At 39.8% G+C, this 208,497-nt stretch overlaps 2 protein-coding genes and 3 pseudogenes across 3 annotated transcripts; 3 read left to right on the top strand and 2 right to left on the bottom strand.

Annotated features, from left to right (window-relative positions):
- Positions 1-32,305: 32,305 nt before the first annotated feature.
- DDIT4L (DNA damage inducible transcript 4 like) lies at positions 32,306-37,244 on the top strand. The gene is made up of 3 exons (XM_059376486.1): positions 32,306-32,496; positions 32,804-32,944; positions 34,997-37,244. Exons 2-3 carry the CDS (start codon positions 32,854-32,856, stop codon positions 35,485-35,487), a joined length of 582 nt encoding a protein of 193 aa, XP_059232469.1. The 5' UTR covers positions 32,306-32,496; positions 32,804-32,853; the 3' UTR covers positions 35,488-37,244.
- Positions 37,245-49,210: 11,966 nt separating this feature from the next.
- LOC132014120 (secretory immunoglobulin A-binding protein EsiB-like) lies at positions 49,211-173,188 on the bottom strand. Of its 2 annotated transcripts, XM_059394779.1 has the most exons (6): positions 172,940-173,188; positions 158,010-158,151; positions 157,788-157,833; positions 155,770-155,856; positions 50,216-50,394; positions 49,211-49,545 (listed from the first exon to the last, which is right to left on the bottom strand). In XM_059394779.1, exons 1-5 carry the CDS (start codon positions 173,057-173,059, stop codon positions 50,250-50,252), a joined length of 540 nt encoding a protein of 179 aa, XP_059250762.1. In that variant the 5' UTR covers positions 173,060-173,188; the 3' UTR covers positions 49,211-49,545; positions 50,216-50,249. The 2 variants fall into 2 exon arrangements, with proteins under 2 accessions (XP_059250762.1, XP_059250772.1); XM_059394789.1 differs by lacking the exons at positions 49,211-49,545; positions 50,216-50,394 and adding an exon at positions 153,988-154,539.
- LOC132008133 (small ribosomal subunit protein uS12-like) lies at positions 54,313-58,364 on the top strand (annotated as a pseudogene).
- Positions 127,520-129,328, bottom strand: LOC132014108 (ADP/ATP translocase 2-like; annotated as a pseudogene).
- A 10,917-nt stretch (positions 173,189-184,105) lies between the features above and the next one.
- On the top strand, positions 184,106-184,203 carry LOC132009426 (U6 spliceosomal RNA; annotated as a pseudogene).
- The last annotated feature ends 24,294 nt before the right edge of the window (positions 184,204-208,497 follow it).

The following is a 208,497-nucleotide window of genomic DNA, read 5'->3' as shown; positions in this document are numbered from 1 at the left end:
AGGGGGTGGGATTATGGACATTGGGGTGGGTATGTGCTTTGGTGAGTGCAGTGACGTGTGTAAACCTGGTGATTCACAGACCTGTACCCCTGGGGATAAAAATATATGTTTATAAAAAATAAAAAATTTAAAAAAAAAAGGATAGCAAGACTAAAAGCATGACTGTTAGATTAGGATAAACACCAGCGTTACATCAATTATGTGAAATGAAGGCATTGGTTTTTTGTAGACTTGAGACTACTCGATTTTTTAAAATATAATCATTTTTCATTTGTTTGTTTTGGTGGGGGGGGGAAATTAGAAAACACAGAGAGGCAGAAAGAATGTGAAAATCTCCCATATTGCTACCACCGGAGATTAATCACAATTTTAAAACTCTGAGTATATAAGATATTTTTTAATTTTTTACATCAATTTCAAAAGGAGTATTTTGAAAAGTTGGTTTTCATAAGGCTAGCTTATTTCTAACCATTACTGGGAAAATACTTCTAAAATTATCTGAAATCTAGGAGCCAGAACACTAACCATGGATTCTTGTATATTTCTACTTAATTTCTCCTAATAATTGCATCATGACAATAATGATGATGAAGAAGAAGGAGGGGGTGGGATGAGGAGAGGAGGAGGAAGAGGAAGAAAAAGAGGAAGAAGAAGAAATTTTTTTTAGGTGTTCTCAGACACATAATAAGCAAGCTTTGTGGAAATCAGGCAAACCATTTTAGCCTGCTCTTTGTGTTTACACAGAAGAATCATAATGTCAACCCAAGAGTAAAATTCTAATTGTTGAATAGTGAGTAGGTTCTGGAGAAAGAAAAAAGGAATGTATCCAGTGAAACCAGTTTGTTGCAAAGGAAGCTGTCTGATAAACTCAATTTTTTTACATGATAAAAGATGTACACTCAATGATATATTTAAAAAATAATGGAATGCAAGCAATGTCAAAGAAGCTAAGATTTTAGTCAAAAGAGATAAATATAATAAAAGGGACTTTTTTTTTTTAAGATTTTATTTATTTATTTGAGAGAGAGACAGTGCGAGAGAACATGAGCGAGGAGAAAGTCAGAGGGAGAAGCAGACTCCCCATGGAGCTGGGATCCCGATGTGGGACTCGGTCCCGGGACTCCGGGATCATGACCTGAGCCAAAGGCAGTCGTCCAACCAACTGAGCCACCTAGGCGTCCCTAAAAGGGACCTTTTAAGTTAGATTTAAAGCAAGTAGAATCAGAAAGGTAAAATATCCCTGATTGCAGAAGATGGTGTTAACAGATGTCTGAATGAAGATAGAAGTCTTTCATTTGCATTCATCTTCCCCAGGGAGACGGAGTGTGGTCTTTATATGAGAAAGCATAAATGATCATTCGCATCCTCTCCAACTCAAGCAGAAGGGATTCTAAGGATGTTCCATTTTTCAGCAGATTGCTGGCCTTCAGGGTCAATCCCACCAGACGTGGGTTCTCAAATCCAAAAAACTTCTTGGAAGTTTCATAACGAAGAGGCAACTTTTCACAGAATGGTGTATTTGACGTCAAAGGATGGAAAACATTATATTAGTGTTAACGTGAAACAGAGCAAAGAGCAATCTTATTTAAGTTAAAAAACGAGTTTACTCGGGAACAGCAGAACGATGGCAATGTGAGCCAAGCGAGCTATGGCAGACCATAGGCAAGTCTGAAGAAACAAAAGGAGGGGCGGCTTTCACTAGGTTTTAGGAGGACATTGGGATGGGTTGTTATGAAGAAAAGTTTAGTGGAACACATGTTTGAGGTCGTGGCAGTTTCTCACTGGCTGCCAACAGTGGCTAGTGCTTTGTTGCTAGGGCAGGGAGGGACCTTCCTTCCTTTTCTTAATAGCAGCAGTCAAAATTCCTATGTGATCAATGTTTTCTCTTACCGAAATAATCCTTACCTTCCTTCCTTCTGCTGGTCATACAGACTGCAATGAGCGGTATGTGCATGGGAGCGCCCCCTTCAGGGCTTCCGACTCCATTTTAAATAAAGTTTTGTTTATTTTCAGATTAGAAATATAGGTATGTGTAACCCATAATATGAAAAATGTAGGCAAAGAATTGCATTGTTACCTACAACTGGAAATTTAAAAAAAAAAAAAAACTTTAAATCAGAAGGCCAATGTTAGGGATGCCTGGTTGGCTTTAAGCATCTGCCTTTGGCTCAGGTCATGATCCCAGTACCCTGGGATCAGGTCCCCCTTCTGGCTCCTTGTTCAGCAGGGAGTCTACTTCTCCCTCTCCCTCTGCCTGCCACTCTCCCTGCTTGTGCTCTCTTTTTCTCTCTGACAAATACATAAATATAATCTTAAGAGAGAGAAAAAAAAAGGAAGGCCAATGTTAAGGAGTATAACTTTCAGCATTTCAGCAGCAGTCATGTTTACTTCTCAAATATCTAAAATCATAGACTGCTCACACAAATATGATTGATTTCATTTCGGAAAGTTTGCTTTAAAGTCAGGAAATTCAGATCAGGTTCTGAGTTACATTCAGAAGGATGAACCAAACTTCTTTTTCACTCAAAAAAACAAAAAATTATTCTCCATATTACTCAGTGTGCTATGATTCTTAAGAATTCAATGATGAGCAAGCATTAAATTCCTGAAAGATACCAGGACAAGTGTAAAGGTCATTTAACCAATATTAAGGGGAAAAAATTTACAATGTTTTAACAGAATTAATATATTATACTCATGCATCATAAAATTGCTTTTAAATTGATTATTCCTTACTTACAATTCTCAAAGCTGTAAATGTAATGTATCCATGTTCTTTTTTCATCAATCAAATAAAGAACAACCAAAAAAAAAACTTTTTAAAGTAAGTGACTAAAAATTTAAATCTATGGTATATATATATATATATATATGTCTATGTATATACACCGCTGTTTTGTTTTATTTATTTATTTATTTATTTATTTATTTTTAGTAGAGGATGTTGAGTCACAGGATTTTTCCCAAGAGACATGCGTTTTTTTTTTTAATTTTAGTTATTTATTTGACACAGAGAGAGAGAGAGAGAGACATCACAAGTAGGCATAGAGGCAGGCAGAGAGAGAGAGCCTGATGCAGGGCTCAATCTCAGGACCCTGAGATCATGACCTGAGCTGAAGGCAGAGGTTTAACCCACTGAGCCACCCAGGCGCCCCCCAAGGAACATACTTTTGACCTGAAATGATTATCTGTCTCTAAGAATGACCAGCTCAACCTTGGTAGTACCCCAGTGCTGTTGTTTTATGACCTGAGGGACACTCAGACCGAAATAAATTTATGGAAATAACTGTATATGGGACTTGAGACAAGGAGTGCAGGACTGTGTAATGAATGCAATATTTTAAAAATTAGTATATATTCTACTCATTTTAAGTACATTTCCTAAAGCATTTGGTTTTCTGTTGTTGGGTGGGGGACACGGTGTGGCTAGTGATTAAAAAGGCAAAGAAACAGCATAAATCCTGATGCTTAGACTAGGATAAGGCAGAAAGACCCAGCTCCTGTCTTGAGATGATTTTCTAAATAATTGAATCCTGACCTTCTTAGACAAATCAGTCACCAAGCCAAGAGGAGTCAGTCCTATTATCTTTCTAAAGTATGAAGAGAATAACCTTGTCCTCCAATAAAATAAGGCTTGCTTAGACTTGAGAGGGAAAACAAGATTGAAGGAAAGTAAAGGGAAACTATTTCCCTTTGAGACCCAGTGATGGTGGAAAGAAGAAACCGAGGGAAAAGTGAGAAAGTAATGTGACCTGATATGGGCCCTCAGATCCCTTCTGTAGGTGTGTCTCAGAGAGGAAGAATAGTATCATATCATCAAGGGCAAACTTAGGTCAGAAACAATCTATTGTCCCCACTCCCTATTAGGAATCAGGTAAGTAAGAGATGGCTTGTTTTCAGATCTCATGGAGAAGTAACTAGTTCTGGGGTGAGGGTCTAGGGTGTGGGAATGGGAAGTGCTTCCAGCAGACTCATCACAAAGGACTCTAGAGAGAACTCTAGAACAGACCGCCAAATTCAAGGCCAAACGCCATTTCCCACCAGACCTGAGAGATCACACTACCTCTAGCAAGGGCCTAGGTGATGCTAAGCCAGCTTCATCTCCAAGGCTTCAGGAGCCCAACCCAAGTGACCAGTTACACTGTCACAAACTTCAGCTGTGTATGAGAGCAGACAAGCAACATCAGTTCAACAAGGAACATCTGTTATGGAGACCCTCAATCATCTCCATCTCCACAAGACCGCATTAAGCAAGCCCTTGCCTGTGCACTTTAGGGCACAAAGCAGGGAGAGCGGGAGACTACCCAACTGAGCTGCTTAAATTACTATATCTGATTAAGCTTTAAACCACAGAGGACATTTACATTTTTACTTGCTAATTAGTAAATAGAGATTTTGGAGGAAGGCCAATTAATTATGGATACAATAAAGAAATTGTATTTTTCTTGTACCTTCTAATTGTGAGAATTACATTTGTGAATCTGCTACCCCTGGTTCTGCCCACTGCCAAAATGTTTCGGTTCAAATTCTCAGTAAGTTCTACCCCAACAATGGATCTTCCTATACCAAGATGTCGTGGCTACTTCCTAGGGACTGCTGAAAAAGAGTGAATCCATATACTACAAAAGGAACCATAGAGGGTGCCTGGGTGGCTCAGTGGGTTAAGGCCTCTGTCTTCAGCTCAGGTCATGATCCCAGGGTCCTGGGATGGAGCCCCACATCGGAGTCCCTGCTCAGCAGGGAGCCCACTTCCTCTCTCTCTGCCTACCTCTCTGCCTACTTGTGAACTCTCTCTGTTAAATAAATAAATAAAAGCTTAAAAAAAAAAAAGGAACCATAGATTTCCCCTAGGTAAAATCTATATAAACATCTCCAAAGATGCAACTTTAGGCTCTCAAACTTCATTTTCCCCCTCCAAAGAAGCAGGGAAAACATTTAGTTCCAGCTCTTGGCCTTGTCTCCATTCTGGTGAAGTCTTGCTTCTTCCTTCTGTTTCTAGGTGTCTCTTCTGCATGTCTCAAGCTTGCTTGCCTCAAGTCTTGTTGTTGTTTCCTTTTGGCAGGGCCCTTTCTTACTGTCCCTGCTAACATACAGGCCACTAAGATGAATCTCAGGGACACCTGGGTATCCAGTGTGTTAAGTATCTGACTCTTGGTTTCAGTTCAAGTCATGATCTCAAGGTCATGAGACTGAGCTCCGCATTGGACTCCATGGTCGGCTTGAGATTGTCTCCCTCTGCTCCTCCCCTCTCTTGCTATAAATAAATAAATAAATAAATAAAGCACATCTTTAAAGAATGTATCTTAAACAGTCACTGCACATTTTCCCTGGGATTTATGCTTATCATTACATTTTTGTCAGTAATAGCTTCTGCATTTATTATTTGTTGCATTGGATGAATTACTTGGTCTTTTAGTATTTTTCATTACTCTTCTTCTGAATATCTTAAACTTTTGTACTTACATGAGTACATTGCCTTTGGCTAGTTAAATTAGAGTTTAGAACTTTAAAAAGTTGCATTTAATGAGATCATAGGAAAATTTGGCTTGGGGACATTTCACAGTCTGATAATGAAGATTTTTATTCCTCTGTGAAATCCAGTGATAATCTCTCTCAAATGCAGTCAAATTTGCATAAAAAAATAAAAGGAACAGTGTCTTTTCCATTCTCACATAAACAAAATTTTTAAACACCAAAAATTAAATGGAGAATGGGAAAATAAATATTTCATTTCCATGAGATAGACACTGAAACCAATAAGCAATACATCAGAGAAATCAAAACTGTCTGTGTTTTCTTGTCTCGTGACCTGGATGTGGCTTCCTTTTATCAAGGCCCGTATTGACAAGCTTCTGGCTGGCAGGCCCTGGATGCAAGAGAGAGCCCAGAACTTCCCACCTCCCTGCTGTGTGGGCTCCTTTGGAATCCGAGGTAAAAGGAAGAGATGCAGACTGAGGGAATGCAATTTGCTCATGTAAGAGCACATTCCCCAAGTAACATTCATGCACTCAAAAAAAATCGATCTCCTATTTTGTATAAGATATTGGCCTATGTACTCTAGCATTTCCACCTTCCAGGGCCTCCCAGACTAGGAGAAGGAGATAAGAGGTGCAGAAATTATCCAAGAGACCAGGAAGAAAAAATGGCTACCAAAGGCACACTCCCAACAACAATGCCAGGGAAGACCAGAGGAACAAAGAGGCTTCCAGGGAGGTGTCTGAGAAAGGGCTCACGCGGAAGATGGCTTTCATGCTGAGCCTTGAAAGATGGGTGTGATTTCCCAAAGTAGATGTGAGAATGGTGGCTTTTACAGGTGGAGAGTGAAATAAAAATTAAGACTGGGAAGACACTAAATCTGTTCATGACACAGAAGTTACCAAAATATCCAAAGATAGGAGGAGAACAATGGGAAGAGCAGCAGCAGAGGGAAGGCAGAGAAAGTTCTAAAGAAGAGAAGGAAAGGTAGATTGTTGGTCTTCTCTCTCAGCCCTGCTCTGGACCCCCAAGGTGCTGTCAGGACAACAGGACCATCTTGAAGAACCACACAACTCTGGAAGATAGGTTTGTTCAACAAACAATAAAGTAGGCTGTTTAAGAACATAATCCCCTGGCCCAGGAGAAGCTGACTGTGTTAGGGTGCATTGCCTTTTGGCTGTATTAGTTTGAGTCGGCTGATTTAAGAATCTGTGCCTCATTAGAAGTAGATCTTGTACACAAGATCAGACAAAATTTACATGAAATGTTTTATTCAGCTGAGTTTTCCCTGAGATTCAAAGGGGCTGGATTAAAAACAAAAACAATGAAAGGCTATTAACGAAGTCAAATTTTTGTAAGATCCCTGTATATTTCAGCCATGATTTTGCAGTCAGACTGTAAGCTAGGAGAAGTCATCTGCTTATAGTTCATCAAAATTATGCCATTGTCTAGAACAAAGTCATTGTGTGGCCAATTAGACTTCTAAAAGGATTATTCCAAGGAATTTGAAGAACTGCTTGTAATACCATTTAGAAATAAGTTTGTGATTAATGTGAAAGCAAAAGACAATTTTCTGGGAAAAAAAAAAAGTGGTATAGATAGTTGTGGTTTATCAAGACTGCACACAACACCACTACCCTATGTTATACCTGCGAGAAAACAACTCCCATGGAGACGATTGTTCAGCAGATACGGTCCTGCTCCAACAAGACTTAGGTATCCACAGAGAAAGTGCAGAATCAGAGACCAGCGGGGAGAAAAGAGCAGCATATTACGGCTAGACTTTGCAAATCCTCCTGATTGTCCTGTGCTACATGGCTTAGTGCAAGACTGAACCACACACTTTCTTCAGCAAATGTAGTTTAAACAGCAGTTAAGAAAGAAAAAAATTGCAAGGCCAGTACATATTAAAAGATGACCCAAATTTTCCTCTTAATGATTTAATCAGTGCTTGGCTAGAAACAGGGAGGGGGGAGAAAGACTTCAAGGGAAAAGATGAAGTAGAAGCTTATCATACTTCAGGAAATTGGCACTGAGAGAAAATGTTCATTTTATCTTCTATACACGTGCTTGGTCAAATGCAAAATTACTACACAGTCAATGTAAGTACAGATTAGGAAAATGAATATTTGAGGGGTGCCTGGGTGGCTCAGATGGTTAAGCATCTGCCTTTGGCTCAGGTCATGATCCCAGGGTCCTTGGATAGAGCCCAAGTCAGGCTCCCTGTTCAGGGAGCAGGGAGTCTGCTTCTCCTCTCCCTCTGCCATTCCCTCTGCTTGTTCCCACTGGCTCTATCTCTCTGTTAGATAAAGAAATAAAATCTTGGGTGCCTAAGTGGCTCAGTTGGTTAAAGGACTGCCTTCTTCGGCTCAGGTCATGATCCTGGGGTCCCGTGATCAAGTCCCACGTGGGGCTCCCATCTCCATGGGGAGTCGGCTTCATCCCTCTGAACTTCTCCCCTCTCATGCTCTCTCTCACTCTCTTAAATAAATAAACTATTTTTAAAATATATTTTTTCTTAAAAAAGAAAGAAAGTGAGTATTTTTTTAATGATGCCAAACTACAGCAACAACAAAAAACTTTCCAATTCTATCTGCCTTTAGGAAAACAAACATTTTACAGGTGCTCTCATCATTAGGAACACAGACTGGCCTAACCCAGCATGGAATGACAGATCCAGAAGAGGAATAATTTTTATCTGTGACTTTAGTCAAGATAGTCCCATAGGATGCAAGGTTCTTTAATAATTCTGCTGCCAAAAAAAAAATCACAAATTTGGGCCTGGCAGATCTGCTCTTTTTTAAAGCCAATACACACAACCAATCAAGTCAGCCACCAATTTTCGAGGTGTTTATTGAACGCTTATTACTTCCCAGATATTGTTTGGACCATGTGGAGTTTGGTGACACAAAACTGAGTTAAGACACATTCCGTCACCTCAAAACTCACCCTCCTGGAAGTAAGAGGAAGGAATAGGGGCAAGCAAACTGAAAAGCTAAAGTTCATTATGGCAAGTGCAATTTTAAAAAGAAGAAGAAAAAGAATGTGGGTAAGTGCTGGTAAGGCGTAGATGCAGGGAAAACTAATTCTGCTTCCTTTTTTTTTTTTTTTTTTTTTTTATCCCTCCACCTTAAATCAAAATCTTTCAAATTCTTCTCTCATTCAACATCCCCCAAGATTGACCTAAATGTTATCCCGGATACTCTGAAGAACATCAACCAACCGGAGAAGTCTATCTTTTCATTCAAGGAAGGAGGGTGAGAGCATCTTACTTCTTAAACAGAAAAATCAACAATATGACTTCTTGGCTATGATTATTTCAGCTTCTCATAGGGCGAGCAAGCAGGTCTCATTTTCCCCAAGTGTCTTTTCCAAGATACAGGTCTCCCAAGAGCCTTCATCTTGTCCCCCACTAGACCATTGGCAGGTTACCTAACCTCTCTGAACTTCAGTTTCTGTCTGTAAAATGGCCACAATAATAATCCCTGCTCCCCATAGCTGCTGCCAGAATTAAATAAGGTGGCAATGCCAAAAGACCAAGTCAAGTGCCTGGAGCGTTTAATAAATGCTTAATAATACTCACTCAGATGAAATAACTCAATTCCTGAAGATTGTACCTATTATAATGTCCATGACCTCCTAAAAGGCTTATTTACAGTTATAAGACAGGCAAAGTCATAGATTCCATTGGATTTTAAGCATATTATTTTGCTTGATATCTAGTGTTTTGAAAGCTACATTGCCAAAATTCATTTTTAAAGCTACTGAATTTCCAGCAATCATCTTACTGCACCATAGTAAACTGGTCTTTTAAGTTAACACATAACTTCTCTTAAACAGTCATTCTAAAGCTGAACAAAGAAAAGATAGACTACAGCGGCAGCTCAGAACAGCAATGATTTTGGTAAAGCATGATATCCAGGAGGAGTGGAAGGAGACGAATTTGAGGGGAATGTTTCCCAAAGAGGAGGGTTCAGTGAAAGGCAGCTTTACTGACCGTGATTTTGGTAAGAGTCAATAAGCATGAGCACGCGAGAATGGGGGTTTAAGGCTCATGAGTCTTTCTACTGGATAAGGATGTTCAAATGAGAAACTGAAAGACAATTTAGAAAAATAATATAAAGAAAACCTAGTCCTTCCAACACAGTGCCATGGCCTTGTTGATACAAAAGCTCACATTTTGGAAGTGAGAAGAGCGTGAGAGAATCCTTTGGTTCCAGGGTCTATGGCCTGAAAACATCTGGCTCGTAACGGCTTTAAGCCATTCCTTTCCAAAAATGTGCTTGTGATCACAGAATGTACACTTAATCTACAGTTTGGGCAGCCTCCCCTCCCTACTGCCATGCTCTTACTCTTTCTAATCCTGGGAATGCTTCCCCCCATCTCCTCTTTCGGACTCTCTCATCCGTGAAGACTCACACAGATGTCATGCTCTCCCTGGAACCCCCTGGGGGCCTTTAGTTGTGACTTCTTCCTGGTCCTCTGTGTTTTCATGACATTGAGTTTCTATCCCAAATCCACCTAATTGCACACTAGGAAGAAATGTCATCTACGTCTGCCTCTTCTAGATGTGAGCTTTTCAGGTCTCCAGATTCTTCCTTCCATAGCGTTCTATGTAGCATCCTGCCCTTTAGATGCATCTGACCATCGCTCTGAAGCAGTGGGTAAAGTGAAGCCTGAACTGCACACTGTTCAGCCTCACACAACGGGAGAGATGGAGGATCCTGTGCTGGTCAGACAGGCATCTCTTTCTGGATAGCCTCCTTCGTTCACTTGCACTAACACCACAGAAGCCTTGAGAAATTATTGAACCATAACCCAGCTCCTGAGCTTAAGATGACCTACTTTCAAACTTAAGACCAGTAAGCCAGTTCACAAATGGGAAGGGCAAAACTGTTCTCAGATCCTGCTCCTGGATGCAGCCTCCCTTGGAAGGATATATGCAGGGTGCCCTCGGGACTGCTGGGTTCATGCCACATTTGGAGGTTCTTTGACCAAAGGTTAGCATTTAAGAGGAAAACAGGAATACACTTGACTTGTGTCTGCTTCCTAAATATAGTATACTTACATGTACACATGTGTGCATATACATTCAAGATGTGCATTGCATAAATAGTTTATTTCAACTCATAAGATTACTACTCTTATGAGAATGCATTCTCCCTCACTCCGTAAATGTTTTAGTAACCTGTCTAATTGAACTAATGTTGTATCTTAATTTTTTACATGGAAATACTGTTGAGAAGACCATTATTTTGTCCACCTGGCAGATTCTTCACACTTGAGTTGGGGCCGTCCATCCCAGGGACTTTGTCCTAGATTGTGATTGAGGTGGATTGGCAAAACTGGGCAACTTTTGCATAGTGCTGCTTACTATATCTCAATTCAGCACCTCATTTCTGTGGGAATTGTAATACCCACAGTTGTTAAAAAAAAAAAAAGTATAAATGAGAAAAATATTTGAAAGTGTCTTTTTTCTAATAAGAGGAATGCATGTTACGTTTTGTTTGTTTATTGTAGTATGATGCCTTTTCCCTTACACCTACTAACTAGTCAATTAATGTACGTACTTGTTAGTTTGAGAACATTAATTTATTTTAAGTAGTCCTAATTTTTCATAACTTCAAAGATACTTGTTTGCTGTGTCTATGTTATTTTGAATATAATTCCATTTCCTATATACAGAGAATCATGTGTATAGTCACAATGAAGAAATTGTGCACACCAAAAATAAACCACTTTAAAACTAAAAAACAAAGGAAAAAAGAATACACATGACCTTTCCCTCCCTGTTACACCTCTGTGTTTAGTGTCCCTTTGTCAGTGAGCTCTGCCTAATTCTGCACCCATCTGCTCTGCCTTCGCTGCCTTACCTTCTTCTTCTCTTTTTATTTAAAATATTAAAAATATGTTGCTGAAAATTTCCCACTGTAATTATATGTTAATAAAAATAAATGTTTTTAAAAAGCATTAAAAAAATTTCCCAGCATATTATCATATCCCTTATAGATCTATTATGTTTATTGTTTATTGTCTTTACTATCTGTTTTCCTCACTAGTAGTAAGCTAGAAGTCTTTGCTTTGTTCATTGATGTATGGATGTGTCTGAGGAGTCTACCAAATGCCTTGTATACAGTTGGCCCTCAATAAACTTGTTGAAGAAACAACTAAATTAGCGATTTAAGGAGGCTCTCTCTCTCTCTTTTTTTTTTTTTTTAAGATTTTATTTATTTATTTGAGACAGAGATACAGAGAAAGAGAGAGAGAGAGCATGAGCCAGGGCAGGAGCAGAAGGAGAGGAAGAAGCAGACTCCCCACTGAGCGGGGACCATGATGCAGGGCTCCAGCTTAGGACCCGGAGATCATGACCTGAGCCAAAGGCAGACACTTAACCATCTGAGCCACCCTGGTACCCCTAAGGAGGGTTCTATTAACAAGTATTTCTCTGCCGGTGAGTTGGGTAAGGGTCAAAAGTAGAAATGCCGAAGATACAACATAGAAAGATTAAAGAGATTTAACATGCCAAGAAAAAAACTCTCTATACATATGTTTATATAGAGTCTCAGTTTGGTAAGGAATGATGGGCGGGAACCCAATGGAAAACATCAGGCTTGCCTACAACGTCTGAGGGCTGGTAGGTGCCTGACATTACCAGAAAGAAACCAGCCTACAACTGGCTGATCATGAACACCAGTGCAAAGAGGTGCACAGCATTAGTTTTCCCAGCTAGTCCTTTCTGGGTTGGCTTAGAGTGTGTTCTCAGCCACAGCCCTACTGACATAATGAGTTGGAAAAATCTCTATCGTGGGGGCTGTCCTATACAGCATGGGATGGTTAGCAGCATTTCTGGCTTTATTCCCGAAATATCAGCACTGATCCCACATTGTGGCAACCAACTAGGACTCCAGGAATGGCCCAATGTCACCCACTGCCAAATGAAGGTGGGCCAAAATCAGCCCCTTTTCAACAGTGTTTTAGAACCAGTTCTGGGATGAGTCTCTTTCAGTTCTTCCCTCTCTGGACTCCCTGTCTCTTTTTTTCCTCCCTCTTTATTTCATGTCTGTTATTTGCAACCTCTCTGAGCTCCCCACAACGTCCCAGCTCCATCCTGGGGCTTCTCGAGCTCACAATGGTCGCCCTTCCTGGCATTGCCTGAAAATCTGCCCGTTGCAAAAGTAAGTTTAGGTCAGTCAGATTCTTCATAGGAAAACAAGTTCATCTTGCTCATACTGATTACCTTTCACAGAGTAATTTCTGAACACTCTAAGACAAATTTTCTGTCTTTATACTTCCCAGGTGCAGGGATTAGAAAGAGAGAAGAAGAAAAAGGAACAGGGAAACTCCTTTGCTACAGAATGTCTCTTACATCCCATTTATCTCAGAAGTGGGGAAACAGGTTTCCTCAATGATAAGCACCCCAGAACTGCACAATCCTTTCAATAGTGGATTTAAATCAGACTGACTTTCACTCTGATATTTTTGAGAAAGATACTAAAATTACCCTCAGCCATTGATAAGGGAGAAAGATGCTGTATCTTATTTGTCCTGATGTTTTTCTATTAATTCTTAAGCATCAAAATCCTTGTCAGTGTCTAGCAGAGGCAAGAAGGGGTAGGAAAAAAAGTTAAGAAATAGTGCAGCCTTCAATCTTGATTCTTGCCTAAAAGAATTAAAAATTTTAAAAAGTCTGCTTTAAATAGTTTTGCAAGTCACATTACATGACAACACAAACTAGAAAAATACACTGTGAGCCCAAGGCACCAGCACAGAATCAAAACATCCACTATAAATATCATGGTGAATCAGATTGCACTAGGGAGAAATAAACTCCCAAGAAACAAGTTTGAGATTTTCCAGGAAGCCTTAATTCTTTCAGGGCATAATAAGGATCATTTACCGTACAAACGCTCAGAAGATCTCCCAGCATTCAGCCACATGGACGCACACCCGCGGCACAATGAAACTGGGAACTCATTTTCCTGAATTCTCAGCAAGGATATAAAAAGCAGAGACAGGAGGTTGATTTAAATTGGATGCTGTTTCCCTTTTGCTTTTAAAAATCTTGTACTTTTGTTCCCCCTTACAACCAGCTCTCCATACCTCCAGACTACTTCCTTACAGATCTTTTTTGGCTTGAATATCCTCTAAGTAAAAGATAGCAGTCTCCCTCAGCCACGTCCTCTGGAAGATAAGATGAAGTTGCTGTTCATTGCAATCAGCCTTGAAAATACTTGGCTTAATCCCCACTACAATTGTGGAAAGAAGGTAGAGAAAACAGGATGGGAAAGAAAAATCAGAAGAACTTGGGCATCAGCAATTCAGGACATCCATTGGGATGCCAGTGGACAAGAGGAAGGATGCTTACTTATGGGGAAAATAAGACCAATGAACTAGACACAGTAACATTCTTTTTAAATAAATGAATGCATGCTACACATAAACACACTGAAAATCTTTTCCTAAAGGCAGATGAGATGTCAAGTCGAGGAAGTTTGGAGCAAGGTAATCGGCACATTTTCTTTCAGGAAGGTGAATTTAAGTTAGATTTAAAAGGAAATGAGAGATACAGCTTAGGAGGAGGAATGGAACAGAAGGGTTTTAGAAGAATCATCTTCATAACATGACATATAAAGCCCCAGGGTTTAAAATAACATTTAAAACTATTTATCTCTATTGAAATAAAATATATCGTATCAGTTATATGAAAACTATGCTGTGACTCTCATTTTGCAAGTAACTAATCTCTCTGACCTTATAAACTAGACACAGTAACTCTGTGTCTCTGTTTCCTGGCTCTTTAAGTAAGAGAATGAGTCTAGGTTCCATCTTCAAGTCTACTAAAATGAACAGACAAAAACAATGTAGCCTCTGGGACACTTTCCACCCTAAAGACTTACGTGGAACACATGTAAAAGCAATATTTCTTCCTTTCTTCTTTATTTTGAAAACTCTCAAACTGCTTAAATTATAGTTTCTTTAAAATGTCTTGCAGAGGGGGGCGCCTGGGTGGCTCAGTGTGTTAAGCCATTGCCTTTGGCTTGGGTCATGATCTCAGGGTCCTGGGTTCGAGTCCCACATAGGGCTCTCTGCTCAGCGGGGAGCCTGCTTCTCTCTCTCTCTCTCTCTTTCTTTCTCTCTCTCTCTCTGCCTGCCTCTCTGCCTACTTGTGATCTCTCTGTGTCAAATAAATAAATAAATAAAATCTTTTAAAAAAATGTCTTGCAGAGGGACGCCTGGGTGGCTCAGTGGGTTGAGCCTCTGCCTTCAGCTTGGGTCATGATCCCAGGGTCCTGGGATAGAGCCCTGCATCGGGCTCTCTGCTCAGCAGGGAGCTTGCCTCCCATCCCCCACCCCCGCCTGCTTCTCTGCCTATTTGTGATCTCTGTCTGTCAAATAAATAAATAAAATCTTTAAAAAAAAAACTGGAAGAAAAAAAGAAACATAAACATATTCACAAAATGAGCTCGAGGTGTTTGAGGAATAGGCAATTATTAAAAGAATGTGAAACGAACAGCTTGTGAAGGCCCTCCCTGCCCATTTTTTTGTTAAAATGTTTTAGTTCTCTACATTTTTAACTAGATGAAGACATCATATTATCCAAGAGAGATAAAAATATAGGCAATCTCATGTATTAACAAGAATTACAAATTATCTGATACGTAGTGCCCACTCATTAATGCCTACAAACAAGAATACTTAGAAACTGGAAGTAAGCCAGGTAGTTGTTAAAGGGGTATTGGAAGAAAGGGTAAAGGCCTAGAGCAGGAGGCACTGCTAGGAGGGAAAAACTTGCCCCAGTGAGGAAGCCAGGGCTGTCAGGCTAAGTATCTCCAAAAGCCAAAAGATGCTACCATGCCCACAGTGGGAACCAGGAAAAGGTGCTCAGGTGGCGAAGAGAGAAAGGGTAGCAGTCCCTGAAGATAAAATTCACCTCCTTTGGTTTTACCAAGGGCTCTCCTTGTTGAGATGCAGAATATTTGTTTAAGAACATAGCCATCTGTAAAGGGACTGACTGGCCAGTTCTTTTTGTCCCTAAAAGAACAGGCACCAACCCACAGTACGAGCAAACTCTTCCGTATCTCATGGACTTGAAGGTGCACATGAGGAGGCCCGTTGTGCTATGTCAGACCAGAGCTCACCTGTTAAAAAGGAGACAAAGCCCGGGGCTGACCTACTTTTACCACTTCAAATTCTAGAAAAAATCTAATTATCAAATGGGTGACTTAGTCGCTGAGTCAACTAGTCCTGTTAGACTGTCAATCATTGATTTATTTTTCTTTTCACTTTTAATGTTTTTAAATGACAACTCTTGTGCATAAGAGAATGACTATGTCAGCTTAATTAGTATCAGGATGCCTTGACTTCTGGAGCAAAATGAACACCTAACACATAAAAGGAGAGACTCTTCTTTTTTTCCTTGTCTACTCCCCCACTCACTTTATAGAATTCCATAAAGCACAGTTTCTCCTTTTTCCTAAATTTAAGGAGTTGACAATAAGATAGAACTGAAGGAGATTTTCCTTAAGCCTAAATCAGCAAACCAAAATTGAGAATTTGTTGCATTCCTAGTACAAAGGTCAAGTCTCCTGAGCAGGGACTCTAGCCAACACAAAGCCAAAAATTCCACTTCCTTCCAGAGGGGCCTGCTGTGACAAATTTTTTTAAAGTAATCTAAAGAAGTCTTTATCCCATGAAAAATCTCCATCTGAACATGTTTACTTTTTAAAAAGTGGATATACAAAGGCTGATTCATTTTCTAAGACGCATTTTATAAGCAATACATATCTCAAATGTTATTAACCAGAGAAAGTAGATTCATACAACTCTAATAATCATGCAGGTGATGGAGATCTGTAAAGTCTCTGATCCTCTGCTGCCAAAAAACTAATAATAATAATAATAATAATTAGATTTTATATCATTCTGCTGGCTACTAGATATCCCCAGTTCTACTCATAAAATGTTGAGCTATGAGCCCAATGTTCTGAAAATATGTGAATTTAGAAATCAATTCACAATGAGATCTACATATCCTTTCAACGTTTCCAAAGAGGACACAACTGACCCACCATTGAAGAGACATGTGTTTGCTCTGTTTTCTATAGGAGAAAAGAGCTTGGTCATTTGAGCAACACTATTTCCAGGCTTCTTTTGGTGTAAAATGATTAGCTAGGGTTAAGAACTCCCTGTAGCAACCAGCTCATGTCTGAGTTAAATGAGGGCCTCCTAGGACCAGCACAATTCATTCAATTGATCATCCACCTTGATATACCCAACAGTGTGATTTGCATGCACAGAACACCTCCAAACACAATGGCATGCATGATAAAAACAACTCCCCTTCCTCCCTCACTCATCAAGAAGAACCTAATGCAATAGTTATGCATTTAAAAAATTTGAATCTGAGTTAATTTATTTTTTTAAAAAATTAACACAATTTGCAAAATGCAATGACTCATATTTTTGACAGATTATTTGTGATATATGCTTACAATAGAAAAGGACACCCCACTGTGTCTGGAAGCATACAAATTAATAATCTGTAATGAATGATTCTGACCCAAAGACAAAAATAAAAGAAATACATTTCAGAAAAGAAAACCATAGGCAATGAACACAGTTTGTCAGGAAGCTGTAAACTCATGTAAGAAAGCTTTCTCTGATTATTTTACTCTGAAGTGGAAAAAACTCTCTTCAAGCAAAACATTCTTCCACTAGTATATAGTGCTTACCATATTTATGTCATGTCACCTGAATCAGGACCATATTCTTCATTCCACCAAGTAAGATGAAAGAGCTTAAGAACTACTTGGAGGTAAGAATTTAAATTGTGAGAGAAAATGGCTAACATTTAAGTGACATTCAGTTTACTCCTTTATGGGGCTTGCAAAACCCCATAAGAATCTGATCCTTACCTCCATCCTTTCCCTGTCATTCCCTGACAAGGCTCATTCACTCACTTCCCCCACCAATAACCTCCCCCTGTGGGCATTATACACTCTTATTCTGAACTTCCTTTCTGCCAACAGTCGCACATAGAGCAACATGATTCTGATCTTGGCTCTATCACATCCTACCTGTTCAGCTGAGCCAAGTTTCCAAACTGTCTCTATCCTGGAATTCCCCATCCTTCTTCCTCAGTTGGAAACAATAACACCCAATCCATAGAGTCCTTGTATAAACCAAATGAAATTGTCCCTGTAGAATACTTAGTAAGTGCCCACTAAGTATGTTATGAATGGTCTTAATTCTGCTGCTTATAGTGCTCATTCCACTCCTCTCCCTGTTCCATGTACTTAGTTCCCACATATCTTTCAACTCTCAGCTCAAACAGGAAATCTTCCCAGCATAGCCCCACCCCTGACTAGGTTAACACTCCTCCCATGTACTAGCTTCGGCCATTAAAGGACTTAACATTACCTACTGTTATTTCTTGTTACACTGTCTGAGTCCTCCACTAAACCAGAAGCTCTACGAAGACAAATTCTACATTACACTGCTCTCCAATTTATCCCCACCCCTACCAAGTCTTGGTACATATTAGTTCCTGAAAATACATTTGTTGAAAGAAGGAAAGAACTAACGAATGGAAGTTGACTGGCCAGGAAAATCACTTCTGCTTGAATTCAGATTTTATGTTGGAACATATTTATGGATTCTTGTATAACATGTTTAAATAGCTAACCATAGGCTTCACTTCTCTTCCATTCTCCCAAATTGCTGTTACTGCTGGCAAAAAAAAAAAAAAAAAAAAATATTTAACTGAGAACAAGGTAAAAGATTATTTTAAATGGAAGCCACTGAAATTGTAAATGCCTCCCTGAACATTTCTCTTTCTAAGTCTCAGCAGATAAGGTAGCTTCCATGCCTCTAAATCTGGACCACACGCTCTGGGGCTTCCTGCTCTGATCAACTTGCTATTTGCTTTAACCAAAATATATTCAGCTGGTTTTACTTAAAAGAAAGAAAGAAAGAAAGAAAAGAAAATTAGCTAATATTCAAAGTATTATAAAACATATATAACATTAAAGTCTTTACTTAAATTTATTATTTTACTCTTTGAAAGCTAAGCAACTAAAATGTAATTTCCACTAAATTCTCTTTTTCTCAGGCTAAAACCAAACATGAGTTCTAACAGTTCACAAAATTTTAGTTTGTCAGTTCACGTTAGAAAATACAAAAGCATTTTTATCATGATCAAGTAGATTTATGGAAATTCTAATTCCACGTTATAAATCATTATGTTGGCAATTATCTACTTCTGTTACTATATTATGTTTTTTAATACCCACTAAAATTGTGTTGTGTCTAAAGTACTTTCCTGCTCATTGTAGGAAGTTTACATGAATACAAAGCAAGCAATTATAGGTTTAATGCTTATAATTAGAATGATGAATGATGAATAAGGACATTCATTAAATCCTCAGGATTCATGTATCTATTCAGCCAATTATTTATTAAACACCTATTAGATGTCAAACACTATGCTAAGCATGGACATAATGGTAAACAGTACAGTTGTGGAATAGCCTCTTGGAACAGAATGCAAACATTAAAGGAATTTACCTCAAATAAATACATAATTATAAATTTGATAAAATCTATAAAGACAGTAAGAGTGTTAATAACAGAAGAAACCTAATTTAGATTGGGGTGTTAGGAAAGTCTCCTCCAAGAATGTGATATTTAAAATGAAATTTAAGGGGCGCCTGGGTGGCTCAGTGGGTTAAAGCCTCTGCCTTTGGCTCACGTCATGATCTCAGAGTCCTGAGATGGAGCCCTGCATCAGGTTCTCTGCTTGGCTGGGAGCCTGCTTCCTCCTCTCTCTCTGCCTGCCTCTCTGCCTACTTGTGATCTCTATCTGTCGAATGAATAAATAAAATCTTAAAAAATAATAATAAAAATTTAAAAAATTTTGACATCAATTCTACACAAACTCTTCCAGAAAATACAAAACGAGAAGCATTACATTAATCATGTAATAAGACCAAAGCTACCCTGACACCCAAACCAGACAAAGATATTACAAGAAAGAAAGAAAATGCCAGAAAGTGCCCTTCATAAAATAAAAGCAAAAGCCCTCAGCAAAATATTAGTGAATTGAATCCAAGAATATAAAAACAGTGATGCATCATAAGAAAACCTAAGGCTCCGGATGCCTGGGTGGCTCAGTCAGTTAAGTGTCTGACTCTTGATTTTGACTCATGACATGATCTCAGGGTCATGAGATCAAGCCCCTCTCTCTCTTTCCATCTGCCCCTTCCCCATACATTCTCTCTCCCTCCCTCTCTCTCTCTGTCTCTCTTGCTCTCTCAAATAAATAAATAAATAAATAGCCAAATAAATCTTAAAAAAAAAAGAAAGAAAATATAAGGTTCATTCAACATTCTAAAATCAAAAGATGTGATTCATCACATCAAGCAGGAAAGTGTGTAACCATCTCAAAAGATGTTGAAAAAAATATTTGACAAAATTTAACATCCATTCATAATAAAACCTTTTAGCAAACAGGCAACAATAGGAAGTTTGCTCAGTCTGATAGAGAGCATCTTTAAAACATCTACAGTTAACCTCACAATTAATGATGAAAGATTGAATCCTTCCCCCCCACCAGTATGAATGAGGCAAGGAGGTCCTGCCTCACCTCATCCATCAGCCTCACACTTACGGATCTCATCAATGCAATAAAGGAAGAAAATCATGATAAAGACATACAGATTGGAACGAATGAAATAAAACTATCTATTAGCAGATTGTGGAGAAAATCTCCAAGAGTTTATCTAAAAATAATCAAATTAATAAGTGAGTTTAGCTACAGTAAAGGGAACAGGTGAATATATTTTTCTTTGGTAAGTTGTATTGCTACATTTCTATTTAGTATTTCTGTTCTTCTGTTATATTTCTATATGTTAGCAATGAACAATCGGAAATTGAAATTTTGAGGTAACATTAAAAGAATGAAATACTTAGCTATAAATCTAACAAAATTTATGCAGTTTCTGGATATTGGAGTCCATAAATCTGTAATGAAAGAAATCAAAGAAGACCTGAATAAAATAGAATTTATATCACTTTTATTGTTGGAAAACTCAAGAAAGTTGAGATATAAATTTCCAGTCAAATTCATTTCCAGTCAAATCTCAAGAGACATTTTCTTTCAAAATAAATAAGTAGATTCTAAAACCATATGAAAATACAAAGGAACTAGAATGCCCAAATAATTGTTTTAAGATTTTATTTATTTAAGAGAGGGCACACAGGCAGGGGGAGGAGCAGAAGAAGAAGTAGACTCCCCGCTGAGTAGGGAGCCTTCAGGTTGTTGTGAGTTGGGGCATCATCCCAGGACCCCTGGGATCATGATCCAAGACGAAGGCAGAGGCTTAACTGACTGAACCATCAAGGCACCGCTTGAAAGCCAAATAATTTCGAAAGAGAACAAATTTAGAATTAATGATTCTAAGGCTTGTGATACTGATGAGAGGATAGACATATAAATTAACACAATAAATACCAGAAATAAAGTGATGTGTGTGGGGGAAATTTATTTTTCATAAAAATGCAAAGGCATTTCAATGGAGAAAGTATGGCTTTTCAACAAATGGTACTAAAATAATTGGATATCTATACGAAAAAACGTTTCAACCCATACCTTATACCGTATATAAAAAGGAGCTCAAAATAAATCATATATGAACACAATAAACTATAAAACTCCTAGAAGAAAACATGAGAAAAAGCTTTTTGATCTTAATTAAGCAGAGATTTCTTAGGTATGACACCAAAAATGTGACCTATAAACATATTGATAAATTGGACAACATCATAATTTAAAACTTCTCTTCAAAAGATTCTATTAGAAGAACAAAAACACAAACCACACACAGGGAAAAATTATTTGCAAGACACACATATGATAAATGGCTTGTATCCAGAATTTGCAAAGGACACCCAAGCCTCAAATAACCCAATAAAAATACAGAGGCAAAAGATTTCACTATACATTTCACCAAAGATGAGGTACGGTTAGTAAAGAAATTCACAAAAGGATGTTGAACATCATGGGTCACTGGGGAAATAAAAATTAAAACCACAATGAGATATCTTTACATTCCTATTAGAAGTGCTAAATTTAAAAAAAAAAAGGTGAAGAAGAATGATAGTATCAAGTTCTGGCAAGGACATGGCATGTCTGAAACACTCATACACTGCTGGTGGGAATGCAAAATGAAACCGTTTTAGGTGGGGAACATTTTGGCAGTGTCCTACAAAATTAAGCATACACTTACCATGGGATTCACCAAGCCTACTGCTAGGTGTTTTCTAAGAAAAATGATAATGTATGTTCATGGACAAACCTGTGAGCAAAGATACATACTGGGTTGATTAATAATCATTAAAAACTGGAAACAACACAAATGTCCTTCAACTAGTAAATGAATAAACTAACTTTGGTACATGTGTATAGTGGAGTAGTACTCAGAAATAAAAAGGAAAAAACTACTGACGCCCACAACAACTCGGATGGATCTCAAGTGCATTTTGCTCAATAAAAGAAGCGAGACTCAAAGGTCTATATAGTGTGATCCCGTTTGTCTAACACTCTGGAAGAGATTATTGATTGCCAAGAGCTGCCGCTGAGGCAAGAGGTTGATTGCTATACACACAAGGTTGTATTTTGTGGTGATGGAACTGTTGTACACATTGAGCATGGCATTGGTACTTGCATGACTGTAGGGACCATTCAAAATTCATAGGCCTCCATGCCGAAAAAGAGGGAGATTAATACATTTAGAACATACCTCCATAAACTGACCCCCCAGAATTGGTGGTTCCTACTTACTGAGTACACTTTTAAGAACTTTCAAATCCTCATATGTATAGAAAAGAGCTACTGTTTTTTTCTTTTGAAAGATGAAGTGAGAAAGTTTAAGAGTGGTGTTGTCCTGTATTTCTTAAGGTGAGTCATACCGCAAGTCACATAGAACATTTTAAGTTTTCTAGTAGCTTCTTCATAAAAAGAAGCAGGTGAAATTAATTTTACTAATATATTTTATTTAACCCAATATATCAAAATCCTACCATTCCAACATGTAACTAACACAATAATCATTAATGAGATTTTTATGTTCTTTATATTCTGTTAAATCTTTGAAATCTGCGGTGTATTTTATATGATCTCACTTTGGACTAGTCACACTTTAACACTTGTCACAAGTCGTAGTGGCTACGGAATTGGACAGAGCGGACCAAGAACATTCCCCAGACTGCACTGGAGTCCATGCTCTCACCTGTACTCAGCAGAGACATCCACAAATATTTGATGTACTGCCTTGAATTTAATTCTAGATTCTGCTGTGAGCTGTAACAAAGGCACGGTTTGCAATGAAAAGAGAGAAATGTCATTTAACTATTTGAACATCAAAATCAAGTTACAGGCATCCTGTAAGTTTTTTATTGAAGGATATTGTTTTCTGCTCTAATGGATATTTTCTCCTTAACAGAAATCAAAGGGCTTTTGGCTTCAATAAATACAGCAATGACCCCCACATAACAGAAAAATACCTGATTGACAATATAATACAAGTAGTGAAATATATATATATGTGTGTGTATATATATGTGTGTGTATATATATGTGTGTGTATATATATATTCTAGTTGCCTGAGATGGCCAATCAGTAAAATCATATGGTCATTGCAGGTATGGCCCCACTGCTTTCTCTCAAAAGTCAGGAATCAGGAAGTATATAAATAGCTCCAGTTTTTCCTGAGAATTATTAATACTTCCAATTTGTAGTTTCTCTTTTTTTAAAATTAGGATAATAATATCATTCCTACCTAGAATAAGAGAAATTACTACTCCTTAACAATGAGTTTCTAGGGGCGCTTGGGTGGCTCAGTGGGTTAAGCCTCTGCCTTTGGCTCAGGTCACGATCCCAGGGTCCTGGGATCAAGCCATGCATTGGGCTCTCTGCTCAGCAGGGAGCCTGCTTCCCCCACTCTCTCTGCCTGCTTGTGATCTCTGTCTGTCAAATAAATAAATAAAATCTTAAAAAAAAAAAAAAAAACAGTGAGTTTCTAGAGCATGTTAAAACAATACAAAAAGGTATTATATATGCTTAAAATATGTCTGAAATAAATGAAGACTCGTTTGAGAGACTATGAGGAAGCAGGAATTCTTATGCTCTCCTGGTGGGTGCCCAAAACTGGACAACTGCTATACGGATAATTTATCAAGATGTTTCAAACTATATTTTGCCCATTAATCCTTTTCTTCACAAGTTCCTCCCCCTGAGTATTTATCTTATAGGTATACTTGCCCAAACCTTAAGTGACTTATGAATAGGATTATTCATTACAGCACTGCATGTAATTGCAAAAATCTGTAAATAATCAAAATGTCCCTCTGTGAGGTACTGGTTAAACAAAAGCAGAACATTGCATAGCTGCAAACAGAGAGAGAGAAATGTAGTCATATGGAAAAATCTCAAGCTATGTTGTCAGTGCAAAAAGGCAACATACAGAACCTAAGTATGATATTTCCCTTTCGGGTAAAAAAGAGTGAAAATGAAAATATATGTTAGTACGTGCTTTTACTCTCGTGAGGAAATTCTAGAAGAATACAGAAAAACTAACAAGTGTGGCTACTTTCTTTGGGTAGGGGGCAAAGAATGACATGACTGGGAGTCCGTAGGAATTTAACTTTTTACTTTGTAATTTTTCAATCGGCTATTTGCAAATTCAAAGTCAATTCTGTTTTATTCTTTATCACTTTGTTTCAAGTTTTCTAGACCTTGTTCAGCAACACTTCCCTGGACTACTTATTTATTTATTTATTTATTTTAGAAGGAATAGGGGCAGAGGGACAGGGAGAGAGAGAATCACAAATGGGCTCCACACCTGGTGCAGAGCTGGACATGGGGTTCAACTTCACCACTCTGAGATCATCTCCTGAGCCAAAATCAAGAGTTGGATGCCACCAGGCACCCTTCCCCCCAGACCACTTTAGAGTAAGACAAATATTTAAGGTCATTCTTCTAAAACTAATTTTTGTAGTTAAATTTGTGGGATTCTACCTACATTATTGCCTAAAAGGTTTGTAGCTTTATGATGTCAATCTATAAACAGCTCCCTGATAGAGAAAATACAAAAATATTCCTGATCTATGGAGCTTTCATAGTAACTGTTTAAAAACAGAACACATTAAAAATACTTTTTAAGAAGAACTTTATATAGAGATTTCTTGGTAGGCAGCAATATTTCAATAACGGTTAAGCTAAAAAAAAAAAATGCACTAGATAAGGAACTCTTACGTTACACATAAATGCTAAAAGTAGGGCTTCCAAGAAAGCTGCTTCAAGATACGTACACTGAACAAAAAAAAAAAAAAAGAAAGAAAGAAAAAAATGTATATTTTAGAATTAAAACTATGGCTGTGCTGGTAGATAGATATAAATAAGATCAATCTTAGTTCACATGGTAATTACACAATATAAATACTACTGCTTTGCTATTTGCTAGCATAATATCTGGTATTTCTCCTTTATTCCACCAAGGAAGAAGTTAAGTTGAATGCCCGTCCTTCTCACCGCCCTTACCATCCTCATCCTCCTACTCCATAGACCCAATGCTCATGTTGAGGATTTGAATCCAATGCAATGGTGAGACTTCGGGCATGGGGGTGGCGGGGAGATGAGACAGACACCCTCTAGTCATTTGTGTCCCACAGGTTAAAACCAAGATGGCCATCACTGGTGCCCTTAGCATAACATCAGATCTGGTTGTTCCCTGCTATTTTATGTGATCCTCGGGGCACAGCAGGAATCGTTCTCAACTATGGGAACCCTGTCCACTTCCTCTCTTTCTACCTCCTAGACACACTAAGCAGGGCCTAGGCTCCACTGCTCTTAAATCTATAGACAACTCCTGTCCAAAGAGTTCAATCTAGCATAAAAACTCAGGGCACTCTTCTTTTTTTTTTTTTTTTTTTTTAAGATTTTATCTATTTATTTGATAGAGAGAATGAGAGGGGAGAGGTCAGAGGGAGAAGCAGACTCCCCACTGAACAGGGAGCCCAATATGGGACTCAATCATGGGACTCCAGGATCATGTCCTGAGCCGAAGGCAGTTGCTTAACCAACTGAGCCACCTGGGCACCCCATAGCTAGTACACTCTTGACTGTTTATCATGAGCAAAAGAAAACCCCCTATCATCCTGAAAAACCCAACATGGAACTTGATGAATTATTATAATATGCATTAGAATTTGCATTCACATGAGCAAATTACAAACTATGTGTTTTGGGAATAGCCACCTCGGACTTAGCTCTTAACATGTAAGACTCTTGTTGCCAGAAACTTAACATACACTGTTCCACTGAGCCTTCCATAATCTGGATGAGAAAGCTGAAATTCAAAGGATTTAATTTAATTGCTCCATGCCTACTTGTATCCAAGCAGACTTGGAAGCCTCATCTGTATTGAGTTAGAGCCTAAGGTCAGATCACGAAGGTGGGCTGTTCTGCTGTACACACAGAAGTGAGTATTTCTTTTTGTATTTAGCATATGGACATCAAAACCTACTGCAAAAAGAGTTATGTATTGCTATACACTAATCTGTTAAGTACCATTCATTGTTCAGCTTACATACCATGCATCAATAATATCACACAGCTGAATGCACTTCAATGTGCTTACAGCTACACTGACATCTCCCAAAAGGCTGTTTCAGCAATATATGATTTATAACCTCTGCCATAACCTACACACCACCCATAAAAATAGTTCTCAATTACCCGCACCATATTTAAGAACACCAAGGCAATGTTTTAAAGTATATTTTATGTTATAATAGTGGAAGAGACGAATACTTGCATAACTGTATTTACCCTCTCCAGTAAATTTGGAAGTAATCAGATCTATATCTTTCTGTATTACACCCATCCTTCCAAATTTGTTGTCTGCAAACACAACTTTCCGCAGAGTGATTATTTTAAATACACTTAACAAAGTAAGCCCATTCCATATGTTACATAATTGGCTTCCACTTCGACTAGGTTGAAACAATTTACAGTTTGACAGTGTCTCAAGTTTATTAAACAGGATTTTATTTTTATACAATACAGTCTACTCAGAAAATCAGACTGTTTTCATGTAGCTGGGCATGATTTTATGAGCTGGGCCCAAGGGTTGAAAGCCACACAGTACTGACTAGATTCATTCGGGCCACGATGTCTGACCAGAGCTATGGAGAATCAGCAAACACTTATCTGGCTGGGAATCCACCTTTTGGTCAAGGTCATGCTTTGCATATAGTAGGAACTCAATAAATTTTTTTTTTATTAATTGGCCTAGATTCAGTTTTACAAATGCTGAGATGGCCTTACTCGTTTTTACTCTTTAATCTGTGTTTCTCAAATTTTAACTGCATACAAGATGAATCACCTAGGGATCTTTTCAAAAAGCTGATTCTGTGTCAGTTGGGTTCAGGACTGATGTTCTGGATTTCTTACAAGCTCCTGGAAGGTGTGTGTGCTACAAGTCCAGGAAACATACCGAGTAGAAAGGCCATAAACCTTCCTTCAAAGTATGGTAGTGCTTATACTATTAGCTGCCATCGCTCCCGATAGTACCCTAACTTATCACGCAAATTGTAACTTCATATTTATTTGTCTGCATTCCTTTCTAAACTACAGTCTCCCAGGAGACAAGGACCTACTGTATTCCCAGTGCCTAACAGACAGCTAATACTCAACTAAAACTTACTGTCAATTGACCAACAGATGAATACATTAAAATTTTATACATACCCTCGAACACATGGAACACTTCCCTTAGCTACCTTTTCATAAAAATGTTACTGAGGCATTGGGGATTTGTCAAAGTCAGAGCAAAATTCATAATCATAATCAGAACTGTTATTCTCTGGGTGTCTTGCACATTAACTATTTCAATCCCCACAACAGTCCCGCATGTGGAACAGTTATTACAATTCACATTTTTAAAGGTAGAAATGGAGACACAGAAATGTTAAGTACCTTATCAGAGTTTATACAGCTAATTAATGTCATTGCTAGGATATGAAGCTAGGCAGTTAGGCCCCACAGTCCATCCACCTAACCACTAAAACATAAAGATTTAAAAAAAAAAAAAACCAAAACAAAACAAAAAACACAATCTCTCTTTGACCTCGTCAAGCTTTTTAACATTAATGTTCTTTACAGAATGGGGGCCAGACCCATTCCTAAGACAAGCAGATTTTTCTATCTGGTCTACATGTGGGCATTCTTGGATTTAATTATTTTCTTGTGCAACACCACAGGGTTATGTCACAAAGCAATGTGGAACTTTTCCGGGACACCAATGTGAATGACAAAAATCGTGCAAAGCTTGTCCATCAGAATAAGACATTTGGCTAGTACAGGGAGGGAGACCAATGAAAGACCACCATCTACCTGAACACATAGCTATATTTTCCTCTTCTTATCTGTACGCATACAAGAATTCCAAAGAATGGTATACCCGCAGTGGTATTCCCCAACTTGGAACTTGCAAAGGTTTTAAGGTGTATCCCTAGAAAAGTGTCAAGGACCTCTCCATGCTCATAGCTGACACTCTCTTATGCGGGCTCCTGAATTATAAATCTTTGTATAATAGAGGAAATCAGAAACGGTGTCACATTTAAACATATCAGCTTTCTTGATTTCAAGGGAGATAATACATAACATTGTTTATGAAAAAAAAATCATACAACTATTTTAAGAGATAAGTCACTATGGTAACCATTTCTCTGCTTGAATTTAAAGAGGCAATGCCTTCTGCTACTGGAAGTTTCAGCTTTTAGCTGCAGATATTATGTACTATTTTCTACTTTTTTTTTTTTTTAGTCTTATATCAAATAAGTCTTCCTGTTACCTTACTTAATGGAAAATCTTGTTATTTTATAAACTAACTCATTGCATATTTCATCATTAAATGGAAATTATTGGTTGGAGCACCCTCAAAGACAAAAGCAATGATGACATATCTCATCCAGAGTGTTCATGGGGGTCATACATGTCTTGAAATGTTTGAGTGCTTCTTTAGACAATGATTTCAGATATCTGTGATTTTTTTAACAGAAAACTATTTCCTAGATTAATATAGGAATGTTAATACATATAATTCTGTATTTTGCACCAAGACAACTTTGTACCCACATTACTTTCTTATTTATCATTGAGAGTCTCCTTCCTGCACCCCCATTACGTTACGCATGTCCTATCGTAGAAAAAAAGTCATCTTTCCCAATCAGTGGCAAATATTTCCCATACTTCCTGCAAACAGGAAAGATGATAAATTTTGTTCTGTTTTAACAATCCTTCCCCAATCCCACTTAGCCCCATTAGCGCTTGCTGCAATAAACAGAGAACCACAATCTCAGAATAATAATTGCAGTAATAACAGCTCTCACTCATTAAGCACTAGCTCTGTACAAGACCTGTTCCAAAAGTGCATATAAGTACTATATTTACAAATTTGGCATAACCAAGGAAAGCCAGAGATAATGTGCATTTATTTTAAAGATTTTATTTATTTATTCAAGAGAGAAAGAGAATGCGAGTTACCAGGAATTGGGGGAGGGGGGAGCAAAGGGGGTGGGAAAGAGAATCTGAATCAGACTCTACGCTCAGCTCACCACAGAGCCCGATTCCATGACCCCAAGATTAGGACCTGAGCCAAAATCAAGAACCAGATACTTAACTGACTGAGCCACCCAGATGCCCCAATAGTGTGCATTGAAAGATCCTGGATTTCTTTATAAAAAAGAAATAATATTTCGCATTGATTATAAGGGTTTCTCTTTTCATCTCATGACAACCACATGAGCTTGCTAAGGGCATTCCATGTCCTGTGAATCCTCCCTGAACCCCTTGTACAGATTAAGAAACCCAGTCATTTTTCATGTCATAATAGAAACCCATGTCATAATTCATGAAATGAAATTAGCAGTGCACTGGATATAACCATATTTAATAAGACCTCAAGAACAATGTCTCGTACTGGATAAAGAGAGAAAATTGGCCAATAAAACATAAAATAAATATTCAAAACTCCAAGTCATGAAGGCACAAAACACCATTATCTCCCAGAATATTATATTAAAGCATCATATTTGTTTTTCATTTTTTGAAATATCCCTGGTGTTCTGAATTTATGCTTTATGTAAGCAATGATATTATGAATACTATATTTAGACAGGAGGGAGGCATGGAAGTTACATATTTGTATATACATCAGATGAACATATGGTTGTCACGTGTTACCACTATTTTTCTTTTTTAGGTGGACGAGTAAATCATAGTAACAAAAAAAAATCATGCTTATATCAAAGACCTTACTTATGACTTTGGTAGTTTGCTATATTACACTGGTTTATGAAAGACTGATATACCCCTGTGAACCTTCCATGATATTTAACTATATCCAGAGCATGTAAAAATTAATGGACTAATGGTAAGCAGGGCTCAGAATCCAGGCCTCCTCTTTGTTCCCTGCGCTATGTGCCTCAACCACGAAATGTTCATGGCCTGCTGTGGCTATGGTCCCTGACTATCTCCTGTTGTAATGTACATCAGCCTTTCTCCTAAACTGGCCAAGTGTAGGCATGTTCTAGGGCGGTTGTCTCTTGACAAGACTACGATGGCACTTGATTTTTTTTAAATCAGCTCTACGATTTATTTTTAAAAATTGGGTCCCGCAGAGATGAAAACTGGTGATAGAATGGATTTTTTACCCCTTAAAAAGGAGATGAGAAAGACAATCTCCACTAATTATCCCAAGTATGTGTTTCACATCATCATTCCTTATGCCCTGTAATTCCCCAAAGCTAGGCCCATTCAGCCAAAGAGAATATTATTCAGTCTTTTATACATAGGTAAATTATTTTCTTCAGTAAAATCCCAAAGGGCTTTGCAAAATTTCAGTTAGTTGGGTGAGCGAAGAGTAACTGCTACGTTCTAGAAAGCCCAATAATCTTCCTGGCCCTTTGGGAGTACTTAGTTTACACATTTTGCCTAAGTACCTGAGGGAAATGAAATGGGTAATTTCTTTATTTCACTGGTGTAGGTTCAGAGCACTCATTATATTAATCCTAATAACTCTCCTTGGAGGCAGGTAGGTGGCCACTTCATTAATAGTGCCACCCAGATAAGGAAAGGACTCTTGATGGCTTGCCCTTCCCCTCCTTGCCCTCCCCCCAAGACAGCTATGCAGCTGCCCTGGGAGAGGGAAACAGGAGCCCATCTATTGGTCCGGAGCATACTAGCCACTGAAACTGCTTTTTAATCAGCTTAAATGGGCTTGTTTATTTCCCACTTTTCTGTTATTGAAATAGAAGTGGAAATCTGCTTTCAAACCAGCCTATCAACATCTCCCTCCTTGGCTGGCCTGACCTTCAGGCAGTGCAGCTGCCCGAGTCGAGTTAAAAATGGACTGTCAGGCTGGCTTTAATTTCTGCTGCCCTGCCTCCCAGGGTCCTCCCACTGATCTGTTTATCACACCCTCCTTACCCCTTCTGTTGTTGTTTTTCTTACTATGAGTGTTTAGCCTGGACTGCTGAAACTGTTTTTCAAGACCTTAACCTCCAGATCCTTGTACACATAATCCAAAAAAGACCAGGAGCCAACATGAGATCCTTCTACTTGTACACAGTCTTCCCCTCCAGGCATCGCCTCCCTTTCCCTCCTGACCCACCACTTTCTTCGGGAGTGACCACTCTGATCTGAGCAGACCATCTCCTATTGCACATCAAAGCAGGAGAAGGGGGGGGGGGGGCGCGTAGTAACTTCGGAAGAAAACCTAGTATTTGGCCTCCCGCTTATGGGTTGTGCAAGCATGTTGTGTCTGTGCACGGTCCGTCCGTACGTGCGCTCAGGTTCAGAACTGCCCATCAAGTCTCACAGGGAATATTCCCGGCAGTTTCTGAAACTCCTCTGTATCTTCACCGCTCCAAGCCCCTTCAAGACTGCTCAGGAGCACAGGACTGGCCAGAAAGGTCTGCCTCTTGGTATGACAACTGCTCCAGGCCATCAGGAGATCAGCCGAAAGAAGCAGCTAAGGTCCCACTAATGGTTTTGCTTAGTTTTTGGCAAACTCCCCTTCATTCAAGCTCCCTGCGCTCTGGAGCCAGGTCTAATTGGAAGAGTACCAGGTTCACCCTTCTAGCGGAGAAAACGCATTAGTCATAGATGAAACCACCTTCGGGTGCCAGGAGAGGAGTGGAAGATGAAGACCCTTCCTAAAATGCTGGAAAGACTCCAATGCGGAAAAGAGCTAAATCTGATCGCGGGCAGGAAGGAAAGATGTAGAAACCCAGAGAGTGGAGTTGACTTGTTTAGAGGCCAGAACTAAATGCATAAATGATGTTCATTGAACATCGAAACAGATATTAACAAAGTTTCAGTACAACACAGAGAAGCCTCGGGTCAGGGTAATAGACAAAGGACGGAAAGCTCTCGCTGCCCGGCACAGAATCTTAACAAGAGCACCAGCGTGAGAGTGAGCGCGCGCTGGGGGTGGGGTCGCGCTGAAGAATCCAAGTCAGAAGTGGAAGCAAGTGGTCAGTTTTCAGCGGGTCGTACACCCGGAATCGCAGCCTCGGTGACCTGCGGCCCACCCAGGAAACAGCAGGTGTCTACCCTGCCGCAAGCTTATCCTCAGTTCCCAGCGGCTCCCCTTGGGCCGCTGCAAGTGCCTGGGTTGAAATTCAACCCGACCCTGGGAAGGCGGGGCGCAGGGCTGAGGAGGGGTGGTGCAGGTGGGCGGGCCGCTGCAGGGCGAGGAGGCTGGGCCTATAAAGCCCTCCCGGCCCCAGGGGCGATGCTGCTTAGTGGAGCGGGTGCTGCGTGGGCTGGGGGTCGACCAGTGCTTGTGTCTGCAGGTCCTTGAGCCTTCGAGGGGGGAGGTTATTGAGAAGAGTCCGTGCCTCGTTTACCCCGCCTCTTTGCCCGCGAGCGCCGGGTCCCAGCGAATTCACGGCAGGTGAGCGAGGCAGCGGCCTCTGGGGACGGAGTTGGGGGGCGGAGGGCTTTGCTGCTCCCCGCCCAGCGGTGCGTTCCGCGGGGCACGTCGGCTCTGAGTTTCGCTAACTTTGACTTAGTTTTAGGTCGTGACTGTAGCTGGCGTCTCTGCTCGCGGGGCTTTGGAAACTTGAGTTGCGGAGGCCGGTACCTCCCCTTTGGAAATTGACTTCCTCCGCTAGTGCGCTCCTGGGACGCTGGGCGTTTTAGAAGCCTCTGCACGTCTTGCCTGCTTTTGCAAATCCGTCCTTCTTCCTTTCTTTTTCCAGCGCCCCGGAAAGGCCGTTCCGCTCCCGCGAGGGAAACAGAGCCGTTGACCATGGTTGCAACTGGCAGTTTGAGCAGTAAGAACCCGGCCTGCATTTCGGAGTTGCTGGACCATGGCTTCCACCGGGAGAGCCTGCTAAATGGTGAGCGTCTCAGCTGCCCACCTCTCTCTCCTCCAAAGGTCGCGGCCCCTGGATAGATGAGATGGGAGAGCGGGCGATGTCGCCCCCTTCCTCGATATAGGGTGTGCCGCAAAATCCCTCTGAAAAGACTTCTTTCCAAACGTTCTAGCATCTTCTGTTCATGGTAGTGAGAAACAAAAGTAGCAAAAAACAAAACAAACAAAAACCGAAGACTGCACGGTTTAGTTTTCGGCTAAGAGGGTAGTTTGGGGGTTAAAAGTTAGATAGGTTCCTTAAGGGGTTGTGAAGTTACGGTGAATTCGAAGTGTATAATTTTGAATTTTAACAACGTATTCTCCTTATAACCACTGCCATTGCTCTCTACCCCCAAATTCCCATGCGCCCATTTGCCATCAATTTTCCACTCTCCCTCTCCCCTGTCCCCAGGGAAACACTGATCTGCTTTATGTCACCATAAATTAGTTTTGCCTCCACAGTTTCATACGAAGAGAACCATGTAATACGTGCTCTTTTGCATCTGATTTCTTTCTGCCTGCTTCATAATTCTGAGGTCCTTTAAAGTGGTTGCCTCCACCAGTGTGTGTTCCTTTTTATTGCTGAATAGTATTCTATTTGTGGATATACCCAGTATTCTGTTTTTAATGCAGGAAGGAAATTTTTAAACAACAGTGGTGCTTTGATTTACAATTTTAAACAGCAGTTTCTAGGCTAGCACACTGCTCTGCCACTAAGGAGCCGTGCGGCATCCGCAAATTGCCTAATTTCTTTAGGCCTTCCTCACTTAGAAGGTCAAGTGGTTGATGATCTAATTTTATAGGCCAAAGCTCTAAAATGTTCTGTCTTCAGTATAGGTAAAATACGGAGCCTTCTCACTTGGAGTACATTTGTTTCATTGAGCTGTAAAAAGGAAAACAAAAACAATGACCTAACTGAATAGGTGACATGGGGAGAGGGAGACAGTAGCCAATGAAGGTGAAGTATGCTTAGGGAGGGGTTGCCCAGTTGACTGCGTGTGTGGTGTGTGGTATGGCATCCTGCCAAGAGGTAGGATTAATTTGGAAGGTAGGTGACCAAATGCAGAGCTATCTCTTTTCCTTTGAGCGAATCTAATTTTATTCTCCTAGGACAGTTTTGTTTTGCTTGGGAAGGAAAACTACCCAGCCAGTTATAAATATCCTGGTGGACCTCAAAGGTCTTCCCTTTGAGCAATTTTTAATGAAAGAGATTGAAGCTAAAATTGGGATCTGTAGACCATTTCCATAAAGACTTTTAAAGAAAGACACAGATTCGATATTTAATATAGCTCATCAAGTTCATTTTAAGTTCATTAGTAAGGAGCAGTAGCAAAAATCCTGCATTTTACAATTACAAACACATGTAATTCTTAGAAACGAACAGTCCCTTCATCAAAAAATAAAAATAAAAATTATGACCATTTTTATTCCCCAAGTGAAGCCTGTTCTCTGTGAAACAAAATTAGAAAACCCTCAGAGCAAGTAAGGGAGCAGGAAAGAAAAGACAGTCACTGGTGTTCTAGGAAAACCATATATAGATTTTTTTTTTAAGATTTTTTTTTTTTTTTTTTTGACAGAGAGAGATCACAAGTAGGCAGAGAGGCAGACAGAGAGAGAGGGAGGAAGCAGGCCCCCTGCTGAGCAGAGAGCCCGATGCGGGACTCGATCTCAGGACCCTGAGATCATGACCTGAGCCAAAGGCAGCGGCTTAATCCACTGAGCCACCCAGGTGCCCCATATATAGATTTTTGATCCAGTCTGTAAGACACATGTACATTTAAAGGAAAAGGGTCCAACCTATTTATCAAAACTTGCATAGATGCATTTTCAATCTCGGAGAGGTTCAGTGACTTGCCCTGTTACCCAGCTAGGCAGCCCCAAAGTGAAGTCTGCTGACTCCCCTACAAATATGAGCAACAGGCATATTGTTCATATGACATGGTAGATCGAAGTAGCCCGCGTTGCTGTCTTGGTGTGCTTTACCTGCTCTGGGATTTCTTTCTTCCCTTCCTTCATCTTGAACTTCTGCTTCCTGCAGATTTTGACTACTGGGATTACGTTGTTCCAGAACCGAACCTCAATGAGGTGATGTTTGAGGAAACAACTTGCCAGAGTTTGGCGAAAATGCTGGAGAACTGTCTGTCCAAATCAAAGCAGACCAAACTCGGTTGTTCTAAAGTTCTCGTCCCGGAGAAACTGACCCAGAGGATTGCTCAGGATGTCCTGCGGCTGTCCTCCACGGAGCCATGCGGCCTGCGAGGTTGCGTCATGCACGTGAACTTGGAAATCGAAAACGTATGTAAAAAGCTGGATAAGATTGTGTGTGATTCGAGCGTGGTGCCCACGTTTGAGCTGACCCTTGTGTTTAAGCAGGAGAACGGCTCGTGGACTAGCTTCAGGGACTTTTTCTTCAGCCGAGGTCGCTTCTCCTCTGGCCTCAAACGAACTCTGATCCTGAGCTCAGGATTCCGACTCGTGAAGAAAAAGCTTTACTCCTTTATTGGAACCACAGTCATTGAAGAGTGCTGAAGAGCAGAGATTTCAAAGGTCCTTTTTATGATTGGGTCCTTAACACTACGCAGTGCTCCAAGAGAGTCATTTTAGTCACCCTGCCTGCTCTCTACGAGAAACCCCAAACTGAGTCATCTCCCTTACAGGCTTCATATTTACGGCAACCCAACTAAAAGGCTGAGTTCATGGTTTTTGAGAAAGGACCAGAGAACGTGTACATTTTTTTGCCGATATCACATGTTTTTACAAAATGGCATGGAATAAAAGAAGCAGTCCACTTTAGTTTTATATTTGACCTTGCTTTTTCCAGGTAGTCTTGCTAAATAGACGATAAACCAAATGTGCGTAATTCAATTTTCATATGGCTTTTTTTTTCTGTAGGTTTTAAGCATAATCCTTTCAATCACAGAAACCTCATGATGCTTAGTCTGTCAAAACTTCCAGAAGCCCACACCGCTTTCCTGCCCCTACTCAAATACAAAGGGTTCCTAGACTGGAGGTTAGAACTTTGTGGGTGAATGTAATTAAAACTTCACCCCATGCAAGAGTGATAGAAATGCCGGAGCAAGAACGGAACTACTTCTGTGTTTCTTTGCATTTTCTCTATGCTTCTGTTTTAGAGGTGGCAAAAGGCTGGATTGTCATCCATGTAACCACAGTATTGTTTAAAATAACTGTATGGTACATTACAAGCTCCCTATTTCCAGTTCTCAAATACTCCATGTTATCTTTAAGCTAGAGAAGTGGAAAGGGTTGAACAGATTTTTTTTGCATACAGTTAATCACTCTTCCTTCCCCTGAGGGCATGGTGACTGTGTCAGGGGCTGGGGAGTGAGTTCTCAGATCCACTTCCTTTCTCATTCATTTGATAATCTAGCTGCTTTTCATTATCACAGATGCTTACCTTCAGAGGAAGCATCTCACCAGTTCAGTGTTATCTGGCTCTGATCTCTCCTGGGAACTGAGGGGTTTCTCCTTAACCTGAATCTTCAAAGGAGATCATAGGTACGAGTTACCATTTTCTTGATCAACATGGGCCTATTTATAAAGTCTTCTCTGGCTAAGGATAGCTGGTGTACAGTACAGACCAGGGAATGAAAATCATGGCCTAGATAACCAGTTTTCTTCAGCCTTGGAGGCATGTCCCTTGGGAACAAGAAAGGCCTGAATTTTTTTTTCTTGTTCCTCCTGGGTAGGTCCTTAGCCATTCTTGTTTTATGTTAATGAGAGAACGTAGCCTCCAGACTGCAGTATTCAATACAGCAAGGCCCTCATATTTTTGCTGTAAATCACAGAGAAGGAGCTTGGTCAGGTCTCCTGCCCAAATTATTAGTACCACTTTAGGTGCCTGAAGCCAGGGTTATAAAGGGACAAATGTCTTCATCCTGGTGTTGCTCAAAAGCGGGTGTGATCCTGTTACGGATCCTATATATGACCTACAATTTCAGAACTCAAATCAAGCAGTCTAAGCAATCTAACTCTTCACCTGTTTGAAAAGATAAGGTAAGACAGATTCTTACAGGACTGGGCCTGGAGCAGGGGACCTCATTTGCCTGTCTGTTACTGTTTCAGGCTTAAAAGTCACGGCGATTCTGTGGGCCTGGCTTCTCTGGCTTGGATGTAGAACCATTGTCCTTCCACTAACAGTCGTCATTGGCTCTTGTCTTTTGTGCTCACAAAATACTGATGGCTTATGGAGATTCTTAAATTAATATTCCTGTTAAAGGAAATTAAAGTTTGTCTATTTTTGACAATAAAGCATCATATATTTTTAATTTTGTTGTCTTCTTTGTCTTGAATGAGTCTATGAAATAATCACCTGAAAATGTATCTGACAATATTTAAGAGAAGATGACAAAACAATTACCCCTTTTTGACAGGGCTCTTTTTACCCTTACTTATAATATTCCTCTTATATTTATCACATGTGCATATGTATCAGTAGTGATTTGCCTCATAATTTTTCGATTACAATAATACTTTTTGTAGACAAACATTAGTAATTTGAGTTCCTTTGGCAACCACCTTTTCGCAAACCAAATATGATCGTGTAAACTCTTTCTGTAGTTTTGAATGACCAAATGCAGACATATCAGACCGTAAGATCAGTGTACATTTTTATTTTTCTTAGTTTATTCCACTTGAACAACGTGCCTTTCTAATTCCACTCTTACTCATCAAGTTGAATTTTTAATCTTTTTCACCCATCTTTTCTGTCTCCTTAGGGTCATTAGCTCAGATCCTTCACACTGCGGAGCCCACCTTTAATAAGACTTACTGAGTATTGGGCCCTGTTCTGGCTGCTTTACGTAAATGATCTTCTTTACTTCTCCCAGAGCCCTATAAAATAAGACCACTGTCCTCTTCATTTTATAGGTAACTGACCAGACACAGGCTTAGTAACTTGCCCAAAGTCACCACGTTATGCTGGATAGCCAGAGAACTCTGTAAAACCAAGTCAACTCCAAAGACTTAGCTCACCATGCCGACACTAAGTGCCCAAGACAGGACAGAGACCTTATCCACATCACCGAAAGACTAGACAAAGGATGTCAGACACCTCTGTCTCTCAATTCAAAGAAAGAATTACGAATGTTTCTTTTCAGGTAGCAAACATGAGGAAGCTACTGTTAATAGTCACCATTCACTGGAGCAGAGCTATGCTTCGAACAAAAAACCATCCAAATGTTTGAAATACATGCATTTCAGTCTTGGCACCTGCATGCCTATCTTGTACAATTGGCCTAGCTGCTTTCTCACGTACCTTCACAAAAAGATATAATCTTGGGGCACCCGGGTGGCTCAGACAGTTAAGTGTCTGCCTTTGGATCAGGTCATGATCCCAAAGTCCTGGGATCGAGCCCCACATCGGGCTCCCTGCTCAGCTGAGAACCTGCTTCTCCCTCTCCCTCTGCCTGCCACTGTGCCTACCTGTGCCCTCTATCTCTCTGTCAAATTAATAAGTAAAACCATTAAAAAAGAAAAAAAAAAGATATAATCTGTCCCCTATCTCCTCCAGCAGAGAATAATAAACCCTTAGCTAGAGAGTGGTGGCCACCTAAAAGAATGGGATGTTTTATTTTCCTCCTATAAACGAAAAAAATAGTATGACCAATTTGCACTATTGGGTATTTACCCTAAAGATACAAACGTAGTGATCCAAAGGGGCACGTGTACTCGAATGTCACGTGTACTCGAATGTTTATAGCAGCAATGTCCACAATAGCCAAACTATGGAAAGAACCTAGATGTCCATCAACAGATGAATGGATCAAGAAGATGTGGTATATATACACAATGGAATACTATGCAGCCATCAAAAGAAATGAAATCTTGCCATTTGCGACAACATGGATGGAACTAGAGCGTATCATGCTTAGCGAAATAAGTCGGGCAGAGAAAGACAACTATCATATGATCTCCCTGATATGAGGAAGTGGTGTTGCAACATGGGGGCTTAAGTGGGTACGAGAAGAATAAATGAAAGAAGATGGGATTGGGAGGGAGACAAACCATAAGTGACTCTTAATCTCACAAAACAAACTGAGGGTTGCTGGGGGGAGGGGGTTTGGGAGAAGGGGGTGGGATTATAGACATTGGGGAGGGTATGTGCTTTGGTGAGTGCTGTGAAGTGTGTAAACCTGGTGATTCACAGACCTGTACCCCTGGGGATAAAAATATATGTTTATAAAAAATAAAAAATTATATTAAAAAAAAATAGTATGACAGTAACGGATTCAGTCTCCCGAATCTATTTCACCAATAATAATCTAGATCCTCATGGAGTCAGCTTCAAGTCGCACTGCTGACAGTTTCCCATTTGCATAGCAGAAGAACGTGCAAGCATAAAAAACTTAGGTCTATGACACTTAGTTCCCAATGACCCATGTTAGTTTAAACAAGTGATGATAATAACAGAAGTCCAAGGCAGGTGGATGGCAGGATGAGAAGGGAAAGGTACATGGGGGTGCACGGGGAGGAGCATCATGCAGATATTCAGAACCCCAGACTCTTCACTAGATTCCGCCATTGATTATAGACTCACACGACTCCATTGGATACCCCTGCATCTACCACAGGCAAGGGAAGAGAGAAACTGGAAAGGATTTCATGGGAAATTCAGGGGCCCCGTGTGGAAGTGTTCTACATGATTTCTGTCCACATCCCCTGTAGAACTTAAGTCACCTGGCCCCATCAGTTCCAGAAGGGGCCGGGAAATGTGGTGGGATGGAGCCAGAAGGAAGTGGGCTTGGGGAGCTGGTTCTGTCACAGAGAGCAAAATAAGTTAGTCTGTGAACCAACAGAGAGCCCAGACCCAGCCCTAGCCATATAAGGAAAGTTGATTTACAGCAGAATTGGCACTTCAGATCAACCGGTAAATGATGGTGTTTTTAAATAATTGGCTATAATAAGCATTTGTCTGCATGAAAAAAATGGAACTGGATGCCTACACATCAAGCATAAAAATCCATTCCAGAATGATTAAAAAACTCAATGTGAAAGGGAAGCTTTCAGAAGACAATGTAATTGTCACAATTTTTGTGTAGGGAAAGATTTCTTAAATAAGAAGCAAAGAAATCACTGAAACTCCTGTTTCTCACGTAACACTATAAAGAGGATGAAAACACAAGTCACGAACTTGGGAGAAAGTAGCTTCTCTACATATAACTGAGAAAGAGTAACGAGAATATATTAAGAATCCTTTCCAAGCAATTAGAATAGCACAAACAACCCAAAAGAAAAAATATGGGCAAAATCTTGAACACACTACAGAAAAAGAAGCCCATATGGCTGATAAGCATATGAAAAGATGCTCAGTGTAACCAGTAATAAGGGCAATGCAAATTAAAAGCACAAGACACCAATGTGTAGACACCCATTGTAGTTTAAAAAAAAAAAAAAGATGGAAAAAGTATAAAATATGAAAATTCCAAACACTGGAGAAGATATGGAAAAAAAAAAAACTTACTTCAACATGCCAGTTGATATGTGTATCCCTGCACTCCGGCATTAGTTTGTGGAGTTAAAGTTTAACAGATTTTATGAGTCATCAATTCCATTTTTAGTTATCAAACCTAGACCAGTGTTCTTCAAACTTTTTTGCTAGTTGTGCTTCTTTAAAATTTTTATAAAAATACGTCTCTGCTATATTGTTAAATTGCCGTCCAAAAGTTTTATCCTCAGTCTAAAAAGTTGCAAATGATGTACCTTCCAATATGTAGTAAATACCAATCTTTTTTAAATAAAATGATCGCATCACCCTGTTAAATGATTCCAGTGGGATATAAACACAGAGTGATTTATTTTTATTTTTATTTTTTTAAGATTTTATTTATTTATTGACAGAGAGACAGTGAGAAAAGGAGCACAAGCAGGGAGAGCAGGAGAAGGAGAAGCAGGCTTCTCAAAGAGCAGGAGCTTGATGCGGGGCGTAATCTTAGGACCCCGGGATCATGACCTAAGCGGAAGGCAGACTTTAATGACGGAGCCACCCAGGCACCCCAGCAGAGTGATTTAAACCAGCAACATTTATTTAGAAAACACAAAAATAAGATCTTCAACAGGATACAATTCTTCAGTGTTACTTTTTCTTTTTTTTCTGCCTTCTTAAAGTCTACTTTTTAAACTGAATCTTATCTTCATATATTTTAAGCTTGAAAGTCTTTTATTTATATTTCTTCTCTACAATGAAAGCAAGATTATAAATTAAAATTATATTTATAAAAATTTCCAGCAATCCTAAGACTTTAAATGTTAATGTTGTGGTTGAGTTAATTTTACAAATAATAATCATACACAATTACCAAAACAACATTAAATATGTTTTTGAATTTTATAAATACTATTAAATTCAAAAATACTATCTCTTAGTGAGATGAGTCTTTTAAATTAGTGAATTAATTTATGAATCAGTGCTGGTTTTTGCTGGAACTAGAGGATTTAGTATCATTTCCTATGTTTTGCTTCTACAAATGTAAGTTCAGAGAAAACATTTCTATCAATAAGTAGATGGGGATTAAGGAGATTTGGTTACTACAATATCAAATTGTAATCAATCTTTGAGCTACTTTCAAGATATATGCCAAAATCACATAAATATTAATCACCAAATATTATTTTCATTGATCAATATGCAATAATTCAATCCGGCTTTCTTTCAATGTTGTTGAAATCAAAGGATTAAAAACCACACCTCATTTGCAAAAGGACTTGTTATAACCTGGATGTATTAGTTTGCTTAGGCTGCCAAAACAAAAAACCACAGATGGGGTGGCTTAAGGAGAAATGCGCTTCTTTGTTGTCCTGGAAGGTAGAAGCATGAGTTCAAGGTGCTGGCGGGATCAAGGTTTTTCTTCTGGAGGCATTGTCCTTTGCCTGGGCATGGCTGTCCTCTTTCTGTCTTCACATTCTCTCCCCTCTGTACTGTTTGTGACCAAATCTCTTCTTACAAGGACATGGATTAGGGATCACCTTAAGGACCTCATTGAACCGAACCATCTTTTTAAAGACCCTGCCTTCAGATACAATAACATGCTGAGGTACTGGGGGGGTTAAGATTTCAACATATGAATATCAGGGGTACACAATTCATCTCATAAAACCAGACCTTCAAATAGTTTCCTTTCCCCATATTATCCTACAGCAATATTTCAAACTGTCCTTTTGTTTGGTACCTCGCAAGCTAGGTTTTTAGATGCCAAAATATATAGCCTTGTGGTAAAAGAGGCCTGTCTTTTGTGAAAGGGGGGGAAGAGGGTCATTACACAGGAAGCAAACAATCAAGACTTACAGCTCAGGTAGCTTCTCAGGGAGATCAGATTTTAGGGAAGGGTGTTTATAGAGGCAAAGGGCTTGGAAATCGGTTCCCTTAAAATTATGCCTGCCTCACAGCCCCCAGAGGACATGAATATACATTTCTATATTCTTGCACTACTTTCCCAATTTTAAGACTACTGCCTTGGACTCTCACACCTGCGTGCCAGAAGACTGACAATTCAGCATGATAGTGTTCGAAGAGCAGTGTGGAAACAACACAAGTGTCTGCAAATGTACTGAAGTGTGATACGTGAGTTGTGGTATAGTCAGGAATGGAACGCTAAACAATGAAAATGAGTGGAATTTAAATCTGCAATGATCTGTATGAAACTTTAAGACATAATACTGAATATAAAAGAAATCACGAAAGAATAAATGGTGGAGCAAGGGGGTGGAGTGGGGGTGGGGCCCTAGGTGGCTCAGTGAGTTGTGCATCTGACTCTTGATTTTAGCTCAGGTCATGATCTTAGAGTCCTGAGATCAAGCCCCACATGAGGCTCTGTGCTCAGCAGGGAGGTACCTGGGATTCTGTCTCTCTTTCACCCTCTACTTCTCTCCCCGCCCCCAACTCTCTATGTCAAATAAATCCTTAAAAATAAATAAATAAATAAATAAATAGGCTATTTTTCTGTTTAGGTAATGACTAAAAACATAAAAAACTAAAATGTTTAGAGATACCAATATATGTGGTTTATCTATTTTTTAAAAATCCATGGGGACCCCTGGGTTACTCAGTTGGTTAGGCATCTGACTCCTGGTTTTTGGCTCAGGTCATGATCTCAGGGTGTTGAAATCAAGCCCCAGGTCAGGCTCCACACTCAGTGAGGCATCTCCTTGAGTTTCTCTCTCCATCTTCCTCTGACCCTCCCCCCACCAAATAAACAAATTAAAAAAAAAAAAATCCAAGGAATTATAAACATAGATTTTTAAGATAGTGGAGGCTATCTGAACAGATAGGAAAGTATGTGGGTGGTAGCCATGAGTATATTGTTGAATCTTCACTCCTTATGCTTCACATGCATTTTGTAAACCTCTTTTTGTATCTATTTAATAGTTAATAAAATATTTAAAAATTGTAAAAGGCTATGAGCAATTTAAAAAACTAAATGATGTTCAAACTATAACTCTACTTAAGAATTTTGTGTACTTACAAGTATATATTCCCTATAGTGGCTCTAAGAAAGAAGATCTGATCATTTATTTGGGTCACTAATTTTTCCTAGTATAAATATTTTGAACAAATGTTGACAATAATTATAGCCAGCTTTCAGTTATTCTCACCATGGAAGGAAGCCACAGAATAAGTAATGAGAAATAACATAAAATGCAAGAATCATTACCATTTGGCCATGGGGTACATATTATTACTCTTATGACACAGAAGACAATATAAAATGATTTTTATTGCCTGAGCACACAACATATGAGGAATTTTGACAGAGCATGCCAAAAAGTGCAGACTATTTGAAAGATACTGCCTAGGAACTTGACCATCTGGATAACTAAGGTTTGGTCTTGTTTTCAGAACTGATAATTAGGTCAGGTTATTTACATAAATATGTTAGTTAATAAAAACTAAAACTTCTTCAATCTACTCAGAACACGCTGAGGAAAATGCAAAAGCAAAAATGTCAGATCACAAATCAATATCAAATCATAGTTCTAGTGTGACTTAGCTGGGAAAGATGAGGGTAATAAATGTGCTTCAAGGGAAAACTCCAGTCTAAAGCCTTTTGGAGCGAGTATAAAAGAGCTTTTTTGCAGTGTCCTATCAGCAACAGCATAAAGATATTGAGTCAATTATTACTGTGTTTCAGAGAATTCTCCGGGTAGCTACCACACAAATCAACTAGAACTTGCTATAATAGGCACTGTGGAGTATTCGGGTAGTCTTAGCAGCAGCACAAATGACTTGTGACCAGAAGGGAAGTGAGTCTGATGTCAAGGATTCTAGATAGCCTCAGATTTCTCCTCCTTGAGAGGTGACATGTTCGCCTGCCACAGTTTTGTGGATACATGTATAAGAGTCAAGCTTCCCGGGTCAGAGACAAAGGACTGTATAACTCACATGAGTAAAGCACCATGAGCATTAGCGTGCCTACATCAGTCCCCTCATCCCCATGTCCCACAGGAGCAATGGCGTTGGTGTTGAGCCCAGACGGATATCTAAAAGAGAGGAACTCTGAACTGAGGGAACCCCAGCCTGTTATAAGGGGCACACTAGCCCTTTGCTCCAAGGGGAGACACTACTTATCTTCCACTGTTCACCCTATGAACGTAATTGAAAAGATACTCCAGCGGCACCTGGGTGGCTCCATCAGTTAAGCATCTGCCTTCAGCTCAGGTCACGATCCTAGGGTCTTGGGGTCCAGTCCCAAGTAAGGCTTCTTGCTCAGTGGGCAGTCTACTTCTCCCTCTGCCTCTGCCTCTCCCCTCAGTCTTGCTCACTTGCTCTCTCTCAAGCTTGCTCTTTCCCTCAAGTAAATAAATGAAATCTTTGGGGAAAAGGAAGGAAGGAGAAAGGGAGAAAGAAAGAAGGGAAGGAAGGAAGGAAAACAAAGAAAGAAAGAAGGAAAGAAAGAGAGGGAGGGAGGAAGGAAAAAAGTATAATCCCAAACTGCTTCACTTGCAAGACACACCGAAATATGACCACCCACAGAGGACTGTTTCCCAAAAGCCAGTATGGAGACCAGGGCCTGCCATTGGTTGTTACCAAGGAAGAACAATGAACAAATGACTTTTCTTTCTTTTCTTTTCTTTTTTTTTTTTAAAGATTTTATTTATTTATTTGACAGAGATCACAAGTAGGCAGAGAGGCAGGCAGAGAGAGAGAGGAGGAAGCAGGCTCCCTGCTGAGCAGAGAGCCCGATGTGGGGCTGCATCCCAGGACCCTGAGATCATGACCTGAGCCGAAGGCAGAGGCTTTAACCCACTGAACCACCCAGGCGCCCCACAAATGACTTTTCTATCCTGAGTAATACATGTGTACCCAACAACTTAGTCTCAAAATATTAAGTACACTGTTAAGAGCAAATTCATAAAATTAGAGAGTAAATTGAATATAAGCCTAGTCAATGTTTTTAATACACTTCTCTCAATAATTGAGAGATCAATTTACGAGAGAATTAGAGAAGTGCAAGATGTGATGACAACAATGTGTTATGTTTAGTAACCATGGCTAGAACTATAAACCTCCGCTTAGTAAATACACATCGCTTCTGTGTATACAGGGAACAATCCCCAACATTTACCACATTTTATATAACACAAAGCAAACCTTAAATTAACACAGACTGTTCTTTAAAATAAATAACTACAAAACTGCCATAAGTTTGGGAATTTAAACACAATACACACACTTCTACATAATTCATAGGTGAAATTATTAGAAAAGCCTTTAAGTTTAATGATAATGATAATGAAACTTGAAAAGTTGAAAGTCAATCAGTTAAATCTCCATGATATTAGAAGAGGAAATTTTGAAATCCCAAAAATTAGAATGAGGGAAATGATATAGAAACAGCAATTAAAGAATTAAAAAAACACAAAAAAATAGGATCACAAAATAAATACCAAAACCCAATTTTTCAGGAAAGACTACTAATAATATTGACAAACTGGGGAAAATGAATAAGGGAAAAATAGAAAGTACCCATGAGCAGTCGTAGGCATGAAAATAAGAATACAAATACAGATGTAATAGGTAATACAAGAAAAATTGAGGTATATAGTTTAACCTAACTAAATGGCAATCTTGTTTTGACTAAAAAAAGGAGGAACAATAATTAATACAGTATAATATATACTGTTTGCGGATCCACACATATGTAGTAACAGGATAAAACATACATGTAAAAAATACAAACAATTCCATATAATGCTTAACCCCTAGAGAGCATGGAATGAGATCTGAGGACAGTGCACAAGAGCATCTCTAATGAATTACTGATCAAAGACTAAAGATAGGGGCACCCAGGTGGCTTAGTGGGCTAAGCGTCTGCCTTCTGCTCTCGTTATGATCTTGGGATCCTGGAATCGAGTCCTCTTCAGCGGGAAGTCTGCTTCTCTCTCTTCCTCTCCAACTCCCCCCACCTGTTCATGCTCTCTCTCAAATAAATAAAGTTTTGTTTTGTTTTGTTTTAAGGCAAAATAAGTTTACAAACTGTTAAAATCCAGTACACCAATGATTATGTTCTAATGTGCTCTTTTTTTCTGTGTGCTTGAATATTTTATATATTTTTAAAAGGATTGATACTCAGTGAGAGGATTTATTCAAGAGAGGGAGAGGGTTGCACATTAGAAAGAATATGGCAATGGAAAAAATTTGAAATCATTGTGTGCGACTTGAAGGCAGAGACTTAGATTTTTGTCTTTGTCATTATTCAGTAACTACTCATTAGAATAATAAGAGGTCAACATGGTCTAGAAATGTGAGGTCTTCGGAAAACAACACTTGAGAAAAGCAGTTTCTACGTAGTTGAGTTAGTCCATGTTTGTAACTGTTGAGGTGCTATTACAATACAGATTTGGGGAAAATCAATTGGACAATGTTGTATATGATGGTTAAGGAGTGAGTCATAGACAGGAGGCAAGAGGTCAGTAAAGAACAAATTGAAGTAGCCTAAGTGGGAAGGGAGAACAGTCAAAACCAGAGAAAAAAACATTTATATTAATATAATAATGATGATGACAATAATTAGTTCAAGAACCATTACAAGGACAAATGAACGGGTGGTGGTGGCTGGGTACCAGGAAGAGAGAAAGGAGGACATCAGTGAACTTCTGGGGTTCAGGTGTTTAGTGTAGAAGGTAATATACATTACCTTCTTACCATACATTAACGAGAGAACGGACTGAAGCTTCTATAAAATGAGATCACCACAGATCTTATATTTGGCACCATTTCTGTTTTAACAACTGCCTTAGGTGGAATTCCCTGAAATAGACTCCGAGGTGGAGATGTGCCAGCAGGAAGTTAATGTTTCTCCATCAACGCCCCTGGAAGAGAGAAGGAAGTAGAACAGAGAAAGGAAAAACGTGAAGAGTTGATACATTCTCGAAAGACAGGAGGCCTCCCCTGGTCCCTCAGGAAGCTCGAAGTTCCAATGCCTTTCAAGAATTGTTCTCGCTCTGAAGTAACAGGATTTGACCTTTATCCCCTACCCTCCTGACCAGGCCTTAAAAAAACGGGACCGGAAGCCTAGGACTCCAGGGGAGGGAGGAGTGGGGGAAGGCTGGGGTTGGGGCGGTGGTGACTTTGGACAAGACAGCACTGTTCAGCTGAAGGCAGTTATTGAAGTGCTGACTCAGCTCTGAGCAGTCAACAGCCAACATTTCCAGCCTCGGTGATGAAGAGGGTCACAGCATGCACCCCAGTCCTTTGCATGTGCCACTCAGGTCCCCTCGTGTCCTATAATAAATTCCAGGTCCAGCTCTTGCAGGATTCTGTTTGATCTCTTTCCTGGGGAAACTGACAGAGGACAATGAGTGGGACAAACTGCAACCCTGCTAATGCAAGTGGTCTAAAAGCCACAAATGAGCATCATCCCTTCCTTAACGACAGTTCCAGATTCGCTGATTTCTCTGCCATCCCCTGAGTCAGGGAAATTGCGAGCAGAGTGACCCAGACCTCACTGCCGAGAGGTCTAAGTCCCGGTCACCATGGCCTCAGGCCACATGTGCTGCCCTTGTCCGCGTATTCTTGGCTGTCCCCACTGTAGTGGTTCCTACTTACCAAAAGCACTAATACGTTGTGCAGATTACCAAATATGTCCACTGGAATTACACGTCTAGGGACGGAGGAAGTAATTTCTAGGAGGTTGTAACGATGTTTAGGTGCTAGATCAGCTGTGTCAACTCGGACCTCACATGGGACATATCTTGAAATCCCATATTGCTCCTTTTCTGACATACAGCTGTCCAAATAAATCCAAATAAACAGGTCACTTTGGGGAAGAATTGGGTGTCCTTATTGTATGTGCTTGTCAGGGAATTGCTGGGGTTTCAATTCCAGGAGTTTCAACTTCTTCTTCAGGAAATGGGGGTTAGGTAGGAAATTGGCTTGGTTCTGAAAACTGAGTGGAGGACTGTGACTTTTTATTGGGGAACTGCTCCAGTGGGGCATGGCTTGGGGTGAGGGCAATGCCTACAGAAGAAATCAACCAATAGCTGTCAACCCCAGCATGTGGGGAATGAGCACCCTGGACTCAGAATGTGCTCCCAGGTATTATATCCTTTTTTTTTTTTTAAACATTTTATTTATTTGAAAGGGAGGGGGAGAAAGAGACTGTGTGCACAAGAACAGGGGGATGGAGAAGCAGACTCCCCGCTGAGGAGGGAAGCCAATGCAGGGAATCGATCCCAGGACCCCGGGATCATGATCTGAGCCAAAGGCAGATGCCTGACCGACAGAGCCACCCAGTCACCCCTGGCATCCTTTTAATAACCAGTTCTTTTAAGATGAGTGTGGAAAGACCGAACTGAGAAATATGTTTTGTTGAAAAGGAGAAAAATCTAAGAATGTTTGAAATTCTAAATAATCAGAGTTCCTGTGGGTCATAACTCTGCCTCAGTCTCAAAGGATAAACTTGCAATATAGTGTTCTCAGGCTTGTGTGGAATAATTCTGATACACCAAACACAAATCTAACTAATATATTGTGTACCTATAATTAAACAAAGGAAGTGTTACAAGTGAAAACAGTTTTTGCTAGGGTCTCATGTATTTGTTGTAGGTGGAGAGAATAGCTGGAAAATCCTGACCCGACTCATTGAAAATGGCATAAGAATAACTCCCCGCAGGGCAGGATCAGCTCTGTAAACTTTTGTGTGCCCTAGACTGCTTCCCTTATGATCCCAGGTATGATGAAAAACAACCAGGTCATGAGAAAACTGTTTTGTTTTGTTTTTTAATCCATTCTCCAAATGTGAAAGGGCTCAATTGAAGAAAAGGTCCAAAATAATGTATTATTGTGTATAGCACCATAACAGATGGTCTCTTACAGTTCCCGTGAGGGCAAAGAGTACTTTACTGCTTAAGTTACAGAAATACTGGTGCGTGCTTTGAGAGCCCAAGTTCAAGGCCACTCTTGGTTCAAAGCCCTGAAAGGTGTTGCTTTAGTTCTTCACGACAATCAGCTCAAACTTCTGTGCATTCCAATCCTTCCATCCATCAACATTTGAATCCTTGGAGAGAGTAGAGTGTTGTCAATTCAAAACAACTATTTCTCATGGCTCACAGACTGGTATATGCTGTGTTTCCCTTTAAGAAGCAGAGAAAGTCACAATAAATCCGGGGAAATGTTGATATAAACTAGGGATTTCCAGCCTCAGAGGTGGAACTAGAAGAGCCGCGAACAAGGTTGTTTTGGAAGGAAAGTATTTCTGGAATTCAAGGACTGCCATTATGAGTTGGTTTATCTTTATTACTCTGAGTTTACTGAGCATTACAACAAATTACATAGTTTATAATAAATCTTTTATGACAGCCTTACAATGTGTCTTTTCTATACTTTAGCTCAGGCAGGAAAAATAAACAAAATAAATTCCCTCTTTTAAAAATTTAGGACTAGACCAAGCAGACAAACAAAACGTGCTTAAAACAAGCAAACAGAAATGACCTCTAAACACAAGGTGTCTTTCTATTTAATTGCATTTAAAACTTCTTTAACTTTGACAAGTACCTTTCCCCCAACACCTTTGTTTATCTCACCCATCACTGGAACCCCATCTTCACAAGATTTGCACTTAGTATTTATAAAGCAGCTTAAAAATTCAATTATCCTATCTGTATCATTTAAAGAGAAAGATTTTATTACATCATAGTTGATCATTACTGTATTAATCAATAAAGATATGAGCAGGTCCCTTATATAGGCTGCTTGGGTTCATCATTGGTGTGACGAGATGAAATGAAGTCTGGGAAGACTTACCTTAAAAGAACTACTGCAGGGGTGCTTGGGTAGCTCAGTCGGTTAAGCATCTGCATTCAGTTCTGGTCATGATCTCAGGGTCCAGGGATTGAGCCTGCATTCGCTCCCTGCTCAGCGGGGAGCCTGCATTTCTCTCTCCTCCCTGCTTGTGCTGTCTTTCACCATCTCTGGCTCTCTTTCTGTCAAATAAGTAAATTAAATCTTTAAAAAAAAAAAAAAGAAAAAGAAAAACCTACTGCCAATAAAACAGACTGCCTGGAGAACTCTACAGACTTAGATGGATTTATATCATAAAGGTGGTAGAATTATAGTTAATTATTTTTAACAGAGGGCCTTCAATTAAGGGCAATACCATGTTAATGTGGGGAAAAAAACAACAAAACACAAAACACTGACTATTGCTGGCCACAGAACAAGCAGTCTCCTTACCTTGTATAAGGTAAGAGTCATCGAGGTCACATGTTAACAGATTGCCAGAGCCATGCCCTGGAGATTTGTGATCAGATCTGAGCAGGTTCTGAAATCTGTGTTTAACAAGTCTCTCTGTTGATGTGACTGAGCAAGCAAGGGCATTTCCCGTGCTTCTACTGGAGCCCAATGTAGCATTTTTAAGAAACCTCCTTTCCTGCTGAACTGTACTCCAAAAATAACAGAGTTCCCAGGGAAAAAAGTAGGATTAGAGAAGGGCATACAAATCCTCTGTAATGTAACCACAATGCTAACAAAAACACTAACAATTCTAATTAAGCAAATAAATAAAAAGCTACACGAGTCAAAACACACACACACACACTACAGTAAATACAGGATTCTACCGTTAAAAAAAGTGAAAGCTAGCTTAAAGTGTGAGGAAACAGTAGACTGTCCAATCACAGAGATGAGGACCAAATCCATAAAATGATGTCAGAGAACCAAGTCATACACACTTCGAAGACAGGGGATGTGGCGAGGATGATGCCAGAGGAAGCCCAGGAGGAGAATGATTGCACCCCATGCCCAGCACTGCATTCTGTGGCTTGCTGCCTCTCACCGTGGTCCTGTCCTCTGTGCTCAATTTTTGTTATTTGTTGACCACTGTGGTGACACTGTTCATGACTGGACTACATTCTACATCATACTGACCTCTTTCCCCAATTTAGCAATGGCTTTGGGATACTGTGTCTTCTGGAAACACGTTTTAGAAGTAAAGGACTTAGATGGGGTATGCTCATGGTTGCAGGAATGCAAGTTAAATTAGTCTTTCAGAGGGCATGTTTAAATAAGGATAAAGAGACTTGAAATAGTCATATTTTCTAATTCAGTGATACCCCCAAAGACTGCTGCTGGCACCACTGCCACTGTCCACAAGGGGAACTAGCTGCCTCCCTTCTCAGCACATAAATTCTGCATAGCCCGTCTTCTTCAGCGTGCCGTCCTTCTATTCAAGGTCTAAGAGAGCCCATGCGCTAGCAAAGAAGGCTGGGAAATCAGATATAGCCCACATCTTTCAGCTTCTATGGTGTATGTGTGTAGGGGGGAGTCCCTCAACATAAGGAGGGGATTCACATGCTGAAAGGAAAAAGAAATGCTGTATCCTTTAAAGATACCAATTCTATAGAAGTGAAATTTGGAATGTTATCAGGTAACTTGTTAATTAAATATGATATGCTCATATACTCATAGGATGGGATTCATATACCATCATTTAAAATCTGTTTTTCAGGGGCACCTGGGTGGCATAGTCAGTTAAAGGGACTGACTCTTGGTTTTGGCTCAGGTCTGTTCTCAGGGTCCTGAGATGGAGCCCTGTCAGGCTGTGTGCTCAGCCCTGGAGTCCACTTGAGTTTCTCTCCCTCTCGCTCTGCCTCTTTTCCCTCCCTGCTTATGCATGCTCACTCACTCTCTCTATAATAAATAAATCTTTAAAATAAAATCTTTCATAGCCAATTTAACAACTTGGGAAATTCTTTTCTGTATTTCCTCTTATTTTATCTTTATTTACTTTACAATTAATAAAGAAAAAAGACTAGAAGAGTACAAACCAAAGTATTACTCTGATTTATGCAATTATAGGTCATTTTTATTTTCTTTTTTATACTTTTCCAGGTTTTCCAAATATTCCAATAAGTGGGTTTTTTTTAAGTCAAGTTCATGTGAACCCCCTAGATTGTATTACACAACTAAAAATAAAATGTACTTAGATAAATATAAGCATAACCATTCAGAATTTCTTTATAAAATGGTAGTTACAAAATGTACAATAAAATTATGTTTCTTTCATTGCATATGTACTGTAAGTGATCATTCCAATTAATCATTCCTAACAAACTCATGTCTCATCAATTGTTCTCATGGGTTAGGACATGTTTCAAGCCCAGTTCTTTAAGCGTGGAGTTGCCAGCTACAAAGATCACAAGTGTTTTCATCTTTTCCTGGGCAACCACCTGAGGCTTAGGGTAAAAGCTGAGCTGACATTTTAAAGGTCTGATTAGGAGTTACTCAGTTATTACTGCCTAATAAAAATTATTGCAATAGGAAGTATCTTTGAAGGCTTCTGTGTTAGACACTGTACTAGATAATTTTATGTGTGTTACTTCTTAATCCTTTTAATCCAATCCAAATATAATTTCTCCATTTTGCTAAGAGGTACACCTTGAAGAGATATCTCACTTGTTCAAAGTCTCATAGCCATTAAGTGGTAGAAGCCAAACGCAAACCTGTCAGTTTGGGGTTCAAGGCTCCAAGCCAACATGAGCCATTAAACACTCAAGTCAAGTTAGATTAAACATTCAAGTCAAGTTAGATTAAGGTTCAAACACAGAGGGGACCAAGTTCTGCGGTCAGGGTCTCCAGTGACGGTGGAGCCTCAAGTTCAATATTGGTTGAAGACAGGAGGCATCAAAGCAGGTTAGCATCAGCAACAAGACCTCCATGGCAATGCATGGACACATGGGCATGTTCACCGCTGTCTGTGGGCTGGTGGAGAGGTGGGGTGAAGCCCCGGGGAAGTCAGGCTGGCTGAGGGACAGACACATGGCAGTGAGTAGATCACAGTCTCTACCAAAGTTGGTATTTTTCACCACCCCCATTCCAGTCTGTGAGAGAATTTAAGTCGATATTGAAGATCCACGGACCTGGGATGAACTATAGGAACTATAGTTCATATAACTATACACTTACATGTGTATAAGATGTACACATCCTGTTACAAAACAAGGCGGTGCGAATCCATGCTTTATCACCAATTAACTGTGTGGTCTTGGCTAAGTTTCTTGTGCTTAGTTTCCTGGTCACTAAAATGCAAGACTGCACTTCATAGAATTATTATGAGGATTTAACAACTTAATGTATAGGGAGAGCCATACACAGCACAAACTTAGTAATCTTTATTACTTGTTTTTCAGCATGCCCTTGCAACCTAATGGACACCGGCCACACACACAGAGGGAATTAGTGAGAAAGGACATAGTCTAAAGCTCATGAAGTCACCAAGGGGCTAAATTCCCTCCAAGTTCCCTCAACACCAGGTGCGAACACAACAGACTATTTTAGGATCCCACTCACCAAATATCCTGCCAGCCATGCTCTCATGGGTTTGTCAAGGACTTGGCAGGAAGGAGCCCACAGGTGGCAGACCTTTAGAACTTTGTGCTGAGTAGACCAGAGATTGACAGTCTCCAAGCAATAGACCAGTGTCTTGACTTTGATTTAAGGCAATATTCTAGAATGCATTATCAAAGTAACTGTTACCATTTGGATGGGGAAGAAGTGAGCACTAATACTGAGCTGACATTCATTACTATTCATTCATAACAGACTAACAATGTATTTCTTTGACTGGCTCTTCAGTCCCTAAGTTTAAGAAGGGAAATAGGATGAATGACTTCAAATATTTGAAACACTGGTGTGGGGGGGGGGTGTAAAAATTACATTTGTCCGACACAACCTTAAGATCCAAGATATCAAAGCTACTAAAAAACAGATCTCATTTCAAACATAACCAAAAACTTTCTAACGGCGTGAGCCAGAAGGGGCAGACTGCCTACCAGTGGGTCAGATTCAGTTCTTGTGCAATCTTTTGTTTGGGTCACAAATAGGCATAGCATGTGCTGCTGCGTATGTCCGCTGTACTTGCACAATTGGTGCAGCTATGCAAAGTGACCCAGAAACTTTCACATGAAAATCCAGATTCCTGTCTTTTTGGGAGAAGTCCCACGATATGCAGCAAGGACAGCATTCCCGTAGAGGAGCAGCATGCCGTCCCTGAATGGACTGCTCTCCCCATACGTGGGTGTGCGTGTTAGAGCAGACACCCATTCCCACATGATGCGTGCCTAGTTTATATCGCCCACCTGGAAGGCATTTGAGTTATGATCCCAAACGATCTTAATAAATGCAGAGAGAGGTCCTTTTCAGTCACTATGATTCTCTGATTCTTTAATTTCCTGAGTCTAAACATCATTCAACAATCTCCATGGTTTGTTGCCATTAGCAATTTATGAAGTTACCAGGCCCTGTGTGTCCCTCTCAGGAAGCATCTAACACCATTCTTTGGTTTAAGCATATGTCTTACTCTTAACACTTTGGCCAGCAGCTGCAAGGCTGCTCCTCCTCAAATTTCAAAGCAACTTTAAGAATGAGGACAGGAAATTCAAGTACTTCAACAGTACCTCTGGATGCTCTCCTGTGACTGATAAATGGTGTGCTAAAGAGCGAATTGCTACGACTTGTCTATTTTTACAAGACTTGTGCCACATTACTTCAATACATGCTCTGAGAAGACATACTGAATGTTCTGATGTTTAACTACATCAAGACTTTTTCCTTGGACTTTGCAGATTTCATCGGTTTTCTTGAGAAAATAAAAATCATGAGAAGCATAGAGTTTAATTAACATGTTAAAGCAAGTCATGTTATTATCATAAATGAGAAAAGAAAAAAAAAAAACAGAAATCACGGTAGTGCTGTTCAAATAAAATGGTGGCTGAAAAATAATCATGATAACCAAACCAGAAAACCGAATACCTAGGTAGTGTTTCTGCATGTTAGGTAAAGAAAATAAAGCTGTTTTTGCAAAAGCTAAAACTGTTGGCTACCATTTGAATGCAGGAACATGTAGGAGGTTATGTTTCTAAATATAATGTAAATTAATCCTCTTGGTCATTAGGTATCATGCAGTCTTACTGTCCTCAAAAGTCAGAAACAAGAACATCCTCAGGGAAGTTCCCAGGAGAAATGTTAGTTAGCCTTGATAAATGTGTCTGCTAAATATTATTAAGTAAATTACTCATTTCTGTGATTAATATACAGTGAGAAAATATATAATAAAATATGTCTTGATAGAATGCAAGCTACCTAATCTTTTAAAAAGTGAAAAAACTTCTAAAATGTTTCCTTGCTTAAAAATATCCAGAAGCGCCAAACACCAAAGGTGACCTATTTTGTTTCTATTATTTAAAAAAATAAACTTTAATTCTACTGAAAATTTTTAGAAAAACAGATATATTTGGGGAGACTTGTAGGATTTCTGAAATTTAAAAAAAAAAAAAAAAGAAATACTTAAAGACCTCTATCTGCTCCTGAAATATTTCCAGTTCCATTTTCCTTTACTTTTCAAATGTTTTATTTATTTATTTGACAGAGAGAGAGCGTGAGCACACAAACAGGGGGAGCGGAAGGGAGAGGGAGAAACAGGCTCTCTGCAGAGCAGGGAACATGATGCGGGGCTCGATCCCAGGGTCCTGGGATCATCACCTGAGCAAAAGGCAGACATTTAACCAACTGAGCCACCCAGGTGCTCCTCCAGCTCCATTTAAAATGAATAAATCCTGCAAGAATATTTGGCTCAAATATCTTTGTTTCAAAAGCATAACTGACATGGTCAGTCCTCTGCAGGTTTAAGTTATTTTAAGTAAAATCAAGCAGACTTAAAAATGACCATAACCTGGACCCTTGTGGCCACCTTTTCTCTCTAGATGTGTGCGAGGTCTACGGGCTCAGAAAGTACGAACACCTGTCTGGTGTCAGGGAACCTGGAGAGCAAAAGGTAGAGTCCTGCGTAGAGACGATTGAGTTAATATTTACCAGGACAAAAATGTGTGAAACTTTGTAGGCAGAAATGACCACGTATGGAGAATTATGGTGAGGAACATTGGGTATTTGGAAAAAATCAATTTCTTGCGCCCAGAATTTAGGTTATAGTGGAATAATATAGTGCTGGGAATAGCCTATCTTTGAAATCGTTTGGGTCTCAATTCGAATTCTGATTCAGGTATTCATAAAATCTTCTTTTAGATTAAAAGAAAATCCTCATGCCAGTAGATCTAGTGTGACAACAATCTGCATGAAAAAATACTTGTTAATCAGGTCCGTTCTGGGCTCTGCATTCTGAGGGAAACATTAGCAAGCCATAGAGATCAATTAAGAGAAACGTTGTTTAATTTGAAGGAAGGGCTGTCTCTGAATATTTGAAGGATTTTCATATAAGAAGTAAGAACAATTATGTGATCATTCTGAGAATGGTAGATTTTGTGAAAGGGCATCTCCTTCAGACCAATAGAACACCTTGTAGCCCTGGGGAACTGCCTTAGAACATTTCACAAACTCAGGAAACAAACTGAGGGTTGCTGGAGCAGAGGGGGATATGAGGCATGGGGAGGCTGAGTGATGGACATTGGGGACGGTATGTGCTGTGGTGAGTGCTGTGAGTTGTGTAAGACTGACAATTCACAGACCTCTTCCCCTTAAACAAGTAATACATTTTATGTTAATTTAAGAAGAAGAAGAAAAAAAAGAATGTTTCAGGAAGATAGGAGCCCTTTCTCTCCAACAAGACAGGCTGGGGGGCCCACAGCAGAGAGGCTGTGGATGGGATTCTTGCAGTGGGTGCCAGACTCCCTTGGGTTTATCAGATCCTCTCAAACTCTAAGATTCAATCGTTCTATCATTTCAAATGTTGGCTTGCAAAAGTCAAGGCAGTTCTCATTGTTCTGATTCTGGTTGCTCTTATATTCACAACAGTTTTGAAATGTGTTTCGTTATTCTTGCCCTCACCCTTTTCATTGTGTTAAATTTCCTCTTAGGTCTCCTTTTCCCCTCGTCACCCTGTCAAATCTATTGCCCTGGTACCCACAGTGATAAAGAGCAATTCTCCCTTAACAGCCTAACACTGCACCAGAAACAGGTGTTTCTGCCACTACCAACACTTGAAAAACGGGAAGAAGAAAGAACAAGATTCACTATACAGAAGAAAACGGATTTGGAAAAGTAATGACCTCCTGTTTATGACTTCAAGTTAAAAGAGATGAAATTACAATTTCTTAGAATTATAAAGATAAAAATAGTGTGATAGAAATACATAGCGCAAGCCAGGTGCATTAGAGAGCAGCACTGGTTGGAGGCTCTGCCATTCGCTGCCCACTTCCATCAGCAAGGTCTTTCAGGGCAGAAATTGCTGTCTCCATTCATATACAGGAACGGAGGTTTAACACAGTTAAACCATTTACTAGTGGTCAAAGAGCCAAGAGAACTGGCTTAGAACTTGTGCTCTGATTCTAAAACCTGTGCTTTTTAGGTTCCACAAACTCTCTCTTAACCCCTCAGCAGAAGCAAAATGGCATTTAGAACAGAAGCCGTGTTTTAAAAATATTTAAGGAAATGATAGGTGGCTCCTTCCTGTGCTGTTTCTCTCTTTTGCTCTGGCCAGTGGCGCCAGGGAGGGACCGGGCAAGTGTCACAGTCTTCCTACTGCCAGGAAACTCCGTAGCCACAGATGAGATCAGAAGTGGCATGATAAATTGTCCAAGAAAGCCCATTTGGGTCCAGCCCCAAAGGCCAAGCCTTTTCGAAGGAACTTCCCATACAAAGGAAATCATACTGGAAAAAGTAAGGGTTGAAGCCAAACAGCCAAATTCTGCTATAGGAAATATGTCGGGGTCCAGCTGCTCAAGAATGGCAAAACAATAAGAAAAATTGAAAAATCACAGCATTCATATCCGACGATGGTTGTTTGAATTTTATCAAAGACAATAATGAGGTTCTGGCCCTTGGATTTGGTCACAAAGGTCATGCTGTCAGTGACCTTCCTGGAGTTCATGTTAAGGTTGTCAAAATAGCCAGTGTCTCTCTTTTGGCCTTATACGAAGGCAAGAAGGAAGGACCAAAAGCGTAAGTTTGGATGGTGAACACATGACAAAAATAAATTTTCACATGCCAGGAAAATCGTAAATCAAAAATAAAATCAAACATCTAAGGAAATAACAGTGAGCTGGACATTAAGGTTTGGGCACAAACAGTTTTCAGAGTAAGAGATAAAACATCTCAGTTAGGAGTGGGGAGATGTTGCAAGATCAGTGCAAAAACAGCCTGAAGGAGGCAAATGATATCTCTCCTCGGCGTCACCAAATCCCAGAACAAGTCCCTTCCCTACAACTGAAATTAGCTAGTGAGAGAATTTCAACTACTAATACAGAATTTGTTTTTAAAGCTGTTTAGTGCTTCTTGAATTTCAGTACAGTGAATCTATGAGTCTTTTTCCAAAGAAGTATCTAGACATCATACACCATCGCTTGGCACAGCGTTAGCATACTAAAAGTAAAAGTAACGTGTGAGACAAGACTGACTGACTGAACAAATTCATGAATGAATGAAGGAAATTACACAAAACCAAATCATGAGAAAAGTCACCAGAAAAAGCACATATAACAAAAGATCTCCCTGCACAGAACACTCCATGATACAATGACCTCAATCACATTTGCCAATTTATAGGATTTCCTGGTTGATAATAATTACTTCATTTCATGGAACATTTCCTCTGTGCCAGGTGCAGGGCTAAGTGTTGGATGGATCTTCTTAGTGATTGCCCATGAAAACCCTTTGAGACAGTAGAGCACAGAGATTGAGAGCACAGACTGAAGCCAGAAGAGGTGGACCTCGCTCTATATTTACTGAGCATGTCCACTTGATCAAGATGCTTAATCTCTCTGTGCTCAGTTTTCTAATCTGTAAAATGGGATCAAAGTAGTTCCTATTTTAGGGGATACGGAATTTTTAGATCAGTGCCTGGCATAGAGTATGTCCAAGTGTGTTAGCCATTATCATTCAGATCTCGAGTCACACTGCGCCCAGACTCTAACTCCACCTTCACCGCTAACTAACTATATATGACCGGGCACAAGTAATTTAATCTCTGAGACACCCAGTTTTGTCATCTGCAAACAAATCTTGTAACAATATGTCCTGAGCTTATTCACAGATTACACAAATTAATGTGTCTGTGCTTAGAAGAGTGTCTGGCATACGAAAACACTTAATAAATGTTGACTGTTACAGTCTCCATTTTATAGATCAGAAAACTGAAGTTCTCACGTGCCCTTTGACTGTGGTCTAGGGCTCAACTCCAGACAGACTGACTCCCGCAGCCTAGTTCTTTTAAGGTGGTCTCAAAGCAAATGTTGAAATTTTAAAGAAATTCTACCTGGCAATATTTTAAATCATATCCTAATTATTTTGGGAGAAATCTGTATGGGTTGGATTGCCAGTAGTCCTTTTACTAATAATCATTTAAAATGGAGATATTTAAATCTTGAGACAACATCAGAAAATGTTCGGGAATACCAGTTTTATAGTAGTAACTCTTGGCACAACTGCTCTCAGAGAATCTCAGTCTCACTCTTTGTGTCTAAATTCCAGCTGCTTCCAATCTCTTTAATCATCTGATTTCTGATATTCTTCTCTCTTGCCCTGAAAGACCACAAGCTCACCCACTGCCAAATGGGTTCAGGGGGGAAAGTATGGGTTTTGTAGTCAAACAAACATTGGCAAATTAACCTAACGGTGGACATTATTTTGTAAATATTAAAACAACGTTCTTAATTTCCCCTTGAAGTCCTTCCACCTTTTCTTCAGCCATTTGAGCCCTGAGTTATTGCTGTAGGGAGAGGAAATAGCCTCAAAGACACCATTCACCAGCGCCAAATCTCAGAGCTACTTTCTTGACCTCTGAAAGGGAGAGAGTGAGCTTGAAAGGCAGACTGTCAGGAGAAAGAGAGAAGGCTAAATCACAAAACACCACTTTAAGAATGTGGAGAGTCAGGGCTGGTATCCCTGAAGACAAAACTCAGGGTATGAGATAAAGAAGGTTGGAAATCCAGTAGATGAGACACGTGGGTCCTGCTCTCCTGAAGCAAAGCTCTGGACAGGAGAAGCATATTTGATTCCGGAGAATGCCTGAATCATGAAGACTTCATCTTTCTTTGCATGAGGGAAGGAGTGGTAGTAAGAGTAAGAGTTGTGGCACAGTGAGATTAGGCAGTAGAAGGTTCTCAGTTGAGTGGTCCTAAAATGGATATTCCCACCTGACCCCAAAGTGGTGCACAAATTCAGCTCCTTTGGGACCCTAAGGAATCAGGGTGGTGATGGCAGTGCTCAGGGACTGAATGGATGTCACCGATAGCTTGTGGCCAATAACCAAAAAGCTACTTAGCCCTCACCCTGATTTGTAGAGTAGACAACAACCTCAGCCCTCTAAGGATTACAGGGAAGAAAAGCCATAGGTAAACAAGAAGTGTTTCCACAGGGACTGGAAGACAGTCCACAGCCTTGAAAATGAATCTTTGAGGCTATCTCCTTCCCTTCACCACAGCATACCCCTCTCCAATCCCCCCAGACACCATGTGGGAGAAAAGCAGGTTGAAAAGAAGGAAGCCAAAATACCAAAATTTAGACAAAACAAACAAACAAACAAACAAACAAACAAACAAAGCCAGGTTGTCTAAAGACTTAAATATATTGGATTAAATGGAAATTATTGGATTAGAATAAATTGTCCTATTTTCCTACTCAGCATACATTAGGTACTTACAAAAAAGATTATATAAGAGAGAACATAAACTGCATTTTCTTTTGACATCTATGTATACAGTACATGTACATTTATGATCTCCTCACACTAATAGATTTTTTTTAAGCAGCCAATTTTTTACAGAAATTTTGTTAGCACAAAAGTCAACCATAGAGAAAAGAGTTAATTTATACATAATCTAATATGCTGAATGCTGAGAACACTGAGACTCAGAAGGAATAATAATATATATTAAATGTTAACTACGTGCCATTCCTGAACTAAGCACCAGAAGTGTATTATCTTTATTAAACCTCAGGTAGTAGGTACTAATATTAGTCCGTCTTTATAGATGAAGAAATCAAGGCCTTTGAGGTTAAATAATTTGGCCAAAGTCATTAGATAACACGATTCATTTGAACTTAAGGCTCCTTGGCTCCAGGGCTCTTAAAACTACACAATCCTTAGACTCCAAGAGCAGAGCATCTGCCCGGTAAGTTGGTGTTAGTGCTGCGATATGGAAGAGCTCTAAGAATAGCCTTATACATGTGAAAGGAATTCACAGAGGTGCTTGTAGGTGGAAAATAAAAATAAAACAGAAGGTAGGAGTGATGTGTAATAATTATCTCAGATTCATTCCAAGAGATACAATTTAGCAAGAATAGACAGTCTCTTTAAAAATAAAAATAAAAATATGGGCGCCTGAGTGGCTCAGTGGGTTAAAGTCTCTGCCTTCAGCTCAGGTCATAATCCCAGGGTTCTGGCATCAAGCCCTACATTGGACTCTCTGCTCAGTAGGGAGTCTGTTTCCTCCTCTCTCTCTCTCTCTCTCTGCCTGCGTCTCTGCCTACTTGTGATCTCTGTCAAATAAATAAATAAAATCTTTTAAAAAATAAATAAAAATTTACAAAAAATAAAAATAAAAACATGGGGGGGAGCTTTTATCAAACTGAAGGTAGTTCACTGTGGGTAATTTCTTTAAAATAAACTTTTTTCCACAAATGAGAGGCAAGAAAAAAAGGGAGGTGGGTAGGAGGGAGAGAGAAGGGAAGAAGAGGAGGAAAGAGGGGAGGGAGGGAGAGAGAGAGGAAAGAGAACTTTGCGTAGCAAGGATTCTAAATTCTATGTAACATTTTTCCTTACTTTTCAGCAGCAGTTACTTTGTAGCCATTGGCCATAGTTTCAGAATTGATTTGATACCAGGATTCCTCTACCGGAAACTCAAAGTAAATATTCACTTAAACAGATGAAATTACTCTATGGAACATACACATAAATAGATTTTAAATTAATTATAAAAAACATTTTAATAGAAGTGTATGAATATATATTTATCACTTCTAAATTTTCTATTTCTCATTTCCATGTAACTTTATAAGAGTAAACATTTAAAAATATGTGTTGAATGAGTAACTACTGCAAGGCTTGAATTCTGTTTTTCATCCTCATAGTCTAAGATAAATTGGAGAACTGGATGCTTTTGACTTCTGGAAATTCTTTTTGTACAGTGGAAAACACATTGTTGTTTCTTTTAGATTAAAACTTGTAACCTATAAAACAATTAAAATTTCATGCTCAGTATTTTTTCTCTTAGTCTGCTTCTATAGAATATCAAAAATGTAGACCAAAAAAAAAGGCAAGTTGAGAATCTAGATCAGTGATTCCAGAAGTGTGGTACACAGACCTCTGGGGACCCCTGAGTCACTTTCAGAAAGGCCATGAAGTCAGAACCATTTTCATACCAATGCTATCATATTAGTGATGTTCCCACAGTATTGGCATTTGCAACTGATAGTACAAAGCAATAGAGGGAGAAACAGTGCTTAAGCTCAACTCAAGGCAATGGTGCCCAACATACACAAAGCATATGTGCAATAAAAATACTACCAATGAGAAACACTAATTCAAAAACACCCAGGCACCCTTACGTTCACTACAGCATTATTTACAACAGGGAAGATATAGAAGCAACCCAAGAATCCATCAATAGGTGAATGAATAAAAATATTATGTGTGTATATACAATGGAATATAACTTGGCCATAAAAGAGTGAGATGTTGCCATTTACAACATGGATGGACCTAGAGGTAAAATGGTAAGTGAAATAAGTTAGAGAAAGACAAATATCATATATTTTCACTCATATATGCACTCAAATCAAAACAAAACAAACAAAAAGCACAATCAGACTAACAAATACATAGAACACACTGATGGTTGCTAGAGGAAACGGGGTTGGGAGCATGGGCAAAAAGCCTGAAGGAGAGAGGGGTATATAAGCCTCCAGTTATGGAATGAGTAAGTCCCAAGAATAAAAGTCACAGCACAGGGCATATAGTCAATGAAACTGTGATAGCATTGTAGGGTGACAGGTGGTAGCTACACTTGCGGTGAGCGAGTGTAGCTTGCTTACCTCTGTTCTTTTCACAGAACAGAGGTACAGAGAAATTGAATCACTATGCTGTGGGCCTGAAACTAATGTAACTGTATGTCAACTATACTTCAAAAAACAAAATAAAGTAATACTAATGATGAATATCTGAATAGCTGTTTCATTTAATGATGTCTTTCAAAAACAATAGAACTGTTAATTTTATTAAAAGTTAAGTCTTAAGTACACATATTTTTAATTGTGTGAAAAAAATGGGACATAAACATATACCACTTCTTTATTATTTAAAGGTTTTTTTAAATTTATTAAGATACAATTGACATATAACATACTACTTTCAGGTGTACAACATACTGATTCAACATTTATATAAATAGCGAGATGATCGCAATAAGTCTTAACATCCTTTACTACATATGGCAACAATTTTTTTCTTTGTGATGAGAACTCTTAAGATCTCTGCTTTTAGTGTAGAACAGTGTTGGTCTTGAGGAACACTCACACATCCAGGTTGTGATCCAAACCAGCTGCTCTTTTCACAGAACATCATTTTGCCTGAAAGTTCCCAGAGAGTTCTTATTTTCTTATTACGGTTACTCAGGTTGGGTATCTGACAGATATTTTCTCAATAATGAATAATGGAAGCCTGGTGCTTTAAGGAAAACAACAGATACTATCTGTTGCCAGTGACTGAATTTGAGCTTTCAACAAAAATTAGCAATTTGAACACCTCATACCCAACATTGAGGTTGACAACTTTGTAATACAGAACGGTTTTTCTGACAGGATCTGTGGTGATATAAATGAATGTGATTTCATCATATTATATAATAAAATGTGTAACATTTGGAAAATATGCATAACTCAGTGAACCAATATTTTCCAAATAACTAGCACATGATGTTATAAAACCAAGCATCGTTAAAACAGTCAGTCACATTACAAGATAGACAAAAAGATTCGAATGTAACAGGTGCATTGACACGGCTTCTGAGTCCACATTGGAACTAACCTTTAAAAAACTAACACTTGTCTAGTGTAGGGGTAATATCAAAAAAGATTACTCATAATGACCTTTTAAGGGCTACTAACATACCCTTTTCAAACTATATATCTGTATGTACTTCAACCAAAATAACATATTGCAACAGATTGAATTCAGAAGCAGATATGAAAATTCATCTGTCTTGTACCAAGCACAAAAATTTCAAAAATGTGAAATGAAAAAATGTGAAACAATGTCATTCTCTTTTTTTATTAAAGATTTTATTTATTTATTTGAGAGAGAGAGAATGAGAGAGAGAGAGAGCATGAGAGGAGAGAGGTCAGCAGGAGAAGCAGACTCCCTGCTGAGCAGGGAGCCCGACGTGGGCCTCGATCCCAGGACTCCAGAATCATGACCTGAAGGCAGTTGCCTACCTAACCAACTGAGCCACCCAGGTGCCTGAAACAATGTCATTCTTATCATTTATTTTAGAAAAGCTTAATATTTGCACAGAAATGTTATTTACAGGACATGTATTTGGTTAATTATTCTAGAATTTTAAATGAATTGATATTTTTCTAGTTTCTCAGTTTTTATTTCTAAGGTGATATTGATAAATATAAACCCGATAAGCGAAAACTCTTTAAGAAGTCTCAATAATATTTATTTTTTAATTAATATATAATGTATTATTTGTTTCAGGGGTACAGGTCTGTGATTCATCAGTCTTACACAATTCACAGCGCTCACCATAGCACATACCCTCCCCAATGTCCACCACCCAGCCACCCCATCCCTTCCACTGCCCTCCCCTCCCGCAATCCTCAATTTATTTCCTGAGATTAAGAGTCTATTAGGGTTTGTCTCCCTTTCTGGTTTCATCATATTTCATTTTTTCCTCCCTTCCCCTATGATCCTCTGTCTTGTTTTTCAAATTCCTCATATAAGTGAAATCGTATGATAATTGTCTTTCTCTGATTGACTTATTTTGCTTAGCATAATACCCTCTAGTTCCATCCACACCATTGCAAATCCAAGATTTCGTTTTTGATGACTGCATAATATTCCATTGTATATACATACACGCCACATCTTCTTTATCCATTCATCTGTTGATGGACATCTAGGCTCTTTCCATAGTTTGATTATTGTGGACATTGCTGTTATAAACATTGGGATGCATGTGCCCCTTCAGATCACTGCATTTGTTTCTTTGGGGTAAATAACCCATAGTGCAATTGCTGGGTCATAGAGTAGCTCTATTTTCAACTTTTTTAGGAACCTCCATACTGTTTTTGGAAAGCCTCAATAATATTTAAAAATGTAAAGTAGGCCTGAGACCAAAAAGTTTGAAATTATGACCTAAATTAGTATTACATATTCAGATATTCAAATATGACAAGATGAAATATTCACTCCTGATACATCAAGGGGCCACACCTTGAAATCCGAACTTCCATTTACCATTTTGACAGCATGCCTCTCCTGCCAAGCCATTTTCAGTCCTAATGGCAGAGTTAGAACCATTAGGACTAAAAAGATCCTTCAAAACACAAATGTCAACTCAACCTTCTCTACCAGGAAAATTCGAATTGGAAATAAATTTGGGGATGTAGAATGAAGACGAAGAGGAAAGAATTCAAAGCCACAAACCAAAATAGCTGTCTCTCAAATTACTTGCTTCATATAAATTTTCCTTAAAATTGTTTATGGATACAAATAAAATTTAATAATCTTGTAATCAAATACACTGGGGGTTTCGCCCACGTTGAAAACAAAAGGAGGCAAATAGTGCCTCCCCTCCACCGCCAGTCCCTTGGTCTCTGAAGACACAGGCTGCCCAAAGGTGGTTGATCCCATGGGACTCAGCAAATCCCCACGGTTCACTCCCATTCAGAGGACAGACATTTGTGTTGCAGAGCTAATGAATGCTACACTTAAAGCCACAGCAAGCAGAGCTCCAGAATTAAGCCAGTAATGATTCAAGGATGTTTTCTGGCTTTCTTTCAAAACAGACAACTTGAAAAACCAGCTTTCACTGTGGGACAGAATTCTGAAGCAATCGTTGAGACTTTTGCTGTGATACATAAACTTTCCTCTCTTAGGTAAATAGAAGTACATACCAAAGGTGTGATTTCAAGACAATCGAGACCAAAATAATCCATATTGACCTGAAATAGTCTCAGATAATTAATTGAAACAGTAGGGAATTGATCTGGGGTTTGTTCGTTTGGGAACGAGGACTAGAAAATAACTTGAAAGTGGCTTAATTCTCAAAGTTTCTTTCTGCATTCTGAAAGAGTAAGATGCTGTTATTTGTACCCAGACCATCAACGAAAACGAAATTACCTAAAGTTTTTTGATATTTTTGGAGGTGACGTTGAAAAAAAAAAATCGAGGGAGAGATGAGAAGAAACGGCAAAATTTCCTCTGGACTGGCATGAGAAGCAGCAAATTACTTTTTTGCTCTATTATACGTCCTTATGGCCCTATATCGTACATGAAATACATGTTTCCTCTCCCTTTCCCTTATATTGGGTTACATAACTATCCAACTGAACTTTATGATGGATGGGTGTGTAGGGCTATCTCAAACAGCAGAACTGTTCAGTCTTGTGGCCCAGTTCAGTTATCAAGGGAGTTCTAAGCTCCAAACCAATGGCAGCATTTCATCTATTATTAAAGAGCATTTTTCTAAAAACAGATTCAATAGTTAGAAACTTTTTGACCAGAAGTTAAAATCAAATAAGGAACAATTCTATATCATCGGGGGAGGGTATATAATCGAATACTAACTTAATTTGTGTTTAAGACATACCTACTGGTTAGGAAGACCACTCAAAAATGTATAAAAAAAATAAGTAAGAATAAGTAAAGATAGAAAAATGGACTTCCAATTGATCCAAATATTTCACATTTTTGTATATGGTTTTAAAATTATGCTGAGAAAAAAATAGAAAGGAATTATTATATACAAAAATTAAACTTTTTATATTAGAATGGAGAACATTCATAGTTTTTCATTTTTTCTCTGTTTTCCACATTTTTATCATTGTGTTGCTACTATTTTCAAATTTGAAAGAAGTAAACACAGAGACACCTGGGAGGCTCAGTCCGTTAAGCCTCTGCCTCTTGATTTCAGCTCAGGTCATGATCTCAGGGTGGCGAGATCGAGCCCTGCATCTGGCTCTGCGCTGGGCATGCAGCCTGTTTAGGAGTCTCTCTCTCTCCCTCTCCCTCTGCCCTCCCTCGATCCCACTCGCTCTCTCCCTCTCTAAAATAAAGATAAAGATAAAGGAAGTAAACACAGTAAGTCTGAAGGCATGCTCTGGAAAAAGAGTGATTGAGACTGAGATAGCACTGACTTACATCCGGGCCAAGGAAGAAGGGAAAAAGAGAGAGGAGAGCACACTAGCTGGTGGTGGAGGTGACCGCCCCTCTGGGGGTGAGCTCCCGCTCACCATTGAAAGTGACAATGACCACTGCAAGTGACAATGACCACTTACTCCTCCATCCTTGAAGCTCCTCTAGTGTTCTCCGGGTGGCTTATTCCTGACTCATTCTCTCCAAGGGCACAAGGAATGTTTGGATAAGAAAGGGGACAGAGGCTGGGGCTGACTCCTACCTGCGTCTACCACCGCAACCACCACCCAAAGAGCATCTCCCTTTCACCTGATTAGAGCCCATTAAGTGAAACTTTTGTGACCCACAATTACATCAGCCAACAATTTCGATGACAATATGGCAGCAAAAGTTGAAAAGGTTAAAAATGCAAATACCTACATGGATCAATGTCTTGAGGCAAAGGGCAATCACCACCCAGAAGGGAAATAAATGGATACAAGAAGGGAAAGGTGGAGCTCGGAATGACACACTTTTCAGCATTCACAATCACATCTAAAGTTGGTCCTGTCCACTTTCCTGCATAGGGTGTTTGAAAAGGATAAATGGCCGTCACATGCAGGCGTGTTTTGACTAACCCTGTTCTGCTCTCCGGTCCCAGTTCCAGCCTAACTCGTGTGCACGTAAAGATTTGAACACATCCAGACACGTCAAGAGAACAGAGCAGACTCATCACAGCGCGAGTTGGTTGAAACACATGGGGACATGTGGGAAATAACCTAACCTAAAGGAAGAGTCACTCAGGAACACAACCTGATGCAGTCTGAACTCCATCCTCTCAGAAGGAAAGGGGATTATTAGCAGCAGCAGATGAGATTGAGGTCTAAGACCTACAGTTGATGCTGAAGGAATCCATCAAACCTCCAACATCACTGTAGGGCCTTTGATCTGGGAGCAAGAGAGAAGGCTGTCCCCACTTCAACAGCCTGTCCTGTGTGGTCTACTTGGACAAGAGCAGAGGCATCCATCATTTACCATTACTCCCCACGTGCCAGTGACGAATGCGGAAGAGCAGCTCCAGCCCAGCCCGGCCACAACGTATGTGAACAGACCATGGCAGCAGCAGCCATGGGGAGGGAATTCCCCTTGCCTCACTGAAGCCCAGAACCTAGAGGAGATTGCCATGAGATTCGACACTGTTAAAAATCGGCAGGATGTTGGAGCTGCGGAATACCTTCAGTTTGGTTGTGTTGTCACTCTGGGCATCAGTGAGACATGGCATGGTTAGAAGTGTATAAAAGCCCTTTTTCTCTACTACCCATCACGCTACATTACTCACCCACACACCCACACACACACACACTCACACACATACACACAAGCATGCACACACATAATTCATTCTTTCCACAATTTTTAGAATGCCTACTTACAAGGTCTATTCAGTAGTGATGAAGACAGATGTGACTCCTAATCACATATCATTTAGTAGCCACATAACCCCCTCATCTTGCTGGCTGACCACCACTGATTGGTCCAAGAGTGGGACATGCCATCTCTCGCTGAGCCAACCAGAGTATTAGTACCCCACAGCCACAGCGGATCAGCCCAGGGGAGAGCACCTGACCCACAATGAGCCCACAAGTTCCTTGTCTGAAAATTCTAGCCCTGAGAGAGTTGACCCTCTCTCTGGGGAGCCTGGATTATGAAATGCAAGGATTAGATACTACTAGTATGTGGTTTGGAGAAGAGGAAGCTGGTCTGAAGATGAGAATAAAATAGAGGCAAAGAGGTGAGATGAGAAAGAAAGGCTCCTGATAAGGCGGGATTAGTCTCATTCCTCATGCCCTTGCGAGGGCTGCAATCCCCTCATTGGCTTCCATCAACCAGTCTGGGTAAAATTTCATCAGCTAGTCTGGGCTTCTGTCACTTGCGACCAAAAGGGTCCCAACATATTAACTCACACACACTGTAAGTGTACTGCAGCCGTTGAAAAGGGCTCTCATAAGACTTGCTGAGAATTGAGGTTCTCAGCAATAGGCCCCTTAAAAAGTTAAGAGTTGAAGAAAAAGAGCCGACTGGGAGCTAAAAGGGGTTTTATCAGGTAACTTAGAAAAAACCTTGGATGTTTCCAGAAACACTGGGATGAGGGAAGATTCCACAAAGACTAGAGCTAGTGAAACAATTTGTTATTGTTAACAATGTTCAGTGTTTACATCCTGACTCATATAGCCGAAAGAATCAGAGGCTACAAGAGTAGAAAACATAGCAACATTGCTCTACACAAGTTCTAAAATAGCTATTTGCACAGGCAAATTTTTTTTATAGAGAGTCTTTAATCACCAAAGATTTATTCAGAAAATACCATATTTATCTCACCAAAATTTTGAGTCAACTAGATACAACTTCATCCTCTCTCTTCCTGACCCTCTAAAGGACATCTGTCTTCAATGCCATTCTCTTGACAATTTCACTTCGAACTCAGTGTCACAGTTTGATGAAGGCTGGTGGCTCGCAGCTCTTGGAAATGGTCACAACCTGTAACTACAATGGTGTCTGTATCAGAGAGTCAAAGGTTTGCTCTCTCCTTCTGCAGTTTAATGTTTCCCATCTGTTATACGTCTAAACCAGATCCAGCTGCTTTTCTTGATCCTGTCATGTTTATTTAGAACCTGTTTTACCAGAATCATTTCAACACAATAAAAACACCAGATTCGCCTTCTATGGGCTTTTCAGAGAAGGCAACACATAATACAGGAGAAATACAAGACAGAAAGAGGAAGGCTGCCAGGCTTACAAAGCAATACAAGTCAGTTATCTGACTGTATATATGATGTTTTCTTGGCAGCAGGAAGGTACAAAAAATTATTTTATTATTTTTAACTTAAACTCCCACCTTCCTTCTTCCTAGGACAGTTCTATTCAATTAAAAGTAACTTTTATTTTTGTGTGAAGGCCAATGTTTGCAATTAATTAGCACAGTATGGACCTTATCAGATAATAAGAAGTAGACGCATGTTGCCTGTGGGTAAAGCATACTCATTCATACACACACACATACACATCCTTTCTTTGCACAGAGACACACACACTAGTACAAGCTTGCTGTGCACAGACAGTTTGCTGCTGTCTTACATACTGGCTTCCGTTTAACCCTCTCGTTCAACCAAAAAGGTGTTATTCATAATTTGAGATTAGAGTTTAGCAGTCTCTTGACTTCTGGTCAGAAATGAAACTGTGGAAACAGGAATGAAGTTGAAAGAAACGATGTTATACACTTATTTTCTTTGTTGGAAGCAAAAAAATGAACACTTTTATGACCAAACGGAATTTAGGTTCTACTGGGCAGAGTGCAATTTCAATACCTTGTCCATCCTGACAGAAATGCATCTGTTTGGAAAGTGATTAAAATCCCCCAAAGCCCAAGGGCCTCTGAGGCATAAACACAGCTTGGGGCTGCAGAGTTCTTGGCTCTGGGACTCAGCCAAACCTTCCAGAGTGCTGGCAGAAGCCCCACTCAGTATCTCCCTCCAGACCAAAGGGAGAAGTAGTAAACAAACCCATCAATCACCAGCAACTGGGAAGTGCTGAGAACCATAAGTTTTAGCCACCAATATAGAAAGAAACTGATAAATTGCCATCCATCACTGATCCTGCTAAGCATACATGGAGGTTCTCATTTGCTCTAAGTATGGACTACAGGATACTCAGCAGAAAGAAGACAAAAGCATGAGTCTACCTAGGAAACAACACTAGTTGTTTTTTCATACAACTTAGGGTACTTGCTTTTATTATGATACTTAAAATTCTTAATAAACTTTGTAAGATATTTACGATTCTAAGGAGATATAATTAATATTCTGTCACCTCAGATACAAGGGTCAATTCTTTATTCATTAATTTATTCATTCTTTTTTAACACATTTATCAAACAACTACTAGATTCCTGGCACCATGTGTATTCCAAGGAAACATGAGTGAGATAAAAGACTAGAACATAATAGACAAAGTCTCTTCTTTAAAAAAAAAAAAAATCGATTTATTGATTGATTTTAGAGAGAGAAAGAGAGAACCTGTGTTGAAGGGGGGCAGAATGAGAGGGAGAAAGAGAATCTTAAGCAGATTCCCACTTAGCAAAGAGTCTGTCACAGGGCTCCATCTCACAACCCTGGGATGATAATCTGAATTGAAATCAAGAGTTGGACACTCAACCAACTGAGCCACTCAGGTGTCCGCAAAGTTCTTTCAAAAGTTTGTCATCCAAGTGCAAGGACAGGGGATCTTTCTATTTCAAAATTTTAAGGGGCACCTGGGTAGCTCAGTCGTTTAAGTATCTGCCTTCAGCTCAGGTAATGATGCCAGCATCTTGGGATTGAGTCCCACATCAGGTTCCCTGGTTGGCAGAGAGTCTGCTTCTATCTCTTCCTCTCCCTGTTGTTCTACCTGCATGTTCTCGCTCTCTGTTAAATAAATAAATACATCTTTTAAAAAAAATTTTTTTAAATAAAAAATAAAATTTTTAAAATAGTGTAAAATAATATGTAGAATTGAATTTAAGAAGTTAAGAGAGTTTACAAAAATTAAGAAATTATTCTGCTGGTGGTTGAAAATGAGGAACTAATGGTTATTCATTTTATAGTAATACTTGTGATATTTTCCCCCTTATCTAAAGGAAACCCAATAAGGTTTTAAGAGAAGCTGTTTAGTAATGTTTTTCTAAGTTAACTTCTGATGGGTACGGAGTAGAAATGAGTTCAAGAGTATATTCCCTGACATTCTTAACACACAGAAGCTACTCCGTAAATAATAAAAGAATGAAAATGAAAATTTAGGAAATGCTCAAAAAAGTTCACAAATTGACAAAGAAGAGAATGTATTTCTCAAAGCAGGACCAGGAAATTCTCCCCAGGTCTTTAATTTAACTTCAAGTTTTTATTTCTTGTGTTTTTATCAGCCTCACAATACAGAGAATTACTAATCAATCAGCAAGTTCTCTAAAATATGAAAGTTCAAGAAAATTGAATTGATTGTGTGAATCGCAGTGAAGCAAGCTTCAAGGTCTAATGGACAAGTATACATGACCTTTCTTGCTCAATCAATACTACCTATAACTATATCTTAGAATCCACTCTCATTATTGGGTCTGATAGTCAAACTTAGACCTCTACATATTGGTGTACTACCTTTGAATTTTCTCAAGGTAAAAAGTTTATAATAAAACTTAAATGGGACAAAAATCCCCAGTTGGCCTCTCCCAATTTTTATTTCTTTTACTACTTTATTAACCTGACCAGGGAATACTGGCTACCTAGTTGCTTTTGTCAAGAAGGATATTAAGCTGAATGACATACTTGTCTAGAAAAGTGAGGAATTAGTTTTACATGATCAGCAACTTGTTCAGAGTTGGTGACAGGAGAAAATATTCTGTGATTTTTTGCACCGTGAGGCAGAGTTTTAGAAGATCATCATATTGGACATATCACTGATAGAGTATAGAGTATAAACACACTAGTCTTTTTATTGTTCACAGCTGCCTGACCTTTCCCCTTCAGCCATGAGTGTGGATGGGCCTTGGACAGCAATATAAAGGATTAAAATGAGGGAGAAATGACAGCCTTGTTCCCAGGTTAGAATAGCTGTTGTGAAAACTGTGTTAAGAGAGAAGTTTAACCTAATGTGATTTCTGGTGAATGGGTAAATCTCCCTCAGATTTCTTTCATGGACTCTTGGGCAATACCAGGGTCTATTCATAAATGAGCCTGGTGAAAAACATGCCACTCACAACAATACTTTGGGGCTTTCATATACTCATCAACTAACAACTTGACATTAGGCCCCATTTCTTCCTGTCCCGGCTCCTTATACAAATGATATTCAAACTCAACAAAAGCAAATGAGGAGGGCCCACGGGTTCCAGTCTTTCCCCTCACTATCCAGCTAGCAGTGCTCCAGGAGAAGGCTCTTATTCAAGGGGTTAACTTCAAGAAACCTACCTGATCCAGAGAATCCCAACTGCTGATGTTTCTATGTGCTAAAGCCACTGCTTCCAGGGAACAATTCAATCTGGATTTGACAAATTGCAATGAAATGGGAGCTATCATTATGAAAAACGTTAATAAACAAAAAGAGATATACAAGGATGTAGTCTCATGTAAACAAAAGAACATGACAACAATATTACTACCAAATACGCTAGAATCTAAGACCAGAAAATTAATTAAAACAAGAAATATTTTTAAATTATAAAACTGAGCACCTGGGTGGCTCAGTGGGTTAAAGGCCCTGCCTTCAGCTCAGGTCATGATCCCAGGGTCCTGGGATGGAGCGCTGCATCAGGTTCTCTGCTCAGCGGGGATCCTGCTTCCTCCTCTCTCTCTGCCTGCCTCTCTGCCTACTTGTGATCTCTGTCTGTCAAATAAATAAATAAAAATCTTTCCAAAAAAACTATAAAACTTAACAGTGCACAAAAAGGATACAACAGTGTTGATACATCAAATATCAAAAATAACTCAAGTATATAGTCATTCAACAAATATATATTAAGCACCTGCAGTCTGCTAAGTGTTGTTCACTAGAAGTATATTAGTGAATAGGTTGATTCTCACATGACAGACACTTTTCTCACTCACGGAACCTACATTGTAGCATGAAGGATAATAGTCAATAAATAAAGAAGTATAGGGGCGCCTGGGTGGCTCAGTGGGTTAAGCCGCTGCCTTTGGCTCAGGTCATGATCTCAGGGTTCTGGGATCGAGTCCCACATCGGGCTCTCTGCTCAGCAGGGGGCCTGCTTCCCTTCCTCCCTCTCTGTGATCTCTTCCCTTCCTCTCTCCTACTGTGATCTCTGTCAAATAAATAAATAAAATCTTTAAAAAATAAAAATAAATAAAAAAAGAAGTATATAATATAAGAAAGCAGTATAAGACACTGAAGGAAGATACTGAAGACTAATTAGGATCTGATTTTCAAAGAGGGTCTCTCTTAAAATGTGCTATTTGAGCAAAGATCTTAATACAGCTAGAAAGCAATCTAGAGCTCTGAAGTCAACCCATCCAAGGAGACATGAGGGACAAACATGCAGACCCTGAGATAGGAACAAGTTCGATGTGTTCAAAGACTTGCTTGCTAAGCAAGTTGATGTGGCTGGAGCTGATGGAGCCAGGCCACCTGGGAGATGGAGTCAGAGGGTAGTTGGGGCCAGATCAAGTAGAACTTGTGAGCCATTGTAGGGAATTTTTATTTTATTAAGAGAATTGGGAATCATTGAAAGATTGTAAATTTTGCTTTGAACAAGATTACTCGTAGGACTCTTAGGACTCTTAGGACTGCTGACCTAAGAACTGACTGAAAGGGGATACAAAGAAAGCCAGGAGGAGGGCTGAGGAGGCTTAGAACACCCGAAGAGAGTTGATGGAAGCTTGGATGAGGGTGATAGCAGTGCAGGTGCTGAGAAATGACAGAATCTGAGCTATATTGTAAAGCTGGTATATTGATGTGGGTGTGAGGAAAATGGTGGAACCAAAGATAACTCCTAGATCTGAGGCATAGATAATTCAGTGAATCATGGTGTCATTGAGAACTGAAAGACTAAGAAAAATCAAGAGTTCTGTTCAAAATACCCATTAGACATCTAGGAGGTGATACCAAGTAGCAAGTTGGGTCTACCAGCCTAGAGCCCAAAGGGGAAGCCAACACTGAAGGAATTCCTAATTTAGGAATTGTCAACATATAAAGCATTAAAACGCCTTGGTTGAGAAAATTAAGAAAAATCTTGTGTATGGAGAAGAGAACTAGGTTGTCGTCCCAAGCCCTGGGGGACCTTCCAGCATTTAGAGATAAGAAAGAGGAGAGGAGCTATGGAGGAGACTAAATAGATGTAGGCAGGGAGGTAAAGGGGACACCAGGACAGGGATGTGTCCCAGAAACTAAAGGATGTAGTTCAAGGAAGAAGCAATTGACTGTATGAAAATGCTGGTAAGTAATTGAAGATGAGGACTAAGAACTAATGCCCGGATTTGGCAGCATGGAGGTCATCCATAATTTTGGAAAGATAGCTTTGGTGTGCTGAAAGGACAAAGTCTGAGTGGAGTGGGTTCAAGAGAGAACATAAGGTGAGAATGGAACACAATGAGTTTTTCAAGAAAATAGAAGTGGTGCAGTATATGGGGGGAGAGTGTGAGACCTGAGAAAGGTTTGTTTGTAATGGGCCTTTTACACTATGTTCTATACCAATGGGAATGATCCCTTAGATCATCAGAGAAGGAAAGATTAGTGATACAGAATGGAAGGAAAGAGAAAGAACACTTAGCAAAACAGACAAATCCAAGAGTAGAGAAGGCGTCAGAAGACTGAATACAAAAGGGACAAGTCGGTCCTGGGAGGCCACAGAGACCCATCATGGCAAGAGAGGGGAGGGAAGAATCTAGGGAAGCAGATGTGTGTGAGGGGCTAAGCTTGGTGGTGAGAACTGGGACTTGTCTTGTGGGGGCTTCCGTTTTCTCATTGAAATAGAAGTGATGTTATTAGCTGAGAGTGAGGAAGTGGGAAGAGAGATCAAGTTTCTATAAAGATGGAACTGCAAAGGGAAACTGCAAAACGGTTTCCTAAATGAGTGGGGGGTGTAGTAGAAGTAACCGATAGTGTCCCTTTTGCAGTCATAAATGAAAGTGAAAGCAGCCAAGCTGATGTGTAACTTTGCCCAGGACCATCTCAGTGTTCTCTCTTGAGCAGGGAGTACATAGAGAATCACATGTAACCAGAGTTGGAGTTTTAAAGCAGCACAGAATGGAGGGAAAACAGAAGAAGGGAACTGAGAGTTTACACAAAGGAGTGATTACAGTCATGGACCATGGAGCTTAGACTGATGTAGGAAAAAGCAAATATGAGGGAATGACGCACGATGGAAGCAGTGGGATCCACGGATCGGATGTGGCAGATGAAGAAATGTTACCATGGAAAATGAGCTGGATAGTTAGGAAAAGATGGTGGACAGAATGTCAAATGCTTGAAGTTAAACCCATTCTTATTATTGGTAATGGAAAGTTTTTAAATTATTGTTAATAATAAGATCTAGATGTGGGAGTAAGTGGCTGAGGAAAGGTAGAAGAAAAATAAGTAATAATAAGAGAAAAGGGTTTTGAGCAGTTCATCCATGTAAATGCTGAAATCATCAAAAGAAAGGACAAGAGTAGTGCTGAATAATGTTATAATCTTTAAAGAATGAAAAGGAATGAACAGAATATTGGTAAGTAATTTTGATCACAGCAGTCATGATCACAGTGAAGGATTTTAATATATCTGTTTCAGAACTTGGTAAATCAAGCACAGAAAACATTCCCAAGGCTCTCAAGAAATGTAATTCACAATGAATAAACCTACTTTAATAGAAATATCTAGAACTAGGTACCACGTTAGCCAAGAATACACATTGTTCTTTATTAAAGTTTTATAACTGAACTATGTATTTCACCACAAAGAAATCTTCCAAAAAATTCCAATGAGTGAAAGGACAAAAAAATTAAAACTATAATGCTTTTATAGAGATGTAAGGAAATAGGAAATTTGTCAGAATTTTCATAGTAGGAATGAAAACAGATGCTTCATCTTCAAAGATGATATCATTTACTTAATTTGTTCCCTGCTCTTTTCCACTAAAAAGCAGAACTTTTTAGAGTCCCTAAGTAGTATACTATATTTAACAACTTGTAATAGAAATTGTTTTAAACTGAGTTGGTCATCGATATTGTTCCTACATAACCTCAAACACCCGGATATTTTATTGCTCAGAATCGTCATTTCCCTTGCTGCCCTGCCAACCTTGTGGAATAAATACAGCTACTTCCCTGCTCGTGCCAGAATTGTAAGACTCCGTGAGATACCGCTTCAAGAGTTCTTTGAATGCTTTAGACAAAAGAAGCTGTAGAAATGTGAAGACAGAATATTATTGCTATCCACCTACTCCAAATAAATAACTGTAATTCACGTAAGTAAATAACTGCAGCCCAAGTAAAGTACTATTCAAGTCCTACCAATATGTGGTACTCTGCAGCAGCAGTAGAGAAAGACAACAGACGCTCATCCCTCAGACCGATTACTAATCCTTCAAAGATATAAACAAAAAGGGCCCCAAATAGTTAGAATATCTCTTTACCAGCTCCTAGGTTTACTGTCTTGACAACATATGGCTATTGTGAGTATGATGATAAGGACAATAAGTTTGACATTCCAAAGTGTGTTGGGGGCACCACAGTTTTCCCAAGACCACTAGACCATGTCCTCCAAAAGGTAGGATGAGGAGACTGTAAGTAGAGAAGAGTCCCAGGAGCTCAGCAGCTCACAGCTTACAACAAGCGCCTACTGACTTCTGTTACTTGAAGGCTGACTCAGCGGGGCCCAGCTGGGCTCAGCAGGCCTCACATGTCCTCTCACTCTCCAATGCAGACACCACTCTCTGACACCATTTCTCATGGTGGATGGCAGAAGGAAGTCAGCCCAGGATGAAGCATCCCCCTGCATTTAAGCTTCTACTAGATGAGACAACAGTTTCATCCACTCCCATCTCGTTGGCCAGGGCGTGTGACAGAGAGCAAACAACCGAGAATAATCCCACCTGTCACAATGCTATGTCTCAATGAAATCTCCCATCCCCTCCCCACGTGATTGTTCACACTGTGGGAGCTAAAGCTAGGGATTACGCTTCCCCAGAGCTTCCTCTTGTGGAATTCTGTGCAGCTGTTTTCAAGCCTTTGTGAGTGCTTTGCTCCTACTGTGGGCAACCCAGTTTTCTTCCTCCAAATAGCCTTTTGTTTTGTTTTGTTTTTTTATTTGCTTATTTATTTATTTATTTATTTATTATTTGCGAGAGAGTGGGAGGGAGAGAGAGAGAAAATCTGAAGAAGACTCTGGTGAGCACAGGGCCCAGTGCAGGGCTCGATCCCACAGCCTGAGATCATGACCTGAGCTGAAGCCAAGAGTCGGGCATTCAACCGACTCAGCCATCCAGCCGCCCCTCCAAATACCCTTCTTACTGGCCTTCTTTGGGATGCGAGGGAAGCTTGTGCTATTCAGATTCAGATGGGTTACAGTGACAACCTAGATCTCCTCTGATTGGTACACAAATTCAAGAGTCTCAAGACCCAGTGAGAGACTATTTTCAATCCCCTATAATCTAATCCATTTCACTTTTATAAAATCCTACATGCAAATGAGAAACATAGATTTTTATTCATTTTCATTTCCTCTTCAAACTATATGATATTCAAGATGGAGTAATGAACCCTCACATAACAAGCACTCACGTATACAGGGTACGCCCTTAACACAAAACTGTCACCAAGACCATTTCTTTAAGAATTGATTTTTCTCTCATCAAATTTTTTAAATAAGTATTTAATGCTAGATTAATAAATAATTAATAATTAATAAGTATTATATGCTAGATGCTAAGCATTTTACACACGTAATTTATTTCCTCCTTGTACTGATGCTGTAAGGTAAACGCCATCATCAGCGTCCCTGGCTGACAGGTGAGGTCACTGAGGAGCAGAAGGGAAACAACCTCTCAAAGGTAACACACCAGGGTAGCGGCTGAGTTGAGATTCAAATCTAGGCAATCTGGCTCCAGAGTTCATGCTCTTACCCATTATGTATGCTGCCTTGTCCCCTTCACACAGGATTTTCTCTATTCCAGAAGACTCCATCTTGAATTTCTCCAAACAAAGGAGAAATTTATAGTGCCCGTTTACTGCTCTGTTCTGAACTTTCAACGCTTGCATTTTCTCAAAGCCTCCACATTAGAAGAATATATACAAACACAATGGAGTTTATATTTAGTCTACACTTCAGAATTAGCCATGTTGAGACCCAAAGGTATTAAGAGGGACTTGCCAACTTACATACCTAGCAGGATGCAGCTGGGATTTCATGAAGACATGAATCTGTATCAGCCCATGTATTACTTGCCCAGTTCCCCATGGATCATTGGCAGTGAATGCCCTTGCTGATGTCAGCCTTCCTCTGAACCAACAGTTCCTTCTTAATAACTGGTCATTTCTATTTTACAACCGAGCATTTGCTAAACTTTTCCCTTTTTCTTTTTCAATATGCCACACAAAGCTGGATATGTTTTAAAATAAAAAATATACTGTGCTGGGGCACCTGGGTGGCTCAGCTGGTTAGGCATTTGACCCTTGGATTCAGCTCAGGTTCTGATCAAATGGCTCTGGGGATACAGTCTCGCATTAGGCTCCCTGCTCAGGGGAGTCTGTTTGTATATTCTCTCCCTCTGCCCCTTCCCCCTCTCGCCCACTAGTTCTCTCTTTAAATATATATATATATACATATATATATATATATAGAGAGAGAGAGAGCACTATTTTTAAGGATAACAATCTTAAACAAATAAAATTCACATTTTCAATACCCTGTTAAAGATTATAGGTTCAAATTTCTTCTTCAAATCTTGCAATCAGATGTAAAATAGTGAAAGTTTCATCAAAGAAGGTGGATAATTTCATGGGTGAGGAAGTTAACAAGCAGTATAATTTGCAGGGGAGATGGGCCTCAGAGGGAGAAGAAAAAGAGGATAAGCAAAAGTATAGCTGAATAAGCTCTAGACTATGGAATTCATCGCTGTGTAATCAAGAACTGGCCCCCAGTGAATATGGTCAGTAGCCTTCTTGGCACATGAGATGGTTTGGTGATATTGCTAAGAGTATATGTAGATCCTCTCTTCAGAGTTAGCCAGCTTTGATGCAAATCATATTCTTTGATCAATCACTAGTCAAGATTGCTGTTTCTTAAAAGAGACCATTATCATGCCTATAGGCAAAGCAAGTTCACAATCCTATTTTGGAAATAAACTCTGCATGAAAAGATATATATATACAGATATAGGTATCTGTGTGTGTGTGTATATATATATATATATATATATATATATATATATACATATATATATAGTGCTATTTTTAAGGATAAAATACAGTATGTATAAAAATACAGTGTGTGTGTGTGTATGTGTGTGTGTGTGCTCTGTGTGAAATAGTCGGCACCTTCCAAAGTGAATAGCTAAATAATCACTTTCTACATAAATCACTCAAGTTATGTTTGCAAGTTAACATATATGGGTAAAGTGTGTAGGACAGGAAAAGTTATTTTTCTGCATTGTTAAAATAATTATATGTTAGCTAGATAATGGCCTAGCTCTTTATCATAAATATTATTTTCTAAAAATATTGAATAAGACCTAATCTTGTTTATAAGGCTTACAAATTTCAAATACACTTTGGAAATTCAAAGATAATGTCTCCTGAATCATACTTGTAATAATCAATTATGACTACCATCTATTGAGTATTTATAACATGCAAATCCAATGGTTAAATCCTTTACTCATAACAACACTAAAAGATAGGTACTGTTATCTCCATTTTGCATGAAAAAATGAGGTCCACAATGGTTGAGTGTAGCCCAAAGTCACAGAAAGTGGGTTTGCCTAGATTTAGACACAGGTATATGTCACTGCAAAATCCATGTGATTATTCAGTATACTACAGAGGTTCTGTGTCCCAGAATAGAAGCTATAGAAAGAGAAATGAAATCTCTGTTTCATTGTCTTTTGCAATAAAAATATAAACACGCTTCTGTTAAGTATACCAGTAGAGTTTTGTCTTCATAAACACTGATACAGCTCCTCCTCAGAACAAATGTGATTTAGAGGGGAACATGAAGAAGACAGGTTAGATGTGTTTGGTCTCCTGCCTTTGCCTAAAATATTCATGAAGATAGAAGAAAGAGACAGTAAGTGACAATAGTAAAAGAAAAAAAAATGACATAACAAAATTTCCATGCAATATCCCCTAAATGCATCGGAAATGGAGATAGACTGAAAAGCAAATTATTAGACTGTACCATAACCATCTGACCCAGAATCAAAAGATATTCACTAAAAATAAAAAATAAAGTCTCTGACTCATTTCCCCTTTGCACACCTACCCCCAGAATGTAGAGGTTGGGATCTAGACAAACAAGCAAGTGATCATTTTCAGAAGTAACCAGAGTTCTGTCCTCCTTATATATCTCCTTTTATACCTATCTCTATTGGCTCTTTTCTTATTTTATTTTTCCATTCTATTAATAGGAAGTAGAGAGGAGTATTAAGATAGTATCCAAGGACATTTTGTGTTGGGGGAAGGGTTGGGAGGGAGAACACAAAAATAAAACAGACACAGGAAAGCGGAGAGTGTTGAGTAGGGTGGGCTCCTTTGCAAGTGTTAGAAGTACGCTTGAGTTAGAAGCTTGTCAGCTGCTTCCCCAGCCCAAGGATCACTACAGCACCAGCGCTGTCAGATGTGATGAATGCAGTAGGCGTTACAAACAGAATAAAAGGAAAATGCTACATCCTGACTTTCAGGTTTATATTTGAAAGAAGAAAGTTGTCTGAGCCCCAGTGAACAACAAAGAGGACTAAGGAAACTGAACTTTGTTGAAAAATGTCATGCTGGATAACTCTTCCCAATTCAGTGAGTCCAGGAAATAAACAGTGGAACCTACTAAAACGTAAGAGACAGAAAACAATTTGGCAGAGAGGGACAGAATTCCCTAAAGACTAAGGGAGGTCACGGCTCTGAAAATTCTTTTCTTCAAAATTATACAAGAATTTTTCAAGACTCAGTGTGCTCACAGAGATCTCAGAACGCCTATAAAATAGGAGCAGGCATCTCCACAAACCTAACAGCTGAAATAAAGGCAGAGATACAGAGGAGATTGGCTGAAATAAGAAAAGAATCACAAGACCAAAATGAAAGTCTGCTTTCATTAGTCATAAGCAGAATATACACTATAGAGAATTTTTAAAAATTATGTGGAATAACTACTGTGAAAACCCATGTTGAACATAATACAGAGATAAAACAAGAAAAATAAATATATATATATGGAAGTGTATCCACTCTAAGATTTAAAGGTGTCTGTGAAGTAAAAGTAATAATACTCTGAATGAAAGAAACTTAAATGAGGTTCCTGAAAATAGAACTACTAAAGACATTATCTAAAATCGCGCAGAAATGAAAAAAAATAGAACTCTTATACAACTTGAATTTATCATGTTCTAAATTTGATTACTGTTTATGTGAAAAGTAATGGAAAGACATTCTTGGCTGTATCCTTTCTGTTAACAGACCCCCACTCAAACATGCTTCTATAAATAGGGAGAGTCCATGAAAAGACACTTAAGTAGCAGGCAGAACAAGCCAAGTGGGGGCCATGGAAACATCTGAGCCTCGGGAGTAACCCTAACCTCAGTGCAGCCAGAACTCTCCACACTCTTCTCTCAGTCTCTTAGTACCTCAGGCTCCATTTTTCTCACAGGGTGCAGGATCACTTTCTTCATGTGGTAGACAAGTTGGCTGCCAACAGTCATGAGAAAACATTGAACACAGGGCCAAGATCAAAAGCCATGGGGCTGGACACGCTTTGAAAGAGGTGTCCAACCTGAGACCAATTACTGTCATCAGAAAGGCAGACCCCAAGAGCTCACGGTATCAGGCTATAAGGGCAAACCCCGAAGAGGAGGAATTATAATCCCACAAAAGATGGTGAAAGACATCCAGGGAGGAGGAAGGCACTCAGACCAAATAATGGTTAGTCTCTCAAGAATTGAATGTCCTGCTACCGGCTTCTAACAACGATCCTAGATGTGAAAGGCCAACACAAATCAGAATTAGAGAAACCCAGATAGAACTCAGGGAGGGAAGCTGAAAAGAAAAGAAAAATTATTTCAGAAATAAAGACTAAATAAGGAGAATTACAAAAATGAATGGACACAGTAATGAAGGATATTCAAAGTAATAGAAAGCGAGAGTAGAAAAATTTTTAAATCAAAAGATGTGAAGGGGAAAAAGGATATAAAAGAAAGTGACACGTACTGAAGAAAGACAAAAAAAATTGCATATGCATAATAAAAATCCCTAAAAAGCAAACAAAACCCAAAACAACAATAACAACAACAACAAAAGATAGAGACACAAAACAAATACAAAAAGCTAATTCAAGAACAGTTCCTAGCGATAAAATAAATAACATTTTAAACTACATTTTCAGAATATATACCATGTACCTGAGAATGTCAACACTTGATCATGTTTTGGGATGGGATTCACATTTAAATCGATAGACTTAATAAAGTAGATTGTTCTTAGTGTGGCGGGTCTTGGTCTCATCCAATCAGATAAGGCTTGATTAGAACAAAAGGCAGAACCTACCCCCCAGTAAGAGTCTCCTGCCTGCTGGCCTCTAAACTGAGGACCTTAGCTCTCCCTGTCTCTTCAGTAGCCTGCAGCCTTCAGACTCAAACTGGGATAACAGCTCTGTGGATTTTGAATTTGCCAGCTCCCATAATCACTTGAGCTACTTCCTTTAAATAGATAGATGGTGGATACCAGAGAGAGAAATTGATCCTATTGGTTCTGTTCTCTGGAGAACCCTAACTAATGCACAGGAACTTGAACAAACCAGCTCTTAAGAAAGTTTAAAGGGACCTTTTTCAAGTTAATAATGTTTTTCATCCACACCAGAGAAAACGCTGGTCTTCCTTTTAATGTTAACTTATTCACAAGCCCTTTGGAAATAATATAATAGTGTAAAAAGAAGACACTGAATTAAAATCTATTTTTATTCTAAGTGATTTGGAACTCATTAACATAACACACAGAAGAGCGTGTATTTTCAGTTGGAAATTCTCCAAGTATCACCTTTACCAAGAGTGATTCACTACTTCGGTGAAGTTGATAATGATGATGATGGTGGTAAAGATTCTGATGATGGTGTGAGTGGTTCAAGATTTAAGTCTCCATGATATTTCTTTTTTTTTTTTTTTTTTAAGATTTTATTTATTTATTTGAAAGAGACCACAAGTAGGTAGAGAGGCAGGCAGAGAGAAGGGGGAAGGCGGGCTCCCTGCTGAGCAAAAAGCCTGATGCGGGGCTCCACCCCAGAACCCTGAGATTGTGACCTGAGCTGAAGGCAGAGGCTTTAACTCACTGAGCCACTCAGGCGCCCCTCCATGATATTTCTTATTGAGACATTTCTTTTATTGACTGAAAAAATGCTGATAAGCTAAAGAATGAGCTGAGCCAACCAACCCATGTAACAATGACCCCATTATTAGTTTTATATCAGGTGTTCTTGCATGGAAAATTACTTCTATAAAATGTTGGTCAGTTAATTTAACTTGAAGTCTCACTAAAATGTGAGGATTAGTTAGGAGATTTAGCTTGATACATTTGTGTGAATGGCTGGGCATTTTTTATTGTGATTATTTTCATATTTCATGGCAACATTCCCAACCCTATGTGTTTATCAGTGTGGAAATACAATTTGGCACTGAAAAGAAGAAACAGCAACTGTGTGAAGATCTGTGACTGTGGTTTTTGTCTTATGGACAGCCTTTAATAGGAATCATGAGGGCGTCCAAATAAAATCTGCATAATTAACTTTTGCTTTGTTTTTAAAGAGAAAATTGCAGGAAATGAATGAACATCTTGCTAAGTATCTCAGTCATGTTCACAATATTCACAGAAGCTAAATGAGATTCTAACCCTGAATGTAGGGATAGTGGCCAACGTCATTATATCTATAGTTAACACCAATTATCCTTTCCCACCTTAACAAGAAAGGATAAGCATTACAGTGATCATTTGTTAAAAGTTGAATTCAGTCATCAAACTTTTACTTAACAAAAACCAGAAAGAAATTTTTACAAGCTTTAAAAATGTAATACCGTTTATGTGGATAACCCCTGAATAAGTTTTGAGGAAAAAAAAAAATCTAGAAAAAAGTATCATTCCTATTCTATCTGCTTGTTTTCATTTCTCCCTAGTAGGTTTGTTTACTACTAGAAATGTTATTTCTTTATCCCACCTCAAATAATGTGGACTTCCTTATCAAAATATGAGAATTGCATCACTGAGATAAATTATCTTCATCTTCCTCCACTTTTCAAGATTGATCTTAGCACAAAGTCACTGGTTCAATTTCACTTTAAAACTGAGAGCTTAAAGCAAATGATATTTATCTAGGAGAGGTGCCAAGCAGGAAGGAGTAAAGAAAGCTTTTTTAGAGTCCTGTGCTCGTTCAGGAAAAACATCACTTGATTTTATCTGAGACAGAATATTTTAAGTTGTATCCAAATGTCCATAGACTCTGCTGAAGAATGGAGTAGTCCTCAGTTAGTTGGCTATTTTGCTTGCATAACGCCAAGCAATTGATTTTAGTTAGTTTGTTTATTATTTACTTATTTATTTTTACTCAAAGTTGAATCCATAGCTAGGATTCAAACTCTTCTGGGCTCATTGGAAAGACTGGGACATGAGGAAAACAGCCAGAAATCTATTTTGACATGGGACTAAGGCTCTTCTGAAAAGGAGCAGACTCACCTTAAAAGTACAGTGTCAGTCAGCTGGACCCAATGACATGGGTCAGTGACGATGGAAGACATGAAAACTTGAGTGTGTCTGGAGTATGCCACTTAGCATATAAGATCAATAAGAAAGGGATTTTATCCCTTATAGTGTTTTCAGTACCTGAAACAATGCCTACCACAACAGTAAATGCTCAATAAATATAAATATAAATATAAATATAAATATAAATATAAATATAAATATAAATATTGAATGAATGAATGAATGAACTAGTCCTTGGGCCAATTCTTCATTTGAAACAAGGTGTTTCAATTATGGGAATCTGTAAATGGAGAAACAGACAAGGGAAAATTGTAAGCAGAAAGAACTCTTATTTCTGTTTCTATGTTTTGTCCCAATCATTGCGAAAAAAGGCAGAAGTACAATCTGCCCTTCTGCAGGAAATCCTGTGGTCATTTCCCAGAGATCCTCCTTCAGGATAGGAGTTATTGACTCCCCCAACTGCTAGGAGTATTTGTGGATGACTCAGAGATGAATCCCTCCTTGGCAGTTGCCCTCGGTCAAAGGGACCTGCTTTCCCAAGGTTATGCTCCCTGCTGGGGTAGCCCACACCAGTAAAGGAGTCAAGAGGAGGGTACACAGCCTGGTCCCTTGCCTCAACACAGGTCATTTCTGAATGGCCATCCTAGGTTCCAAGATCCCCACAGGATTGGCTGAGGCCTCCGTGACAACTGGATTGATGTTCAATTTCTGCCGCTGCTCAGTTCTGCTTCGCTTACTCCATTGCAAGTGTTGCTGCTGAGGACAACCCTCCGTTAACCCTCACAAGAAGATCTCCATACCAGAGTCTGCCCGCAGGGCACCCAACTGAGACACCCTCAATAGGGAAAAAAATAAGGAGGTAGAAGCATTGATCCCTCTTTACTTCCAGAACCACGTCATGCTTTAGCCAATAGAGTAGAGTTATTGCAAATGGTGACTCTGATGCTGATCCGGTGACCATTTCTTACTTACATCAACCTGAAGGGGAACTTCAGGGAGATGCCGTAAGAAACAGTGTTTGTCATGATTCATTCAAAATTCCCCCCCAAAATCCAAAATAGAATGTCTTCTAATTATAAAATGAATGCTTATTCATTTTAGAAAATTTACACAATAAAGAAAAATAGAAACGAGATTGTAAAATTCACTTGCAATTCTGCCACCAAGATAGAATTGTAATTAAACTAGTAAACAAACTTTCAGATATTTCTCTGCATATACACAGACTCATCACACACATACATACTCATCTTTTCACAAACAAACAAAATTCTACTTCTCAGACTGTCATTGCCTGTTTTTTACCCATTTAACCATATAAAAATACATCATTTTTACTGACTGCTTAATATTCCATTATAAGAACTAAATAGATTTAATCCAACCCTCTATTGATACATTTAGGTCTCCCTAATTTTTCAGTATTCAGAATTATGCAGAAATAAATATCTGATTCTCACTGATCAGATTAAATCCTTTGGATTATTTACTGGAAGAAAAATGACTTCCAAAAGAATGTACATTCTTTGAAATTTTGCTGCCTAATTATCTATGAAAATAGACTGATAATCTATGAAAATGACTCTTTCCACCCACACCTTTTCATTCTTTTACTTCTTTTCTAATTTCATATGTAAAATGCAACCTCATTAGCATTTCAATTGACATTTCTATTAAGTACCAAGACATGCTTATCACATGAGCAATTGCCACAATTGTAAGAAATAAGACATTCTCTTGACAGCAAAAATCAAGATTCAAAAAGATGAGATCATGCTGGAAAAATAGGCTGAACAAATAAGTGAATTTTAATAGGGGTCAGAATAAGTTTTCAAGATAATACTTTTCAAATAACCATGGGAAGAACAAGATAGAGGAACGTTTTTGTTGTTGGTGGTGGTGGTGGTGGTATTGTTAACAAAGTCAGCACAGAAAAGGTCAAGGTATTTTATGGAGTGAAAGTTCCAACTGAGCCACGGTGAGATGTAGCTACCAGAAACCTCAAGGGAAACTTAGTTTTCGGAGTCCAGGGCAAAGATGCTCCCTCAGTATGCTGAAAGGACTACCCTAGATCTGAAGTATCTTGTTCAGTCCAACATTTCAAAAGCCCATTAACAAACTCTAACACTTCCAGAAACCAGGAGAATAAAGTGTCCATAAAACAGAGCATATAAGGAATAGTTGAAGGGATCAGTAATACTTAACCAAATAAATAAAACTTGAGACAGTTTGGAACATAAGGATGGACTGGAGAGCACAGGGACGTAACTCAGTTATCTTTAAATGTTCGAAGGACTGTCATTCGGAAGAGGGATAAGATACGTTCTTTGTCTTCCCACAGAGCACAACTAGAAGCTATGCATAGAGTTACACATAGGCAGATTTCATTTCCACATCGAGTAAGAAATGTCTAATGACTGGAGCTGATCCAATGTGGAATAAAATTAACAGGTCAGTTTTCTTTCCATTAAAGCATCACTGTGCATGTTCATTCTAAGCCCTCCTCCTTCTCAGCACTGCACCCGACCCTCTCATATGGAGGGGATAGGAAGTCCCGGAAAAGCAGAGTGGGCTCCTTTCTTTGTGTCCTCTGCCCCTGGCACTTTCCCTAGAGCTAGCCATTTCGTTCAGGCTTGGGGAAGTACAATCCAATGTCCGTTTGGTACTCTGCCTTCCTACTTTCCAAAAAAAAAATCTTGTTTGAATTACAGACTATTTCCCACATTAAGCTAATGTCAAACCACCTAAACCAAAACGTTTAGAAAACACAGGGGAAAAAATGGAAATAATTTTGTATGGTTCTTTATTGTCTTTTCCAAAACCAAACCTTTTATGAAATTTGCACTAATCAGACATACCTGATTTCTCCCCAACACACTAAGCAAAGCCATTCTCTGCAACTTAGGCTTACATTCACGTTTCTCCCAGGAACCTGCTTTCTATCCCCAGGCTAGTTGTCATGCATAGAGATGCAGATTCTAACAATTTTCTTTTTTTTTTTTTCTTTTTAAAAAGATTTATTTATTTGTTTGTTTGTTTTTATTAACATATAATGTATTATTTGCCCCAGGGGTACAGGTCTGGGAATCGTCAGGCTTACACACTTCACAGCACTCACCATAGCACATAACCTCCCCAATGTCCATAACCCAACCACCCTCTCCCTCCCTCCTCCCCCTGGCAACCCTCAGTTTGTTTTGTGAGATTAAGAGCCTCTTATAGTTTGTCTCCCTCCTGATCCCATCTTGTTTCATTTTTTCCTTCCCTACCCCCCAAAGCCCCCACTTTGCCTCTCAGCTTCCTCATATCAGGGAGATCATATGATAATTGTCTTTCTCTGATTGCCTTATTTCAATCAGCATAATACCCTCTAGTTCCATCCACATCATTGCAAATGGCAAGATTTCATTTCTTTTGACGGCTGCATAGTATTCCACTGCATATATATACCACATTTTCTTTATCTATTAACCTGTTGATGGACATCTAGGTTCTTTCCATAGTTCGGCTATTGTGGACATTGCTGCTATAAACATTCAGATGCACGTGCCCCTTCGGATCACTACATTTGTATCTTTAGGGTAAGCACTCAGTAGTGCAGTTGGTGGATCATAGGGTAGCTCTATTTTCAACTTTTATTTAAGATTTTCTTCATTTATTTGACAGAGATAACCAGTAGGCAGAGAGGCAGGCGGGGAGGGGGGGAGCAGGAAGCAGGCTTCCTGCTGAGCAGAGAGTCCAATGCAGAGCTAGATTCCAGAACCCTGAGATCATGACAGGAGCTAAAGGCAGAGGCTTAACACACTGAGCCACCCAGATGCCCCTATTTTCAACTTTTTGAAAAAAACTCCATGCTGTTTTCCAGAGTGGTTTGACCAGCTTGCATTCCCACCAATAGTGTAGGAGGGTTCCCCTTTCTCCACATACTCGCCAGCATCTGTCGTTTCCTGACTTGTTAATTTTAGCCATTCTGACTGGTGTGAGGTGGTATCTCATTGTGGTTTTGATTTATATTTCCCTGATGCCGAGTGATGTGGAGCACTTTTTCATGTGTGTGTTGGCCATCTGGATGTTTTCTTTGCTGAAGTGTCTGTTCTTGTCCTCTGCTCATTTCTTCATTGGATTATTTGTTCCTTGGATGTTGAGTTTGATAAGTTCTTTATAGATTTTGCATATTAGCCCTTTATCTGATATGTCATTTGCAAATATCTTCTCCTATTCTGTCAGTTGTCTTTTGGTTTTGTTGACTGTTTCCTTTTGAAACTTTTGATCTTGAAGTCCCAATAGTTCATTTTGCCCTTGCTTCCCTTGCCTTGGGCAATATTTCTAGAAGGAAGTTGCTGCAGCTGAGGTCAAAGAGGTTGCTGCTTGTGTTCTCCTCAAGGGTTTTGATGGATTCCTGTCTCACATTGAGGCCTTTCATCCATTTTGAGTCTATTTTTGTGTGTGGTGTAAGGGAATGGTCCAGCTTCATCCTTCTACATATGGCTGTCCATTGGAAGAACAAATATTGTGAAAATGTCTATGCTACCTAAAGCAATCTACATGTTTAATGCAATCCCTATCAAAAATACCATTAATTTTTTTTTTCAAAGAAATGGAACAAATAGTCCGAAAATTTATATGGAACTGAAAAGACCTTGAATGGCCAGCGGAATGTTGAAAAAGAAAGCTAAAGTTGGTAGCATCACAATTCCAGACTTCAAGCTCCATTACAAAGCTGTCATCATCAAGACAGTATTGTACTGGCACAAAAAACAGATTCTAACACTTTTTGCTATGTAAGAAAGAGAAGTATCTTGGTTGGTCCTAAGGATTGTTGTTCCTTCTAAAGTACATAGAAAGCCAATCATGTTTGCTGGGCAAAATTCTATCTTAGAAAGATCGGACATTGAGTGAAAGAAAATGACAAAAATATTCATCCATCACTGGATCTCTATAGGGTGCCTGGGTGGCTCAGTCAGTTAAGCGTCTGCCTTCAGCTCAGGTCACAACCTTGGAGTCCCAGAATCGAGTCCCACATTGGGCTCCCTGCTCAGTGGGGAGCCTGCTTCTCCCTCTGCCCCTCCTCTCTCTCTTACTCTCTCTCTCTCTCTCTCTCAAATAAATAAATAAAATCTTGGGGGGAAAAGATGTTATAAATAAAACTTTCTACCATTTTTGAGAAACTACTTGGTAGAAACTACCAAGTAGTTTCTCAAAAACAAACTCCAAAATAACTCAGGGGTCTTCAAAGAGTGTTGTGGGTCCTCCACACACAAAGCAGGGCTCCTTAGTTCCTTCAGAGCCTCAGCCCACACCTGTCAAGGCCAAGCCAGCAGATGCCATGGACAGGTGCACGGGGAGGGTGCGCTGGGGCAAGTGAATTAGAGCACCATCCTGCCATCCGTTTGCTCTACATAAGGGGCCAAATCAGCAAATGTGTTTAGTTGTGTATACATACGGAAGTACAGAGTACAAGAGATTCCCATGTGAAGTGAAATCTACAGAATAATTCAGAACCTCCCTCGTTATATCCAAATGAAGAAATATAAAGGAGGAAAGAGACACAAACAGAGAGAAGGGCAGCCTGAATTTACAAACGGGTGAGATTCCAAAATTCTTTCAGAAATCAGAACATTTAGCCATGAAAACCACCTTACCTAATACTCATCAATTTCTAGGCAAATCCACAGAAGGATTTTTCACCCCATTTGCACCTGGATGTGGTACTAGTATATCAGAAAACTGAAAATAGAAGCTACACGTTTTAAACAACATATGCCAGTGAACACCTCATTTAACCTTTACAACAGCACTATGAGGTAGGCACCTTTTGTCAGCATCATCTCATCTTGCACAGGTGGGAAACTGAAGCTCAAGCTCCTGATGTTGGCTGAAGGTCTGAAGACAGACTTCTGACTGCGGATAGACCACATGTGAGCCACAATACAGGACTACCTTCAGCCAACACACTAGGGACCTCCAAGCGGTCCAGAGTTCCAGCTGGAGGTTCCAAGAACCTACCACCTCTGCAGCCCGAAAGCAGAATATCGGTTCCCCCATGCCCAGCTAGCTCCCTCCTGAGCCATGACAAGGGCATTCCCTCATCCTGAGCCAAGGAATCATGAGGAAACGTGGAGGGTCAGAGGGGAAAGTACAAAGAGTAGAGAAGTCATCCTGGGCTGCTGGGAGGGACTCCACAGAGGAAGAGGCTTTTAAGAAATTGGGTGTTACAGCAGCTAAGGAGACATCCCGGTGTGGTGCTGCCAATTTGAATAGATTTTTGTTCAGATAAACTTTTGAATGTTTAATATGCCTCACTTTCTCTTTTAATACCTGGTTCCATTAAACATGGGCATGAAAACTTGGAGAAATTAATGTTTTTGAGTCTCACTTTTTTCCTCCATAAAGAGGAGCTATTGTGCCTCACTTGCAATGTCGTCATGATAATTACATCACCGAATGTGTGTAGTATCTGTTCATTTAACAGGAGTTTCGTACACCCAATGCCTAGGGTCATAGGGGCCACTCAGCAGATGTTTGTTGAATACCCGAGTGCATAAGAACCATCCATATTCAAGCATTGAGGATTATTGTTCAGAAAACATATCCTTTGTTTTGGAAAATATAGATCTTGATCTGAGGAAAAATATATATATTTTTTAAAGCAGCACATTGTTTTAACTGAATTTGGAAAAAAAGAGACATCTCAACCTTTTGTTGTCTGTAAATTCCTATCCATGTTTTATTCAGGCAGTGTGTCTGTACGAAGGCTATCCCTGTGGTAAAGCATTAACAAATTAAGCCAAATGTCATTAAGTTTGTCTCATTCCTCATTCATGTGGAACTTCAGTAGATCACATAAACAGGCATGCTAATTCTCTCTGCTCTATATTTTTTCGTTTTTCAATTGCTCTCTACTTTGCCCTGCTTATTTAATTAAGGATTGGCTACCTACCAGGCTTCTACAGAGTCTTTTTTTGCTGTTTTCTGGAGCTTAAGGAGGGAGGGGTCTCACTTGGATCAGGCAGACGCCTCTGACTTTGCTCATTCATATTCATGAACCCCCTAGTTGTGTTTTCTCTGTGTGAATTGCTCTTTAGCAGATCATTCTCTCTCTGGAACCCTTTGCCTCCACACAAAGCTTCTTCTACAACCAACAGAAACATTAGCAGCAGGTGAAATTTCCATTACTGGGGGTTAGACAGGAATGCTAATTGGTTTCAAATATTAACCATTATTTCCTCTAAACTTTTCCTCTAAGTATTTCACCTGGAGCTGTTTGGACTCAGTAATTTCCTAAAGACCTGAATGCCCCCATCTGCACAGGAGCCTTACAGCAAGAACTGAAGAAAAGACAACTGTGACATTTTTATAAGCATAAACATTACCTCCAGATTAGGGTCGATGCCAGCATGCCTGGAACAAGGACTTCCCCGCCCCCCACTCTTAATGTTCCTAATTCATCCTGCGCTTGTAATTTATGTTTCCTAAGCCTTTAGCAGTACTTTGCAAGAAGTTGATTAGAATAATGGGCTTTTAGACTAGATTTTGGAAATCCTATTCTTGTCTAAACTCCCTCCATTTAGACATAAAACACACACAGTTGCAAGAAGGAAATTCAGGGAATACACATCTAGCTATAGTGACAGAGTTGGAACCTAGCATCCGAGTCCTCCAACTCCATCCTGGCTACAGCAGGGAGGAGAATCTTGGTGAAGTCTGAGGAGAACCCAACAGATAGCACTCAGTAGGCTCCGAAGCCCCTGACTTACAAGTTTCTTTCTGAAACTACCGCAATGGTATTAGGACACCTCGGTCCAGCACCCTCCCTCCTTGTTTAGTGGATTTAAACTGCAAACTCAAGTCTGATACCAGAGTCCTCCATCTTTCCATAATGACAAGAGCTTCCCGGATGACTGTAAGGACAGAGAGTTCTTGAATAGTTCTGTTGGGATTCGGACTCTGCTCAGGTGGTTATTATCCTGGAGGAGTGGGGAGTGTGTTATTTTAATACAGCTCTGTGTGATGGCTTGGAAACCACTGGCATTGATCTCTACCGGCCTCAGTCCCCTCCTCTATAAAATGGGGCAATAATAAGGCTACTGCCACCTGGTGGATGTATGTGGAACTGCAGGTAAGTAGAGTAGAATTCTTACCTTCAGAGTTCAGTTGTAGCGAGCATTCAGTACAAGTTAGCTTTTATTCTTCGATAGGTAAAGAAGTTCTGACATTTCAATTTCTTTGTATAATTGCCCTTCTGATATTGCTGTGTTCTTATGGCTTAATATTCCAGGTACCATTTCCACTAGCCATAAACTCAGATAGAAAAATGTAACTCTTTTAAATCGACCTTCAATTTAAATTTTTCTATAAACGTACCTATTTCCATCTCAACCCTTAATGTTCCCCTGGTGGTGGCAGAAAACTTAATTCATTCACTTCTGGGTAAAACCCTGACAAATCCATTGATGTATTACTCAAATCAGAATGTTGGCAACTCTTAGTCCTTCTGAGTTTTCTTACTCTTTCTTTTCCTCTCTGTGGTCTCAGCCCTTGATCCCTAAAAAGTCTTTTCACTCAAAATGATTGTCTCTGCCACGCATTTGTAAAGATCTATTTGAGAAGCTCAAATACTCAGGCTTGAATGTTTTTCCTCCTTTAGATTTCTGAGGCTGAAAACCCTATTGTATGGACAGGAACCTGTAGGTTTCTGAGCAGGCTCCCCCACTGCCAGAGTAGAGGCAGGAGAACATCAAGACCTGAGCAAGAATAACATCTCATTGACTATGTCCAAACATTATCCCACTGTGCAAGAACAGAAACCTATTCAAAGTAAGTAAAAAAGAAGTGGGGGGAAGGAGGCTTGGTTTTGGAATATACAGGGATTTCATGAATTTCAAGATCAAGAAGCAAAAAATTCTGGACTGCTAGGGGCACCTGGGTGACTCAGTAGGTGAAGTGTCTGCATTCGTTTCAAGATGTGATCTCAGGGTCCTGGAATCAAGCCCCGCATGGGGCTGTTTGCTCAGTGGAGAGCCTGCTTCTCCCTCTCCCTCTTCCTGCCGCTCCCCCTGCTTGTGTGCTCTCTCACTCTCTCTCTCTTTCTCCCTCTGTTAAATAAATAAATAAATAAATAAATAAAATCTTAAAAGAAAAAAGAAAAGAAATCTGGACCTCTTGAAAAATGAACATGAAAAGGCAAGCTCTCCCTCCCTTGCTCCACCCAGGACTTGAGGTTTCTCCCTTCTGCTTCTTCCTGAGAAGAAGGTGTCAGCTTACAGGCCTCCCTTTCTTGACCGGCTTTCTTCGTTTATCTTGCACAGGGCCTCAAAACAACCACCCTCGCTGCAGCTCTATAGAAGGACTTCCCAGCTTGAACCTTACAACTGATTGCAAGTGTCACCGAGGTTCTTAGTACAAGTCTCCCTGGAGACAGTCTGACTGCTCGGGCTTATCTGGTACAGCCAGACCTCCCAGGTTGCAGACAGGTTTGTGGCTCAATGGCCTTTGGCCCAGTTATCCATTCCAGTCCAATAGACTGTTGTTCTAGCAGGTACTCTGAAACACCTCTAATACTGTCTGACTATGGAAGACAAGGTATTAGAGATATCATGTGCGGAAAGCAAAAATGAGAGGGAGCCGTCTTGTGCTCTCATGCAAGACCCTGGAGGAAAGGACCGTTGACTACCCCAGCAGCAGTTCCTAACGCTTCCCTGGGGCCTGGATGGCAGTCTGGAACAATCTATCTGCATTATTTCTAATTGCCAGTGTTTTCTACTTTGGAATATCTGCTAAGAGGAGGATACTATGATTGTCCAAATGTTTACCCTTTTATTATAGATCTCTTCTTAGAGATTAGAAATGAGAATTTTAAGTTATTTTTCTTTTGAGTAATACTTTTTTGTACGAAGGTATGACTGGGTGAGCTGGAAGGACAGTGAAACCTGTAACGGGTATGATCTGTCACTGAAGGATCAGCGAGGAGACATCAAAAGGGGCTAGGGGATGGAAATAATAAGATAAAACAAAACAAGATAATATAAAATAAATTTTTAAAGGTGGGGGGTGCTGGAGAGGGGCCAAGAGGCTGCAGGCTACTGTAAAATTTTATTTCATATTTTTTCCTCTCTTCCCCTATGGTCCTCTGCCTTGTTTCTCAAATTCCACATCTCATATGGATTATTAATAAAGAGATCATATGATAATTGACTTTCTCTGACTGACTTATTTTGCTTAGCATAATACCCTCTAGTTCCATCCACGTCATTGCAAATGGCAGGATCACAGACCCGTACCCCTGAAACAAATAATACATTATGTTAATAAAATTTTTAAAAAGAAAAAATTTATTTCGTATTCACTCAGCCAGAGAGAAAGGACTCTCAAAAGCTTTCCATGGTCATATTTTGGACCTTTGGAAAAGTATATTTGACAGAAGTTTCTGTTATTCAGTAAGTAAATTGAATTCGAATTTTTGTGACTTCTTACTGGACAGCATTTGTGATAAAATCCTTTCTGCTAGTCTAAACATGAAATGGAAGGCATTTGTACTTAATGAAGAACATGCCAAAAATTTCTCTACGAATTCAACCTATAGCAAACAAAATAGCAATCAGAAGGATTTAGGAAAGGCAGAAGAGAGACACGATGGAAATAATTTCTATTGAATCTTACCTTTATGCTTTTCTTAAGTTAACTGAATTAACAGAGTAAACCACAAGAGGCAAATGCATTAAATCTCAAGACAAGATTCATAAAATGATGAGTAAGCATTTTCTTATATGGGGGGCTCCTAAGAATCCTCCAGGGGGAGCTACACTTTGCACCTCAGGGGCCAATTGTATCAGGAGAGAAGGGGGAAGGAAGAAGCAGTGGGAACAGGCAGGCATTGGCTACAGTCAAGCTTATTCTCATAAGTTCATTAAGTTAGTTCCTAGTTGCGTGATTTCTTGACCAGTAATTGAAATACCTAAGAGAAATTGCCAAAATCAGAAAAGAAATTTAGCAGGCATGGAAAGACCCATGGAAAACTCAGAAACAAATCCTGCCTGGAAAAGAGAAGAAAGGCATGCTTGCCAATATCTGACGCTAAAGTTGCTCAAGTTTATGTTTTGGGCAAGATAGCTGTTTGAATATACTTCTGATGCTTTAGAAACCAGTTTTTTCCTTGTTCATCTCTGCATTTTCCATCTGTAAAAGTAATTATAGAAATATATTTGCAAGACAGCCATCGGCTTCCATCTTAGGTAATCCCTCCCTGTCTGTTACACACACTCACACTCTGCAAGCTTTCAAACCTGGCGAGGACTCTTTTCTCTGTAGAAAGTGTACTACAACACAAGCATTCACCATTTGGAGTTGGACTGATGGCTCAGGTGAGCAGAGCGATAGGGCAAAATAACAGACCCGATCTTGTGATACAAAATACGTTGACTTAGGGCTTGTACCATCTGGAACACGTAAGACCTAAGTGAGGCTTGAGCTTGTGGAGTCCTTGTAGGAACGCTAAATCTTTAATATGTGTACCTGTGCTTGTGTGGAAGAAATATTTATTTAAAAGTATCCTTTTCCCCCAAAAGAAAGCCCTCCATAACTGGCAGAAAAAATTAAGAGTGAAAAATATCTATATTACATGTAGCCATGCCGTGGGAAACAGGGGTCTGGATGGGTCATGTGATTCTTTTGCTACAGGGTGACTTATGGAAGGTCATCTACTTGGTAAATAAAGGAAGGGTTTGGTTTGGTTTTGCTTTGCTTTCCTTTGTTTTGTTTTATTAATGGGAATGTTTTCAGTAGTTATCAGTTGCCAACACCATTAGGCCTTTCTTAGCTTAAAAGGGAAATTCAACTAAAAGTTAGTCTTTCTTCCTGAATAGGAGAAACACATCAAACACACAGGACTCAATGAGGACAGAAGACTGATATCAGAGGAAATAGTGACACTGGCCATGAGTAGTATGGAGGAAATCTTTAAAAACTAATGATTCCCGAAAGGAAATCCCAGCACTCAGGTTGAAGACAAGCAGAGTTTCCAGGTTTCAGAAGACCCATGTCAGACTGTGGTGTAGGTAAGTGATTGTCAAAGTGTGGTCCCTGAACCGGAAGCATTAGCATCACATGGAAACTCGTTACAAGTACAAATGCCCCAGGACCCACCCTGACCTACTGACCCAGAAACCATGAGGGAAGGACCCAGAAAGCTTTTTTAACACACCCAGATAGTTCTGATGCATGCTAATGTTCGGAACACCAAATTCTCTGTGTGTCTTACCCACTTTCAAGGGGATGTTTGGGGCCAATTTAAATGACCTAAAACAGTTACGTTGAAGTTCAAATCTGCCTTTTTGGAAAGAAAAACTTTTCTTTGTTTTTTAAGTAGGCTCCATACACAGCATGGAGCCCAGAATGAGGCTTGAACTCACGACCCTGAGATCAAGACCTGAGCTGAGATCTAGAGTCAGACACTCAATGGACTGAGCCACTCAGGTGCCCCAGAAAGAATTTTTGTGTTATATTCGTCAACCAAATTTTTGAAACCCTTAAACTTCAAAATGAAAAATAATATCTTAGATGTAAAAAAAAGTATTATAAAATTATAGACATGTAATTGCTTGTATTCTATATGTAACCATTAGGCTTTGTTCACTTGCATATGTAACTAGTGGGCTAAGCAAGTACAACTCCAAAGGGTAAAAACTCCAGGTTTACTCATTATCACAAATGGTCCCTGCAAAATCCCTCACCTTTTTCCTTGTCCCCAGATAAAAGCCTGCATGGGTCATGTCATTTTCCCGTGGCTTCTAGACATAATCGCAGTTGAGTCGAAAGTAGCATCCTAATCTGTCCCCTTTAGCTTCGGCCTACTTCAGGAGCAGCCTGCAGTCTGGAAAGGAGTGGGGGTTGGCCAGGACTTCTCTGTTTCCATGATGCTAGAGCTTCAAGTTCCAGTTCTCTCATCACAGCTCTTAACTTCTTCACCCCTATGCAATCTTTATTCCAGTAGCCCCACCCTATCGGAGCAGGCAAGATGGTGAGGGAAAATAGAAACAGAAGACTTGCTTGAATAGTCCTACTCTGACCTAACCCTGGTGCTTTCTGGTCCTAGTCAATCAGGCTGAATTCCATGTAACTACACAACTTCCTCCTGGGTGATAAACTCTCCAGCTGTCCTTTTCCAGTCCTCCACTCTCCACTTCCTGCCTGGTCTGCTTTGGCCTTCTTGGTCCCACAGACCCTCCTCTAGGAAAGTGTCCGTCACATAGCTCCCACCCAGGGGCCTTCTGTGGCATCTGCTCTGCTAAAAGGAGCCCGCACATCCTCACCAAGTCACTTAGTGCTCGCTGCTATCCCCTGTCCTCCCCTTGCCATTGTGAGCTCTTCAACTATAGCCTCTGCCTTTGGTTCTTGGAGCAAGTCAACCACCAGTCTCTTGTGTACCACCAGGAGACACACAGCAAGCCAGGATTCTGTCCCCTCAAAGTCCTTCTCACTAGACTTGAGGTCATAAGGACGCACTCTTTCCATCCACATCCCTGAAAGAAGGGGACAGAAAATGTCCTCCAACAACTTTTTACAAAGACCCTTTCTCACTCCCTTTCTGCATTTTCCAACTCTTACATCTTTTAGGATGCAACTGGGCTAAGAGTATAGAACCCAGTTTTTCCACTTTCTTTGAAAATTCTTCATGCATAATTTTACTTTTATGCATACATTCTGCATGCATGCTGATATAACATTGTATTAGTTTCCAATGTGCAATGTAATGAATTGATATATATTGACTGCTACATATGTTCGTATAAACTGGGAAAGGATCATCAGAGCAAATCCAGTTAATATTCATCACCATACATGGTTACAATGTTTTTCTCTCATGCTGAAAATTGTTGAGATTCACTCTTCTAGCTTTTACAACTATGCAATATTATATTATCAACTATAGTCACCGTGCTATATACTATATCCCCATGACTTATATATTTTAAAATTGCAAATTTGTGTTTGTTGGCCTCCTTCAACCCATTCTGCTCACCCCTATTCTCTGCCTCAGGCAACCACCCATCTATTCTCTGTATACATGAGCTCAGGGTTTTTAGGGTTTTGTTTTGTTTTGCTTTCTTTTCTTTTATTCCACATATAAGTGAGCTCATATGCTATTCATCTTTTTCTATATAACTTATTTCACTTATCATAATGCTCCCAAGTTCCATTCATGTTGTTGCAAAGGGCAAGATTTTATTCTTTTTTATGGATGAATAATATTCTACTGTGTGTATGTGTATCACATTCTCTTTATCCATTCATTCATTGATGAACATTTAGGTGGTTTCCATGTCTTGACTATCATAAATAATGTGATAATGAGCATAGGGGAGCATATATAAATTCAAAGTTGTGGGTTTTTTCCTTTGGACAAATACCCAGAAATAGAGTTGCTGGGTCATAATATTATATATAGATATATAGATATATAGATATAGATATATGTGTGTGTGTACACACCCATATATATATACACACACATATATATATAAATATTCTCTTTTTAATTTTTTGAGGAATCTCCATACTTTTTTTCATAGTGGCTGCACCAGTTTATATTCTCACTATAGTGCACAAGGGTTCTCTTTCCTCCACATCCTCACCAACTCTTGTTATTTCTTGTCTTTGAGAATAACACTTCTAACAAGTGTGAGGTGATATCTCTCTGTGGTTTTGATTTGCATTTCCCTGATGATTCATGAATTTTTTAAAACATTTCACTTGGAGTGCCTGAGTGGCTCTGTGGGTTAAGCCTCTGTCTTCCACTCATTCATGATCTCAAGGTCCTGAGATGGAGCCCCGCGTTGGGTTCTCTGCTGAGCAAGGAGCCTGCTTCCTCCTCTCCCTCTGCCTGCCTCTCTGCCTACTCTTAATGTCAAATAAATAAATAAATAAATAATTTTACTTATTTGTTAGAGAAAGAGAGCATGAGTGTGGGGAGGGGCAGAAGGAGAAGGAGAAGCAGACTCCCCACTGATCAGGGGACCCCCCTCATTTGGGGCTCAATTCCAGGACCCCAGGATAATGACCTGAGCCAAAGGCAGACGCTTAACCAACTGAGCCACTCAGGTGCCCCTGATGAATGAATTTTTTATTTTTCTTTGGATAGAATGGTTTGGAACCTCCCAGACCAGTGTGTGCCCTTCATTCATTGTAAACTCAGGAAGAACATTAACTTCCTGAGATCCATTTGTAAAAAGGGGAAAATAATATCTACACAAGATCAAAATATTAAAAAAAAAAAGAACAGATTGTTAAGGAATGAAGTATAAAATTAGTTCATATCCCTCATATACGTAAGAAAAGGTGAATCCATAAGCATAAGTAAAAAGGCAGCAACACTAAATCCAGACATCTTGGTGAGTAGTTTTTTGGCACATATATAATGTGAGATGTTTTCTAGACAAATTATTGCTGTTTAGAGGAAAGCTAAAGGTAAAGTTGGAACAAATAAAGTAGCTCTGTGTCAGATTAACTTGATACACAAAGGCTTAGGGATGTGTGACTTATCAAACCCTTAAACAAAGTGAACTTTGAAACAACACTCAAATCACATTTCATATGCCAAGTTCAGACTTGCACATCAGCCAAGGACAGTTTCAAGCTTTCACTCAGGAAAGCTGCCTGATTCTAGTGGTTCCATTCTGCAGTGCCATATTTTTGTATGTGCAGCAATCTTATTCAGGCCAATATTTCCATATTTTTCACATGTTTCACTCAAGATTCTATATAAATTAGTAGAAAAAAATATATTTGAAAAAATATGTTTATTGGTTTGTTTATTTGTTTTTGTTTTTTGTTTGTTTGTTTTTTACAAAAACTCATTCAGACTTGCTTAGAAAATGGTACAAAATGATATTTGCACCATTTCCAAGGGTACACATATCCCACAGCACCCAAGATCAGAAAGTTAGCTCTGGTCTCAGTGAGGACTGAAACCAAGGAACTTGTCAAGACCTCATTCATCTATCCATTCATTCATTCACTGAACACTGTGACAAGCACTGAGAAATTGCAGTGAGCAAGTCAGACAAGGTCCCTGTCCTCATGAAGCTTTCATTCTACTGAGTAAGCAAATAATGTGAAGAACCAAAATTTGAGTTGTTGTGATTCAGGATATGAAAGAAATACAGAGTGAGGAGATAAAAAGTAACAGGGGAATGACCTTGCAGCATGAATGATCAGAGAAGTCATTTCTGAGTGGAAGAGATTAGAGCTGAGTTGGGAAGGATGGGAAAAGAGTGAGTGAGACTGTGCAAAGAGACTGGGAAAAGGATATTCCAGGAGAGAGAATGAAAATGCAAATGACTGGAAGGTGTGAGCTTGGCTTGTTCCAAGCACAGAAAGACCAGAGATTAAGGGGAAGGTGTGAGACAAGCGTAGGGAGGTCGGCAAGACCCATGTCTTGGAGGGATGTATGAATCAGAGTGAGAACTGTGGGTTTGGGTATAGCACAGTGGGAAGCCACAGAGATGTTTTAAGTAGGAGAGTGGCCCGGCTTTTCAACAGATAAAGATAACTTTTGCTGTAGTGTGGGAATGTACTTTAGCAGAACATAGGTGGAGGTAGAGCAGCCAATGAAGAGGCTTTAGTAACAGTCTAGTGAGAGATGATGGTAGCAGGTCAGTGGGGATTGCAAAAAGTGATCAATTTGTGCTAAAAAGAAAAAAAAATTGGAGGAAAAATCAATAGGACTTGGCACTGGATTGAATAGAAGTGGTTAGGGGAAAAGGGAGACTTGAGGACAACTCCAAGGTTTGGGCTGAGCCAGCTGCGTGATGACTCATGATTGATGTCATTTTGTGCAAAAGGAGGGAGGGGGAGGGGCAGCTGGGAGGCAGAAGAATTAAGAGCACCAATGTGGGTCAATGACAACCAGGTGAACATACAGGTAAGAAGTCTGGGTAATGGGAGAGGACTAGTCTGGAAAAAAATTTGGGAATCTTTAGAATACAGATGCTGTTGTTTTTTTTTTTTTAAATGGATAAGATCACCCAGAGGAAGAATTTAGGGAAGAAAGAAAAGATGTCTCAGAGGTGAGCGCTGAGGAAGTCCAGTATCTGTCAGAGAGAGGGGATGAGGTCAGCAAAGAAGAATGAAAAGAGAGTAGTCAACGAGCCAGGAGGAAAGTTGGCAGTGGGTTTGGTAGCGGAGACAACTGTGAAAGGTTAAGGGAGAGGAGGATGGAGATGTTGTCTTGGCTATAGTTAAATGAAGGTCATCGCAATCTTCCCCTAAGCGTTTTTTCTCTCTCTCCCTCCCCACGGTCTCCATTTCTAATTTGTGTGTGTGTGTCTGCTTAATTCTTATAAACACTTCGTGTTTGCTATGTGATCTGACATTATTTTAAGCATTCCTGTGTGTCATAAACTCATTCAGTCCTCAAGATAGCCCTACAAGGTGGTTTTGTTTTACAAATGAGAACATGAGCCTTAGAAATGTTTAATAACTCACGCGAGCTCACTCAGCCAACTGGTGACCAGGCCGGGATTAGGAACCCAGGAAACCTATCCCAGAGCCTGTGTTCTAACCACTACACTACAAAGCCACTGAGACTGATCCTTTCGATTGTCCTGATGAGACTTCATCAGAAAAGAAAAGACTTACCCAAGCCCCAGTTCAGAAGAAAAGATTTCATCCAGAGTGGAATCTTGGAGCAAAGAAGCAAGAACAATCATGCCTCCTAGAATCAAGAACTGGGAAACCAAAAGGAATAAAGGTAACTGTTGGCTTCTGGGGACCACTGCTGACCTCCCTATATTCTTGCTTCAAGTTCTTCTCCCAGCAGTCAGGTTTTGCATGCACAGTTTACACGTGGCTCTGGGGACCATGTCATGCTCAGATTTACATGCTATGCTGAACGCCACCTTCCTTCTACTCACTCAGGTTCTCAATATGAAGAGTCAATTGGCCAGCTCATCTCCCTGAACCAAGACACAGCTGTAGTAGGCCAGCCTATGCAGAGATGTTTCTGGGGCAAAATGCCTATTCCTCCTCCAATTAGACTTGACCTTTGGTACAGTGTCATACATCATGCAACATGGCTATAACACAGAGATTATATTTGCCCAGGGGTAAATTTGCCCAGAAGACTGTTCAAGAAAACAAGTGCTCTGAATAATATATAGTACTTCAATTAATTAATTTTTACTTCTTTGATAGTTATGGTGCATGATTATACAAATTTGATTAACTTTTTTGATTGACTTTTTTTCCATTGGTCTTTTTTTCTCACTAATTTTGATCAAGAAGTATCTGCTTAGATATAGGATTCCCCTTGTAACTGAAATATGTTGATTGCTATCTACTGTGGACAATTTTGTCATCTCCAAAACCTCTAAATAGTAGCCTCAAAACATGTAGCTTACTTAAAATGATGAAGTCTATTAGGGCAGCTGTGGAGACCCACACAGCAGCCTTGTAAGAGTGTGGCAGACACAAGGGCTCCCTGAAGCCCTGGGTTTTGTTCCTTTAATGGAAAAGCACTTTGAAGTGAATCAAAATGTGATTTGTCCGTGGAAGAATGATACAACCCCTAAACTGAAAAGATATGAAAAACCAAGGCTTGCAACTGACTTCTTTACGTGCAAAATCTGTGTTTTGTTTTCACTTTAGGGCAAGAAGCTAATGGGGAGACTTCGTCAGGTCCTAATGCACTACTGTAGTCACATCCCGCTTCCGGACATGGGGGACAGCATCTCCCACCAGCGAAGGATGCCAGTGCTCCTAGGAGTCAGTCAGTTGGTCCAGATATGGTCTTGGTGCAGAGCTTTCTCTACTGGACTACAGCAAGTCATTCCAGGCTGCGTCTCACCTCCTGTCTTCCTCTGGACCCTTTTGCACGTCAAACCCCTCCTGATGCCATTTCTAGAAACTGCCTATTTAATGGGTAGAGCAAAGTTCAATTGTCTATGCAGCTTGCCTGATTAAACACATAATGAAAATAATCCTAGTACTAAAGGACCTGCATGGCCCTTTCCCAAGCCCTTGCGGGTATTACTCTCAGCGGTTACGGTGGACGCCATTTTGTTCAGCAGTTGCTCTTTGCCAGACCTTATGTTAAATGGGTTATACAAATAATTTCACTGGAGGATTTGATATCTACGATGAGCTTTGGGACGTGTGAATGAATATTATCATCGCATCTATTTAATGTGGAAATTCAGGTTCACAGAGATTTTGTAAATCGTCCAAAGTCAGAGAACTAGATTAAAATGAATTATAACTAGAACCTATCTCTTTTAATTGCTTGCTATCTATGCATGCATTTAAAACTTCATTTATGACACTAACTGAGCTTGTTCAATGCTCCAAATACTAGGTGCCAAGGATACAGAGATGAACACCTTGGAGCTGGTTTGGTTTAGGAGCTATAGCCTGGTTCATTCATTTTCTTAAGAAATACTTAATGAATACTTAATAAATATCAGGCTCCCTAGAAACAGGGATGGATAAGAGTCTTTCCCTGCAGAAAACCACATAAAGAGGTTCTTAAATCTTACCGTGCTTAAAAATATCTACAGAGTGCTTTAAAGTGCAGATTACTGGGTGCAACCCCCAAAGCCAAGAAAGCACATTTCTTTCTTTCGCCAGGTGATTTCTCTACAGGTTCTTTGCAGACCACACCACAAGAAGCCGGGTTCTGGTAGGTGAGACAAAGGGATAGGCAATCTGCATAAAGCAAAAGATTCATCAAACGGAGGAAGTACTAGAGTGTGGGGTGCAAGGCTCCTGGCCCAGCTTGGAGAAGGTAAGATGAACTGAAGGCTGAGAATAAATGAGAACAACCCATTTCCCAGGGTTAGAGTGGGATGGTGCTGCAGGTAAAACCTGGTCTGTGGAGTCAAGCTCTCCTCTCATGTAAAGGCAGAAAGAGTGTCTGAATGGCTGTCCACAGCCTAATTATGTTACACATACAAGAAATGAATTTCTCTAATTTGTAGCTATCAAATATTTGGGGTCTTTGAGTTACAGCTATTGGCCTACCTTAACTAACACCTGTGTAGATATGACCATAGGCTAAATGTAGACGATCGTGGAGTGAATGTTTGTGTCCCACCCTGCCCCCAAGAATTCGTGTGCTGAAATCTTTTTTTTTTTTTTTAAGATTTTATTTATTTATTTGACAGGCAGAGATTACATACAAGTAGGCAGAGAGGCAGGCAGAGAGAGAGGAGGAAGCTGGCTCCCTGCTGAGCAGAGAGCCCCATGCGGGGCTCAATCCCAGGACCCTGGGATCATGACCTGAGCCGAAGGCAGAAGCTTTAACCCATTGAACCACCCAGCCACCCCGTGTGCTGAAGTCTTAATTCCCAAGGTGATGGTACCAGAAGGTGAGACCTTTGGGAGATGATCAGGTTATGAGTATTTATGAGATTAGAGTCCTTATAAGAAGAGACACGAGAGCTTGTTCCCTCTCTCTGTTCTCCACTATGTGGGGATTCAATGAGAAGATGGCCATCTGCACACCAGGAAGGGACCCTCACCAGACAGTGATCTTTTGGCACCTTGGTCTGGGACTAGGATGCCTCTGGAACTGTAAGAAATAAATTTTTGTTCTTTAAGCTACTCAGCCTATGGTAATTTGTTATAGCAGCCTGAACAGACTAAGACACAAACTAAATGGGTTTTGGTTGTTTTATTTGTTTTGTTTTGGTTGGGTTTTTTTTTTGTTTTTTGTTTTGTTTTGTTTTGTTTTGTAGTCTGTTTTGTTCATGGCCATAATTCCATTACCCCGAAATAGTTTCTGGTAAGCAGTAGGCATTCAATAAATATTCGTTAAATATATATACATGACTTTTTGAGAATGGCTAACCTGGGGATTAGGGTGGGAGATGATTTTACAAACCAGCATATAATAATTTTATTATAAAAAATTTTTAAAGAACAGATTAAAGATGGTAGGCATGTACGCCAGTTCTTAAGGAATAACATCACAGAAAGCAATGGCTCTGTTTTGAGAGCCTTCACTGGCTGGATGATTGGACTGACCTTCTCAGCAGCTCTTGGGCAGTGGAGGAAACACTATAATGACGATCACTTTTTGTGAAATTCCATCTAGGTGGCATATCTGGCAGAAGTGCCTGTCACTTCAGCTCTGCCTGGTGCAGACAGATTGGAGATAATCCCTTCCAATGACAGTTTCAGGTGCCTATTATGTGAAGCTTAGCAACAAAGGAAAGGTCACCAAAACAACTGGCATTTTGTTTGTTCATATTTCTATGATCACATCTACTGGGATGAAAAATCCAGTATGGTTTTCTGTATGATGACAGGTATCCTATTGGATTTATGTATTTTCTGGACTGATAAATATTTTGGCAATGCATAGACACACAACTGATAATAAATGTTTGCTCCCAGAAACTGAGAAGTTGGGTTTATTTTCACGCCTTTTGCATTTAAATACGTGCTAGAAGATGAACCAGAAAATACATTTCTGCCACTTAACAAACTTTATGACCTTAGGAAAGGTGTTGTCTAAAATCCCTGCTTAGCCTGAAGGAAAGTCTTAAATCCCAGCTTAGTCCTCTTTACGTCTGTAAGGCTGTTGTGACAGTGGCTAAGTAACAACAAAAAAGCTTTGAAACATTAAAAAAAGCTATAAAATATATTACCAAGAACTTTCAGCTTGATTAAAAATGAAAACCAACATGTGTTACTCTTTTTGTGTTATAATAATAATATCCTAACCTAGATGATAGGCTCTACAAAGAAGAAGGTCAGTACTTCCCTGGCTTGCCATTGGCATTCCCAAACCCCAGCAGTGTCTGGCATATACCAGTTAGATCAGTCATGGGTCAACAAGAAAAGCAGAACCACAAGAGTGATATAAAATAAAGGAACTCATTGTCTTCATCTGATGTGGAACCTGAAGCTGTGATTGGTAAGCTAGAATGGTAGCTAAAAAAACATCTAGATGTAAAAGAAGGGAAAACCTAATAAACCTAATAAAACCACATCTGTCTCTCACCATCTCCAGTCTCAATGACACAGGTGACCCACAGAAGCTAATGCCATTGACCAAGTGCTGCCCATACCCAGGGAATAGAGAAGCTAAAGCCAACAGGCCATCAAGAGCTTGGCTTGGCCAAGCTGGCCACCTGGCCACCAAAGTCAGGCAGCAGGTTGGTGACAATGTTCATGGTCTGCTGCCATGACTGCCATGACTGCCACCCTACCCCCAAATTTCAGAACCTCAAACAATGGCTGTATTTCTTTCCTGTCTTCCAAATGTCATGCAAATTTCTTCTGTGGACTACTCTAAGACAGAAACATACATGGAAGAGAATTCCAGAAAGCACAGATCTAGTTTTAGTGATGCTGACATGGTACAAAACTACCACATAGGCACTTAGAAAGTTCTGCTTAAATATAAGAATATATCTATTTTTTTAAAGATTTATTTATTCATTTGAGAAAGAGAGAGAGCAGGAGGGGCAGGGAGAGAGAGAGAATCTCAAGCAGACTCCATGCTGAGTGTGGAGCCAGATGCAGAGCTTGATCTCACAACCCTGAGATCATGACCTGAGCCAAAATCCAGGGCAGAATATTTGACCAATGGGCCATCCAGGCGTCCCTATATGAGTATATTTCAACATACAAACATAGACATCTTAAAGTAGAAAATAAACATATATGAGATAATCCTATGGATATTTGGAGTAGAAGCTTGACACTACATTACAGTTGTTACCAACACTAGAGGGTCTTCACCTGAGACTTGTTTCTTCTTGTTCTGCCTTGTTGGCATCTTCTGGACTGGAGAGAAGAGCCACTGAAGAGGAACTGGTATGTGCAGCAGCTGGCAAAGGTGGTCAGATGAAAGAATGGAGACATTGGAAGATTTGATAAGTTTCAAAATATTCTAACACTTGAAGCATAAAGAACCCATGGGGTCATGTTTCCATTAACCATTTCAGCAGGAAGTCAGGAGATATAGACCTACAGGTAAAGACTCTGGTATATAGACCTCTACCATGTCTCAAGCCTTACAGTCTCCCTCATGCTATTCTTTCCTTTTCTTTTTTTTCCCCCTATTTTTCTGCAGTGATTAGCAGTCAATTCCTCAAAATGAAAAACAACTCAGTTGGCTTTATTTGCGGTACAAGAAGAAAAAAAGTTGGGAGCGATGGATCAACCAGTTAATCAACCTTTCATTCAATCTAATACTTCTTATTATTCCCTATCATCCCATCTTTATTTTTAGATTTACACCCAATTTTGGGAAATCACCACTGAGTAGGGAGCATGATGCAGAGCTCGATCCCAGGACCCTGGGATCATGACCTGAGCCAAAGGCAGATACTTAATGACTGAGCCAACCAGGTGTCCTGATTTTAGGAAATATCTTATTCCTTTATGGCTTGCCATGAGTTTTTATTCCATGATGTATACTCAATCCAGAAATGCAGTTAGTAGGAAATATAAAATAAAAATACATCCTTAGCCCATCAAAGCAAGGCACTATTATTAAGTCAAATTCTGTTCTTACTCTAAACGTTGACATTTTGACCACAATGAATCGATTTTCATTTAAAAAATACCTTGCTTTTAACTTACTGTGTATATGAAAATGGTATCAGACTGAAAGCTAAGTATCCAATATATTACACAAATATTATCCAGCCCCCACTGTGTGTGCACAGCATGTGCTAGATGTCATCATGTTATTTCACCCTCATCATGGCCCTATGAGGTAGCTACTTTTATTTCCATTTTTTAGATGAGAAAACCTGATAAACTGCCAATGATTTGCCCAAGAATACATAATTTAGCAAGTAGGCAAGTCATGATTTATACCTATCTCTGTCTGATCCTAAAACACGTATTTCTTCCACGAAAACACATATAAAAAAATATATTTTTTTATTTATATATATTATATATAGAAAATATATAAAAGTTTTTCACCAATGAAGGTTTATTTATACATATATAAGGTTTATGTATACATATATATGTATGGTTTATTTATACATATATAAGGTTTATGTATACATATACATATATATATATACATATATATGTATACATAAACCTTATATATGTATAAATAAACCTTCATTGGTGAAAAACTTTTATATATTTTATATATGTATACATATATACATATATATGTATAAATAAACATATATATGTATAAATAAACCTTATATATGTATAAATAAACCTTCATTGGTGAAAAGCTATTTCTCTAATGTCTTCAGAGAAAATAGACTTCTCTCCCTGTGTGTGTGAGCTGCTTGTGGAAAAAGATGAAAGAAAGACACCAAGGAGCCTTCGGAAGACCTGGTGTAAATCTGTAAAAATGACATTTTCCTCCTTTGTAATCTCCATTTTGTGTCTGCAGCATGACAGCCTGGGCAACGGGGCTTTGACATTATTCCACGTTTCGCTTTGTCCCTGACAGCAACCAGGCTTGCAGTAATCCCTTGGAAACACGCAGCCCGCGGAGTCTAACTCACCAGCTAAACTGTTCCCAGGAGGAGCCCAGGCCCCACCCTCCCGGGGCTCTCCAGATGCTCTTTACCTTCTTCCACGCAGCCTTCTACTCTCTAGCTTCTCCACAGCTTCAGAAGTGTTACAAGGCTTATCTTAAACAAAAACAAATTACTAAGAAAGAAGGCATTTGATTTTGAAATCCTATTTAGAAATCGGAATTGCACTTTTTGATGGCAAGCCGGTCTTCATCGTGAGCCGAATGCTGTATAATATTCAGGGAAGCCGTATGCCTGGGAATGAGGAATCAGCAGGTGTTCCTAAGAAATAGTGAGCTGCTGCTCAGGAAGACAGTTCTCACAGCCCAAGGAGTCGGCGAGTGAAAGAGTTCACCTTGTCACGCTGCGGCCCGCAGCAGCATAAGCTGTCCCCAGCTTGTAAACGGGTTGGACTCTGACACACTAAGTCAGACTCTGATGGATTTTCCACTAAAAACCGTTATCAGGGTTGGTCTTTGCTGAAACCAGGCCACAGACTTGATCTGAAGTCTACCGTAGCTAAGAACATTCAACAGTTTCTTTAACAAAAGTCGTTCAGGGGACGCCTGGATGGCTCAGTCCGTTAAGCAGCTGCCGTCGACCCAGGTCACGATCCTGGGGTCCTGGGATAGAGTCCCGCATCAGGCTCCCTGCTCCCCCTCTCCCTCTGCCTCTCTTCCCACTGGTGTTCTTGCTCACTCTGCTCTCTCTCAGATAGAGAAATAAATAAATAAATAATCTTTAAAAAGAAAAAAAAAAAGTTGTTCAGAGTTTCAGCCAAGACTCAAAACCGTATCTCCATCTCATGGCCACAGCCCGGGCAGGGCCAGCCGCCCTCCGTTGCGCTCTCACCACCCAGCAAAACTGAGGCAGGGATCCCTGCATTAAAACACCAGAGGGCTCAGAGATGAAGAACTCTCAAGGGCTGGGTAAGAAAACTGGGCTAACGTGTCCACAAAGCAACAGAATGGAAGACGAGGCAAGACAGAGGGTGAGGGTCTTACTCTACACCTGCAGGGGCCGGGTCCCTTCTCTCCTGGTTTCTGATGTAACCAGCTTTAGGATAGCAGCAAAGAAACAGTGGGGTGAGACAGGAGTAACCACAAGGCAAAGTTCGGGGGCCCAGGGAGCACGAAGGCAACCATCTTTCATGTCAGCGTCCAGAAAGGGTCACCTCAGGTGTTTATTAAGAATGCACCAGCAGGTCCAATTCATCAGCTCCGGAGACAAGCAGCCCAGGTGGTTTTGAAGCAGCCCACGCTCTGAAACACAGCTATTCTAAAAGTAGAAAAGGAAAGAAAGAAACCAGCCTTTACAAAATGCCTGCCTCCAGGATTTTGAAAAAACACAACATGAGAGACGTAAAGAAAGAAAGAAAGAAAGAAAGAAAGAAAGGAAGGAAGGAAGAAAGAAAACAAAAATGATAGCTTTACTTGTGTCTCCTACTTCCTCTTCAAGACGGGTTCAGTGAGGAAGACTTTTTTCTGGTCCAGATGGGGAGGGGGGTTGATTTTTCTCAATCCCAGGTAGTTTCCCCACCATACTGCAGCCAACTGGTGAACCCCAGTGCGGGGTTACCCTGTTCCTCAAACTCTAACGTGTCTGCAGGTCACCTGGAGATCCTGTAGAAATGCTGATGATTCCACGGACCTGGGGAGGGGGTGCTGAGATCTACCATTTCGAATATGCTCCCAAGGAGCTGGTGTTCCTCCTAGTGCCACACTTTGGGCCACAGGGAGTCAGAGGACATGAAGGAGGATCAGAAATGTGCTCTGTGGATTCGTATGAGCATGAGATGGCTTTGGGCCTTTTCTGGGCCTCATAGATTTTTAAAGCAATCCATCTTGGGGGTACTCTCATGGTTGTTCAGGAGATGTGTATCACTGGGGTTCTCTGACTTCAGTTACTCTGACCCAGCTTACACATCTGCCTTCTGGCTGTCATCTGCTTTTCCTTCACCAACCCTGGGAATCTCAGATATACTTCTGTCTTCTTGCTACTAGGGTCCGTTTTGGCCTTTGGGATGCCTCCACTGGCCAAGACTAAAAGCTGTGTTTGTGTGTATGTGTGTGTGTGTGTCTGTCTGTCTGTGTGACTGTTTGCCTGTCACACTCTTGCTCCCAGCCTCGACCCTTCTCTCAGGATCTACGATCCATGGAAAGAAAACCTTTGCAGAACCTGTGCGTTGAAAACCTTGGGAGTGCAGGCTATGTCCCAAAGCAATAGAAACTCCTGTCATTGTGTCACCAAAGCAGTTAGTCAGCTCATCTCTCATCCTCTAGGTCTGCCTGGTGAGAAACAGACATTGGCCAACTGAACTCCCAGCTGCAGAGGTCACACACTGAGCTTTCTGCACCTTCCACCTCAAGTCTCTCTCTCTGGTCTTGAAATTGAGGAGCTATTAATCCCGACACCCGGGTGTCCCTTTAGGAGGGTCACAAACAGAGCCCAGAAACGTTGCTTTCTCCAAAGATATCTGCCTCACTCAGTCATTATGTTATTTGGTAACATAAATGATAATACTATATATTTGTTAAAAGCAAGAGGATAATCAATGCAGCGTTAAAGATAGTGATTATCTCTGAAGGGTCACAAATTGAGCTCCCGTGGTTTTGCAAGTGTTCTAGTTCTCACAAGGCAGGTTCATATTACCATGCAAAATGCTGCTTTGGCATATTGATTGTTTTGACTTAAAGACACTTGCAAAATAGCAGAGGTAAAAAGGTCATTCTGACTTTCCTTCTTCTTCCTGAAGTTGGGAGATGAAATGCCCATGTGAAATGCGCCCTCAATAAGCCAAGAGCAAAAAAAACATTCTTATCACCAGGAACAATGAGTAGAAGCCAAGAGAACTTGCTCCAAACCAACTAGAGTAACTCTGACCTTCCTTTAATGTCCTCATAAATCTCAGTTAATTTTCCACAGTTGTCACTCTCTGTTCAACCTAGTAGGTAAGTCCATAGGTCACTTCTTCGGAGCTTCGCTTTCCTGGGTCTCCATGTACGTGTGAAATGTTATTAAATAAAATGTGTATGCTTCTCTCCTGTTAACCTATGTCATTCCCAACCAGAAACCCTAAGAGTGGAGAGGAGAAGTTTTATTTCCCATACACACTGTGACTTGTATTTCTTTTTATCTGTGAATTATCACACGATAAAAAGGACTTTTAAATATGTAAGTTATTAATTGCTATATAACAAACAAATGGAACACCTACAGCTTAAACAGTAATTTATTCTTGCTCCCAATTTTGTGAGCTCATGAGAGAGTTCCTCTGTTCCATGTGGTGGAGGCCGGAGTCACTAATGAATCTACACTTAGTGGGGGTGCGGGTGCGGGGGCTGGGATGGATGGTCCAAGAAGGCCTCACTCTTGGATCTAGGCTTGTGGAAGCAGTGCTGGCCTGGGGTGGTTTGCCTTTCTTTCACAGGCTTTCTTTTTCTATATGGTTTTGGATCATCAATGGCCTTCTCCCATCGCCTTATTCTAAAGCAGGAGAGCCCAGAGTCCCTTACAACATGGCAGCCAGGTTCCAAAATAGCAAAGGCAAAAGATGCCCGGCTGTGAAGGGCTCGCAGAGTATCACTTCTGCCATTAAGCCCATTAGGGGAAGCCTGCCACCTAGCCAGTCAAGTTCAGGGGAAGGGAATTGGAATCCACCTCCTAAAGGAAAGAGTGGATATGCCTACGTAAAGGGAAGGATGTGTTGTCTGCTCTCTTTGAAGAGTATCAACTACGTGAAGCTGTGGAATATTTTTCCCATAAAAGAAAGGACTGTGGTCTGGGTTATAAAAACCCATCTACTGTGGCACCTGGGTGGCTCAGTCAGTAAGCATCATGACCCAGAATCCTGGGATCAAGTCCTGCAATAGTCTCTCCACACAGTGGGGAGACTGCTTCTCCCTCTGCCCCTCCCCCTTGCTCATGTTCTCTCTCTCTCTCTCTCTCTCTGTCACTCTCTCTCTCTCAAAATAAAATATTTTTTAATAAAAAGTGATTATAGACTTGACTCTGAACTTAAGAGAATTTGACTAGGGGTGCCTGGGTAGTACAGTCAGTGAAGTGTCCTACTCTTGGTTTCAGCCCAGGTAGGATCCCAGGGTCATGAGATCGACTCCACGTTCAGCATGGAGTCTGCCTAAGATTCTTTCTCCCTCTCCCTCTGACCCTCCCACTCCAAAAATAAATAAATAAATAAATAAATCTTTTTTTAGAAAAGAGAATTTGACTAATTCCACCTGTTCAAACTGTCATCACTCATACATAAATCTCTAAGGTAAAAGCTTTCACATGTCAACATCAACAAAGGAAGATTACCTGGAAAATGAAAGAAAGGGTCTTTATTCAGTGAGAAAGGAGCATGCATAAGACCAGGTTGTGGAGACATCAAATTATGGGTATAGAGCAACCTAAACACCCTCCAAACCTAAATTTTGAAAGGAGGAACGCCTGACTTCAAAACTATTTGCAAAAAGGAAAATCAAACAATAGTTACTTCTAACTGATGTCAGCTTAGGCAGTGAGTAAAAATTCGTCATTCATTTGCCCCAAATGAGCTTCTTCATTTCTTTTCCCTGTCTCTGTCAACAGAATCACTTTTCCTCCATTAGTGAAGATCAAACTCTCTAAATGTGGTGTTAGCTTTTCCTTTGTTCCTCCGATCAGTTCATCCTTCAATGAACTGCTTACATGCACCCTACTCTTCAGCTACACCCAGACTTTTATAGCATTAAAACAAATGGACTACCATTTTCTTCCATCTCTCATTTCATGCCTACTCTCAACTCAGTACACTTGAACAGTGTCATTCTGAAAATGCTTCTTCATCTGTCCATGCTCCCATTCGAAAATTTTTTTGACTCTTCCCTCTCTTTGCGACCCCTGATTGGCCTGGGAAGATGGTTCTGTGCTCAGGGCTCCAGAGCAGAGAGGGGACCTCTTGCAACAGAATCCTGGCTCCTGAGAGTTCTTCAGAAAGAGAGAGAGAGAGAACGAGTTTCTCCATTTAGGTGTCATATAATAACTTACTCTCTATGGAAATGTTATACAAGCAACTGTTTATTCTCTTATTCCTAGGCTTACCTCATGCCAAGGAAGGGTGTGGGCTAAAAAGAAGGCTCAAGATCCAAAACAGCATAGCAATTTTTCTGACAGGTCCGAAAAACAAGTAAGATATATTCTGGTAGATTTCGCTAACCACCCCAAGTGTCTAAAACAGGAAAGAAAACAAAACAGAACAAAAAAAGGAGAGACTGTGGGTATGTGTTGTTCATTCATGTTTTGTGGGTTGTCTTACTGTTTGTTTTGTTGGCTATTTTTATTAATAATAAGCAAAACAGAAAAACAGAGTGAGTCACAAATAGAGGATGCGTATTTGGGTCTCTGGCTAAGGATCCGGAGATGACAAAGAAAGTAAGGAGCAAAGATAGGTGGCTGTCTTGAGCTCACTCCCTGACTCACACGAGGGTATCGACTGTATGTGCATCTCCCGCACTTCCGCCAGGGGGCGTGTGGCCTGCACAAGCAGGTCAGGTAGGTGGGATTATCCTCACAAGCAGCCAGGAGTGGAAGAGGTGGAAAGAACACCGGCTTTGGGACCAGACAGTGCTAGGTTTGACTCTTGGTTCCAACACCTCCTAGCCATATGAGCTTCAGTCTCCTATTCTGTGAAAAGGACAAAATAAAACCTCTCTTAAGATACGATGTAGGTGAAAAGACTGGTTCACAGTAGACTTTGAATCAACTGTAGCTATTATTTTTGTTAACACTGGGCCAAGGTCACCACTGTTTAACACATGACCATGTATCCCAGAGACAGCAGCACAGTGACACAGACGTGTGCCACCAAATCCTCCCTACAGCTCAAGGAACCGTCAGAACTCACTAGCTGTGGGATGGTAGGCAGAAGTATTCCACCTGTCTGGCTGTGTTCCTCCTACACATGGGGATTGGGCCATCGGACTCCTAAGAATTCAGAGAAATTGTTATTTTACAGTTTGGGTCAGGTTACTTCCTTCCATATGGTAAGCGCTCAATAAATGGAAAATGCTGTTATTACTATTGTCTTTTTACAAGTCCAAAAGTGAGGAGAAAAGATTGACATTGTTATTTTCAAGGTGCTGAATTTCCAAGCATCTTACTTCCCAAATGGTATCACCTCTTACCACCACCTATGAGCACAGATGAATTTAGACCCTGCCTTTGAATTATCTTTTCAGATCTTTTTTTTTTTCCTTTCTCTGCTTTGTTTGCCTTGCAAAGGAGGCATTAATGTTTTTACAAAGAGTCCTACTGGATTATCTATTTTACAGGCGTAAGTGAGAGCTAATTGTGAAGACTTTTGATCAGGAGATCACACACAAGATAAGCTCAAATAAGGTTCCTCATTACCATCTTCTCCTAAGATGACCATGGTTAAGCTTCCAATCATGTGTAAGTGACTAAAAATAACCTAGTACATATTTTGGTCATTAGCCCCTTTTTCTCTAGTGTAGCTCCCTCAAATTCCAGGAGATGTAGACTTTTTAAGATGCCTCTTCTAAAAGACTTCAGAGTCATTTCACCTTCAGGACCACTGGGATCTCCATAGGATCAAGCCAGATCATGTAGCAGAAATAGTTCTTGGAGATGAGGCACATTTCCTGTAAATATGTAATTACTGGGTGACTGATAAGGAATACTTATCTCTGTCCACACCACGGGAGGAAAATGAGAACAGGAAATGATGGTGGGTAAAGTGTTTAGGTTTGGTTTCTCATTTTAAGCTTTCATTTGGAGGGCAGATTAAATTAAGGCCACACAAATGTGACTTCAGCTGAGGCTAGTGAGGAGGCACACTGCAGGCCCATCAACCTTTTGAAAAAATATCACTGAACTATGGGTCAACACTGAAGGAGACCCACCTCTGCATCAGGCCCTATAACAGAGTTGATTAAAATGGACCCTTGTATTTTTTTCCCCTGGTGCTGAACTTCTAGAGTAGTGACTGGTGCTTTTCTCCACTCTTAAGCCTCGTACATTCTTCTTGGTCAAGCTCCCCTTCTCTTGGTTCTCTGTGGTAGAGAATCACGAGTTTCTGTTTTGCAGCAATTCATCAGATAACTATTCTCTTCCCTTGGTTGACTTCATGTAAACACAGCCAATCTAGGCCAAGATAACCCATTTTCCCTAAAATAGTCCTTTTTTTTTTTTTTTTTTTGTAAACTCTAGGCTCAGTGTGGGCCTTGAACTCACAACCCCTGGATCCACAGTCCCATTCTCTAGGAGGAGTCAGCCAGGCACCCCAGTAGTTCAATTTTCTTATCCCAAATGAAGGACCTATGATTCTTGCCTGAACCTCTAGCAGACACAAGGCCTGGTGAATAAATGTGCTTCGTATGCATTTGGTTGATTACATGTAGACTTCTCATTTTATGATTTGCAGAAGAACTGCTTCACCTTTGTAGAAACAGATTGGGGGACGTACTTGAAATACACTCCTTTGCAAGAGCCCTCAGGGTCAGACCACAAGGCTGAGGTCTGTAGGCCAAAGAGAAGAGTGCCCCTGGGTATCCAGCCTGACTACGGGGAGGGAGGGTGAGCTCCCAGAGGCGGCTCCTTAGCAGGCTAGCAGCAGGCACATTGCTTCATCTCCCTGAATGCCTCCTTCCTAATCCGCACATTAGGAACAATAACCCCCAAGGGGCCTGGGTGGCCTAAGCATCTGCCTTAGGCTCAGGTCAGGATCCCAGGATCCTGGCATCAGCCCCGCACCAGGCACCCTGCTCAGAGGGAAGCTTGCTTCTCCTTCTCCCATTCCCCCTACTTGTGTTCCCTCTCTCCCTGTGTCCTTATCAAATAATAAGTAAAAACTAAAAAAAAAAAAAAAAAAAAAAAAGTACATACAATAACCCCCACCTCGTGAGCTTCCTTTGAAGATTAAGTAATATCCTGAAGGTAAAAAGCATGGTCCCTCCGCCGTATAATAAATGCTCACTTCTTTTTTTCTTCTCCCCTAGCAAAAATTTAACTTCGCCATGAGGCTCACCCAAAAATGAAAAGGTCTCCCAAAGTTGCTGGCTACTTCAAGGATTATAGATTTTCTTAGTTGACTACTAGAGAAGCATCGGGTACATTCCAAACTCCAAAGGAAATTAGATGCTGTTCCCCTGCCACCCACTCGCCCCACCAGGGCCCCCAAGCACATTAAAATCACATTAGGGCGATGATTTAAGCTGAAAATTGGGCTTGCAGAGAAAGCACCAGGCCCCGCTCTTCCGAGGCTTAGCTCTACCTATAGGCACAGTCGCAGCACCGCTCGGGCTCGCTGACGTCACAGCTTCCCGAGGCTTCTGTTCCCCCTTCCCCCTCCCCCGCAGGCAGCCGCGGGAAGAAACGCTAGGGGCGGGGAGCGGGGCGCCCCTGGAGCATTGGAAAAGCCTGCTGGGGCCCCCCAGTGGTCATCGGGCGTCATAGTTTTCTCCGGGAAGAGTCCACCAAGACAAAAAGAGCTCTGGGCCTCAGAGCAAATACCTGGGGTCCAATTCTGTTTGTTTTCCTTCCCCAGTAGCCAGGGTTTTTTCTCAGAAGTTAGTGGGATAAGAAAGCAAGCACTTAAAAACCGAAACAAGCCTCAGGTTTAGTTTAGACAGTGGAGTCCTATGTGACATGGACGTCAAAAAGAAGACTTCTGGTTGGGAGCGAGATCTGAAACGTGCCTCGCAATCCTCAACAAGAAAGTAGTAGGCAGAGCAAGCTGATAAAGGACCGGAGAAAGGACTATAGCATCCTCGTTGAGCCCTGCTTTTCAGGAGGAGAGCCATCACCGGGACTGCAAGCAGGGGCCCTCTCCTTAGATCCATGCCCGCAGACACAGAAGAAGGGAGAGAACACGAAGTCAAGGGTGTCCTGCTTGTAAACAGACTTCTACAGCTCCTATATTCCTGCTTCCTGGGTCTTTATCCCTCTAACCCTGGTGAAAATAAACAATAAAGTTGCATAAGACTAAGAATAAATAATAAAAGGGTTCAGCCTCGGTGCCAGGGGTGTCTGGAGAATAGAGATGGACCCAACAGGAATTTATTTACACAAAGTACCAAGACACACCCGGGTAGGAACTTTTCCTTTGAAGGAAAGACTGGGGGATACAAGTTCGTTTGAAGGAGGGCTGGTGCGGGTGATTTGGAACACAGTATAGTTTTTGTCACTCAGATTAATCTCCTGCTCAGCCCTCCAAGCCTTCCCTTGCTCTTTGCAATGATGAGCCCAAGGCTCACGCCTCCTTCACCAGTTCCAAGATATCAAGTCCCCAGGCATGGCATCTTCTCCGAGAAGAAGCACTGTTTCAGTAGTGCCCAGAGACAGCATCCGGGGCTTAGCCATGAAGGACCCCATCTTCAGAAAGTTGTCACCTTAGTGTCTCTGGCTATCCCTGCTTACTGCCCTACCTCTAGTGGCCACTAGAGGTAGAGCTATCCCTTTAGGGCATCAGAGGTGATGGGAAGCATGACCCCAGACATGGGCAGAAGAGGAAATGGCAGTCAACATAGGGAGCTAAAGAACCATTTACTTTGTTCATTTGTTCCTTCAAGCATGCTTGCTGTGGCAAATGGAATGGTGGCTCCCCAAAACAGATGTCCATATTCTACCCCCCTCAACCCGGGGACATGACCTTACTTGAAAGAAGGACTTTTCCATTGTAATGAAGTTAAGGAACTTGACATGAGACCATCCTGGATTATCTAGGAGGACCCTAAATCCAGTGACAAATATCCACAGAGGAAAGACACAGGGAGGTAGGGGAGAAGGCCCTGTGAACACTGAGGCAGAGACTGGAGTTACTTAGCCACAAGTCAAGGAGTGCCTGGAGCCACCAGAAGCTAGAAGAGGTCAAGAAAGACCTCTCTTCACAAACCCTTTGGAGCAACATGACCTCCCATGCTCAACCTACGGAGTCACCTAGGCACCCCCAGCATATGGTAATTTTTTTAAGACAATTCCAAGAAAGTAATACATTTGCAAAAAATTAAAAAATAAAATGTTTCTGAGCACATTCACTAGGCCAAACACCATGCCTGTCTTGGGGATAGAACAGTAAAAAAAAAAAAAAAAAAAAAACAAAGACTCTCATGGAGCTTTTCTTACAAGGAGGAAAGAGATAACCAAACTGGTGAACAAACAAACAAGAAGCTTCCTGAGAATGAAAAGTCCCACAAATAAATACTTTAAATCTGGGGATTGGGTAAAGAGTGATTGAAGAATGCTACCCCAGACAAGGTAATCCCGAAAGGCCTCTTCTAGAAGGTAACATTTTAGCCAATACTATTCAGAAATGCTCAGAAAAAAATTGGGAGGAATGGAAGCAGAGCTAGAGTTTTTCCAAAGACAGTCAAAATAGAGCCAGAAAAAAGAAAAAAAAAAATTTGGTAACTATTACCGTGCTCCCTTTAAGAGCCCCCAGATGGTTTTTTAAACTGTGTTCCTTGGAGCCCTAAGGTGTCCTGCTCCAGCCCCTCTGAGAGCCACAACTGGGGGGAGACCTGGAGGGGATTCAGACCAGCCTCTGTATCCTCGATGTCTCTGCCAATCAGAAAAGCAGCAGGCCCGCCAACTTTATGTACATTCGGCTTCCAAGTAAGCTTTTCCTGAAGAAAGTATTCCTCGGCTTAGAGAAAATGTGAAAACCACTGCCTCGGGTTGGCACAGCCTAAGAAACATGAAATTATGCTATGTAGTATGTGTTTTATCCAGGGCTCTCTGCCATTCCAAGTACAGCTAATAGTTCACCAGGATCTGCATAGACTGAGGGAAGGGCATGGAACTTTCCTCTTTCCTCCTGGGTCCTGTCTTCTCTTTGATTGACATCCACTCCTCCAGAATCTCTGCTTTCTCCTCAGGAGAGGAGGCTTCGCTTAACTAAAACGTACTTTACTTAACTAAAGGGCCTCCTTGGATTATGTGGGATATTTTTTAACCTCATCATATGATAGTTCGGTTTTCACATTTTGCCTAAATATTTTCTCAGGATCCCACCTGCAGGGAATGCTTCACAGCAGGGCTAAATGAAGCCAAGGACCAAACAGAACTTGAGGGTGGCAGCAGTCTCCTCCCCTCTGTAGGCATACACAAAGAACTAAGCCCCAGTAGGGTATGCTAAAGTCGAAAAAGTCTATGGATTTGACCAGGCCAATTACAAACTTCTCAGACCCCAGGTTTACCTATTAGAATTAGGTCCTCTGTGAATCACAGAAAAACACTGTGTTTCAGTGGCTTAAACAAGAGAGGACAGTTTTATTTCTCTCTGCAAGAAGTGTAGGTGGTCAGGTCAAGTCCAGTCCAGTCCAGGTCAAGTCCAGTCCAGGTCAAGTCCACAGGTCAAGTCTTGACACTGTGAGGGACTTGGGTCCCTTCCTTCTTGTTGCTCTGCCACCCAGGGGACTTCTATCCCAAGGTTACTTCATGTTTCAAAATGACTGCCCTCTCCAAACTTTTACCAACAGGAAGGACAGACAAAAGTTGGGAAAGGACATGTCTTTCCATTTTAAAGACACTTCCTGGAAGTTGCCATCAGTATATCTGCTTAAATTTCACTGGACAAGTTAGCCGCAAAAGAGTTGAGAAATGTAGTCTTTTGTTCCAAGTAGTCATTGGCAAGCTTAAAAGTAGGGTTTTATTACTGCCTTCTACCTATCTGTGTAGTGCCCCCCTTGCTCTGTGCTCAGTGCTTACTCCCACACCCTGAACTCTGTTGTACCGTCCCGCTCCCAGAGCCTCCCAACAGAAAGTCTTTGCATGTGCTCTTCTTCTCTGGGTCACTGTGCTCCAGCCCCACAGTCCACCCTCCGTATCTAATTAATTCCTGTTTATCCTCCAGAACTCAGTCAACACTCCCTATCCCAAACAGGGTCAAAGGTACCACTACCTGATCTCGGTAGAGCATATGTTTCTCATCTGTAGCATTTACCACACTTACATTCTGACATTTCCTTGTGTGGTTATTTGATTCCTGATTATCTCCTCCTTTAAACAGTAAGCCAGCTGGTCTGTGGTTCCCAGCTGTGTCCCTAGTATCCCCTGTACTTCTTGCTTAGTATCTGTATTTACAGGATGCCCAATAAATATAAGTTATACTATTTAAATTCTGTGCTTCATAAACATGGTACAAATTTCCCTGAAAAAAATCTATTTATGATAAATACAACATATATGACTCACTATAAACTTCTCTTTCCATTTCATCTGCCAAATAATAAAATATAATTTTTTTCCTTCTACATAATGTGGAAAGTGTGAAGGTTTTTTTGGCGGGGAGCAGTTCTTGTATTGATGAAGTTAGGGATGGAAGAGTAGGAAAAGAGCGTTTGTTTTCTTTCTGTTTTTAGGTTTTCCCAATATCTCTAGAATCTGGGTATTTTTTCTTCCCAAATTTATGTGTAGCTATACTTACATTTTTGTATCGATCTATCCTAGAATATATTTCTTAAATACACTCTAACCAGAGTAGCAGCCTTGCTTTAATGTTTGAGCCAATCTGACTAATTTTAGTAATGTAGACAACAGTTTCGGTCCTATAACTCAAGCAGTCCCCTATCAGCAGCTTTATTGGAAAATACCCTGATGTGTAATTCACCAGCACTCCCTGTTTTGGAGAGGTGATGGAACTGGAGCTTGTTCAGGGGATCAGAATTATAGAACTCCCCAACACTAATCTTTCACTGGAGCTGAATCACATCTTCTTTATCCTCTTTGTGTAGAAACAGCCATGAATAATAAAATAACTATGGGAGAGAGAAAAAAGAATCAAGAGCCAACTACAGGGGCGCCTGGGTGGCTCAGTGGGTTAAAGCCTCTGCCTTCGGCTCAGGTCATGATCTCAGGGTCCTGGGATCGAGCCCCACATCGGGCTCTCTGCTCAGCAGGGAGCCCGCTTCCTCCTCTCTCTCTGCCTGCCTCTCTGCCTACTTGTGATCTGCCTGTCAAATAAATAAATAAAATCTTTAAAAAAAAAAAAAAGAGCCAACTACACCTGCAGTGTTTTCCAACTGTGGCCTTCTGCATGATTCTATTGTTATATTACTTTGAATCATACGTTGTTCTTTTTTTTATTACTTATTTTTTTTTTATTTTTGAGAGAGTATGTGAGCATGAGAGAAAGTAGGGTGGGCAGGGTGAAGGGGCAGAGGGAAAGAGAATCTTAAGCAGGCTCCATGACCAGCATGGAGCCTGATATGGGGCTTTATCTCAAGACCCTGAGATCATGACCTGAGCCAAAATCAAGAGTCCATCATTTAACCGACTGAGCCACCCAGGCGCCCTGAATCACATGTTGTTCTTAACAATGATAAAATGATAATAGCAGCTAATATTTATTAAGGACTTACTGCATGCCAAGTAGAGCCACTAGCATAAAGCATTAAAGAACAGTTGGTTAATCTAATATTATAAAACCAAATACCCTAGAGCACCTTATATTTGAAATTCACTGTGTCTGGCAGTACACGTACATATAAATAGTACACAAAACCCCCTACCTACCCCCGTGAATTGGTTGACACAACTCCTAAGACTCTAGCTTGACCCCTTTTCCTTCTGCATCCAAATCCTGGATATGTTTCCATGGATATTCTTGTTTCTCACTTAGGTTTCAAAGTCATAAAGAGTTTAATTACATTCACACAGAAGCCAAGTAATAAAGTTGAGACCTAAAGAAATGACCAAGGCAGACATTTTTATACTTTTTAGACAAGGAAACATAAATCTCTGAGGAACTGACAGAACAAAGAAAATTCGTGTTTGAGAGCTTTAATGAGCTTCAATGAGTAAGGGGTTCCAAACAGAATCTGGGCAGGAAGCTGGAGTAGCAAATTAGTAAAAGTAACAGGATTTGTTCAGATAGGCTTCTTTAGCCCTGAATTCTCTATCTCTGACTAAATGGATGTCCCTCCACCTCGCAGGGCAGGGAGGGGATGTTTTAGGTGGGAGATTTATTTCCTGATTTCCGGAGACAAAACCAGGAGTAGTCCAAGCGTTCTTGCATTGGCTGTTTCTTAAGTAAGAATTCAAAATAATTAATTAATTCAAAATTAATTCAAAATAGTAACTATGCCAAAGTGGCACCTTTGGGGACTGCCCTCCCTGTGCCCCCACACTACCTCTTTAGGCTCTTAGAGATCTATTTCTTTGGTGTGTTTCCCCTACCAAAGGTAGTTTAGGTTAGACTAATACATGGATAAACAACCCACAGCCTGCGGGTTTCTGCAGCCCACCTGGTTTGGTGACACTGTCCCTAATGTAACTTCAGGAGCCACACATATATTATATGTTAACATATTTATATAATATAAGGATACTAATATCGACAAATGATATCCCCACCCATATATAAAGATTTATAAAATCTCCGTGTTTTTCCTTGCTTTCAGGCCTCGATGCATTCTGTTGCCTCTGTCTGAAACCCACCACCTCCTCCTCCTGGCAAATTCTGAATCATCCACCAAATCTCAACTTTCACGTCTTTCTAATTCCAAACATCCAATGGATGCTCTTATTGTGCAGCATTCATCATGCTATTAACACACAGGAGCTATGTGTCTTTATTGCTCAATGGACTATATGCTTCAAAACAGTGAGGATCATGTCTTCCCTTTGCTTATTTCATTTCTTGCATAAAATGCAGGTAAAATCAATATCTGTTGAAGATGTATGTAAACATACTATTTGTCACAGCTCTGGTAGTGACCAAGGACATATGTCTCCAACACTGCTTCATGGCCCGCTGTAAGTTGCCCAGTTCTTGAACATAAACTGCACCAAACTCTTTCGCTTTCATTGCAAAAGCAATAGCTATTCAATCACGTGAATATCTGCAGACCCATCCAACTACCTCCATCCCAAAATAAATGAACACTTCAGGATTCCTTGCCATCAAACGTATCTCCAGGAAGTCTCCAGTTAGAAAGACTGATAAAATTATGGGAGACTATATAATGTGAGAACTTATCTGAATATTTGCATACTCTGACGATATTTTTTAAATGCCCAACACTTGCAATGGTTCCCTAATATTTGTAGAATAAAATCCTTGTATCTGAGGCAGGCATTTAAAAAGACCACAGCTTTGCTCCTACCTACCTTCCCAGAGCTTTCTTCCCATCTCATCATGCAGTCTATATTCTAGGCAAATGGATTTGTTTTTCTCCATATAAGCCCAAGATGTACAATTTTTTCCATTATAATAGTAATAACAGACCCTCAGAGAGACTCTGAGGTGCCAGGCCCTCCTTTAGGTGCTTTGCATATGTTAACTTACTTAATCCTTACAACAACACTATTTCCTAGGTATTATTATGATCCTCATTTTAAAGATGAAGAGATTGGGGCACGTTGCTTAAGGTCAGATCTTTAGTACACAGCAAAGCTTGGATATGAGGTGACTAACTCGGTGTCTCTCGCCATCCAACAGGCTAGCCCAGGCTTGTTCACAAACAGTGGCAAATGTCCATGAGCAAGTGATGGCACAGAAGGTCTTACTGAGACTTAGGCTCAGAACGGACCCAGTATAGGGGCACATGGATGGCTTAGTGGGTTAAGCCTCTGCCTTTGGCTCAGGTCATAATCTCAGAGTCCTGGGATGAAGCCTCGCATTGGGCTTTCTGCTCAGAGTCCTGGGATTGAGCCCCACATCAGGCTCCCTGCTAAGCAGAGAGCCTGCTTCCCACTCTCTCTCTCTGCCTGTGTCTCTGCCTACTTGTGAGCTCTCTGTCAAATAAATAAATAAAATCTTTAAAAAAAAAAAAAAAAAAGAAGAAGAAGAAGAGGAAGAACTGACCCAGTATCATACCCACTGCATCCTGTTAGGCAAAGCAAGCCATAATGTCAGCTCATATTCCAAGGGAGGAGAAATATTCTATTAACTGAAAGGAGAACAGCAAAGTCGCATGTGGAGACAGGGAAGGAAATAATGGCAATCAATTTGCAAGTACTCAACCACACATGGCCAAAACTAGCTGCCAAGAAGGGTGAGAGAGTCTTCAAATGGCAGCCATAAGCTCAGGAGCAGGAAGAACAGATTCAGTGGGAACAAATTAGCAAGCAGTCTGTAAAGTTTGGCGGGGGGGGGGGGGTTGAGATTTTTTAAATTCCTTCAAATTTATTTATCAGAAGTGACTGAAATAAAAAATATAATTGAGTCCCATCACCATGGAAATGATTTTAGAAGAAAGCTGGTCAGATGACTATTACTGCTTCCCATTTTCAACCAATAACAGTTGTCACTGATAAACAGCCAACAGTCTATCAAGAATGCTCAAGAAAGGGGCACGTGGGTGGTTCAGTGGGTTAAGCCTCTGCCTTCAGCTCAGGTCATGGTCTTGGGGTCTTGGGATCGAGCCCCACAACGGGCTCTCTGCTCAGCCAGGGAAACTGCTTCCTCCTCTCTCTCTCTGTCTCTCTCTGCTTGCCTCTCGGCCTACTTATGGTCTCTTTCTGTTAAATAAATAAATAAAATCTTTGGAGGGGAGGGGAGAATGCTCCAGAGAGAGGCGCCTGGGTGGCTCAGTCAATTAAGCATCTGACCCATGATTTCAGCTCAGGTCATGATCTCAGGGTTGTGAGATTGAGCGCCAAGCTGGGCTCCCTGTTCAATGCGGAGTCTGCTTAAGATTCTTTCTCTCCCTCCGTTCCTCCCCCAACTTGCATGCATGCTCTCTCTCTCTATCAAATAAGTAAATAAATCTTAAAAAAAAAAAAAAGAATGCTCAAGATATGATATATGATACCACAAGTCTATTCATAAGGGGAGAATCTAGGCAATAAGTTATGTGAACTTCTTGATTTCATCCTACAAAACAAGTGCAAAACCACCACCCATGCCTCTGAGAACATTGGACCATGCGCCCTTGAAAAAATCTTTGGTTCCTCTTCATCATGAGCAACCTTCCTCCAGCAGTCAAGCGTGCCTGTATGCGTTATGTCAGTTCCTTTGCACCCTGACTGCACCATCACCCGGTAACCAACAGTGTCCAATGGCCAGGAAGTCAGCCCAGCAACTGCTGTGATGGATTACACAATCAACCAGCTGAGAACGATGTGAGTATTCTTGGGATCAGAAGCATTCCCTCTGAACCGTCCTACACTGTTGGTGGGAATGCAAGCTGGTGCAACCACTCTGGAAAACAGCATGGAGGTTTCTCAAAATGTTGAAAATAGAACTACCCTATGACCCAGCAATTACACTACTGGTTATTTACCCTAAAGATACAAGCGTAGTGATCCAAAGGAGCACGTGCACCCGAATGTTTATAGCAGCAATGTCTACAATAGCCAAACTATGGAAAGAACCTAGATGTCCATCAACAGATGAATGAATAAAGAAGAGGTGGTATATATACACAATGGAATACTATGCAGCCATCAAAAGAAATGTAATCTTGCCATTTGTGACAATGTGGATGGAACTAGAGGGGATCATGCTTAGCGAAATAAGTCAATCGGAGAAAGACAACTATCATATGATCTCCCTGATATGAGGAAGTGTTGATGCAACATGGGGGGTTAAGGGGATAGGAGAAGAATAAATGAAACAAGATGGGATTGGGAGGGAGAAAAACCATAAGTGACTCAATCTCACAAAACAAACTGAGGGTTGCTGGGGGGAGGGGGTTTGGAAGAAGCGGGTGGGATTATGGACATTGGGGAGGGTATGTGCTATGGTGAGTGCTGTGAAGTGTGTAGACCTGGCGATTCACAGACCTGTACCCCTAAGGATAAAAATATATTATATGTTAATTTAAAAAAAAAGAAGCATTCCCTTTGCTGTGTCATAGATACAGGAGTAGGCAGCTCTGTAGATAAGACTACCCTGCACAGACACGTTAAACCTTGGTACAGACCCTTCATCTCACCAGGCTTATAGATCTTAACCAGGCAGTCACTGAGGCCTCTGAATTCCATTTTAGCTCCAGCTTTGCTAGCATCAGCTTCTAGACAGGTACAGGCAAAATCAGGAGGATACACAAAACCCAAGGATGTGGTCCCCACGGCACCACCTGAAGCCAGATTCCCTGTAAAGTAGTGCAAAAACTGGGTTCTCTTGTCCATACCACCCAGGAGAATCTTCTTGTATTTATCTTTGTATCTTCTTTTTTTTTTTAAGATTTTGTTTATTTATTTGGCAGAGAGAGATGCAGTGAGAGAGGGAACACAAGCAGTGGGAGTAGGTGAGGGAAAGCAGGCTTCCCGCCAAGCAGGGAGCCCGTTGCGGGGCTCGATCCCAGGACCTTGGGATCATGACCTGAGCCAAAGGCAGACACTTAATGACTGAGCCACCCAGGCATCCCTATATTTATCTTTGAAGCCAAAATTGAGAACCTAGGTGGGAAAGCATCTGATGCCATTGGCTAGGTTACCATGCTGGAAGGACAGGACTCCCTCCTTCCTGAGGATGGGAAGCATGAAGTCTATACATCCCTTGTATTGTTTATCAGCAGTGACTTGCTTGCTGGCATTCTGCACCTGCAGCAGCATCTTGACCCACTGGATGGGTACAACCACAGTCTTGGAGATACCCATGGCCTCTCCTCCCACCAGCAAGTCCTTGGCAAGGGAACAAAGTGGCATCTGTCATGTTGAAAAGAGAGAGAAGACAGGCAACTGTGGAGCAGTCTATAAAGATTTCAATTACCCCCTAAATTTAATCAGAATCACTACAGAATATTTTTGGAGAACTTCACAAATTGATCCTAAAATCTATGCAGGAAAGCAAATGACTTTTCTCAATAAGGAAAGCCAAGACAATGCTGAAGGAGAGTGAGATGGGGACACTTGTCCTTGCAGACATTAATACCAAAGGAGCAGACTGGAGACCAGAAACAAACTCGTGCAAACATGAAAGCTCAGATATAAAGGAGCATATATATTACATATCTGTGGAAAACTAAAGACTTTGTGGAAAACAAAACGTGAAAAACTTTAGAAAGCGATACCAAATACCTTTACAACATGGGAGAAAAGAAGGATCTCTTAGGCAAGACTCAAAATCACCAAAGCAGGAGGACAGGAAAGCCACATTTTACCATAATAAAACATGGACCTTCTGTTCATCAGGAGACACTATAAGGAGCATATGACAAGACAAGCCAGTGTGGAAATGGAACAGGGTTCGGTTAATAAAGGAATAGAATAGCACAGCAAGCTAGAAATGATTTAAACTAGTCACAAGCTACAAACTGAGAGATAATATTTGCAATATAAGCAATCAGTAAAAGACTGTTATCTAGAATTTACGAAGAAGTCTTCTAAGGGGGGTGGAGGACAAAAGACAGACCAGTCATTTTAGAAAAGTGGAAATGCTATGGCAATGAATAAATAAATAAATATAAATAAATGTAGGGGCACGCAGGTGACTCAACTGTTAGCTATCTGCCTTCTGTTCAGAGCATGATCCTGGGATCCTGGGATCCTGGGATTTAGTCCCACATTGGGCTCCTTGCTCACTGGAGAGCCTGCTTCTTTCTCCCTCTCCCTCTGCTGTGACCCCTGCTTGTGCTCTCGCTCTATCACTCTCTTTCTGTCAAATTAATTAATTAATTAATTAAAATAAGAAGATGTAAAAGATGTCCAATTTCCTGTATAACTAAGACAGAAGAAATTGAAATCAAAATCAGATGGCATGTTGCACCTACCTGCTTTTGCAAATTTTAAAGTATCTGATAATGTTAAATGTCTTTATAATGAAGATATTTAGCAACAGAAACACTCATGCATTGCCAGTGGGAGCAGAATCCTTATGGAAAACAGTTTGACAATACATAATAAAATTGCACGCAATCAGACAACAAAAAGAAATTAAAGGCATCCAAATCAACAAAGAAGAAGTCAAACTATCACTCTTTGCAGATGATATGATTCTTATTGTGGAACACCCAAAAGACTCCATTTCAAATCCTAGAACTTGTACAGTAATTCAATAAAGTGTCAGGATATAAAATCAATGCACAGAAATCAGTTGCATTTCTATATACCAACAACAAGACAGAAGAAAGAGAAATTAAGGGGTCAATCCCATTTACAATTGTGCCCCAAACCATAAGATACCTAAGAATAAACCTAACCAAAGAGGCAAAGAATCTGTACTCAGAAAACTATAAAGTACTCATGAAAGAAATTGAGGAAGACACACAGAAATGGAAAAATGTTCCATGCTTATGGATTGGAAGAACAAATAATATGAAAATATCTATGCTACCTAAAGCAATCTACAAATTTAATGCAATCCCTATCAAAATCCCATCAATTTTTTCAAAGAAATGGAACAAACAATTCTAAAATTTATATGGAATCAGAAAAGACCTCAAATAGCAAGAGGAATGTTGAAAAAGAAAGCCAAAGTTGGTGGCATCACAATTCCAGACTTCAAACTCTATTACAAAGCTGTCATCATCAAGACAGTATGGTACTGGCACAAAAACAGACACATAGATCAATGGAACAGAATCGAGAGCCCAGAAATAGACCCTCAACTCCATGGTCAACTCATCTTCAACAAAACAGGAAAGAATGTCCACTGGAAAAAAGACAATCTCTTCAACAAATGGTATTGGGAAAATTGGACAGCCACATGCAGAATGAAACTGGCCATTTCCTTACACCACACACGAAAATAGACTCAAAATGGATGAAGGACCTCAATGTGAAACAGGAATCCATCAAAATCCTTGAAGAGACCACAGGCAGCAACATCTTTGACCTCAGCTGCAGCAACTTTTTCCTAGAAACATCGCCAAAGGCAAGGGAAGCAAAGGCAAAAATGAACTATTGGACTTCATCAAGATCAAAAGCTTTTGCACAGCAAAGGAAACAGTTAATAAAACCAAAAGACAACTGATAGAATGGGAGAAGATATTTGCAAATGACATATCAGATAAAGGGCTAGTATCCAAAATCTGTAAAGAACTTATCAAACTCAACATCCAAGGAACAAATAATCCAATCAAGAAATGGGCAGAGGACATGAACAGACATTTCTGCAAAGAAGACATCCAGAAAGCCAACAGACACATGAAAAAGTGCTCCATATCACTCGGCATCAGGGAAATACAAATCAAAACCACAATGAGATACCATCTCACACCAGTTAGAATGGCTAAAATTAACAAGTCAGGAAATGACAGATGCTGGCGAGGATGCGGAGAAAGGGGAACCCTCCTACACTGTTGGTGGGAATGCAAGCTGGTGCAGCCACTCTGGAAAACAGCATGGAGCTTCTTCAAAAAGTTGAAAATAGAGCTACCCTATTATCCAGCAATCGCACTACTGGATATCTATCCTAAAGATACAAATGTAGTGATTCAAAGGGGCACGTGCACCCAAATGTTTATAGCAGCAATGTCCACAATTGCCAGACTATGGAAAGAACCTAGATGAATGGATAAAGAAGATGTGGTATGGGTGTGTGTGTGTGTGTGTGTGTGTGTGTGTGTGCGCGCGCACACACACAATGGAATACTATGCAGCCATCAAAAGAAATGAAATATTGCCATTTGCAATGATGTGGATGGAACTAGAGGGTATTATGCTAAACGAAATAAGTCAATCAGAGAAAGACAATTATCATATGATCTCCCTGATATGAGGAAGTTGAGAGGCAAAGTGGGGTGTTCGGGGGGTAGGAAAGGAATAAATGAAACAAGATGGGATCAGGAGGTAGACAAACCATAATACACTCTTAATCTCACAAAACAAACTGAGCATTGCCGGGGGGAGGAGGGCGGGGAGAGGGTGGTGGGGTTATGGACATTGGGGAAGGTATGTGTGGTGAGTGCTTTGAAGTGTGTAAACCTGGCAATTCACAGACCTGTACCCCTGGGGCTAATAATACATCATATGTTAATAAAAAAATTAAAAATTATTTTAAAAATTGCACACAACATATTCTATACCCCACAATTTCTCTGCTGGGTATATGTACTAGAAAAACTTTTACACATATAAGGAGATACATATAATATTCATAGAAACTTTGTTCGCAAAAGCAAATCTGGGGAAAAAAAAACACCAAATATCTAATTATACTGAAATGAATAAATAATCTACATCTTCACACTTTGGAATTCTGTATATAGTAGTTACAAGTGAATGGATCAGCAGGATGGAATTTCAAAAACCGAGGTTAACAACACCAACAAAACGATAAAAGTAAGTCATAGAAAAAAATAAGTTGCATGATTCCTATTATAATAAAGTGCAGCCAAGAGCGCCTGGGTGGCTCAGTCAGTTGAATGTCTGCCTTCAGTTCAGGTCATGATCCCAGGGTCCTGGGATCCAGCCCTGCATCAAGCTCCCTGCTCGGTGGGAAGTCTGCTTCTCCCTCTCCCCTAATCCTGCTCACTGTCTCTCTCTCTCTCTCTCTCTCTCTCTCTCTTTTGAAAAAATAAATAAATAAATAAATCTTTAAGGTCCAGCCAAAATTCAACAGTACATTGTTTTAGGATTGTTTTAGGATTGTTTTAGGATTCACTCATAGACAGCAGTGCTGGTGTACTCTATGGCCATCTTGGCTAAGCTAGGAACTACAAATCCCAGAGTTCTCTGCAGGGTTTGAGGTTAAATGGACCAAAATAGGAACTTAAACAAGATACTTGGAGGCAGAAGTGAAGTAGCACCCCGTTTTCTTGCAGGGTACATGCACTCAATTGGGCTGATGGACAGACACTGAGGGTCTGGATTCCTGCTTCCTCTCCACGACTGCCATCCCTTCTGTCCACTGTGGGGCACTTTGACTGACCACAGGCAGCTGTCAGTGGACTCACGGGCCCCCATGGAGAGGCAGTCACTTTGACTATCTCCTGCAGCTGCCTCTTTGCAGCCCTGCTCAGTTGATTGGATTCTGAGCTTCTCCTGGAGACCCCTGGCCGGGCCATCCACACAGTGCTTCAGAAGGCTGGCTAGTGGCTTTTCCTCCATTTCTCTCACAGCCCCTTCCAGATCTTCAGGGAAAGGTAGAAGATGTTGTTTCTATAAAACACCCCTCAGCTTGCAACACTATAAAGATGAGCAAGAGAATATCTTGCACAATATTCCTCCAGTGGGGAAAAAGAAGGACAGCATGAAGAAGCACAGGGGACTTCGGAGGCACTAGAATGTTCTTTTTCTTAAGTTGGGTGGATACAAAGTATCCATTTTATTAATAGCATTTAATTTGTACAAAATGTGATAGATGTTGCAATTCAAAGTTAAAAATGAAAATGAAAGTGGGTAGGAGAATAGGTGAAATGAGTAAAAGAGATTAAGAGCACACTCACCACGATGAGCACTGAGCAATGTATAGAATTGTTGAATCATTGTGTCACGCACCTGAAGCTAATATAATGTTGTACGTTAATTATACTTTGATTTTAAAAAGTTCCTTTTAAAAAGTTAAAAATAAAAGCATATAACAAGTGATTTCAAAGCAGAGAATCCAAATCCTTAGGGAAAATTAATATGAAGTTCAATGTGAGGGAGAAAAAGAATCTCATTGGTCAAAGAGAAGAGGAGGGCTAGCTCCCTGGGACTTGTCCCCTGTGCAGAGAGAGGGCAAAACTGTAAGATAGAGAATGGAACCCCTGATGGTGAGATGGTGGACTGCTCACTTCCCAGAACAGGGAGGGAGGCAAGGGACGATCATCTCAAGATAGCCAGGGGAATGGCGGGGATTCTCCCCAGTAGACAGGCAGGCACCTGGCGGCGCATAAGAGGCTCTCAATGAAATGAACAAATAAGTAAAGACTTTGAATCTGTAAGGCCCTCTAAGTACTCCGCATGGATTACCAAACGATACTCTCACAATTTCCATTAATCATTCTCATTTTACAGATAAGAAAACTGGGGTTTTAGAGAGTTCGTTGGACTTGCCCAGGGTCACACGGTGCTGAGTGGCAAAGCTGGGAAATAAATCCCAGCAGCTTGATTCCTGAGCCTTCACACGTAAGCACAGTACTACCCTTTCCCAGACCTGTGGGAAGAGAAGGTTCAAAGTCAGGTGCCAAAGACCTGACATAAAGTTAGAAATCAGGAGCAGAATGATAAACAAAAGACAGATCCAGATCCTTAGAATCAGATGCCACAGGGTGATGAGGGTGAGTCTGGCCTAAGAGAGGTCATAATGGAACTGTGACCAGGGATAGACACACTCAGGTGGCCCCGGCTCATCCTCAGAAGCTTAAGGAAATGTATTCTTTGGATGCATCAGGAAAATTCAAGGTCTGGATAAAGAAAATTCCAGGTCTTGGACTCTAAGGAAATGATTTTGAAGGAGGCACACACACTGGGCATCAGATACTCACTCACTGGTTCATTCCACAAACCCACCAATTCCCAGCTGCCTTACCTTGGAGAAGAACATCACCGCTCTAAGATCTATGGTTTCTAACTGGTCAAATAAGATGCTAATGGTCTCTGCTCATGAAATTGTTTAAAGCCTGAGATAATGCATAGAAGGTGTTTAGAATAACCCGTGGCATGTAAATGAAAACTTCAATGTGTACTAGCCATTATCACTGTGATTTCTCAGAATTATCATCCCCTATTGGGCAAGATTCCAGGTCTTTATGGTCTTGGGTAGACAGCATGAACAAAACTTGCTCTCATAGAATGTGCTTGCTATCAGCCTCCTGGTTATAGAGGCCAAATCAACCTCCTGAGAAAGAACCCCTGGGACAGCAGATGCCCTTTGCCCCCTTCAGCCTGCATACACCCCACTTCTACGCGGAGAAGTAGAACCCGATGTCACAAGCCAGAAGAACAAGAGCACATTCTGTCATGGGCACATTGCCTGATCCTACCTATGCCTGTCATCTCACCAATAAGGGCTCTGGGACTTAGAAATCTGGAGGATCAGAAGAGGGGAGAGTCAAGAAAGGAAATCCAAACCCAGATTCCAAAAAAAAGTATCTGTGAGCATTTCAAATAGAAACAAACAACCCCAAGGCGTCTGCCTTCAAGACTACAATAAATTGTTAATGGCCTAAGCATCCACTGAAAATCCAGATTAGGAGGGAGGGATGGAGGAAAGATATCTGAAGGAAGGCTCTTTGGAAATATTGTATGGAAGCTCACTCAGAATTAAAATTCCTTGAAAAGTATATGCTACTGATGGAGCATCTTAAGATAGCAAAATACTACCAAATACGTACATCCAAGTATATCTACATTCATTGAGAACTGATAAAATCCGAAAACATATTCTGTGATAAGGATAGAAAATAAGGTTTTGCAAATGGATTTTTAAGCTAGAAAATGAAATGGCCACAGGATGGCAGTAAAAGGTAAGTGATAAGGCTAAGCCACGTATTTTATTAACCCTTAAAAGTGTTGTAAGATACACAAGCACTTCAAGTGCCTGAATATAACCTGTATAACATTCTTGAATTAGATACATAGAAGCAAACAAAAAATCTCAAATACCAGAACTCTTGGACTGTGATTCGTTTCAAGTAAAAGGGTGCCCAATTTCAGTTATGACATATTTAAGATTCTGTGCCTCCCATACATCTACCTTCAAGTTAGAACCAGTATTATTACAAGTAAATTATAGAGCAACCAAGTTTTTAAAAGGAATTCAAAAGCACAAGGCAAGCTTTCCACTGGGTTTCCCTTGAGCTCTCAACTCTTGTTGCTCTTCCTCTGCCTTCATCCCATTTCCAATCAAAATGATTATCTAAATCCCCTTTGGCCATTAAGGGACACTGACTGTCTTTGGTTCAAAATTATCTCCACGCCACCTGGGTGACTCAGTTGGTAAATCCATGGACTCTCAACCTCAGTTGAGATCATGATCTCAGGGTCCTGAGATTGAAACAGCCCCCATCCCTTAGCGTTCTCCCCTGGGCCCTGAGCCTGTTTAAGATTCTTTACCTTTGTCTCGCCCACCCCACCACCACCACTGACCCCAGCCAATGCTCACATAGGCTCTAGGGAAGGAAAATATCTATCTATCTATCTCTATATAAATATAAATGTAAATGTAAATATATATGTGTGTGTGTGTGTGTGTGTGTGTGTATCCTCATGCCAAAGAGACACATTGTGGGGTAGTATATTCTGTTGCCCCTCATGGGCAGAGAATCAAAGATGTGCCTGGAAAAGTAGCAGGGAGCCTGGCAAGCTTCATTAAAAATTTAGATGTCATTTTGATGGCATTACGAAGTCACTACTAAAAGTTTTAAAACAGGAGTAACGCAATCAGATTGCACTCAGAAAAGACTAGCTACCGTGTGTGATTAATTGTTCACTCTGCCTCCAAACTTACCACTTCTTAGTTAAAAACTTCAAGTGTCTTCCAACAGCCCTTAGAATGAAAAACCAAATGTTCACTTTAGTATTATTATTATTTTTTTTAATGTTCAATTAGTCAGCAAATGTTCACTTTTTTTACAGGGCCCTTACAGATCTGAGCTTGAAAGCTGACCTACCTAATTCACCTGACCCCCAAATTCTAGTCTTTTCTTTTTTTCCTGGGCACCACTCAGCAACTCCCAGTGTTGGGGTGTTCTTGCCCCGCGGCCCCTCCACTGGCCCTCCGCTTGGTGAATTCCTCCTCAATCTTCTTGAAGCTTTTGAACAGCTTCTTTAAGCTTTTCTCTGCACCCCCAGACTTTCCCTTGCCCTGTCATGAGATCCCAGAAGCCCCATCACACTCAGCATTTGAATGATGACTCATTTAACAAATCTGTCCCCACTAGGGTGTCACCTGGGCAGGGGCAGAGACTGGGGGGTCTCGTTGTAGGGTCTAACAAGTGAGCCGCCAATGGCTGAACAGAATAGACAGACTCAATGAGTGGGGAAAAGCAAATGTCTGAAAACAGGCCTCCTGGAAGCAGGAATCCACTTAAAAACTATTCTAGCGGTGGAGATGAGATGAAAGGGATAGAGACGGAGAGGACGGGGGGGCAGCTGCAAGAGCTATTGGGATTACGATCCAAAGGACGCTAATTATATTTTATATGCTCTGCTAGTTGCACTTTACCTAGCAGCTAGGTGCCTTCTCTGCCCAGGTTTCTTCTCGCAGACCAGACCTACCATGAAATTCCATTTAGCTAATGCAGTGGGAGAATCGTGACCCTAAAGGATTTATGAAGCTTGAGCTACTCAAAAGACTGATATATCTCCTTTATCCTTCCGGTAAGCATCATCCCAACCCCCCAGGCAAGGCATAAGAGAAATCACATGTTAACTCCCCTACTTCAGAAAATAATAGCAGTTGAGACTTTGGATGAGGCCTGGGTGCCTTTTAACTTGAGAGAATATTTCCTTTCTCAGTACCTCCCTTGAAATGTAATGTCTGCCTTTGAGAGGTTTCCATGGGTTTAAACTAATTGGTCCATAATTGGAGAGCTCAGCATATCAGCAGCTCACAAGACTCAAATATCAAAAGATCCATCCCTGAGGAGTCCCCGTCTGTCCTTCAGCATAAACAGTGCCGAAAATCTAGTCTTTACCTGCGACTCTGGGAAAGACATTGAGAAAATCTTATTTATAATCCCCAGATGGGCATTGCTTCCAAATTTTCCAGCCTCCTCAAATGACTCTATGTGTTTTTCTGAACACAATCTCCACAATTCCCTCTCCACTCCCTCAAACTTATAAACTTTTTCCTCTATTTCTGCTCTTTACCATGTGTGCTCTGCTTCTCCTACTAAGAAATTTTCGCCTTCCCTTTCCACCTCACAGGTCCTGATGAAGATCCCTCACACGGCTGAGGAGTTTGTCTGCTCCACGAAAACATTCAGCTCAGGTGTTAGGTAGGCGCTAATTCCAAACATGGTCTCCTCTCCCTGCCTTGGTGCTCTTTCCCAATTATCTGCTCAGAAGCAGACCCTCCACCAGAGTACGGGAGAGGGTAGGCAGCAGGAGCAAATAGTTTTCCTTTATGGGAGTGGACAGGAGAAAGTTTGGGCATACTCAGATGTGAACCATATTGTTCATAAAACCAAGTATAGATGCCTTATATCACAAAGCCAAGTCAAACTACAAATTCTACTTTAAACACTAAAAAGCAATGTATTCAAATTTACCACATTAATTTAATATGAAAATTAAAATTGTTTTCCCGAGTCTAAGTGCCACATCACACCTCTTAGCACACAATGTCTTTGATTTTTCATGTCTTTGATATATATAAATGTCTTTGATATATATAAAATTCTGTGCTAGGTGATGATGACTCAAATTTCATCACCACTACTCTCTATTCAAACTACTTTTTCTGCAAAATAATTATTTCTTCAGCACACAAATGATACTACTTGTTCTTCACTTGACAAGAATGCTTCATTTATATATTAAGTCTACTTCTGTCAACTCTCAGCTTATGATGATTAAAGCGGTACTATTGGAGGCCTAGATAATTATGAACACAAATAGAAAAGGAAGCAAAAAAATTGAGAGGTAGCCCTTAGTTAGAAGGTGATTCAGGGGATCCCAAGTTTGCAAATACTAATTTTTAGCTTAGCATCAAAACGAAAACATAATTATTTTTCCATTTCTTATAGATTCTTAAGATTCCTCAGAGGTCTTGAGACCCCCACTGGAGAAGCACAGGTCCAAGGTATTGCTTGGTGACTACTGGCCCCAATATTCATATAACCCCTCTCTTTCAGTCTTCCCCATAGGGAAAGTAACCAGCTCTTATCCAGTTGTGATATCTAGTTTTAGGAAGAAATGTTCCCCCAAAGTTCTAAAATTTCAGATGGTCTCTTCCTCCTGTCTCTGAACACAGAAACATCTATTGAACATAACAATTGGCAATTCATCATTGAAAATTTTTCTATGTATTGTACTATCTGCTGTTATTATTTAATGAGTTGATGCCTGGCCTCTACTAGATTTGATCTTCACTGCCACCCCCAAAGAACAGTAACCAGAATCTTGTTTTATTTTATGTATTACTTTGAGAGAGAGAGAGAGTGTGTGTGTGTGTGTGTGTGTAGGGAGGGGCAGAAGGAGAGGGAGAGAGAGAATCTCAAGCAGACTCCTCGCTAAGCATGGAGGCTAAAACAGGGCTCGACCCCGCGACCCTAAGATCATGACCTAAGCCAGAATCAAGAGTTGGATGCTTAACCTTCTGAGCCATCCAGGAACCTCCAGAATCTTGTTTTAAAATGTACTTGGATCCTCACACTACTTAGAGACATAATATCCATGCTGACTGGTAAGAACGTTATCATTTTCAAGCTCTTTTCAAGGCACCCACCCAGTCCTCCTCAGGTCTTCATGTGATATTGCTCTATAACTCCTCACAACTCTGCCAATAATCATTAGTCATTTACAGTGTGTCAGTTTGAATCTTCTGAGAAGCAGATGCCAAAACAAGATGAGAGGTGCAAGAGATTTATTGGAGGAAGGGCCTGCAGGAAACCAAACCAGAGAAGGCAGGGAGAGCCTTCAGTCCGGGCTAGAGGTCTGCCAGCTGTGAAAGCAAGAGAACAAGGGACCAGGGGATGGGGCAGGAAGAGCCTCAGAAGGAAACGCAGCTCTTAGCAGGTCTCAGCCAGCCAGTGGGGTGTACCCACACCAAATGTGAGTGGGCTGCACTGTGACTGGTAATCGGCTGGGAGCAGCTGAGGGAAGTGTGGTCTCACATCCTGGCAGGGGTGCCTCCTCTAGACAGTGAGGTTTGGGAATAGATCATTCAGCTTTTTCCCACACCACCTGAATTAAGAGAATAAATTCCATGCCTCAACTGTTTTGCTGCCTTGTTCAGGTCCAACTATAATGTGTTCCCCACTGAAGTAACTTTCAACAGCTTGAGAAAACTCAAGGCTCAGTTCAAGTCAGCCACAGGTAAAAGTGGGATGTCTCTGGCACATTCATTTATATTGTGGTAAATAGGTAGTCAGGCTACAATATAAATAGTAAGAATTTTTTAGTAAGTGTGTGAGAAAAAAACATTAAAAATGCACATTTTTATGTTCTTATAGGTATCTTAACCATGAAAGCAAACCTAAGCGGATGCTTTATCATCAGCCTTCGAATTGTCACAATTACTGAAGCTAACTCTGTCTTTGGTTTGTTTCAGTTTTTTACCTACAGGAGCCAAGGGGATAAGTAAATGAGCAAGGAAGACCAAAAGAAGTGTTACTGAGTACACGTGGGAGGGATGGGAATTGTGACAACTTCAAGAGAACTCTGTCCACTTAAATAGGACAGCAGCTGGGTAGCTTCTGCCTTTGTGAGAATTTAGTTTTGCCATATCCCATGTTGTTTAAAGGTAATGGAGTAATGTAGGTTTTTTATGATTAAATATTGGTTGAAGGAATATACAAAGCACTCTTCGGTCCAAAAAGGGCTGCCAACAGGTTTTCTTTGACTTACCACTAAATTTTTCCCTTTCCCTTGCTGTGATACCTTTCCCAAAGATATTTATATTACAATGGCTTGGAAACCTTTAGAGGGGAAAAACTCTGGAAATAAGATTTTCAGACTAAAGAAAAGGGAAGATATTGGACACCGTACCTTCTCCATGGCCCCCCAAATCTCAAATGTATACTGTGTGCCATTTCAACTCTGTCTGAGACTCATCCTGGTTAGAAAACACTTCGATTTTCTACAAGAATCAAATCCATCTTCCACAATAGTTTTATTTTGTAACACATATGAAAACACACAGTTGTGATTTTGGTAAGCACTCCAATTTTATTTAAGAAGTAAAGCCTTTGGCTTGGAGGATATTTTCCCCAGTTGGTGTATTATAAGAATGACAAGCCTCCAAGGTTGGCCCTAGATCTCACATTTGACTGGTCGTGGACTGTCTGGGCTGTCAGTCACCACCCCTAATTTAAAAGGTACTGGTATAAAGGAAAAAGTAATTATCTTCAGGGGCCCGATTCTATTGCTTAACTGCTTGAATGGCTCCCCAAAACTCTGCTGGGAACCACAGGCACAGAAGTGCTAGAGCATCTCATCTTTTATGTTGAAAAGTTAATATAGGGCATCTTATCACCATGGTTACAGAGTTCCAAGGGTAGCCTTGGTCCCATACTAACCAAAAAGATCAGTTAAATAACCAACAGGGAATCCGCACTGCAGCTGCCCCTGACATGCTGATAACAGTAGAGGAGCTCACAGCAACCTGAGGCATCCCGGAACGGACATGTGCCTTCCAGTAACAGGTTTACACAAGGAAAATCATCTCTTGTGTTTTCCAAAAGGTCTAATAGAGATATCAATGTGGATTTATGTGTACTTTAGCAACTACTTGGAAGACACAAGTATTCATTATAAATAGGTATAGAAGGACAGTTTGCTTTAACACTCATTACATGAATTTAAGATCAACAAAATTAAATTGAATCTGAGAGAAGCAAAATGTATGGTCTTCTTTACAAATATAAATGTAGACACATGGGTCTATTTGGCCAATTTGTATTGGGTATCTTCTGCGTGGTGGACCTTGCATTGGATGGGGTGGGTTGCACAGACCCCACTGCAAATAGCTCATAAGCTAATCAGAGATCTGTAAAGGGAAAAATTACTAGCCTATGTAAATGTTATCTGCACATTGTCAGGGGACCCAAAAGGCAAGAAGAATTGTTTGGGGAAGTGCAGGGAGGCTTTCAAGTGGAAAGGGCATTTGGGCAGGTTCTAGATGGATGAGCAGGCGGAGGAGAGAGCCCGTGCCAAGGCTCAGCTGTGAAAGGGCGCCACCTTCAGGCAGTGACGGTAAGAACCCCATTGCAGCTGGAACTTCCCCCCCCTTGGCTTTGGCAGAAGTTGAGACCAGCAGGCTATTGGAAGCTAGACTAGGCAAAACCTTTCATACTTGATTTAATACTGTAGGCCACAGGGAGACAGTTGGACTTTAGTCAGAAAGCAAAACGATCATATTTGATCTCAAAAGTCTCCATATGGAGAAGACTAGAATAGTTAGAAACCGGTAAGAAATATAAAATGAGCATACTGCATTGATGTGGTAGGCCCGCCTTTTTGCTGTTCAAAGGACTCTTCTTTAATTAAATATATATTCATAAGAAAAATTTCTGATACCATACAGATCAACTTTATAGTAGACTATATCCATATCCCCAAGGATTTTGTGCATAGAAAAACCATCTCGGGGCGCCTGAGTGGCTGAGTGGGTTAAGCCTCTGTCTTCAGCTCAGGTCATGATCTCAGGGTCCTGGGGTGGGCCCCACATCGGGCTCTCTGCTCGGCGGGGAGCCTGCCTCCCTCTCTGTCTCTCTGCCTACTTGTGATCTCTCTCTGTCAAATAAATAAATAAAATCTTTGGGGGGGAAAAAGCATCTCATGCGATAATTTTGTATAGTAACTAATAAGAGAATGGGCTTAATAAGCCACGTTTCCATAACTCACACACTCAAAGATTTATTTGGCTTTCATGCATTTTGCATTTCAGAACCTTGCATAGAGCCCAGAGAGGTTGGGGATTATTTTAAAGACTTCCAACAGGAAAAAAAATGTATATACACACTATACACACACACACACACACATATATATATCTCCACGGCACAACACTCCTTTGGAAATAAATTAATGTTGGTATCCGTATCATATTCTTAGGAAAAGAAATGCAAAAAAAGAAGTTATTCTACAGAATAAAAAAGGGGGATTTTTTTTTTTTTTTTTTTGAAAAAGAAAAACAACAAAAGGGACTCAAGGGAAGTTTGAAACTGTATTGTACTCATTCCCTGGGTAACAGGAATTATTTACTTTCCTCCCCCACCACCCCTGACAAGTCATGAATTCTAGACACAAAACCTAGACAATATTTAATCAGAGCTACATTCACCACTAATCATCAATAGATACAGCCCCAGTATCTTGCATCAAGCATGGGAGCCTGAGGCAAAAAGAATCCTCAAGAGTTACAGAACTAGTACTTCACTGACAGCCCAGTAATAATTTCCTGCTGGTTCCATGAAAGCAGGTTGTTGAATTTAATTTGTGCAAAAAGACACAATTATGATCATATCTCCAGGAAATGTGCTAATCACCCACATACATTACCTATTGTAGCAATACGACACCTTGTTTTTCCCATTTTATGGATGAGAGAATAGCCTGAGAGAAACTGCTGTTCCTAAAGTCACACAGCTGGCAAGTGGCCCAAATCAGATTGGACCGACGACTTCTTGATTCTAAAGCTTGTGTTCTCGTTCAAGGAAAGCTACCAATATGAGGGGGAATGTCAAGTGCCAGCTGAGTGCCAGCTGCATGAGATGAGCAGTGAATTCCATAGTTTGTTGTTTTGTATTTAAAGATTTTATTTGTTTATTTGACAAACAGAGATCACAGGTAGGCAGAGAGACAGCCAGAGAGAGAGGAAGGGAAGCAGGCTCCCTGCTGAGCAGAGACACACACCCCCCTCCCGCCCACAGAGCTCGATCCCAGGACCCTGGGATCATGACCTGAGCCGAAGGCAGAGGCTTTAACCCACTGAGCCACCCAGGCGCCCTAGAATTCCATAGTTTTTAGAGGACAAAGCCCCCTTGTCTGGGCTGACGGGTCAAGGAAGTGTTCCTGGTGAGGGTGGCACTTGACCTGAGTCCTATGTGCTGGACAAGTCAAAAGGTGAGGAACGCCCATTCCAGTTTGAATTAAAGAGCAATCATAAAGAGATATAAACTTATAAATGACATATGATGTAAGTTTCTATATAATTATCCACTCAATAAACATACTATGCATTCATTATGTGTAAGATACTATACTAGAGATTGGGCCATAAACAAGATTGCATGAGGGCAACACCATTTCTTTAACAATTGTAAGCATTCCCGCTTTACAAGCTTACTAGCTGAACCAATAGAACTATAGTGAGTTGTAGAGAAATAAAAATAAGATAAGGCTGTCACTGTAACTTGGAGTGAAAGTTGTGGGCTAATAAACTTGTCATTGTGATGGCTGCTTTTATGTCACACCTCAATGTAAAATGATTTTGAAGTGGCTTATGAAGATACCATGGCGAATAGAATGAAACGTAAATATCTAAGGAAATTGGAATGAAGAAAAAAATATATGAAAAATAAGAGGAAGCGGAGTAAGGTCAGTCAAAAAGTCAAATACCTGCTAGAAAGGGCTATAAATTTGGTTTTATATTTCCTCTACTTCTAAATCCCCCTCCTGAAAGGATCAGTTGTGATTCTATAAGACAAAACAAACTATTCAATTAAAAACCAAAATTAAACTTCTGATAGTACAAAGAAGAATAGCTAACATTTATTGGTTATCGTTTGCAACTGTAATTTTGGGCATTCACCATCGTGCAGTAGGTGCTACTGTAGTCTCCCTTTTACAGAGAAGAAACTGTGCCTGGAAAAAGTTGGATAGATTTCCCAAAAGCACGTGACTGGTAGCTGGTAGTCTCCAATCAAACAAACCCGTTACTTCGCTCAAACCCAGGAATTCAGCCGCTAGGTTATATCTGAAATAAACTTTCCCTGCAAGTCACCAACAAGAGACCAAGCAATGAAGAGCAGCGCATCTCATTTCAATAAGCGTGTAAACCACCTGGGAGTCTTAAAATACAGATTCTGATTCCATAGATCTGGGGTGTCTATTGAGATTCTGTGTTTCTGACCAGCTCCCAAGAGATACTCAAGTTGCTGGCCCAGTCCACTGTGATTCACTCACAAAGCTGTAGTGAACTCTCTTTGTAGTTTCTAGGGGTTCTATCTTACAGCATCCCTCAAAGGAAGTGGATGGCCTAAAACCGAAGTATTTCAATAACAGCACCTCCCCCCCCTTTTTTTTAAGAGAGGGAGGCGGGTGAGGGCAAATGGGGGAGTGGGGGAGGTGGGGAATGAGGGGAGAGGCAGAGGGAGAAGGAGAGAGAGACCCTGAAGCCGACTGCCTGCTGAGCTTAGAACCCAATGCCTGGCACAGCTGGATCTCATGACCCTGAAATCATGACCTGAGCTGACCTCAAGAGTCAGACTGAGCAACTCAGGTGCCCCCCTCTTTTTAAAAGCAAAATTATACAAGGAATGTAGCACTGGAATGGTTTGGCTTAACCAAGGAATGTAGGAAAAAAATGGGTATTCTATTAATAATATACCTTATGTTCACACTCGTCTGTATTTAATTGCAACAAAATTGTAACAAATCCCTTCAACTCGAGACAGGTACTGATGATGATCTCAAGGAGGTGGGTGTTAGGTGCTAATTACACACATGGCTCTGATTTACTTTGAAAAAGTAAAAAAGGCAGAGCAGAGGGAGATTCATAAGGGAAGGGAAGTGGCCTCAGATTTTCAAGGGAAATGGTCTCACATCTTCAAAATCTGTTTAGAAAACAGATTTTTCTAAAATAACTGCCACACGGCAGCATCTAACATGAAGAACTTCTCTTTTCAATTAACAAAGGGAAGGAGCCTCTAAGACGCCCACCTCAGAGCCCATGGTTTTATAACAAAATTGCGTATGTTCAATCACTGTTTTGTTTTCAAGTTCAAACCTGTTGCCAAGGAAACATCAATATCTAAGCACATTCAAGGTAAATCTTTCTTCTTCATGTTTTTGAAGAGAATCAGTTGGCAAGGTAGCAACGAGTTGCAGAGTTTCATTAATCCAGAGCTTAGTTGGATTTAATCCCAATCACCATGTCCTTGATAAAGCCCCTGGAACTTCTTACGCCTCAGTTTCTTTACCCACAAAGTGATTACGATTATGCTGTTGTACTCTCTCACAATTTACTTCTGGGCATGGTCTCTTTGTCTGATGGACACTTTGCCATCTCACTATGCATGACCCGGGATCTACGAAGTCTTCTCTGTATTTACACTGTGAAGGAAAGAGACTAAGAACTCCATTTTCTCCTTCAGTAATGCATAGCCAATATTCAACTTGCCAAAAGGAAAGAAAGCCATGTGAGGGCAGAATGAAATTTTACATGCAACACCCAGTGCTCATCACAACTACTGTCCTCCTTAATGCCCGTCGCCCATTTAGCCCATCCCCCCGTTGTGCGACCCTCCGTTTATTCTCTGAACTCAAGAGTCTGTTCTCCGGTTTGCCTCTCCCCCAGCCGTGTTCATCTGTTATGTAGAATAAAATTTTTAAAAATCCCATCGGTACAACTATGACATAGTTTAGGTTTCTCAGTTTCGTGGTACTTCAGAACTCAGAGCCAAGGAAACCCACAAACTGTGGTGCGTTTAACAAAGTCCTTCTGGCTCGTTGGCTACTGGGTAGAAATGATCACAAAATGGGTGGATTCAGTAGCATGCCCCAGAAGTTTATAAAATTTGAAGGTTCCTTATAGAAAAAAAAAATGCAAACTTATGAATCCAAAAATGACTACAAGCGTATAAGGAACTAAGAAAAGAAATCACAACAAATAACAAATTAAAGACTGACAGACACTGTTAACATCAAGAAAAAAATATAATTTTATTAACTTCCTGACATACTTCCATTGGTCTTTTATACTGTTCTTTGAATTTCATGCCCTTTGAGCCACTTTTTGTACGATAATTCTTTTGTAATTTCCGTAGAAAGAATAGACTTCAATATTTCTGTAAGCAGGTTTGTTCAAAATTTACCGGTGGCGTAGAAAACGTTCTTTCAGCTTCACAACTCCTTACTGCTAACTTCGTATACATTTGTACGATTGTGGTCAATATCGGGAAGGCTTTTGTCAAGTTTCTTTAACATGTGAATTCTAGGGTTAAGGAGAATTTTCTACCAGTTGCATCTAGATTAGTACATATCAAATCATTTCCTCCACTGCCCCCGACAGGCTCCTGATCTCGAGTACCATACACACATTCAGCCCCTTGACCACACCTCTGGCTTTGCACCTAAGCAAATCACAATGGAAGCTGGAGTTTTTCGGGAAGCTTTTTTTTTTTTTGACAGACAGAGATCACAAGTGAACAGAGAGGTGGGCAGAGAGAGAGGAGGAAGCAGGCTCCCTGCTGAGCAGAGAGCTCAATGCGGGGCTCCATCCCAGGACACTGAGATCATGACCTGAGCCCAAGGCAGAGGCTCCAACACACTGAGCCACCTAGGCGCCCCTCTGGAAGCTATTCTAACACCAAGACAGCTAGCAGTAACTCAACTACATGTAGAAGTGTGAGTCAAATAGATCCCAGAAGCCCAAACTAAACACATTCCCAGACTCAACTTTCCCACAACCGAAGCCCAGAAATGCTTATGTCTCCCCAGTGCCAGTTGATGGAAGCACAAATGTGATAGAAAGCAAGTCAAAATGAAAGGAGTAAGTGATCCTTGCCAACCGCGGTTAAAATATCTTATTTTGACTACATTTGTGACAGAATATCTTATTTTGACTCCCTGCTAGGGGGCCCTGAAGCTTAAACACAATTTCCTTCATTATCAGTCCTCTTTGGACAGAAAATGGCTCATCTCTCATTTTCACATGCCAGACAACTTTAATGTGCTCACCTTCAATGTGATCACTTCAGGCAAAGGACTGTGCTGTGTGCTGTTTTAATCATGAGCTTGTGTCATCCTCACAACAACACTGGGGGTGGGGTGGGTAGTGGTTATTGCACAGCTGAGGGAATGCAGGCTCTGAAAGGTTATGCCATTTGTTCGAGATTGCAAAATGAGTGCCATCATTTCCAAAATGGGCACACATCCAAGTATGCTTTCCTGCTTTCTTGAAAGAAGAGAATGAGCTTTAGGTAGAAGAACAAGAGAAGGATTTACTATGCTTTCTTTATCAAAAACACATGAAAATGGATAGATATCAAAGTCTCACTAAGAATTGAAAGTGCTGCAGCTCCTGGATGGCTCAGTAGGTTAAGCCTCTGCTTTCAGCTCAGGTCATGATCCAGGGGTCCTGGGATCAAGCCCTGCATTGGACTCTGCTCAGCGGGGAGCCTGCTTCCCTCCCCTCTGCCTGCCTCTCTGCCTACTTGTGATCTCTATCAAGTAAATAAATAATATCTTAAAAAAAAAAAAAGAATTGAAAGTGCTACATCAATACCTTCTATTATTAAGTTGGACCCTAGGCCAAGAGTCCAGAAAGTTCTTTCAGATATTGGCACTGCCTTAGGGTAACTTGGGTAAGCCAACAGTTCAACTCGGTTTTTGTGATACGCCAAATAACACTGTCCAATAAAATTTAAAAGACAGCATTTTCACTTTTGAATCAAGAGTCAATGAACCTTACTAAATAACATATATATGGACTGATTTGATATTTCTTACCAGAGCAATATGTATAGATTGTACCCAACAAGAGTCTGGGTAATAAAGCACAATTATAATAAAGTTATTCTGCTTAAACTACCAGTTATAATTCTCTTTGATTTCTTAACAAAGCTTATATCCATTATCCCAGGAAATCCTATGGTGACAACTTATCACCAAAACCCTACCTCTGTGCAGACCACTGAAAGCCACCTACTCACTACTTAGTTTTGCACTGTTAGTCTATCCCAAATCCCTCTGAGAAGGTGGCGTGCAATACATACCACAGTTAAGACCCCCCTTCACACTTTCAAACAGATGTGATCCCCGTTATTACTCATCAGAGAAATGCAAATTGAAGCTACAGTAAGATAAATAAGTAAGATAACTCTCTGCAATGACCAGAAGAGCTTATATTTAGAGACTGACCTATCCAAATGTTGGCAAAGATATAGAGAAATTGGAACTCTCAAAAAAATTGGTGGTGGGAATGTAAAATGGCAAAACCACTTTGCAAAAATATTTGGCAGAACAAACTAAAGCTAAACCTATGTGTACCCTCTAACCCAGCAGCTCCATTCTGGGGTACATATCTGAAAGCAATGAGTGTATATATCTATCAAAAGACATTTACAAAAATGCTCATAGGCATTCTCTTAATAATTGCCAGAAACTGGAAACAACTTAAATGCCTATAAGAAGTAGAAAGCTTATATTGTGGTAGAATCATACACTGGAATATTGGGCAAGAAAGAGAATGAACTAACTTCAACTGCAGGCAACAAAGATAACTCTTAAAACAAGCATGAGTGCATGAATAGAGATAGAACAGACTACATAGTATAATTTTTATAACCAAATTTACACACAAATGTGACGACATTCAAAAGCAGGAAAAACTAATCCAAAGTGATAGATAACAGGACAGTGGCTATTTAGAGGAACTGACTAAGAAGGAATACTGGATATCAAAATACTCTGAGTGTTGCCTATGCAGATGATACATGTGCAAAATTCATTGAGTTGTAGGCTGAAGGTCTGTGTACCATAGGGGCACCTGGGTGGCTCAGATGGTTAAGCATCTGCCTTCGGCTCAGGTCATGATCTCCAGGTCCTGGGATGGAGCCCACGTCCAACCCCACGTGGGGGCCGGGGGCGGGGTGGTGTCGTGACTCTGTGGGGGGTGTGCTTCTCCTTTCCCCCTGTTCACACTCGTTCTCTCTCTCTCTCTCTCTCTCTCTCTCTATATATATATATATATCCCTGTCTCAAATGAATAAATAAAATATTTTTTTTAAAAATCTCTGTACCAGGGGTGCCTGGGTGGCTCTTGGGTTAAGCCTCTGCCTTTGGCTCAGGTCATGATCCCAGGGTGCTGGGATCAAGTCCTGCATCGTGCTCTCTGCGTGGCAGGGAGCCTGCTTCCTCCTCTCTCTCTCTGCCTGCCTCTCTGCCTACTTGTAATCTCTGTCTGTCAAATAAATAAATAAAATCTTTAAAAAAAAATCTCTGTACCATTAATCTCTACTTGAATGTAAAATATTTTTTTTTGTATATTGACATCAAGGCAGACTTGCCTTGCAAAGGAAAAAGATCAAGGTATCAAAGAGTTCAACAGGAAAGTGGGGGAATATAGAAGAGCGCAGAGCCTCAATCAGTGTTGTTTACAAGGAGCAAAGGGGAAGGACGGAGGGCAGCAAAATCTGGGTTCTCTCGAAGCCAACAAATATTTACAAATTTGTCTTCTCTGTCTCTCTCCCCCACCTCCCTTCAATTTCTTTCTTATTTCTTGCTTTTCCCCATCAAATCTTTCCCCAAGTACAGAAAGGAAAGAGAGAAGAGCTTAGGAGTCAGGAGATCTGATCTTTTACACTCTGGTTTTGCATGAAGGATTTGGCTTCCACAGTTCAGTGGATTGGCAGGTCATGCTCTATTTAACACTCAAGTAGTAAAAAAGTTGAAATCGAAGGGGTTTTATAGTGAGTCCTTACCTCGCCTTTCTAATTGCAGTCATACTTTTTAAATAACTTGAATTATTCTACCACTTTATTTCAGCAGCGAAGAGCTGTCAGAATACATATTAAACCAAAAAATACCTAAAACCAATGCTGGTTGGAGATATTTGTAGATGTCAACTAAGGGAATTTTTTTTTAAATAAAGACATTGAACACCCTGTAGTGAATATTTCTATGGTAGCTTCAAAATGGTGGGCTTTTTTTGTCACTATAAACAAGACTTTGAAATACTACTTTAAAATGCAATGCAGCGGGGCACCTGGGTGGCTCAGTTGTTAACCATCTGCCTCGGGCTCCTGTCATGATCCCAGGGTCCTGGGGTCGAGCCCTCCATCAGGCTCCCTATTCAACGGGAAGCCTGCTTCTCCCTCTCCCACTACCCCTGCTTGTGTTCCCTCTCTCACTGTGTCTTTCTCTGTCAGACAGATCAATAAAATCTTAAAAAAAAAAAAAAATGCAGTAAAGTGGTATCATTGTGAAAGTTAAAAAAAAAAAGTGCATATTTACATGGTGATTGAAATGATTGCCCTAGTATTATGCAAATGGATATTCATGGTTCAGGATAAAATTTCCCCAGCTTTATCTCAAGCAGTGCAGATTGTGTCCTCTGGGAAAATGTAAGAAAACTGAGAAGTGGTTCTGGGGAGGCCAAAAATACTTAACAATGGTTCAAGTGAAGAATTTAGTGTATGGATTTTGGATTTTCTATATTGAAAGGGCTTTAATTGCTTCGTGAACTACGAAAGAGGAAGTAAAAAACAGCCTTGGACCATTTCATCTACATCCTTCTGAGTTTGAGCAAGTTTGGACAAAAAGTGTTAATAAAACCACCGCCCCCTCCCCCCATGCTTCAGAGTCTAAATACAACGTGAAGACAGAGTTTGGGACAAAGAAGAAAATAGCTTTATTGCTTTGCTTGGCAAAGGAGGTTATGGCAGGTTATGGCCTTCAAAAACTTCAGGCCCTCCCATAGGAAGAGGCTGGGGGAGGGGAGAATTATAAGGAATCCTATCTAGCCCGTTTTGACAGAATTGTGTAAGTGCTACCAGCCCTTCATCTTGTGGACAGGGGTCCCGAAACAAAAGGCTAAGAAAAGAGGAGGGGAGGGTTGGGAAATTGGGAAAGAGAGGAAAGAGATTACTTTAAAATAGAGCTTCATGGGGCGCCTGGGTGGCTCAGTGGGTTAAAGCCTCTGCCTTCAGCTCAGGTCATGATCCCCGGGTTCTGGGATGGAGCCCCGCACCGGGCTCTCTGCTCAGCAGGGACCCTGCTTCCTCCTCTCTCTCTCTGCCTGCCTCTCTGCCTACTTGTGATCTCTGTCTGTCAAATAAATAAAATCTTAAAAATAAATAAATAAATAAATAATAAAATAAAATAGAGTTTCACCAAAGCATTAGTGCAGCCATTTTGATTTTTGTTCAGCTTTATGGATTTAAGCGGCTTCAAAAGAAGATTGACTAAGATTCAGTCATCTTGAATGTGTCTATAGCATAAACTTGATACTCAAACTTAAAAGTGAAACAAGTATTTTAAACATACAGCTTAATCATTTTATTGAATTCTGGTTTAACACTTCTGTCATTCTCACATGTTTCTGAATGTATATTCCCAGGAGAGAACTGTGCTATAATCTAAATACAATAAATAAATGTAACTATATTTAAGGTTAAAATGCCGCTTTAGAAGTTTATGAATATATAATTCATGTAAAGGAAAGAGAGAGAGAAAAAGGGAAAGAGAGAGAGAGAGGGAGAGAGAGAGGAAGGAAGGAAGGAAGGAAGGAAAAGAGAAAGAAGGGAGAAAGAAAAGAAAAGAAAAAGAAAAAATACCTTTAGAAAATGTGGCTGCATTATTGGCTAAGGTAAGTTCTCACTATGTACTATAAACCAAGTAGCTACTCTTGGGGAATCTTTGTAATTGTTAGGAAAGAGATTTGGGAGAGTAATGTTAATAGAACTAGTTAAGAATTTCAAAATCCTGGGGTGCCTGGGTGGCTCAGTGGGTTGGAGCCTCTGCCTTCAGCTCGGGTCATGATCTCAGGGTCCTGGGATCAAGTCCTGCATCGGGCTCTCTGCTCAGTGGGGAGCCTGCTTCTCTTCCTCTCTCTCTGCCTGCCTCTCTGCCTACTTGTGATCTCTGTCTGTCAAATAAATAAAATCTTAAAAAAAATTTTCAAAATCCTATCCTAGCGTTCACTCTATGACTCTGCACATATTACTCGACCTCTACACCTTTATTCCCACACCTGTAAAATGGGAATGATAATGATGTAGGAAAGATATTAGGGTTCAAAGTCAATGGCCACAAAAGAATTCTTGAGATGTCTTTGGTGCAAAAAGGTGATTTTATTAAAGCACAGGGAAAGGACTCATGGGCAGAAAGAGCTACACTGGGGTCATGAGAAGTGGCCCCTTTTGTACTTTCCAGTCGGGAGGGGGTTAGTGACAGCAGAAGTCTGTAAGGAATTTTGGAAGCAAGGCTTCCAGGAACTTGAGGGGGCTACATATTGTTGGGAAAGGGTCATTTGTTATTGTCTAATAATACCTGAACCATAAGACCCTTCAGCTATATATCGGTGGGTCACATACTTGGGGGATGAGGCGTGCCAACACGTATCTTGTGGAATAGAGATAAAGGGAGTTTCCTAAGGAATTTTTATATGTTAAGGTGCACTTATAGGATCCTGGAGGTTGGGCTAAGGTTAGCTTTTGCCCTTAGCAAAGTATTAACATTGAGGCAGTTGAGTCTCAACAGGAATGTCACTCTGCCTGTTTCAAGAACTTGTCAATGGGCTGTAGATAGTAAGGAAATTAAAATTTTTTTCTGCCTTTGTTTCCCACATCAATAATACCACCCACCTCATAAGGCTTTAGTGAATGCTAAAATACTTAAAAGCAGTTAGGACAAAACCTTACAACATGGTGGGTGCTCAGTAAATGTGAGCTCTTATACTTTATCCTTTTTATCTTTTGTTGGCAATATTCACAGCCTTTTTATTTTTTCCTTATACAGGACATTTTATACAAAGTAATACAAAACTAATATAATAAGATACCATAGAAACCTAATAGAGCAGATCATTGAAATGTAGAGACATGAAAACAGGTTTATTTTAAGCAGAACACCACATGCCATAGATCAGCCTAATGACGAGTTTAGCTCCTTCAGTGATCTGTGGGTGCCAACAAACACATCTAAGAAGCCAAAGCTCTGGTGACAGGTTTCTTCCTTTTTTCCCTCCTACCATTTCATAGAATGCTCGCTGACTTGAAACTAAGCTGAGGTGAGCGGTAATGAAATCCAAATAAAATACTCCTCCATCCGCAAGAGGTCAAACTTGAATCCCAGGAAAGCACAAGCAACACCATGCTTAAAGGATTTCGAATAGCAAATTGGTGATGCAGCAGCATATAAGACTATAACTAAAAACCACTTCCACTGAAAGTTCCGGTAAACTTTGGAAGGCCACAGGGAGAGAGGGAGAGGGAAGCGTCCCCATCCAGGAAGAGCACAGAGCACACATATTAGGGTTTGTAAAAAACCCTCATTCTTTGACGAGTTGGCGAGAGCTTGCTTCCAGTCCAAATAACATTCTCCAGAAGTTCCTGGGCTTCTTGGACCCCCTGTCTTGCAGCAACTTTAAGGAGTATCTCTACATCCCTAGAAGAGGCAGTTGTTTAGTCAAATGGAGAGAAGAGTAAACCAAAACCACCTGTGCATCCAAAGTTTAGGCTAAGGGCCACATTAACACCTGTTTGGATTCATTTTAAGGTATTGAGGAAAACACGTGCCATTTCATCGGGGTTTCCTCGTAAGTGTCTTCATAATAAAACCAAAGCCACCCGAAGAAATAGTCCTAAAGTGTCAGAGTCTGGCTGGATCTTTTTCCCTACTTAGAAGGGTTCTTCTAGCCAAGACTCTTAGGTAATGTCTGAGACCCCCTTCTTGCAAGCAAATTCCATATTTTTGTTTGGAAGTGGTAATTAGAGAGGGGCCCCGTTCAACATGCCTGTCCATCAGTTGTAAAACTACCAACTGTCAGTAATAAGGGAACATACTGACTACACCATTTTGACTTGGCTGCCTCAAAGAGATCATTTCAAAATTTCATTACCAAGTAATGCATGCAACCAATATCCCTGAGAGGTATTTCAATTCCCAAGACTCACTCTATCCATCAGTGCCTCACTGAGACTCTCTCTTTCTGAACCTTGTCTACCCGTCAGTCTGAGGTAGATTAAGGGATGGGGCTTGAAAGAAGGGGTTGTACACATTACTTGGTAATGGAATATATGTCAGTTACATTACTGGAAAAAAAAACAAGCTGAAAGTTTAATGGTTTATTTTGGGGACTCTATCAAAATGTCTCTGCCTCAAAATAGCTGTATAAAAAATGTCACAGATTATGAACTATTCAAAAACATTAATAACTTCTCCAGAGAAAATAGCTGTACTTCTCTTGATGACTATAAGTAACCAGAAGAGAATTAGTGCAATAGACACAAAAAGAATTTGTGCCCAAAGAGAACTATTCACTTATATTTTTTATGCTTCATTCCGTTTATACGAAAAAGTCATAAGGCCATAAAGATGATACATACAGGGTACAGGAGACTGTAAGGACCATGAAATAACCGGGTCTTTCATCTCGGGCTAATGGAATGCCTTAAGAATATCATCAGTGGAATCTATGCACATGTATGAATCTTGGATTCCCTTACTTTGTGACTTTTATCATAACTCATAACAATGTAAGTACCTAAAAAGGTGAGAGTAGGAAGTGAACTATATATAAAACACTTTTGTCTGTCAAATGCAGGTAATACATGGGGGCAGGTTTAGAGAGAATGACATCCCAGCTCAAAGGGGAAAGACAGCTAATTTCATTACCCTACTTCCATGGACCCAGTCATGTTTTTCAGTTTTCCTACTGCCAGGTTAAAGGAAGCATGGGGATGGTCCTGCTTGGAGGCTTGTCTAAAAAAGAAAGGAAAAAAAAAAGGGACAGGTTATATGGGCCAGAAGGGTGGTGGGGAGTGAGTATGCAATAAAAAACAAGGAAACAGTCCCTCGAAAAAGCATCTCCTCAGTAAAACAAGGGCATTGTCAATACAAATATGTAACCATTACTGGGAACCATATTATCATAGATCTAGACAAATGTTAATAAGTCTCTTTCATTAAAAAATATCTCTCATTTGAAACAGGTGCAATACTTTTTTTAAAAAAACTAGTGTAAGAATATTTAAGTTTAATGCACATACTAGTCACCCAAAACCTTGTTGAAATGAAGTTTCTGCTCTAGTAGGGTTGGGTTAGGGTCTCAGATGTTGCATTTATAACAAGTAGTCAGTCACCAACCACATTTAGCTCCTCTAAGAGAGCCACGTCATTCCCTTCCTGATTCTCAAAGTTCGTTCCTCTGTTGGCAGATGAAATGTATCAGAATATCCATTTTAAACTTTGTGTTGAAATGGGTTTCTTAAATGGCTTCCTCTGCTGGTTTGTGTTTACTCTAACCACTGTAAACTTCTACAGCGGTCGTTTGACCTGGCTACACATTTACAGTCACTCAGGGAAATTTTTCTGCTCACTGAAGTCAATCTGGAGCCAAGCATCAACATGTTTCAGGACTCACCAGGGGATTCTGATATGTCACCAAGTTTGTCAACAACTACTGTAGAGAGAAGAAAGGCAACATCTGAGAAGAATGAGCCCATCAATTCATGGGTAATAGCAAAGCCATGAATGTGTTCACTTCTCTCTCAGATAATCGAACACTTCTCAGGATCATAAAAGGCTGTACATCAGCATCTTCTGATAGTAATATAATGTGACCCATGCATAATTTTGAATTTCCTCGTAGCCACATTAAAGGTTTTAAAAGAAATACATAAAATTAATTTAAATAATATATTTTATTTAACTCTGTCACATTATCATTCAACATATAATCAATATAAAGAATTATTAATGATAAAACTTATATTCCTTTCTTCAAATTAAATCTTGGAAATCCAGTGTGTATTTTCCATCTCTGTTCAGACTAACCACATTTCACATGCTTTTTGTGGCTAGAGGACACCATATTGGACATTACATCTCAAAGAGTACTATAACAAATTTCCACTTTAAAATAAATTGAGACTGCATGAACTCAAGGCCAGTTCTCTATATTAAGTGACTCTGGCTTTGCCCCTAAGTTGTCCTTATTTTCTATCACAGTCTCCATATAAAATGGAATTTCTAACACCTCAGAGCCTATTTATTTCCATTTCTTAACCTCTAGATTGTACAGTAAAGGGTTCCAGTGTTTGTTTCCAAAGTCATTCTTATTTTCTCAACTGAGCATATAATATGCGTTGTTTTTCTGTGAGGACTTATCAGGCCAGTACTACACACTCAGAATTGAGAAAGCTGTGAAAAATTTAGAACACTGAATACAAACCAGTTGAATAAAATTGAAGCCAAAAAATGGGCTGAACAATAAGTAATATGTACTTCTACTTTGAAATTTCAAATTAATGTGTCTCATGGTTAAGAGTTCAAGATTTTAATAAGCAAGGTAATGCTAACACAGAGCACTATTAATAAAACTACTGATGTGCTGACACTTGACCTAGAATGTTACACATACTCTGATTTAGCTCTTTTAAAGCTAATCTATTCTTTGCTTGTGTGGTGTAGACTGCTTTTCAGTGCATCAGCCACATCCCCTCCACCACTATTCCTGCCTCTCCACAGGTGAAAAAAGTAGAGAAGATACCAAGACTTTAATATTAAGGGAGTTAATATCTCTATCTTATTTTCATCCTAGGAAAAAAGCACCAAAATCCTAAGATTTTATATTTCAGCACTTCCTGAAATAATTCTGCAGTTCTGCTTTTGGTAGCTAGTATCTTTCTTACCTAAACCAATGCATTGCCATCTCTTCATCCTTCACCACACCAGCTCCTGGGTAAAACAAAAAGATATCATAGAAAAAAGAGGACTCTCTCAACTGCTTGACGTTAAAACAGTCTATAATCCTGCAGATACAGAAATCCAACCAGCAAGTTTCACCCTGCACCGCACCCCCCACACCCTGCCACTCCCCAGTAAAATACACACCAGAAAAACAAAGAAGTTACCTTTCAGGTATCTCTGTCCAACAATAAGCTGGGCACTGGGATACCCAAAGCGAGCATAAAGATGTGCCACATGGAAATGGAAGCTCTGGGAATACAGCCAGATGTACAACAGAGAGATCATGGCTCCCATTGTGACCAGGATCTACAAAAAGAAAAGGAAAGAATAGTGTGGGGATCTACATCAGATACGGTTCAGATGTGTAACTAATGAGTCTATCTTGACAAAGGCATGTCAAGATGAGACGCATACGATTTAAAGATGAGGTGTTTCCTTAATAGGTCTCTGTTGGGAAAAATCATTTACTATCACTAGTGTTTTAACTTATTTGTAGTCACTCTGTTAGCCACTTTTCTTGGGTGATGCAAGACAACTAGATTGGGTAGTTAACTAGGATTGAATGCTGACCAGTATGATCTTGGCAGTTTATAGAAGGGGGTAAAATGGAGGTGGAAGAAAAAGAAAAATAAAATGAATTAATGTGTTTGTTCTTTGGGCAGAAACATGATGGGGGGCCAAGATGAAGAGGGAGGTGTTGCCATGCCCTACCACGGTCTGGAGAAGGCACAGCCCTGGTTAATCTGTCTGATACTGTCAGCTGCTTCTACGGAAACCAAAGACCTTCAGACCACACTTCCAGCTTCCTCCCTAAAATGATGCGGGTGAGTCAGGGGCATTCAGAAGACAAAGGAAGATAAGAATTCACAGTTTATTAGGGCTGCCATTAATAAAGTATGAGAGACTGGGTGGATTATACAATAGAAATTTATTTCATCACAATCTGGAGTGAGATGTTCCAGATCAAGGTGTCAGCAGGGTTGGTTTCTATAGATGACTGTCTTTTTCCTGTATCTTCACATCATCTTCCCTCCGTACAGCTCTGTGTTCAAATTTCCTACTCTTATAAGGACATTAGTCATATTGGATTAGGGTCCATACTGATGACCTTATTTTAACTAAATTACCTCTGTAAAGAACCTGTATCAGGTATGGTCACATTCTGAGGTACTGGGGGTTAGGACTTTAACATATGAGTTTGGAGTGAGGGGGGACAAAAATTCAGCTTATACCAGTAGTCTAACCCAACAGTATGAGGATACTTCCTAAAAGAACCAGTGGAATGGAGAAACTTTAACATCATCCTTCTCTGGCTTGAACATGCCACTCACTTCTCTTCAAGAAGTCCTCCTAAGTGAGGTTCTTTCCCAGCAATGGATTGATGCCCAAAACAAGTCTATATTGTCCAATAACCAACCCAGCACGACCATTACTATTTACAGAGCCATAGCAAACACTCTCTGAGATGTCAATTCATGCAGATGTCAGGGACTGACAGGAAACTGGGGAAGCCTTGACGTGCAGCAAGACCACCAACTGTTCCACAAGAAGTTTAGGGCCCCAGATCCATCCCCTGGTTATACTCAGCTGGCTTCTAAGGAGGAGCTTGAACTCTGAAAGTCAAAATGCAGTGGGACTGACCTTTTCCCTTTTGAATGCGATTCTACTTCAGGGAGAAGATAAAAATGCAGCTTCTAACCTAAAAACCCAATTCTGAATTGCTGGTATAAAAGGTAAAAGTCTATTACTGATTTCTATACCAAGAACTGAACTTGAAAATAGACTATTTTAACTCAAGTGTATTAGCCAAATAAGTCAATCAGGAATTGAAAACATGAGGAGTGACAGAGGGGGTTTGCAGAATTTAATTCAGAATTATTATAAGTACAAAACAAAGATCATTAAATATTTTTAATGGTCATATTGAAGATATAAGACAAAAGAAAATGATAACCTTATCATAATTCAGTATGGACAAAATAATAAGTTATAACTATTTATATTTATATTATAAATATATATTTTGTTTATAAGTTATATATTACTCTAAATAATTTCCATAATATAATTTCAAATTTGATGACATCTCTCCTCCCTCATTAGGGAACTATTGGTTATTACAACAATGACTGGAAAAGTCTATGTGTCAATCCGTGTGTGTGTGCATGTGATTGTACTAGTGTTCTTTGTTGTTAGAGGTGTATTTTGTTTGTCTTTTTTGGTGTATGTTGGGGTAAGTATTTTATTTTAATTTTTTAATCCTCTCTTATCAGGACATCCAAAGTCATCTGTATTGATTTTGCTTCATGAGCAGGTGGTCTTTTACATATTTCTGTATGCTACAAGGTTTCACAGCAGATGAATGTCTGTTTTGAAACTCTTCAAATCCTTTTTGAAATTAGTTTATTTATTCAGTATTTGTTTGGAATGTGTCTGATATTGTTCTGATCATTGTGGATAAAATAGTTAACAAAACAAGCAAAATTCACTGCCTTGTTGTAGCTTGTATTATAATTGGAGTAGAAAAATGAAGGAACAGACAATAATTAAAACAAATAAGTAAAACATATGCCATATTGAATGGTAATAAATGTCATAAAGAAAGGAAGGAGAATAGAGAATAATGTGAGGTAAGGTTTACAATTTTTTTTTAAAAGATTTATTTATTTATTTGACAGACAGAGGTCACAAGTAGGCAGAGAGGCAGGCAGAGAGAGAGGAGGAAGCAGGTTCCCTGCTGAGCAGAGAGCCCAATGCGAGGCTCGATCCCAGGACCCTGGGATCGTGACCTGAGCTGAAGGCAGAGGCTTTAACCCACTGAGCCACCCAGGTGCCCCAAGGTTTACAATTTTTAAAAGGATGGAGCCAACTGACTGGTTCAGTCAGTAGAGCATCCAACTCTAGATCTGAGTCATGAGTTCAAGCCCCACGTTGGGGCTTGAATTTAATTTTAATTAAATTTAAAAATTTTAAATTTGATTTTAAAAATTAAACTAAATTTAAAAAATAAAAATAAATAAAAAGATGGATGGATGCAAAGGATGGGCAAAGAAAGGTAGAGAAGAGTTTATCTCAAAGAGACTTGTGGTTGTAGTTTTATCTAACGGAATAAAATCCAATGAGTTTTACAGGAATTCAAGAAAGACTTGAGAGAATTACATCAGCAAAACACTTGCAGCTTTAATCTAAAAAGACAGATCATATGAAATTAAAAGAGGTCATTAGAGGACCCCCAAATTTCTACTTGCAGAAAGCAGGCTAAGAAAAGTACTCACCTCCAAACACGTGCTACGTTTTATGAAGAAAGGAAGGATAAACCAGAGAATGGAACCAACAGTTCAGAGGTTGGAACTAAAAATTGAAACAGAGATTGGAACTAAAGGTTGGAACAGAGGTTGGAACTAAAAGCCCTAGAGAATTATTCCCAGAACTTGAGACCCAAGGAACTTCCAGTCTTTGCCTGGCTGAACTTCAATATTGCTATGAATTGAGAACTCCTCTGTGACTCCCACTTTAACCCTATTTGAACTAACTTGTCTATGACAGTTTTTCTATGCCTGTCTCACCATTGTGTGGTGAATGCATGGAGTCAGACAACTTGTCTCTAGTCTCACAGCTCACAGATGGAAATGATATTCAAAGGGTTGTACTTAAGGAAAAGTGCACGGAGAGCCTCATTCACTTCTGGACCTGATTTAGATGTTGAGATTCTAAAGGTTGAGGTGATGCTATAGTTGGATGAGAATTTGGGGGACCTTGGGAGGTGGTGAGTATATTTGGCACATAGGAAGGAGGCAAATCATTGGAGCTGGTGGGCAGAATGTGGTAGACAGCCTCCAAATTGACTCCCAATGTTGACTGCCTACTGGTATTTACACCTTTTATAAGTCCCTCTCCTTGAATGTACGCTGAATCTAATGACTCAGTTCTAGCCAATAGACTACAAGAGTGATAGGATAGCTAATGATGTCCTATCATTAGCTATGTCATTTGTAGGGCCCAGTACAAAATGAACCTGTAGAGCCCCTGGTTCAAGAATTACCAGGAATATTAAGAAACTAGAGCATTAAGCCAACTGTGGGCTTTTTAAAGCACAGGGCTCTATGCAAATGTATACATCACACAACCACGAAGATAACCCCAGATGTCACCTCTCTGATTAGATTATAAAAGACTGTGATACATGTCCTTTCCTCTCTCTCTCTTTCTCTCCCAGGACCTCCAAAATGTGACCCCGTTTCTCATTTGGAAATAGGGTCTTTGCAGATACAATGAACTAAGATGACATTATACTGGGTTAAGGTGGGCCCTAAATCTAATGACTGGTGTCCTTACAACAAGGCCATGTGAACACTCAGAGACATATAAGGAAGAATACCACGTGGAAATATGGATTATATGGAATATATGGAATACCACGTGAAGAATACCACCATGGAGACAGAGATTGGAGTGATGTCCCTGCAAACAAAGGAACCTCAGAATGACCAGAGCCACCAGAAGCAAGGAGAGGGGTGTGGAACAGATTCTCCCTCAGAACTTCCAGAAAGAACCAAACCTGCCAACAACTTGATTTTGGACTTTTAGCCTCCTAAACTATGAGAGAATAAATTTCTGCTGTTTTTGCCCCCTGCCTCCAAGTTTGTGGTACTTTATTATGGTAGCCCTAGGAAACAAGTATACCCTTCAAAGCAAAGGCTAGACAGGATTACTGTCTATTTTAGAGATCTGAATTCCCAAATGTCAGGGTTCCTGTTTTGTACTTTAACCCACTGCATGGCCAGCTATCACTTGACTCTCTGGGCATCCCCCCCGTGAGACTCGGAGCTCAGAGAACTGGCACAAATGCTGATGCTCTAGCCACTGTTATTGCTGTAGTAAACTGTCCTTTGTCTCTGACTCATAGTCTCACATCTCCTGCCCGTGTCCGTGAAACCCTCTCACATGATACATCAGCTCCATGTAGGGAGTCTCAGACCCTTCACTGTTCTTGACTAGCCTGACAGAACTTGCTGATGAATTGGATATGAAGAGTAAGATAAAGAGAAGAATCAAAGATAACCCCAAGGCTCTTGACCCAGCAGTAGGGGGAATAGTAGCTCTATTTCCTGAGACGGGGCAGACTGTGGCAGAAAAAGTTATTTCATGTTTTGCATTCTGTGCCTTGATTACACCCTGAACTTACTGAAAATTCCATATAGTTAAATCAGCATCAGCAATTCACTTAAATGTTCTAACACTTGGCTGAATTTTTTCTATTTTTGTTTTCCAAACATGATGAGACATGCTTGTTAAATTTCAAAAGCAATATATGTACATCATAGCTGTTAATATCTATATCACAGGCATTATCGCCATTTAAAAAGACAATGAGGTTTGTTTATAACTGCTGGCTCATAAGGATCACTATTTCCTTTTTCTGAGCATTTACAACACATGTTTTTTACCGCTCTTTGTGATTCTTGGATCGTGAAATATCATGATCAAGGGGCACCTGGGTGGCTCAGGAGGGTAATCAGCTGGCTCTTGATTTCAGTTCAGGTCATGGTTTCAGGGCCCTGAGATGGAGCCCCTGGGCAGGCTTTGCCCTCAGTGGTAAGTCTGTTTGAGCGTTCTCTCCCTCTCCCTCTGCTCCCTCTCCGTTTGTGTGTGCACTCTCTCTCTCACTCTCTGAAATAAATAAATCTTAAAAAAAGAAAGAAATAAATAAATATCATGAGCAATGAAGCAAAAATTCACGGCACCTTGGTGGCTCAGTGGGTTAAGTGTCCCACTCTTGATTTTGGCTCAGGTCATGATCTCAGGGTCTTGAGATCAAGCACCTTGTCAGCTCCACATTCAGTGGAGAGTCTACTTGAGATTCCCTCTCTCTCCCTCTGCCCCTATCTCCCTAAAATAAATAAATCTAATAAATAAATAAATAAATCTTAAAAAAAAAAAGAAAGAAAGAAATTCCCTGAAAGTTGCTGTGGGCAGGTGGCTTTGGCTTCCTTACCTTTGGCAGTAGTGCTTATTGCCAATGAGTTGTGCTAATTTGAGATCCAGTAAGGATGGATCATACAGTTTCGAAAGTTGTTAAGATCTCTGTGAATTATCAGACTGGTGTGGTAAAGAGTTGGCATTCAGAGGAGGCTACTGAGTGGTTGGAAAAATTATTGCAATGAGAAAACAAATTAACTGTTAAGCATACAAGGAAATGTATTGAAGATGAGAAAAACCACATTTCTTACTATCTGAGAAAGAACTGACAACACAAAAAATCTGCAAGGAAGAACTTCCTTACCACACTAATCTTGCTCAGACCTGAATTCACTGACATCTCCACAATGGGAAGGAGTGGGAGGGCAGAGAAAAAAATATGGAAAAAGATGGGAAGGGAAGGAAAGATGAAAAGTCAAGGAAAGATCCCAACAGGATATTTATATATTATATTTATTTATATTTATATAAATATTTATATATTTTATATATAGTTATATGTAATATATATTTATATATAATTAAAATTTATATATATTTATATTCTCAAATATATGCACACACACAAATATATATCAGCCAGAGCCTGGTGATGCTCTGGCTACTGTATATACATAGGTAGGTATACAGATAGATGACTGTTCCATGGTATCTGTTCATGACTTGCACACAGCAACTGAGCTTCAGTTGGTGTAAGTCAGGTTAAGTATATTTATGGACAAAATATTAGCTTAACTGAGAGAATTGTCATAAAGTGGATATGATCTGAAAAAAATTCCTATAGGGGCGCCTGGGTAGCTCAGTGGGTTAAAGCCTCAGCCTTCATCTCAGGTCATGAGCCCAGGGTCCTGGGATCAAGCCCCGCATCAGGCTCTCTGCTCGGCGGGGAGCCTGCTTACTCCTCTCTCTCTCTGCCTGCCGCTCTACCTATTTGTGATCTCTCTCTGTCAAATAAATTAAAAAAAAAATTCCTATAAAGAAACCATGGAGTGAAGTGGATACTAATGTTATAAGGCTTAATGATCAAGGAATTTCATGGGTGTCTGATTTGTAGGACTCCAATCACTGGAATCAGAGTACTGGGTTTGGAAGTGCTTAGGAGGAAGGGTGTAGGGGTTTATGACTTCTGTTTGGGCCATATTTGGCTCAGAGAAATGCTATAAAGCAGACTGTTGGATATGGGTGATGGGGAATTCACAGACAGATGTCTAGACTAAACATTTGAGCCACCTGAATAAAGGTAGTCATTTCCACTACATACACTTAACAACATTTTAATTTTACATATCAAAATTTCAGGTTTTGAAAGCTTCTGATCTCTTGTGATCTTTCTCCATTGTCAATAAATAGAATTCTATATATATTCTAATGTTTTTAAAGTAATACTTTTTAAAGTAAGGACAATCTGGGATCCAATCTGGGATCTTAGAAGACGAGTTCACAGTGTTTCTTTTTTTTCACGAGTAAATATATCAACAACTTTTTATATGGGTTGCTTAAAAGGGCCACTTGAAATCAGCTGTTTCATTTCTTAAAGCAAGCAATTTTCAAACATACGAAAAAGAAATTAGATCACCCACGCATCCACCAGCCATATTTGGTTGGTTTATATTTTGCCATATTTGCCCCAGGTATTTTTAAAGAAATACAACATTGTAGAAATAATAACACAGCCACTCTCAGCTCTTGCCTGCTCTCTTCCCAGAGGTAACCACCAAGCCTGCGTGAAGGGTATAACATTCTAATGAATGTTTTTCAGCGAGGATGGGCTTCAGTTGGCTATATGAACAGGGGTAAAACTTAAAAATAGATGCTAAGGAGAAAAAAGAGAAGTCTCAAGCTATTTCAGTATTTCATATTTGAGTGAAGATAATATTTAACTTCAATAGCTTCGCTAAGGCTAAAACATCAAATTGCTTTTCTCTTGGTTGGAATTTTCTCCACCAGCATGGTGTTTCTACCAATAGTGATCAGAAGCCAGAGATCATCTTACAATTGCAGTTCTTTTGATAGAAAGCTTTTAAAACACAAAATTCATGAAGGGGAAACTAGTTCTAAATGGATCTTTATGTCATGACATGACTGGAACTAGACAGTCCCTGACTAGGGGCAATTCTGTATGTTTGAGGACATAATTTGTGCTAAACTCTGCGGTCACAAAGATAAACGTACAACCTGAAACTTGCTCTCAAGCATTTTCAAGTTGCAGAGCAGAGATATAAGCAAATTGCAAAACAGCATGATAAGCACCTTAATATAAAGATGCAAAATGTATAAAGTTCCAAGGCAAGAGGATGGTATCTCATTCTGCCCTATTGGATTTCTTCCAAAAGTTCTGCCACTGATGTGACCAAAGTTTTTTGGCCTAGAGAATAGTTAACATGGTTCGACTTGTCCAAAATTAAATTCCCTACCTTCTCCCTCACAAGTAACCCATTCCTCACTTCCCCTACCTAGTCCCTCCTCATCAGACTCCTGACGTCTCTTGTGCCGGAAACCTCTCCTGTCCCTGCTGTCACAGACCTATCTTGGCCACCACCATCTCACCCAGAATTATTCAGTAGTCTTCACCTCATCAGGCTTGAGCCCCCCAATCCATCTGTAGATTAACCACCTTTTTTTTTCTTCCAAATCCATGTACCCACCCTATCACAGGAGGAAAGCGGCCACATCCAGCTGTGAAATAATTTCCTACATCTCTCTCTTTTGAAGACAGCTTTGCCCTATTGATGGGCAACACTCACCTTCTTATTGTGAGGAGCATTTTTCCATTATGTGTCCATAATCATGTTAATTTCAATATATGAATGCTGTTCATACAGCAGTTAAAGAAAACACACCCACTCTTACAAGTTCCACAGAGGAAACGATGTTTTGTGTATGTTCCTTTATCATTGTGTTATGTTTGATGTATGTTCATTGCCTGACTGTCTCATACACTGTGGCTCATTAAATATTTGAATGAATGAGTCTGAATGGAGTACAACCTGAATTTAATTTACAGGATTTAAGGGTTCTCTTTCTTTGTTCTTAGCTACAATTCTTAAGAAGAACCAGTTTAGGGGTGCCTGGGTGGCTCAGTCATTTGAGTGCCTGCCTTTGGTTCAGGTCATGACCCCGGGGTCCTGGGATCAAGTTCTGCATTGGGCTCCCTGCTCAGAAGGGTATCTGCCTTCTCCTTTCCCTCTGCCTCTCCCCTCTGCTCGTGCTTGCTCTCTCAAATAAATAAATAAAATCTTTAAAGAAGAAGAAGAAGAAGCTGTTTAGGTCCTTTATGTATTTACTGAGGCTCCTAGCAGTGCCTGTCAACCATGCGTGCACCCCTGTGATAGAAAATACTGGTCCTGGTTAACACGAAGGCTCAGGGAGGGAAGGTGCAGGGCAAAAGCTTGAGAGAACATACAAGGAATGTTGTAAACTACGGTTAGCTAAGAGACAGCTACAATCATTAGTTACAGGAACGTTAATTCTTGAATGCCCCTCGAATCATAGTTATATGGACAGAAGGCTAAAAAATTTAAGTCCAAACTTGAATGAGAACTGACTTTTCTTCTCTTATTATATATTAAAAAGTAAATTCCAATAACTATAGTATTTTTTTTTAAACCAGGTCAGGAGTGAAAAGGGACATGTCTGTATTCTGTTTGTTGGGTATTTTGTGGTCAAGAGAGATGCTACTGATATTTGGGGCCAATTTAATCTTAGGAACAAGGTAGAGATTTCACACAAGGAATTGAATTTGTTTTTCTTTCTTTCCCTTGGGAGCTGAAATCATTTCCCTATCCAAAACTTCATGAATGCCTTTCTAGATTACTTAATAGGCATTTAGCCAGGCAGCCTCATGGAAATTTTCCTGTGAGATAATTTCATATTTGAATTTTAAAAGCATAATCCCATATCAACGGCTTATTCAGTCACTGGTCTTCCATGATCTGGTTAACAATTAGTTCTTAGGAAGCAGTTAGTTTCCTACAAAACTTTGGCTCTTCATGATTGTCAGGCTGTTGTTAAATATGGTGTAATAAATAAATGTTTATGTGTGCTCTCTCCTAAAACCTCACTAAATTGGCAGGAAACCAATGAGAGAGAGGAAGAATGGGCACAAGAAAACAAAAAGATAAAAGAGAATTAAAGCATCTTCCCAGGAAATCTGACTTCCAAATAATAAGAAGTCCATGAAGAAATCAGAGAACATGAAAGAGAGAAAATTATCAAAAAAATGATTCAAGAAAATCTCCCAAAACTGAAAAAACAGTTTTCAGACTAAAAGGTCACACCACGATGAAAGAAGATGTCCGGAACAATGTGGGATGTTTGGTGTGGGGGGAATCACATAAACACATATCACTAAGAAACTTCAGAACATTGGCTATAGAAAATAAGACTCTAAAAGCTTCCAGTGGAGGTGGGGGGGATGAAAAAAGAGGGAAAAATAAGTCACATACCAAGAAGCATGAATCAGAATATACCAGGTATCTGAGTATCAAAGCTATATTAATATCTGGACCATAGTAGAACAATCTTCAAATTTGGAGAATAAAGTATTTCAATCTAGAATTCTACACCTAGTTTAACTATAAAATAATTATGATGATAGACTTGGAACATTTTCCTATTCAGATATGCAGAGGTCTCCAAGTTGAAGTGCTCTAGCAGAATAGGGGGGTGACCCAAGAAGGGAGTCTCAGGATCGAAGATGAGGAATCTAGTACAAGAGGAAGGCAAAGGGAATTTCCAGGATGATATGATGGGAAATCCCAGGAAGGCAGCTAGGAAGCAGATGGAGAGGACAAAGAGCCCAGACTGGAGCAGCAGAGTGGAACGTATGTCTTCAAGAAAATGGGGAAACTGAGAGATTACCCAAACTGCTAGAAAACATTAAGAGGAAGTTAATGCTTTGTGTAGCAATATGGGATAATTATATATGGATACATGAACTAAACAAAAAAAAAGGAATTATAACTACCTAGAAAACAAAGTTACAGAAGAAAGTAATTAAAGGGGCACCTGGGTGGCTTAGTTGGGTAAGTAAGCATCTGCATTCAGCTCAGGTCATGATCCCAGAGTCAAGCTCCCTGCTCAGCCATGAGTCTGTTTCTCCCTCTTCCTCTGCCCCTCTGTCTGCTTGTGCATGCTCTCTCTGTCTCTCTCTCTCTCTCAAATAAATAAATAAAAATCTTAAAAAGAAGGAAAGAAAGAAAGAAAGAAAGAACCACATCGTGATACTGATGTGGTTCAAAACAGAATACCCCAAAATACAGCACCTTGACGTATTGCATATTTTAAGCTGAGTTTGCGAAAACAGCGGGAACAGGAAGATTTCTCGACCTTCCTCTGCCCTCTTTCCTGAAGCAGATCATAAGACCCTCATTTCAGAAACGCCCTCACTATACCTACCTCCTTATCTCTGAGACCCAGAAGCCAAATGAAGAGGTCTGGCTGAGTTTTTCCCAGGTTGCTAAACTTAGTTCATACCTGTTTCTCCATGACATTCCACTCTTCCCCAAACCCCACACAGAAACTCTCAGATTGAATAATGTCTTCAAAAGGTCTTCATTTCCTTATGAAGACTCATGTGTCGTGTAAAACTTTATTATGTACATTTATACCCTTTTCTCCTGTCTTCATTAACTTATTTTTTATTAAAAACTTTATCTATCTATTTGAGAGAGAGAGAGAGCTAGCACATGCCTGCAAGCATCGGCGGGAGAAGGAGAGGGAGGAGGGAGAGAATATCCCAAGCCAATTTGGGGTTTGACCCACCACACAGGACTTGATCTCACAACCCTGAGACCATGACCTGAGCTGAAAACCAGGAGTCAAACACTCAATTAACTGAGCCACTGAGACACCTCTGTTCATTAGTTTAATTTTTCAGACAGAACCAAGGACTATAGGAGAGCCAAGGAAAACTTTTTCCACCCCTACGTTAGACTACTGTTTAAATAGTCACAATAATGAAAAACGAATAGTAATTTAGGCAAAAACGGAACTGTAGCTATACTAGAAAGAGGAGAGGATAACTATGTTTGAGGCGCGGGAGAGCAGGGGCTAGAAATAGGGAAATGATCATTAGTCCATAAATTGACCAAAATAGCAATACATGATACATGTACTAAACGAAAAATGCTATTTAGCATTTTTAGCATTAAATAGCATTTAAATGCTATTTAGAAATGTGACAGTGAACACCAGGAGAAATGTCTAAAAGTTTAAAGTGGTTTTCTCTGAGGAGGAATAATTAGGAGAAGGGAGGGGGGAAAGAGAATCATTTTTAGAATTAAACGTCTTATGAAATACTGGACTTTTGTTTAAGATATTATTTACTTATTTGAGAGAGAGAGACAGAAATAGCAAGAAAGAGCAGGAGCTGGGAGGAGAGGCAGAAGCAGGGAGTCAGATGTGAGGCTGGATCCCAGCACGCCGGGATCATGACCTTAGCAGAAGACAGACGCTTAACCAACTGAGCCATACAGGCACCCCGAAATACCAGACTTTTTAAACTATGTCTGTATACAGCTTTGAAAATTAAAATTTAGTTTAGAAAGGAGAAAAAAATATGATGGTTTTATCATCAGACATGCAAAGGTAATTTATAAGTAATGACAAATGGCATCTTTTAAGTGGGTGAGCTGAGAAGAAAAATATTGAACAGGCATAGACCCTTGTGGATTTCTACTGAGGGCGTAGCAATTCACAGCTAGCCATACTATTCGAGTGCTTCTGGAGATGTGGCATTCCCCTCTTGAACCCCATCACTGGAAAACTCTTCAGCCAAAGCTCAACAGTGCTGCTGGCTGCAGAGGGTGCACATCTGGGGGTGCTTTGTGGACCCATTTAGGTGTGAACAGGGAATAAAAATAGTGATTTCATTATTCCTTGTCACAATGGCTCCAATTTAATCTCACATTTATAGCACTGAGAATGAACACAGCACCAGCATTTAGTTAACTCTACTATAAATGCGAAAACAAAAGAAAACTTGGGCATTCTAAGAGCCAAAGTGGGTATTTGGGGTATTCTGATAAGGTCTTTCTGCTGTACCAACCTGGTAAGTCTTAAATGGTTGCCGATTATAAATATTTTGGAGACACTATTGATTTTAAAGGGCTTAGAACCCAAAAGATCTATTGCTGAATTATTAATAATTGGCATTTTATGCAGACAAAATAGCCCTATAAATTTATCAGCACTTGGCCCAAGAGGGAGATGTGCAGATTCTCCCTGTCTTTTTTTAATCAGTGTATTTTCATGTAGCTCATGATAATTCATCCGAAGTAGATGGGAAACCTTGGATATAACAACAGAAAAACAAAGAGCAACATGTTTCCTTTCATAGCCCAAGACCACCCATATCATTCAACCTATATAAGTCCATCCCATTCATTTTACGCTTTCATTTGAACGAATGAAACAGGTCCCATTAAGGGAGCTGGCTATTTATCTTATTGCTGGAGGAAAGATCTCGCTCCTAAAGCAGGGTCAGGACAATTCCTGGTGTATCTAGCGAATTCTCAGTTATTGGGACTGATAAATGGTAGTTGTTTTCAGGTGAGAGTCAAAGACTAGAGTTCCATTTAGTTGTTTTAAGTTAATGGTAACTGAACATCTCAGGTTTCAACTAAGAGACAGAAAAGAGAGTTTAAAAATCTTCCACAGTTACTTGTGATCTCTCTGTCTCTCTGTCAGATGAATAAATAAAATCTTTTTTAAAAAAAAATCTTCCACAGTACATCTCTGGAACAATGTACAAGGTACTATCGATAGCGGTTGCCTCCAAGGAGCAGGACCGGTGGAGGGAGGTTAGGGGGAAGCTAGTGATAGGAAATGAGAGGGCTTTCTCCTTATACAAAATTCTTGAATTCTGTACCATATACACACAATACCATTTTTAAAAACCTAATTTTTAAAATGATAGATGTGAGGCTGTGTCTATAGTCTTGTGATCTTCATACGATTTCTGTCCTTAAGGCATCAGTGTTGCTGGTTAGCACAGCAATTACAATACTGTTCAAGAATTTTCTGTAAAACTGAGCTCTGCGTTAGTATACCCCATAGCTTTTTTTTCTTAGGAGTACATCATGACTCCTTCCTAACTTCCTTTGGTCTTTGGTCTCTGGGGTGCGTGTGTGTGTATGTGTGTGTGTGTGTGTGTGTGTGTGTGTGTGTGTGTGTGTGTGTGTTTATAGCTGGGAGCTGAATTGTTATGCTCCCTGAAAGTGATCCTAGCTTCCTGTCTTTGGGGGCTGTCAGGTGTGCAATGGCTATTACCCATCAACTGAGAGAAAAGAAATGCGGAGAGATGGAGTGGTCTATTAAAATGCAGCTGGAAGGAGTAATATAAATCAAAACTGGCATCCTTAAAGGGCCTAAGGTTGTATTTCTGGCTGCAATAGATGTTTAAAAGAATAATTAATTTATAGTTTTACGTCTGCTGATTTGCCATTCGCCTTTCCACCACCTCTGCCACGTGCATCAGTTTTACTTACCTATATCTGAATAATCCACTCTCTAAAAACTTAGGGGAAGAGCATCTTAAAATGTGAGTGAGCTGAAAATACTGATAGCAAACCAATCTGGTAGCAGATTGTTATTCTTCTCATATGAAATTATTACTTTTTTAAAAGCCCTAAATTTTTAGCGCTAAGCTCATTTTCAAAGGATAGAAACCTTAACTGAAATTGATAGAAGTCCTCCAATTTTCCAGCTAAGTTTGTATAAATTAAGATGTGTTTATATAATTGCTAGCAGCTGGCTAAAAAAGAAAAAGAAAAAAGAAAAACGTAAAGCTAGCTCTCTGGTGTCAAACAATTATTCTTGCTAAATTTTCACGAGTTTTTTTTTTTTTTTCTTTTACTAATTGTTGCTTTTTAAATAGATTCTGAGGAAGCCCAGATTTGGGTGTCCATGTAGATTTTGAGAATTTTTTGAATAAATCTACCTTCAATGTATTTTCCAAGAAAACTGAAATAGTTCGTCTATAAACTCTGAACTCCGGAGCATTGTGGGCAAATGCAGCGTGGTTCCTATTTTATATAACTATGACTGACGGGCAATTAATCACATGACGTCCTCCTTCCCAGTTCCGTCTTGTGCCCTGGAATTGAGCACCTACCTCCCACTTACTCCGTGAACGCGGAGCCTGCTTGTACTTCCAGAGCAGGTCTGCTCCCAAGCCATACTGGTCGCTCGCCTGGGATCTTCTTTTCCGCCTCTGAGGCATCAAGGGCTTCATCTTTTTCTTCTCAAGCTGGCTTCTCTGTTCTGCCTGTGCTCACCGGAAGGGTTGAGGACTTCATTTATTGTGTTTGGCCTGGTGCGGACTCCCCAGGGGTCCTTTATTCTTCCCTTCTCGCAACTTCTATCCCCTTTCATCCCTGCTCCAGGCCCGGACCCACTGGGTAGCTGCTTTTCCTTTTCTGATTTATGCCTGAGGTAGAGCAGCTGTCTTTTAAAGATAAGAACCAGAGAACAGAGATATCAAACGGACATGAAGAATAGCATAGGGAAAGACAAAAAGCCCTTTCCCTAAAAATAGCTTTGTTATTAGCCCTTTTTATGCTGAACATCCAGATTTATTTCCCCTGTCCCTCTGTTTGCACAGACCAAGCCAGTCAAACTACCTGACATGAAGAAAAACAAAGCGGTACAGAGGAAATCCTTGACTTCATGCTATTTTTACCAAAGTAATACAGTATAAAGATGGCAAATTTGAATCTTTTTTTATTTTTCGTAACTGTCAAAATTAGAGTATAATAAAAAAAAGAAGTTCTGGGTTGCCTGGGTGGCTCAGTGGGTTAAAGCCTCTGCCTTCTGCTCAGGTCCCTCTCTCTGCAGAGAGCCTGCTTCCTCCTCTCTCTCTGCCTGCCTCTCTGCCTCCTTGTGACTTCTGTCTGTCAAATAAATAAAATAAATCTTTAAAAAAAAAAAAAGAAAAGAGAAAAAAAGAAGTTCTTTTTTGGACAAAACGAAAGTATATGACAAAAATTTGAGTCAGAAATAAATAAACTATAGCCAAGAATACTATATCCAGCTAGGCTATCATTGAAAATAGAAGGAGAGATTAAAAGCTTCCAGGAGAAATAAATAAACTATGAAAACAAAGTAAAATGAGAAGAAAAGTAAAATAAGCTAGAAATCAAGCTAGAAGCCAATGAAATACAAAGACTATATTGATCAAGTCAATTCATACATCAGGACCCACAAAATGGAGGCCACTCCAGTGGATTGGCCCACATCACAAATCTAAATCTAAGTCAGCCTGCACTCAGGGAAAACACCTCACTGTCAGGGAAACCTAGCATACACCAATCACAGCCCACCACTTAACTTTAGCTAGCTTATTTGCTTATTTTACCCTAGAAAACAGGACCTGTTACTCTTACAAGGAAATCCCAACCTCCTAGCCAATCACAACCTGTTTCTGCCTGGCTGGCCCCCCTTTTTTTAAAGAAAACGCATGCTCATGAAGGGGGGCAGGGTGGGAAGGGCCAAGGAAGAGAGAGAATCCCAAACAGGCACTATGTTCAGCATGAAGCCCAGTTTAGGGCTGGATCTCAGCAGCCAGAGATTATAACTTGAGCTGCAGTCAAGGGTCGAACACATGACTGACTGAGCCAGTCAGGCACCTCTCTGCCTTGCAGCTTGTAATACTCTGTAAAACTGGCTCTTCCCCCATATCCCTCCGGAACATGCTCCTCCCCTTGTGAGGAACTGTATTCCCCAAATCCATGGTGGATAAAAGGGCATCAAACTCATTACTAAGGTGTTTTCGTTTTGCCATTTGACAATACAGATTTTCCTCAACTTATAATGGGGCTATGTCCAATAAACGCATTGTGAATTGATAATATCATAAGTCAAAAGTGCATTTATGTTTTTAATTTCTTTTAATTTTTTTTATTTTTTATAAACATATAATGTATTATTAGCCCCAGGGGTACAGGTCTGGGAAAGTGGATTTAATACATCTAACCTATGGAACATCCTAGCTTAACCTAACCTACCTAGAACATGCCCAGAACAATTCTACCAGCTAACAGTGGGACAAAATCATCCAACACAAAGCAGGTTTCGTAATAAAGTGTTAATTAGCTTACATAATTTATTGAATACTCTACTGAAAGTGAGAAAGAGAATGGTCATATGGATTCAATAACATTTTAAGTGTATCAGCTGTTTACCCTCATGATCATGTAGCAGCCACCCCAAAACAGGCAAGAGTAGAAGAGATAGCCTCCGGGGTGAGGATGGTCCCAATAGGCTTCATTTCCCTGGATATTCTTCAAGGATAAAGTCACATCACAAATGAACATGCAGCAAGAAGTGGCTTCACTCCTCTATCTGTAGGACGTAAATTATACTGTAATAAAGAGAAAGGTTGGCGCATACTCTGCTTTCCTTGCAGAGAGCCAGGGTTAAGACACTGCCTGCCTACCATGTACTATTCCCTGATCTAAGACCTTGTCATCCGGTGTATGATCAGTAAGCCAACGATGTTGGCCTTCACCTGCGAGCCGCTTAAAGACGCAGAATCTCAGGTCTCACCACGGACCTACTGAATCAGAATTGCATGATAACCAGATTCCCAAGTCACTCATTTGCACATAGATATTTGAGAACTACAGATCTATGGTGAGTTACCTAATCTATACATGTCCCAAATTCTTCATTGACCAAATGGGCATGCTAGCACTTACTCTTAACATTGTGAGAAACGAGGAATACATGTAGAGAGATAGCGAATGTCTAGTAACCGTTAATAAAGACATATCATAAAATATGGCTCAGGGTTCTGAAATTGAATTCTATGCTCTAGTGCGCAAACAATTAAATGTAACTAAAGCTGGCTTTTCATTCTAAATGCTAACTGACTTTTATGACCATTTCTCCAAATGAAATAGTCATTTAAAAATGAGTGGTTTCAAAAGGGCCATCCATGTTAATTGCCTAGCTAAGCAAGTCACTTTATTTTTCTGGAAATCAGTTACCTTATCTGAGTATAAAAGACATTAGTTCAGCTAAGGTCCTTTCTAATCCTATATTTTCATTTTAAGGAATTTTCTCTGAAGACTAATGGCCTTATCAGTGATTAATTTGGCGTGCTACAAATTAGACATAATGTTAGTATAATTCTCAGTCTTTCTAACTTATGAGGACTTAAACTTTGACAGGAGAGAAAAGAATAAAAAAAGCTAACCAGAGTAAGAGGCAAGCCTGAAGAAGGAACTGAAAGGAATCTTGTGGATGCCTGATTTCTCTCTTTCTTTCTTACTTTCTTTCTTTTTTTTTTTTAAGATTTTTATTTATTTATTTGTCAGAGAGAGAGAGAGAGAGCGTGCACCAGCAGGCAGAGTGGCAGGCAGAGGCAGAGAGAAAAGCAGGCTCCCCACCGAGCAAGGAGCCCAAATGGGTAACTGGATCCCAGTACCCTAGGATCATGACCTGAGCCGAAGGCATCGGCTTAACCCACTGAGCCACTCCGGCGTCCCTTTTCTTTTTCTAAAAACTTTATTTATTGACAGAGAGAGCCAGAGAGCACAAGCGGTAATAGCAGACAGAGGGGGAGCAGCAGCCTCCCCATCCAGCAGGGAGTCCAGGCACTGACTCAGGGTCTCCATCCCAGGACCCTGGGATCAGGGCCAGAGCGGAAGGCAGATGCTTAACCAACTGAGCTACCCAGGTGCTCCTCTCATTTCTTTTCTACAAATATTCAATCTCTAGGGCTTCATACAGTTAAATATATCAAGCCAGATATTCTTAAAATCACAGGACAAAAAAATAATGTAAGCCCCTTATTCAAAAATACTACTTCTTAGGACACCATCTCTCAAGATTCAGACTCAGGAAGTTGAAAGGATGAAGCTCTAGAATTTGTATTTATGGCAAACACCCCAAGAAATTATGATGTGGGCAGACCACAGTCTAAGAATGCTTTGGCTAGGTGATTTTTCTTATGGCCAAACATAGTTCTATTATTACATGTTAGATCACCTAATATCAAAATATTTTTTTTACTCACAAATACAAGCACTCCATCCTGTTGTACATAAATAAAACCACTGTCATTTGGGAGCTATGAATATGAGTTTCAACTGTGATATAAGCTCTATGTTAGGCATGATAAGCAGCAGTTAAGCTAACAATTTAATGCCTGTTTCTCTCTTATGCTGTTAGTGGGGAGGAAAGTGATTCAGTATACGCTCAGCCATCTGCCTGTGCCTGGCCTCGCAAATCAGAATCCTCCATTCCCTCTTGTCACTTTGATTGGCTCAGGAATTTAAGTGACGCAAGCCCAGCCAATGGGAGCCGGCTCCAGACCTTCGGCTGAAACTTTTGTGGAAAAAAGGACTTTTTGAAGTTGCTAAACCTCCCCACTAAACAAGAGCTAGAGTCCTCTTTACCATCACCAAAGAAAGTCTGGCTGAAAACGATGCCAATGGAAACACACACACACACACACACACCCCAAGATTTTAAAGGAGAAAGACCATGACATTGTCTACTGCCTGAATCAATTACATCTAGACTTCCCAGTTGAAAACGATGCCAATGGAAACACACACACACACACCCCAAGATTTTAAAGGAGAAAGATCATGACATTGTCTACTGCCTGAATCAATTACACGTAGACTTCCCAGCTCAAGAGCTTCCCTTTCACTCTCTCCTACCTAGGCAATTATCATGCACTTGGAGATTTCCAAAAAATGTTGACTCATTTGTTTCCTAATGAAATAAAAATCCTTAGTCACAGTTGACAAGAAAAAGAGGTTGTTCAAATTCATCATAGCAATGTTTTGGCAATCCATTTAAAAATATGCAACACATACAAGTACATGACTTTCAGAAATTTAATCAGCAGAGCAACCAAAAACATCTGTATAGCTACCAGACATGAAAATTAAGCACTATCCATAAATTATCATTTTTCTTTGTGTAATTTGCCAAACAATTCCCTTACATGTAACCAAAAACCATTCAGCTTGAAAGATGAGTCACATCCTGATTGTCTGGTTCTTGCTTAAAATCTCAGTACTCTGTTTTCTTGCCTTTTTATTTTTTTTCTTTTTAGATCTGGAAACCATCTCTTACCCTCAGCTCCTGCCTCTGTAAGAATCAATGAGAATAAGGGATTCACTAAATTGGTAGATTCGAATTTTCCTCGTGTTCAGACAGATTTTTTAAAGATGAAAAGGATGGCCTCAAGTGGACAATCTTTATTCTTTTAACATGCTGCCATCATGTGGCTGCTTTGCTCATTCACATTCAAAAGTTTCAAGGATTACAAGGTTTATAGCCTCACTCAACAATGTTTGAAAAGGAGGAAGCCCCAAGAAATTGAAAGTGAATAGAATGCATGCTGACTGCAAGCTTCCTGCAGAGTATGGTCGGAAATATGTATGATTTGCCAAAGTTGGGAAATTTGCCAAAATGTAATTTGTCAAAATGCAAGACGGAATGTGTAGGAACCTAAACAGGCTCAAACTAAGTGCAAAGGAGACTCAGAAGGGAGAGTCAACTGTCTTAGACTCAAGCCTATATTTTACATCTAAAGGCTATAATTTTAATAAGGCTATCCAGTAAAAGTTGGCAGTATTTGGTTATGCTATTAATTCTTTGTGACATCTCATCAGTCATTTCCATTTTAATTCTAAGGTGCTTGAGACCAATAGAGAATTTGCCATATGTTTCTGTAACCTAAAAGCAAAGTGAGGTTCTTTGTTCATAGTTTGTTATAAAAGTACTTTGGAGTTTTAAGGCTTTATATAGTTTACACTACTGTTTTTGAGTCCTGTGAGGTAGATAAGACAGATGGATTAGAGAAGATACATCACAATTTTCTGACTCTAGCATATTTTCCTTTACTATATTCTCTTTTATATATAGGTGCTCAAAAAATGTGGTTTCAATTGGTTGGAAAAATCCATGTGAAAACTCATGAGTTCTGAGATTTCTTTCTCTTTTTTTTTTTCACGATTTTATGTATTTATTTGAGAGAGAGAGCACAAACAAGGAGAGTGGCAAGCAGAGGGAGAAGCAGGCTCCCCATGGAGCAAGGAGCCCATGGGACTCAATCCCAGGATGCTGGGATCATGACCTGATCTGAAGGCAGATGCTTAACGAACTGAGCCACCAAGGCATCCCAGGTTTTGAGATTTCTTGTATGATTTTCTGTAATCAAAGAAAACGTCAGTGAAATCAATAGGACTAAGTTCTGTTGCAATATTAATTGTCAAATTGCTTCCAAAATAAATTTAACACCTTTGAACTAGAGAAGAGAAAAAAGTTTGGCACTTCAGAATTAAAGTTGTGCTTTTTGATATTTAATATTTTTTTAGAGTAAGTGCTACACCCAATGTGAAGCTTGAGCAAACAATCCCAAAATCAAGAGTCGTATGCTATATTGACTGAGCCAGCTGGGAAACCCCCAAGTTGTGCTTTTTCAAATTGAAAAAGAAAAAGGCTTTTAGGGCTGTGTATAGGACATATAGATACTAAATTCTCCTTATATTTAATTGCCTAGATCATGTCTGCAACTTATTATTTTAAAATATTGTAAACAGAGATTGTGCACTGAAAGGTCTTCTGGAATCTCTCCAGATTTCAAAATGCCGTTATCTCAGACTCCTGACCCTCAGCACTACTTCCCCCCCAAATTAGAAGGCATATAGCTACTAGAGTCTTTTACAGTCTCTTATCCTCCTCTTTCAAACATAAATTTTATTAAGATTACCAACAAGATTCATCTTGATTACATCCCCCTTGAAATTCATATGTTGAAGTCCTAATCTGCAGTACCTCAGAACATGACCTTATTTGGAAGTAGAGGTAAGTAAGTTAAAATGAGATCATTTGGATGGGCCCTCATCCAACACGACCCATAGTCTTATAAAAATGATAAATTTGGACACAGAGATATGTATAGAGGGAAGACAATGTGTAAACACATGGAGAAGACTGCCATCACAACCCAAGGAGGGAATCCTGAAACAGACCCTTCCCTCGCTGACCTTGGAAGGAACCAATCTATTGGGCCCGTGATCCTGGATGTAGAGTCTCCCAAACTGTGGAACATTATATTTCTGTTGTTTAAGCCATCCAGTCTATGGTACTTTGTTACACAATAATACAATTGGCCTGGTGAAAAGGGATTAAATAATTTTTTTAAGGCTATGTATATCTTTGTGGCTAGTCCTAAATTAACTTGTAATTCTAGAAAATACAAGAACAATAAGCTGTTGTTTTTATTCAGAACATGTTAGTGTGAACTCATTTTCCAGAAGAAGTAAGCAGATGGAAAGAGAGCCTATAAATTAAAAATCAGAATAAAGCATTAAAAACTGGTAATTCCAAGCATACATTTTGGCTTTGTTAGCTGTTTCTTCAACTGCGTTCTCCTATTTCCCATGCCAGACAAACTCTGATCAGGCTCTGTGAAGGGAGGACCAATTATTGTTCTCCTTGACCCACAACATTTTAGGGCAAGAGAAGACATAGACAATCTTGATTCCCAAGTGGCAGCCTTTTAAGGATAACTGCCTAGACAGGAAGAAGATCAGTTGAGAACTGCTGATGACAATTGTCAATCTTTTGGGACATCCAGAATCTAAACAGCCTTCCAATGATGGAAACTCCCCATCTTATGAGGTAGAGCTGGCTCCCACTGTTGAAGATGGAAATGGCTGAGATTGCTTTCCAGAGCATTCCTGTAGTGGAACGTGAACACTTCACCCAGGCCCAATATAGCCTCGACAAACTACAACAAGTGTGATGGGTCCAAAGAATCAGGGATTGCTCTGAATCCATGGGGGAGAAGCCAATGGCAGCCACGTCCAGTTTCTAGGGTAGCAGAAGCAGCGTGCCCAAGAACTCTGATGGACTAATGACTCTGCAACACCACTCAACCCACTAGTCACAGATGACCTGTCTGGTTACTTGCCTGCTTTCAGCTACCCCATATGTTCTTAAAGCATCCATAGTTTCTGTTGCTTCCAACTAAGAAGACAGAAAGAATATAAAAGGCTTAAAAACATGTGCATTTTTCATTTATCTTTTAGCAAATATGGAATTCTCTATTTTTTGTTTTTGCACAATAGGGAAAGGAATCACAAAACTTTACGCACTAAATAGAAATACTAGGGGCGCCTGGGTGGCTCAGTGGGTTAAAGCCTCTGCCTTCGGCTCAGGTCGTGATCCCAGGGTCCTGGGATCGAGCCCCGCATCAGGCTCTCTGCTCTGCAGGGAGCCTGCTTCCTCCTCTCTCTCTGCCTACCTGTGATCTCTGTCTGTCAAATAAATAAATAAAATCTTTAAATAGAAATACTAAATGTATATTTAAGTCTTTATGAATAGTTGAGGGAGAAGATACAAAGGTAAATAGGAAAGGGAAGATAGAGAATGAAATGCTAAAGGAAACATGACGATTAAGAATTCCTTCAGGGTCACTTGGCTGGCTTGGTCAGAGGAGCAGGGGACTCTTGACTTCAGGGTCATGAGTTTAAGTCTGACAATGGCTGTGGAGATAACTTAAATAAATGAATAAACTTTAATAAAAGGAAAGAATTCCTCTGAATTTTTCTTTTTAATTACTTTAAGATTTAAAACCTTCTGTCCTGATTTTTTATCATTAACTGGCCCTAATTTTACATAACTTTAAACCCTGTGTCAAACTTATCTTTAAGATACCTAAATAGAAGCATTATCAAATGATATTAGCAATAGCTAACAAAAATGGAAAGACAAATAGCCCTTAAACCTATGAAAAGATGCTCATCCTAACTCACAATAAAAGAATGCAATTTAAAACAATGAGATACTGCCTTTCGTCTGTCAATTTGGAAAACCCAAGAAGTTTGATCATAAACTGTTGAGAACAGGCCCTTTCATATTGCTTGTGGGAATATAAGTTGGGACAAGCACTTTTTTGGAGGGAAATTCAGAAGTATCCATCAAGATCACACATACATCTGCCTTTGAACCCAATAATTCCATCTCTAGGAATTGTCCCTACAGGTGGGTACAGACATCAACAAAACCACAAAAGTAAAGGGATATTAACTGCAACTGCAATAGAGAACTAACTTAGGTCGATTCTGATACATACAAACAACGGAATACTCCAAAGCTGTTAAAATCAACTGGGAAGCTCTCCAAATGCTACCATGGCAATCAGAGCCAAACTTATCGTCAAGTGGGAAGAAACGCGGTATTATGTTAACCCTAGATTTCACCACTGGACAGGAGGATTTGACAAAGCAGACATGGACTTGTCCAAACTAGAAGAACAAAGACAAAGAAGGTTTTTGCCTACCCAGGGGAGAGAAAAGAGAGGGATACGGGTTAGAGAGGGGAGAAAGGGTCTTGAATCCACAAACCACGGTTACATGCCTGCAATAGTCCAGACTGTCTTCAGGACTTTGGGAAAAATTCTTCCAGTCACACCAAGCAAAGCAAGGCTGAAGAGGACTGCACAAGAGACAGCCAAGTGGTAGGTACCCTGCATGCCAGTCCAGAGGCATGCTGAAGCTGGCATTTCAAGCCGAAAGGAACCTTAGATACAGAATCCACCCATCTCCTCTCTAATTGTTACAGGTAAAGAAACTGAAGCCTAAGAAAGATGGGACCCGCCAAAAGTCCCACAATCTGAATGTAGCAGAATTAGAATAATAATCAGTGTCTCCTAACTCCAAGTCCAATGTGTATTTTGCATCTACACACTCATTGCCCTCCCCGCCAATAAATGATCTTTTTGAATAGTGATTTCTTCCATTTTCAGGTTGAGAAAGATACAGTTCAGAAGAGTATTTTCTCCTTGTTCTGGCAATTGTGTAGTCAAGTCTGCTAGAATTTTTGGCCTTCAGTTTGGGACAGCTTGTTAGGCTGATCTCCAGTTCTACACTCTAAAGATGAGTAAAGTGAGCCCTCATTGGGTTAATGCTGTGTTCTGGTCAAAGCTGGTTTTTGAGTGCAAGATAAGAAAACCCATTCAAATTAGTTCAAGTACAAGCAGAGCCAATCCTGTGGTTATAGGAACCCTGTTCTTGGATTTTACATAGTCCAAGGACAGGAAAGAAGTTAGAGTGGGTTTTTTTTTTTTATAAAATATTTTATTTACTTATTTGACAGAGAGAGATCACAAGCAGGCAGAGAGGCAGGCAGAGGGAGAGGAGGAAGCAGGCTCCCCGATGAGCAGAGAGCCCGATGCGGGGCTCGATCCCAGGACTCTGAGATCATGACCTGAGGCGAAGGCAGCGGCTTAACCCACTGAGCCACCCAGGCGCCCCTAGAGTGGGTTTTAAATGAAAGTTTAAAAACAAAAATGTTTTCTATATTCTTTCATTTTCACATCTGACAGGACAAAATTTACAGAAATAGACTCAATTCTACAGTTAGAATTTTTCCTTTTTTTTTTTTTTTTTTTTTTTTTTGGAAAGAGCACACACAAGCAGGGAGAGACACAGAGGGAAAGGTTGAGAATCATTTTTTTTTAAGCTTTTACTTATCTAGAGGAGCCTGGGTGGCTCAGTCAGTTAACCATCTGCCTTTGGCTCAGGTCATGATCCCAGGGCCCTGGGATTGAGCCCCACATCGGGCTCCCTGCTCAGTGGGGAGCCAGCTCTCCCTCTGCTTTTATTCTCTCTCTCTCTCTCAAAGTAATAAATAAAATATTTTAAAAATTTAAAAAATAACATTTTACTTATCTATTTATTTGAGAGAGAATGAGCAAGAGGAGGGGCAGAGAAGGAGGGAGAGGGAGAGAAAGAGAATCCCAAGCGGACTCCAGGCTAAGCGCTGGGCTCTATCTCACCACCCTGAGATCATAACCTGAGCTAAACACTGAGAGTCAGTCGCTTAACCAACAGAGCCACACATGCGAACCCAGCTGAATTTTTAAAAACCACTACAGGAAAATAGAATGGTACTCACTAGCACCTATTATAAAAACAAACCAAAACTGAGTCAAGACTTTAGCTAAAACTTTAATAGGAATTTAGGACATATTCCTGGAAGTACAGGGCCTAGAATAGGAAAAGGCTTTTTTTTTTTTTCTTGATTATTCATACAGTATCTGGACTATTGTGCTCTATTCTAGGCACCATAAGAGAAACAAAAGAACAAAAAATATCCAATAAGCCGTAGTCAGACTGGTAAAAATTCTGAAAACTTAGCCTAGAGGAATGACCACAGCAAAAGGAATTGGTTCCTCTCTTTAAATATTTGAGGAACATTACCTGAATATACTGGAATTAAAACTTTAAAAAATAAAAATGAATACTGCTTGCTTTGGCAGCACATATACTAGAAACGATACAGAGAAGATTAGCATGGCCCTTGCACAAGGATGACAGGCAAAAAATAAAAATGAATGAATGGGTTATCACTATGTTATACACCAGAAACAAATATAACACTGTAGGTTAACTAACCTGGAATTACAATTAAAAATAAAAATAAATACAAATAAACAAATGTTTGAAGAGCATTAGTTTGGGATAGTCTGTGTGGATGCGGGGAACTAGGGTAGGTTAGTGGGAGTTGTAGAAATGGAATGGTCTGTGGTGGTGGCATTTGGTAAGACAGAAGGGGCAGTGAAAGCATGCTGAGATGGGTAGTTCTATGATTGGTTGAGTCTTTTCAGCACATGGCCCAATTCAGGAAAAAAAAATTGTAGAACGCGTTTTTTTCTTCAATTCTGAGTAGCTTTCTTGAATTCCATTTGAGAAAATGTTTCACAACTTAAGTTACCTTCTTTAACAAACAGCAGAATGTGGGGACATTTGGGGACTTCTTTGTAGCTATTAAAATATTAATATATGGATATGTTTGCAAATAACAACTTTTTAAACTCCTTATATTGGTATAGTGCTTGAGTTCACAAAAACGCTTCCACATTAACCCTCTCCTTTCATTTTTGAAACTCCTCTACAAAATAAGTATTACTATCCCCAGGAAACAAGTGCAGAAAGGCAAAACAACTTGTCAAAGATCCTGGCAAATGAGGGTAATACTCAAGCAATACTTAGTTTTTCCATTCAGTGCAAACTGTAATGATCAAGATGGTTACCCTAAAGACTTTTTTTTTTTTTAAATCATTGCTTAGTATAAAACTGAAAAAGAACCAACTACTCCATTTCAAGCTAGATGTGTCTGTCTTTTCATTCCCCAGAGAATTTTCAAATGAGAGAAGATATATTGAAATAAATGAAACATATTTTATACAAATAAAAAGGAAGGCTCTGCTTTTAAAAAGTGTATACTCACTTAACACGTTAAACAAAATTCTACAGTATTGTGATTCTTTTCAGTATTTTATGAGAAAATATTTCCTGTATATTTTACCTTTAGTCCCCAAATACATTAATATTGGCACTATGTGTTTGGGCTGCTGGATAACAATGTCATTACCAAGTGTTGATTAGTTTTTTATTAACCTGGGTTCTAAGAATACGGGACCTACACATCCAAAAATTAAAGAGGCATAACGATGGGCTCTAAGAATACTAGGGTGTACCTGGCACCTAGCACAATGCTTAGCAAGTATTAGTCACTTGATTAATATTCATTTAGTAAAAGGGCTCTTTCTAAGAAAAAAATCAGACTTGCAAGGTTCTATACACCAATATTCATAGCAGCATTATTCAAAACAGCCAAAAGGTAGAAATGTCCATCAACAGATGAATGGATAAACAAAATGGAATATATATATATAACGAAATATTATTCAACTGTAAAAATGAATGGAATTCTGACACACATTTTAACATGTACGAAACTTGAAGACATTATGCTAAGTGAAATAAGCCAAACACCAAAGGACAAGTATTATATGATTCTACTCATATGAGAGGGGCACCTGGATAGCTCAGTGGTTAAGCGGCTCTCTTGGACTCAGGTCATGATCCCAGGGTCCTGGGATCAAGCCCTACATTGGGCTCCCTGCTTAGTAGGAAACCTGCTTCTCCCTCTCCCACTCCCCCTGTTTATTTCCTCTCTCTGTCTCTCTCTCTCTCTCTGTGTGTGTGTGTGTGTGTGTGTGTGTGTGTGTGTCTCTGTCAAATAAATAAATAAAATCTTTTTAAAAAGAGAGAGAAAGTAGAATAGTGGTTGGGAGGAACTAATGCAGGAAGGAATGGAGAGTTGTTATTGTTTGACAAGTACAAGCCTTCAGTTTGGGAAGATGAGGAAAGTTCCAGAGATGGATGGCAGTGATGATTGCACACCAGTGTGAATATATTTACTGCTACTCGACTGTACACTAAAAAGTGGCTAAAATAGTAAGTTTTACATAATATGTACTCTATCACAATTTTTTTAAAAACAATTATTTATTTTAGTATTACCTAATTAGAAGTCATACTCCAACTCTATGCTGACATCACTGAGATTTACCATAGACTTAGACTTCTAAATAATATTTTCTTTAAAAAACATCATTTGGACTTAGGTTCCCAGTTCCACATGTAAGAAACTCAGAAGTCATTACTATGTCCTAACAACAGGTACAAAGCTGCACAAACTGAAAAAATCAACAATTCTTCTTAGCTCTGTTAAAAAACAAATGAGATCACAGGGCAAACCTCTGTCCTCACAACCAGAGAGACAGACAGACAAACATAGAGAATCACAACTTACCAGAGCAGAAGGTTTTGTGGAAGCCAGTGCTAGGGTAGGAAAACCTGAACTGTAATTGACTAATTGCTGGAGGCTCAGTGTGGACAATTCTGAGAGCTAAAATCTCCAGGGGGACCCAGTCATCAGAACCTCCCCACCCATACACTTTTGTAAGATTTCCCTCCAGGAACTTGATCTGGTTCTCACAGTGACTATTAGAGAAAAATCCCCTAGAGTTTCTGTTAGGAGGAGGAAGAGGAGGAAAGAAACAATTTTGAAATGCAGCAGAGCACTTTGCTTTTCTTAACATAATCTGCCTTCAGGAGAAACTATTTAACCAGACCCTTACGTGTCAGGATTTTATCAGAGTTTAACTGAACTGAGGGAAAGGAAGTACCCAACTCCAGCCCACTCTGTTCATCCTGTCCAACCTAAAAAAGGAGGGAAAAAATCTGAAAATCCCTTGTAAAGTTCACAGTACAAACCCAGGCTCACCAAAAAGACTAAGACCAAATCATAGGACAACAGAGCACTTCCCTTATCCTAAGACCTTGCTTCCATATTATTAAAGGCCTATTTATGGCATTTCCTTTTACCCAATGCATTATGTTCAGTGATGAAGAAAAAGTTGTAAGGCATACTAACTGGCAAAAACACAGTTTGAAGAGACAGAGCAAACATCAGAACCAGACAAAGATATGGCAAAGACATTGGAATTATTAGACAGGGAGATAAAAACTACTAAGATTGATATGCTAAGGATGCTAATGAATAGCGTGGACAGCATGCAAAAACAGATGGACAATATAAGCAAATAAAGGAGAATTCAAAGAACTAAAAAGAAATGCTAGAAAGCAAAAACACAAACAGAAATGAAGAATGTTTCAAATAGGCTTATTAGTAGACTGGACAAGGCTGAAAAAATATCGGAGCTTGTAGATATCTCAATAGAAAACATCAGAACTGATGGGGTGCCCAGCTGGCACAGTCAGTTAAGTGTCTGACTCTTGCTCAAGTCTGATTTCAGCGTCGTGAGATTAAGCCCTGTATTGAACTCCACCCAGTGTGGAGTCGGCTTGGGTTTCTTTCTCCCTCCCACTCTTCCTCTCCCCTCTGTGCTCTCTCACTCTCTCTCACTGAAATAAATAAATATGTCTTTAAAAAAAAAAGGAAGAAAGAAAACTCCAAAATTGAAAAGCAAAAAGAAAGAAGACTAGAAAATAAAAGTACAGAATATCCAAGAACTATGAAATAACTATAAAATGTGTAACATATTTGTAATAGGAATACCAGAAGGAGGAGAAAAAGAGAAAGGAACAGAAGAAATGTTTGAAACAGCAAGGACTGAGAATTTTCCTAAATTAATGTCGTATACCAAACCACAGGTCCAGGAATCTCAGAGAACACCAAACAGAATAAATGTCCCTCCAAAAATGGCGTTTAGGCACATCGTCTTCAAACTACAGAAAATGAAAGAGAGAAAATTCAAAAAGAAGTTAGAAAAAATAAAAACCACTTACTTATAGAAGAGCAAAGATAAGAATTATATTTGGCTTCTCCTCAGAAACCAGGCAAACAAGAAGAGGGTGGAATGAACTATTTGAAGTACAGAGGAAAAAAAAATTCTACCAAATTAAAATTCTGTACCCTGCAAAATTATTTTTCAAAGTGAAGGACAAATAAAGACTTCTGCAGACAAATAAGTAAATAAATAAATAAATAAAAATTGAGGGAACTTGTTGCCAATAAACCTGCTTTGTAAGAAATGTTAAAAGAAATTGTTTAGAGGGGCACCTGGGTGGCTCAGTGGGTTAAGTGTCTGCCTTCGGCTCAGGTCATGATCCCAGGCTCCTGGGATCGAGTCCCACATTGGGCTTCCTGCTCAGCGGGAGCATGCTTCTTCCTCTGCCTCTGCCTGACACTCTCCCTCCCTGTGCTCTCTCTCTCTGTGTCAAATAAATAGGTAAAGTCTTAAAAAAAAAAAAATTATTCAGGGAAAAAGAAAATGATACAAGTCAGAAACTCTTACCCACAGTAAGAAAGGAAGAACATCAGAAAAGGAACAGAAGACAGAAGAAAAACCTTTATTCTTCCTATTCTTACGTGACCTAACAGATAACAGTTTGTTCAAAATAATAACAACAATATATTTAATTATGTAGATGTGTGTGTGTGTGTGTGTGTATAAGTGATATGAATGACAGCAATGATACAAGAGATGGGAGGGAGGAATTAGGATTATTTTCTATTTTAAGCAGAATAGTGTTATTCAAAAGTGAACTTGGATTAGTTGTAAATGTAAGCTGCAAACTTGAGGTTCGTTAACCAAAGTTCTAAGTTTAGAAAAGAAGTACAACCTCTATGCTAAGAAAGGAGAGAAAATGGGATCATTTCAAATACTCAATTTAAACTACAAAAGACAGAAAAACTAGACATTTTAGACACAACACCAAAGACCTCCTATTAAAGAAAGAATTGATAAGATAGACTTCACTAAAATTAACTTTTTCTGCTTTGTGAAAGAAACTGTCAAGAGAATGAAAAGACAAGCCACAAACTGGGAGAAATAATTTGCAAAAGACATATTTGATAAAGGCCTATTATCCAAAATATCCAAAGAACACGTAAAACTCAACAATAAGAAAACAAACAGCCAAGCAAACATCTTAACAAAAAAACAAGGCAAACATCTTAACAGACAACTCACCAAAGAAGATATACAGATACAAATAAGCATAAGAAAAGATGTTCCATATCTTATGTCATCAGGGAAATATAAATTAAAACAATGAGGGGCACCCAGCTGGCTCAGTACATAGAGCTTGCATCTTGATCTCAGGGTTGATCTCATCAGTTCGGGCCCCACATTGGGGGTAGTGTTTCCTTAAATAAATAAATAAATAAATAAATAAATAAATAGTATTAAAACAAACAATGAGATACCATTACACATGTGTTAAAATGTCCAGAAATCTAGAACCCTGACAAATATCTAAATGCTGACAAGGATATGGAGAAACAGGAACTTTCATTCATCTCGGGTAGGAATGTAAAATAGAACAGCCATTCTGGAAGACAGTTCTCATTTTCTTACAAAACTAAACAGAGTCACCACGCAATTCAGCAGTTGCACTTCTTGGTATTTACCCAAAGGTTGGAACCTTATATCCATGCAAAAATCTGCACACAGAGGTTCATAGCAGCTTTATTAATAATTGCCCAAACTTGGAAGCAACTAAGATGTCCTTCAGTAGGTAAATGGATAAATAAACTCTGGTATAGCCAGGCAAGAGTATATTATTCAGGACTACAAAGAAATGAACTATCAGGCCAGGGAAAGACATGGAGGAAACTCAGAGGTATGTTACAAAGTGAAAGAAGCCAATTGAAAAGCCTTCATGCCATATGAGTAGAAGAGAGATAGGGATGAAAAGGTGGTGCACAGAAGTTTAGAGCAGTGAAACTCCTTTGTAAGATACTACATTTGTGGATACACTACACATGTGTCCACACCCATAATGCACAATATCAAGAATGAACTCTAATGTAAATTATGATCTTGGGGTGATAATGATGTGTCAGTGTAGGTTCATCTGCCGTAACAAATGTGACCTTACGGCGAGAATGTTGCTAATGGGGGAAGCTGTGCATATGTGTGGCCAGAGGGGTATACGGGAAATCTCTGCGCTTGCCTCTCAATTTCTCTGTGACCCTAGAATTCCCTAAAAAAATTAAGTCTACTTAAAAAAAATACACTGAATTTGAAATAACTTATTACTAAGATAAGAAATAGAAAGGTCTGGTTAGCAAGCATGAAGGAAAGGAGTATCTTTTTCCATAACCAAAATCAAATTCTCTATAAGAATAAATGCTTAATTCATTTAACATCTTTATAATTATGAGGGGTTTTATATATATACACACACACACACACACATACAGATACATACATACATACATACATTTACATATATATATTTGTTTTGTTTTTAAAGGTTTTATTTATTTATTTTTGAGATAAGGAGGGAGATTGAGAGAATGAGTGGGAGGAGGGGCAGAGCAAGCTGCTGATTCCACGCTGAGCAGGGAGCCCGATGGGGGACTCGATCATGATCTGAGCCAGAGGCAGATGCCTAACTAACTGAGCCACCCAGGTGCCCATATTTTAGTATATATTTATAGATGAGAAAGTAAAAGTTATTTATCAGAATTTATGAAGAGATTTGGACATAGACTTTGACAAATTGTTATTTAGTAACATTTGAAGAATTCTATCTAAGAATGGGCTATATTTGGTTCATAGGAAATAATCTGTCCTTTTGACTCTTCTGAAGAGGAGAGAAGAGCTATTTAGAAAGGCAGGACCAATTTCCAGGGTTAGCTTTGACAAACACTGTACTTAATAACAATGTGGATGGTAGAAGTATGGGGCATTGTTTATAGCCTTAAACAGATTGGTGTAGTTAGGAAATTATGACCAGCAGAGGAAAATTACATAGACCGGTGTAGAGACCAGTGCTTCCCAGTTGGTGCCACTGAAAGGCATGCACAGGTGGTCCCCACACAATACAGTGCTTTGTTAACAATCACAGACGGCTCCTCTTAACATTCACTTTCACTGCAAATGACATGTGCATTTTCTACAGACTCTGCCAGCCAGCCATCTATGCTCCACCCATGACTCTGTGGCTGGCTTTGCAGTAACAATGGACAAACACTAAGCTGTTGCCAAGATCCTTAGCTTTCTTTGTCCAGAAGGTATCTTTGATGTGTCCCTCCCAGCCTAAGCTTCCTGCTAAGGATTATCTTTTGCTACCTACCTTTCCCCTATTACCTTAGCCACCTGTTGTCGTTGTCATTGTATCTCAAAGTGTGTCTGTAATATTCTTTGGCTTTGGTGCTCTATCATTGCTATAACACTAAAATATGTTTATTACTTTCATATTATAATGGAGTTTCTAAATTGGGCTTTACTGATATAACAGTAAAATATGCACTCAGCATACTATTGTAATTTTGATTTCCTTAAAACTTACTGTAAATAATAAATAATTTCAGGGGGAAAAGAGAGCTGTTCCCATCATGTGAGATCCAGCTTCTTCAATGGGTAAGTGAAATTTGCTAGAGACCAAGGGTTGGCAAACGTTTTCTATAAAGAATCAGATAGTACCCTTTAGTACTAGCTAAATAGTAAATAGCTAGTATAGATAGAAAGTAAATATTTAAGGCTTTATGTGCCATATGGTCTTTGTTATAACTACTCAGTTCTGCCTTTGTAACCTGTCATAGGCTGAATTACAAAAAAGCTTCATTTACAAAAACAGATTGTGGGCCACAATTTCCCAACCCTACTAGTAGACAATGAGAACTAATAGCAACTGGAGAACGAAACCCACATATGTAGACCAGACATGGAAGGATAGACAATACAGAAAGTGTATTCCAGGCAGGAGAAACTGAACATGGGGCAAGACACAGGCATAGAACTGACCATTAGGAGAACTCCCAAACAGGTGGACACAGAGGAAGAATTCATTTAGACCTAGGGACAGTGAAGTTGAAGGCTGATTCCATGAATGTTAGTAAGTCATGGCGAACAGAATATCAATGGCCCTGAATGTCTATTTGAAGAATATGGGTATTATAGGTTGTTAAATTCTCATTTGTGTCTTTATTTCATCTTGAGCATTAGCCTCACTTGTGTCTTTATTTCATCTTGAGCACTAGCAGAGGCGATGGCATTGGTTTGAAATGTCTCACTGGACAACCTTTAAATCATATCCAAAATCTCAAGAATTTCAAGGCTTTGGAGACAGGAAGTAGACACAAGTAGAAGCATGGGATCATGAAAGTACAGCTGCTTTCACATGCATTCTCATTTGATTTGTACAGCCCTCTGTAAGAATTAACTGTATAAGGGAAACCTGGGTGGCTCAGTTGTTAAGGGTCTGCCTTTGGCTCGGTCATGATCCCAGGGTCCTGGGATCAAGCCTGGTGTCAGGCTCCCTGCTCAGGGGGAAGCCTGCTTCTCCTTCTCCCACTTCCCCTGTTTGTGTTCCCTCTCTTGCTGTGTCTGTCTCTGTCAAATAAGTAAATATTTTTTAAAAATTAACTGTATAAAGTCATGCATCAGTGCCCTTTATAAACTGTCAAACATAATAAGAAAGATATTTAGTTGCATAGTATTAAACCCACCTTATTAAATAAGGGAAGGCTGTGTTGTAAGTCCACTTTACATACCTGGAAACTGAGACTCAGAGAGATTGCATTGTCCAAGGTCACAAGGTCAGTGCAGAGCCAGGACCAGCAGGACTGTGTAGCACTAAAGCTGGAGGGTGTTTACATGAATGTGATCAGTTAAGAGGCAAGTCCAGAGTGAGGTTCCAAAATAACTAGCCATGTGATCTTTGAAAAATAAGTCACTTATCGTTCTGAGTAGTACTCTTCATTTACAAGTCGCAGTTGGTAGTAATGATATGATACTACCTCATAGTAGCTGGTAAAGTAAATTAAGATAATGTATGTGTCTTAGCTCTTCTGGGCTCATTTCCTTTCTCCTCTCTTCTTAAGCTTTTCAACTTACTTGTACCTTGATAATAGGAGCAGGAATGTGGTCAGTGACTTTCTAGTGCTATCTTTTAGAATCTCCTGGTGTAGTTTTTCTTTTTCAATTTCCACTTGTACCTAAATCAACTTTGATATTCTTCAATTCAACATTCCAAGTGAGGAAATACTATTGGTCTAAGTCAGGGAGAAATATGGCCAAAGACCTCAAAGCTGTGACCTTGAGCAACCAGAATGAGGAAATTAATTCTAAGAAAACAAGGGGGAGGGGCACTTGGATGAAGTATCAGGTTGGGAGTTAGACTTGGTTTTCACTTAAGTGGTGATTTCCGGGGTGGTGAGATGGAGCCCTGCCTGGGTGGGGCTGCACACTCAGTATGGAGACTGCTAGGGGCTTTCTCTCCCTCTCCCACTGCCCCTCCCCCCTCTCTAAAATAAATTAATTAAGTAAAAAGAAAAATAAGAAAGAAAACAAGGGGGAAATTGTGGTCAGATGGACAGGTTTTCCTTGCTTTCTGAAAGTAGAGCATTCTTATGAAATCTTTCATAGGCCAAAATGGTGTAAAATGAAAAAGCAATTACCATCAATTTATATGGAAATTTTTTTTAGTGTTCCCAGACCCCAAAAATGACCTCTTTTATGCTTTCCTAATACCTTAAGACACATCTTACCAACAGATGTACAAGATAAATTGAGATAAAGCACAGATGCACATAGACACATCTCAAAGTTGGGGTGGCTTGCTGCTGAGATGCTGGCTGTACTTCCCAGAGAAGGAGCTTGGCCAGACCCCTCTCACTGCTCAGGGGGCTCACTCTCACTCCTCTATAATGGCTGCAAAAGACACACGGAATGCTGTTTTCATGTCTTGCCTTTTTTCTTAAAGGAGAAAATCCTTGGGGTACCTGGGTGGCTCAGTCAGTTAAGCACCTGCCTTAGGCTCAGGCCCTGATCTCAGGGTCCTGGGATCAAGTCCCGCATGGGGCTCTCTATTCAGCAGGGAGTCTGCTTCTTCCTCTCCTTCTGTGTTCACCCACTCTATCTCTCTTTTTCTCTCAAATAAATAAATAAAATCTTTAAAAAAGAGAGAAAAAAATACTCTTCAAATTGTCTGTTGGCTAGTGAAAACAGGGACAAATGTAGGTCTTGTGTCAAAAGCAAAGGGAGGTAAAGCTGACTTTGAAAAAGCGGGGATGCCTGTACTTATAGTGGGAGCACTATACAAATGAAATATTTTGTTATTGGTCTGATTCATCATCTAAGGTGTCTTCTAATAGTCCACACATTGAGAAAAATAAGCTGTAGTGGGAAATTACCTTCTGGGAAACTCCAACAGCTGATTTCTAATGTAAATCTCAAATGATAAGTTAGTTACTTATGGACGTCGTACTCCATTATTCAAATTTTCTACTGGTTGAGAGAAAACCACACCTTATTCTTAGACTTGTGTGGGTGTCTAGTGAATGAATATTTTATTTCTAATCAGTCACTCTTGCTCCATTGGGCAATTCCCAACACAAAATACTTTGTTCTTTACTTTATTCTTCAATGCGTTACATGAACTTGAAGTTCTTTATAGGAGATAAAAACACCCTATCTTAATCTGCCTTAAGATATAGAATGTTAGATTTGACCGTCTTTGAGTAAATTTAGACCAACTCCCTTATGTCATAGATGAGGAAACAGAAGGTCCTGCGATCGACAGTGACTACCCCAAAGTCTAACAGCTGGCTGGAGGAAATGACAGCGTAGGACCTTGAGTTTGAATTGGCTCTGATACAAACAGTAGCACTCTACTTTCCAATAATAAATGAATTGGAGTTTTTCCACGTGTAAATTTTCCAGATAACTAAAATTTAAGCACTAAATAATTGTCAGCCATTTTTTGAAGTGTCCTAACGTGTCCTATTTTCGAATGTCCTAATGGACTTTTCTTCCTTTAAAAACAAAGTAAATGGACCTTCCTTTTGCCTCTTATAGATCACTCTTTCAGCTTTATTAACATTAATTGCTGTTATTATGTAAGGAAATCCTACGAGACTGTTGAAATACAAACAGATTGATCAATAGTGATTCTCTATGTCTTAGTAGAAACTCCATAAATATTTATTAGTGGATTGCTTCTACACTGTTGTTTCATACTCTTTGCTTATTAGTAAACATGACCTTTCAGTGATTCAGCTTTACCTTATCCTCCCTCACACCCTGATTTCATTAGACTCTAAGACTTCAGAAATCACCAACTTAATTTTACAGGGAAACGATAGTCCTCTGGCCTTAGGGCAACTTCAATCCTCCTTTTTAGAGCAGAGGATGGGAGTTTATAGCAACAATTTTCCTCAGGGACTTAAAAACAAAAGTTGAAGTCTGGTTCAAATTGAAGGCTAATTCCAGATTGGCGTGTGCTATGTTTTCAGCATTTGTGCCCCTCCCAACCACATATATTGAAATCCTAACCCCTAAGATAAATGCTATTAGAAAGTGGAGACTTTGGGAAATGATTAGGTCATGAAGGCAGGGCTCTGGTGAGTGGGATCAGTGTCCTTATAAAAGAGGCTCCAGAGAGATCCTTCATTCCTTTCTAGCATGTGAGGAGAACACAGTGAGAAATTGCAGTCCCTGGCCCTCCAGAGGGCCTCCTGGCCCTGACCATGCGGGTACCCCGACCTCAGACTTCCAGCCCCCAGAACAGGGAGAAATAAATGTTTGTTTTTTTATGAACTACCTAGTCTAGTATTTCACTGTAGTAAATGAACTAAGAGAGCAGTATGTACATATATTATTTTTCCTTTATGAAACAATGATTACTCAAATTTCTCTTCTCCATCCTCTTCTCTTCACTTGCTCGTTCCCTTCTACCCCCTTTCTGAACAACCTGTTCTTTCTACCCTGTTCTTTCTGAACAACACAGTCTAAAAGACATTGGGTGAACAGATCGAGGCAAAAATACACACAAACGGGCTGAATTGGATGAGGTGTCAGAGCACATGAGGAATGAGAAGAGCATCCACACCGGGAAGGAGATTGTCCAGTTCATGGTGTCAGAGGGTGAAAAGAATGAGGAGGGCCCCCATTCAGCAAATAGGGCCTGGAGGGAGATGTTAGCTCCCAAGTGGAGTAAGGAAGGCCTCCATACAGGGATAGGACCCTGCTATGGGGACTTGGAGCCCAAAAGAGTGAACATGACATGCTTGAGTGAGAGCAACATGGCATCTGGTGTCAGATCCAAGCTGGATAAGGAGGGCTTTCAAATGGGCTGGGATGGAGGGAAGATATTAGAGCCTAAGCAGGGTAAGGAAAGTGTTATACAAGGGACATGTGTGCGGTGAAGTATCAGAGCTTGAGCAGAGTGAGAAGGATATCAACCTGGGGAGGCAGCCCATGCAGAGAATCCATCCATGGGAACTTGAAATGGGGACTCAAAGATTGAGTAGATTAAGGGAGTCCACATGGGAGAAAGTCCAGCGAGATATGTCAAGCAGAACAAATAGGTCATCATGCAAGGAAACACCGAATGCAGGGTGTTAGAGCCCAAGCCTGGATTCGGGGGAGATCACGTATGCAAGCAGGATGACCTGGAATGCTACATATGAACCTGAGTGAAGAAAGTGCATATGCAGCAGCCCAGTGCAGGGAATCAAAGCCTAAGCGCTCAGGCGGGATAGGGAAGCTTCCATATTGGAGACAGGCTGCAGCGGGTGGATCAAATAAACACGGAAAGGGAGAAAACTGTTAACTCATTGCATCTACCCTGTGTATAATGTGTCTTTCAAGTAACATCTTCATTCATTAAGGCTTGTAAACTTATGTGTAGAAGCATATGGGAATAAACATATGCTTAACTCATTGAAAAAAAGAAAGGAGAAAACTAGAATGAATTCTGTGTTGTTTGATTGGAATCAAAGGTATTGATTAAACTCATCATTTTCAATACTTACAGATGGATGTGGAAATTAGTACAGTTGTAAATGTTATGTGTGTGTGCACATGTGTATGTTTATATAATATATACAATATATTCCTCACCCCTTACCACTAATAAGGTCTTGGAACAGTAACACCCCATCATCATCTGTGTCCCCAGAGGCATTGGGCCCCATATTAAACACCTAGATCATGGCTTGTACATTGGTTTCCACTGAAAGGAACAAAGGATCCTTGAAGAAATGACTAATTTCAGGGAAAGGATCTACAAAGCACAAGATGACCATAGGTTCCAGTTATGGAACGAGTAAGTCATGGGAAGAAAGTGCACAGCATAAGGAATATAGTCAGTAATAATGTAACAGCATTGTATGGTGACAGATGGTAGATAACACTTGTGGTGAGCACAGTATAGCATAGAGAAGTTTAATCACTAGCGTGTACCCCTGAAACTAATGCAGCATTGTATGTTAACTATACTCAAACTAAAAATTTTTTTAAAAATGAGGGGCAGGGTAGCTTGTGCTCCAAAACAAGAGAATGTTCCAGAATGATAGGGACATGTCAAACACACACCAGTATCAGCTTGAAAGGGCTCCTAGAAGCCAAATCTGGGACCATAAAGAATGGCAGTAAATAATGGTAGTAAAAATTTTAATGCACTGATTAAATAGGAAACCATGGATTCAATCAATGATTAGTTAGATAAAAGAGAGAGGCAGACAAATAAATGAATAAGTAGAAAGTTAAATGAGAAATAGGACAAGAAACCATTTCTGAAGTACCTCTCCACAAAACACATATTAATTACAAAAAGAAAAGGAATAACTTCACGGAGGAGAAACCTGGCAGATTATACCTTAAGTTATTCAAGTTAACAGCATCAATAATGGGACAAATTAAAATCATGAGTCACTAGATAGAATGCAATGAGAAGAAAAGGGAATTATTTCTATGATATTCTTACCAGAGATGCAAAATCTGAATGCACTCATGAGGAAAGATCAGACAAATTCAAACTGAGAAGCATTTTACAAAATAAGTGATCTATAATATTAAAAACTGTCAGGGTCATGAAATTTCAAAAAAAGGTTGATGGCTTATTCCAGATCCAGGATGAAAAAGATAAGGCAACTCAGTGCAATCCGTGATTCTGAACTGGATCCTTTTTACAATGAAGGACATAATAGGGGCAAATGGAAAAGCTTGCATGGAGTCTATGTACTTGATGTGGATTTCTTGGCAGTAATGTAAGAATGGTGATTCCTTGATTGTGATGGTTATATTGTGCTTATGCAGGAAAATGTCCTTGTTCATGAAGAACATGCCCCAGAGTATTTGGAGGTAATGTGTATCAGGTCAGGTACTTACTGTCCAGTGGTTTAGGGAAAAAAAGAATTCTTTGTATTGTACTTTTAACTTTTCTGTAAGTTTAAGATTATATTTTTTAAACGTGTGTGTGTGTGAGTGTGTATTTTAATACCTCTTTAAGGACCTAAATGTCATGTTCTCAGTGAGGCCTTCCATGACAATTTTTTTAAAACTGCAACCTCCAACCAGCACAACTTATTCCCCTATTCCGATTTTTCTTCACTGTACATATTCTTTAAACATTGATATAATTTATTCATTTGTTCTCCATCTGCGTCCCCACCCCTGTTCCATCCTATTACTAGAATGTGGGTTCCCTGAAGAGAGGATTCTGTTTTTGTTCACAGTTGCAAGCCTGTGTCTAGAACAGTGACTGTTATGTTGGGTATTCAATAAGTATTCATTGAGTTTCTGAATATAGTGTTGTTCAGAGACAGGTTGTACTTTTACTGTATACATTGATGGTTCTTTGGTCATCAAAACCCCCAAAAGCATTTTCTTCCATTTTGTTTAGTTCTAACTATGTTAAATAAGGTAAGGGGTTAAGGATCCTTAGAACTCAATTAACTCCCTCATCCCAACTTCTAACTTAAAAAGAAACTCCAAAGGTAAACATGAATACATATCAATAAAGCAACAAAATGGATCCCACAAGAGTGTAACAAAATATCTCACATATTAACTTGTGGTTCACTTAAAATCATCCATATCTTGCACATGAATGGATAAAAACATAAAGAAAATGTGGTATGACATACAATAGAATATTGCAAAAGTAACTTTAAATAAGAAGGTAAACCTACTATTTGCAACAACAGGGACGAACCTGGAGATCATTATGGTAAGTGAAACAAACCAGTCACAGGACAAATACTGCACAATTCTTCTTACATGCAGTATTCCTCAAATACTGCACAATTCCTCTATGTCTAAAATAGTCAAGCTCATGGAAGCAGAAGAGCAGGGATGGTCAGGGAAAGAAGGCAGGAGAAAATGAAGAATTATTCATCAATATGTATAAAGTTTCAGATAAGCAGGATGAGTTAAGATCTAGAGATCTGATATACAACATTGTGCTTATTGTATTGGACTCTCAAAATCGGTTAAAAACGTAGACCTTATGGGGGCGCCTGGGTGGCTCAGTGGGTTAAGCCTCTACCTTCGGCTCGGGTCATGATCCCAGGGGCCTGGGATCGAGTCCCGCATGGAGCTCTCTGCTCAGCAGGGAGCCTGCTTCTCTCTCTCTCTCTGTCTGTCTCTCTGCCTATTTGTGATCTCTCTCTCTGTCAAATAAATAAATAAAATCTTAAAAAAAAAAAAAAACGTAGACCTTATGTGGAGTTCTTACCACAACAAAATAAAACTTAAAAGTTAAAAAAATACATCTTGCTTATATTCAGATTTTGCCACATAGTTGTCCACATATATTAATTCCTGGATATTAATGATTTCTTAATATCCCACAGACCACTCTTCATTAAATCAATATTTTGCCTAATATTTATGAATTTCACTTGTATTGAAAATAGCTATTGAATATATTATTGAGTCATAGAAATTTGGCATCATTATACATATTTAAGCTTATTTTGAGTAAAGTTGTTCCAAAAAATGTCACTTAATTACAAATTAACATCAATAATTTATGGCAACTTAAAAGCTATTGGTGAATAGATATGTATTTTTAATTCACTGTCTCAAATATTTGTGACATTTTGAAACATCTCCATTTCTCCCCTCTCATATAACTTAAACTAAAGTTTTGACTTTGTTTCTTGTGCCCTAGAAATATACTTCTTTGTTCAGAAATAGGGCTACTTATAGACAGCATCGCATAAGTACAAAGCAATTTTGAAATCAGGCCAGTGCAATAATAGTATCTTAAATAACAAAATATTGTTTCCTGGGAATGCTTAGTGTCCACTCCTTTTGCTTTTGTGTATGTGTCCCAATTGTGGTTCCAGAAATACTCATAAACTAGCATGATAATCACAATTGCACATCGTAGCTGAGGAACTATTTTCAACATTATGTAATTCATATTATAATTGAATATGTCATTCTAAATATAGAATCAGTCAAGTATGCTAGCAGTTCTTCATGTCACTATACAGATTTAGATATTGTTTTAAGAGACAGTATAAATTGCAATATAGGTGATAGCAATGAAATCTTTAATATTTTATAAAATCTTACAGGGAAACAATAATTAACCACTTGTGAACCCATTATAATGCTTGAAGATGACATCTAAAATTCACAACTCATTACCAAATCTAAGTATTGCTTTAAGAATTGTATTAAAAATTGGTGTGCCTGGGTGGCTCAGTGGGTTAAGCCTCTGCCTTCAGCTTAGGTCATGATCTCAGGGTCCTGGGATCAAGACCCTCATTGGGCTCTCTGCACAGTGGGGAGCCTGCTTCCTCCTCTCTGTCTGCCTGCCTCTCTGCCTACTTGTGATCTCTCCCTCTCTGTCGAATAAATAAATAAAATCTTTTTTAAAAATTGTATTAAAAATCCAGATGCTTTTGCCTCAGCTGAGTGAAGCTTTGCTCAGTTAAAATTAATCCTAAAAAGTATTGAAACGTTTTAATGAATCAAAAAATGTCTGCTTTAGCAGAATGTCAACACCTAGTAAATGAGAATCTTTATCATAACCTAGTGGTTTATCTAAAATGAAAGTGAGAAAAAATAATTCTTACAGAATAAATATATAATGATTTATTAATTCCACTTATCCTTACTTCATACTATCCAAACATCCCTGGGCCATCAACAGAAGGTCAGACATGACAACCATAATTTAAAACAGTCATTCTTTACATTTTCTAACTTGGAGTTACATAAAAATAACATAACTCTTCACATTTAAAATTTTTTGCTACTATAAATATAATTTTGTCATGTAGGCAGATAAAACATTTTATTTAACAATGCTAGCTTAATTTTTAACATGTAAATATTCAGGAAGATAGTATATGGACCTCCACAAATGCTAAGATTGTGTAGTAAAAAGTCATTATCTAAATGAATCAAGAAACAGTGTATTTGTTGGAGCTTTATTATAATCTGATATTATTATTATCCGATAAATATAGGTACTAACAGAATTATTAAATATATCATGTCAGACCTTCATTATGAGTTTAAAAGATTTTAATAAAATTATGAGAAAATAGATTTATTATATCAGCACTACTCAATTAAAATCTTAGAAATGCAGGTTTAATAATTAGAGGTTTATATAGACAATGCTTCATTCCATTAAATAAATAAATTGGTGATAACTATGACACCTTTGATCCTAAGGCAGGTGTTTTAAGACTCCTCTGTTCCTGAAGTATAGCAACATTCCTAAGTGTGAATTACTACTTAGGTAGTAAAAACATATATGAGACAGACTTTATTCAAAAATCTCTTTCTTCCCAGAATATCTCTTTCATATCAAGCAAATTTTCCATGGCTTCCTTGTAATGTACATATTCTCTATTTTGAAGACTTCCCTTTTAGGTGAACTCTAACTTCTCATAAAAGAAGCAGGTTTGATCCCCAGTATACAGAAGCTCACCAGCAGGAGGTGTTTCTGCTGAAGATGAGTGCGGAGGGGGAGAATGGAAACAGAGAAGCTGGAGGGTATGCTTAGGCAAAGGACTGTAAAGGAAAAAGGAGACGTAGCAGTGGATGGAGGATTTTGGAGCGAGCAAAGGCAGCTGTAATCTGGAGAAGACACTGAGGGAAAAAAAAGAAAAGAGATGTGGAAAGAATGTTTTATGAAGTTTGCCATATGATATGCTATTTAAATTCATCCTTCTTCAGTTTATAGTGTTAAAGTGAGTTTAATGTGTTGGTTGTAGTCTTTTCTAATAACACTAAATAGAAATATTTATCTGTTCAGGTAAAAAAATCTTTCAACCATTTACCATCTGAAATCATCTCTAGGCACAAGTGGTACATGGCCAAGTGTGGAGACAATAGAGGGCTTAGTTAGGATCAAGAGCTAGGAAACTGCCATCCTGAAGTCAGACAGATAAGAGGCAATAGAAGGACAGGAGAGCAACCATGTGGTGTCCTGGAAATCAAGAAAAGACAGTATTTCCAACAAGGGGATCCTGCTGCTAAGAAGTGAGAAGAAGGCAGAAAACTGACCCTTGGGTATGGCAACATGACAAGTAACACCAACAAGACCATTTTTGCATGCCTGATGGGAATGAAATCGAGATACAAGTAAGTTGAAGAATAACCTGAAGGTTAAAAAAAAAAAAAAATACAACCATCTGCATAGCAAAGCTTTATGGGAAGCTTTTCAGTGAAGGAGAGCAAAGAAAATATAGTTGCTGGAAGGAGGCCTGTGAGAAGAGGAACTCCTTCTTAAACCCAACAGAAGCAAAACAGAAATGGGAAATGATGCAAGAAGGGGGCATGTTTGACCTTGGTAGCAAAGGCATAGTTTTTATGAATGAAGTCATAGTCTGAGATCGAGGGCATGGAGGTGGGCTAGGTTACTGATTCTTAAATGTAGCTGCAAGTTGGAGTCATCTGGTGAGTTTTCAACAGTGCTTATGCTTAGACCCCATGCCTAGAGATTCGGATTTAATTGTATAGGGTGAAGCCAGCACATTATGAGTTTCTAAGCCCCCCAGGTGATTCGCATTGCAGCAAACTTTAAGAATTACCTGGTAAGGTTTTTGAGGATAGAAAGGGGATTCACCATCAACTATTTGCATAAGTCCAGACTACCTGCTATATGGAAAACAAAAGAAACAGGAGTCATTTTCTGCTTCTAAGGAAACTACAAATCTGTAAACTGTTCAGAAACCTCAGATCTGGGGCAGTTGGGTGGCTCAGTCTGAGCCTTTGGCTCAGGTCACGATCTCTGGGTCCTGGGGTGGAGTCCCAAATCAGACTTCCTGCTCAGCAGGGAGTCGGCTTCTCTCTCTCTCTCTCTCTCTCTCTCTCTCTCTCTGTATCTCCCTCTGGCTCTTCCCCACTGCTCATTCTGTCTCTCTCTCAAAGAAAGAAAGAAATCTCAAATCTGCTCAGGAAATAAGAAGATAATTTAGAAACATTAGCAATTTGAATAATTTTTATTATTTTTTAAGCATATTTTTAAAAATTAGGGTAAAAACCATATTCTATTGGGCAGAATCAGGAAAATAAGGGATCAGTTTTAGAGGTGATGGTTCAGGGAAGGCTCATTAAGGCTCATTAAGGAGAGTATTAAACTACATTTTGAAGATGTGAAGAACAAAAACTGAAAGGTGTTTGAAGGACACTTCAGATAGGGGAAGCAATATGAGTACAATGAGGCGATCAAGGAAATCTGGAGAAAACATATTTCTGGGTAATTGAGGGACAAGGTTGGGAGAGAGAATTTTCACTACATTAACTTATTTATTTATTTATTTATTACCTTTCAAATGTTGAAACATATAAAAGTGTAACTTTTTCAAAAATAAGTAAGTAAATAAATAAATAAATAAATAAACGATTTTAATGTAAAAAGACTGATGGGGACAAAAGTTAAGAGTAGGGAAAAGTGAGAGTGAGGAAATGTGGAAGAGGAGTTGTTAAAGGTACTGTAAGTGCCAACAGTATCCACAGGAATATGTGTTTTCTCTATCATTTCACCTGAAGAGACAAAATAACAGATTAATCAAAGAAACTCTAACATCACTGTAATGAAATGAGACTTAGCAGACCCAAAGTGAAAAGCCAATGTAGAACTCTGTGTTTGTTAGGCTGACCTAATCCCTCTACTGAGGGGAACCCGTAGAGTCAGTGAAATGTCTTTCTTATTGCTGGCTATTAGGAAAAAGATCACTTTTGTTATTTACTTTTGAAGTACTTTGTAGCCCTTAAGCCATTAATTATTTAAAGAGATATTCGTGTTCTTTCATGTGGTCTCTTTTGCTGAAGAGAGGACAGGGGAAAAGCACGTTTTCTTCAGTTCTCTTTTCAGAACCCAATATTATATCGTAACAACAACTTTTCATGAATGCAGGATGTTGACGTGTCTTAAATAGTTTAGAGAAAAGCTGCATTCTAGGGCTTAGCAACACTGAGTATTGACTGCAAGTTTTGAGATTATAAATAACTGAAAACAGTCTTTTAAGTCACACCTAATGCTGCCTCCTGCTCCTCGGTCTGGAACTAAATTTACCTGTAAGTTTTTTAAGAGTTAAAACTGTATGAGGTGCTGAAATAAAACAAACACAAAAAAACTTGACCTATTGAAAAACAATCTGAGGGGTTTGAAGCGGCAGGGGGTGGGAGGTCGGGGGAACCAGGTGGTGGGTACTAGAGAGGGCACGGGTTGCATGGAGCACTGGGTGTGGTGCAAAAATAATGAATAATATTATGCTGAAAATTTTTAAAAAATACTATATTACATAAAAAAAAAACTTGGCCTATTAAAGATAAGACCTGAAACAGTAAAACTGAGGTATAATCTGCATTGTGAGATTAATTTCTTTACCCTGGTATTTTTTAATGAGCATTTTCAGTTTGTTTATTTGATTTATTTTTAAAAACTGATATGATATTTTGGGGAGCCTCAGTGGAACAGGCAGTTAAGCCTCTGACTTTTGGTTTTGACTCAGGTCGTGATCTCGGGGTGGTGATTTCCAGCTCAGAGCTGGGCTCCAAGCTCAGTACCAAGTCGGCTTGAGATTCTCTTTCCTTCTCTCTGCCCTTCCTGCTCATGCTCAATCTCTCTCTCTCTCTCTCTCTCTAAAATAAATAAATCTTAAAAAAAAGTTTTTTTAATCCATATATCATTTCACTTCTGTAAAGTGACAATGGTCATGTGAAATACTGCTGTATCCATTCTCCATGCTAGTAATGTTTTCTCTTGGTATGAAGCTCGAGAGTTGAAAAAGTTATCTCCCATAGTTCGTGAGGTCTTTACAATAAATAGCCCTGTTCCCATCTCATTTTGCCCAACAGAAGTGCCCATATTCTGAGGGTGATTTGACAAAATGTCTCTTAGCTGGGAAGTATCAGAGTCAAACCCAAGTTGTCTGAATTCAATTTTCCGTTTTTTGACCCCACGACTGCCTCATCGCTTCTTCCTTTATGTGGCCCATATTGGTACCCTGTGAACTCTCACACAATTTCCCTGCATGTTATTTTAGCATAACGAGAGCAAGACAGAATTAACAACAAAAACATTCATATAGATGAGCTTATCTGTTAAATATGGCTCAGTGAAACCTCAAACAAGAAAATATCCTTTACATGATAAAACCAGAATGGCTGAGAAGCCAGCCTGGTTTCTTCAAGTCAGATACTGGGGTTACTCATTATTAAAAAAAATTTTAAAGGGCAAAGCTATGATGCAAAACAGTTTGGGCCCGAAGCAAGGAGCAAACTACGTGACTACAAAGCAAGGCTTAGCATTTTTTTTCCTGTTCCACACAAAGATACCATTTGGAGCAGTTTTGTCACCTTTTAAAGAAATTTTTTGAATGTCTCCTGAAATTTTCAAAACATACTCAGTTTTAACAATCATCAATACTTTGCTGCATTGTTTCTCTCTCCTGCACTTTAAAAATCATTTTTTTGGGGGGTGCCTGCGTGGCTCAGTGGGTTGGGGCCTCTGCCTTCAGCTCGGGTCATGTTCCCAGGGTCCTGGGATCAAGCCCCGCATTAGCCTCTCTGCTCAGCGGGGAGCCTGCTTCCTCCTTTCTCTCTTTGCCTGCCTCTCCTCTACTTGTGATCTCTAGCTGTCAAATACATAAATAAAATTTTTTAAAAAATCATTTTTTGGTTGGAACATTTGGAAAGTAAATTTCAGAAGTCATTACATCCGTCTCCTCAGTATTTGTGTGCATGTTTTAAAATAATAACATAGGGGGCATTTTCTTACATAACCATATGCCGTTATTTTATCTAATAACATTAACAGCAATTCCTGAATATTACTCAATGCTAAGTTCATAATCAAATTTTCCACATTAGCTAAAAACTTAAAAAAATAAAAAGAATATAAAAACTATTTTTTAAAAAATTTTATTTATGTTTTTGTTTGTCAGAGAGAGAGAGCACAAGTGGGGGATCAGCAGGCAGAGGGAGAAGCAGATTCTCCACTGAGCAGGGAGCTCAATGCAGGGCTCGATCCCAGGACCCTGGGATCATGACCTGAGCTGAAGGCAGACTTTTAACTGACTGAGCCACCCAGGTGTCCCTAAACATTCTTTTTAAACAATTTAAAATCTCTTAGTCTAAAACAGCTTTCTTTTCTCTCTCTCAACCTCTCTCTTCTCCTCCCTCTCTGATCAATTCTATTTCCTTATGGAGGAAACCAGGTCAATTTCCCACATCCTACATGTGGCTTATGCTCCCTTGCATTGCCTGTCTGTTGTCCTTCTTTGATTTCCAATGGCCTAAACACCTGAATAGAACGAAGTGAATTACACAGCCCCATCTATAAAGTATTCTTTTAAAAGAATATTTCACATAAACTTAGAAATAGTGTGACTCTCCGTCTTCAGTAGAATATACTATAAAGATGATAGTTCTACCACAGACTAATGACTTTTGAAGAATTAATGTGAAGGTTGCAAATGGGATTTTAATTCTAATTCTATTATTTCTTCTGTGTTTATTGGCTTGAATTCTTCTCTTTAGAAGGATTTTGTCCCCGGCAGCAACTAGGTAGCTCAGTTGGTTAAGCATCTGCCTTGGCTCAGGTCATGATCCTGGAGTCCCAACTGGAGTCCTTCAGCAGGATTCCTGCTCAGCGGGGAGTCTGCTTCCCTCTCTGCCCCTCATCTTGCTTGGGCTGTCTCTCACTGATGCTGTCTCCCAAATAAATAAATAAAATCCTTAAAAAAAAAAAAAAAAGAATTTCGTCTTCATCAACTAGCTCAGTATAAACTGAAATGTAATTCATAAAATAGGAACAAGATAAATATTCTCTTCCTCACCTTTAATTATTAGAGTAACGAGTTTCCTTCCTTTTTCTTTCACCTTCTCCTCTATCTGTGCTCTCTTCTCCCTCTTTTTTTTCCTCTTTAATTTGAACTCATTTCTTTTTCTAAATTTAATGTGTTTGACTTAAATTTATGGTCATTATTCTTTTGATACTTGAATTACCCCATTTTGGCCAATGGGAGATTTTTCTAACTTTTTCCAGTGTTCTTTTTGCAGGGATCTATACCCTTTGATGGTGTCATAAGCTTATCATGTACATTTCCTGCCCCTATGGAATCTGCCATTTCTCCAAAGATTTCTTTAAGTGGAAAATGGAATTTAGAAACCAGGATCTTGTCACTAGGGATATTGACTGCTATTGGCTTGTCATTGCTTCTTAGGCTTCTTCTTGAACAGAGCCAACTCTTGGTTTCCGTTCAAGTCATGATCTCAGGGTCCTGGGATTGAGCCCCTCATCGGGCTCCACACTGAGCCTGGAGTTGGCTTGTCCCTTTCCCTCTGCTCCTCCACCCTCTTTCGGTCTCCCTCATAAATAAAGAAAATCTTAAAAAAAAAAAAAGAATATGGCAACAACTTAATACCTAGTTATGTTTATTTAATTCAGTTTATCTCAATATTTACAGTTTGCTTATTAGAGTTCTTTTTATTATATAAAAATATTTATAACCCCCCTCAAAGTAAAAATTGTGAAAAAAGTTTGCTTTTCCATCCCTGTCTTTTCTTCCTTCCCTCTCACTATAACAATTTTTATTAATTTTTGCTCTATTCATCCACTATTGTTTCTTTTTTGCACATATGAGCAAATATCCAGACTTTTACATAAAACATAACATTCTAGATATCATATTCTGTACTTTATTTCTTTCCTTTAATGATATATTTGAAAGATTACTGTATTTCAGTGTACAGAGGTTTTCCTCATTCTTTTTTACAGTTCTATCTTACTTCATTATGCCAATGTATCGGTTTATTGATGTGTTCCATGTTAATGATAATTTGGGTTATTTTCAGTCTTTTGCTATTATAAACACTGCCACAATAAGTAACCTGCACATGAGTACTTTGTGTTTTTCAATGCACAGTATTTTTTTAAAAGTAGGAGATAATGGAAACAAGAATTCTTTAGTAGAATTGCCACAACTCTTTCTATTATATAGTTTTAACAAATGAGAGGAGCATTCTAATTACAATGGACGACACAGGTATAGATCTCTCAAAATCGAGCTACCCTATGAGCCAGCGATTGCACTACTGGGTATTTACCC

The sequence above is a fragment of the Mustela nigripes genome, chromosome 1 (genome assembly GCF_022355385.1).
Source record: "Mustela nigripes isolate SB6536 chromosome 1, MUSNIG.SB6536, whole genome shotgun sequence".
NCBI lineage: Eukaryota > Metazoa > Chordata > Mammalia > Carnivora > Mustelidae > Mustela > Mustela nigripes.
Note: the sequence above shows the minus strand (reverse complement) of the source record. Positions and strands in the feature narration are given on the sequence as shown.

Excerpts from the sequence above, each read along its gene's own strand:
- LOC132014120 (XM_059394779.1), bottom strand. The coding sequence starts at position 173,059 with ATGAAGCCCTTGATGCCTCAGAGGCGGAAAAGAAGATCCCAGGCGAGC. Across the intron at positions 158,152-172,939 it reads GTTCACGGAGTAAGTGGGAG|ATCCTGGTCACAATGGGAGC; the intron begins GTAGGTGCTCAA and ends TTCTTTTTGTAG. Across the intron at positions 157,834-158,009 it reads TGGACAGAGATACCTGAAAG|GAGCTGGTGTGGTGAAGGAT; the intron begins GTAACTTCTTTG and ends TGTTTTACCCAG.
- DDIT4L (XM_059376486.1), top strand. The coding sequence starts at position 32,854 with ATGGTTGCAACTGGCAGTTTGAGCAGTAAGAACCCGGCCTGCATTTCG. Across the intron at positions 32,945-34,996 it reads CCGGGAGAGCCTGCTAAATG|ATTTTGACTACTGGGATTAC; the intron begins GTGAGCGTCTCA and ends TGCTTCCTGCAG.